A 288,164-nucleotide genomic window follows, 5' to 3' on the forward strand; every position below is an offset into this window, starting at 1 on the left:
CAGTTGCAGGGATGAGTCATCCTGTTCACAGGGAAGATGATGCTATCTGCTCCGCTGAGAGAGAAGCTCCCCCTCCTCCTCCTCCTCCCTTCCCCCAGGTGAACATGTCATGAGTGCTGCCTGCAGCAGGAGGGAGCAGAGAGAGAGGGTGGGGGTTGGAGGAACAGGACTGAGCACGTGGTTAAAGCAGGGAGCTCTAATTGCTGTTAATCTTGGCTAAGAAGGAAATGTAGTGCTCTCTGTGTTGCTAATTCAGAGGGCTGGGTTTGGAAAATTACTTGGGCTTCTGGGCCCTGGGCCCACGTGGGTAGAATGCGTGTCAAAGAGGTAATGAGCTAAGAACAGGGACGTGTGCCAATGTGCCAATATAACAACCCCACTCTACCTGCTTCTCCAAGAGATTTAGCAAGAAGCTATCCTTCTGCATCTCCAGAGATGCTGAGTTTCCTCCAAACCTGTGCCTCATGCACCAGCTGGACTAAAACGCTCCCCTTTTAAAATGCAGCTCGCAAAAACCTCTGCCCTCTACTGATCTTTTTTGCTGCAGGTCCCCCTGAGAATTGCGAGGCTAGAGGAGTTAGAATCTATTCCCAGACCAGGCTGCATTGCTCTGATGCAGGTTACATTTGAACTGTGCCCTTGACAGAAAACCTTCCTGGATCAAGGATGGTGGGTGCACATTGCTCAGTGCTTCTCATGGGGAGCTGTCAAGTTCAGAAGGGTGTCCCTCCACTTCTCTCCTCTGACTCCTGCTGAAATCCAGAGCTGTACCAAGGATTAAAGGAGAGATCAGCCCAAGTCTATACCTGCATGGTAGTATGTAGGGGGGCCCCAAAATCAAGAGACTATCAGAGAGGGGATCAGCGGCGTTGGGACCAGCTAATTGTAGAAGTGGGGCCACCTGTGAAATTTGGAGATGGAGTCAAGTTCAGATTCTGGACCAACCCCAAGTCTGGGTCTGTTTCAATCTTAGATTTTCCTTTAGCTTAAACTCAGCTGCATCACAGAAAGTTGCTGAGCAGGCCAAAAATCAGAGACCTCTGAGGTGGACCTAAGGCCATCAGCCCTGTTACTGCAGCTCAGGTCAGAGCACACATTACCAGGGAGATGTTGACATTTGCAGAGAGGGCCTGTAAACGCTACAAAATCATAGGATTAGGAGATGCAAATTCCTAATTAAACTGCAGGAAAGTGAGTCACAGTCAGAGCCGTGAGGTGCTCAGTGGCTTCCATCTCCAAAGGGCTTGGGCAAAACTTCCCCCCAGGTTTCCCTGTGCCTGGGGTTTGCGCTCTCTGAGTTTCACGTTGGAATGACCCAAAATTTCAAGGCAAAGCTCAGCTAAAACCATAGCATTGCACGGTTTCTGCTAGAGATGGGTGAGATACAACCTTCCAGAGCTGAGTACCTACAATTTGCATCTTTATTAATATTTATTATTTGTTTATGTAGTGACAGCCATGTACTAGGCTGTGCATAACCACATAGGAAGACATGGTCCCTGCCCCAGACAGCTTAGATCTGGATCCACAAAGGGACCTCCAGGATGGGTGTACGACTCTTTCTGGAAGGATCTCCCAGCTGTCTCTCTAAAGCAATGCACTGGGAAGGTGGGGAAGAAGTTCGAGCTCTATCCCAGCAGGGACCTCTTTTAAAGGTTTGAGCCTAACTAGGCACAGTTGTGTCTGACTATTTTCTAGCTGGGCGTGCCTCCTTGAGCTGCGGTTTAGGTCCTGCAGTCCTTTTGTGGCTCTCACCCTTAGTCTAAAAAGACAAAGGATAAAGCAAAAACGGGATACAACACACAAGTAAAGTGGTCAAGGGGCTGGGTGGCCACATCTTGATAATACAGTTGCTTTTACACTACATTGGATATATAACCTATCCCCCTAAGTCCCTCCTTATTGCCTTTATTAGCCATTTAGTTTTGTGTAGGCATCAGAGTAGGTATCTTCAATAGTGATTTAAATATGAAGAGGGTAGGAACCTGTATGCAAACTTCATGTCTCTCTATTGGTTCAGACACCACTCCACATCCAAACATTGCCAGAGGTTTGGGGAAGTTCAGATGCTGATCTGCACTTAGCCAGTATCTCCAAATCCCCAGATGCCAACCAAAACTCCAGATCAAAACACATCCAAGCTTTAGGGACCAGGCCCTGCTCTCGTGGATTTTGTCCATTGGTTTCCACTTGAAATCAACTGCTTTCATCATGAAAGTTGGCCGAGCTGGCTTGAAAGATTTGCACACCGCAGAGAACCCAAAGTAGCCTATTGACTACCTAGTTTACCGCTAGAGAGACTGATGACACCAATCTGAATAGCATGAGTGTTGGAAATACAGTCATTTCCCAAACAGTGTTTCCAGACAGAGTCCAGGACATCGAGTCCAATCTTAAATCCCTTTGAGAGCAAAAACCCCTATTCACTGCAGTGGGAGTTTGGCTTGTGCCAAGCCTGCCAGAGACAGTGCTGTTGAGTGTGACAAAATCTAATTTCTGTTGGGTATCTAACAGTCATATCCAGGGAGGGAATGTGGTCTAGTGGTTAGAGCTGGGAGCTTTGAGCTCACTATGCAACCTTGGGCAATTATCATAATGGGAATAATAATCCGTAACCACCTTTCACAGGGATGTTGCAAGACTCAATTTATCAGTGTTTGTAAAGGGCTTGAAGGTCTTCAGATGAAAGGTGCGACATTCACAGTAGTTTATGTATTAATACTCATGGAGGGCAGCTCAAGAGGCAGACAGAGGATTCGATAACCAGTCACTTTTTGTATTATTCACCCTGGGGACCTGGTAGTCAAACTTGGGGCACCAAGACTATGGCTTCCATCCTTCACTTGGGGGCTCAGATCACACCTATGCACCCAAAAACCTTTCAGGGCACCTAACCAAACACAAATCTGAAAACTGCCCTGGGCATGAAAGAGAAAGAGGGAGCCCTGTGTGGGGAGCTATAAACCTCTGGGAAAGAGGGTGTGGAGCTGACTCAGCCCCGGGCTCTGCAGCAGCGGTTCCCACTCCCTGTGTGAGCCAGCAACCAGGGGCTGATTGAATGTTGTTTCTGTTGTTGGTGTCCAACGTGGGCTCGTGCGTCTACTACAAAAACAAACTGGTGATTAGCTCCCGTCTGTCAGGCAGACTGCGCAGCCTTCAGAACTCCCGGGGATGAGACTCTGCGGGCGGAAGGAAAGACAGCTGATATTGGCCCAGCACTATTGTCAATAAACTCACGGGAGAGGAAACAAATAGTCACGGCCGTGTGTACAGGACGCTTGAGGACTACGCTGATTATGTTGCAGCTCTTCTCTAGTCTGAAGACCCCTGGCTGCTCTGGGGATGGGCTTGACTGGTGCTCTAGCAACATTTTCTTTAAAGAAACAACGTTTAAAAAAAAAACACCCCAGCAGAGGAGGCAGTCTTACCCCATGATCTACGCAAACCTGAGCCCTGATCCAGCCTGTCTGTGCAGTACCCTGGCACAAAGTAGCCCTAAATCTGCTGGATTTGGCCCTTGGAGGATCTCCCCTGTGTAGAGGGAGCTGCGGGTGGGCAGCGGCTCCTTTGCCAATGTGGTCTCGGCACAGGGTAGAAGAGGATGTGACTTCATGTTCCTGTGTCCCAGGGATGCTCAGGCCTTTAGCTACAGACACAGATTAGAGCTGCCTTTAGCTTACAGTCTGTAGCTGTCTGCAAGGAGCAGAGATGGGCCTGCGAGGATACATTCAGACCCGACTGTGGATCTAATTTCCCAGCCATTCTAGAGGAGGGTTCAGTCAGGGGTCTTGGCTTGGCTCATTGCAGATGTAAACAGCTGCGGTGTTCAGATCTAGCACGAGATTCGGATCCAAAATTTCCCCAAGTTCAGATCTCGGGTGTTGGTTCCTGCCTTTAGCTGATGAGTAAAACGTCACATTTATATTCCGAGTAATTGCACTGCAATTCCAATGCTAGGCCTGAATCACTAGTCCTACCTATGGAGCAGACAGCGTGGTTGATGCCCACATTTGCAAGAGTGCACATATTTCTGATGCAGTCTGATGGACAAAGGGACGCTTTTTCAGGTTCTGCTTGAGTCTGGGCAGAAAGGATTTCAGAAGTCAAAGCACAGTGACTTACCTGACCAATGCTGTGACTCCTTTGTGCTGCCCTAATGGCAGGGAGAGAGCCTGTACAGTAACCTCAGCTAGGCAGCTGGAGCGTCTCCTAGCATGGGGAAAATCCCTGGCTAGTGTAAAGCTGGCTACACTGGCTTTATGCCACCACCTTATAGCCCCTTATAGGGCATGTGAGAGGTATGCCTGGGGGGGTGCAGCATAGCCTGTGCGCTGCTGAACTCCTGTGATTCCTCCTGGTCTGATAACCCCTTGGGGTCAATTACTAGCTGGTACAACTTAGAACAGTATCGATAGGGACTCATCTCAGAGAATGGTTTCTCAGCGGGTGTCTTCTGACCATCTATGGTTGCATGATTCTGTTGTTTGCCAGAATATTTCACAGATGAAATACCAGCCAGAAGTTTTCAGAAGCTGTAAGGGGGCCAATTCTTTGCCTTCTCCTAAATGAGGACTATTGTACACTTACTGTCCAGTTGTATTTGATTAAAGACAAGTAATTGACAGTCTTTCTCCAGTAAAGCCATCTCATTACGCTCGCTAAGCCCTATGAAGTGCAATGCACTGTTGCCAACACTTATGGTAGCTGTACCAATGCAGAAAAGTACTTATGAAATTTCCCTGGGTAGAGGCACCCCAAGAGTAGGGTTGCCAGGTGCCGGTTTTCGACCAGAACGCCAGGACAAAAAGGGACCCTGGCGGCTCTGGTCAGCTCTGCTGACTGGGCCATTAAAAGTCCAGTCAGTGGCACAACAGGGCGAAGGCAGGCTCCCTGCCTGCCATGGCTCCAAGCAGCTCCCAGAAACAGCGGCATATTCTCCCTCCGACTCCTAGGTGTAGAGGCAGCCAGGGGGCTCCACACATTGCCCTTGCCCAAGTGCTGGCTCTGCAGCTCCCATTGGCCAGGAACTGTAGCCAATGCAGGGACAGCGCCTGCAGGCGGGTCAGAGTGCACAGCCACCTGGCTGTGCCTCAATGTAGGAGGGACATGCCGCTGCTTCCAGGAGCTGCTTGAGGTAAGTGCCTCCTGGAGCCTGCACCCCTGACCCCCTCCTGCACCCCAACTGCCTGCCCCAGCCTTGATCCCCCTCCTGCCCTCTGAACCCCCTCAATCACAGCCCAGAGCAGCCTTTTGTACCCCAAAACCCTCATCCCCAGCCCCACCCCAGAGCTCACACCCCCAGCCAGAGCCCTCACATCCCCTCGCACCCCAACCCCCTGCCCCAGACCTGATCCCCCTCCCAACCCTCCAAACACCTTGGTCCCAGCCCAGACCACCCTCCTACATGCCAAGCCCCTCATCTCCAGCCCTACCCCAGAGTCTGCACCCCCAGCCAGAGCCCTCACACACACCCCACACCCCAACCCCCTGCCTCAGCCCAGAGCCCCCTCCTGTACTCAGAAACCCTTGGTTCCACACACACCCCCAGCCTGGAGCCCCTTCCTGCACCCCAAACCCCTCATCCCGTGCCCCACCCCAGAGCCCACACCTCCACCCCTTGAGCCAGCCTGGTGAAAGTGAGCATGTGTGTGAGGGTGGGGAAAGTGAGCGACAGAGGGGGGGTGGGATGGAGTGAGTGGGGGTTGGGGCCTTGGAGAAGGGGCTGATCGGGGCAGGGCAGGAGGCGGGGCAAGGGTGTTCCTTTGGTTCTGTGGAGTAGAAAGTTGGCAACCCTAAAGTTCTGCACCTTTGGCACTTTGCTGAGACAATGCGTAATTCTGCCATGCAGCCCAGCTGCAGAGATGCATTCAGCAAGAGTGGGAAGTAACTTGGCAAGGAAAGAGATATCATCCTCACTGCATTTCAAGGAATTATTCCCCCCCCCCCCGTGACAGAACTGAGGGAAAGGAAGATGGTGGGAATGGGGGAGGGGAACACCAGGGCATTTTTTCCATACGCTGATTAACTAAAGATTTTAACTCACAGGCACTTTAGTTGTTATTATCCATAGACCAGGGCTACCCACAGCAATTGCACTAGTTTAACTAAAATCAGCTTAAAGCACGGTAAATAAAGCTAGTTCAAACCCTCGTGTGGACATGTTTATATCATTTGACAACCAGCTAATATTGGTTTTGCTTGCATCCGTTTACTGGCTGTGACTTGTGTGTAAGAAGCAGCCCTTTCACTGTGGTAGCACCCAGTTGCCAACCAGGCTGGGAGGGAGGGAGGGGGACACTGCTGTAGGGCAATGGAGGTAAATAGCAGATGATAAGAACTGTATTGGGACTGGGAATGGGGCAGATCAATCGGTTCCATGTGAGAATGTAACATCAGTGGGGGCAGACCGATTCTGTGGGAAGGATACTTCAGCATCTGCCACTCGTCCTTCTGTCCTTGTTAGAACGAGTGCAGTTAGCTTAAACCTCTTGGAGACTGGGAGTGGCTGGTTTGGGTCTCACACCATGACAAGGTGAATGAGACCACACCTTTCCCTTTTCTCTGAGGTGATGACACTCCCTAAAATGAGATGTAATTGCTGGGGTTAGCATTCTGGGCAAAGGCAGGAATTCTGCTGCAGATTTTCAAGTGTTGCTGTTAGCACAGTCTGTAAGCTACCGTAGCACCATGTTACCAAGTGACAGGTTTTAACAATAGCCACTGGAGTCACTGGATGCTGACCCTTGCCAAGGGAAGAATCTTTTGTAACCCTGACACATGCCATGTGACTGGGGCCAGGAAACAAAAAGGTGTCTCTTACCAGCACTCCTGTGTGTCACACCCTTATCACACAGGTCCTGCACTGCTTAGGAACATCCCGTACACAAGAACATAAGAATGGCCATACTGGGTCAGAGCAAAGGTCCATCTAGCCCATTATCCTCAAATCTTGGAAATAACTAAAGTGTGTTGTGTTCAGAAGGATCATAAAGCACCCACTTGGATTTCCTTAACAAAATATTGACCCTTATTTATTAAATGCAGGAAAGGTTTCCAAGGAGAGACCCTGGTCAACACAGTAGTTTCAATCCAGATAAAACATCTTTCATTTTAGAGAATGATAGACTCTGACCAATTGGAGACATGTGCAATCTAGAAAATTAGGTACAACAACGTATAATATGTGAATGTTCTCTAACATCTCTAGCCATTGGGAACACAGCAGACAGCTCATGTGTATACACTAGAAGGATAACAATTAAGGATTTAAACTCCCATGCTTCAGGGCATAACCAACCAATAACTGATGAGGGTTAGGAAGAAACATCCCCTTTCAGGAAGTTATTTCATAATTGTCTGCTATTGAGTTTCTTGTGCCTGTCTTTGAAATAACTGGCAATAGCTACTTTCAGAGAAGGGATAATAGACCAAATATGATCCAAACTGCAATTTCTATTTATAGTTGCACTCAGCTCAGAACCAAACTCTGAAAACATGAATAGGACACTGGGCACTTGTGTGTGGAACTGAACCTGATAGCAGTCCACTGTGCAAGGGTATCAATTTGTTTCTCTGGCAAAAAAATGTTTTGCATTTATACTTGAGCTCTTACAGTCTGTAACAAAACTACCAAGCACCTGGAGCTAGCAGAGAGAGAAATCCAAGACTGAGCATCTGGATGTGGATGTGCTTGATGAGACTTTGTTTTTCTGCAATAAAATAGGAACAAGAAAGTATGACCATATGGTCACTGAAGGCTTGTTTTTACATCCCACTAACAGTGCCTTGAAAGGATCCAAAGGACTCTTGCAAAACTGCCCTTGGGCCCCTTTTGGGTTCTTTATAAGGTGGGTTACCAGATAGCACCTGTGAAAAAACGGGACAAGAGGTAGGGGGTAATAGGCACCTATATAAGAAAAAGTCCCCAAAAATGGGACTGTCCCTTTAAAAATGGGACATCTGGTCACCCTATTTATAAGTACAAAGAAGGATTTTCTGTTTGTTTAAACAAGGGTTTTTTTCTGCTTATTTTTCACCTTAGAGAATCAGGGACCATGATTCTGATCTTCCCTAGTTTTGCTGAAGAATCAATCAGATGTTATTGTGTGCTCCAACACCTTCATCCAACAGGAGGGGCTCTTTAATCATCAGCAAACACATGCTGTCTCCAGAATGTTCATTAATCATAGAAGTCAAATGGGTTTTTACCAAAAACAAAATCTTTTAAACAGCCTGACTAAAAGTCCCTGCCCTGCTCTAAAAGTCCTTTCTCAGCTCTCATTCTCCTAGCTTCTGTAGTGTAATAGTTTTACCCATTCTCCAGCCACCATGGAATTTTGTAGGCTAGATATGTCCTAAATTCCTAATGTAAAAACAAGTGGGAAAGTATATTTTTTAAAGAAAAGCTTAGGCCTTCCGAATTCATCATAAAGAAATCCAAAATGGCATTAACCCATTATTCACCTCCATTGCAAGTCACCTTTAAATTCTGTACATCCCAGTGCAAAGACATCAGTAAAGCCCAGTCACTTCTTCCTCTACATCTTTAAGTTCTAACTCATACTATTTTTCTAACTAAACAATGGAAATCCTAGCTGGACAGTTTAAAACAGTCTGAGGAAAATCAGCCTTTGAGTAACCTTACACAAAATGCCTGTTAATTTGAGGGGAAGCCCATTCACCAGTGCCGTCACTTGAATTTGATAATGGCTACCTGCCTTCCTAGTGCTAGAAGACTTGGGGCAAGTTAGGCGGAAGAGGAGACTGTCCCAGGTTTGCTGAATGGCAGCGTTTTGTTGCTGCCCAGGAATAGTGTCTGTGCATTAGCTTTCTTGGCAGTGGTGAGGAGGGTCTGGAGCTGTCAGAGAGAAAGAGTATTAGAGAAGTAGCAGTATTTATACAGCCATTTGCCGCTGACTCATGGACAGAAACTGACAGACAGCAGTTGTGAGAAACTTGTTTTCAAGTCCAATTTTCTCTCAGCAGGTTACTTATAACATTTTAGCTTTTAAGGTAGCAGCCTCAAAAGATTGAAGGGCCCAGAGCAAAAGCAAGAGGGAAATTAGTAAAAATATGTTCCAAAGAAACCTACTTACATTAAACTTAGATAAATCTAGATGCACTGTCCCCCCACAATCTACAGTTCTATGTTGTGTACTAGTAGAGATTCATCAATGCCACTAGGCTCCTCTCAGGGTAATTCAATTTCCTAGGAAACTCTCAAGAAAAATGTAAGTGAAATATATGAGGGCCCATTTTAAAACGACAGTCATGGCTGTTAATTATAATTTAGGACAAGATGGCAAATTGGAAAGGAAGCGCTGTGCACAATCATGATATTAAATTGTTTGTGTTTTCAGTGTGGTTATTAGTTTAACATATATTAGGACACTTAGTTATAAATGTTAATAATATTACTGAGCTATGAAACAGTTCATTCTCACTTACGTGCACAGTGACAACTTTATGTCTGTGGATGTTTTAACAATGACTAGGAATTTTTCCCTAGTTCCCTCCTTCTTTCCTTCCGTCTTAGTAAAATAAGGCCCTGAATCCCTGCTCACTTACCCCAATTTTACACCCATTTAAATCCATTGATTTCAATGAAGTTATTCCTGCTTTAAACCTGTTTAAGTGATCTCAAAATCAGGTAACAAGTACTACGTTCCCCATGCATGGGTTCTCTGATTTCTAACGATCCTCTTTGTATTGCCATAGACAGAACATTGGCATGGATAGTTTGTATACACAGACAACTTATAGAAAGCGTATAGCCCGAGACTGTATAGTGCATAGACAGCATACCCCACATAGGTACAGATGACGAACAGAGTTTCCCAGCATTGATACAAAAGGCTCTGGACCAGATTCTGATCTCAGCTCTGCTGGTGAAAATCTGGAATATCTCTACTGAAGTCACTGCAATTATTCCGGTCTAGCACACTGTAAATTAAATTGGGATCTGTGTCCCAGCTGCTCTCCCTGCAGCAGAAGAGGGCGGAAGGTATCTCCAGTGTACGTCTACATTGCAAGTGCTCCCACAGTACAGCTGCAGCTACACTGCTGTAGCGCTATAGTGTTGATACTTGCTACAGAAGTGGAAGAGGTTTTCCATCTCTGTACTAAATCCAGCCCCTTGAGGAGCGGTAGCTAGGTTGACGGAATAATTTTTCTATCGACCTTACTGGGGCTTATATCAGCTTACTCACGTCTCTCAGAAGTGTGAATTTTTCACACCTCGGAACAGCATAGCTAGGCTGACCAAAGTTTTAGGTATAGGCCCAAACCATTAAACCACAGTGAAGATTGGAAGAAACAATGTCTCAGGCCTCCTCTCTCCAGGGGCTGGCCTCAGGCCTGCTCTGCTCTCAGGTTCCGCTGGCCTAGGAGTGCAGTATTGAGCATAGGGCCTGAGCACACCAAATTGTCAACAGATTGCCACATGGCCCAGCACAAATCTTGTCTTTCTAAAATGGAAGTGACACCTGAAGCTGGAGAAGCCTGGATCTTATGCTGAGACGGTTTTTCAGATCCTGTACATGTAAATGCTGCCACTGTCCTCCTGAAGGCCTTCCCCCTGCACTTTCATTGGCTGAAGTAACGTTTCTCCTAGAAGATTGTCATGGCCCATTTGGCTGTTCTTCTGACTCCTTCTGCTTTAGCACCGAGCACACATCTGCTCATCTCTGTTTAGTATGTTAACATTGTCTCGGTCGCCTTTCACTATATTCATAACCCGGGGACGTCCCTTCTAGATGCTTCCAATGGCCAGTGGTTTAGCAAGTCTGGTATCACTCACGGCCAACAGAGATTTGCCTTTAGCTCTAAGTGGTTGTTGCACTGACACGTCTCGGGGGAGTGGTCCCCATGTCAAGTCCCAGCAGTGAGCCAGTCAGATATTTCAGTACCTAGATACGTCTACATGAAACCAAGTTTGAACTGCAGTCATTCTGCAGTCATTGCAGTTTTAGTGCAAAGAGCAGTAAAACAAGCAATGGATGGCAGAATAGGGCCTACTAGGTTAGTTGTCCGGGACATTACATCTTAGAAGACATGCCTGTGGCAATCCAATGGGTACGTGAAAATGAAAAGGCAATGAAGAGACAACACCACGGGCTGTTCTGTAACTAGCCAAGTTATAGTGTACGAAAGGAGTGTCAAATGGCACAACGGCATTGCACAAGGCAAAGCAGCACCAAGAAGGAAAGAAAGACCCATCCACGAGAGCCCACCGCCTCTGTTATTGAAAGGATAAAGTGGCAGAAAGAAAGGCAAGGTTCGGAGACCGGGAAGACATGACAGGCACCGCGTCCCAGTGCTTTTGTCACAGCTCACATGCTGTGCCCGGGTACAGCGTACAGGCAGGGAGGAATCAATAGCTTGGCTTGTTTCACACGCAGAAAGCTGTGGGAGTTGTTTTTAATTTTTCATGTGAATTTAGTGCTGGTGAAAGGAGCTGACTCACAGCCCTCGAGGCTGGAGCCCCTCTGTTTATCTATAGAACAGGGGTCATCAGCAGAGCCAGTGGCAATGTCTGCTGCCCACAATGCCCCGAGCCCGGACTGACAAGAGTACCCATAGGGCAAAGCAGCCCTGCCCGCCTGCACTGTAGTTTGGGTGTTGGCAAACAGCTATGCATTGATCAGTCTCTGCCTCTTACTTTACCTCTCCCTCTGCTTCATGGTCTCTTCAAGTCCCCACTGAATGTGACGATCCTGCTTTAATCAGCTCTTGTTGTGAGGGAGAACAAGACTGCACCTGCCAGGAGCGAAAAGCTACTTTGCCTAAATCAGCTACAGTCTTTTCCCCATTCCCAGATTCCATGGTTGGATACAAGACTTGGGATCAGATCCTTGGCTGGTGTAAATTGCTATGCGAGCTGACGATCAGGCCCTCCATCTTTGTTGATAAAAATCACACATGGTTTGGGAGAAAACAAACTGGATTTATACAGAGATTGAACTGTAGATTGTTGGCCTGGCTTCCCTCGGGCAACAAAGTCTTCACTGTCTTTCCATCACACACTGCTTATACTGCCTCGGAAAGGAAAGGAGGAAAATGAGTTCATTCCTGAGCTCTGGTCAGCCAGAGCAGGGCGAAACTAAACAACGCAAAAGCCTGACTCAGTTTCCCTTTGTATTGGACATCTTCATTCTACATTCAGAAATAAAACAACAGCTTTACTTACAAATGCCCCAGAAGCAGAGATCTGTTAGCTCATTCACTCCATCTTCCTGTACATGCAGAACTGTGCCATTTTTAGTTTTTTGTCCAGACCTCTTTTTAAATATGCCAAATAATCGATCATTTACCACTCCCCTTGAGAGAGAGTTCCACAGGTGGCTGTCCTGGCATTGGGACGTTTTCCCATTACTGTATGTTCTGTACCAACTGTAAAGAATTCCTCTTCATCACAGTGTTTACGCCTTTCAACTCTCTGCATGCTCATATCATGCTTCCCTCAGTCATCTCTTCGCCAAACTGTATATTTAGCTCTTTTCATATTTTGTCCTGAGTCTGCCCTGATCTTTCAAGCTGTTTTTCTCTGAAACTCTCTCCAATTTGCCAATAACTTTCTTGTAATACCCAGAACCAAATGCAGCCTTCCAGGTGCAGGTGTACTAGAGACATGCAGAGAGGAACCTTGCTCCTAATTTTTTGCCTTTGTGTATACAGCCCAATATTTAATTGGCCTTTTTTTAGCTATATTGCAAATTCACAGCTTATTTGCTGCCCACTGTCACCTCTAAGTCTCATTCAGCATTTCACCTTCCCAGTAACATACATGTATTTCAATCCCTAAGCATATTATATGGTGTTTTCCAAGTTGAATTTCATTGTGTTATTTTCTGCCTATGGTTCTAACCCCTATAGGTCTGTTTGTGTTATTTCTCTATCCTACAGAGGACAAGCTAAGTGAACCCCAGAGCAATAGAAAAACAGAGACAACCTTTCCTCCCCTTGGAGACGTTAGATATGCTCTTCAGATGGGAGTCAACCCCTTATCTTTCTTCTCTGCTTACTCAGTGCATATTTGCCTTGGGTGAATCCCATACTCATGTTGACATCTTTCATCCTTCTGTTATTACAGATGCTTCAAAGGCAGTAATCCTGCCATGTCACATCTGTAGAGTTGTATCACAAAGATAAGCTAGTGTGATTAAATAAGAAATTATTCAACAGATAAATATTAGGTAAGAGACGATAAAATGTGCAAGCACAAATGTGTCTTCTGCTTAAAACACAGAAGAGAAAATGTGCATTTCACATCTCTGTTACCTTTGCACAACTTTAAACTACGTGAACGGCATAAAACAATTTAAGCTTATTTTAAACAAAAAAATGTGTCGCGTTTAAGCTTATCAAATTATAAAAGCACATTTGAGCCAGAGCCCCATGTGAAAGGTTTAAAGGCCAACTAGAAAGTACAAAAAGGAAACTGCCCCATGGAAATTTTGAAACTGAAACCTCTTTCCTCCCCAATTTGTTTTCATCAGAGATGGATAGTGGTTTGTTATTATAGAGTTACTTATAGCCTGGCCCATGCAATGTAGTTAATTGTCGGCTTGCTTGTGACATTTAGGCTGTGTACATTGGTTGTTATTGTAGAGCTGACCATTAGGTTTATTTGTGCACAAAGGTTAATAGTTGTTGGGCTTTGCATAGTGTTATGAGTGTGTGTGTGTGTGGGGGGGGGGTTTCAAAAGCCCTCAGAGCTGCCCTAACTCTGCTCCCATTGAAGCCAATGGTGAAACTCCCATGGGAGCAGAATGGCTAGCACAGCACCTCACTGTTGAGCTGTGGTCACTGATTTGTTATTGCAGGGTTGATCATAAGAGTGGGTGTGTGCCCATTCGGTTAGAAGTTGCAGGGCTGCTCATCAATATTTAGCTGTGCACATTGGGTTGATCATCAATTAATGAGCTATGCTCACTCGTTTGCTATTGTAGGGTTGCTCATAGTATAATGATTTTATCTCACTCCCTTATCACTTAGAGATATATATTTTTGCAGAGCTTTATATGATTGTAATGATACCAAGTCCTACAGTCCTCTCTCAGGGAAATCCCTTTTTCCGGGGCTCAGTTAGAAGTGCAACTGAAATACAGCTGTAGGCACTGAATACAGTTGAAGCTGCAAGGAAAATGTGTATTAGGGAGAAAATAAATAACTGCATAGGAATTTAGTTAGAACATTGAGGCTAACAACTCTGCTCTTAAGAAAAGTGCCATTTAATGCATCTTTAATGACCACAATTGGGCAGGATCTCAGTTTTGTGTAGGAGATTTCTACATTGATGCTTCATCATATAAACCAGTACACATCATCTTTGGAAACCTCGAACAAAATAGCAGACATTGTTCCTTGAGGTTCATTTGTGTTCCAAGAAAAAAGGACCTATTTGTAATTTTGTTCTGGTTTTCATTTATTGCCAAAGAACTGGCATAGCTACAATTAATCTTCCAAGGGGAAGAGAAGATTTGTGTGAGGAAGAGGCCAGTGGAGTTCAGCAAGAATGAGGACTGTCATGCTGAATTCCAAGTATCACAAATAATGCTTGGAGGAAATTAGCCAAACTGAAACAAATGCTGGTTTAGTCCCCAAGGAGGAAGAGGAATAACATGATCATTACTCATCCAGGTGAAAACAGCATGTCACCAGAAGTATTTTCTGCTTCAAAACTTTTAGCATAGACACCAGGTGCTGTCCTCAGGTTACCTTCAATCTGAGATGCCTTAAATCACAATTATATTAGAATTTTAAAATTAGTGGCAAGATGGGGCCAAGCTGTGATGTTTGGATCTAGAATTGTACGTGGGTTGTTTAGACCGGGGGCTTCATTCATCCCATTATAGGAATGAACTATGAAGGCTGGATCTGCACTTTCCTAAGGAGTGGCAATGTTCTGATCAGAAGTTTCAGTTTGGCCCATTACAGAGATGGTTGGGAAATTCCATTTTGGATTTGGACACAAACTTCCCCAAAGTTTGGGAGTATTCAGATCAGAGGTTTCGGTTTTGGCCCAACTGTATAAATGACCAATAAAACTCCATAAATCTATAATAAACTAAAATAATCCTGGATGCCATTCTGCCCTGTAATGATGGGATCTTACAATTCTTGTCCAGATTTGGTGAGCAAGTATTATTAATGACACATTAAACAGTGACGCAGTATTAAAGATACAGATCAGAACCATTCTACACTGCGGTGAACTAAATCCAGGAAGGGAAAACAGTGACTAACACATGCATGTTGCCATGTGAGTAAATATGATCTCAATATGACAAAAACAGACAGACAAAAGGATACACCACATCACAGGGGAGTCCAGCTTCATTCTGCATTCTCAGAGGAACCACAGATAAAAGATACAAGAGAGAGCCCCACCACTAGCCTAGTAATTGTTTGGAGTCTGGCATTAGTCAGTCTATAGAAAATATTAATCAAGCGTTAACTAGGCTCCTGGAAAACAGGATATTCTTTAATCATGAGTGGCCAAACTTTTTTGGCATGTGGGTTGCACATTCATTCCAGACTAAGGCTCTGGAGGGCTGCTCTCTATCGCAAACACATCATGCTGCCTGGAGTCATGGGCTAACTCTTTGCATGCCTTCCCCTGCAGTTCAGATCCAACACTCCTTACAAAAAAGCTATTTGTTATGATCTACTTCATCCCACCCTGCCTCTGTTCCTCCTGACTCATGGCAACAGGGAAAGGAATGGAAACAAGTGACTGCTGGATCAGCTGCTGCAGAGTTGAATAGCTGCCACGCACAGAGCCATACAAGGATGCCTCTGTGGGATTGGGATGCTGTGCTGGGGCAGATTAGGAGGGCAGGAGCCAGAGCACTATTTTGTCACCTCTTGTTTCAAATGATTAATTGTATTTCATTCTCAGGTGGATTACAAGAGGGGCTTGAATGTGCAAATTTAAAACCCAGCCACTCTGTGTTTGGTATAACGGATATGTGTGTATGTGAGAGACAGAGAAATTTGTACATGCATTGAATGACTTAGTCTGTATATTCTGCTTTATATGTACTGTAAATAAAGTGAAGCTTAACCAGTATTTTTGAAACTGAGGCTGGTGCTTGAGACTATTATATAACTAGACTTGCAGGGCCAATTTCTCAGACAGCCTTAAACCACTCCCTACTTTGTAGGTACAACTGACTGCTTGAGTAGGTGCTGGTGCTGGAAAAGAGTTTAACTTCAAATGGAAGTTCATTTTCAATGCATTGCCGAAGATTTTCAGAGGTGACTAGTGAATCTGGCTGCCCCCATTTTTAGGTTCCCAACTTACTACACCATAAAGATGCTTGCAAATTTTCCACACTTCCTGAAAATCAGGCCCATTCAAGCTGGGCTTCCACAATCACTCGTCATTTTTGAAAATCTTGGCTTCTGTCTGTTATTCACCATCTTTAAGATTTCTGTTGAGGGTGGGAGAACTGATTTTGCCAAATTTTAAAACCAAAATTGCACATTCTAGCTTTAGAAAATAACTCTGTAAAATTGGCATCATAATATTTCCCCACTTCATAGGGAGCAGGGGATGTTAATTAATGTTTGTAAAGCATTTTCAGATGTTTGGGTGAAAAACCTTTATATATTCATGTAAGGTCTGATATTATTATGGTTTACTGGATGCTGATGCTGACAAGGCATTTACTGTTTATTTGGGTGTATACATGCCCCTGCTTTCTGTCATTCTCTGCTTCATTTATAATAGTTCCCGCCACTGCCAGAGCTACTCATGGAGTTCCTTTCTCTTATTTGTTATGGGCTTGTGGTTTCTGAGCTCATCTATTCCCTCTTGATGGTGTATTTATATAAGCAGGGTTCACAGTTGTAGTCAAACAAACAGACACCCAGAGGGTTGGTAAAAGCCATATTAGATCAAACTCAAGAGAAGTAACAGAACTCTTTAAAGCTCAGCAAATTTCAGCCACTTCCTTGCTGCGCTGATAAACATAGACACAAGGATACAAGAAAATTCCACTGACCCTCATTTGACCTCCTTACCTCACCATCCCAGTGTCTTAAAGAAACACTGTCAGCTCACGGTTCATTACTGTTTGGTGTTGGTGAAATGTAAGTGTGTAGCGGGTATGAGCCGCTCCTTCAGATCCATGCCCGTAAAGAACCAGATGCCAAACTGAAGGCGTTAAAACCAAAGTGACAGTACAGTAGAAACTGAACTTCTCTTTCATCCACACCTCTGCTCAAGCGCTCTTGAGAGAGTAGGTTAGTGTACATGGCCCATTCAGCCACCTACATTCCTGCTCAGACTCTCTGCCAGGGCACTAGTTAGCACTGCACTAGTTAGCACTAGTTCTGACGGTGTTTTCTGCCAAGTGAAGCCCTAGCACGTGGACGGAGATCACCAAGTCCTTTCACATAGGCCACAAGACACCTTCTGGGGGAGTAACAACCAGGGACCACTCTAGCTGTAGGCGAAGTGGGTAGATGCCTAGGGCGGCAGAAATTTGAGTGGCATTGTCACTCCTTGCACCAGGTTGCAACGCCACTGGGACCTTTTTTGGGGTCATCCAGAACTATGTGTGATCTTATTAATCCTCTGCCTTAGCAAAAGAGACTTGTTGGAACTAAACTGGATGACAGCTCCCTGTCTGTTAGCCAACCAATCTCCTCTAAAGCTCTGCCAGGCTTTTACTTTGCCTTGCAGGTAACATTTGATGTACCGTTTCAGAGTAACAGCCGTGTTAGTCTGTATTCGCAAAAAGAAAAGGAGTACTTGTGGCACCTTAGAGACTAGCCAATTTATTTGCGCATAAGCTTTCGTGATGAGCTGTAGCTCACGAAAGCGTATGCTCAAATAAATTGGCTAGTCTCTAAGGTGCCACAAGTACTCCTTTTCTTTATTTGATGTACCCTACTCCTTGAGCCCCCAGAAGAGCATTCCTGTGCAGTATCCAGCCCCCATCACTAGACACACTCAAAAATTACCAAGGCCGCTGTCTCCAAATAGATAGTATGCATTCCAGCCTGCTACCTCGGTGAGGACTCGCACTTTAATATTACAACACTGGGAAGAAATTATAGCAAAACCAAGAATACGTTTATTAATAAAGAACAGAGATTTAAGTGATACTAAGCAAAGACAATAGCAACAGAAAATGATTACAAACAACACAAAAAGATACATTTCTACAAGGCTAGAACTTAACTCTGGAAAGTTAATATTAGCTAAAACAGTCTCTTACCTAAAGTTTCCTATAGAGCTTGCTGGTATTCAGTCATACCGGGTCCAGATTTTCATGATTCCCCTATGCCAGCGGGTCTCAAACTTTTTTACTGGTGACCCCTTTCACATCGCAAGCCTCAGAGTGCGACCCCCCCTAATAAATTAAATACACTTTTTAATATATTTAACACCAATATAAATGCTGGAGGCAAGCGGGGGTTGGGGTGGAGGTTGATAGCTCAAGATCCCTTCTATAATAACCTCGTGACCCCCTGTGGGGTCCCGACCCCCAGTTTGAGAACCTCTGCCCTAAGCCCTGCAAGGGGTTTCCTCAATGAATGGATACTAAAATGTCTTTTCTTCACCTTATATTTCCCTAAAAGTCACTGTTTTGATCCCAGAGACAAGATAACCCTGGTGGCCTTGGTCTGTCATGCTGATTTCACATCCCCCAGTCAATCTGGCTTTTCCTGTTGACTTACATCCAAATGGGGCTTCCTTTGTGTTGATTTCACACACTTAATTTACATTAGAAGCATGAAGCTAACTACCTTCCCTTCTGTCTGGAAGAAAATCTGTTTCTCCATTTGTTTGGTGACAGATTTTAAAGCATAATATCAGTAAATATCCATAATTCCTCAGATAGTGCCAATATCTACATTTCACAACGATATTAATGACCAGTGTGTTACCAGCTTTAATTTGATATCTTGCATGACTTTCTCTATAGATAAACATTATGACAACAATATGTTAAGAGTCTGCCAGTCCTGACAAGAGTTGCTGACACAGAATAGTGAACCCCCAATAGGTTCTGTGTCACAGCCTCTCACTCAAATTTGGCCTGGCTGCCCCTCCATTCTGACAGAGGGGCAGCTGGGCCAAATCTGCTGACTCAGGCCTATGAGGAGAGGGGCAGCACACTGAAGTTTTGCCTAGGGCAGCAGATTATCGTGGATGGCCTCTGGTAACAACCACTAATCTCCACTGAACTGGACTGGATATGAATCACTGAGTGCGATGTGTACTGGAGGGCTCATTTGTTCAGTCAGAGCTTCCAGACCATTACCTGGATTGAAATGATCTGCCGGCAACTTTTAGTGGAAAGGATTCGTTTCTCTGCTGTTCCGTTTTATCCTTTGAACTTTGCTGTATTCCCTCAGGTATAGAGGCTAGGAGCTGCAAAAATTACAGATTTATCTCCTTTGGAATTGCGTTGTTAGTCCTGCTGCGTTCATAAGGTTAGGTATTTATACCCTTCTCTGCCATTCCCTTTGTGCAGTAGCCTGCATTGTGGTATCTGAGAAAGCAAATGCCTTTTTAAGGGCTTTTTTGGACATTTTAATGCACTGTTTGCAACTTTGTAAGCTTCTTGCTTTGCAGGTACCCCTGAGCCATTGCTGACACTTTCCACATAAGTGCACAGAGACTGGTTCAGCCTTCAAGAATGTGAACACTTATGTGGATCCAGAGTTTGATCAGATTCTGTTGCTTTCCAGGTGTGGAGTTTTGGTTTGACCCCATCTCTAATGCCAAAGCTTCAAATCCAACCATCTTCTTGGCCTTCACATGCTCCCCAGCCTCTACTGAGCAGAAAGGAGCATGCAGTATATCGCAATGAAGAGGAGAGGAGGGAAGCTATGGAGTTAGGGTTGAGAACACGAGGAAATGGAGGAGAATAAAGGAGAGGAAAAATAAAGAAATACAGAGACTGAAAAGTGCATTGGATACATGAAAAAGGTTTACACATAACATGGAAAAGCCTTAAACTCTTCCTGTGGCAGCATCAGCTCCTCCTAGGAGTTTCAGAGGCTGCTCTTTCAGTTTAACTAATTTCCAGACTGGTAGTAGAAAATACCTGTGTAATTAGCCAGAGGGCGAGTCTCTTTTGTCAAGCTATTGCCCATTTATCTGCATCCTCTGCCTGCCTTGTGTCAGATCTCAGCAGTGGGAGATGTGGAGCAGCTGCAGAACCCACATGCGAGGACTCCACTGTCCTCAAGGTGTTGTTGTTACTCAGTGCAGTCCTAGTTGTTCCAAAGATTAATAGAAAACTGTAATTAGTTAAGCACATTTCACGTCTAAATTACCCTGTCTCAAAGCCCTTGTAGGTAAATGTTTTCTAATGACAAATTGAGGTGCAGGGATGGGTACGGTGCCAAATTTCTTGAAGGAAACGTACAATAAGCCTCACCATTTTTAGCACACCACATTCAGTGAAGCATCCCAGAATTCTGTGTAGATGGGTGAGAACGTTTTGCTCCATGCACAGTGGAATGCTGTCAGTTACCATGTGGCATGTCAGGATACTTGATGGTATCTGATTTGAAAGCCTACTTTTACACCACAGTTTTTGAGACACCACAAGAATTTGGTAGAAATATAAAAGCTATACTACGGAGGGCAAGCGAATCGGATCTGACCCTGGTTCCTGGCTCTACATCCTGTTCTAATATAGTTCAGCACTGCATGTTGAACACTAGCAACTGCGAGCCCTGCAAGGAAGGTGGATAATCCTTAATGGGTAGTAACGAATTGCTTGGGTACTCTCGGATCAACCTCTCACTTGTTTCCAGTTGGATTTCCTCAAGGAGGCTTTGAGAGCAATTATCTTGTATATCATCTTTCGGCAAAAGTCACAACTATATGACTAAGTGCTATTTTGCAACTTAACTATTTGCAAGGAAAATTCTATTTTATGGATCAGACAATTTCAGTCCAGCGGCAAGGCTGCTAATGGCTGATTCACAACAGCAATATTTTAACCTCTGCCCTTGTTATTGTGTCTGTTTCCTCTGTAGTTGATAATAGTATTATAATGTATTGCTGAAAAGACAAGCACACCTGGTTAACGATTATGTCTTCATTAAATCTAAATATTTAACACTCATTGCCCTTTTAAAAAAAAGTCTGCATTTTGTATTAAGCAGAGATGGTCCTGAGTTGAAATACCTACCATAGGCCCAACCTTACAGCCCTGATTCACATACTTAGACCTTATTTATGCAAATAGTTCCCATATACTTAGACAGGATGATTCACATGAGCAAGAACTGCAGCCTCAGGTTCTATATCCTGACTTTTAGTGGGTAATTAGATGACTGATGCTTCCATATACAAACCTGTTCTTTCAGTCTAAACTAATGTAAATTTCTTGTTGTGGGTTTCCTTTTTTTAAATTTTAGACCAAGGAAATTAACAAGAAAGAACAAAGTAAAGTCTCCATGAGAGAGCATAGTGTGTGTGTCTTCTATGTAAAAAGCGAGCAGCAACCTTGAGAATTAAATGGCTCCTGAACTCTGCACTCAGAGAATTCTTCAAAATATAAAGGAAGATAATATGAAAAAATATAAGTATCAGTTTCGTAGCTATATACTGCACCCCAGTGACCTAGCCCCAAAATATGCAGGTTAACTATCTGGTACCTGAAAGAATATTTCTCCTCCATTGAAAGAGCAGTTGGGTGCAGTCGGCTTTTGTGTGTTTGGTCTAGGGGAACCAATTGTCTGGTCCAGCTGCCCATTTGCACAACAGACATCACTGCAGAGAGCATGCCACTGCTGTGATATCTGCCAGGGAGTAGGCTAAGAATCCAGAAGTCCTTTGATCGATGTGTTCCTTCCTACCCCAAAGGGGAAGGGAAAGTCAGAGAGAGTTGTTCCTTGTTATTTGCTCAGGACTGTGCATGAGGAAATGTGGTATAGCATTCTTGCTTTTTAATTTGAGCAACCATGTCATAGTAGCATTTCTTTCCCAAGTACTCATCCAAGATACTGTTACCCCAGCGTCATTTTATGTTGTGACGTCAATGGAGTACTCCTGAATTGCATCAATGTAACCGAGACCACAATCTGCCTCTATGTGGCTCTTTCTAAGGATGCTGCCTGTTTCTCTACATTATTTTGGCCATAGATGACTGTTAATTCATCCAACAAGGCAAAGGTGGTGTGAAGCTGCTAAATGTACTGAGCCCATTCTATGACCTCCTTTTCCTCCTGATTGGCTGGCAATCACAGAACCCAGCTGCCAAGGTAGAGAAGTTATTTTTCCAATGAGGCATCTGGAGCCTTGGCACTTTCAGCTGTCAGTTGTGTTGGCTTCTTTGCAATTGCCTCTATCTCTGTCAAGTAATTAAACTGTTGATGGGATGTCTTGCACTCCTGGATGCCATTTTCTTTTAATCCATCTTTAATTGTTTGCCATTTACATGTTTCCTCTCGCCACTTTATGAATAAAGTCCAAGACTAATTCCTCCTAGAGATCGCTGCAGGCCTTCTTGCAGGTGATCAGCATAACTGACAAGAGTAAATTTGCTGCACCGCTTTGCACAAATAGCAAGCAAAGGGTGCTGTTTTCCATCTGAAGATGATTACATTTCCAAACATAGACACTGGCAGGTTTCCCTGACACATGGGTCTGCAGGTCTGTGGATAACCCGTGTTATAAGGAGGTGTTGTTATGGAGTGAAAGGCATTGCCCGCAAAGAATGTGAGCTGCTTCCAAAATTCATTCCTGTGTCCTCATTATTTTTTCCTGGTAAACTCCTGATGTGTGTAATTTAAATAGTCCCCATCCCACATTTAGTTCTATATTTAACCTCTGCATTCCAGTGATAGAGAACAAGTTTGGTGAGAGCAGATTAAAAGCCTTGGCAAGAGGTTACATTCAGAGGTACCATTAAACCCTAATATGTATTCATAACAATATTTCTTCCAGTAGCTCCTGGCAGAATTGGCTGGATTAGCACAAGAATGCTTATGAAACACATCTGCTTCAGTCAGGGTCTTCTCTTTGGCTGGAAAGGGATTTTTCCCTTGTTTAGGGGTTTACTTGTTTGTTTGTTTTACGTTTATTTGTTGCAATCACAGCAGACACATACATAATTTCACAACCCTACATGGAAATCCAGGAGGAAGAAACTATTTTTAGTAGCCAGAATAGCTCCCCTAAATGTATTATCCTTGGACGACTAAATATTAAATACACACTCATCAAATTAGAGGCATTTATGCAGAAGTACTGTACCAACAGTTTTTAATGGTTAGAGAGAATTAAGTTATGCCATTAGTATTTAATCAAACACAACAGAAAGACATCTTACTGCACTTCTTCAAGATAAGTCGTGGCTAAATTAATTCGTCTTCATATCCTTCACTGATGATTTACTGACACACGGCCGTATTTGCTTCATTAGTATTTATGCTGGCACTTACAATTCTTATGCGAAACATATAGGGACAGTCTAACATTTATTTTGCAATTGCATTGAAGGACTGAACTAAAATGACTCTTTCCTGTTCACTCCTGATTAGCGCAATCAGCACAGTATTTGACAAAATCTACTGAGCTACCGTCCGCAGACAACTTCTCAGGTATCGAACAGTGTGGCAATGCGACCTGCATGGTGTTTGGGTTTTTTTTGCAGAAGAATAGCTTCTCCATAACATTACTTGACAAGGAAAACATTTTTAATTATAATGGTATGCATTAGGAAACCCTCATCCAAACTCTAGAGATGATGACATGAATGACGTGGGGCGACAAGGGTGGAGAATGATCTTCTAGAATGGCCAGCTTGCCGTTGTCTGTAATATGAGTCATCATGATGAGTTTGTCCTTCAAACCACTCTGAAAGCCTTCAGTCTTTTTCATGTGTTTGTCCCCTGACTATCACTTCCTTTGTCACAAAATATGTCAGCAGACTGGCCTTCCTGGTGGGGATTAGGAGAAAAATGGCCGCTCTCACTGAGCTGCGTCAGCATGATTTGCAGTTATGAAATGCGTAAAAACAGGACAGGCTTTGAAGATTTTTGAGGTTTGTCTTTGATTCTTCCTCAGTAAACATATTAAACAGCAATTGGAGTGGCCATTTGGTTTACTGAAGGTGCATTAAGGCTTGCTGTGTTTCTACAGACATAACAGCTGTCTAAATCACTGGGGTTTCCTTGAGCTATTTTTAATGGGGCACTGACCTTATATGAGCTGAGGATAATGGCAAGTGGGAATTTTTCCTCGATGACCACAGGCCTCACACTCCACTAATCTTCCTGAGATCTGATTGAACAATGTATAGTAAATGGAGGGGCTGGCTGATTAGCTTTTGCATGTGTGAGGTTGGCTTCTTGCTGCTAGTGGCACCATATAACTGCTGCTAGATGGCCATTTATCACTTAACAAAAAACAACATTGAAGTAGCATGGCAGTTGTCCTATGACCATTATTCATGTTTACAGCAGGAATGCCCAGTATTTCACCCCAGTCTGGCAAAATGCAATTTTATTGTTATTTCCTTTGGCCCCCGACCAATGCAAATTATGACGATAGGCTCTTCAGCTGTTTGCATTTGCATTAAAAACAGCAGAACGTTTATTTTAGAAGGCATCTTTTCTTTTTTTACCGGTCTGTGGCTTTAGTAAAGGGAACCAGAAATAAAGAGCGGAACCATTTCTGCTTGGTTATGCTTTCTCTCACCTCAGGTATAGGCTCTCTCTCAAATGTTCTCACTGAATTGCGGTGTAGTCTGGTTATCCACCCGTAATTCCCTTCCTTCCTCATTTACTGCTGAATAGCCACCGCTATGGTGCCCATCCCACATATCTCTTCCTAAACAAACGTTCATGACATTCCATCTCTCATTCAAGATTTTAATAGACGATCAGGTTGAAAAGTAACTAGGATAAATCTTAAATCCTCCCATACATTTTGGATGGGGTTTCTTTCAAATGGGCTTTCCCAAGACTTTAATGAGTTGGGATCAAGAGCCCTGGCAACTTGAAAAAGCCTTGGCAAGAGGTTACATGCTTCGATATCAGATCTTGTTTCACCTGACTCTGAGGTCAGGATATAATGTGCATGTTCAACTTTGTCCTCCGATAAATGGACTCATACCTGCTCAAATGTTTTGATGCTATTACCCTCTGATCTAGTGGCTAAGAAGATATATAAGTCCTATCATTTACCCCAAAGGACAACTTTCTCTAACCAAAACACTAGTGCCCTGGATTTTTAGAGGTGAAAGTCAGGAGTTCCCTTCTTCACTACTTATGGAGGCTAATGTAAAGACTGTGAGCAGAGAGCATGAGTAACATTTTTTGTCTCACACATATTTAATGCATTTGTATGCAACAGATTATTGGTTCTATTGGCTGTTGCTTGTGAAAGTGAGCAGTGGAAGAGATTTTTGAGTTGGAATCGTACATTCATGATTTTTCTGATTTATATATAATTCTTTTCCTTTGCATTGATCTCTCATGTGAATGTTTAACCTAACTGTGCTTTGCCATCCCATTTTAGTTTGTTTCCCTTTCGGGTGTGATTGGGATGGTATTTCATGAAACAAACTGGTTTCCTTATATTCTTAGTTAGTGGCTCCCACAGAGAGAGGCTGGAATTTTACATATTTTCCACGATAAGGAAGACAATTCCTGGGGCTAAAACCAAAGACATTCCTTCTCAATGTCTCTACAAATGGAAAATTTTTTGGCTGAGCCTTGTCTACAAGCAGTTGACCTTATCTGAAAGATGACACGTCTAGCATTGTGTATGTTGATACATCCCAACATCATTATTCATTCTTCTGTGTCTTGTCAAAAGTTAACCATTGAATGGAAGAAGATCTGGCTATATAGGATTGTAGTACCAAATCCAATCAGCACAGCACCTATGCAGGAAAGTAAAGGTCATATCCATGTATAAGTTTTCTGGATATTTCTCTCAATGTTCAGTTTTCTAAATATAATAATAGGAATTGGCAATTAATATTTTCAAAGTGCTGTTAAAAACATTACTCAGTATAATTAACTGAGTCCACTGTGAAGTAGGTGAGAAATGCTATCTCTATTTTAGCTATGAGACATTTAGTGTGGTGTGTCCCAGCACTGAAAAACTGGTAACATTTAAAGTTATTTGAAGGAAAGGAAAACATGAGTGATTTTAGAGAGGCATTTGACACAATCCCACATGCCACTCTCATAAACACACTAAGGAAATGCAGCTGAGTTGAAATTACATGAGGCTGAGTACAAAACTGGTTGAAAGACCGCACATAAAGAGTAGTTATCAATAGTTTGCTGTCAAACTGGGGGGACATATATAGTGGGTTCCTGCAGGGTTCTGTCCTGGGTCCAGGACTCTTCAATAGTTTCGTCAATGACTTAGACAATGGAGTGGAGTGTATGCTTATGCTAGCACTCTGGAGGAGAAGCTTAGAATTCAAAATGACCTTGACAAATTGGTGATTTAGTCTGAATTCAACAAGATGACATTCAATAAAGACAAGTGAAAAGTACTTCACTTAGGAAGGGAAAAAAATGGTTACCTAACTTTTTGTAACTGTTGTTCTTCGAGCTGTGTTGCTCACCTCCATTCCATTCTAGGGGTGTGTGTGTGCCCCGCGTGCACAGTTGTCCGAGATTTTTGCCTTAGTGGTATCCGTAGGGTCGGCTGTAGCGCCCCCTTGAGGGCTGTGCTTGTGCATTGGTATATTAGGTGCTGCCAAGCCTACGCCCTCTCAGTTCCTTCTTGCAAGCAACTCCAACAGAGGGGTCAGAGGGTGGGTAATGAAATGGACGTGAGCAACACATCTCGAAGAACAACAGTTACAAACGAACTGCAGGGTGTAACCTGAGGCTGTTACTTCAAGCACCCAATGGTCCGAGGTCAGCTGAGACCAGGGCAACCGGAAGGGGCGGAAGTGGTCCAGGAAAGAGTGGGAGGGTGGATCCTGGGAGGTGACTGGGGTGTCGTCCTCTAGCGCAACTTCAAAATGACTGCTTCTGGCCTCCTTGGAAGGGCCAGGCTGAGCAGATGAATGGGAAGGTGAGGGTGTTGCTTAGACCCCCCTTGTCTCTATCTTTTTTCCTGTAGGTGCCCAGCCAGGGAGTCCTCCAGAACCTAGACTTTGGAGGTGGAGGGTGGAATGGCTTCCTGGCCTGCTGAGGAGGAGGGAGGCCCAAGGAATGGAGGGTAGCCTGGGAGTCTTTAAGGCCATGGAGTCTTGAGTCGGTGAGCTCAAAGAAGAGTCCCGCCCCCTCAAATGGGAGGTCCTGTATAGTGGCTTGCATCTCCTGGGAGAACCTGGATAAGACTGCAGCCAGGAGCTGTGCCTCCTGGCCACTGAGTCAGTAGTGTCCCAGACCATTTGAAGGGCCTCCCTATGCCTTCGTCCACTAAAGCAGTGAACTTCTGGGCTCGGTCCTGAGGGAGGGCCTCCTTAAATTTGTTAAGGGAGTCCCACAGATTAAAATTGTACCTGCCAAACAGGCCCTGGGGGTTAGATACCCAAAATTGCAGGCTTGCTGTTGACTACATCTTTCTGCCAAATAAGTCCAGTCTCTTGGCCTCTTTGCTTTTCGGCATGCCACTGACTTGGCCCTGCCTGTCCCTTTCATTAACAGCGGACATGACCAGTGACGCTGCTGGTGGGTGTGTGTATAGACATTCGAACTCTTTCACCGGGACGGGATACTTCTTTTCCACCTTCTTAGAAGTAGGCAGAATGGAAGAGGGGCTCTGCCACAGCAATTTGACAATCTTAAGGACCCCTGGGTGGATGGGCAGCACAGCCATGGGCTGGGGTGCAGGAGGGTATAATGTTAGGTTGTTGGACTCCTCTGTGACCGCCTCAATTTTTAAATTCAAGTTGGTAGGCACTCTCTTAAGGAGGGCCTGGTGCTCCTTGAAGTTGTCGGGGGGGCTGCCCGTTTGGGAGGGACCTGTTATCACTTTGTCTGGAGACAACGACAAGTGCACCGTCAGGGGAGGAGCGGGTTCCCCTTCCTTCTGCGGGGATGGCTCCTTAGGTGCTGGAGTCCGATGTGCTGCCCCCAAGTCAGATTCGGTACTGTGTTCCCACTCCAGTGCCGGCCGTGCCGGGGGCAGCCAGGGAGGACTGGTAGGAATATGGGACCAGCATCACGGGCGTGCCCCATGGGTTCCAGTATTGAGCGGGCCACTGTCCCTGCTGCCATGCCGTCACTGCAGGTGCCACACTGGCTTTGCACATTGACAGCCAATCACCTCTCCTCGGTGAAGGCCTGAACTCCCGGCCCGACTCTGACCATTGCCCCTCTTGCGTCCAGAGCGGAGCCGTCGAGGCCTGAGTCTGCCGACTGACCCTGGCGTGTGCGCAGCCTAGAATGGAATCCACCTGAGCAAGCACTCGAAGAAGAATCAAACGCACAGCTACACAATAGGGAACAACCGGCTAGGTGGTGGTACTTCTGAAAAGGTGCTGGGGGTTATAGTGGATCTCAAATTGAATATGAGTCAACAGTGTGATGCTGTTGCAAAAAAAGGTTAATATTCTGGGCTGTATTAACAGGAGTGTCATATGTAAGGCATCAGAGGTAATTGTCCCACTCTACTTAGCACGGGAGTACTGTGCCCAATTCTGGGCACCACATTTTAGGAAAGATGTGGACAAATTGGAAAGAATCCAGAGAAGAGCAACCAAAATGCTAGAAGGCTCAGAAAAGCTAAGTAAACAGTGAAAGGCAGTGATAGGCGGGATGAGATGGGTAGTGAGCTGACTGTGCACTTTGCACTTAATAGACTCGTCCCTTGGTGCTTTTGCGTTCATAAATGTTCTTACAATTGCATCAGTTGAGACTGCAGGATTTCAATGTTTCACTGGGCTTTCAGCCCCAAGCTGATGCAATAATAGCTAAGCTTTATGGCTACAGTGAATAAAGTCCAAAGCTTCAACTGTCTTGATCCATCTTTGACGGCGTGCTAAATTCAATGACTCTAGTAGAGGGGTTGCGGTGTTTGGGTCAATCGCCTGTAATTGTCTTTCTGTTTCGGGTTTCCAGCGTGGTGGGGTGTATCCTTTTTTGTAGCCACAGGAGATGGTTTTTCTTGTGGCCATTCAGATGAGGCAGGTGAAACTATCAAAATGTTCAGTAGAATCACATCAGTGGTGGCCTCAGTTGTCGCAGTGACTCCTGGCAAAGCTATTTCCAGTTCCCGGGAATTGGGTTAGAACCAACAGATGATTTGCGTACATTCATTGGCAGCTAGTAGTGGTTTTTGCAGTTGGAGAACAGTGTAGATAAGGAAACCTGCACTGTACATATAGGACCAAGATATAGTTTATCTGGCCAAATTGAATTCTTGCTGGACAGTGGGAAGATTATCTCCACTGAATTTTTCCAGAATGTGATTTGAACAAACAATTGATTTGCTCATACTGGTGCCAGGTGAGAGGAGTGTCCATACAAATGGCAATATTTCCTTACATGCTTTCAGGCAGCTCAATTACAATGATCAGCAAACGCTGCTGCTGCGCAAACTAGAACATCAGTTCCAGGGAATTATTGTGTCATTATTCAGAGTCTTGCTAACAGAAAGCAAGCAAGCAAGCAGTTAAAACTGGTTACCCAGCATTTGGAGCTTTATGGGCTATCCTTGAACCTTTTGTTATGAAATCTAATTCTTTAATATTCCCCTGTATAGGACAGGTGACAAACTTATTAAAGAAAAATAATTGTAAAAGGACTCTAGACAAAGGGGTTGGTGCTAGATGCTAACAGATTGTATCACAATGGCACACCAAGTGGCTTGTTGTAAAGTCAATAGAGTTTGAAAGTTCATAACAGAGCTGCTTCAGGCAATGGTGAGCAATAAAATAGCAAAGTAATAAAATCCTTAGTTTGCAATAACCTGATCTTTTGCTTTTAACAAAAAAACAATAATGTGGTATTTTAGATTTGGACTCCTGTCTCCCCTCTTTACCCTCCCCCACATTTTCATAACAAACAAAAAAGGCCCAAATTTGTGTCTACAGTTTCATGCATTAGAGCCTTCTTCCGTCTTCGTGCTCCAATGCATTAGCTAAAGACAGAACAGGAAAAAAACATACTGCCATTTATTTAATTAATCACTTTGACAATAAATTGAGCAAAACAAATCTATTAACTAGGTTTTAAGGTCTCTCTGGTAACACAGAGACAGTTCATTTTTCATTTCATGCAGAAATGTACATGAAATTAACACGGGGTGAAAAAAAAAAGTGATGATAATTGACAGATAATATTCAATGGGCAGAAGATAAGAGAGTCTAGACTTCTCCCAGGGAGGGTCCTGGCACCTAGCCGCAGCAACTTACAATATTTAGATCATTTAGTCAGATGACAATAAAGCCATGATCCCAGTTTGAAACCCACCATTTATTCCCAGCGACATATTTTCAGTTAAGTGGTAAAGTTACTTTTAAAAATGTTTAAGTAAATACTGCCTCCTCCCACAAGACATATCTGTTCAATACAATGTAGAATACAAAGGTAGTGGTTTATACATGGTGTGCATTCAACATGTAAAAAGGTTAGCAGTTACACATGCACTAATAGATTGCGTTCTCATTGGGTTGGAGCAAATGCCCAAAGGTTCATACAAATCAGGGATGGAGAAGACCTACTAAATGAAGTGTCCTCCTATGCTCAGTGCATGACTGGGAAGACTATTTGGCAGTTGAATAGCTCTTACCGTTTGGACATTTTGCTGACAATCACTCTATAGTTTGCTTTGCTGCATTTGTGTCTTTTGTTCTTTACACTACATAGGTTAATATGAAAGAACCACACAAGTGCAGAAGGGTGCAAATAACTGCAGTGTTTACTAAACATCTATAACATGCAAGGCCTAGCTCCATGTATACACTGCTGCTTTGGCAGGATTCAGGTGGCTTATGAAACAGAAGTCGTGAGGGGCCACAAGAGGGCTCACAAACTGTTTAGTAGGATGCTAGTCAAATTCCTATACACCACACAGCTTGGTCCTATTACTTCTTATGGCCCCTCCCAAATCCACCCCCCCACCCCCTTTTCCATATGATACAATTCTTTGCAGCTCTTTGGTGTTTACATCTTTCAAATCAGGGTCTCAGAACTGAACTCTTACATCCCAGTGGTATGCAGAAGCACATGCAGGCATTTCTCAAGTCCATGCTGGGATGCAAATTTTTATGCTGACTAATGGCCACCTTGTAACACTGTTATATCATAACTGCATTTATATCACTCCCAGTTAAGTAATATGAATCCATGCTGGTGTTATTTCGGACCACTGTACAAAGCTATAAGTTAGTCTGTTAGGCTGTTTTTTTTAAATTGCTTTTGCCTGTGAGAGCTGACATGTTCCTCATCACTGGCTGGTGCAGTGTGTCAAAGAACTATCTTGAAACAAACGAAACTGGTTCTGTGGCATTAGTCTGACCAGGCTGAGTTCAGACTTGTCTAAAGGATATTGGTTTACAGCCAGTGGGTCCCTCCATTGCTGGCTGGCAGAACACTACAATCATTTTTTGTCCTCAGTATGGTGGTTCCTAAATATCATCTCCCTATACAACAGCCCTACAAGCCATCACTGTGATCTGAGTCTGACCGGCATTGGTGTCTGCCTCTCTGCTGATGGGGATTTGCCCATCCGGGGGGGTCAATATTTTGCACTATGGAGATACTCACAGGTCCCAGGTGTTGGCAAGGCGTGTCTTTATCCACCTGTATTTGGTGGGAAGGTTATATTTCTTCTTAGAGAAGGCCATCAGGTCAGTTATCCATGTCTTTGTGGGCTGTAGCCTGGATGATTGCAATTCCATGTGGAAGCTATAGCTGGCCAGAACATGGCTGTGCACACACATAGCATTGATAGACACATGGAGAATATTGCACCTGTTTTTCATAGCTTACCCAGGTGTCCAGTTACAGGTCTTGATTTTGCTCAAAGCCATACCTGGTTTGGAGGATCTAGATTTCTGAGACCACTTTTCCTAGGTACTACACTGATAATTGAGATCAGCTGGGCTGTGGTAAGATTTGAACTCACTAGGGGTATGGTGAGGCTTTTAGCTCTAGACTACTGGTCTCCCAGAACTCAAACCTGTTGCCGTCATGGCAGCACATCCATTTAGAATGACCAACATTTTAAGTGTTCACTCCTTTTGGATGCCTCAGTTTTGGAAAGCCCAGCAGAAGACAGGTGGGGCCTAATTTTTAGAGGTGCTCAGCTACCACAGCCGAGCAGACGTCAATGGGCATTGTGTTATCGCCTTTATTCACTGTGCTGAGGAGCATGGCTCATATAATAGCATGAGCTGAGTGGCGGCTGTGATTAACGGAGATCCATTTTTGACATTAGTCAATTTGTTTGCAATGATTGTTTTCTGTGTTGTGTATGTGCCTCATGATAGATGCAGGTTTTATTAGAAATGAAAAATATATTTTAAAAATATATGTAAAATAATTCTTGCACCAGTCACTTTCTCACCCTCACTAAAGCAATTTCTTTAGAAGCTCAGTAGAGGCTCATTTGTTTGAGGACAAATACGTCCCACAAATCCAAATCCTATTTATGTAATTTTAGCATTTTTTTCTTGTTGGAAGTTGTCATATTACTATTATTTGAAACCCAAATGGAAGGCAAGAGAAAATCATTTTATAAATTCTCTTCGTTTTATGCCTTGGTTTTTATAGCTATATCCTTGCACCTTCTTGTCAACTGTTTGAAATGGGCCATCCTGATTATCACTACAAAAGTTTTTTTTCTCCTGCTGATAATAGCTCATCTTAATTGATTGGTCTCATTACAGTTGGTATGGCAACACCCATTTTTTCATGTTCTCTGTGTATATATATATCTTCCTACTGTATTTTCCACTGCATGCATCCGATGAAGTAGGTTTTAGCCCACAAAAGCTTATGCCCAAATAAATTTGTTAGTTTCTACGGTGCCACAAGTAGTCCTCATTTATTTTGCTGATACAGACTGACACGGCGACCACTCTGAAACACTGTTCCCTGAGTGTGACATTATCCTTGGTTGAAGAACCTTCTTCTCCTGTCAGTCGGAACTGTTTCCTCATTTTCCCCCCATCTCACTATTCTCTGTCTCTTCTCAAATCTCAGCTGACATCTCTTTTCCACTGCCTCTTAGATACTGTCTCCTGCTTTTGTTACTATAATATCCCAAAATGCTTTGCAGATGTTTGTATGCAAGACACTATAGTAAATATTTTATTGTTGCCAATGGAAAAAAAAATCACAAAAGGGGATAGATTGTCAGCACTCAGAATGTAAACCCCCAGAGGAAAAGCAGCGACCTTGAATACCCTGTTCATTCACAAGGAATACAAAGAGATCCCACACTACCTTAAACCATTGATAGAAGCTTTTTTCAACTCCTCCCCCAGAGCAATCAATTACAGAGCTGACAAATAAGCCATTCCTGTTGAGCTCTGTAATGGTTAACTTATGTTGGGTGATGGAAATCTATTGCTCATTGAAAGTGATGGGCAGTTACATATTATACTATTAGGGAACTAATAGTTTACTAACCTTAACAGAAACAAATGAATGTCATAGATGTAGTACAAATCAAATCCTTCTCTTTACTAAGGTAGGGGGACACTTGAAAGACATGAGTCCTTTGATACCAAGGTGAATTTGCTACACTGGAACCAGTTGACTACATAATACTCAAAACAAAAACGTACACATAAAACACTGCTTTATTGACTGCATTTGCCACACATTGAGGAATGCAAAGTTTTTTTTCATAAGCAATGGGCCATGGTCCCAATGTGTATTAAAGCATACACTAAATCTAAACATGATGAAAAGAATGGCAGACAGAGCTATTGCAAGGCAACACAAACGGCATGCATAATACAGTCTCACACGGAACGAGTTTGATACGTTATATTGCTTTAAGGATTAACTAACATGGAAAATGTACAAAAAGGAGAAATAGGTTTTTGCATTAATGAAAAATACATTTTTTCTCTACAAAGGAATTTCTAATACAAGAAAATAAATATTGCAACATAAGCCAAAAATAATTTAAAATTGCTCTTTTCAATATATTTCAATATTTCTCTTTTATATTAACAAATGGCACATCACGTTCTTTGAAACAAAGAAAACAGAAGGATTTCTCCTCCTGCGACATTCATATCGTTTCCTGTAACTGATGTGAAGTGGGTCTGTTTTGTGTGTGGAATGGAGCAAAGTACATGGGAATTTCCTTAAAGAACAACCAAAATTAACACACAGCCCTGGCAATAGACAGAGAAGTTCCTTAGGCCGATGTGGATAACACAAGGATGGGTTCATGAAAATACTAACAATACAAAAAGTGAGAGAAAGCTTCTGTTCTCTCTCCCTTGTGTTGAAATGGCTAATTCTCTATTGTGCTTTGAGGGAAAGTGTCATCCAAATATTAGACATTTAAAAATAAAAATAAATAAAGGTGCAAAATATCCCAAAGACAGCTAGTCCATAAGGGCAAAAATATATGGGGTGAAAAATGAATGTGTGAACTCAGAATTGTCTTCAGGAAACTCCACTGGGCACCAATGCTTTAACACTAATTTGGGTTGTTCTCTATGAATTAGAAATGAGCGGGGATCAGAGTCTACGTGCATCATCACATTAACCCACAAGCGTGGTGGTGCTTTTCAAAGGAAACAGGTCCCTTTTACAGTGCAAATGTCAACTCCTGCAGTTATATAGCATCTTAAAGACAACATTTGTTTAATAAAATAAACCATTATACTTTTCTCTAATCATTTCAAAATACATTTACAATACATCAAAAATATTTTCCTTGTACATTTTTCTTTCCTTAATTATTAACATTTCTGTTATGAAATAACTAGTTGGCAGGGGCATAGGAACAAAGGGCATGTGGAGTGTTTCTTAGGAACCTGGTGCCTAATGGCTGAATATAGTAGCTAAGTTTCCAGGGCTTTGGTGGGGCCACTGGAATGGCTGTGAAATGGCCTTGGTCCTGATTGGAGGTGGGGTTAGATCTGGCCTCCTGCCCACAGTGAATGCCTCTGTCCTACCTGTCCCCTGCTGGAAGCCACCACCTCTTCCCTGATACCCTCTTTCTTTGTTAGCCAGCCAGCCTGCTGTGAATTCTCATGCCCTTGGAAGCAGTAGCAGGCGGCCAATGGAGGTCTGGAGATTTCCTAGACTTCTTGAGCAAAACAGCCTCTGTAAGTCTATTTTAGTGTGGGCCCCATGACATTTATGGAGTAGAATACTGTACGGGTACCTGTACATGGACGTCAATGGTGCAGTATGGGTGCAGCTGGGAACATGCCTTAGTGCTCGAATTATCTCTAGGGCTCTTCTGTTAACCAGGACACTTGAGGGATTATTATTACTGGTTCTAATAAATCAAAGAATTCACTCAAATGAATCCCACAGCAATTATAAAAATATCAATAGTTAACTCAAGCCAAAAGACCATGGATTCAGCATCTACGTACAGTACTGAGCGCTCTCATAGTGTGTGTTTAACAGATACATGTTCTGCCACTGCCTGGTAATACTCTTCTGAATTCTTCTCTCCCAGTAATTCTGATAAGCTCTTTTCTGTTAGTTTCCTCTCATTCTGTTGCTCTTATTTTACATGCAAACAGGCCAAATTTGGCCCCTCTGTGTGCAATTTTATTCCCTGATCACAAATCACAATGCCTAAAGTTTTGTGGCTGTTTTGAACTGTTTTTTTGTTTTTGGTTTTTGGTTTTGAACTACTTCCTGATCACAGTAACAATGGAGTGCATCACAGTGCTGCATAGGAATCAACAGAAACATGGTGCCACTTGCGTTTGGTTGTTCTTTAAAGTCTATCCCCTTTTGCTCTCCTGTACTGAGCAAGCAAGGAATGCAGAAAATAATGAGTGAAGCTGTGTACGGTGAGATTTGTGTCTGTTTTTTTTTACCATAGTTGAAGTGAAGCACACGGAAGCAAGATTCATTAAAAGGCAGCATATTGATTATTGTTATGACTCTTATACTAGGATACGGTAGCTAAAGCTAGCAAGCCTGATAAGATAAACTAAGTCCTACTTACTGTATTTAACATTATCTGAACATACTGAGCCTTAATTAATGAGCAGACTTTAGTTTCCAACCTCAGTGGATTATGCTAATTTATAACAACATTTTTAGGTGGTTCCTTTTTTTTCCCTTTTTCGGTAATAATTTGTATAAAATTTATCAAATGAGGAAAACACCCAGGTATGTTTGGTTTTAGAGTCGATTTTTTGGGATTAGCCAATCTTTTATTAATTTCACTGCAATCTGATAATAATTTGATAAGAATTGATAAGAAGGACTTTTGAAGGCCAGTAAAGATGATTTACTTTAAAACGGCAAGATAGTCAATTTTCGGAGTCTCCGAATTTAAAAGAAAGCTCAGAGTCAAATGAGTAAAAAGCATCAGAAATCAAAACAGCAGGATGCAGCCTCAGTGACAGAAGCACCCCTGTCAGCAAGCTTGGAAGCTAACATCTCAGTTTTGTGTCATGAATGTGTCTCTAGTCCTTTGTTGCTAAATAACTTCCAATTTTTCCAAATGACAAGTTTCCGGTTTCTGGCTGTGCTGCTTTATTGTCAAAATATTCTTTGGCATACACAAAATTATTTGACTGATTCATCTGGTGTTTTGTTTAAAGTGATGGGTTTTACCAGGTTCAGAAGTGTCCCAGGTTTTTTTTTTATTTTTAAAAAACAACAACAGATAAAAGTTTCAGTGAATTCCTTTTTTTTTTTTTTTTGGTTCCCTGAGCTCACACTGGGGTCACTCCAATAAAACATGCAGTACGATTTAACTGTGACCTTTGAAGCCAAAACTGAAATAATGGTGCAATTAAGTGCAAACATGGAAATTTGCCTGACTCATAGGTAACATGGGCTTTTAAACAACATTTAAGGCTTACATTTTATGCATTAAATTATTATAATATTTATAACGTCAGCTTTTGTGAATCACCCTCCTACGTCAAGTCAACAGCTTGTAACTAGAATTCAAAGAATAAAAAAAAGGACGGGGAGGGATAAATGTATTGTTTTAGTTACAGTATTTAGTAGAACAACAAAATGATAAAGGCAAATCATTTAATTTCCTCTACAGGACACTGCATTTAGACTGAGGGCCAATTGTCCACTGTTGTGCATGGTGAGTTTACATGTACAACAGAGCCCTGCGCAGGACGAGTTTAGAACCCTGCAGTGGGACCGGGATCCCACTGCATAATAGCGGAAACGAGTGGGAGTGGGTGTTGTGGGGCAGGACGGAACCAGGATTAAAAACAGTCCCACACAGGGCTTGAATGTACAGCTCCCTGCACAGCTGAATGTAATTTCAACCATTAAAGATGAAGTACTGGCATAAGCTCTTTTGCCAAACTGATTTGATATTTTATAACCCTCCTGTTTTTGAAGAAATTTTTCCCCTCTCCATCCCGCTCCATTTTGGCCCAAATGTTTTGGTAAAGGCTAATCAATTAACCTGAGTAAATCACTTAAAATTTTCAAATAATCTTACAGGGTTCAAAGGATCTCCGAGATTTACATTACATCAAGAAATACCCATAGCTACTCAGGAGGAATATTTGTAGATAGCGCTGCAGCTCTAACACAGATATGTGTCTCTTCTATCTACTGAAAGCCTTTGATGACTGTTTACAGTGCTGCCGACTATCTCTGACAGATGTAGTGGCAGGGCTAAATCTTGGTTCTTGGCCCCTGGACGGATTCTGATCAAACTGGAAGGTGAGAAAAAACATAAAGGATTTAATAAAATATAAACAGAATGTTGTTTTCCTCCGCCCATAAGTGCTTTCTTCAAATAAGCTTGTTGTGCTTTTAAAAAAAAAATATTTTAGTATCGCTTATTTTACTTCCTTGTGCACACGCACGTACAGATAGTGACTTTTTCAGTAAATTGTGTGTGTGTGTAGGTGGCTCTCATAGTACCCCAATACCCTGACATACAGGGGCAATAATCCCAGGCAGAGCATGAAATCTGTCTGTCTTTAAATAATGCCCATAAAACTATCATCCCTGCAGAAACAATGGATACTGGCAAAATTAAACCTCTTTATTAAGGATCTAGGATGTCTTGCTCATTGCCTGCAAGCACAAGTCCCTTAATGCGCATGCTTGCATTTCTTTTAACTGGGATATGCAAGTGAACTAAGAAGGGACAACTACTGGTACAGTAATCTATATTGGTGATGGTTAAGCTGTATCTCAGGCATATAGAGAAGAGAAAGACAACAGTGCTGAATTTTAAACTATATATACATATTAAAAAACCCCTTTGTTATGATACCAGGCAAAAATTGAACATGGCAGTTGTAACTGGGTTTAGGCTTCATAGAACTGTCACAGTTGGTAAATCTGGTGGAGTTACGATGCCAAAATACTCATTCTGACAACATCCTCATTTCCTGAATCTAACTGGTTATGTTGCACTCTGCCACTACCGGATTCCATGTCGGAGTCGCTCATTTCTGCATCAGAAAAGTAGCCATCAGTCTCATTGTCAAAATGATGCAAGATGACCTTTGACCTTTCACTGACTGGAGGCCCGTTAACGATGTCAGGCTTCTGGATCTGTGACCTCCTAGTCTCTCTGCTCTCCTTTGGTAATTTGAACCTCACTACCGTTTTCGGACTACCTACTGAGTCAGGCACTTTAGTCAGAGAACTGGACTCACAATGAGTACAATTCACTGTCTCCTCCTCATTGTTTAAGGAGCTTCTCAGACACAATGAGGCATGAGAATCATTTGCTTTTGGAACAGGATGTGAAGATCCCTTCTTAGCTGTCTTTTTTATTTCACTGGCCCCTTTGCGGTCCATGTGAAATTTCGCCGTTCCTTTTTCTGATTTGCTAGGTCTTGCATCATGGGCGAAGGGCTTTGTGGTATCATCTGATAAATTATTCATGTTGTTAGTCCACTGATTGGAATCCTCCTCTTGGTGACTCTTGAAGATTGTGTTCAAGTCATTTCTTGACAGTTTTTTCTTAGTGTTCATTCTCATTTTGCTTTTAACTTTCTTTGTTGCATCGCTATGCTTGAATGGCGATTTCAAGGAATGATCCATCATAAAACTTAACAAGGTCTCTTCATCTTGTAAAAGCTCCTCTGAAAGGCCTGGAGTGTTGTCTTCATGGTGGCCATTGTTCAAGGACCACTCACTCATTGTCATGTTCTCAGTGGTAATCTGAACTGACTGGGCCAACCAGCTATTGAAGAAGGTCCCATCTATGGGAAAGGAAGTTGACAAACCTGTTAAAACAAAAAGGACAAGTCTTAGAAGTCAAAATCATTCAGTTTGTGCTTTGATTGTAAGAGGCACCAATGTAGTGTCAAAACTATAAACTGCAAGAAGGAACCTGAAACAATTCTTTGGTATTCGGCAAACATGGAGGGGCTCCTGTGTCTATTGTAATGCATCATACAGCATGTAATGTGTGAGTAAATGGCAAGCATACTTTACTTCAGGTAATAATAGTTAATTTGGGGGTATTCTTATACCTTACATGATAGTGACCTACACCATCCACCACTTATAACATTGCCCCCAGATCGGACATCTATGAGGACTGAACCTGGGATGTCTGGATCGAAAAGAATGAGCTTTGACTGCATAAACTAAAGAACTAGGTCCAACAGCCAAATCATATTCCTCTATGTGTGGTCTAGCCACTAGAAGGGAGACAAAGACCTACACTGTGTTAGGGCAGATTACATGGTGTTCAAGACAAACTACACATAACTTTAACCAGCAAGGCTGATAAGATTGTGAAGGCTGGGTGATTGGGGAGAACAGGACTGAAGCACCCTGGTATCTGGCCACACAGGATTATTACAGCTATAGGGCTAACACAGGATTATTACAGCTATAGGGCTAACACATGCAGGAAATTCTGAAGAATGGGCAGGAGACGAAGGACTGGATGAATCCATCTATGAGAACTCTAGTTCTCCAGGCCTCTGCTTTGGGTTGATGAGAGCCCTAGGACAGCACACTTACATGGGGGCTGGGATAGAAACACCCTCCTGGCATAATCTTTATATGGGTAGTTAGGTAAGGAAGGTCTTTGGCTGGATTCTTGCCTTCCCCTTTGCTGGGAAAACACAAACAACATCACTGGTTCTACATACTATGTTTTAGCTGCTTAAACAGTTATTCTAATTTTCTTCCATTATGTGGGCACTGATAGCTGGTTAGGATCACACCAGTGTGAATGTAACATTATCAGAACCGGAATAAGTGAAAAATGATGATCATGCTTATGATTAATTATAATTCTAGAGGGTACCAAAGTATGTTTCACAGCACAGACATAAAGACATGGGCCTCGCCTCAAAGAGCATACCACCTATCCGAGATATATAATAGGATGAGTAGAATTTGCCACACAGCTCAGATCATCTGGCCTCTGTCACTAGCTAGCATCCAATGCTTCAGAAGTCAAATTCCATCCCCCCTGAGAAGTCTCATCATTTGTGGAAACGATGGACACAGTGGGAAAAAACTCCTGCCTGACCCCTTCAGATGCTCCATGTGTACCCTGAAGCATGTGTAAGATATTCCTCACCATAGCTTGCAAAACTATAAAAAGTTTCAGAGTAGCAGCCGTGTTAGTCTGTATTCACAAAAAGAAAAGGAGTACTTGTGGCACTTTAGAGATTAACAAATTTATTTGAGCATAAGCTTTCATGAGCTACAGCTTATGCTCAAATAAATTTGCTAGTCTCTAAGGTGCCACAAGTACTCCTTTTCTTATAACTATAAAAGTTATTAATGGTCATAAAAATGAGACCTCTTTTCATATATTAGCTGACTCTCCCATCTGTGGCAGCGAATTTTGAAGGTTGATTATATATTGCACGAAGAAAGATTTCCTTTAAACGTTGTAGATGTTTTCAGTATTAATTTACTGGAGTGGCCTCTTTGTTCTCTTGATATGGTGCAGAGTTTAAAGAAGGGACCAACTGGTCATGCTGGCAAGCAACCCATTAAGCCATAAGGTAAGACTCAAGGTTTAATGTGCAGTATATGTCAACTGCTCTATATTAGATACAGTGTTAGCCTCCTCAAATAAAATCTGCCTTGGATCATTCATTTTGACTGCTTGTGACTCAGATACTTTCGCAGAGGTACCTTCTGAGCTTGGACGAAGCAAATATTAGTACAGAAACTTTCCTCGAATTTAAAAAGGCTGACTGACTTTAACATGCAGTTGTACAGCCATTGCACACACATCAAAACAGGAACAGTGCTGATAGCATTTCATATTGGCTTTGAGGTTTCAAATGTTGGGCTGAACCCTAAAGTCCTCCCTTAGGTTAAACTCTCATTGAAGTCAGTGGAAATTTGGGCTAAGGACTGCGTAAGAACCTCAGGATTTGGTCTGCTGTTGTTATGAGTATTTACTCATGATATAGCCACATTTCTAAAGACAGGCAGTGATAAAAGTGTCTATATCATATGTGATGTCATTAAACAGAGAGCGGTTTTAATCCATTCCCAGCAGCTCTGAATTAACATGTAGACACTCCTATTCTTAAACTGTTACTTTTCATGTTCATTTTACTGTAACAGACTGGACCAATTTTATCTGATCCTAAGAATTTGGTAAATCCTTACAGAGAACGGGATTTGCACCTGGAGACAATTATTGGATTATGCTATTTAACTTCTTAGTGATAACAGTCTGTGCTGTAAAAGATCAGGTCTATGCAATATGTACCCACAGATCTTCAAAAGCACGCCTAGTAAAGTTCCATGCTACAGAGTTCTTTTGCCTTGAGTCATATCCTGCCATTGGTGCTGTAGATGGAGTTTCCCACTGGACACCTGGTAGACTGCATTGATTAGGTACAAAAGAGACTGGCAAAACTGGAGCAAGAACGATCTGTGGCTTGGAGGGACTGACTGATCAGGAATGTTTAAAGCAGCTAAATGTGTATGATTAAGTGATGACAGACGGGCGCAGGAATTAGAGCCCTCTACACATAGGAGTGTACATTGAAAGGAGTGAATACCGGAGAGGAATTATTTGGAGTAGCACAAAGAGGACTAACTAGAAGGAAAAGAGGGAAGAATTTGGTTGAAAAACTTCCTAGTACTGAGGTTTGCCTGAGTGTGGAATAGTCTCTCAAGAGAAGTGGCAGAGGTCACCACTACCTTTAAAGTGCTTTTAAAATGTATGGGAGGGGACACTTCTGCACTGGCAGAGGGAAAAAAAAAAAAGATAGCCTAATACCACAGGTGTGTCCCTGTTCTAATTGCTCTGACTGAAACCCACCAGGCTTCTACATTAAAAACTGATCTCATTCATGTGAGCAATTATAATGCTCACTGTATACTATGGTAACACCCTGTTAAACAGAGAGATCCGATGACTATATATTCCTGCAAAATGTCTCTAAAGAAAAGCTCCCTGTTGTAATGATTGTCTGGTTTCTGATATTTACATGGCAAAGATTTGCAAACTTGTTAATACTCTCTCAATAAAAAGTAAAAAAAAAAAAATAAAAACACTGGTCTTATTTATAAAATGGATGAGAAAAAGGACAGGTTTTTGATATGGAATATTTTTTTCTTTTTTTTAAAAGGAAACTACAGATGGGTTAGGGAGAGGTCACTGGGACTGTGTTGTGGAGGAAGCAATTCATGTCTGTAGTTGTTATTCTTGTGACGAGGTATGTATCATTCATTGTTTTAAAGATTTCAACACTTTCTTATTTTGAATGCTGGAAGGACACGTGGCTCAGTATCTCCATTTCACAAGGAATAAGAAAACATTTCAGCCAAGTATCAGCACAGAATTAACTATTTGATTTAAATCACTTGCTGTTGTAGGTGTAGGATATGCCGGGGGGGGGTGGGGGGGAAATGAGCGTTGCAGACACTAACTAAAATTTACAGGGGGCTTTTCACATGTCAAGACATCATGGGAGCTGTCTCAAGGGAAGGACTGTTGGGTCATTCTAAGCTAGCAGAACAGGACAGCTGATCTAAATAGCAACAGAAAATGTCCTTCATTAAGTAAGATTCTTCCTCTAAGACTTCAGTTTCAGAGTTAACAAGTTGTAAGAAAAAACAAACAGGATTTTATATTAACAGAAAAAGGAAGAGAAAGCCATGTATAAGCCCCTGCCCCAATCTCCTCCTCTAGAAGTTCTTTCTCTTTTCAGGGCCAGGGAGTTATTTTTATAGTGTTCCCTGGCTTTCCTCTGAATTGCTGATTGGGCTGTCAGTTCCACTGCTAGGCCATTACACCTGTGGGAGAGCTGAACATAGAATTAACCCCTTGTTTGCTGGTGCTCAAGTCAAGCTTCTGCACCCGCCACAGTAATCTGACACAAGGGAGGTGGAATTAAAAATGTCACTTAATCAACATCAGAAAGTAGAAAAGAGATCAAATTCTACAAAAAATAATTTGTGGTTGCTAAGGGAATTGTTGTTTTCCTTAGGTCTTTTCCCCTGCTATGTAGCAGAGGGTTATATTTGATGGGGGGCTTGGTGGTGTGTTACATATCAACATAATGCACAGAATCACAGTAATGGGGGCAGAATTGGGCCCTTTATGCTTCCGCCATGGAAAAAGACAGGAAATAGTGCTGAGAAAGCAGTGTCACTTTGCATCTATCTCCTGGCTGGTCTGGGACTGCCAGCAGCAGCCACTTGGACAAACTAATTCCTGTGATGGAGGGTGCGTAGAGGAACAGAGCAGCATGCACTGAACTAAAACACATGGCCCATGCAGTTTACTCACAAGCAGCAGCAGGACGCATGTTGCAGACTATGCAGGGAATGAACACTACACTAGAGTGGAGAAGTCAGATTACATTGCCAGAAAGTAAAATCACTATTTCTCATTGCAATACTCTAATGCATTCTTCCAGCTGGCGTTCAGCCTGATAGCTGAATACTTCATAAGCTTTTGTGCCACTAGCTGACAGCCTACAGACAAAGGACCCCATCTACAGGGTCAGGTTGGGGGTTAGTATACTGTGGTCCCTCCAGCACAGGGCAGAAGCAGTGTAAGGCAGCTCACACAGCCAATGCCCGTGATGTAACTCCACTATGGATAAGCAAGAGAGCCTAGTCTCTAGCACTATCTGTGGCATTAAGCTCTACATTTACTCCGCCCCTCTTCCCCCCAATAAGTGAAGCCTTTGGAATTCCTTTACCTCTATGACTTTGGCCTCTGCACTCAGTATATTTCAGTGCTGTGTTCTCACAGTCAGACTTACCCAACTGTCCCAAGACCGAGTCGTTCCCTGGTTTCCTTTTTTCTTTCTTCTCAGGACTACTTTTTCTACCATCTCTTCCTTTTCTTTTGGGGTCACTTTTCTTTCCCTTTGTTCTCTTCCCAGTTTGTTCTGTTTTTTTCCAAATAAAAAGAAATGTGAGATCACGTAACCAGGGAACTTGATGATGAACACTTTGGAGCCTTCAGGAGCATTGAGATAAGGACGAAATTAAGAACTGGAAGAATCCTTGCTAATCACCCTCTGTGAAACAATAGCAGGCTCTAGTGCAAATCTGGGTCAAGAGTTGCACAGGAGATTCGTGTACTGTCATTTTGGGCAAGTGAACACTACAGAACTCTAGATTAAGGAAAGGTTTTCAGTCCCAGAGACTGTATAAAGAAGAAACTTGGGCTTTGATCCAGCAAAGCACTTAAGCACAAACTAAACTTTAAACACAAGTGGTCCCACTGAAATCACTGGACTGCTCATTTACTTAAAATTAAGCACTTGCTTAAGTGCTTTGCAGGATCAAGGCCTTTGGGTACCAAGATTTCAGTCCTGAGAATGCAGTGCTTATAAACCAAACCTCTACATATGAACACCCCAAAAGACTCAGGCAGTTCCAAACTTTACAGCATGTTGTATAATGCAAATTTGCAATGTAAACTACAGGCAAATGCAAAGTGCTTATCAACCTACTCTTCCACTGCTGGTATAAGGTCGCAGAACAAGTTTGACAAAGATCTTATTGGCAGCATTTTTAAGCAGACCTGTCTTGATTTGATCTTTTGGATATAATAACTACCCTTGCTTACACTGTATAACAATGAAAAAACAAAACACCTAAACACTGCATAAAATACACCTAAATGACTTGGCTATTGAAAACTGCCTATTGAAAACCAGGAATATAAATCACAGCTATTTGGACTTTCAACTAAAAATCAATATATACTAAATGGTTTTGCATATATACTGGATGTATTCCTCTTGGGGGAACAGAATTAAGTTGTACCCTCTGAAAAGAACAATTTGTATTACTAGGTGAAATACTCAAAGCTTTTTACACATTAAGGGCCCAAATCTTCACCAGCAGAAGCTCATGCTAAATCTCCTACTACCTTCAGTGGGGAAAGAACAGGGCCCTAAAAGCAAAAGTAGGAGCCTGGATGGCTAAAGGAATTGAAAATGTGATTTCTAGCTTTTCGTAATCTGATCATTAGCTTGAAGCTGACCCAAGTTGGCACTGACCAAAAGTTATTATCATGTGATGGCTGTAAAATGACAACTGAGCAATAATTCTAAGAGGTCTATGCAGTAACCGGTGGAAGGTATCAGCTTCATATAAACCACCATCAGTTTTGTTAGCAGCCTTAGCAGAGAGGCCATGGGCTGAGTGGGCCACGGAGGCTGAAGTCTCCTCTCTCCCTAGAGGTAGTCCCTCTAGGTTGAAATGTAGTGGTGGAATTTGCATTACAGCTGCCTGAGAATATTCTGTGGGTCTGGATTAAGAGAGGATTTACATTTCCAGGATTGCCAATCCAGGATCTTTCATGAGCAATGGACTCACTGAAAGAAAGAAAGAAAATAAAAATTGATATATGCTACATTCCTGCCAAGTAACTCCAGAAGACTGGGGAAGTTCCAAACAGACACATTTTTCACTTGACTTACAAATAAAAATATGACTTTGTTTAGACATCACAATGGTTCTAAACAGAGATATGAATGTTACCTTTTCAAAAGGAGCCTGTCAAAATAACAGCCACATTTCACAGGCCAAGAGCCGACTTTACATTTCGTGCAGGACATATATGTGAAACAGAAAAGGGGTAGTTTTGCATGGGCAATTCCCAACAGCTTTAATAAGAACCTCCTGCCTAAATGATCATTCATCAAATGGGAAAATAAACCTCCAAGTTATGTGTTTTAGGAGGAGACCCTTCCAAAAATACGATGTGCCAAATGCGCCTATGGGGTAACTCCACCAGGTTGTGTTGATTAACTGCCATGCACCATAATAATTAGCAACTGCACCCAATCAGCAAGAGTGATACAGATTTCTTGCTTTCCCCCCAAAAGTTATTGATATGTCGGCCAATGAAATCAAGTGTCAGAGGGGAGGAAATACTGGCGAGGAAATATTCGGAGACAAATTTTCTCTTCTACTTGCAAATCATTTAGTGCTGTAAAATTGAAGAAATTTTCCAGTGGAGGATGCTCAGGGGCTGAGCATCCTCCATTGCCATTGAGGTCAGCAGCAGCTCAGCAATTTATGGAGGCCAACAGCATTTTATAGGATTGGACCCTAAAACGGTGCCTCTCTTGTACCATAATGAAATGGAGAGTAGTTACTGCCACATGAAGCAACTCTACTGATTTGACTCATAACACCACAAAAGGCTGTCCTATTGTCAGAAACAAAGCTGAGACCGGGAGGTCTTAGGGAAGCATACAGATGTCCCAGCTACCGTGTGCTAACTTGTGTTGTAGGAGCCAATGCCATAGAAGAATATTTAAATAATCGAACGGTCTCAGAAACTGACAACTTTGCACGCCAGTCCTCTCTGTACTACAAGCCACCCTATCTACATGGGGAAGCACTTGACCTCTCTTGAGGGAAGCTATTATCACTGATTTATTCAACTCACTTATTAGAGCTTCATTTTGGTACTATCCTTCACTCCTTAGCTGAACAACGCTGTGGAGATCTGCATCTCATGATGGCTTACTGTTCAGATTGGCTTAACTTCCCCCATGGAAATAAAATCATGATGAAGTGTCCATTTGAAAGTCATTCCCATTTATTTTAAGCAAACAACAAATACTGCTCAGATACAAGCTTGAACACTTACAATTTTACAGCAGTAAAATTCCTCATTCCTTCAAGTCATTCAGAGCAGTTCTTATTTCTGGACTTCAAATGCTGTACCATGGAAATCTTGTTACTTTCAAAGTAGGTAAAGGTTCAAAGCAACCCCTCTGGTCAGAATACCCTGAGCTTTGTAGATGCGGACATAATTTTAGAGGGATGCTTACGACCCACAACTCAAAATAAAGTCAAGAAGCTGGATTAAATCTCAGGAAAAACTTCCTAACTGTAAGAACAGTAGGACAATGGAACAGACTACCTAGGGAGGTCAGGGAAGCTCCTTTGCTGGAGGTTTTCAAAAGGAGGCTGGAGAGCCATCTCTCTTGGATGTTTAGACATGACAAATCCTGCATCTTGGCAGGGGATTAGACTAGATCAGTGGTTCTCCGACTACTGTACCCCTTTCAGGAGTCTGATTTGTCTTGAGTACCCCCAAGTTTCACCTCACTTAAAAACTACTTGCTTACAAAATCAGACGTAAAAATACAAAAGTGTCACAGCATACTATTACTGAAAAATTGTTTATGTTTTCATTTTTATTATATAATTATAAAATAAATTGGAATATAAATAGTGTACTTATATTTCAGTGTATTGGACTGTATATAGAGCAGTAGAAACAAGTCACTGTCTCTATGAAATTTTAATTTATACTGACTTTGCTAGTGGTTTTATGTAGCCTGTTGTGAAATCAGGCAAATATCTAGATGAGTTGATGTACCCCCTGGAAGACCTCTGGGTACCTTGAGGGATACATGTACCCCTGGTTGAGAACCATGGGACTAGATGAGCCTTGTGGTCCCTTCTAACCCTATGATTCCCCTCCTCCTATTCACAATGTCAACAGCTTCACTGATTGCCATGTGATCACTTGTGGAGTATGGTATCTTTCAATAAAGGTCATCAGAGTCTGTCCCAGTGGGATCAGCAAGTGCTCAACACTCAGAACCTCTACTAATCAGGCCCTCTATATAAAATAGGCCCCAATCAAAGACTCAGGGCACAACTTCTCCACAACTTTGGGATAGTTTTGATCTGGATCCGGAAGGTAGGTCCTATTCTGAGAAGTGCTGAACACCTGAAATTTCCACTAAGATAATCAGTGTCATGGCTGGTCAGCCTCACCCAGTATCAGACTTTTTGTGGCTTGGGGCCATCTCTAACTAGGCCATACTGTACATGATTACTGTACCTTCCTCTCTGCACTACAGAGCAGCCCGGCTCAGGCTACCAAGAAAAATTTACATGGAATCAAAGTCACAAACTTTTCAACACAACTTTTCTCAGACTCAAAACTTGACGCAAAACTTGAGTGAAAGGAAACTTTGGTAAGGGAAAGTGCAGTCCAGGCAGTTCCTAAGAAACCCCAAACTCGTGATGGGTTCAGAAGCAACTCCAAAGCCACAAACACAACAACTGGCGGAGGAGTCTGCCAAAGAGCCAGATGCTGTTTCTGGAAAAACTGTCATGCAGCCTTGGTTTTTGAGTCTTGTACTGCCGTTGAAAAAAGGAAGAGGAATTTATGAGATGTGGGCTCAACCACTGCATGTTTAAAAAAAAAATCAAAGAAAAAAAGAAAAATTAATTCTATATTTGCTATTTAATAAAATGCTGCCAAGTGCTTCCTGCACTGTATGCATGATGTTCTCTGCTAATAGATACACACAGCCGAGCGAATTACAGACAATCAGTGCTAAAATGAGATGGCATCTAAGAGCAAAAGACATTCCATCAGCAGCTTAACCTTTGATTCTTAACAGAGCCAGAGGCAACTGTAAAGAAGCCAATGCAACTGCTACTAAAACACGCCAACGAGCCAGATGCCACAACTAAAAACACCAACCTCTCTAGCCTTGCACCCAGGATTTGTAATCACCATCCAAACAGAACAATGTGCTCCAGCCACAGCATCTCACTGCAGGCCAGACTATTGTCTTAATTTAACTATCCAGCAAAATGATTAGCGTTTACTACCCAGAGGGGTGATACCGATCTACTTTGTATAGGGTCAGTGAAAACCACCGTCTCAGGCTTTCAGCAGAGTCAGGGTAGGAAATGTACTCTTCCCTTATCTTAATAAAACAGTCATAATCAGATCAAGCTAGCGTGCTAAAAACAGGAGCGTAGCGGTGGCAGTGAGAGCACGAGGAGGGGCTAGCTGCCCTGAGCACATACCTATGGTCTCGGATGGATCAGACTCGGGGTGGCTAGACCCCTCACACTGCCACGGCTCCACTCTGTTCTTAGCACATAGCTCCATCAGAGCTAGCCTGGGTCTGTCTTCTTGAGCTGGAATGTACCCCACCAACTCTAGTGCAGACATACCTGGAGACTATGAGAAAATAAGGTCCCAATTCTACCCTCACTTAAAGGGTGAAACTCCTACTGACTTTTGTGAGAAGTTTTATAAATGACTTGTCCACAGTGGCACAGTGAGTCTGTGGTGGAACAGAGGCTTGAACCCAGGTCCTGACCCCCAGTCCTATGCCCTATCACAAGCCTACACTGGACAGGGCATAAGCTCCCAAGTGTCTATAATTTGCTATATTTTCCACAAGATAGCTCAACCACATGTTTGTCAACATAAAAAAATGAAAGAAAGACCTAATGTGGTGATGCTTTTGCTTCCACCTGTGCAGGTTTGGATATGAGTGTTTCGTATTATATGATGGAACTGGAAGCGTCTGTAATAACAAGTACTCCCAAGCCACCAGCAGAAGTATCTACCTGGATAAAGATCCTTCTTGATCAGTTGCATCTGGAGATGGAAGATCTGCTCCTGAAGTTTGCAAATGGAGTGTTTCATTTTCTCCCGCCTCGTCACCATGTAGCAGAGATTTCTAACCTGCAGAAACACAAGAAAGAGTTTCCACTTTCTGAGTAGACTCTGAGAAAAGCCCCAGCTGCTTGGCAGTGCTACTGAAGAGTCAGCTAACCGAAGGTGGCTCTCTAGATGCTGTCCCTTCTCTGTTGCTCAGAGAAATCCCAAGTATTATTATTATTATGTTTTACTGTAGTGCCTAGGAATCCTTAACTATGCCCCACGACCCCAACCATGTTAAGTGCTGTACAAAGACACTCTTCTTTTTATCCTCATTTGTCTGTTCACCTTATGCGCGGATGGGCAATGCTGTGATTCGGGTATGTCCAAGTGGTTTTGAGTAGGCCAGGCCTGCAGGATAGGAGCCATCAACAGGCTCCTATCCTGGGGTCAACAAACATGTGGACAAGGGGGATCCAGTGGACATAGTGTACTTAGATTTCCAGAAAGCCTTTGACAAGGTCCCTCACCAAAGGCTCTTACGTAAATTAAGTTGTCATGGGATAAGAGGGAAGATCCTTTCATGGATTGAGAACGGGTTAAAAGACAGGGAAAAAAGGATAGGAATAAATGGTAAATTTTCAGAATGGAGAGGGCTAACTAGTGGTGTTCCCAAGAGTCAGTCCTAGGACCAATCCTGTTCAACTTATTCATAAATGATCTGGAGAAAGGGGTAAACAGTGAGGTGGCAAAGTTTTCAGATGATACTAAACTGCTCAAGATAGTTAAGACCAAAGCGGACTGTGAAGAACTTCAAAAAGATCTCACAAAACTAAGTGATTGGGCAACAAAATGGCAAATGAAATGTAATGTGCACATTGGAAAAAATAACCCCAATTATACATACAATATGATGGGGGCTAATTTAGCTACAACTAATCAGGAGAAAGATCTTGGTGTCATCGAGGATAGTTCTCTAAAGACGTCCACGCAGTGTGCGGCGGCAGTCAAAAAAGCAAACAGAATGTTAGAAATCATTAAAAAAGGGATAGAGAATAAGACGGAGAATATCTTATTGCCCTTGTATAAATCCATGGTACGCCCACATCTTGAATACTGCATACAGATGTGGTCCCCTCATCTCAAAAAAGATATACTGACATTAGAAAAGGTTCAGAAAAGGGCAACTAAAATGATTCGGGGTTTGGAATGTGTCCCATATGAGGAGAGATTAAAGAGGCTAGAACTTTTCAGCTTGGAAAAGAGGAGATTAAAGGGGGATTGACAGAGGTATACAAAATCATGAGTGGTGTGGAGAAAGTGAGTAAGGAAAAGTTATTTACTTGTGCCCATAATATAAGAACTAGGGGCCACCACATGAAATTAATGGGTAGCAGGTCTAAAACAAATAAAAGGAAGTTCTTCTTCACTCAGCGCACAGTCAACCTGTGGAACTCCTTGCCTGAGGAGGTTGTGAAGGCTAAGACTATAACAGGGTTTAAAAGAGAACTGGATAAATTCATGTAGGTTAAGTCCATTAATGGCTATTAGCCAGGATGGGTAAGGAATGGTGTCCCTAGCCTCTGTTTGTCAGAGGGTGGAGATGAATGGAAGGAGAGAGATCACTGATCATTACCTGTTAGGTTCACTCCCTCTGGGGCACCTGGCATTGGCCACTGTTGGCACACAGGATACTGGGCTGGATGAACCTTTGGTCTGACGCAGTATGGCCGTTCTTATGTTCTCCTGGTCTAGCAAAAAAGACATTCAGAGAACAGGGACAGAGGCAAATGGCTTCAGTTCTGGCTCTGGGAGCCCGAGCCTTGCAGGAGGGAGAGGGCCAAGCGCACTGTACAAGTGGCAATAGTGGGAGTCATTATATGTGCAGAGGCCAAAAGGCACAATGCATCCAGGGACAAAGGGCAGCCTGCTCACGAGTGCCAGATCCTACACCCACAGGACACACGTAGCACGTGCTCTCCCAGTACAGCCCTCCAGACGCTAGCCAGTGTGTAAGAGGGAAAGAGGCCATGGCTATCTCCACAACCAATCCCTATTTGTCCCCTCTGAGGTCTGGAACACTTCTGGCAGCATAATCTGCTCTCCTTGTGAACAGGCAGCCATATCACAGCTGCCCCCTGCATGGAGAACGTTAGGGGGAAGGGACTTTCCTGGGCTTTCTTCCTCCCACCCATGCTCTGGGGCACTGGATTGTCAGCTCCTATTAGGCTGTGCCTCCAGCATCCATGGAGAGGTTGCTCTGCAGGCCATCTCTGATGGGAACCCTGGAAGTTCAGACGGCATGGCCCACATATGGACCCAGTAATGGCTCCTATGCACAGATCCCCACACCGATAGTTGCTGACGGCCAGAATACAGACGCACATCACTGCTCCTTTTGTACCGAAGCTGTGGGGTAGTTATGCCACTATCCCCCATTGGATTCCTCCCTCCACTCCTGGGTAAGTTAAGACCCCAAACAGAAGGGTGCGCACAGTGAACAGACATGCTGGTCACTGAATTCTTGCCAGACCTTTTGCTTTAATCTACAACACATTTACAGATGCTATTTTATCCACATTCTGTGCACAATTTTTCAGGCTTTCATTTATTTGGGGTTTTATTTGCCACCTTCTGCTGAACATAAAATATCAGGAAGTTTGATCTTTACCTTTACCATGAAGTCAAAGTTCAGTAACCTGAATTCAGGAGAAAGGTCTGGACTTCAGCTTTACAGCTTCCCAGTGCTTTAGTCCAGAGTGTCCAAGAGATGTAGGAACCAGGGAGTTACACTTGACCATCTGTACCCAAATCCTGTACCCAAATCCAGCGACGCTGCTGATCTGAATGAAAGGATTCAGTAACTAACATCCATGGGGGTGGGAGCAGGGCGAGGCGGAGCGGGGTAAATTGCTTTTCCAATTTACTCAGTTTTAGTTTCAGGAATTAGCTTTAAAACCACTGTGGTCGACAGATTTGCTTAATTTAACACGATGGCAATTCTAACAGATATAATGAAAGAGCTGATGTCTGTAAAGTGCTCTGTGATCCGTGGATGAAAAAATGCAACAGAAGTGCAAAAGATTTTATTATATGCAGATATATAAGGGCCACAGTAAAGGCTTGGCAGGCAAAAAGTGAAGAGCGTATCCAACTATCAGGCCAGGTTCCCAGCTAGTGCAAACCAGTGTAGCTCCATTGACTGCTATCCCTATTTACACCAGCTGAGGATCGGGACCATACGTTCTATAAAAATGGTACAAATCCAAAGTACCAAATAACTGGTTTATTTTCCCCTGGGTTCAATCCTGCAGTTCTGATTCATATGTTCTATTTAGTGTGACCATACATCCTGTTTTGCCTGGGACAGTCCCTTTTTTAAGCCCTGTCCTGGGCATCCCAACTTTTTGACAAAAGTGGGCATTTGTACCGTTTGTCCTTGCCAACTTGATCAAAAAGTGGGGTATAGAGGACCGGAGGGGGGGGGGGTAAGGCCAGCCCTGGGCAGAGCGGGAAACAGGGCTCAGGCTGGGGGCAGGCAGGGCTCGACCGAGCAGTGCTGCCAGCCCCATGCAGGCTGAGGGGTTGCCTTGGGTGAGCACCTCGGGCCAGCCCTGTATAGGGGAGGAGCAAGTGACCAAAGAGATTGAAGTGTTCTCCAGTCACTCGATTACAGACCTAGAAGTTGCAAATCTTCAAAAAAAAAAAAAAATTCAAAAACAGACTCTAACGAGAGACTGCTGAATTGGAATTAATTTGCAAACTGGATACAATTAACTTAGGCTTGAATAAAGACTGGGAGTGGATGGGTCATTACACAAAGTAAAACTATTTCCCCATGTTTATTCCCGCCCTCACCCCCCACTGTTCCTCAGGCGTTCTTGTTAACTGCTGGAAATGGCCCACCTTGATTATCACTACAAAAGATCCACCCCCCATCCCGCTCTCCTGCTGGTAATAGCTCACCTTAAGTGATCACTCTCGTTACAGTGTGTATGGTAACACCCATTGTTTCATGTTCTCTATGTATATCAATCTCCCCACTGTATTTTCCACTGAATGCATCTGATGAAGTGAGCTGTAGTTCACGAAAGCTCATGCTCAAATAAATTGGTTAGTCTCTAAGGTGCCACAAGTACTCGTTTTCTTTTTTCCTGAGAACACTGTAGGCAGCCTTCAGCTCATGGCTGCTGTGACCCTAAAGGGACATGTGACCAAGTCACCTAGTACTGGACTCCATCTTGGAATACCAGTGTTTTTCCACTGACCGGGTGTGGGAACCAAGCTTGGAGAAAAAGGGTTCTCACCATACGCAAAAGCTATTTAATGCAGGGGATTGACATCATCGTGGTTCTTCACTGACTCCTCGCCCAAAGAAGACTCTTGGAAACAACTGAGGAACAAGAACTGAACTGGGAGGAATTGCTGGACCCAGTTTGAAGGGAAATTTTAGCCTATGAAAGGAACACCTGGGGTTTTTAAGCTGCAAGCAAATGTAGCTTTCCCCTTAAGACCCTGCAGCCTGCTTCAATCAACATTTAAGGTGAGAATTTGCTACTCATATCCAATCTCTTTAGTATATTAAGCTTAGATTGCATTTTTGTTTATTTGCTAGGTAATCTGCTTTGATCTGTTTGCTATCCCTTATGATCACTTAAAATCTATCTTTTATAGTTAATAATTTTTTTTTGCTTTATCACAAACCAGTGTGTGGGAGTCATAACTTGGGGCAAAAAGCTGTTGTATAGTCTCTCTTCACACTGAGGGAGGGGGCGAATTTCATGAGCTTATGCTGTACAGATCTCTGTGCAGCACAAAATGGTATAATTTTGGGTTTACCCTCTGGGATGGGGGTGCACTTGAGTAGATGGGCAGTTCCTTAGCTGAAGCCTTCCCATGCGGAGCTGATCTCAGCATTTGTATGTAGCTGCAGCTGGGTTTGTCCCTACCTGTATGTGTGCTGGAGGGCGCTTGAGGTCCTGTCACAGCAGTACAGTGTAAAGGGAGCCCAGGTTGGTGGGTCAGGGGGCTCAATGGCACCCCAGTTCCAGGTGACATCCCAGGGGGAACCTGTCACAAGAGTTATGCCAAAATACTCTAGAATCTTGCCCATTGCACCATCCTATACGTTGTTTATTCATAGAAGTCAAATATTTGCCTTTAGTTGCTGGTGTATTTTGTCCAACATGGAGAACTTTGTTCAAAACAAGAGAAACTTCCTGTGTGCAAATGACAAAGCTTCAGATATAAGCCTAGTTATCAAGAGGTCGAAATTGTCCCAATTCTTCTAGGACTGTCACTCTCCTGAAGTCCCAATACTTGTAACCTCCCCACCCCTCTCCAGAGAAAAGCTAAGTACTGTACACTTCAAGAATTTCAAGGGGAAAGTAAAAACCTGCACAGATGTGCTCTCCCGTCAGAACTGCATGATAGCTTATGCACAAGCCAAGCCAGCCACAGACTGAGGGGAGAGGGAGGAAAAAGTAGCCCAAGTGCCAAGTTACTTCCTTACAGTCATAGCACTGGTGCATGTCCAGGACTCTAGCAGCTCAGTACTGACACCTGAGTTCAGAATCAGTCCTCAAGCTGAAGAACTGCAGCCCTCCTCTGTTTGCCCTTCCAGTCCAGTGCAGTGTAAAAAATAACTGCTCTCCTCCAACAAGACTTTGTTTATGGTTCAAGCCTTTTGCCATGCACTGTCAGTGACACTGAATAAGGTAAACAGAGATGCATCTCTGCTTCCGTCCTGAGCCCACATGATTTCTTGGTTCTTCCAGTCACTGATGAGCCAAGCTCTATTCTCATTAATATTCTGTCTCAGTCCACTCAAGACCTATCCATTTACATCGGATGAGCTCAATGGATGTGCATGTGGGGAACTCAAAGTTGAATTTGCTCTGACATCTTTACCAGTGCCAGGTTCAATCCTGCTCTCTGCTGTTGGGTATAATGAGAGACACAAAAAGCTGGCCACACCTAAAACACAGCCCCACAGCTCAGGTCCCCACAAGGGATGGGTCTGTGAGTCAGGTGGCATGTCCACCCCCATACAAGCTGCCATCAGCCGCAAACCACTAGCTAGCAAACAATGGGTGCACGTATTGCTCCTGCTCAGCAAAGGACACCTCTCAGCCAGCCCTGACTGGCAGCATCCCTGGAGCAAAAAATACAATAGGCATCCTCTCTGTTTTCCATTGCTCCACTGATGAGGGCAGGATTTGGTCCCTAATGTGTAAGCTGTTCATCTGCACTTCTGTGCCGCTGGTTAAATGTCAGATGCACATGCAGAGGTTACTGATCAAAATCCCCTCAGCAGCCTGGAAAGATGGTGCAGTTGCCAAGTGATACCAGCTAACATTTGCCTTGTGCTGAATGTAATCACTGCAGTTTTTGTCAGCCTGAAGTATCTGTGGTTGGAGTGACAGTCTGACGCTGTTTCCATGGCTGTGTCTTGGGGGGAGGGTCAATATTTTTTAGAGGAAATGTATTGTCTCTGCTGTAAAACAGAAAATGCTAATGGCATCTAATCCGACTTGACACTGAGTGTTTACTGAGCCTCCTGACTTTCCAAAAGCCACAGCTAGATGGGGGCTCAAGAGGAAGGCAATAAACTAGGAGGCAAATATTAGTTCCCAGGAACTGACAGCGAAGTGAATTGGCCATAAGGAAATTTTCAATAACTTGTATTGACACATCAATAAATACTTTCTTTCTCCCAATCTGCTCTATCCAAATCACTTACCAGACCTTTTGTATGATTCACAGACTACTTAGACTGCAAGTGTTCAGGAGCCTTTGTGTCTCTAACAGTGACACATCAAACCTGATCTTTTTCCCCCAACCTTCCCTAATGTGGCTACCAAAATTATAAACAGCAGTCTTGTGTGTCGCAGGCTTTTTCTGAAAGCTTCACAATGGGGAGACATCATGTATTTCATTTACATTTGCCCCATGCTCTGCATTTGCTTGCGCTTCACCAATGAATTAATGTCCATGAATTTTCACACTGACAGTGAGCTTCCAGGATCTGAATTGTAAATAACAGCCTAGACAAACAAAACAACTGCTTGTAAGTGAGGTAATTAAAGACTAGAGCTCCTGTGCTCAAACAATTATTATGCTTTTCAAAGGCTCTGAATGCAGGAGGACAATCATGGCCATTTGCTAATGGCATGATTTTTTTTCAATATTAAAAATAAATTGTTAAATATGAATAGAGGGAGATAACAGAACCACAGAAATGGAGAAGATCTATTAAATTATCTAGTCCATCCACTTGCAAGTCCATGATTGCTACCCGCAGTTCATTTTCTAACAGTTTGTCCCAGTCAGTGAGGCATCCATTATTTCTCTTGGGAAAACTATTCCGCAGTGTAATTGATCTCACTGCCAGGAAATTTTCCCAATATTCAGCCTATTTCCTTTCTAAATTTGATTCTGTTATTTCTAGTGATATCCCCTTGCAGCCCCCAAAATAATTATTCCCTCCCTTGGCAGTTTGTGTCCTTCCCAGATTGTAGGTGGTCTTCCAGTCCTCTTTTTTTCACTGCTTAGCCATGCTATTCATATTTAGCTCTTTAATCAGCCGTTTCATCAATTCTGTGGCTCTTATTTGAACTCCCTCCAATATGACTGCATCTTTCTGGTATTGAGATGAGATGGGCTTTACTGCCAGGCCCTTGCTTTGTAAGCTACAAACTCATACAGGATTATCTAAACATCTAGGGGCCTTGGTGTTACCTCAGGACAACTGGGAAACACTTACTCTGTAGGAGGGAAAGCTGCTCTTTTTTTTTTTATAATATAAAGAAGTGATTTATACATTGTATATTTTAATATGTGCCCTTCTTTTTGTTCTGGATTGAAGCAAACATCAAACTGAAATTTCTTTATGAGGGAAACAACTGCCTTCAGCAACCTGTGTATCAAAATGTTTGGCAGTATCTTTCCTCTATGATTTTGTAGTTTTGAAAGAAAACATTATTTGCCTCTGCTTAGAGATTGCTATTTACACTACTAAACAACACCCCTCCTGCCTCCCTGGCCAAACTCTGATGCCGACCTGACCCCCTTGGAAGTGTAGAGCTTTTTGTTGAAGCTGATTTAAACAGACCAATACTTGGAGTAGATTAAAAAAAAATCCTGTTAGAATTCCGGGAACAGAGAAGTGGGCATTCCAGCAGAGGAAATTTCCTGAAAAGGAAACTTAAAAGTGCTAGAATCACAGCTGTTAAGTGATGACAAATATTTATTAGGTCATGTAGTCTACATCCCAAGGTTCTCTAGCCCACTCTCCCTAGTCTTGTCCATCTCTCTATTCTTCTGTATGGATTTCCAGTACAAAAAGGCCATGGTCTAACAACCTCACCGGTAAGAACATCTCTACCTGATGTCATCTGAGATCAAGCATGCCTGTGCACACCTTTGCTCACCACGGCACCAGTCTCATGGCACATACACAGTCTGTAGCACATTGCCCAACGCTTGAGCCACTTGGCATAGCTATCTTGGATGCCTAATAGCTTTTTAAATCTTACTTCTCTGAAGCAGCAGTGGGTGTTGGGCACCAGCTAAGACTGAACCCAACCAGGTGATACCAGTTTGGGGCAGATCAGTGCAATAATTTGAGCCCCAGGTGTGTGCAAAAAACATTACAAGAAGTAGAAAATGTTATTCTCAGGTCCTTTCTTTAGGACCTCAGTATCTCAGAAACCCCAGGGCCAAATTACTCCAAATTTGCACCACTAAACCTACCCCAGATCCTGAAGAGGCACAACAGTTTTCAAGACCGTCTGCACATGTATGTGGAGTTTAGAGCATGCAGACAAACTAGCTGTTAAACAGAAATCTCCTCTCAAACTCAACTACATTAGTGCTACTGCCCTGCTATGGTATTCAGGACTCTGACTGGCACCTAAAGATGCCCTGCTTCATGTCAGTCTGAGCCTCAGCAGCAGGGTTTTGTACCAGCCACATCCCGCTGATGGTGTGTACAGGGAGCCCAGCACAAAGTGTGTATCACTGATCTAAACATCGTGGCAGTTCAGGCATGAACAATGAGGGAGGAACAGAGAGTGTAGGTGAAGATGTATTTTGGCAATATTCGTAAGGAGACAGAAGAATTGATATTTCCGTAGAAAAGACACATGATTCAAACGACAGCTCAGCATCCTCTAGAGCTTCCAACTGGAGAACGATCTGTAAGTGAGTCACATAAAGGCAGAGAGAAAGACCAGAGTGATCAAAGCTGGCGTCTAAATTCCACATGCAAGTAGCTCAGTTTAGGCTGCATTAAACTGTAATACGTTTCTGGATGATTGGGCTTTCACATCAGTTAGGCAAAGATTTATCTGTGGGCCCAATGTTCCTGGAAAGCAATAGCATCTGGAGAGTATTTCTGAGATGTTTTGAATGTTCCTGATTTAAAATCCCATTCTTAGTAATGGAGCTACACCTGATGCACCAAGCCATAATGGACGCGACGGGAGCAGGGTTAGCTCAAGGCTAACGCATTCCCTGTCCTAAAAATAATAATAATTAATAATCTTCTCTTCTATTGGGTCTTTCTTCTGAGGAGCTCAAAGTACTAAACAAACACTAACTAAGACTCACAACAGCCTTCTGAGGTAGATAAAGGGATGTACAAGGAAGACATCACTCCCAACCATGGCCCACTCCAAGAAGCATCACCTACCAAATAACCAGCACCACCTTCTGCTGCACCCTGGAATTTCCTTGGAGGTCTTCCATCCAAGGACTGACCAGCTCCATCCCTATTTAGCCTGAGAGAGATGGCAATATCAAAGCACAAGCTAAAATATGCTTTTTCCTGCTTCCCTCCTATCCCACCTGCCCCCTTAAGTGCTCAGGACAAACCGTGCCACTCTGCCAACCTGCTCCTTTCCCTCTCTCACTCCTGAAAGACCAGGCCAAACTGCGGCTGAGGGCTGGCCCGCAAATGTTCTGTGCTCTCTATTTAATCCCCAGATGAACTCAGCTGTTTCTTCTGCTGAGTGATTCAGGCAGAGTGGATAGCACTGATGGTTGCACCGACTGAAGGAAAAGAGGGGCTGGCACGTTGTAGGTGGGCAGTCCTTCCACACACCAGCAAGGAGAAGTGTGGAATATAGGGCGGAGGGAAGGTTCGTAGCAGAAGAAACAAAGTCCTAGTTTCCCTCTAGCTCTGTCCAGCTTCCCTTCAGTACCATATGAGTCTCCCATAACCCATACCTTAAATTTGGCACAGCTGTGTAAGCTGCATAGCATCTAAGACGTCCTCCATGAAGGCCTATATTCTGTACTTTCAAGGCATGGACCCCATGTTCTAATAGGCCTTTCCCATAACTCTATGACCCTACTCCTGTGCACTATTCCTTCCTGTTACAGTGGTTTGCAATAGCCATTCAGTGCTTTGACATCCTTCTCTCTCCCCCCTGCCAATTTTGTGTCATTTCACTACACATGTTGTACTGCTTCTTCCTCTTCCTGTTTTTGCTTGCTCTGTCCCAGCACCTTGCCCCCCTGCTCATACTGTCTCTGCTGACACTACTATTTCTGTCAGCTGTGTGCCTGTATGCAGCCATTAAAGTGAATTTACAAGAAGCTAAGTGTGCTAGCAGCCTGGTGTTTCTTCAGAAAGCAGGTCTCTTATAAATATCCCTTTGCTGCCTGCATACACAAGCCGAGCAAGCAGCGGACACACCGGGGAGAGCAGGCGATGTTAACTGCGAGAGACCAGTCACAACTGTTTGTTATTGTAACTTAGCTGACATTGATTCTTCCTTAAAAAGCCACCAGGCAAAAGTCCTCAGGGTTTTCCCTCTCCTCCACAAACTCACGTCAGACACAGAACATGCAGGTCAAACAATGGGCCCACCAGCCTGTGAAGGGGACCTGGGATGGTCTGACGGGCAGTGAACCTGCCTCAGTGGAGTTTAATGTGATACACCCCAGGTGGCATGTGACATAAAGCTCTGTCCATTCAGAGATCTCCCAGAGGAGGTGGCCCATTTCCCCGTACGGAGACAGCTGGACCAAGCCATGAAAGACTTAGTTCCACCAGCCTTGTAGTTCACGTCTACCATTTTATCTGCCCTTATTGTTTTGTTTTTAGACACTACGTAAATTATCTTTCTGTTTTTAATGTGAATGTCATGCTGGTGGAAGGTGCTGAATTGCCAACACTGGAAACCTCTATTTTGGGTCCAATCCTGTGCCCCTGGAGATCAAAGAGAGCAGGATTGGGACTTTCATCCCCAAAACGGGTAGCTGCAGTGTTGGTTTTTGGCTGCACTGCCAGCGTGCCTCTCCTCTGTTCTGGGGGACCCCATCTGGAGAAGCGAGGAGAGTCCGGACTCCATGCACATTCAGTCTTTGACCTCTCTGCTGAGACTGCCAAGAACTGTCCCAATTGTGCTGGTGGTTTTGTGATGAATGTATATGTCCACTAGGAAATGGACTGTCCCGGGAAGTCCACAAACTTTTGTTCATATTTTAAAAGGAACACCTACACTTAAACATAGGGAACATAAGAAGTGGGATGACTGGAGGGTTCTGCTCTGGTAATATAGCTATATTATGCAGAATTCTAGCCAGTGATAACAAACAGGCGGCTCAGAGCAGAAGTGTAACTGACTGAGGTCTTTTTTGTGGACACAAACTGTGGAAGGGAAGTGACTGTCAAGGAAATCTAACTAGGTTAAAAGACATGAAGACAGTTTCTTCCAACAGACGCTGCCCCATATTAAAGAAGCCCTGGTAGAACAACAGAGTAGGCCCTTAAACCAGAAGTTTACTCACCCTCTCTAGGTCTTGCCTGAGATGTGTGAAGAGCTTTAAGCGTCGGTACAACACATCCTGCTCTTGCTGAGCCAAGTTGTCCACTTCATCTGTTTTTGGTGTCAGCAGTGGCTTGTTGCAATTCGCTTTCCTCTTCAGCTTCCAGTACTGATAAACGAAATCCACCAGAGATTCAGTTAGGTCGAGGTTTTCTGCTACCTCGGAGGGCTTTACAAGTTCATAGAAGTCCTCTTCCAACTGCTGGAGCTTCTGTTTCCGCAGTGTGACCTTTTCCAAGTCCAACTGGGCTTGGTCTGCCTCTGCTCGTGCCTCATCTGGAGGTTTGGTAGCCCCACTGCTGTGCTCAAGGCAGAAGGATTTGAACTTCACTTCATCGTTCTCCGCTAAAATAGTCCGCATGTCCAGATTGTGGTCAAAAGCACAAGTGACGTGGAATGCAGTGATGCAGGCGGGCATGGAACACTGGAGAAAAGACAAAGCAGGGAACCCAGGTTATTTCACTCACCGCCCATCATGGTACACTGAGGAAACGTGCTCACTCCTGTTAAATCACTGTACACAAGACATCACTGACTACAGCGGCACTTGGCCATTACAACAGGACGACGAGATGTGTGAGCCTGGCCTGCCTATAAAAGGGATCACCCTACCGTATGTAATGCAATAAGTGACTTTGCACGTTACTCCAGGGCACCCAGCTGCTTGACAGAGAAAAGCAATAAGAACTTGACATTGTACAAAGAGTAGACACCCATACTGAGAAATGAGTATATTTCCCAAATCTCATGTGTGTATGGCTAGTCATCATAATTTCAAGTACAAGAATCTTCATTAAACTGCTATCTCCACTGGGTTCCTTTCAGTCTCATCCCTGCGACCCTTCTGATGCCCCCCACATAAACCAGGCCTCTCTTTTGGTTATTATAAAAATAAGGTTCTGATTGTTCGTCCAATAATATAGGCAATACTGTTCTTGTCAATACTATGGTCCAATATTATGGACAAATGACTGTAGCTGGGTAAATGAGTCTCTCCCAATAGAGAATTAATTTATTTCTTATTGTAATTTCTCTCTCTAAATTACCTGAGTTTCCTTTTCTTTAACTCTAAAAATGGCCTTGCTAATTTTATCTGAAGTCTACAGAGGGGGTTACAGTCCATGAGTAAAACAGGAATCTAGGGAGCTTCTAACTCTCGTGGAGCACAGTGCCTTCATTAATAAGTAAGCAGCTCCTACTGAAATTCCATTCCCTCTAATTAGCTTGGGAAAAAAAGAAGAAAAGAAAATGGAACCCCAGCTTATTTAGAACAGACAACGTGAAAATGAACATTAAAATCGGTATAGGGATTAACTTGCTGTCCAAAGTTATTTTAAATTAGAATTTTAAACAATTTTGCTAAATTCCCTCATAGTTAAATTACTCTGTCTGGATTCCACATGCAGCAAAACCTAAACTACGAGTTTACACTGAAGCAAACCCATCTCCCAGCTAACATGTGGGCTGTACACATTTCAGCATTTTCTCCTCCCCAACCCTCCTCTATTCATTAACTATTTTTAATGGCTCAGAGTGGAGTGTCAGGTAATTATTTAAGCCATAATCCATATGAAATCAGTCTATTTCAGCTGCTAATGACCAGTTAAATGGCAATAACGAGACATTCTGAGGGGCTTATTACTGTAGACACCACATTTAGCAGTTTATATAACATTATTCTGGGGCGGGGGGGGAGTGGAGTGAGCAGTTCCAGCACGAACGACCACATTAAAACCTATGATATTTCCTGAAGGCTGATGACAAAAATACAGGATGTTCCACATTTTTGGTGAGGTTTCGGGTAAGTTTTAATTTTCAAAAATAAAAATTCCAGTTGTATTTAAACTGCAAAAACGTTATTGTTTTTCCTCTTTGTCCCATCGGTCTTGGATTCCTGCCCTGTTATTAAGTTACAGAGCACATGAGCTTTCAACATTGCTGGTTTTAGATATTTCCCCTTGACTTTGTTTATAAATTTGCCGGTGCTTATGAAAGCAAGAGACTACCTAGACCCAGGAATAGAGCAGGCAAGTGGTGTCCAAGTTAACCTCTCACACATCTCTCCCAAGCCCATTAAAATCAATGGAAAGATCTGCAAAGACTTCAGTCAGCTTTGGATCACCTCCATCCTGACCTTTAGCACTCCTTCTATTAATTCTATGCATACATCTCCGATGAAGAGGGGCTACCAGTTGTGCCACAGTACCTGTGGTCATATTCAGGATGGAAAGAGACCACAGAACTTACCTAGCTCTGAGTTGAGACATCACGGGATGTGGACAAATGCCCTCTAGGCATTAGATTGAGATTACTGGGCCCATTTGAACCATGATCCAAACCATGTTTGAATCCATGTCTCCTCCTCTTAACTGATTTAAATATGTGGATACCTCATTGCTAATTGTGTTAATGTGTATCAAAATAAGCAAATTCCACTAAAAAGTGACCACAGTTACCACATAGCACTGCTAACTAAGACACTATGGTATTTCCCTATACTGACACTGAGAAACAACACCAGTACATCAGATACCACTGTGTGGTAGCCATTGGTAAATGGTGATGTTTTGATGGCTACCACTGTTGCTATTGCAGAGTGAGCAGGAGTCTTGTTTGCCTAATACACTGACAGAAGTGCCAGCAAAGTTCTGAATACAGAATCTTTATTTCTCCTGATCCTAGGAGGGACAGAGATAACAGCTTGATCATCAGACCCCAGATTTTTTTGGTAGAGCCAACATATCTTCCTTTGGTTATTAAGCTGCATACACTTGCTGTGAAAGTCACTGGGACAGAATAAATACAACAAAGTGACACAATGTCATTCGATGGAGTCACTTTCCTGACTCTAATGGAACTTTAAGGTTGGACAGCTTTGCCAGCTGTAAGTTACCTTGATTGAGTTTTCTTGTCCGGTTGCCAAAACGGTTATTTTACTGCACTGAGCTATCTAGCTACTGATGTAGTCAATTGTATCTATATTGGAGTAACATCTGGGAGCACTTTAAACCAAACCATTGGGAAGATCCTTTGAGCTGTTATGTGCATCAATAGCTACTGTACCATAACGAAAGTGCACACCCAGAACCATTCAAACTAAAAAAATAAAAAATGGATGCATCAGTGTTGCCTTCCTTCCTGACTATTTACGTCACCAACAGTATTAATATCATTATTCAAGTGTCTGCGGCTTTTGCCAAAACAACAGCCTACAGAGCGCCCTTTACACAGGAAAGATTATCTGCACTACCTTAGAAATAAAACAAATCGAATGACACTTGTCCTGGATTTCTCCTTTGACAGATGGCAAGCAGCAGTTGTCAGAGACTGTGCCCCAAATGCAAATAGAAAATAATTAGCAAGCTCAGCTGACAGGGCAACAATTAAAGGTACCTGATCCACAGCACCTACCAACGGACCTCGCACAAATTGACAATAAAAACATATTGATCCATCAAATCATTCATGAGCACAGAATGCCAATGGAACGAGTCTGTGCTTGGGGAAGCATCAGTCTGGCAAGCAGAATGAGCTGAGGCAGTGGAGTTAGGGTAGCACACTGGATCTCACAATACTTATGACAGTAACAGTACATAGTGATGATAATGCTACTGCATAGCACGGGGTGGTCAAACTGCAGCTTGCAAGTCACATTCATCTCTTCCACAGTTAAAGTGCAGTTCGCGGAGCCCCCCCACCCCACTCTCCACCTACCAAACTGAGGGGATGGGGGACTTGGGGCTTCTGCCTTGCAGTGCGATGGTGGAGCTAGGGGATTCTGCCCAGCAGGGAGCGGGGTCTAGGGGCTTCAGCCCCGCTCTTGCTGAAGGCCAACTGAAACCTCTAGCTGCATCACCTTGCCACAGGGCAGAAGCCCCAAGCCCTGGCAGGTGCGTCTGGCTCTCAAACCTCTGAAGATTATTTTATGTGGCTCAGAGGGTGTCATAAATATAAAGGGAAGGGTAAACACCTTTAAATCCCTCCTGGCCAGAGGAAAAACCCTTTCACCTCGTAAAGGGTTAAGAAGCTAGGATAACCTCGCTGGCACCTGACCAAAATGACCAAAGAGGAGACAAGATACTTTCAAAGCTGGAGGGGGGGGAGAAACAAAGGTTCTCTCTGTCTGTTTGATGCTTTTGCCGGGAACAGAAAAGGAATGGAGTCTTAGAACTTAGTAAGTAATCTAGCTAGATATGCGTTAGATTCTGTTTTGTTTAAATGGCTGATAAAATAAGATGTGCTGAATGGAATGGATATTCCTGGTTTTGTGTCTTTTTGTAACTTAAGGTTTTGCCTAGAGGGATTCTCTATGTTTTGAATCTGATTACCCTGTAAGGTATTTACCATCCTGATTTTACAGAGTTGATTCTTTTACTTTTTCTTCAATTAAAATTCTTCTTTGAAGAACCTGATTGCTTTTTCATTGTTCTTAAGATCCAAGGGTTTGGGTCTGTGTTCATCTATGCAAACTGGTGAGGATTTTTATCAAGCCTTCCCCAGGAAAGGGTGTAGAGTTTGGGGAGCATTTTGGGGGGAAAGACGTTTCCAAGTGGGCTCTTTCCCTGTTATATATTTGTTAGACGCTTGGTGGTGGAAGCAATAAAGTCCAAGGGCAAAAGGTAAAATAGTTTGTACCTTGGGGAAGTTTTAACCTAAGCTGGTAAAAATAAGCTTAGGGGGGTTTCATGCAGGTCCCCACATCTGTACCCTAGAGTTCAGAGTGGGGAAGGAACCTCAACAAAGGGTCAGTAAGTTCGGCCACCCTGGTATAGCACCTTTCATCCAAGTATCTCCAAGTACTTTGGAGGCAATGGGCCAAGTCCATTCCTAGATGTAAGTCCAGGGAAGCCAGTGGAGTTGCATCAGAGATGAATCTGACCTGTTAATATGTCTTCAGACCACTCTTGTGGAGTAGAGAGACAGGGAATATTTCATTCACCAATGAACTCCAGCCACCTCTAGCCATGGAATGCAACAGCTCACAGCAGTGCTACACAACAGATTTAGGGCAGAACGTGATGGAAATGTAGTATCCAGCAGAACTTGAGGGGGGCATTTAGGGAAAGAGAATGTAATTACCAAAGTTGAAATACAGTCAGGGCAACAGTGTTGACAAGGCTGTATTCTTACAAATAGCTCCATGGGATCTTTAGTGACCACAAGTGGTCTGGACCTCAGCTTTAGGTCTCATCTCGAAGAGGGCATCTTCAGTATCACAACTGCCCTAGCACGATGCTAGGGCATTGGTTCAGTATTGACGCAGAGGGAAGAACATCACAGCTAGGCTCTTGGACAGTGCACATCAGACTCATTTCCATTTCCCCCAAAAAATGTTTTTGTAAGTTTTCAACACTGCATGGTTCTCTATTTGACCAGAACAGGACTAACTGACTTATCTACTGCAGACTTTAGGAAATACATTTCCACAAATAGCTGTGGTTCTCCAATAAATGGATGTTAATATTTAGTGATCAAATGGTCTTCATTTTTCCCTAGCATTCTGGGTTTGGCTTGGTGCAGAATCTGCAAAGACACTGGCCTCTTACCCATGCAGCAGGTCTGTCTCTTGGCACCTGATCTTTGTCCACTGTCAGGCGACTACTACTTACTAATGAAACCAGTGACGTTTTATTCTATACTCAAACCAAAACCAAACTGAAAAGGGTTAAGGAGCTACCTACATGGCAGATGACACCACAGCTTCTTTCCTGTAATCTTCAAAATCACTTTCCCAAAGAAGGAAGGTTAAAGGACAGTACTATCAAGAGATGCTGTCTTCAGAAGGCTGAACTGCTGCCAATCTATGGAGAACTGGCACCAAGCCCTCTCACAAAGGGGCACTGATAATCTCTGCCAATAAGGGTCCAATGCTTCACCAGTCCCTGTTTTGACCTGCCATGGGAGCTTGAGTCCGTCTTGGAAGCTGGCGTGCACAGCATTCTCAGGAATTGCAGTACCTTCGGGATATGTAATCAGTATGCTTCCTTATACTTTGTTTTTTGGTTCAGCAATGTAAACAAGAAAATGCCAAGAGGATACAGCACTCTTTTTGGCACATTCTCACGTCTAGCCACAAGAACCACTATGAAGTCATGATTTCCCCTGAACAGAAAGTTGGAAAACTGCTCAGACAGGGCTGTATCCTCAGCTAGTATGAACTGGCATTGCTTTATGGAGCTATGCTGATTTGATCTGGCCCACAATTTTTTAAAAGTAAAAACAAGGAGAAGATAGTGATGTGCATGAAGCAATATCAGCCAGGGGGAAACAAGTTCCTCCCAAACCATCCCCTTTGTTACATAACATTATGCTGATGATTCAACTGCCAGCTTGTGTGTGGCAAATTCTCTAGACGTACGGAGCCTGGGGGCACATGCAAATTCCATAGGCGGGTGCACAAGCCGAGTTAGGTGACTAGCTTACAATTTGCATGAACATTTGCTTCATTTGCACATGCAACTGCAGTAACTGTGTACACATTTGTGGACAAGAAGTCTCCATTTATTATAATGTGATCCTGCTTCCACGCATCAGGAGAGAAGAGCGATGAAACTGAGGCCTCCTCTCCTTCCTTGTTCGAGATGAAGGAGTTTTTCTCCAGGCACAGTTCATTTAGTTGAAGACTGATCCTGCTTTGAGCAGGGGGTTGGACTAGATGACCTCCTGAGGTCCCTTCCAACCCTGATATTCTATGATTCTATGATTCATCTTCCAGAGTCTTACTCTGTCAGGTCAGTGAAACCCGGTCAAACTGGCCACTAAGAAAAGCTAACACTGGAAGCCTGTGAAATTAGCTTCTTTTAATGTTTCATCTGTAACTGACCTGCACATACCTTAACTATCTCATTCCTACCCTCAGAAGTTAGCGCTAAAGTCCAGATCTTCATTTCAATCAATGGGAGCTAGGCACCTGAATACCTTAGAAGACCTGGACCTAAGTACTATAACAAACAGATTTTTTTCTCTTTAAAGCTCTCACAAAATGGTAGTGGTGTCAAAGATGGTTAGATTCCACCTGTATAAACAGGCACTGATCAAAAATTCATTACATAAACCTAAGGGCTTTGCAAACACAGGCCTTTGTTCCTCTGATGAGAGCAGAGGATACAACGCTTATTTACCGCTACGGGTGAACCTGCTGCTTATTCATCCCTTAAGTCCTTCAATAAAGGCACCGTCTGCACATTCCTTTTTCTTTCAGCAGAGCTGTTCTGCAAGAGCTATGGTGGCACTGACAAACACTCCAGTGGCAATCTTATGAAGACTTGTAACCTGTGAGTTGTCAGCACACGAGACAATAAAACTCTGTGTTCCATTTCAGGTGACCTTTAATTCAAATCCGTTCAATCCAAAGGTTCTCACAGCTAACGTGTGATGCCTGCACTAAGAGGATGAAGTCTCAGAGAATCTGAATTCTTTTTGATGCTGCCAAGTCTATTTGACTCCTTTCGCTGCCCTTCCGTTCTTTGAAAGCAGTTGCCATTATTACACAATATCTCCATCTGGCAGGGTGAATAAGCAGATCCACCCAAAGCCATCAAAAAAGAAGTGAGTCAATGCTGGAGATTTAAAGAAATATGGTGAAATCTCATTTCAAGCTAAAAGGATTGCTTTTAAATAGCTCCCTTTAAAGTATTAAAACCATTGCGGTTGCATAAACATCACAGAGGCTTGCAGCTCTTTCTATTATTAAGACATACCACTGTTCCTCAACTGGCTAGTTACTCTCTGACACTTATGTATCATTGCTATGTCTGATGTTTAAGAGCCAAATCCCACCTCAGCACTGCGTAGTTAGACTTGATGTACGGACGTACCGAGGAAGGAGTTTTTCCCAAGTTCATGGAACCCGAGAGCTGTTCCATGGCTGCTACTGCAGCTCTGAGGTTGCACCGTGGCTTGGTGGGGGAAGCAATAGCTAGTGAGGTTGTGCAGCAGCAAATCCACCAGCCCTTCTGCTCTTCCCCTGGTTTACCCTCCCACCACCGAACCATGGGGGACTGGACTCTGAGGACTGCAGTGGTGCAGTCCTTTTGGCAAGGTTCCACAAACCCTGGTCCCCCACATCTGTTCTGCTGCAGTCAGAACCCCCTGCACCTGGATTTGCCACTACAGTCAGAGCAGGATCTCCTGGGGTCAGTGCCCTCACCTAGCAGAACCTTTTGTAACAGGGGTGTTTTTCCACAGGACAAAATGAAAGCATGCAGTCCCTTCCATACAGCATTGCTGTGGGAAGGGTAGGGAATAGGATATTTGCTGTGATCCACTAAGGTGTTATACAATAGGTACAAAACAGGGATGTATACATTCTAAGTATTCTATTTCGTGAGCTGGTAGGGCTCAAATCAAGTGCAGTTCCTTGTAACCCTGGAAAGAAAGCTAAATTTTCTGGCTTTCCAATGGTAGAAAGGTTTCATTCCTAGCCCCACTGGCATGTGAAATATTAATACAGCTGGCTTCTGACTTTAGAGCAGCGTCACTGTCAGTCCTTGTAACTACAGAGTCACTATGGCACTGGCATCATGGTGAACAAACAAGGCTTATTTTGATTTGCAACATTTCATGTATTAAAACATTACAAACAACAATAATTGGTGGCAACTGATTGGCTCTTGTGCTCCCAGCTGTTACTTTTATTACCTGTCAGTGACTAAGAAAACTTGTTCCCAAACTAACCGACAAATCCTTCCCTCCAGTGCATGAACAGGGCTCTCAAGAGCAAAACCTGGCCTGGGCTTCATTAAGCAGCGTTACATACCTGAATACACGTTCCAGTGCACTCCTTGCAGAGACTGCAGGACAAAGCCCATCTGCTTGCTGGGATATGCGAGATCTTTGTAATGGGTTCCATTTTTTCTGGGCATCCGATGCTAACCTAGTCAGGACACAGAGTACATGTGTTTGTATCACTTACTACATGCATCTTCCCTGGGATAATGCAAAGCTTGATTCCCTGTGGTGGCTACAATGAGAGGAGGATTTTCTAAAAGCCGTCTCTACCATCACCCATCATTTGCAAAAACTCAGCTATGAAGATGAACGAGATGGCAGGAACACGGAGGGTAAGGCCAAATGCAACCTCTGAGCTAAATCCTCTCTGGTGTGTTGTTATAGATGGTGAACTGGCATGTGTGCTTAGTGTGACCGAACCCAGCTAGAGGCTGGGTGTGTCTGCTCTCCCTGGCAGAGCGCAACAGGGCTGGACTGTCCCCTAACAATCCGGCCTGCGTGAGGGGCAGCATGTACCTGAGCTGCCTCAGGAGCGGGGCAGGCACACGACTGTGATCCTGAGCGTCCCAATCTGTTGCTGCTCCCTTTCTCCAGGGGGAAGTAACTGAGGCACAGCCTTTGTGCTGGTGCAGCTAACTTCCCCCTGCACTGGCTCCTGGGCCTCAGCTGGCGTGCTTGGGGCATGTGGATCTGAAGTGCCATCTATTCCCCACCCCCGACCACCCACTCCCCACACACTATGCAGTAGGTGGCATGGGAGCTGGGCAGTGGCTGCTCTCCTTCCCACGTAAGCTCTGACATGGGGGTAAGCCACACAGATGAATAAGGGAGCTCTTTATGCACGCTCGTGCCCCCGGACTGCCAGGCAACCGGGCTTACAGTTGAGCCCAAAGCAATTTAGCCTAAACTCTACTTTAAAGAATTCCACATACCCATTGCTGTATTGTTCCTTATATATCCACCTACATTGTACTCTTACTTCATGTTACTCTTTATTTTTCTACCAAATGTGGATGCCAGTACATGTATGACTCCATGCTGTTCTATTGGCATGCCACGCTGAAGGACTAGGAAATACCACTAAATCATTGCTCCAAATCACCTCCCTTGCAGGAACACATGTGCTGCAATCAGGCAGAGTGCCATGTATGCACGCATTGTACGTGCACTAAGTCATCTATCAGTTCACTGTAATAAAAAAACCCTATTATATAGTCCTCCTGGTAAAGGATTGCTCAGTAATGTGGTGAGATTAACACTGCAGCTGCAATATAAACAATCCCCCAGGGGATACAAGCAGAAAGGGTAGGTACAGACAGCAGGATGGTAGGTACCTGCTGTTGGTTCACTATCCCATGCCTTGGTACCTTTGCTCTTATACTGCCCAGACTTTATGAGAACAGCTTGGAACTGTTGCACAGAACATGAGTGAAAGTTCTGAGATCAGTGCTGGAAATCACCAGGGCTCTGGTTTCCAAAGGTTTATGTATAAGTAGGTTCAGGTAGTTTCAAAGGAATATGAGTGCCTAATTCCATTAGGCTTCTTTGAAAATGCCAGTCCAAGTTACCTGCCCCTTACTACGGAAAGCTTGAAACAAGTGATAATAGTACAGGGTCGTTGATTGTACTGGGCACGCTAAGACCAATCACAATCCACATCCAACCTCATCCCACCCACATCTGGAGAACATGTTGAATAAAGTCTTACTTCTGGGATCCATAAGGCACAGCTAACGTGGACCCATTTTGTCCCACTCCGGGTGGGTTTCAAAGCTCCCCCTCTCTTCGGGCAAAGTAGACATTTTGGCTGAACTCCAAGGGCACAGGTTCGACAAAGCCAGTTCCCAAGGGGAACTTTTAGGATTCCATAGCAAGCCTGTGCAAACACAAGAAACATTGCATTAGCTATACCACATATTCCTCTGGAAGGGCACCCCACCAATACACTTCCGTATATATTCATTTACTTGCACATTTTTATATGGGTGGCTTAATGCCATGACATCTGGATATTGTCATAACAATTAAAAGCAGACATGAATCAATCAGCGACAACTGGTTTAAATCTATATCTATCTATCTATCTATCTATCTATCTATCTATCGGATTTGTACTGATGCTCTGCCCCTAGAGATATGCCCTGTAGTTTAATTAAAGGCCTGAATACCCAAGCGTGTTTGTATCATGCCAGGCAGCAGCAGTGAAGGTTTCCCAGTGCTGCTCTGCTAACAGGCCTTCCACATGTTCTTGAGAGACTTGTTCTCTCACAGGCTTTGATTTCTCTGATGAGATCATCAATGAAGGAGGCAAGTGAAGACAACAGACTCTGAAAAGTGGACATCTGTCCAGCAGGCACTGGACTGAGACCATAGGCTCACGTCACACAGGTTACCGAAGAGCTACCAGAATAGCAATAGCTTTCAGTCCTTCCAAGTCTGGGTCCTATTCAGATCAGTGACCTAGAGGTGGAAGGTTCTCTCTTATTAGCAGTCCCCTGAATAAGACATTTTAAAGTTTAAAGGTAATATAAAACCAGCTATGCTAGGACTGGCAGCATTCATTTCACTGATCTCCCACATGTCAGTCGGTGATGTTGTGCTAAGACAACCTGCCCTCCCTCAGATAAGCTAGAACATGGCTTTTGCAGGTCCTCCACCGGACCCTCTGCCACTCAATGAGTTGCATATACTTAACAGAAAGATATAGCCAAGCTCTAATCCGAGCAGCATCAGAATTCACAAGGTGTCCTAGATACTGTGCTTTCCCTTCTGGTGGGTTGAGAGGTGTAGTTGGCTTGTAGGTTAGTATGTCAATCATTCCAATTACTTCAGTGCCTTTTAAGAAAATCCAATATCCTCTTTCTCACTTCCATACTCATTCATCCTGGAAGCAAAGCATTTGAAGAGCATGGATTTCATTGGCCAGAGATACAATAAGAACAAACTCTTAAAGAGAGAGGAATTCCCACTCAACTACCTTTAATGTCCATCCTTCTGACATTCCTGTTTCTGCAAAAGACACAGCAGCAACGTCACCGAATACCCATTTATGAGATGCATGCTGTCTCTTGCTTGGAGGTCTGAAAAGGAGCTAACTGCAAAATCTTCAAATGAAAATATATTTTCCTTGCAAAGTGTATGTCAGCACTTCTTCGAGATCTCCACCTGAGATCAGCCTGACTAGGAAATGTACAAAAGTGCTCCAAGGTGCACAGACCAAGATCAGCTCATTCCATCTTCCCATCTTATCTAAGTCTCTGTCTCTCATTTTTAGAGGGTTCATAAAATCTGACGGCGCACAAAAAATGATCGTGACCTGCTTTGCGGGTGGGATCAGCACTTGGTAGGTAAGATACACAGGGGCAAGACAGGCCATCTGCTCAGCCTGCCTGCCTGCTGTGATGGGCCATGCAGCAGGAACCAGATGCTGCTCTTTCCAGAGGAAACACAGCCCACCATAACAACTCCTTTGTTACTGGGGAGTGTAACCATGTTCTCTCATTGGAGTGGGGAAATCACAGCCCGTTAGCACTGTGTGAGAATTCAAAAAGAGGTTAGAAATGTGTGCTGAGAGAGGCAGAGGGACAGGGGATTAGGTCAGGAACAGACTCACAGGGCCCGCTACCGTGATGTACACACTGTGTAACCTTGTTGCCTGCAGTGTGAGTCAGGCCAGAAATTAGCTTAGAGTTAGTGTAGAGCTCTGGCAGGAGACTTAGCTGATAATTTAAGACCTGATTCAAAGCCCACTGAAGTCAATGGAAAGGCTCAAATTGACTTCAGTGGCACGGGATCAGGCCATTAGTGTCTAATTCTGCAGCCTCTCCCTGTGGAAGAAGCTCCCGCCCACCTGAGTAAACCAACTGGACCCTAGGAAGCCCCTATGGCTACTTACATGAGTAAATGCTACTTAGCTGCCACTTTCTGCTTTCAGGTGGCAGTGGCCATATACACTGAAGAGCAAAATCCTCCCTGATGTTGGCCTCCACACCTGTGTTGCACGGGGAAGTCGTGCAGCCTCCACGCCTGTGTTATACGGGCAAGGTGCGCTGTCTCCACGCCTGTGTTGCACGGGGAAGGTGCGCTGCCTCCACGCCTGTGTTGCACGGGGAAGGTGCGCTGCCTCCATGCCTGTGTTATATGGGGAAGGCATGCTGTCTCCATGCCTGTGTTGCACGGGAAAGGCGTGCTGTCTCCACGCCTGTGTTGCACGGGGAAGGTGCGCTGCCTCCACGCCTGTGTTGCACGGGGAAGGTGTGCTGCCTCCATGCCTGTGTTATATGGGGAAGGCGTGCTGTCTCCATGCCTGTGTTGCACGGGAAAGGCGTGCTGTCTCCATGCCTGTGTTGCACGGGGAAGGTGTGCTATCTCCATGCCTGTATTGCACGGGAAAGGCGTGCTGTCTCCATGCCTGTGTTGCATGGGAAAGGCATGCTGTTTCCACGTCTGTGTTGCACGGGGAAGGCACGCTGTCTCCATGTCTGTGTTGCACGGGGAAGGCACGCTGTCTCCATGTCTGTGTTGCACGGGGAAGGCGTGCTGTCTCCATGCCTGTGTTGCACGGGGAAGGCACGCTGTCTCATGCCTGTGTTGCACGGGGAAGGCACGCTGTCTCCATGCCTGTGTTGCACAGGGAAGGCACGCTGTCTCATGCCTGTGTTGCACGGGGAAGGCACGCTGTCTCCATGCCTGTGTTGCACAGGGAAGGCACGCTGTCTCCATGCCTGTGTTGCACGGGGAAGGCACGCTGTCTCATGTCTGTGTTGCATGGGGAAGGCACGCTGTCTCCATGTCTGTGTTGCACGTGGAAGGCGTGCTGTCTCCATGCCTGTGTTGCATGGGGAAAGGGTGTTGTTTCCTTGCCTGTGTTGCACAGGGAAGGTGCGCTACCTCCATGCCTGGATTTTCCACCATAGGTTTGTAATGAAAATTCTGAATCATCTTGATATTCTGCAGAACCTGTTTCACTGATGAAAACCATCCAAAACAGCCGCCTACATCGACAACAAATATCTTGAAAGCTCCCCCACTTCCCAGAAGCTATGATGCAAATACTGCCAGCAAAGATCAGCACCAGACCCATTTAAAGAGAGACACCTTCAAATACTGTATATAATCGAATCTTAAAGAGGTATCCTTTGTTTACACCAGATGCCTCAAACTCAGCTAATCAATATCTATCTGATGGCTGACCTGATATTTGTGGACCTAACTAATTTTCTTTCCCTTGAAGTGACAGTGGGTAAAATTTTCAAAAGCACAGATGTGATTTAAGAGCCCAAATTCCATAGAAACTCAGTGGGATTTAAGTTGTTAAGTCACTTAGGTGCTTCTGAAAATTTTACTCAATTTGGCTTTTATTAATAGGAAAATTGGCCTCTCTAGAGTATGTGAGCACACACACACCCACTCACACACACACACCCTCCTGCACAAAATGGCATGCACACAGACATACAAATGAGTGCACAAGACACTATCATATTTTTTCCTTCCTTGCAGGAAGTACTTGGAGCGTTAACACTCAATTCTACAAAACAAATATTCAGGCAAAAAAAAAGAAAAAATCCAATCCAATCCAATCCTGCATTCTGACAACAGGCTGGGCTATAAACCCTGCCATGTCAGAGAATGTTACTGAAGCTGGGTGGTTGCTTATACACACAATCCAGTGCTATAAGATCAGCGCCATAGAAGAGAAATGTGAGGAGAAACCTATCGGTCCATCCTTCTGGCAAATGCAGGAGTGTCCAGTCTTGCAATAAGCATACCTCAAGTGATGCATAACAAAGATCCTCTGTAGCCACATCTATATTCTGGGTACTCGTGATCATTAAAGCTCCCATGGGAGCACTTTAATGGGGAGAGAGAAAGAGAGCTGGCACAGTAAATGGAAAGGGTGGGGTGAAAAAATAGCAAAGAATGGGAGGTAGCGGACAAAACAAGAAGACAAGAGACCGCAGAATAAAGTTAGGGAAAGGCACAGCCTACGATAAATAGCAATGAATACAGACAAACACAGGGCAGGGAAAGTAAGAAGATAGACAAATATTAGATGAGCAGAGAGTCTGCGAACCCCTCTTTTGCTCTCTGGATGTGCCAGGCATGATGTCATGAGGCAAAGCGTGTCCCACTATCAACTTAGGGATGTGCACTGAGCACCATGCACTTGTGAGGTTTGCTACATCACAATCAAATCATGGCACCTTTACTCGTGTTTTCCTCAGTCTTTACTCAGACAAAGCCCTGCAGGATTCCAAGGGAGACTTACTAAGTCAAAGCTGAGAGCCAGCTGCTGTTTGGCCCACAGGCAACGTGTGGGGCAGTGGTGCAAGGAACCTTTCCTCTTAATGCATGACGCAGGGAAGGACTAGGCGGAACTACAGTCCCTCTGCTCCCTCCCTACTCTCTGGAGAAAAGCAGAGAGAGTGCCAGAGCACTTGTAAATGGGCAGGGAGGTGAGGAGGAGAACGTGCAATGATTTGACCCTTCCATAGCAGCCTGGTTTTCATTCCATAAGGCAGTGCTTCTCAGTCTCTCCAGACTACTTACCCCTTTCAGGAGTCTGATTTCAGCCCTGGGCACCGGGGCTTGGGCTTCAGCATGTATCGTAGCTCCGTGGGGTCCGTGCCTGCTACTCTTAATGCCAGCCCTGCACTTGCGACCTCCCTAAACCCATCCCACAGCCCTCCTGGGGGTCACCACGCCCAGGTCGAAAAACTCTAATATAATATATAGAGCTGTATAAACAAGTCACTGTCTGTATGAAATTTTAGTTTGCACTGACTTTGCTAATGCTTTTTATGTAGCCTGTTGTAAAATTAGGCAAATATCTAGATGAGCTGACATCCTCCTGGAAGACCTCTGCGTACCCCCAGGGGTACATGTACCCCTGCTTGAGACCCACTGACATTAGGGGAGCCATACCGGCTGCGTCCACTCCTTTGTGTTGCTTTGTGCTCTGCATTCCCGTTAAGGCACAATGCCTCTCGGGTGTGTGTTCTGGGCTGCTGTAGCTCCGTACTGCCCCGATGCAGCGCTGTACACCCTAACCCCACGTAAGGACCAAAGAATTCCACCCCCAGCACAGCCATTTAAGAGAAGGTAGCAAATCTCCAGGGCACCCCGAAAGTTTATCTGAGGTGCAGAGGTGGGGTGAAGCACTCTGGTCACAGCAGGAATGGCAGAGGGTACCCAAGCCAGTAGCATGCGTTGCTATTTCAGACTTCCAATGTCAAGCCAGTGTTTGTTCTAGCTAATCAAAGGCCAGATACAGGCAACAGGCTGAAAGGCGCTGACAGCGCCGGCCCACGTACGACCAGACGTCATTCACCTGGTGCACACAGACGTTGCACTTGTCACAGAAAACCATCTCGTTGCCATCCTCTCCCTCTGGGGACCGGCACACGTCGCACACCACGTCCTCGTCGTACTCAATGCCCAGGCCCTCCTCTGTCTCAATGGCAATGTTCATGTTCTCGTAGCACATCGTCTCCAGCTCCTCCAGAACTCTCTCCAAGGTGATCTCATCCAGCTGTGGCTTTTCTGAAAGGCAAGAGGCAGAGTAATGACACTGACGCTTCACAATTAAACCAGCCTCGCTTCTTAAAAACAAAGGCCGCCAGCCCTGCTGTCCCTAGAACATTTTGCCTGCTGGGGTGGAGCACACAGAGCCCTCCGTTTGGAGAGTCCTTGCACAAAGCTGTATTTCACAAAGGAGACACTTTAGGCTTTAACTTAAGAGGTGAATTCACGACAATGATAAGATCTGTGATTCAGAAAACTGACGCTTCTAACTATGGATACAGTTTATGTTTCAAAATATTGCTGTTGGCAGAGGGGAAAAAACGCCATTCAGCTGAACCAATGCGGATAATTAGGTCTGACAGTTTAAATGTTCAAGGAGACGAGTCTTCCGAAGATGCTTGCTGCAGGAAGGGCTCAGACAAGCTTTGGCAATGCAAAGTCAATGCTTTATTTGTTAAAACTGTGAAAATTGACCCTTTAAAGACGAATTAAATAGAACTGTAAATCTGGAGCCAAAGGCTGAAATTGAGGGTAATGTTCTTTGTTTCTGGTCAGTACAAGTCCAGTCAGAAGGTCAGTTACGGGGGGAGGTTTGGGCTTGTATCTGTTGTCTCACTTTTTATTCTCATTGTCCTAGCACCTCTAGCGACAACTAGTGGTGAGGATGCTACCACCAGAGGCTTATCCTCAGTGACGACCCCTAATATGGCGATGATACCACTTTTCCATAGTGGCCGTGACATATCCATAATCACTGCTACCCTTGGGATGCTACCCCAGTAGCTTGTTGACAGTGAAATGCTGCCATTGCTGAACAGTGTTCCAATGAACTCAGTCTCTCACTGTCTTCCACTTCAGCTGCTTCTTTCTAGGCCAGTTCCTGCCACTGCGCTGAAGTCAATAAGATTTCAGCTCGCTGATCAATGGCAGGACACGGCCCTCAATCTTCATGGAAAGTCTAACTACAGCGTAACTGTGGTGCACCTTCACCACTGCAAGGGAGTCTCACTGGAAGGTTCTGAAAAACACTGTATTTGCAAACAATCCTGCTGCTCCCCCATAGAATGCTAAGGATATTGCCATGAAATGCAGATTTTTTTTGCTTAGGAATTCATCTTCTCCTGTTGTTTCTCCCCTCACCTGTTTGTAAGATCATAGTTGTCTGCACAACAACTAGGATTCAGAGTAGCAGCTGTGTTAGTCTGTATTTGCAAAAAGAAAAGGAGTACTTAGTCTCTACGGTACCACAAGTACTCCTTTTCTTTTAACAACTAGGATGTTACAAACAGCATTTGGTCACTTCAGGTAATGAAGGAAAGAAGAAAAAGCAAAATTAAAAAAACATCCACAGTCTTTGTGATGTTTTCCATAAGGCGGGAGAACACAGAATTATAACAAAACCAAAACATGCAGGTAAGGAATATTTGTCAGTGGTAAGGAGAAGATGATTTCCAACTAAACACTGAAGATCTACAGAAGTAATTTAAGCTCTGAACTTTAGTGGGCTAGATTATTTAAAATATAATAATGATCAGATGAGGGGACCTGTCATATGTACAAAGGCAACAGAGGAACTTGACTTGTGATGCTTCAGTATACCAGGATTCCTTTATTTAAAAAACAAAACACTGCAATTTGCAACAATTATAGTAACAAGCCACTGCAGTTTACAGCGAAGTAGCTACAGTGGTTTGGACCATTACTGTAGATTACTGCAGAGTACTTGTTATAGAGGTTTTCTACTTTCTCTGCTGCTGGACAGCAGGGGAACAATTCTTGATTTATGAACAGTGAAGGGAAAAAGACAAAGATAAATTCGTGTTCAAAAGTTAAGTGGCTGTATGGTGCACAGATTTTGTATACTGAACTAACATGGAGCCAAATCCTGAAGTTCTCACGCAGGGCTAAATTCTGAGCCCACTGAAGCCAGTGGCAAAGCTTCCAGGAATATCATCAGGACCAGGATGCAGCCCCATATCCTCAGGCAGAACTCCTAATGGCTTCCAGGGGAGTTTTGCTGATAAGGCCTTCAGGATGTGTTCTTTTTGCACAAAGTCCTAAAGACCCAATAACATGCTGGAAAAAAAAAAAACCCTTAGGCGAGGAGGGCACATGTAGGGAGAAGTGGGCAAACAAACAGGCTTGAATTAATATGCAAACTAGATACCATTAATTTGGGTTTGAATAGAGACTGGGAGTGGGTGGGTCATTCCACATATTGAATCTATTTCCTCATGTTAAGTATCCTCACACCTTCTTGTCAACTGTATGAATGGGCTACCTTGATTATCACTACAAAAGTTTTTTTCTCCTGCTGATAATAGCTCATCTTAATTAATGAGCCTCTTACAGTTGGTATGGATATTTCCACCTTTTCATGTTCTCTGTATGCATATATATATCTTCTTACTATATGTTCCATTCTATGCGTCCGATGAAGTGAGCTGTAGCCCACGAAAGCTTATGCTCAAATAAATGTGTTCGTCTCTGAGGTGCCAAAAGTACTCCTGTTCTTTTTGCGGATACAGACCAACACGGCTGCTACTCTGAAACAGGCCATTGTCTGGCTTTTTAAGTTCTTCTCCCATGCTCTTCCATTGGCAGGGTTCACTTTGGTTTGACAAGTCTATGCAAACTTCTGGATTGGCATTTCACATGTCTGTGTCAATCTGAGCTGCAATCTAAGCCAGTCAACCCATTCCCTACCAGGGCCCTTTCAAGCGCTTGAGTTGTTATGCCACAACATGCAACGAAGCCTGACGCTACCTGTTTTATTGCGAGCAAGCCCAATGGATGCGCGTGATCATTTCAGAGCCCAAATCTGGCACATGGTGCCTCACAGGCATTTGGAGAGCTGCAGTCATGTAACTATTTCAAGCACCCTTGGTTGGCAATCTGGTTCAAGACGCCTCATGCTTCAGAGCTTAGAGGTTGCCACTACCTTGGGTTGGGAGTTGCACCACCACAAGGGAGAGCCAAATGGAATGTGCCATCCTTAAGGATGGTGCAGCCTACTTCTCCAGTGCAGGGAGAGTGGGCTGTGTGAAAACCTGGCCCATTCATTTCACTTTGGCACGGTCCCTTTAGGAACAGACCATTTGAACAACTTTGTTATTGGAGCAAATATTTCAGCCTCTGTTTTTCACTCTTTTGGAAATGAAAGTCACTATTAAAATCTCTTTCTGTTCCTTGGGGACAGAAGCAGAAGAGTTTTCTGCATACCGCACATGACAGAGCCAGCTTGCTGAGTCTAGAGCAGCCTCTGAGCAGATAAGAAATGACTATGAAGAGTGTTGTTCAGTGTTTGCGATTCCTGAAGTAGGAGAAAGAGGGAAGGTGGTTTCCATAGGAAACCTAAAACTGACCCAAACTCCGCAGTCAGGATCACACTGGCACCTGGAGAGTACCCATTACACTCCAAGTGGAAACAAACTTCTCATAATTGCAATTCTATATTCCTCCGCCATCTGTTACAGCCCATTTTCCTATGCAAGGTTGTACATTTCTAATTGATAGTGATACCCTGTCACTGCCAGCCTAACCCACAGGAAAGGTAATGTCGATGTCAAACTGCTCCCACCTCACGGCTTAAAAACCAAATGTCCTACTTAGTTTTGAAAGTGAGTCTGACTTCAGTGGAGTTTGGACATGCACTCAGGAGCAGAATTCAGCCTGTGAACGGCATGTAGAATTTACAAGCAACCTGTACTGAATGAGCACTTGCTCATCACTTTTTTAAATATTTCGTTTTTCAGATGGCATATCTATGAATCATGCATAAACAAACATACATTTTGGAACTCCTGAGGGTATTCTGTGCCAAAAAATAAAAAATTCTATGCCAAAAAGTTAAAAATTCTGCACACAATATTTTAAAATTCTGCACGTTTTATTTGTCAATAAATAAATGCAGAGGTTCCAGCAGGGCAGTGGGGAGCACAGGCCACTGGCTGCATGAAGGTGGGAGATCACCCTGCAGCCCTCCCAGCCCCGCCCCTGGGACACGGACTCAGTGATGAGGCTGCACCTGACCCTGACACAGCACAAGGCCTGGACCTGCCCCAGAAACACCCTGGAGCCTTGCCCCCCTGTGCCAGGTGCACCAGGTGTGGGGCAGGCAGGCTCAAGAAGGCAGGATCCAAGTATGAAGGGACTCAGTGTGGGGGAATCCAGTTGTGGGGTGAGAGGGTTCTGTGCGGGACAATCTGGGTATAAGCAGCTCAGTGGGGGGTCTAGGTCTGAGGGATCTGGATGCACAGAGGTTCGTTGTGGGGTTCCAGGTGCAATGGGACTTTGCAGAGGCTTCCAGGTGAAGGTTGTTGGGGCTTAGCGGGGGAGTCTGGGTGCTGGGGGAGTGGGGCTTGGTGGGGTGGGAGTCTTGGTGCAGCCAACTGGGGGTCAGTGGCATGGGGTCTGGATGTGGGGGCTCAGGGTGAGCTCATTAGTGTGGGGGTTTGAGTGCAGGGAGATCGGGGGGGGTGGTCTGGGTGAAAGGGTGGGGGCCTGGAAGCAGAGGGTCTGGGTGCAGGGGAGTTCCAGATGCAGGGATTGAGGTTCAGTGGTGTGGGGTTTGGGTATGGAGGGCTATGGGGGTTCTGGATGTAAGGGGTGAGGCTTGGCAGTGGTGTCTGGGTATGGGAGGTCCGGATGCACCGGGGTTGGGTGAATGGAGGAACAGCTCCCCATACAGTGATCCCTCCCCGCGCAGCTGAGGAGCAATGGGGGGAGGAAGCAGGGGAGGATGATGAACTTCCTGCAGCTAGGGGAGGTTCCTGGGAGTGGGTCTGATACAACCCCAGCCTCTCCTTGCAGGGGAAGAGGAAGTCCCGCCCACTCCTGCCTCCAGCCCAATTGGGACTAGCAGCTGATCCTGGCTCAGGGTAGGAGCCACTGGCTGGGATGTCTCCAGCTCTGCAGTGATTCACCGCTCTGCCGGATGCTCTGGGTGCCTGAAAGGACGTATCTGCTAGGGAGTGGTGCGTGACTACTCTTGCAGCTTCCTTTTGCTTCCCTGTCAGAAAGTCATTTTTCTGCGGCGAAGCAAAGAAATCTGTGGGGGACATGAATTCTGCACGTATGCATTGGCACAGAATTCCCACAGGATTAATTCTATATAGATGTAATTACATGAGGAATTAGTTTGCCAAGCTCTATTCAGAATACCGTGGAGTCTACTGAAGTGACAATTGTACTTGATGAGTACAAAGCAATTAATGGCTTATGAATCACTAAACAATGGTGCCTAAGAGTGAAGTTCTTTTTCCATTTATGCCCCATTTATCTTCTTCTGCATCATATAAAGTTGTCACTATTAAACTCCATTCATAAAATTATCTTTTTGGCAGAGAAAGTTGCTATCTGTACTGAGTGTCTAGCAAAAAACCAAAAAAATACCCAACCAAAATATCCCATGCTGTATGCAGTATTGATGCTGTTATTTTCAATATGGCATGATGAAAAAGGAGAAAGTTTCTGATCTTGGTGACACTGAATAAGTGCAATGAAGTCCGTGGAGTTATTCCATATTTACGCACATAATTACTGAGATCAGAATCAGGTTTTTGGATTCCAAACATAGCTCAAGAGAAATAGTTTTTTATTCAGTTAAGACCTATTGGCAGAACCCACACCGTTCTGACAATGGGCCTTGATCCTGACCTAGAGGGACCATGTCTGGAGGTGAGAGTTTAATATTCATGTCCCTGTAAACACTGCCAGATTGGGGTCCTATTCAAAACACTAGCCAAGAAATAAAAGGCTCCATGTCTATCACCCTTTCCATGAGGCCATCCAGATCCCCTTCCCAGATATTTTAACGCTGAGTATACTGGGGGTGGTCATTTCTGACGAGTGTCCTCATGAAATTTCTAACTAGGCCCATTTATACACCAAGTAAGTTCAGCACTTTTCATATGAGCAAACTAGAACTTCTGGGTGTTGATATGAACTGAAATGAACCTGCAAAGCTTGTCAGGGTCACCCATTCCTAGCCATTAGCTGACTGTCTGAGTGTAAGAGATATAGGGGCAAGTCATCCTATTAAAATACACTTGTGGACGGGAGGGAGCCTGCATAAATGGCGAGAATCGACTGCATGTGTGGAAGTGACAGGAGATGAGGATAAGCACCACCTTTCCCTTTACAGGAACTTCCTGGATTTGGGGCTCTGACGATTCAGTGGGAGGACAGCAAAGCACCATCTTCCCCCTCCAAATCCGCAGGAATGGCCCCATCAGCATTATCTTACATGAGGCCTCCAGTGCTGCCCTAATCTGATGCTCCCAGCAAACACAGACCCTTACTATGCCTACACGGTCCCATCGCCAGCAGGACACTTCAAATGCCAGCTTACTGTAGGCACTGGCAAGACATCCTGCCCTCCCCTGGTATATGTGTGGATTAACTTGTGGAAAGATCCCCAGAATCCTGGGGAGTGTTTGGTGCGTCTACTAGATGGACAATGTCCCTTAGAGGCCATACTCCATCCCTCTCTGCGGTGACAGGAACCTCATCCTCCTGATGGGATGATGCTGTAGAACCTATGCAAGTTGAAAAGTACAGTTTCCACATCATCCTATGACAGTCCACGATCAAAGGTAAAGCTGATAGCCTCTTCCTTCCCAGATTGGGACACCACTGCACAGGCCAGGAGGAAAAAGAGGGTATGATGTACCCAGCCAAATTAAGCATTCCATAGAGGGGAAAGAAGGAAACGGACGAGGTGGAGGAGTTGTCCGACTATAACTCACTCCAGGAGGTCTCCAGATATGACTTAGGAAAGGACAACACATACCTATTATTTGGACCTGGCTCCTAACAGGAGGCTATTCCTAGTATATGTGCCTTCTGGGCGTGTGAAAGGGAACTATTCTACAAAGCCTCATTTTCTCCCTACCCACATAACTGTGGAGTCATCTGCACCACTGACAGATTCCTAAGGATCCCATCATGTTCCTCTATTAGAATTAACCTTTTGCTTCATCCCCATCAAATCCTGGAGGCCCCAATGCTGTGGGTTACCACGCTTCTGACTCAGATGACACAGCTAGTTTCTGTGGAGAGACTAGAGGCCCAGTTCTTATACAATTCCCTACAGGCCAAACCACAAGTAGCACTGAATCTAACTCTTCACTGTGAAGCCAGCCACAGCCTCCTTGTCGGATTCTGAAGGAAGTGGGAGAAAGGTACTAATGGCTCATGGCTCATGGGATGAGAGCCCCTTGGAGTGATGACTAACAAACAGCCACCACAAACTTCAGCTGAAAGGTGCTACATCCCTGAAAGTGCAAAGTATTGTTACTTTGCACTTTCAGGGATGTAGCACCTTTCAGCTTAAGTTCTCAAAGTGTTTTACACTCACTAATTAAGGGTGTGTAAATAGGTAGGTAAATATTATTTGCTCAATTATACAGGTAGGGGATCTGAGTCTAAGAGGTAAAGTAACTCATCCAAGTCACACAGGAAGTCGGTAGCATAGGCTGGAACGGAACTCAGAACTTCAGGCTTGACACCAAAGTAACTACTAGACGCATTCCCTTATACACTGCATGTGAAGCAGTAACATTATTTTGCTAAAATACATTCTCTACCTTTCCGGATTCTGCTTTCAATTTACTTGGCATGCTGGGGCAAAAATATTTAGCAGGAGGAGCCACCTTTTGCAAAACTGAGACTTATTTCCAACAAAACTGCACTCTACTAAAATCAATTTACTGAAACAATAAACCCTTTCACCCTATGGAGTATATTTGGAGAGAAAACTGCTATGAACAAACAAGCAGTCAAAAAGCTAACAGAATGTTAGGAACTATTAGGAAAGGGATAGATAATAAGACAGAAAATATCATAATGTCACTATATAAACCCACGGTACGTCCACACCTTGAATACTGCGTGCAGTTCTGGTCGTCCCATCTCAGAAAAGATATATTAGAATTGGAAAAAGTATAGAGAAGGGCACCAAAAATTATTAGGGCTATGGAACAGCTTTTAAGCTTCCATATGAGGAGAGACTGAAAAGACTGGGACCGTTCAGTTTGCAAAAGAGACAGTTAAGGGGGGATATGATAAGAGGTCTATAAAATCACGAATGGTGTGGAGAAAGTGAATAAGGAAGCATTATTTATCCCTTCACATAACACATGAATCAGGCAGCTTTGAAAACCTCAGACCACTGTCCATATGATCATCACTCATTGGAGTCAAGAGGCATGGGTTCTGTTCCTGGCTCTGCCACCAAATTAACGTGTGACTGTAAGAAGGTTCCATAATCTCTATGTGCCTCAGCTCCCTGTTTGTAAAAAGGGGAGTAACAATACTTCCTTCCCTCCCAGGGATGCTGAGAAGTGCTCAGATACTGCTGTGATGCACGGTACAGACACATCAACAAATAAAGTGCTCACATTTTATATTAAGGTATCATTTTATAAAGGGTTAATTATTAATAAATGTTTTAATAACTGATTAATCAATTGGTATAGACTGTTATAGACTCCACCAGGTGAACAGATTGGTTATAACTATGGCTTACAACAGTCAATAAGATCTTCCACGTACGTGTTTATAACTATCTACAGCCCAAACTACCCATGTTCTACAACATGCTTACGATATCTCATCATCATACGTTAACCATTTATAAATGGAAATTTAATATATAATGTGACCAATAAAATAAATAATAAGCATACAATCTGCATATGAGCTAAACACGTGCAGCAAAACTTCTAGGTATTTTGTTATAATCATATCCTGCTAATGCACTTAAAAGATTTACAGGAACCAATTATCACCCTTTATGCCACCCACTGACATCAATTATTGCTCAAATTTCAGATGATGACAAAGTGTTTTAGAAACCACTTAATAATCTGCTGTCTTTCTGTAATAATGCTTTTCACTCGCAGAGTTGTCCTGGAGCACTTCTGATTAAAGCTACTTCATCCCTTGCAGCAGCAAGACTGAATATTGTCTGAAACTGAAGCAATTATTTTGAAGAGAGTTTCTGTAAATAATAAACAACTACAAAGAAAAACAGATCATGCTGAAAACGAATAAAACCAAGAGAGCTAAAACCTACATTTCCACTGTTGACCACAGATCCTACCAACCTCTTGTAAGCTAACAGTAGATGGGTGCTCCCGCAATCTCTGTCTCCGTGAGGAGTTAAATCATCTAAGGCTTTAATTTTCAGGGGGTCACTGTGTTTCACCTCTGCAAATGGCTTATGGAACAGCTACCTGCAAATACTTCTAGATTCCCTAGCAGGCTTTGGTGAGATAAGCTTAAAGGCCAAGGCTATTTTCACACAAAATTAGTTTGGATTATCATTTTAAGTATCTTTCTTTTCTTTTTTTTCTTCTTCCCTTGAGTCACAATGCCAAACTTTTGCCATTTCTGGGACAGATTCTGATACCCTCACTCACATGCAATTGTACATTACTCCCTGAGTAATCTGGCTGTAGCTAATGAGACTACTCATGGAGTAAAATGCTGCTGAACCGGAATAAGAGTATCGGAATCTGACTCTCTGATTCCTCCTTCTAACTTTTTTCATGGACAGCCTGGAAATAAAACAATCAGCCCAGTAAAGGTCTATGGGCCATTTCTGCTTTCAGATAAGCCCATGCAGGTCTTCACTGATTGGATCTGGGCGGAAAGGTGTAAGTGGAAACTGTATGGACTAGTGGACAGGTCACTGGAGTGCACCCACCTGGACTCTAATCCTGGTTCTGCCATTCTCCAGCAAGTTATTTATTTACCACACCTCTCCGTACGTTTGTTTCCCCTTCCACATTTTGCCTGCCTTCTTTATTTAGACTGCAACCTCTTTGGGGCAGGGACTGTCTCTTACTATGTGTTTGTACAGTGCCTAGCACAATGGGGCCACAAACGCAGTCAGTGGCCTTTAGGTGCCTAGTATCATCATCATCATTAATATTCCATCCCAATGATTGAAATAAAAAAAGAAGTCAAATCCATTTGCAAAATGGCATTTGCTCTGCTGGCCGTGAATAGTAAATAACGAAAAGCCACATTTTGTTCTCATTTACACCAATGGAGTTAATCCAGACTGACACTGATGTAACTAAGACCAGCATCTGGCCCTAAATCTGTTCTCAAGATACTTCCACACTGTAGATACGCATCCACTCTGTGTCTTAAATGTCCTTCACTTGTAAATTGTTAATACAATGAGAAGTTTTGGAGGATTTGCTGGTTTTTCTATTAGCATCAAACAAGTCCACCCTTAAACTGATTGTGCAATGAGCTTATGTTCTCAGTCGCGCACACAGTACTCAGGAATGTTTTTTGTGGGCTGCCGTACAGATATGTTATAAAACAGCCCCAAACTGGCAAGATTTCTCTAAAACAAAAATCCAAACAAACAGAGCCTGGATTATTAATGGAGATAAGCTTTCTCAACTGATTAACAATAACTACCGCAAGCCTGGATTCAGCTGCGGAGTTGAACATCTTTGTGAAACCACACAACGTATGGATATGGATTACACAGGGGTAAATAGTACATTATGGCCATTAACAGTAGACGACTAGCAGAAGATTCCAGTCAAAGCCTTTGTACATTAACAATCCCTTATGGCAGCAGGATGGTTGGAAGGCAATTAAAAGGGGAAAGTCAGTCTGTCATTTAAAGGAAATGGAACCTGCTACAAAAAGGACAGGGCTCCTTTTTGTACTAACGGTAACAGCTGATTAGAGCTGATTAGGGCTCCACACAACCCACTGGGAGCGGCGTATGTGAAACTTACTGCATTGTGGGGACAGAAAGCCCCTTGGTATCTTCATCCTACAGATGCGGAAGAATCCCACTCCCAAATGGTATGAGCAAAATAAAAATGAGGTCTTGATATTGCTGTAGTGTAAATCAGGATTAAGACCAGAGAAGTCAATGGAGTTACGCCAGTGTAGAACCCGGGTAAGTGAGGTCTGAAAAAGACCCAGGAGACAGCCAATGACAGAAGCACTGGGATGTGGTTAGTGAAGGGAACTGTACGTCAGGAGACCAGAGTTTTATTTCTGATTCCACCACTATCCCAGAGTGTAACCCCTTCCCCCTATAAAGGGGGATAATAAACCATGGCTATTTCACAGGGCTGTCCCGAGACCCGTTGGGGTTGATTCTCCACTCCCTCACACCAGTGTAAATCAGGAGTAGCTCCACTGAAGCCAATGGATTTACTCTAGTGTAAAACTTGCGTGAGTGGAGACTCAGACTTAAGGTTTCTGAAAGGCTGTGAGATCCTCAGATGAAAGGCCTGATGTGAATGAGAATTAACCACTGGCCTGCTGGCTGCTGTTGCACCGTCTCTGAGACAATGGTGTTCCCTGGGACAATGGCATGTTAATGAGATAGAGCACACAGCTAACACCTCACAAGCTGCGACTCTTACACAGAGCAGTGACTTAGCGGTCTCAGCATCAACAATATAACCCTTAAACTCCCTAGAGCCACAAGTTCAAACCCTGTAAAACATTAAGTCAGTTTTCTTCCTTCTGAGGTAGCTAACTTGACTTCCATACTGTTAGGGTTCAGAAAGAGAGCAATATAGCTATATCTTAGTTAGGAGTGTAAGACTGGCTACAGTATATTCCTTTCTGGATCTACAAGAATCAGATTTAGATCCAAAAAGAGACAATAGTATCACTTAAAAATACTGATGATTAAAATCATATCTAGTGAAGCATAAAAATGAGGTAGCAGGCTCACTACCCAGTGAAGCAGTGAAAGCTCAGTGAATAGACTCTGACCGATCAACTGTTTTGTTTCATGCCCCCACTTTGAATGCATATCTGGGAACCTTTCTCCAAAGCCTTATGCTCCGTTCCATCTGCCATGCAATGGTTCTATTTCCAAGGGAAAAGGTGTTTGCCTAATGTGAGGAAGTTATTGGTAGTGCCTCTAATCAGCTGTTACTGTTAGTACAAGTGCAGTGATCAGGGGACTCAGACCACTTGTAGGAAGAGCTGTGGCTCAGTAAACGCCCGCTCAATTTAATCTCTGCAGCCCCTCCCAAAGGGATAACTAATGCACCAACTCCACCGACCTCAGTTTATTCCAGCAATGTTCACTTAAGATGGACTTCACCTCCACTGACTTGAGATGTTCTAATCATCACAGAGACATATCTTACACATACTACGATGAACTTCTACCCCATCCCCGCTACACCAGGAGTAAATCTGACCCAGGTGCTTCTTGCTATCCCTATAAAACAACAAGAACACCTCAAGTGCCCACCGTAGAGCCCTGCATGTATAAAGCCCACAGTGAATTTATATAAGCAGCATCTACTGTATGGATTAAATCGAGGAATACTTAAAAATGTTCATTCTGCCTTCAGCAAGACTGATTCAGGCATCAACATTTTTAGCAATTTCTCTGGGATTTTGTGTGTGTGAAGTGCCTATCACGGCAAAGGGACTTTTCAGTCTGAGGCTTTGAAGTCTCTCTAGCCACAATCCTACAATAGCTTTGAATTTAATGGAGATCACAATGTGCGGCGTGAAATCTTAATAAAAAACTAAAGACTTACGGCATGGCTTCTTCCTAAAAGGAAAGGTCTTGTGCTGTCTATAATGTCCTATACTTATAAATCTGGTCAGTGTCTGATCCAAATTACTTTAGATCCACTTTCTTTATTATCTCACATTGCAGCAGCAACAAATAATCGTGCGGGCACGCTTAAATGTTCAGCTCATCTTTATAAGCAGGAGCTCTTTAAACAGTATATTTTTACAGGATACACTAGCTGGTTACTGGCATGTGCTCATGACAAAGGAAGGTTTTTTTAACTGACTTAAAGCTTTTTATGTGATCAATTACTAAACTTTACATTTACTCTGATAATCTTTTGTTTCTCAGGAAAGCTGCTTACTTGTCTCAGAAAGTGCCCAGGTAACTACTGTGACGGGGCAAGGCCAGATGGCTGTGGAAAAGTAGTGGGAGACAGATATATTAGCTCCAGGCTAAACAAATCCCTAGTACCAGGATAAGTGAAATGGCAGCTGCTCCAGGTCAATTAAGACACCTGGGACAAATTAAGAACTTTCCAGAAGGCAGGGAGAAGGCTAGGTTGATTGGGACACCTGAAGCCAATCAAGGGCTGGCTGAAACTAGTTAAAAGCCTACCAGTCAGTCAGGTGGGTGTGCATGTCAGGAGCTGTGGGAGGAAGTTGTGCTGTTGGAGAGGCTGAGTAGTGCACACCGTATCAGGCACAAGGAAGGAGGCCCTTAGGTAAGGGTGAAGTGGAGCTTGAGGAAGTGAGGGCTGCTGTGGGGAAGTAGCCCAGGGAATTGTACATGTCATATTTCTAAAAGGTCAGCTACCATAGCTGATACTATTAGGGTCCCTGGGCTGGAGCCCGGAGTAGAGGGTGGGCCCGGGCTCCCACCCACCTATACCCCCTGATTAATCACTGAGACTGGGAGAGAACAGAGACTGTGCAAGGAAGGATAACTTCTCCTCACCTCTCTCGCTGGCTTCTGATGAAAATGGCTCAGTAGACTGTGACCCTTGTCTCTAGAGAGAGAAGGGTTATGTGGAGGATCACAATGAGCCTCTGAGGCTAGTGAAATCCGCCAGGAAACGCGGGACCCACGGAGGCAAGGACAGAGTTTTGTCACAACTGGTGTCAGGAGTGGGACTTTGTTCACAGCGTGGAGGAAGAAAGAGGTTTAAAAAAAAAAAGTGTGCACTGGGGTTTTGGATTTTTTTTTTTTTTGGTTTGTTTGTTTGCTTTGTACCACAGTGGAGGAGGTGGTCAGAGCTCTGGTACAAGCCATGGCAGCCCAGCAGGAGGCCACCCGGGTTCAGGCAATGGCACAACAGGAGTCTATGCAGCTACAGCAGGAAACCAATCAATTATTGATGAGCCAGATGACCCAAGATTGTGCCCTCTTGAGAGAGGTGGTGGACCAGCTGAAGATCCTCACCACCCAGGCCCGGGGGTCCGACGGGACGCGAACCCTGAGGGCCACTGGTTTGTCTGCCAAAGATGACGTCAGGAGATGACGTAGAGGCATATCTCCTCTCATTTGAAAGGACAGCTCAGCTTGAGGCGTGGCCCCAGGAGCAGTGGGCCAGCATTCTCGCCCGTTTTTTGTGTGGAGAGGCCCAGAAAGCCTACTTTGACTTGCCTGCCACGGATGCCACTGACTATACCCGTCTGAAGGCAGAGATCCTAGTACGATCAGGGGTAATGGCAGCGGTAAGGGCCCAGAGGTTCCATGAGTGGAAATACCAGGAGAACAAACCCCCGAGGTCCCAACTATTCGACCTCATACAACTTGCGCGCAAGTGGTTACACCGAGGTGTGCAGGCCAGAGGAGATTTTGGAGACCCTGGTCATAGACCATTACATGCGGGGACTGCTGCCAGATCTCCGCAAATGGGTAGGCCAGAACGATCTGTCCACGTACGATGAGATGATCAAACTGGTAGAAAGACGGATGACAGCCAGGGAACTGACCCGACTACCCAAGGAAGGCCCCTTTCAAAGCAAGCACCCAACCCCAACCCTGGAAGGTTGGGCAACCAAACCCCCGGGGAGTCCTAGGTGGAGGGGCGGGGGGCGAAAACCAGCGGGGACCCCAGAAGGAAGGGATTGGCCTGAGTGGGGGGAACCCTGGGACTAAACCCCTAACCCCCGGGATACAGGAACGATTAAAAGCAATTATAGATGTTATGCATGTGGGGACACATAGCAGCACAGTGTCCCAGCACCGAGGACCCTATGCAATGTAACTTGGCGGATTGGGAGGTCCCATGCTCCCTTATCCACCTCGCGGGGGTCGCATTAGCCCCGCATAATTACACCAGGCCAGTGAGGATAAATGGCACAGAGACTACAGCGCTTGTGGACTCTGGGAGTGCCATCACCCTCATATAGTTTAGTTGGTAAAAAGTAGTCAGCTGCTACAAGCCAAACGCGTAGCAGTGACGTGCATGCATGGGGCCGTGAGTCATTACCCCACCATCCCAGTGGAGACAGAGATTCAGGGAAACGCCACTGAGGTGACTGTGGGCGTAGTTCCTAAACTCCCATATCCTGTAGTCATTGGGAGGGACTATCCAGGGTTTGATAATTTACTCCCCCTGGAGAGGCTGGAGGGAGGTGGCGACCCTGAGGACAGCGACTCGTCACCGGGGGAATGTCAACCCCCAATGTTCGCTGAGATTTCTCAGGATCTGTTCTCAGTTCCCCGAAAGACCCAGAAGACAAAAAAAGAGAGGAAGGCCGCAAAGGCCTTGGGAACCCGGATCCTGACCCAGGGCCAGAAGACCTCCCTAGTAGGCAGATGGACGCGAGCAGCCAACAGAGAAACTTCCACCACAGAAGGTGAGCCAGAAGCTGCCCCCAGCCCTGACAGCGGCGAGGCGTTGGAAGAAGCAGAAGCTGGCCCCTGGGAGCTTGGGCAGGTTAGTCCTGGGAGAGAGACTTTTGGGCGGGACCAGGTGGAGGACCCCAGATATGATAACTCCAGGAAAGAGGTGGCCGAGATCAATGGGATACCCGTGGATGGGACGGTCTGGGGTCCCGGACCTTACTTTATAGTGAAGAAAGATCTCCTGTACCACGTGGTGCAAATGCAGGAGCAAGAGATACAACAACTTCTGGTGCCACGAAAACATCAAAAAGCCATACTGAGTCTCGCTCACAGTCACCTGTTTGGAGGACACCTAGGGGTAGAGAAAACCCAGGCACGGATCCTGCGGAGGTTCTTCCGGCCAGGAGTACATGAAGATGTCCGGCAATACTGCACCTCTTATCCGGAGTGTCAGTTACATAGCCCTCGCCCGCACTTGCGGGCTCCTTTGATACCTCTTCCAATAATAGAGGTTCCTTTCGAACGGATAGCCATGGATCTGGTAGGGCCCCTAGAGAAGACAGCTCGGGGCCACCAACATGTGCTTGTTGTACTGGACTATGCAACCCGGTACCCAGAAGCTGTTCCCCTGCGCAACACAGCTTCCAAGACAACAGCTGAGGAGCTAGTACAGATCTTTGCCCGGGTTGGGCTACCCAAGGAGATATTGACTGATCAAGGGATACCTTTCATGTCCAAGTTGATGAAAGATCTCTGTTCATTGCTCCATGTACAAGCCCTACGGAATTCTGTATACCACCCGCAAACAGATAGCCTTGTGGAAAGGTTCAATAGGACCCTCAAGGCCATGATAAGGAAAGTGGTGAGCCGGGATGGGGAAGATTGGGATACCCTATTGCCTTACCTCATGTTCGCCTTCCGGGAGGTTCCGCAAGCCTCCACGGGTTTCTCTCCATTCAAACTACTATATGGGCGCCACCCTCGGGGCATATTGGATATAGCCGAGAAGCCTGGGAAGAGGAGCCAAATCCCGGAAGGAACGTAGTTGAGCATGTACTGCAGATGAGAGATCGGATAGCCCGAGTTACGCCCATTGTACAGGAACACTTGGAAAGAGCACAGGTGACCCAACGAACCCATTATAACCACCAAGCGAAGCTTCGATGGTTCCAACCAGGGGATCGTGTGATGGTACTGGTGCCCACAGCAGAAAGTAAACTGTTGGCCCAGTGGCAGGGACCCTACGAAATAATCAAAGCCGTGGGAGAGGTGAACTATAAGATGCGGCAGCCAGGGCTGCCGGAAATCGGAGCAAATTTATCACATCAATCTTCTAAAACCTTGGCACGATCGAGAGGCATGCTTAGTCATGCAGGAGACCCTTCCCCAGGAGGCTAACTTACACGAGCAAGTGAGGATATCATCCGACTTGACGCTGATCCAAAAGATCGAGGCAGCCGACATGATTAATCGCAACCGAGATGTGTTCTCTACAAAACCAGGGCGGACGACTGAGACCTATCACCATATCCGCACGATCCCCGGAGCCAAGGTAACATTGAGACCCTACCGAATCCCAGCAGCCAAAAGAGAAGAAATCAAGGCCAAAGTAAAGAAAATGTTAGAATTAGGGGTTATTGAAGAATCTTACAGTCAGTGGTCCAGTCCAATTGTTTTAGTGCCTAAACCTGACAGTACCATGAAATTCTGTAATGACTTTCGCCGACTGAATGAAATATCCCAGTTTGATGGATACCCCATACCATGCATCAACGAACTGGCTGACCGACTGGGTAGTGCCCGATTCTTGATTACACTGAATCTGACAAAAGGGTACTGGCAGATTCCTCTGACCAAAGAAGCTACAGAAAAGACAGCATTCTCCACCCCGGATGGGCTATTCCAGTACACCGTCCTCCCTTTTGGGCTACATGGGGCCCCAGCCACATTCCAGCACCTCATGGATAAGTCCCCTTTCCTCCCCAAGCTGTGAAACCAGTGTTCTCATCTCAGTCTTGCAAGTTAACAATTAATGTGGCAGCTGAAAATCCTTTAAGACAATGGATTTGTAACCTCATGCTTTACAGAAATAATAAAAAGAAAAGGAGTACTTGTGGCACCTTAGAGACTAACACATTTATTTGAGCATAAAGCATAACATAAATTTGTTAGTCTCTAAGTGCCACAAGTACTCCTTTTCTTTTTGCGGATACAGACTAAAAACGTCTGCTACTCTGAAACCAGTCATTATGCAAGAAATAATAAAGTGAGTCAGATTTAATTCAACCAAACTGATCCTTGGAGCAGCCAAATCTCTGGCTGTTGACCTTCTATGAGCCCTTGAAACACTTACAAGGAAGAATTGGAAGTGGAATACAACTGAGAGAGAAAGGCCATGTTCAGATCTAGCGCAACAATTGTGAAGCCCAATGGTGAAAGCCAGATGAATTCGAGTCTGGTATTTCCCAGGCTCTCCTGGAGTTGGAGATGAACTCTGATTTAAAAGCTCAGCTGAGAGACTTGAACATCATGGCAGCTAAGGAAATTGAAGCAGGGGGTGGTAAAAATGCAATCATAATCTTTGTACCAGTTCCTCAGCTGAAATTTTTCCAGAAGATCCAGGTCCGATTAGTTCGTGAGCTGGAGAAAAAATTCAGAGGCAAGCATGTGGTGTTCATTGCTCAGAGAAGGATTTTGCCCAAACCAACAAGGAAAAGCCATACAAAAAACAAGCAAAAGCGTCCCAGGAACCGTACAGTTACTGCAGTGCATGATGCCATTCTCAAAGATCTGGTTTTCCCTAGTGAAAACCACGTGAGATTCCGCGTGAAACTAGATGGCAACAGACTCATCAAGGTCCATTTGGACAAAGCACAACAGAATAATGTTGAACACAAGGTGGAAACATTTTCTGGTGTCTACAAGAAGCTCACTGGCAAAGATGTCATTTTTGAGTTCCCAGAATTCCAGCTGTAAAGTGCAAGAATGATTGAATAAACAGTTTAATTGTTAAAAAAAAGCAAAACCAAAAAAAAACCCCCTATTTCATTGGCAGCAAGCAGTACTTTGCACAGCAACCAAGCTCAAAAGAGGGTGTAAAGACCAATGACACTAACAATCCATCAGAGTCAGAAAGGATGCAGAGTGTGATTTCTCAGAAACAGAAGCTTCATCTGTGGAGCGATAGGAAGTTTGGTTCCTTTGAAGACAGACAGCAACGTTTCAGGCTAGTGCTGATATGATTCCTATGGCTGTGTTGTTTACTTAGTGCAAAGACCTGGCCAAAATCACTGATGTTTCAAAACCTGTGGCAAAAACAGGGTTTGATACCTATAGGGCTGAAGCTGCTAAGATGGGCTAGGCTGTCTGTGATTCACTACTGAGGCTGCGGGAGAGGCAATGAATGTTTAACATAGTTAACCAGGCTCCAAAAACACCTCTAGAATTCTCTTATATGCATGGTGATAATGATACCAAATCTGGCTAATAAAACATTAGTCAGTGAAAGGAGAAGAGATTCACTGAAAACAAGAATGCAGAAGATCAGCAAATATATGGGGCCAAATTCTGCGTTAATTTACACTCTGTGTGATTCCACTGCAATAAAGAGATTCTCACAGGGTACTGATCAATGCAGAATTTAGCTCATGAACTGTACGTTTGAACATGTCTTTCCTAAAAAGCAATGTATGATTCTGTTTATTAAGGTGTTTTATATCACATCTAGTCCCTCCCTTGCAGACCACTGTCTCTGGGAGTAGCGCTTTATGTCAGTAAATTCCAGCCACGGTTGTGAAAAGCTGAATGTTTATACTTAAATTACCAGTAGTCTGCTATTCTTAGCTTAGTGGTTGTAATCACAACACAGTAACCCTTACTCAGCCAGGGTTGGAAAGTTCCTCCATAGTAACTACAACCCAGTCTCAGTACTAACAAGTTTGCCCACCTCAACAGCATAAACTCTAATGGGCTAACTCCCAATCCCACTTACTTCTGTTTAACTGAAATGGATTAAAATGTGCAGTGATAAAAAGCTACAGTTATGCTAGCAATACCATGCTGTGCCATGTACAGACAACTGGAAAATGAAAGGCGCCCCATAACCGATATTCCTCAGCTCTCTATATTTTGACAGAAATAATGCCACTGCTTTCCTCTGACTCCATCTGTCAGTTTGGCAAGAAGACAGTTGAGTGGGGCCTTTGTGATGTTAGAGAGAGTCACGGGAAGAGGAGTAGATGTCAGTGTGGTACCTTTCCTTTTCCTCTCCTGGCCACGGGGCACTTCCTGCAGTACAGGGGAGCAGTATGGAGTGCAGCTTTGGGGAGCAGTATGGAGATGAAGTTAGAGATGGGCATGGAGTTAAAGCGCAGCAGTGGGAGTCTGGATTCTGTTATCTGTTCTGTAAATCAGCCTCCTTGCTCTACTGCAGTGGTTCTCAAACTTTTTATATTGGCAATGTCGGGGGCTGACAGCTCATGACCCCTACGTAACTATCTCTTGACCTTCTGAGGCTAATAAACCACGACCCCCAGTTTGAGAACCCCTGCTCTACTGGGTGAAAGCAGCACTGAAGGCCTCAATCTTTTTTGTTTTCATAATTAATAAGGCATAATACCAACTCAGTGTGCTCCCCGGCAAGCAGAGAAATAACAGCAGCACCTACCCATCTCCCTGAACTCCATGTTCACAAGCTCCAGCCAGCAAGCATCAATCTCATCCAGGTCGTAGCGGCTCATTCCTTGTGAGCATGTCCTGTTGACCTCCGAAATCTCAGAGAGAGACAGACTGCTTGGGGAAACCTGTGGAGGAGACTGCTCTAGCAGGGGCGTAATCCTAGGAGAAGAAAAGGAGAGCATAAGAAAGAGCTGCAGTAGGTAAAGAATTTATCATTAGAAACCTGACCACAAACTATTTATCACTAATGCCCTGATCCTGCCATCACTTATGCACTTATGCTTAAAGGTAAGGTTGGTCATAAGTGTTGGCAAGATCGAGGCTCTTACGCACACGCCTAAATTTTCAAAACTGACTCGTGATTTTGGGTGCTTCAGATTTGGAGGCCTGACTTGAGCCATGCAGAAGGCATGATGCTTAGACAGCGCTGAGCAACCACCCTATGAAAATCTGATATCTCAAGTTGGGCCCTCAAAATTGAGGCCCCCCAAAACACAAGTCGCTTACGAACTCTCCATGATTTTTCGGACACTAACAAAATACATTTGAAAAGATGAAGATCCAGCCTACACACAAATGTTGCACTGCTTTAACTATCTCCATCAAGACAGGGTGAACCCCACCTAGCATGGCCACAGTATACCGGTATAGAAGTCCATATACTGGTACAGCCTATTCCTGCATGAGAAGGGGAGTAAGCTCCACTGGCCAAGCACTTTTATATTGTTATAACTGCAACCACACTAGGGTGTTCCACCAGTGGAACTATTTCAATAAAAAGCACCTAACTGACACAGTTATATTGTGACACAATCTGTGCAGACCAGGCCTAACTTACAGGAAGAAAAATGCTCATATGCTGACACTAGATGTAGGTCTTTGAAAACACCAGGGTCCCTATTCATGTAGCAACAGCTTCACAAATGAGAAGGACAGTGAATGTTCAGCACAGAGGCAAAACCCCATGTGTTTCACCCCTGACCTCGCAGCAAATCTCAACGTTCAAGTGACCCACATTGCAGACACTCTCGGGACAGAATGCGCCTTCGTGGCGAAAGCTTGTACTGTGTGGGCACCATGGGAAGTGCAATCTCTTTTTCTACCCTTTAATGGACTAGTATACAGTGGTATAGGCAGTGATTTAACACTGCATCAGGAGCCACAGTTGCACTCCACTAAAAGGAACATGTGGCATCGTGGGAGACCTCCTGAGAGATGCTGGCTATTTCGACAGGATGCTAAACCTTCTTGGTTATCTGTCAACCCATAGGGATCGTTGCCATTGTAGGTGTTGTTTTTAATTGATGTAATTGCATAAGCAGTGACTAATGTAGAAGGATGTGTGCCCTGCATCTTTTTAGGTGTGCCCCAGGAGCTGTAACAGCATGAAAAGGGCATAGATTGACTCCCCCTCCATATACCTTGGCATTTCCTCTAACTGAGAAGCAGATGGTAGACAAGACAGCCCAAACAGAGGTAAAGAAACAACCAGTGAGCAATTACACATCACTAATTTTCATTTCCTTAAAATAAAAATGATTAAAGAACCTCCAGGATAACAACTCGGCTGCTTAAAGCGGTGGGTCAAGGAAGGAGTCATGCTGCTGCTGCTGTAAAAAAATACTTTGCACTGCTTGAAATTCGGGTGGGGTGACTGCCGTCAGATGAGAAAGAGAAGGATGTGCAAGAGTAAACAGGACGCTGCACCAAAACAACCCATTTGCGCTTATTGGGGGGGGAGGGAGAAGGGGGGGATGGTTTTAATGTTTTCAAAAGAAAAATAATGTGAAAACAGAAAAATATCCACATTCAACTTTACTAAGTGTTTAGTTTTCAGGTACTGGAGAGGCTATGCTTTTCAAAATGTACAGTAAAGCACTATCCACAAGCGTGGTGCTTTGCCTAGTGGTTAGAACAAGGCACTAGGCTTCAGGAGGTCTGGGCTGTGTTTCTGGTTCTGCTGCTAACTTGCTGCATGAGCTTGGGCATGTCTCTTAACCACTCGGTCTTTTGTTTCCCAATCAGTAAATAGGGATAACAATGCTTACTTGCCTCAAGAGGGTGAGGGCATCTGAAATTGATCTATGATTGGAAGGATGGTCTGCTGGTTAAGGCACTGAGTTGGAACTCTTGAAGCAGGGTGCAGATCCCAGCTCTGCCACAGACTCCTTGGGCAAGTCACTTAGGGCTTGTCTAGACAAACATTTAGTTTGAGGAGAGGTGGGGTGTGAATCTACCCTGCACCAGCCTGTCATGAGATACCAGTGCATGCAGACCCCGCTGACGCTCATTAGCAATTTGTTAATGCACTCTGATCTCATCCTCTTTGAAACTGTTAGTGTGCGTCAGCACGGTCCACAGAGACCGTTAGTGTGCGGCAGGCTAGTGCGGTGTAGAGTTACTCCCCAGCTTGCCATAAACTCATTGTTTGTGTAGACAAACCCTTATTCTCTCTGTTTCCCATCTGTAAAATAGGAATAATAATCCTTTCCTTCTCTCACCCTTTGCTTTGTCTATTTATACCTTACAATGTTTGGGGTAGGAGCTCTCTCTTACAATGTGTATATGGAGCACATAGTACAATGGGGACCCCGTCTTGGTTGTGTCCCCTAGGCACCAACTTAATGCAAGATCAGGCCTACTGATCTTCTCCAGCAGGTGATGATCCATAGCAGAAGTGGAAAGCATTACTGCATAAGGTATCTGAACATGAATCCCATGGATTAGCGATAGAGCCCAATGCACACTTCTGGCTGAGACAGCATGAATATTTGTAAATGAGTTTTAAAAATTGTATAAAGATTGAAGTACCTCGAAGCTGAGCCCTACAGTCAGGGGTTTATTTGTTCAGGTCCAGGACTGCACACTGAAAGAATGAAGATAAACTGAGCTTATAGTCAAAGCACAGATGAAACCATGTGTCTGCCGTTTGGGAAATTTTCCATTTAACTTTGGAAAACATATAATGGGTCAAAAGTATCGCAGATGTATCCCCATCAAAGTCAATTAACTTCAATGAAGTTACACAAGGAATGAACTTGGCCCACACTATATACTGGCACCAGAAGTTGCTCTGAATTTGTTTGTGTTTGCTGGGCTACTCAACCCTAGGGAGTGAATTTGAGTTTGGGGGATACACACGAGGAGTTTGGAATTTAGCGAAGAGTTTTCCAAACTCCCTCTAGATTGCGGTAACCACTGAAAGTGCCCAAAGATCCCACATTTTAGCCAGAAACTAGGCAGAGAGGTTAAGGCCCAGATCAGTAACGTCATTAAGTAAATCCCCTCTGAGTATTTGGCTTTGTGGCCATCAGGCTTTCTGAAACTGAGGCAGGATTCCAGCCACAGCATGCAAGCCAGCTGTGCGGTGGACTCACCTGGATGCTTAGAATGCTGCTCCTTAAGCATTCACAGCAACCACTGAAAATGCTGCCGTCATCTGGGAACTTTACTTTTCTCAACAGCACTTTCCTTTCCAAGAAAGCCTGCCAACGGAGGACTGGGGTCCTGCCTTCTTGTGCCCGCTATGCTTTCAGGAGTCCATTTCAGTGAATGCCTTATTGTGCTATTATGATCCCTAAATCCTGGCCTTAGAATGTAGAAAACTGTTAAATAGGCATCTTACCAAACAACAACAGTTCGCAGCTCTGTAGAGCCTTTCATCTAGGGAACCCCAAGTGTTTTACAACCATGGATGAACAGAGCCTCACAATATCCCCAGTTTACAGATCATGGAACAGACTGATCGGTCCAAACTTGTCCATACAAAGAGACAGTGGAAGACCTGTGAATAGAACCCAGGAGTCCTGATTCCCAATGCCTGCTTCAACCTCTAAACCACACTACTCTAAATTTATTCTACCTTCCCTCTCTCTTTTTAATGATGCCCCCCCATCACCTAGTTCTGCACAGGAAAGCTGCCCACCCTGTGATGCCATTACTGGCCCGACATATCCTTGCACACAGCTATGTCCAGGAAGGACTTAACAGCCATTCCAGACATTCCTTTTCTCCCAGAAATCACTCTCCCTCACGTTAGTCTGAACAGAAAGTATTGTGCAGAGCCCCAAACTTGCAATGTTTTTATTTGCAAGTTTGATCATGAAATAATTTGAATTAGCACAAATGTGCAGGGGACGAGACTCAGGTTAGAGGTCTCCTTATTCCTCCAGCCCAGCTCGGGCAAGTCTGCATTACACTGGAAGCTACGAGGAACGCTACCAAGTCTGATGCTGCCTCTGGCACAAGAAAAACCACACAGTGCACTGAGCTGTGTTAGGCTATCTGCAACAAGGCTTCTCCTTAACTCTAAAAGGGGGGTGACCCCCTCAGTCTTTCATTTATTTTTACTGCTCCTTTAACGGAATCCCTTAGCCCTAAAAAAAAACAACGAGGAGTCAGCCCTAGGCAATATGACAATGATACAAGAGAGAGCAGCTATCAGTTCTTCGGGACACTGTCCATCACTGAATGCGTTTTCCTCACACAGCATGAGAGAGTTTGCTGGCTTACCTCCCTCTGCCACCCTGTCCTACAGCCTTAAGAGCCGCCTACACAACAGGTTCTATACCTCCTGCACCTCAGAAGCTTCCACACTCAATAGATGTAAGCACGGAGCTGCTGAATTTGTTTTACAAAGCCGCTCAGTGGTCTGAACACAAGCCCAGGAGCCAGGAACTCCTGAGTTCCAAGCCTGGCTCTCCTACTTGTGGTCTCTGTGGCCTCAGCCACTTTCTGCCTAAGTTTCCCCTTCTGCTAAATTGGCTTCATAATATTACCAACTTCAGGAGTAATAAACATGCCATCATATTCAATGTTTAATGGCATATTTTATTCCTTTTTAAAAATAGATGACTGTTATCAATAAGAATTCATCTGTTCTTCACACACTCCATTCTTGCCTTTTTTACCCTGCATTCAGCAGAATCCCAGATTTCAAGAGAGCCATAACCAACACGAAAGCTTTGGGCCGAGGTCTCTGTGGGAACAACCTATCTTTCGAGGAATTAAATACTTTCCTCTCTCACCATGAAGAATTAAGCCATTTTTTCTCTTCATCTGGCACTTTTATTTCTTCCTGTCTTGCGAGCATTACTACACATCTGTTGGCAGCAACCTCCCACATGTTTTGATTCCGAAGTCAAACAAATAACCCTACCTCCGGCTAAATCTGTCTGCATCCATCTCCTCACATTGGTCCCTGTGATATCAGAGGGCTTTTTCCCCCTCAGAGCTCACTGAAGGGGATCACTGAGAATAATCACGTGGACAAAGTGCCACTTCAGGAAAGAAATAGCCAGCCTGGATTTTTATATCACTGCTCTGTACAGAGCTGGGAAATCTAATGTGAAAAAGCACAAGTGAAAAGTAGGGTACTCCATCCTCTGCTGAGATGCGGTAAGCCAAGCTATGACAGCTATTACAGTTATTTACTTTAAGGGCTATCAGATGGGGACGAGAAGCCAATGAAACTCTTGTTATTCTTAGACTGTGAAGCTAGAAGCAGAAGAATGTGGTTGTTAAGGATAGTACTGCTTTTTCAAGGAGCTCAGGAATCCTGTCTCTCTCTCAGTGAGGTACTGTTTCCATAATAATGAGTCAATGCTGATCGACCCCAGCCAGAACGGAGAGACGCTGTGCCTAGGTAGGTTAGCAGCTTACACAGATGGACAGGCAGACACAGGGCTTTAAGCCTGATAGGGCTCTCTGCACATTCCCAATCACACACACACTATCCCACTGGCCACAGTACCAAAAGGCCAGGGAAGTGGGCAGGCAGGCGGACGGGGGGTAGGGGGTAATCAAAGGAGGTGACGGGGCCATGCCTATCTTATTATGTAAAGGGGGGTCCTCTGCAAAAACAAGACCATTCCTTAGTTTTGTGCCATGATAATTTGTGATCACATGCTCCCCCCGCCGGTGCTCAGTAAGGAGTGTGTGCAGTTCAACAACTGCCCTGGCAAGTCGCATAAGTGCACCCCAGGGATCCAATACTCTCTAGCAGAAGGCACTGAACTGACAAGCCTTTTCTGGAGGTTTGCCATGCAGCAATATTTGATCAACTGTAATTGTGGGTGAGCAATCTGAGTTCAAACTGGATGATATTAAAATCCCCAATTAGGAAATACTGACAGCCAGATACCAATCTCTTTTACACTGAGTGACCCCTTTCACCCTGCAATACAGCAGATCAGGATCTGCCTGCAAGTCCTCGTTCTACATTTTGAAGCTGTTCATCCCTTGGGGAGAATTAAAGGATGGAGCTCTTTTTTCACCCTCTGAATGAATGTGAGGTTAATGCTTTGTCTTAGGTGAGATGAGTTTGGAAACATCAGCTCAGCCACCAGACACTGAGCTCCCACTTCCCAAACACAGTGTCCCAGAATTGCCCATCACAAGAGGAAGCCTCTTCTCAAATCTATTATCTCCCAGGCCTCAGAGACGTCAAGGTGGGCCCATTCTCTGCCAGTGGAGGAAGGCTATGGGTTCAGTGCTTCCACTCTCTAGACGCTCTGAGTAGTACCCTACTCCACAAGCAGTCCCACTGAACCGACACAAGCCCTACGTAGGAATGTACAACACTACAGCTACATGCTCCTGAGATACCTCAGGATGAACTGTTTCATAATATGATGGGCTACCATGCAGAAACTCACTGGAATTCCTCCTTGCCCACCCTCCCACACAAATGGAGATTGCATTGCGATTCAGAGCCCAGTCTAATTCACAGCAAAGTTAATGGAAAGGCTCCTACAGACTTTGATGGGCCTTGGACTGGATTCGTGAGCATCTGACTGGAACCATAACGGTCAGAAGATGGGCTACATCTTGCATTGATTTAAATCAGCACAGGCCAATTTCCACCAGCAATGCATCCTGCCCTGCATCTCAGTACACCTCAGCTACTGCAGTGGAGTTATTCTGGTGTTCCTAGAGTCACTAAGATCAAAATCTGAGCCTGAGACTCTTTGAAACTATAGAATCAAGTTCTAAAAGGGTCATTTCACTTCTTCATCCTTCCCAGCTAGATAAACTATGCCCAGCTCTCCCCTAAATACAGCAGAATTCTTTTGACTTCAGTGAAGTTACCTCTTGAGTTACATCAGTGTAAATGAGAAGAAAATCAGGCCGGTTGAGTATTATAGTGTTTACTGGGGGCCAGATTCTGACTGTGGATGTAACGCCACTAGCATCAGAGAGAGTTACTTCAAATTTACCGCAGTGCAAAAAATATCAGATTTTGCTCCTGGAGAGGACATTAAACTGAGGTCCTGTCTGCTCTGTGTAGATGTTCAAGCTCCCAGAACACCACTTGTAAGAACAGGGATGTCCTGACCAAATGCGATTACATTGTTGAATAATGTGCTGTAAGCAAGCTGCCTGCTACCCTGATGGCACAGGAATCCTTGTAGAGAATACTGCTGAAGGTAGCTGCCCTCCTGTATGTATATAGTGAGTGGAGCACTTTGCGGTGCTTTGCAATGAAAGGAGTCACATATCACACTTATGGATTGATTCTGGACATTGTGTAATAAGAACCAGGATGAAGAGAAGCGAAGCAAAGCTGCCTCATCTGCCATTAACTTCCTGGATGGGAAATAAGCAGGCACTCCCTGTCAATTCTCCTGCATTCTTCAGCAACTTTACAGCACCACGTGTCACACTTGCCATGTGCATGACCACCCAGTCACACATAACGACATGCAATCACAGGAAGAGCTAGAACTGAAAAGCAAAACGCGGTGCCCGCTCTGACAGCTCTCTGCAAACTCAGGAGCTGAAGCTTGCAGCAATATTTGCACAGATCACATTTCCTCCCTGAAATATCACATCATGACACAAATGTCAATATACAAACATGCTGCAAGGAAACAAACAAGCACACAGCGACAAACTTTACTGTATTACAGCCTTCAAAAAACATCTGTGGCTGGGATAGTTCTGATCATGCCAAACCTGTGGGCCTGATTCTCCTCTCACTTACACCTCTGTGAACTGGGAATAGCTTCACAGAAGTCAGGGAGTTACATTTGGGTAAATGAGAGGACAATCAAACCTGCTATCTGTGCTTACAACTGATTTTAAAATAAGGCTGCCAAAGAATTCATCACAGGAGATGCCCACTTCTTAGACATGTTCCCTGCATCGCTGATAAAGGGGAGCACAGCTGAAGGGGTGGGGCTGATGGAACAAGGGACCAACGTGGCCATCTCCGCTCTGTGTGCCAGTTCACTGACACTGAGGAGTTAACATGGGCAGAAAGGGGTTCTCCTCTGAGAGGCTGTGAGTGGAGGAAGGGGGCAGTGAAACAGGAAATGACTAACTGCTTTATATTAAAGATGGGCTGGAGCTGAGAAGTCTTAGAGCCAAATCCTGTCCTGACTACACTCAGTACAACACTACTGAAGCCCATAACTGGCTTCCATCTAACTTAGGTAATATGTCCTCTGTTACCATAGTATGTGAGCGCCTCACAGCCTTTACCATATTTACCCTCACTGCACCCCTGTGCAGCAGTGCTATTATCCCCATTATACAGATGGGGAACTGAGTCACGGAGAGACAACGTGACTTGCCCAAGTCACAAAGAAAGTCTGTGACAGAGCAAGGAACTGAACCTAGGTCTCTCAAGTCCCAGGCTAGAGTCCAGTGCCTGTTCAGTAGCCACACTGGTCACTGCCATCAGAACACCACACTTCAGCTGCAGGAGTAAGAGATGAGACTATGTGGCTCAGCGAACAGAGCAACAGCATGGGAATCAGGACACCTGGGTTCTTTGTCTTGTCCACTGACTCACTGCATCACCTTGTGCAAGCCACCTAATCGCTCTGTGTCTTGGTTTCCCCACCTGTGAACTGAGAATACAGACCTGTAAGCCCCTTTGTAAAGCGCTTTGAGAGCTATGAATGATGAGTGCTATACAATTGTGAAGTATTATTATGTGCTACAGGAGCAAAATGCAAGCCAAGTTCCAAGAAAGAGCCAAAGGGTGACTTCAAGGAGCAATGCACTAGGAAATACAACCACCGTCAGTCAGCCAGTGAAAGATGCCACTGTAATAACCTGGGGACAGCCCCTCCAGATTCCTGGCTAGGATTCTGGAAACTAAACAAAGACTAGCCCTCAGAGATTCCCTCCCAGGTTTTACACTGAGCCCAGTGCAATCTAGGATAGGGCTTCAGGTCTTTAGTAAATTCTATATGAGTATTCATACAATGCAGGCATAAGCAATAAAGCTTAGACTTATGAAAATCACTAGCAAGTCTCAGTGCTTTGAGTTAAAGAGTACCCAGTCACCTGGAACACAGGAGCCACCAATGCATCTTGCTCACAACCAGCCAGAACTGATATTGACTTTATCCATTAACCGAGCTTTCCGGTTAGCAATACAAAGCACCAGATCTATGGTAAATCAACAGGAAAGCTCAGCACAGTGGCTCTTAAAGGAAAGCCTAATGCTTTTTTGGAAAAAATATCCAATGGCAATGAATATTTCTGTTTCACTGGTGCAAAGGTGAACAGATACAAGGAACTATACTGCACAATCAGTCTGTAAGCCTTTATTAATCCTAGTTATATAACTTGCTTACTGAACAGACAGCTGCAACAGGTGATACTTTGAAACATGTCCAGTAAGTGATGCGCAAAATGTTGGTCTTTGAACCTCAGCAGAAAGAAGAGTTTATTTTTAGCCCGGCATAAAAGTGCAAAGATTAATGTTCTGCGTGCATATCAAAGGGACAGCATGCCTAGGCAATTTACTGTATTGACCATCATTAGAACGTACTAAGTCTGATAGAGATGCAAGTGCAGACTGATGGTGGCTAAGGGATCCTTTATGCATTATCAGTAAATATGATACTGCCCTGTTAATGGAGCACTGATATGCATAGGTCCTGTATATCATTATCCCCCTGCAGAAAGGAATTTAAAATACAACATTGCTAAACCAATTGTTGAGATACTGGAAAGAAGTAAGGGCTGGACTACATTACCCGCTGGATCGACGGGGAGTGATCGACCCAGTGGGGGGTCGATTTATCGCGTCTAGTTTAGACGCGATAAATCAACCGCCGAGCACTCTACAGTCAACCAGGGCGAGAGGCGCAGGCGGAGTTGACGGAGAGAACGTCAGCCGTTGACTTACCGCAACGAAGACACCACGGTAAGTAGATCTAAGTACATCGACTTCACCTATGTTATTCATGTAGCTGAAGTTGCGTAACTTAAATCAATTCCCCCCCCCTTCCCCCAAGTGTAGACCAGGCCTAAGCCTTCACTCAGTCTTCCAAACATCTGGCTAACGCTGGTAATTGCTGTGTAAGCTATATACCGAGAACCTGAAAATGCAAGACTGTATTTAACTCATGGCTCTGAGATCCCCAGAATACCAAAGGTGCGGATTGGAGTCTATAGTTGTTAATGTCACTATCAATGGTAGAGCCCTAAATTAAGGTTTCTCCAACATTTCAACATAAACATTACAGTTAATTTTCTTAATTTCAGAATGAACTGGAGTTTATGGAACAGCCACTGTTTGCTCCTTACATGCTAACTGATTATTAAAAACGTATTTATTAATATGGAAAGATGTAACCGATACAGTTACTGACCCTCAATAAATATGTTTAAAACAAGCCACTGGTATTATGGAAAGTGTCTTAATATGTCTAACTCAAATTCATATTGGGGAAAATAATTAAAGCATTACTCTATTTGTTTATTACAATATGATATTGTTTCCACGGGTCCTGTTCAACTGCAGTTTACTCACCATTACTAACTAAGAGTACTGTAAGGAATATATATTAATACGAAGTGTCTCTTGTAAACAGAACCACTAAACTTTATGTGATTTTGGAATTTCCCCTTATTAGGCAGGACTCCAGCATCCTAATAAAAGTGATTCTTTGTACCTACTATAGATAGCACTTATATTCTTAGGATCCCAAAAGGTTTTACAAATGTTAATTAAGCTTCACAACACCCCCTTTCAAATAGGTAAGCAATATCCTACTCATTTTATAGATGGGCAAACTGAGGCAAACTGAGAAGTCAAATAACTGAACCAAGGTCACACAAGTGGCGAAGTCAGGAATAAGAATTACTAATGGCCAAAACCTTGCTCTATCAGTGCAAAGTACTCCACTTAGGAAGGAACAATCAATTGCACACATACAAAATGGGAAATGATTGCCTAGGAAGAAGTACTGTGGAAAGGGATCTGGGAGTTATAGTGAATCACAAGCTCAATACCAGTTAACGGTGTAGCACTGTTGCAAAAAAAAGCAAATATAATTCTGAGATGTAGTAGCAGGAGTATTGCAGGTAAGACACAAGAAGAGCAAAAAAATCATTAAAGGTCTAGAAAACATGACCTATGTGGGAAGATTGAAAAATTGGGTTGTTTAGGAGAAGAGAAGACTGAGAGGGGACATAACAGTTTTCAAGTATACAAAAGGTACACAAGAAGAAGGGTGAAAAATGGTTCTCGTTAACCTCTAAGGATAGGACAAGAAGCAATGGGCTTAAATTACAGCAAGGGCAGTTTAGGTTGGACATAAGGAAAAACTTCCTAATTATCAGGGTGAATAAGCACTGGTTAAGCATTGCTTAGGGAGGTTGTAGAATCTCCATTATTGGAGATTTTTAAGAACAAACATCTGTTGGGGATGGTCTAGATAATACTTAGTCCTGCCTTTAGTGCAGGGGACTGAACTAGATGATCAGTTCAGGTCCTTTCCAGTCCTACCCTTCTATGATTCTAAAACTGACATTCACAGTAAGGCCAGGATTTTCAAAAGTGTCCAGGACCCATCAGCTCCTACTGAGGACAATAAGAGCTGTCAGATGATGAGCTTTTTTAAAACCTGGTTGTCAATGTTGTAAATCGATTCTGAGGCTGGCATAGCTATGCAAAAGCAAAGCCTATTTCATTCCCAATGAAGTCTCCTGAAGAGTGCAGAATTTGGCAGTGCCCAGGTAATTGGTGTGAAGCTGTTCCTATTAGTCTCATGAAGACAAACTCTACTACCAAGGTTTTACAGTGAGATAAAACGGATCCAGTAACTGCTAGCTGAGCTCACCCTGGACTGAAGAGCTACTTTAGCAGTGTAGTTAGTTCCTGCTCTATGATATGTACAGAGGCAGCCTAAAAACTGGGGGCCTGAATCTAATTTCACTTATGCTGGTTTTATGCCAGTGTGACTCTTCTGACTTCCATGGCATTACAACTGATTTGCACTGGTATGAGATCAGAATCCACCCCTGAGCCTAGATCTTCTGAAGCACAGCATTGCACCTGTGCTTCTCAGCCGTGGGAAGCAAAAAGCCCTTACTCTGGATTATCTGCATGGGAACGCACTAAGTGCCGCCACTGGAATTATGATCTGCATTGCGTGATATGCGACGATGCACAAAAGGATACTGCACATTGTCCAATCAGTTGTAATAACAGCATTTCTGGGAGACTTTAGCAGAAATCTACCCCTCCAGTCCGGTACCAAACAAGCTACAGTTATAGGTGGCTGAATGCTCGGTTCACATTTACTGAAGGTAAAGTTTAGATTCTCTGAGACAGCAATGCACTAGAGGCCAGATTCTCCACTGTCCAGGACCTGCTGCAGTAGTTTACACCTGTGCAGAATGGTTAAAAAATGCTGCTAAATCCGTGTTTTGCACTAATGTACATGAGGGCACAAGGTGGTGAACCAAACACTTTCCCCTGTCATGTGGCACTTTGGGAAGGAAATGCTGCACTGGTTCCCCGTGCAACCATCCTTACCATTTGACTATGTCCTGCACCAACAGCTCATCCCACAGTGACACTGATGCAGCTGACAGAACTGGATGCTGAAATGCTCTGAGTCTTGAGGCCAAGTAACAACCCAGGCGCCCACTGTGTCACAGCAATCACTACGCCCTGATCACACTTGCTAGCAGCAACAGGCAGGTATGTCTGCATGTGGACTTACTCCTAGGCTTCTAAATGGAGGCTGTCAAATATGTTGAACTAAGTCATGGATTTTCGAGATAATGTTTCTTGGGTGAAATGAGCTAAGGGCTCAAAACTCTTTTCACTCAGGCCTTGTCTGCACTGGGAGAACTGGCTTTAAAAAAACCCAGTTTAAACAGAGTGCCCATTCACACAGTTTATATGCAGCTTGCCTGGCTCATCTGTATTCAGAATGACCCTTTGAAAACCACGTGCAGAAGTTTGATCTAAATCACTAATCTAGAACACTTGTTCAAACATGGCTCAGTAATGGCCAGGGAAACTGTATTTGCACCTTCAAAACTGTGGCTGCTAATATAATTGTATCTTCTGTTTACATAGGGGCTTAGTGCACACAGGCAAGGTGGCTGGGACAGATTGTCAAACTTGGGACTGTAGAGGAACAAAGAGAGGGTGTTGTAAGAATGTTCCAGGGGAGGCTGAACAGCAGGGTCCCAAGCCATGTCATAGGCTGGATTCACTTGCACTGGTGTAAAATAGCATTCCTAAAAATCAACACATCCCCCTCTGCCATATATAAACACACACTCAGATGCATGGGATCAGGTACTTCAGAGACATTGTTTGGGGCTAGGCGGTGCAACGAAAGCAAGAAGTCTATAATTCAATAATGTGACCCTTTAGAAAAACCTGCACCCTTGATTTATAACAATATGAAAAAAATGGCCATTCAGGCCCTGCTTCCACTATAAACTAAAGGGAAATTGGTGACCTGAAGGCCATAAATCTAAAGAAAAAGGCAAATGTGTTCATAAAATTAGAAAATGAAGAGTTAATTTAAGTTGCCAAAGTTTGCCAAGCAAGGTGATGGAACATCCTCCTTATCAGGATCACAGAGCAAATTCTCCAGCCACACGCAGGAGGGACAATGCCTTAGTGTATAACAATAAACATTTAATTTAAAAAAAACCCCTCATTCTGAGTGCTTAAATTCCTGAAAGCAGCCAGCAGAGCTTTCCTTTTAAGTCCTGCCTGGTCTTTCACAAACAACATTTCTTTGTACTCTGCAAACTATCTTCTGTTTGAAAAATCCCTCTTCATGCGCTGTCCCTGCTGCGGTTCTGATGCTTGTTTCGTGAATGAGAGAAGGAACAGAATGCAAGAGAAAAACAGCTTCATAAAAATATGTGCGGACTTTTACCAAGCAGCCATTTTGTCTTATACTTCTCTGATTCAGATGCCCAAGCTGCCTGCACATAAATGCCAGACACGTTGCCATGGTTATCTCTGTTGTGTTAATGTGTCCATTTGGGGACCGATCCCAAAGCTAATCAACTTCCCTTGCCGATGGCCCTAATAGTACTTTGCAGTGCAATTAATCAGGCAAACGCAAATGATTACACTGCTGCCACTTGGCTTCATTCACATTTTCACTAACTTACTTATAAACCTGGAAGATCTACATAGGCAGGCAGAGGTTTTGCTGGCATCGGGCCATAACCTTGTTTCACTTGGGAAGTGATTTTATGCTGCTCAAACACACTGCAGTGGAAATGCATCTCTGTTTTCTAGAAAGAGGAAAAAACACAGAGGCCATTCTTATTAGCCTGGAGTATTTTGTACTGCTCCAAAGTCAGCTCCTACCAATTCTGGTTTTACAAATCCATTAGCAAATTAAGCAACCCTGAGTTACAGCGGGCATGTGAATGTGGGGAGGAGAGAAGTAGTATGAAAGACCCCCTCAATGTACTGAATAATAGCCCCTTGTTATATCTCCACAGTTATCAGTGGGAAGAGACATTCTGCTTCATGCACCTTAGATGAAGGCTTTACTTTCAGATACCAGAAAGGGTTAAATACACAGTGCAATCCTGAACGGTACTTCAGGTTAAAAACATGTGAATGAGGATGTCTGCTGCACGTGTGACCAATGTCATGATTTTACTGTGAGCTCCACAACATTTGGTGTTTTTCTTCAAGCCCCAGTTCCTGGAATCCAGTGATTAAGTAAGAATCTCAGCTTTAGTTTTAAAAGCCAAAAATAACGTTTCTAGGTCTCGTGGCTGCAGAGAAGATATTGAAAATGCAAACCCTAATGGCTGAGAAATCAGAAGGAAATGCAAAAGAACCTCAAAAGTAATTCTTGGGGTCTGACTCATGACTCTTGAATGCCTGGGGTTGGCACTACCATAATTATGTCAATAGTGCCCCAAAAGAGGGATACATATGGTATGTTAATACACTACCATTTGGGAGGAGGTGTTTTTGAGGAGGGAGGACTGATTTAGGGGTAGATGATACCTAGGGAGCTGGCTTTCCAGAGGTTGGCAAAATATCCATTCATCTTCCCAAGGAGCATGGGCCAGCGGACAGAGGCAAGAGGGCTGCTACTCGGTGCCCGTACACCGATCCTGGCTTGAGAAGAGCCCCACATTAGCTGTCTGCGTAGGAGACACACAGCGCTCGCTCTGGCCCTGCATTGATTTTGTTTTGAGATAGAAAGTGAAGGCCAAGCTCTTAATTACTTAAATTGCCTGTGTTGCTGTTTCCTTTTATCTGTATTGAAGGGTTTTTATTGGGTTGTTTAGAGGGTTTCACCTTTTCTGTTTAAACAGAAGGAGTCAGGTAAACAGCAAACTCAAGGCTACGAGTTCATTACTGTGCCATTTATGGAGCAGACAGCTAATAGACTCAGATGGCTGGCACTGTCTTACAACTCAGATAGGTTTCTTTAATCCGAACAGCAGAAGAGTTGGATGCTAAAAAAGCAACTTTCCAAAACTCTTGTTCTGCTGCACAGCACGAATTTCATGCATCGTCTGGCGTTTTCCTGCCCCACAGAGTTTTTAGTGGGTTTCCTATTTTGGTCCCTAGTCCCCCTCTGGGTTTTAACATAGCAGGTTCAGAGACGCTATGAAGGGATGAGCCATTATTTAGTTCCAGGTTACATTAACCCTGGTTACGCTGGACTGAGTGGGCCACTGTGACAAACCACTGTGCCTGGTGGCTTTAGTAAGGACCTATTATCTCTGTAACAGAAAACAAAGCACTACTGCTTCCCAACAAAGTCTATGATGGAAGTCCAGTCTGCTCCTATGAAAACCCGCACTGGTGTCAATGGAGCTCCATGCATGTCACTGAATTTATCCCACATACTACAGTGAGAAAAGAGCCTCCCTCCCGCATTGTGTCCTCTGTGCAGGGACTAGGCAGTCCGAGCCCAGGGAGCTCCAGGACTCACCTGGCCAAGCGCGGCTGTTGGCACCAGACTCTTCAAATGGGTTGGAGCCGTGGCCCTATCCCCAGTTTACACTGGCTGCAGATACTGTCCTTTCCTCTTCAAGAATGGCACAAAGGTTGCGTTCCCCCACGGCTCCTGGAGGCTGTGACTGCACCAACACAGAGGCACAGTACCCAGGAATTCTCACTGCACTGGTGCACCTTTGCACTGTCACTAAAACAGGGCTTAATGACTAAGCAAATAAGGAGGACATCAGCAGGATACAGCAATAATATGCTCCGAAAGGCCCAGAAATGAGCTTCCTGAAGTTTAACATAGGGAACAATGGGAGATGAAAGCAGCGTTACGTAGCGATGGACCTGCTATGCGGAGATGAGATGCATGAACAACATAACATTTTGGAGCATTAAAGGCTCTTTGTGATGGGCATGGGACAATAAGAAAACAAAAAGGATCAACCATAACCCTTGGGAAGGGGCGGAAAATGTCACAAGGACCAGGTGACCCATACCTCCGGAGGAGAATCATTTAAAAATGGGCCAAAAAAGGAGGGTGGGCAGAGGATAAATAATGCAAAAAAAGGAAAATGAAAACAATAAAGAAATAAATGCGAAGGCCTAAAAGTGACTAAGTAAAATACAGATGCATTAAAGAAAATCATTACTCCATTAAAACAACATGATTGTTTTATTCATCTCAGATATGAATCCTTTAGAAAGAGAGAAGGAGTTGAAACCTAGATCTTGCAGTCCTTACTCCAGTAAAAACCCTCTCACTTCCATGGAAGGTTTTTCCTGAGTGAGAACTGAGTAAAGAGGGAAGGATCTCCTGAAAAAGCAGTACTACCATCTAAGCTAAGAAATTCAGAAATGTGAATGCAAAAATATGTGTGCATATTTTGCATGCTCAATTGCAGTGACTGTTTGAACAGGAACTGTCAACTAGGTGAATGTCTGGCAAAAGGTCAGGGTTCAGATGTCTAACTGGTCATTTGCATGCACAATTTCTCCAACTCCATGTTTAACTGTGATACTGGCTGGTGAAAATTATGCACACAAACAATCCAGAAAATACAAACTCGAGCGTCAAGATTTGTGCCAAAGCACTTTGCACCTCTGCAAAGGGAAAGCTTCCAGTATGGCATGGTAGGAACTGGATGCCTCTGATTAGACCTTGTGGGTTACAGAGCTTTTTAGTTCTCGGTCACTAGTTCAAATCCAGCCCAGGTCAGTTGCAACCAACAGACAAACTCTGATGGCCACTTATATGAAATAAGATGGTGGTAGGGGTCTCATGTCCACATCACAAAACCTCCCCCACAGTTGGCACTGTTATTAGTGGTCTGAGGAGCGAGGCTAAGGGCTGAACATCCCATAGATGCTGAAGTACTCTCTCACCCCTCAAGATGGACCCCCAGGACTAGGGTTCAGGCATGCGTGGAGTGGACTTTGATCCCCAAGGCTGTCCATTTGGCACCTTCACAAAGTGCAAGAACATTCAAAATCAGCATTCTTTCCTAAGAGAACTTCACCTCTTCCAATCCAGAGAAGGGCTCAGGAGTTAAGGGGCAGGCTACCAGAAGGGGTCATCTGATGGAGCTGCAAAGTAGAGCGTCCACCCTGAAGGCGTCAGTTCATGGTGAGATTCAGAAACGCATACCTAACATTTGGCTCACTGGGCTTGGAACTGAGCCAGCCCCTTCACCTGAACAAAGCTCCCGCAGCCAGCTCCCACCTGCTTCCTTTCAAGAAGCCATGCTCCCACACACATCCTTAGCATTCTGGGGGGCCGTAGGAAAGATGGTTGTTGGGGGGAGAACAGGGGAGAGAAGTTCCCCAGCTTCCCATGTAGTTGAACAACCTCAGCCCTGAACCACTGATGCACTGGACCTAGAGCAGCTCTTATGCTATGAGCTCCCAGTTCTAGTGTCTGGAAAGGAAGACATAGTTAACCGCTGGCTCTACAAGTCCACATAAATATGGTGTCTGCTTAGGGTAATCACATGGCCAGCAGATCATGCACTACATTACTGTTGCTGCCTGGTATGTTCGGAGTGGGCTGATACATTTTTTCCATTTAAAGCAGTGAGTTTGTGCCTGCAGTTGTAGTGACATGACGGATGACAGACAGAGATGACTCATCTCAGGGAGATGTTAATAAGTGATGTTAGAACAGGAAACCTCTGAGAGTTCTGCTCAGGGTGTGGTGCAACTGGCCTATTATAGCTTCCCTTTTAATCTGGGCAAACTCCCTGAAATGACTAGAGCTACCGGTACCTAAATTCCCATCTCTTATACACATCTATTGGTGAATCTCTGGATTACATCTTTAAAATGGTATTTTTTACCATGTGAATAACCCTGTGTAGAAAGAGGGGAGAAACCTGCCTCTTTTAACAGGGGGACTAAGAGGAAGACAAAGGAAACAGGCGAGAAAGTGATGGCTTGATGGTTCAGTGGATGATACCCAAGTTGCTCAAGTTCACTCACAGATCAAAGTTGAACTCTTTCTCTCATCTGTGGTTATATTCATCAGCTCTTTATCTCAAACCACACAGAAAAGTCCAACCTGTTAGATGCATCACTGGAGCCAACAGAGACGGCAGGTGATAGTAATAATTATAATTCGCCCTTATATAATTCTTTGTTGCCCATAGCTCTGAAAGCGCATTACAAATGTGGGGGAGAATAATTGTTGCTGTTTTATATGTGGAACAAGAGAAGCACAGAGAGGTGAAGAGAACCAATGGCAGAGCTCAGAACAGAACCCACATCTCTTGGCCTGGTACTCCAACATTTAGGTCACAGATGCTCCTACTTGATGACTGACCAATACGCCTTATATCCAGAGACCAATCTGATTTGTTACGTGTCCTGACACGCTACTGTGATCATTCCTGATCACATACAAAGACCAGAAAACTCTTCTGGTGGAAGGAGGGAGAAGTCAACAGGATGCAGCAATGACCCTGAAGTCAGGTTAAATAACTGGGACCTGAAATATCCCTTTTAGCTAAGGACCAGGGACAAGTGGAGCAGGTACGGCATACAATCGTTCCTTTATCACCTTGTGGCTGTCCATCACCCTGACTGATGTGGGCTGCTCTCTTCAGTGAGGAGAGGTTAATATACCTGTGCCAGATCAGTCACTGCATCCTACTGAGTCCTGGATGTGCAGGGAAGCACAATATAGAGATGATTCACTGATCACTATTCAACTCTCGACCTTGAGTTGGGTTCCAGCCAGTTTATTGGGTGTGCCTGGGAAGCCTGACCACCAGCATCATCATGAGGCTTAAAGCAGCAGCTCCCACAGTAGCCCAGAAGCAGTAAGCGGGAAGATGACTGGCTGCCTGGCACCGTCCCCCCCCCGTCCCCCCCCCTCCGCATGCAAGGAGCTTATAAGGAGGTGCCAGGGAATGAAAAGCTCCCTAGGACCTCACAGGATGGCCTGTCACAGGCCTGTGCCCAAATAGCAAGCACCGGCTGAGCCACAAATGGGAAAAGCATGGGAGCCATGACAACCAACTACAAGCCCAGGAAATCGTGTTCATGCCTGGGGCTGCACTCTTGTGCACAGAGACCTGATAAGCACATTTTAAGAGAAGGAACGTGATTAATTTCCCAGCAGCGGGAGCAGTCACTTTGTGTCTGTACTGAGCAGAAGGGAAGAAGCCCAGCTGATGTGAGGCACTAGAGGCTCACACAAGGGTTCACCCCAAGCTAGCTGCCCTCAAGGAGGCAGCAGGGAAAGGCTACGCCTTACCACAGGGTTTTGGCTAGGGAAAGGAGCCATAAGCTTCCAAATCCCCTTGGCAGTCATAAGCCACAAGCCAGATACACCAGGAAAAGAGAAGTGGCAACCTGCCAGCCCTGAAACTCCACAGCCTGGAGGGTTCCACCCGAGGGAGAAGACAGGCTCACTCAATAAGCCTCCCTTGCTCCAGAGCCTGGGGAATGGTTCCAGCAACACCCGGAGAGATGACAGCACAACCTTGAGAGCTACACTTTCGTCAGTGGGGCACAGGACTCAACTAAACTCCATGAAGACTCACCAAGAGTGGGAGATGGGTATCTGCACCAGCACACTCCGAGCACTAGCCAGACCTGCTACCACCCTGCAGCTGAGTCCTAACTATAAAGCTCCTCTTCTTCAAATTAATCCGTAGAGCTTCTGGCTCACGGGGCAGTGTCCACTCAGAACCTGGTAGGAACACTTGGAGGATGAACCCACTTCGCTTCTGGGGGCTCTGATTATGTTTCTTTACTTTAGTAAAAAGGGATGGGATTCCTTGGTGGAGAAAGTATTTGATTGTTGCTGGGGGGGTTGCTCATCCATTTCCCCTTGAGGTCTAGGCCTTTTTCTTTTACCTTTTGATTCCATCTACACCCCCCCTTAGACAATTTGCCACCAGATCCTGTTTTACAGTGACGTATTATGAGCTTTCTGGAACTGTTAACTCCTAACTGTTTCTCCTAGAGCTATGTTTATTCCTTTATTTACCCAGCTATTAGATGCAAGCACCAAATCTCAGAAGTCCAGTATCAACCAAGGAGCCCAGTTAAACGAAGAGCTGAGAATTGTGATCAATCCAAGCAGCACAGGGTCCATTAGCCATAAGGCAGGCCTCAGAGGCACTTCTGAGGAAGCGCTAAGTAGGCTCCACCACTCTTGAGGACCATGGGTGCACCAGGAGGGTACTACATGTTAATAAAAAATACTCAGTGAGTTCCCCTGGCTAATCATCTTCAAAACCCGAATGCTTCACTCAGCTGAAGAGCCAATGCATTTTATTTTATTTTTTATATCTAGAATGTTTCCCTTTAATGTGCTAGATAGAAACGATAAATTATCCTGCATAGTGCTTCTCTTATGCAAATACTTAATTTTATTACAGTCATCGTCTCTTTACCTACATTCCAGACTAAATTAGTCTTGTCCAGTGCCCATAAATAAATCAGCTTAGGAAAGTCAGTGGAAAGATAATTCTGCCAGCAGCCTTCAGCGGATGCTGATATTGTTATTACTGCCAGCTTCATTCACGGGGGAATTCTTTTGCAGCACACTAGAACTTAAAAAAAGCATTCTGCAATTTGAAGAGATGATTTTCATTTTCTTAGGGCTGTATCTGTTTACTAAAATAGAATCTGGTAGGCCATTCAGAGCAGATGCCCAGTCTTCTCATGAATTTAGGATAACAGATTTATTACACTTTATCGCTTCTGTGTCCTATGGCAGATTTTAAGATGTTAGAATAGAGGCCAGGCGACATAAGGGAAAGTGATGGAATCACAGGCAATGATGAAATGGTATCAATGCCAACAACTGCGGTGGCATTCAGAGACTGCATGACCCTTAGTCTGTTCATGCCTAGATTCTACAGTGATTGGAGTCACACTTTCAAGACTTGGATATGCCATTATCTGGAGCTGCTATTCAGGGTTATAAAACCATCAGTCACATAACTACACTCTCAAGACTACAGGTTCATTCACAGCTCAAATAAGGAAATATATACCAAGAAGATATTTTAAAATGGCTGATAGTGGTTTTATTTTAAAATGGCACTTAAGTCACCTGGGCTAGCTGCATCAGTAGCGTGTTAGCATCGTCAGCCGCCAGGTCTCAGATTAATAATGGACTGTATACATTAATATTTTTGTCTATAGTCCACCAAAGATGCTTTGCACGGGGCTAGTGCAACAGTCTATGATGTATGTATGGCACCCTACAGGCTCTGGTTTAACTTCTAGCACAAGCAATTGGTAAGAGAACTGTAACTGGAGTGACTAACAGCAAAACCTGGGCTATTCTGTTTTTAAAAGGTGCAAGTAGCATTCCCTGAGGGAAGGGAAAGATTGGAAGAGCACTCAGTGTTGTTAGCCACAGTACATTTTTGATGCACCAGCAAAGCTTTTGGTGATGCTAGTCCCAAGGAGGAAAATAATGGTGCAGTATGCCCTGGCACACTCTTGGCAAGAAAACTGTTTATTTACAAAGAAAATCAGACAAAACATCATATTCTGCTGGCATCCCTAGTACTGTTTCGTTCAGAAAAATAAGAATTTGTAGTATTTCCTGATTGGCTGTTAGAGCCAAAAAATACTCGAGATCTGGCAAGTGTCTCAGTACATCCACAGAACTTCATACGCACTCAGTCCCCAGCTAATGGTAACAGCTCAGCTAGAGGATCAAAGGTGAAGTATTATGAAAGCTAACCTGCAGATTCACCAGTTTCAGTCTGATAACTGGTCCGAACTGCTGGTTCTTGTGGTGTATATTCATTTCAGAGACTGCACCAAACATGTTTCTAGAAGGCAAGGGTAGATAGATTTCTGGCACAATGGAAGGCCCCAGACCTGCCACACCTCATTCACATGAGTAATCCTTACTCACACAAGCAGTTCTAAAGAAGCCAATTGCACTATTAATTATTATTATTACTCATGTGAGCGAGGGTTTTCATGCGCTGTCCCTAAGTTGCCCCCGACCAGTAAGACAGCTTTCTTCTGGCACTTTAACCAATAGCTCTATACAAGAAGAGGTTAGAAACACTTTCACTGAGCTTTGCAGCAACTACCTTTGAATCAAATTCCATGATCCTTAATTGAGCACAACTCCCACTGACTTAATTAAGGACCACAAACTGCGTCCCTCTGCTTGCAGCCCATGTTTTGACCCTTCAGTGGTTTCTTCATTTCATTCTGGATTTGTGACACTACCAAGGATCTTGAAATTTGGGTTTGCAAATCCCTGCAAGAAAATCCCTGTATTTCTTTACCTGGCATTAAAGACTGGACTTGGGGACTTTATCAGATACTGGCATAGGCTGCTGATTGACGTGAATTCTAAAACTGTTCCTTTTATGGAAATGGAGCTGAATCTCCAAATCCTAGTTAACAGGTACAATAAGAAAATGCTCCCTGTTCCCCTTCTGCCTCTACAATATCTTCTAGTAACAATCTGTAACCAGCATGGGTCCTTTCCGGCCTTTGGAACAATCTAATCCTCTAAGCGGAAACTGATTCACTCTTCTCTGATGTATTAAAAAAAGAAAAACAAGTGAACAGGAGGCACTAAACAGCCACCTTGTTAAACCCAGACAGCTTTTCCAATTTAGTTTCTGAGCTGTTTATCACCATATAAAAAAGCCTGATACTCAGCAGACTAGATAAAGTCCAGAATTTTGATGTTCATGTCTTTCTCACATTTGTATTTCAGGCTAAATTTGAGTAAGACTAGTTGGACAAATGAATTATTTAAGTCTCAACTCTTATTCAGTGCCTGGAAAATAACTTCCATGTAGATCAGAAAAGAGACCTGGAAAACAAGCACTCAGGTCTGATACCAACCAGTCCAAGAAAAACAGTTACTTTGTGAACAAATAAAGCTTATCAAGGACTGGCTTGAACAATAGATAGGCTTACCAAATTCACGGCTATGAAAAACGTGTCACGGACCATGAAATCTGGTCTTTTGTGTGCTTTTACCCCATACTATACATATTTCACAGAGGAGACCAGAGTTTCTCAAATTGGGGGTTCTGACCCAAAAGGGAGTTGTAGGGGGGTGCAAGGTTATTTTAGGGGGATTGTGGTATTGCCACCCTTACTTCTGCGCTGCCTTCAGAGCTGGGCGGCCAGAGAGTTGCAGCTGCTGTCTGAGGGCTCAGCTCTGCAGGCAGCAGCGCAGAAGGAAGGGTGGCAATACCATCCCATGCCATCCTTCTGCACTGCTGCTGGCAGTGGCTCTGTCCTCAGAGCTGGGCTCCCGGCCAGCAGCCGCCGCTCTCCAGCTGCCCAGCTCTGAAGGCAGGCCCACCACCAGCAGCACAGAAGTAAGGGTAGCAGTACCGCAACGCCCCCTATAATAACCTTGCGACCCCTCCACAACTCCTTTTTGGGTCAAGACCCCTACAATTACAATACCATGAAATTTTATATTTAAATAGCTGAAATCATGACATTTATTATTTTTAAAAACCCATGAACGTGAAATTGACCAATATGGACCATGAATTTGGTAGAGCCCTAACAATAGAACATGGATTTTCCTGGACAAAGGCTAAAATTTCCTGTTGAGGGCTAAATATCTAATATGCAATAGCCTCAGGCTGTGTGAAAGGACTTCTCGCAGCCAGTTTGCAACATTCCCCCACAACAAACTCACACTAACTTAATGGAAGGGGCTCTGAACGTAAGAACGGCCATACTGGGTCAGACCAAAGGCCATCTAGCCCAGTATACTATCTTCCAACAGTAGCCAATGCCAGGTGCTTCAGAGGGAATGAACAGAACAGGTAATCATCAAGTGACCCATCCTGTCGCCCATTCCCAGTTTCTGATACCATGTAGATGGGTGCAGGATGCTCGGATAGGTGGATCCTTCATATGTATGGGCTTAAAACCTCTTCTCATTTTTAGTCTCATCCAATGCAGACCTCGATCTCCCTAGCTGCAATAAATATAGAGGAGCTGCAGCTTTGCAGTTGCACAAAAGAAGTGGAAAGGATGGAGATGGCTTTTCTGATTTGCAGAAAAACTAGACCCCTTTAGGTAAACATTAAAATCCATCCAGAGGGTGCTATAATGTTCATGCCTGGAGAACAGGAAAGCCAATGAACTGGCTTCATTGTGGTAAAATCAAACCATGCAACAGACTAGATCTTTGGTGAACGCGCAATTCCATGTATCCTTGTGAACAATTAGATAAGAAGGGCTGTACAGCAGAGTCCTCATTTCTCTTTTTCCTTGTCCTGTAAGATAACAGGAGCCAAAAGCTACCTTAATTTGTTGAGCCCATTCTACCCTATATGAGAACCTTTTGTCTGGAGGAACTGAATTAAGGCCACAGTGCCTTGGCACACAGCCCTCCATCCAAAAAAAAAAAAAAAAAACAGAAGATAACAAGGGCTTTTGGTGCTGATCTAGGCCAGACTTAAACCAGTAATCTAGAGCTGAAAGGCTCTAAATATCATTATGAAGCCTTTGAGCCAGTCTGTTCCCCAAGTTCTTTAAAAATACCAGTATCCCAACAAGAACTTCCGCAGTGAGTTAATAAGAGAAAGACCCATAAAGTGACATGGCAAAGTTTGTTATTTTACTGTAACTGCAGATTATATGGAGGATAAATACAAAAATTAAACAAAATATAGTTACGATAGTCTCCTTGGAGCAGTTCTCTCTTCTGCTGCCTAATCATATCCACTACATTTTAGCAGATTTCATAAAACATGGGACCTAGGAAATATATGAGCTAGAGTCCCTGTGATCCTGGGAAGATGAGCTTTTTAACCCACTCATTGTTAGTTATTCTTCAAACTGTCTTCCCTTTCCTATGTGTGTCGGTCACATATTTAAGTCATTTGTTTTAGCAGGTGCCGGTAGTGCGTGTACAAACTCTCCCTTGCAAACCTCATTGTAAACAAGTGTCTCACCACCCTAAAGTGCTTTCTAGGTCTCCCTGTTTTGGTTTGGGTGGGGGTTAGAACTTACATATGGTAACTCTGTGAACAAAACCCTATGTTGTTTGGTTAGTCTAAGTGGGAATTTACTCAAAGAGCTTCTATTTCTCAGTCCTCCAAAAAAGTGATACCCTTCTAACAGCTGCATTCAGTACATTCTGCCCTGGGAGCTAGCCAAGCCCTGCCCTACTTAGATTGAACATATCATCTCCATATCCTACCAGCATTCAGCACTAGCCAACAGGCCATCAGTAAAAAAATATTCTGTTTTCTTTTAAAAAGCAGAGAGGTAAATCCTCGAAGCCCCAGCTGAGATAGGAGCCCTACACCCCATACAAACATACAACATGATACAGTCCCTGCCCTAGAGTTTACCATCTACATAGACAAGACAGACAAAGGGAGGAAGGTCAGACAAACGCACAGAGAAGTGAACTCACACAGCAGGTCAGTGGCAGAGAACGCAGGTCTCCTGCCTCTTCTGATGAGTGCCCTATCTGCTATACCATATTACCTCTACATTGGGCTTCCCTGAAAGGCTGCCAGGTACATGTCTGGAGAGTGAAACTGTATGACAATCCTCTTAAAACAGAGGAGGCAGGTTGCTAACATTTTGCTGATTTCAATTTAATGAAGCAATTTATATTTTGGAATTGTTACTAGTAAAACCAAAGAAGTTAGAGCGTATGTTTTCTCTATATAAAAGGTTGCCTCGCTATATAGTTCGAGACAAGCTACTAACATTAAAGCATCTGGAATTAATTATCTAAGCCAGATAATGTTTCCAGAATTATTTCAATAACACAAACAGATACACACTCATTTTCATCCGTCTATTAAAGGACAATAGAGAAAAGTTTTGCAAGCAGTAGGCCCACATCTGCCGACACTATGGGTTTCAGAGCATGTGACTGTGACCTTGCAGCTGCTCAGAAATTAGCCAAATATCATCTATAAAACTGTAAATGAAGCTGCAAAGGCAGAGCTGCAAAAACATCAACATTAATATGAATTTTATATTACCATCATTATGATCAAATATGATCCAGATCGTATAGCACTCCACTGTAGTATGGATGGATACAAAATATTGGAACCAAATAAAACCAACCTTTTTGTGGGGATATGTGAGGTCACAAACAACCATGCCTATTTTAAGAACACCCTTTCTTAATTTAATTCATGATCCATTGCATTCATCCTGAACCCTGAAATCAGGGAGGATGGTTTTGACTCTATAACAAGACACTGCATGGGAGTTCTCAGCACAGTCACCTCAGGATAGGCCACAGTCAATCCAGAGAAAACACCAGTAGACAACCTGCCTTTCACTAATTTCAATATGCTTCTCTGAAGCAGCATATGCTTCTGTGGGTTTCTCAGATGTTCTTCAGTGCGATGTGCAAAAGCAAAGCTCTACCAGCCTTAACACAATTCAACAAGTTCTATGCAAGATCTTATGTACCCCCCACTTCCAGAGTACTAAGTACCTCACCTATACTAATTAATTTATCCTCACAGCAATCCTGTGTGGAAGGGAAATATTACAGAATCACAGAATCACAGGACTGAAAAGAACCTCGAGAGGTCATCTAGTCCAGTCCCCCGCACTCAAGGCAGGACTAAGTATTATCTAGACCATCCCCAACAGGTGTTTGTCTAACTTGTACTTAAAAATCTCAAGTAACAGAGATTCTACAACCTCTGTAGGCAATTTATTCCAGTGCTGAACCACCCTGATAATTAGGAAGTTTTTCCTAATCTCCAACCTACACTGCTCTTGCTGCAATTTAAGCCCATTGCTTCTTGTCCTATCCTCAGAGGTTAACAAGAACAATTTTTCACCCTCCTCCTTGTAACAACCTTTTATGTACAGGTGAGTCGCATCATATGCTCATTTAACTTACGCGAATTCAACTATATGCGGTTGGCAAAAAAAAAAGGAAAATAACAAGATACCTGAAAACAGTGCTGACGATTCCGCCCATCATTCCACTCAATGAGCGTATGCCCCGGAGTGAGTGTGAGATGGGAGACGTGAATCTGCTGTTCCCTCAGTCGGTCTCAGTTCCCGCGTGCCTCTCATAGTGTGAGCATCTCGCCGCGCTGAGTTTGATTCTAGTGTTTAAAGATACTGTACGTATTTTTCGTACAACATGGGCAAGCCAACTACTTCATCTGGTGCTCAACCGAAGAAACAGTGATCTGTTCCAACGCTGGAGGAAAAACTGGCTGTGTTGGACTTATTGAGAGAAGGTATGTCGGTCTCCAACGTGGCGCGTAAATATGGCTGCAACAAATCTAGCATCGTGCCATCAAGATTCGAGAGAGAGAAATTCGTCAAGCCGTGGCATCAAGTGCTCCAATAACTGCTAAGGTGACGAGCCAGGTGCCACTGTAAGACTTTAGTGAAGACTGAAAAGGCATTCAACTTATGGCTGGAAGACATGAACCATAAATGTGTGCCTATCGATGGCAACACGTTGCGAGAAAAGGCTCTTAGCCTCCATGCGCTGTTCAAACCTCCTGCCGAAGAGGGACAGCCTTCTGATGGAAAGGAATTCAAAGCCAGCCAAGGTTGGCTTAACAGTTTTAGGAACCGCTTCAACCTCAAAAACGTGCAGACTACTGGTGAAGCTGCATCTGCCAATGAAGAGGCAGCAAAAGCCTACCCCAAACAATTAAAGAAAATCATAGAAGAAAAGGGCTATCTTCCGGAACAAGTTTTTAATGCTGACGAGACTGGGCTCTTCTGGAAAAAAATCCCCAACCGCACTTACACTTCGAAATCAGAAAGACAAGCCCCTGGCTTCAAAGCAGCTAAAGACCATGTAACTGTGTTGTTTTGTGCCAATGCGGCTGAGCATTTAATAAAGCCGGGCTTGCTCTACAGGGCTGCAAATCACCGTGCCCTAAAAGGCAAGAACAAAAATCTCCTGCCTGTGTTCTGGCAATCAAATAAAAGGGCTTGGGTGACGGCAGCATTATTTCTGAATTGGTTCCACAAGTGTTTCATTCCGGAGGTCGAAGAGAAAGGACTTAACTTTAAAGTGTTGCTGATCGTACACAATGCTCCTGGCCACCCTGCGGCACTCCGGTTTGCGCATAACGACGTTGAAGTCGTCTTTCTCCCCCCCAATACCACCTCCATCCTCCAACCTCTCGACCAAGGCGTGATTCACTGTTTCAAGGCCACGTACACGAGGCTTACGTTCTCACGGATACGTAGCTCTATGGATGCTGATCCCAATCTTAATGTGATGGAGTGTTGGAAGACTTTCAACATTGCCGATTGCATCACTTATATTAAACAGGCAATGGATGCAATCAAGTCTGAAACAGTCAATACATGTTGGCGAAACCTATGGAAAGAATGTGTGAATGATTTTAAGGGTTTCCCGACCATTGACAGACAAAGAAGTGAAATACATTGTTCAGGTGGCCACGCAAGTAAGTGGGTGGTGATGGCTTAGTTGACATCCTTGAGGAAGAAATGGAAGAATTAATTGAGAGCCATAGAGAAACACTGACTAACGAAGAGTTAGAGGAACTGATAAAATCGTCTACAGAAGACAAAGATGATGACAACGAACAGGAAGAGCCAGGAAGTTGGAATCTTCATAAATTTGCTGAAGTGTTCCAAGCAGCGAAATACTTGAATGATTTAATTTCTGAATACGATCCCTCTGTGGAACGAAGCCTCAAAATCACATGCAGTATTACGGACGATTTGAGACCGTATCAAGAAATGTTTGAGCAGCTCAAGAGACAACAGCGACAGTTGCTGATCACCATGTTTTTCAAGGAAAAACAACAGCAGCAGATGAGCCTACGCAATCAACTTCTTGAGCTGAACCAGAGCCAACCACTTCGTCTACAACTCGCTCTCCGTCACCCAAGCTCTCCGTCACCTCCGTCTCCTGGATCGACATCAAGCCCTGACGACCCCTTGTAATTACCCCCTGTAATTAAAAATACAGTACTGTAAAATTATATTTTTCATATGTACTCTTTATTATATACTGTACCTTACTGTATACATTATACATTTATACATATTACTGTACAGGGCTGTATACACAAAACCATGTTCAGTATACTGTACTTTATGGGCGATTTAAGGGATTTTCAAGGGTAATTTTGACTGTATGCGATTTTCGTCTTATGCACTGACTTTAGATCCTAACCCCCGAGTAAGATGCGACTCCACTGTACTTGAATATTGTTATCATGTCCCCTCTCAGTCTCCTCTTCTCCAAACTAAACAAACCCATTTTTTTCAGTCTTTCCTCATAGGTAACATTTTTTAGACCTTTAATCATTTTGTTGCTCTTATCTGAACTCTCTCCAGTTTGTCCACATCCTTCCTGAAATGTGGCGCCCAGAACTGGACACAATACTCCAGTTGAGGCTGTATCAGCGCAGAGTAGTGCGGAAGAATTACTTCTTGTGTCTTACTTACAACACTCCTGCTAATACATCCCAGAACGATGTTTGCTTTTTTTGCAAGTGTTACCCTATTGACTCATATTTAGCTTGTGATCCACTATGACCCCCAGATCCCTTTCCACAGTACACCTTCCTAGGCAGCCATTTCCCATTTTGTACGTGTGCAATGTAACTGACTGTTCCTTGCGAAGTAGAGTACTCTGCATTTGTCCTCATTGAATTTCACCCTATTTACTTCAGAACATTTCTCCAGTTTGTCCAGGTCATTTTGAATTTTAATCCTATCCTCCAAAGCATTTGAAACCCCTCCCAGCTTGGTATTGTCCGCAAACTTTATAAGTGTACTCTCTATATGCCATTATCTAAATCATTCGTGAAGATATTGAACAGAACCAGACCCAGAACTGATCTCTGCAGGACCCCATTTGATATGCCCTTTCAGTTTGACTGTGAACCACTGACTAGTCTCTAGGAACGGTTTTCCAACCTGTTATGCACCTACCTTATAGTAGCTTCATCTAGGTTGTATTTCCCTAGTTTGTTTATGGGAAGGTCATGCAAGACAGTATCAAAAGCCTTACTAAAGTCAAGATTTACTACATCTACCTCTTCCCCCCATGCACAAGGCTTGTTTCTCTGTCAAAGAAAGCTATTAGATGGGTTTGACATGATTTGTTCTTGACAAATCCATGGTGACTGTTACTTATCACCTTGTTCTCTTCTGGGTGCCTGTGAACTGACTGCTTAATTATTTGCTTCGTTATCTTTCCAGGTACTGAAGTTAAGCTAATTGGTCTGTAATTCCCTAGGTTGTCCTTATTCCTCTTTTTATAGATGGGCACTATATTTTCCCTTTTCCAGTCCTCTGGAATCTTTATCTACTCAATCAGCTCCTTGAGTATTCTAAGATGTATTTCATCAGGCCCTGGTGATTTGAAAACATCTAACTTGTCAAAAGAAAAGGAGTACTTGTGGCACCTTAGAGACTAACCAATTTATTTGAGCTTAAGCATCCGATGAAGTGAGCTGTAGCTCACGAACGCTTATGCTCAAATAAATTGGTTAGTCTCTAAGGTGCCACAAGTACTCCTTTTCTTTTTGTGAATACAGACTAACACGGCTGTTACTCTGTAACTTGTCTAAGTAATTTTTAACTTGTTCTTTCCCTATTTTAGCCTCTGATCCTACCTCATTTTCACTGGCATTCATTGAGTTAGATGTCCAATTGCTACTAAACTTTTTGGTGAAACTGAAACAAAAAAGTCATTTAGCACTTCTGCTATTTCCATATTTTATGTTATTGTGTTGTTATCCCCCCACCCCTAATTGAGAAACGGGTCTACCCTGTCCTTGGTCTTCCTCCTGCTTCTAATATATTTGTACAATGTTTTCTTGTTACCCTTTATGTCTGTGGCTAGTTTAATCTCGTTTTGTGCCTCGACCTTTCTAATTCTGTCCCTACATACTTGTGTTACTTGTTTATCTTCATCCTTTGTAATTTGATCTACGTGTCCACTTTTTGTAGGATTCTGTTTTGTGTTTCAGATCATTGAGGATCTCCCAATTAAGCCAGGGTGGTCTCTTGCCATGTTTCCTATCTTTCCTACTCAGTGAGATAGTTTGCTCTTGTGCCCTTAATAACGTCTCTTTGAAAAACTGCCAACTCACTTGAACTGACTTGCTTCCCAAGAGATCTTACCTACCAACTCCCTGAGTTTGCTAAAGTCTGCCTTCTTGAAATTCATTGTCTTTATTATGTTGTTTTCCCTCCTACCATTCCTTAGAATCATGAACTCTATCATTTCATGATCACTTTCACACAAACTGCCCTCCACTTTCTAATTCTCAACCAGTTCTCCCCTAGTGGCTTTCTCTACCTTCTGAAATTAAAAATATGGTCTCCAATACATTCCAAGAACTTGTTGGATAATCTGTGCCCTGCTGTGTTATTTTCCCAACAGATGTTTGGGTAGTTGAAGTCCCCCATCAGCACCAAGTCCTGTGCTTTGGATGATTTTGTTAGTTGTTTATAAAAAGCCTCATCCACTTCCTCTTCCTGGTTAGGTGGTCTGTAGACCCCTAACATGACATTACCCTTGTTTTTTACCCTGTTTATCCTTATCTAGAGACTTTCAACAAGTCTGTCTCCTATTTACATCTCAACCTCAGTCCAAGTGTATACATTTTTGATATATAAAGCAACTTCTCCCTTTTTTCCCTGCCTGTCCTTCCTGAGCAAGCTGTACCCCTCTATACCAATATTCCAGTCGTGTATTATCCCACCAAGTCTCTGTGATGCCCACTATGTCATAGTTGTGTTTAATGATTAGCATTTCTAGTTATTCCTGCTTATTACCCAAACTTCTCGCATTAGTATACAAATTATGCACATTTCAGAAATAGGGAAACTGCAGTTCGCAGAGATTGTCTTAGGTTACTCAGGAAAACTGAAACCAATTACACCAACTCAGGATCTGGCCCCAGAGGTATAATAAAGCATGATGTCACACCAGCAGTCAACGATGCCTGATATACCACTCCCCAATAGTCTGACACCCATCCACATTCTTAATACAACAGTTACACTAATCAAGTCATGCTCAGCCATTAGATTCACAAGACGAGACAGAAAACAGAGGGAATAGTGTGAGACAAGGCAGATCCAATGGAAGTTTTGTCTGAGTGCATGAAGTGCGTAAAGACTTCACGACTGACTGTTGATACCAACTGTTGGTATAGACTCACCTAACAGGGTGCTATGATTTTTAAATTTCTATTTTGGATGCTGTTACTCGGTTTTACTTAGTCCTCACTGAGGCAAAACAGCCACTGGGCCACAAGGGCTGCAGAGGACCCTTTGTCCTGCAAAGGGGAGCTGCATACCATCCAGACTGATTCTTCAGAAGGTCAGGCCATCACAGCCAGAACAGGAAGTGGCTGCAGCGGGACCCTGCGGAGGCCCAGCATGCTCATGCAAACAGGAAGCTTTATTTCTCTGCGAGGTCACTTTTTCAAGGTTTTCTGATCTCCTAAGCAAACACAGGCCACTTCAGTTTGGATTTTTTTTATCTTTTGATCAGCTAAAAGCCTCAGGATTTAGTCCTGATTTTCAGAGGACTCTATGTATCTTTGATAGTGTAACAGAATCAGGGCAAATTTAAGGCCAGTGCGTCCAGATACTGAGAAAATTGGCACAAGTATCCCTTTGTGAAAGTACTAGGACTATATCATGTCTGTCCCTTTACAGAATGCATCCCCGCAACTCTAATCCCAGACTTACCGAGAGGATGCACATCTTCATTAGATTCCAAAAGAGGAACAAAAATTGGATCGTATTAAAAAAAATCTAACACCACTACTACGAGGATACTTAAGCTGCTGCAGAATCCTCCACTGCCCCTTCTGCGGCTGAGCCTCAGGAGAAGCTGCTGCTAAGTCAAAAGTCAGCCAGCATCTCAAACTGAGAAAAGTAAGTCCAGCCTACACATCCAGTGACAGGCCCACCTGCCTGTCTAGATGTGGTATATCCTGATTTTTGAAAAGCTTTTGATACTGTCCCGCATGACCTTCTTATAAATAAACTAGGGAAATGCAACCTAGATTGAGCTATTTTACGGTAGGTGCAAAACTGGTTGGAAAACCATTCCCAAAGAGTAGTTATCAGTGGTTCACAGTCATGCTGGAAGGGCATAATGAGTGGGGTCCCGCAGGGATCAGTTTTGGGTCCGGTTCTGTTCAATATTTTCATCAATGATTTAGATAATGGCATATAGAAAGTACACTTATAAAGTCTGCGGACAATACTAAGCTGGGAGGGGTTGCAAGTGCTTTGGAGGAAAGGATTAAAATTCAAAATGATCTGGACAAATGGTCTGAAGTAAATAAGATGAAATTCAATGAGGACAAATGCAAAGTACTCCATTTAGGAAGGAACAATCAGTTGCACACATACAAAATGGGAAATGACTGCCTAGGAAGGAGTACTGCGGAAAGGGATCTGGGAGTCATAGTGGACCACAGGCTAAATATGAGTCAACAGTGTAACGCTGTTGCGAAGAAAACGAACGTCATTCTGGGTTGTATTAACAGGAGTGTTGTAAGCAAGACACGAGAAGTAATTCTTCCGCATCGCTCCACTCTGATTAGGCCTCAACTGGAGCATTATGTCCAATTCTGGGCACCACATTTCAGAAAGGATGTGGACAAATTGGAGAGAGTTCAGAGAAGAGCAACAAAAATGATTAAAGATCTAGAAAACATGACCTATGAGGGAAGACTGAAAAAATTGGATTTGTTTACTTTGGAAAAGAGAAGACTGAGAGGGGACATGAGAACAGTTTTCAAGTATGTAAAAGGTTGTTGCAAGGAGGAGAAAGAAATGTAACCTCTGAGGGGAGGACAAGAAGCAATGGGCTTAAATTGCAGCAAGAGCAGTTTAGGCTGGAGATTTGGAAAAATTTAGGATTCTATGTTGGCAGGTGTGGGTAGGTTGCGTCTCTTTCCTAATCCACAGGTACAAAACGCACTGGTCAGTTCTCTATCCTCATTGTTCAGACATGAGGGGGCTTCACAGGGTCGTAGGAGCACACGAGGGTCAGATGGTGTTTTCTAGTATTTAGAGCAGAGGACTGGGAGTCAGGACTTGTGGGCTCTGTTCCCAGTTCTGCCACTGACTCACTGTGTGATCGTGGGCAATTCCCATTAACTCTGAAGCTCTTCCATTTATTCTGTTATTTTACCTTGCTCAGTGCTTACATTCAAACCCTGTCGATATGGTCGAAGATTGTGTTCACTGATCAAGAAAAAACTCTATCTGCCTACCAACAGAATGACAGCCTGTGTTCAGGGGAGCCATGTCCTGAAAACTCACTGGATCAGCTACATAGAGGAGACAGCGCATCTCACACCACAGGGCACTGTGAGCTAGGGCTCCTGAAATGTATTCCTGGCTCTGCCACTGACACATTGTGCAACTCAGTTAGCCTCTGTGCCTCAGTTTACTCACAAGTGAAATAAACCCTTACATCACACAGGTGTGGCGAGGTTTAATTCTAGATCTATAAAGCGTTGTGAGACCCTCAGATTATAGGCTCCATAAAAAGGTAAAGTGTTGGCATTATTACCTGATTCTTGTAGGTGTACAGCTGTGGGTTAATGCTAGCGTGAGCTGAGTAAGCAGAGCATGTCAACCTGTCTTTCCAGTGCCTACCAGCAAGGAAACTTGCTTTTAACTGCTCATTTCCCCTGTTTTCATTCAGCTTCAAATGGCATTATATATCTGTGCTAGGCCCCTTTAAACTCTGGCCAATTCTCAGGCACACATCGGTACAAAATAAAACCCTATCAGGTACTGGTCAACTAGAAGTGGCTCGCTAGATGAAACAGCCCTGCTAAGTTCTGCCTGCCAGGTGATCTCACGGACAGTCAGACGAGGCGGATATATTGATGGACACTGAAGACATTCACAGGTTTCAGAGTAACAGCCGTGTTAGTCTGTATTCGCAAAAAGAAAAGGAGTACTTGTGGCACCTTAGAGACTAACCAATTTATTTGAGCATGAGCTTTCGTGAGCTACAGCTCACTTCATCAGATGCATACCGTGGAAACTGCAGCAGACTTTATATATACACAGAGAATATGAAACAATACCTCCTCCCACCCCACTGTCCTGCTGGTAATAGCTTATCTAAAGTAATCATCAGGTTAGGCCATTTCCAGCACAAATCCAGGTTTTCTCACCCTCCACCCCCCCACACAAATTCACTCTCCTGCTGGTGATAGCCCATCCAAAGTGACAACTCTTTACACAATGTGCATGACATTCAAACACTCAATGGAATTAAGCAGGTTTCAGCACTGTATAATGCAAGGGAAGGTTGTGAGGGCCAAGCCAACGTGACCCAGGGCCAAAAAATGAGTCTCTGCACCTCCCAGAAGCAGTGCTAAACTCAGTGCCTGGATCCCCTCCATCACCTGCTACTCAACAGTGCTCATCTTCAGCAACCCATTTGTTTTAAGGTGGCTCTTGGTTTCAGTCATTTCAGATGGTTGTTTTCTGGGGAAAATGCTCCTTAAAACAAATCCTTTCCTCTCCACCTCACCCACAGCTTTGACATTTCAGAGCTCCAGAAAATAAAATGTTTCCAAATCTAATTTTCAGCTTTGGATCTGCAAGACCTAGAGGCAACGCAAAAGTAGGAAGAGTTCATTTCTCAAATCCCAGCTGAAAGATTAAAAGAATGGCAGAAGCTGGGTATAAAATTCCTTTGGGAGCCAGAAACTGACTCGCTGGGTAGGAAGTGACCCTGCCCCCTTCCACAAAATATCTATCTGCTCATGGTCTAAATGCTCCCTAGCTCCCCAGAGATGGAATCTGTTTTCCTGTGGGTTGCAGTATGATTTGCTAAATATATTATGACGCACCATTCCACAGCTCCCAGACCTCTGTGTGGCTTCTCCTCCCCTCTAGGAATTTCACATACAAATCACTGTCAAAGTGACAGCATTAGCACAAGTGAGTTAACACAGAGCATTCATCAACCTAGGGCCCTAATTCTCCTTTATACAATGGCCACTTTACCCCTCTCTGACAGTGTAAAGGATTGAGCTGTACCTGTTTTAAGGTCCCTTTACACTGCTACAGTAGTTGCAATGACCTTATTATAAATGAAAATTCGGTACTCTATGTTGCTTACTTGAGCACAGGGTTTTCAAAAAGCCAGAAGGGTTTTTTTTCTTTAACAGGTTTGATTTCCTGATTCCCTGAGTTTCCTGAGATATTGTTATTTCTTTTTAAATCACTCATCAAATGGAAAAAAATATTCAAAAAACAAAGTGAAAATTTACTGTAGGGCCTAACATAAACAAAATGTGGATTCATACCCTGACAAATGCACACAGTGTTCCTATGCTCAGAAGTGAAATAAGATTGGCACTATAAAAATATTTTGGGGGGAGAGCTGATTGCAATTTCAATTTTAAATTAACGACCCCTGACGGGGATGGACAAGGAAAAAGTTAAGCCCTCACACTGGGGAAAATAAGTTTTAAGACAAGTAAAACTGAGGGTCCTGAAAATATTATTCTTGTCAATCCGCTAAAACGCAGTTAGCAATGCGAAGAGTTGGCAATGGCCCCCAGAGAAGACAAGTTTTAAGGCGGGTCATGTTCCTTCCTGTGCTACTCTAAACCAGGAGATGCCAGAGGTTCCAGTTCAGATCCATGCCTGGCAGCTGAAATCTACGTTTCATCACTGTGACTATCACATCAGCACCAAAAAATGGAAAACATCTGGACCAATGACTGTATTAAGCGGGGAGCTCTGGGGAGGAAGGGCACACACATACATCTGCTGTGCTTCCTGTTTTGTGTGATGAAAGATGCTTGTGGGATTTAAAAGCGAAAATCTGACAGTGCTAGCGTTTATTCTCTGTGGGCCTGATTCACCACAACCCCGTACGGGGCGCAGTCGCTTACTCGGGGTCAATGGAGTACAAAGTGGGTGTGTGGTGCTAAAGGAAGGCACTTTATTTCACTCCCTTTGCACTGGTGAAAATGACAGCAGGGAAACGGTGGATTGGGCCCTGTAGAAGTGAACTCTCTTGGGGAGTTTTCGATTTGAAGAATCTGAGGAGAGAGAGAGAGACTGTTTCTATTTGCTCCCTCAGGACCGAAGATGAAGGTTGTTGCAAGCTGCCCTGCTGAAGTACCATGCGCTGCACTGGACAGCATGGATGCACCTGCTTTAGAGATACAGGAAACTGTGGTTTCCACTTCCACTTAGTAACTCAAGGCAAAATCCTGGTCCCTGCACACAGTTGGAGCAAGTTATCTGTGCACTGGGGAACTAAATGGGGAGCTGGGGTATTAGGATCCTACCCATGACACAGGGACAGAGTGTGAGTGCTCCCACAGTCCCTGGAGGCAGGGTTAGGTTAGTGGATATGGGTGGTTGTGGGCACGATGGCCATGCTTAGTAACACACCTGCCCCAGCCCAATCCCCTGGCCCACGGTAGAGCCATGATGGAACTTTCCTCCCCAGTGCCCAGTAGTGCACCGGGCCTCTGTGCAGTCTCACCATCCGTGCATCACACCTGAACAGGTTCTACTGCAATCCAGGCTTTCCCTGTCCCCTGGCAGGGGTAGGAAGATTTTGCTCACAAAGCTACAAAACAAAACACGGCCCAACAAAATGCCTAGAAACAAAAGCTTTTTGCAAAAATGTGAATTCCCAGTACAACAGCTCAGGCTGGTTTTAGATGGGCACTTACTGCACAGGTAGTGCCAAGCTATCACTTTTCATCTTGAAATAAACCCAAAACCTTCAGTCCAAGGGCTGGACGTTTCCTAGTTCAGACTGTGGTTAGCTATTAAAGGTGACTAAAAAAGGATATTCCACACACAGGTGTTTTTCAAGGAGTAAGTCAACTCAACAGTCCCTTTTACAACTTCCCTTTTGATGTGTTCAGACTTCTCATTAAAGTTTCATTTCTTCCTATATTTTCTCTTGGGAAGGCAGGGGGTATGTGTGTACAAAAGTTTACTTCATAACTTTTGGCCGGCAGCTGCAATAGCAGCTGTCACCAAGGGACAAACTGTGCTTCAGACGAGGTTATTGACTTTATTGAAATTCCTCCATCATTTGAGGAGCAAAACAGAATTTCCTCCATATACAGTAACTCCTCACTTAACGTTGTAGTTCTGTTCCTGAAAAATGCGACTTCAAGAGAAACAATGTTAAGTGAATCCAATTTCCCCATAAGAATTAATGTAAATGGGGGGGGGGAGGTTTAGGTTCTAGGGAAATTTTTTTTTTGCCAGACAAAAGACTACACACACACACATACACACAGAGTTTAATACTGTACACAGCGATGATGATTGTGAAACTTGGTTGTGGTGGTGGAGTCAGAGGGTGGGATATTTCCCAGGGAATGCCTTACTGCTAAATGATGAACTAGCAATTGGCTGAGCCCTCAAGGGTTAACTCGTTGTTAATGTAGCCTCACACTCTACAAGGCAGCACAAATGGAGGGAGGGGAGACAGCATGGCAGACAGAGACACACACCCTGTGTGTGAGAGAGACAGAGATGCACATTTCCCCTTTAAGTACGCCCGACACCACTCTTAGGGCTTGCCTACACTTACATTTTATAGTGCTCTAACTTGCTGGCTCAGGGGTGTGAAAAATCACCCCCCTGAGCACAGCAAGTCAGAGCGCTTTAAAGCGCTAGGGTAAACAGGCTCCCAGTGCTCAGAGCTAATCCCCCCATGGAGGTGGATTTCCAGGAGCGCTGGGAGACCTCTCTCCCAGCGCTCGCATGCGACTACACTCGCACTTCAAAGCACTGCTGCAGGAACGCTCCCGTGACAGCACTTTGAAGTTTCCAGTGTAGCCATGCCCTTAAGTACACTACCTTGTTAAGTTAATCAGCAAGCTGAGACCGCAGAAGCTGCTGCCAGGAAACTCCCTCCATCCTGAGCCCTGTCGTGTCCCCCCCTCCTCTATGGAGATGGGGTAAGAGGGGTGCAGGAGCAGGGGGGAGGGGGACACCCTGACATTAGTCGCCGTCTCCTCTCCCCCTTACCCCCAGCAAGCAGGAGGCTCTGGAGAGCAGCCCCAAGGCAGAGGGCAGGAGCAGCACATGGCAGTGGGGGGAGGGACAGCTGAATTGCTGGCAATTGATAGCCTGCTGAGTGTATGGGGGGCTGCCGGTCCACCCTGGTTCCAAGCCCCCACCAGCTAGCTGCAACGGGCTGCTCTTCCTGCAAGCAGTGGCAAAGCAGACGTTATAAGGGAGCATTGCGCCACTTTAAAGAGTATGTTCCCTAATTGATCAGCAACGTAACAACAAAACAACGTTAAACAGGATGACTTTAAGTGAAGAGTTTCTGTAATCTGAAGTCATCTCCCCCTGCTGAGTTCCTGAAAGCATTTTTTAAATTGATTTTTAAAGATTAAAAACATACAGGGTCTCCAGGGTGACCTGTACCATTTTAAAGGCATGGAACCCAAAGATCTTTGATATTCTTATCCAAATGATTCATATACGTTAAAAAGGAAGAAAAAGAGAAAAGAAAAACAGCTTGGGGTGTGGACACACTGCTGGCAGCAGCCCACTGGAATAGAGCAGATAACTTGCCCTAAGTTCTGGTGGAGTTACCTGGACAGCTGGGTGTCATCATGCGGCAAAGGGAAGAACTGAAATCAATTTTAATAGAAAAAATAGAGCTCAGTCGTCAGTAATGGAGCTGGGGGATTGTGGGCACAGTGGCCATGCCCTGCAACGTACCTGATCCAGCCCCAAATCCTAAATACAATTTACTTCGCTTTGTCTGAACTGTAGGCATAGGCCATGAAAGACCACGCCAGATACTTTTTCTTGACGGTGTCTGTTAGCCCCCTATTACTAATATTTCTCTTACCCTTGCTACCCAGAGGGAAACACTGGATTGTTCCCCCAGCTTGCATCACACTGCAACAGTACCTTCGGCCATATTTACTACACTTAGCAGGATACAACATGTGCCAAGGGAGTCCCAAGGGAGTAGTTGTGTGACGCACTGAGAGACTTGTGACCCAAATTCTGGGACTTTTGGACACTCCCACCAGCTAGGAGTCACGATCCCCTTGTCCTGCAGTTCAACAAGTATTATGTAATCTCATCACAGGCGTTAAGTCTCTGGCTTTAGAAAAGTGTCCTTGAATTTCAGTGCAGGGAGCAGATGATGTTGCTGCCCTTTGTCCATGCCTAGTGCTCAGCTTCTGTATGGATGACAGTAGTAACTCTACATCCCTTTCCTACCTGAGCAGCTACTTATCTTTTATTTGCCTATTTTAAAGTATTTGTTGATAGCATAGTTATCTAGATTGATACACTTGTTATAGCTTGTCTTTGGTGGCTGTCTGTCTATTTAGCAGCCAGCATTCTGCTTTCCTCTCCTGTGTGCAATGTGTTGAAGTGGATGGCAATAAAAGATAGCTGGTTAAAGTTATCGGGCCAAGTCTTACAGCTCTTACCAAGTCCCAACTCCCACTGACTTCAGTGGGACTCCAGCACAGGCACTGAGTTTCCCAATGGACCCTGCACGCCCATAAATCACTGAAGAGGTTAACGTGAATGTGGATTTTTATGTTTATTTTACCCTCTCCAAACCCCTGGGTCATTGCAAAATGACACCAACCTGGGCAAATGCAGAGCTGGTGGCCCCTGAGAGTCCTTCTCTCACTCATACCCAGCAATCCAAGAACGAGAGAGGACTTTCCTCAAGGGAGAGCATTCACATCTCTGTCATAACATCTGGGGGAGGGGGTGGGAAGCCTGAGTTCATATCCCGCCCCAAAGCTCCATGTTAACACCTTGGTCCTCTGTCAGCACATTCCCAGGCCACACCGAAGGATTTGTTTTAAGCAATACACTGAATGTGAATGCTGCAATGCTGGGTCATGTGGCATAAAATCTATCACCCATCACTGATCCAAGCTAAGTCACTTGCGCGTATGGCTGCTGGTGCGCTGCTAAGCTTGTACAGCTTAGAGTGTGCCCTTCCAGGACCATGACGGTAGGTTTGGACAGCCTATAAAACCACATTTCTGTCTGCCCAGACAGATATGTTCTCGCATATATATTACTTGCTTACTAAGGGATTTTGCCCTTCACTTGTCCCCTCTTGCACATTTCCACTGTGTCTTGGCTGTCCTCACAGAAGCACAGGCCACTGCTGCAGTTGGAAGCATCACCTGGTTCTACTGCATTTAATCATTTGCCCACTCCCCTGGATCTGAATCCCGGGACTGACGCTTTTTTACCAGCTTAAGGCTCACTTCCACCTAGCTCAAGTTCCAGGCCTGCCTGCTTTATTTACTCTACATTGCAGTTTAGACAGCACTATAAACTCAAATTATTTTGGAAGCTCCTCAAATAAACAGATGGGCAGAACAATGCCAAGTAAATAAGTATCCTGTCCAAGGACAGGAATAGAGACTGCAATGCATCTAGCAGCATAATCACTATTGTGCTCACTTACCTAATCACTGGTTCAGGTATCGCCTCTGCTCCCGCTGGAACTTGGACTCCTTTCTCCCACTCCTGTCTCCATGGATCGGCAAGTATGTAGAACTCATCTGGACTCAACTGATGTGAGTCAGGGATTTTCATGGCTGTTATCAGATCGGTACGAAAAACCTACAGCAAAAAAGCAATGAGACAGTCTTAAATGACTCGGCAGAGATGAGACTTGCACTGGAATATCAGCATTCCCCTGGTATTCAGGTTTCTGCTGCCTTTAGGGATTTTCCAACGGGGCAATCATGCCAGGCCTGAGAAAAGAGAGGGACCCGCCTGGGGCAGTGGAAGTAAATATGGAGAACAGGTAAACTCCTGTTCACACACTAGGATATACCATCAGGCCTTCTGTTTTCCCTCAAACAAATTTACCTTCAAGGGACCCTACCCGCAATTTGACAAAAGTACCTGGAGGGAGGGTCCTTTCTTATTACAATGCAAGGGCTTTCAAGAAAACTTCCTGTCTTCAGCTCAGCTTCCCCTCCCCTTTCATGGGGGTTAGGGGAACAGGCTATTGGAGTGCCCGCTCACAGAACTGGAGGGAACCCCACAGCCCACGCAGAGTGTCTCTTTACTTCCTGATTCTCACACATTATTTTACTTTCCTGTTATTCATGCTCCCAGTGAGGGAAGAGCTGGCTGACTGCAACTGATTGCTGAGTCATCCCCGCTTAAAGACACTGAGACAAAACTGCTCCAGGGAATTCTGGTCTTTCCACTGGGAGGCCTCAATGTCCCAGAGCAGGTTGAGATCCTGGAACTTGGTGGCCTGGATGAACTTGGACCGCTATACTTATTATTCCAACAACCAGAAGAGAATGCAGGCTTCTCTTCCCACAACTTTAGGGGAGAGAGGGAACAAACCACAGATTGCGTTCAGTGTGTTCCCCAGGAGAGAGAGCAGATTGTTAGCATGGGAAATGCAGGTAACTAAGAAATGAGACTGAGTGCGATTAGAATATCAATCCCTTATGACCAGCACCTCTGGCCTTTCTGACTGGGGAAACTCACTGTGGGATTCACTCTCTTTTTTTCTCCTCCTGCCACTTAATAGGCATATTAGCCATTTGTCAAATTACAACTAGATGAAAAGACAAGCAGCAAGTACCTTGATACATAAACATAATGGGCCTGACTCTCATCTCACTTACAATGGTGTAAATCAAGAGTAACTCCACTTTACATCAGTGTAGGATGCATGCATGCGAGATTCGGGCTTTATATTTCAATCAGTGCTGGGAGAGAGATAGCCAACATTAAAGAAGGGTAAAATAAAGGGTGCACTATTTTCCTCCAGGTGATGAACGGATTTAACATATTCACACAAACATCTACTTTGAACTCAGCAGAAAATACGACTCCATGTTTTCCCTGCATTCAGCTTTTTTAGGGCATGCTGATGTTTTCTTTCTTCTTGAATGGCTGATACAGATAAGGCTGTAGTGAATATACACAGTCACCTGATTCCCATGCATGTTTTAGTTTTTATTATCTGCGACAAATCCAGGGAAATAAGCAAAACCATTCTATGATCAGCCTTCAGAAACTGCTCCTTTCAGGTCACAACACAATTCTCATACAAAATACTCTGGGTCTTTTTTTCTAAAACTCATCACTGTTAAAACATAGTCAGAGCTGCCCTGGCAAACGCAAAGGCACTTAAAAACAGCCAGATTCTTTGACACTGACCTTGCCCCCCTTTCAGAAGTAAACATAGCATTGCCAGTGAACTCCCTGTCTCTGCAACAGAGTGATTCAGGGACATGCTGGAAAACCATGGGCTGAGCTTCCTTCAGCATCCTTAAAGGAAAACTCCTGTGTTAATTACAAATCTTAATGGGCAAAACAAATATTTTCAAAGGGGCAGAATAGCTGGCTCTCAGTGTGGATACCTGTGGGTGGGGAGGAAAGGTATAAGGAACTATTCAGAGGCTATCTACAATTTCAGTCCCAGACGGCAACACCTGGGGTACAAGCTACCCCCAAAGGATCAGCTGGGGCAGGCAGAGGGTGGGGGAACTTTCTACCTTCAGCCACTCCAGCCCTACAGCTTTTTTCAAAAACATGGTATGCATGTTTTTAAAATGAGGGGAAATATTTTTTTCTGCATTGCCTTGGTACTAAAAAGCTTTGTGACCCTTTTTCCTCAAGCTTCCAAGAAATGTTACTTCTCTTTGGAGAGAGACTAAGCCTGGGAAGTTCTAACCCATAATGTGACTGTTTCAGAAAGCTGCAAATGTCTGAGAACAACCAGTTTGAATGACAAGACTTGTGTATCCATAACTATGGCAGTCACTGCCTCCCACCTCCCACCCCCCATTACATTTAGGGATGGATCAATGGACACTTGAATCCAAACACCTAAGAAATCTTCCCAGACCAGAATGAGTATTGAAACCTGCCCCTGGAGTTCTGGTTCCAGATTGGCTCCGTAAATTCTGGCTTGGCAGCTGAAAAGATTTTGTTCCATGGTGGAAACCTTGTGAGATTCTTGCTATTTGGGGGTGAGATTTCAAAAGAGCCACTCATAAGATTTGATAACAAGAAGTAGACAAGATACATTTGACGTTGCTGGTGTCCTCTTGTTTTTCAGGGGGAAGATGCTAGTCTTCCTGTCCCCATCCTCCCCCAGACCAAAGAAGCCAGGACTGCTGGGGGAAGACCGCCAATGGGCTGAACCCTTTTCTGAAAATGACATGATTGTGGACAGAAGCCGCCAGCAGGTCACTCTCTCCTCCACAGACGGCGGGATCCCTCCACCTAACAAACCTCTCTGTCCTTCTCAACCCTCAGTCTGCATAACACTAGAAAGTATGGCTACTTTCCTTTTAGTTTGGAGGGACTACTTTTTTATTTTATAGCAAATGAAAGGATACCAAGAGAGAAAGACATCTATAGATGAGACACAGGGCCAAATCTATTTTCACTTGCATCACAGTAAATCTAGAGTAACTCCACTGGCACCGACAGAGGTATTCTGGATTTACACTGGTCTAACTAAGACCAGGATCTGCCTCACAAAGTATCAGAAACTCTAGTCAGAGTATCACAAATGCTCTGGATGTTATTGTTCAGAGATCCCAAAGGAGTAGATAAAGATGGGCGAGATATTCAGCGGATGTAAATTAGTGTAGCTTGAACAGAGGTATGCCGATTTACACCAGCTAGGGCTCTGGCCATCTGTTTTCAGTATCTCTGATAATAAAAAGTGAAAGAAGAGAACGGAAAATTGTTTTCAGAATCATTTCTGAATGGAGGCCAGATTCTACTTCATTCCACTAGCATAAATCTGGGGTGACTCTTCTGCAGAGAATGAACGTATTCCTGATTTAGATCAGAATTTGGCCTAGAATGCGTCTTAAGGTTTTCTTTGAGGTGTCAGCAACACTTCCGAAATTCACAAGGTTGTAATTGTTGGTCTTAATTGCTAATGGTTATTGGATGACCCAGATGTGGAGAACAATACCTGGCACATTTTGGGGCTCACGAACAGCATGCCAGTTTGCTGGAAACGCAAAGGAATTACTAGGTTATAAAGCTGTTTCACACTTTAATATTCTGTCTGGCTTCCCAAAGGGATGGATATTGTTTACAGTCTTGGGGAAAAAATAGCTTGTTTAGTGAACAGGAAAAAAATCGAACTAAATGGTGGTATACATGCCTGGCTACATGGCCAGAGCCTGCAGCCAAATGCACTCTGATTCTCACTGACCCGTTAAACTGCTCAACTGGGCCCCTCCTCTCGGAGAATTCTCCAGCTCTGGGATAGTGATTTTGCTCATCTTCCCTTCCCATTTTGCTTCTGGACCTACTGAGGTTTCCCTGATGTACACTGTGAGGAAAACAATAATTCCATAAAACAGATCATGGTAAATAAAGTTTTTTGTCCAGGGGATTGCCTGACAGCAACGATTTGATTAGAGCTACCCTGTCTCTTGGAGAATAAAGAACCATTTGTAAATGAAAATGGATGATTTCTCCTTTTCTTCGCATCTGTTATTATCTGAAATAATAACCCACAATGCCAGCAATAATACCCAGACACCAGCTAGCCCTAATCAGTCTGTCTCAGGCTACTTCTGTATTACCCTATGTGAGGCTGGGATGGATCAGGTGTTTTCTTCAGATGCTGTTTAATCTGTTCTCAGTGCTTATTCTCAAACTAACTATTGCTTGGCATGAACTGTAATGAATGATTCCAGGATGGCTTCACACTTTCAATACAAAGATCAAATGCCCCAGAGGGTATTTTCAAAACCAAATCGGATACTATGTAGGAATATAGACATTAACCCCTAACTGAGACCTGGTATTTAGGTCAGGTCATTTAATCCTCAGAGCCTCAGCTGATAACCCAATTACAGCTGAGTACAAATACATAAACATCCTTTCCTACATTGCTGCCTCTTTGAACACTAGGAGCACCTTTTCCCTGCTGCATTTGTTTGGAGACATTTTTGACCACATCTATAAAGAGCTAAATTAAACTGCCCAGACACAGTCTTGCTGCATCTTCCAATAAAAACATAATTAACAGCCTACATGTTATAGTCAGAGCTATGCTGGGTTTGCGAAAGGTCAAGTTCCTTGAAGTCTCCATGTGCCAATATAATTTAATTGTTAAGAACACCACAGTAACATTTTATTATGCTACTAGTCTGAAAAATTAAAATAAGATTAAGATAAATGCTAAATAAACATAAGTAATGTGAAAAAGATGTCAGTCCTTACAGTGTTGCATCTCTGAATATCAAGCAATACGAAAACTATAAATAAATATAAATAAAAAATAAATAAACCCAATGCAGCTCTAATGCATTTCTAAAACATAATGTATGTATGTGCCCTTTTAGTGATAGATCTACAGTCCCCAATGTCACCATTCAGACCTAAAGGCTGTTTAAGTTACTCAGTATCACCAAGTGACTATCTCCAAAGGATATAAACAAACAAGATTCAGCGTCAACCTGAACCTTTTATCTTGCTCTGAGTTTCCACCAGCTGGCTAGCCCGTTAGGATAAGGGATAATTTTGTTTCAGTGGCTATGAAGATCTCTCCTCTCTGATTTCAGAGTAGCAGCCGTGTTAGTCTGTATCCGCAAAAAGAAAAGGAGGACTTGTGGCACCTTAGAGACTAACAAATTTATTTGAGCATAAGCTTTCGTGAGCTACAGCTCACTTCATCGGACACATTCAGTGGAAAATACAGTGGGGAGATTTATATACACAGAGAACATGAAACAATGGGTGTTACCATACCCACTGTAACGAGAGTGATCAGGTAAGGTGAGCTATTACCAGCAGAAAAACGGGGGGGGGGTACCTTTTGTAGTGATAATCAAGGTGGGCCATTTCCAGCAGTGACAAGAATGTCTGAGGAACAGTGGGGGGGATAAACATGGGGAAATAGTTTTACTTTGTGTAATGACCCATCCACTCCCAGTCTTTACTCAAGCCTAAATTGATTGTATCCAGTTTGCAAATTAATTCCAATTCAGAGTCTCTCGTTGGAGTCTGTTTTTGAAGTTTTTTTGTTGAAGAATTGCCACTTTTAGGAAACCTTTTGTAGTGATAATCAAGGTGGGCAATTTCCAGCAGTGACAAGAATGTCTGAGGAACAGTGAGTGGAGGGGTGGGGGGAGAATAAACATGGGGAAATAGTTTTACTTTGTGTAATGACCCATCCACTCCCAGTCTTTATTCAAGTGTAAGTTAATTGTATCCAGTTTGCAAATTAATTCCAATTCAGCAGTCTCTCGCTGGAGTCTGTTTTTGAAGTTTTTTGTTGAAGAATTGCCACTTTTAGGTCTGTAATCAAGTGACCAAAGAGACTGAAGGGTTCTCCGACTGGTTTTTGAATGTTATCATTCTTGACGTCTGATTTGTGTCCATTATTCTTTTACGTAGAGACTGTCCTGTTTGGCCAATGTACATGGCACAGGGGCATTGCTGACACATGATGGCATATATCACATTGGTAGATGTGCAGGTGAACGAGCCTCTGATAGTGTGGCTGAAGTGATTAGGCCCTATGATGGTGTCCCCTGAATAGATATGTGGACACAGTTGGTAACGGGCTTTGTTGCAAGGATAGGTTCCTGCGTTAGTGGTTCTGCTGTGTGGTGTGTGGTTGCTGGTGAGTATTTGCTTCAGGTTGGGGGGCTGTCTGTAAGCAAGGACTGGCCTGTCTCCCAAGATCTGTGAGAGTAGTGGGTCGTCCTTCAGGAGGATAGGTTATAGATCCTTGATGATGCGTTGGAGAGGTTTCAGTTGGGGGCTGAAGGTGATGGCCAGTGGCATTCTGTTATTTTCTTTGTTGGGCCTGTTTTAGTAGGTGACTTCTGGGTACTCTTCTGGCTCTGTCAGTCTGTTTCTTCATTTCAGCAGGTGGGTACTGTAGTTGTAAGAACGCTTGATAGAGATCTTGTAGGTGTTTGTCTCTGTCTGAAGGGTTGGAGCAAATGCGGTTGTATCGTAGAGCTTGGCTGTAGACAATGGATCATGTGGTGTGGTCTGGATGAAAGCTGGAGGCATGTAGGTAGGTATAGTGGTCAGTAGGTTTCCGGTATAGTGTGGTGTTTATGTGACCATCACTTATTAGCACAGTAGTGTCCAGGAAGTGGATCTCTTGTGTGGACTGGTCCAAGCTGAGGTTGATGGTGGGATGGAAATTGTTGAAATCATGGTGGAATTCCTCAAGGGCTTCTTTTCCATGGGTCCAGATGATGAAGATGTCATCAATGTAGCGCAAGTAGAGTAGGGGCATTATTTCCCCATGTTTATTCCCCGCCCCCGTTCCTCAGACGTTCTTGTCACTGCTGGAAATGGCCCACCTTGATTATCACTACAAAAGGTTTTTCCTCCCCCTGCTTTCCTGCTGGTAATAGCTCACCTTACCTGATCACTCTCATTACAGTGTGTATGGTAACACCCATTGTTTCATGTTCTCTATGTATATAAATCTCCCCACTGTATTTTCCACTGAATGCATCCGATGAAGTGAGTTGTAGCTCACGAAAGCTTATGCTCAAATAAATTGGTTAGTCTCTAAGGTGCCACAAGTTCTCCTCTATGAATTGTACACGTTTTAATGACAGGACATGAGATCCATTTAAAATCCTAGTATTTGTCTACTTGCAAATTCAATGGGGCTAAAATATTATAGCATTTCTAACGCGTCCAACTCAAGAGACCTTGCCAGCCAACATTTTCAGTAAGGGCTTACTCATTTTAGGGTCTCTCAATTTTTTATGCCCAACCTGAGACCCTTAGGGATTTATTTTCAAAGGTGCTCAGCACCCGTAACTCCAGCTGAAGTGAGGGAAAGTTGCAGGTTCTCAGTACCTCTGAGAAGTCCATGGGTGAGCAATGAAATATCGAGGTACCCAAAACAAGTAAACACTTCTGAAAATGTAAGGTGTGAGAAATCTGTGCCTTAGCTTCCCCATCTATAAAATGAGGATAATGACTTTGAGTCACAGGAGTAACAGGCATAACCTACTGACTGGTAAAACTTACCCCTCTGCATGAGGTCCAAACATCATGTCCCGCTTAGACTCCATTGAAAAGGCTTAAGTAGGACTCATTATCTTGTGCTGGCCCTCAGCAATTTCTCCCTTTGGAAGCCTCGGGTGAAGTGCAAAGTGCTATTTGACAACAAGCAGGAACACAGCAAGAGACATGCAAAGCCAAGTTTTTCTCTTTGAAACAGTTGCTAAGTTTGTCTGAAGTCTCAGTCTCAGAGACACTGCCTGCCTTTGAGATCGCTGTTGGCTTCCTGAAGTGTGCATTCAGCTACCTGACCTTGTTGTCAACTCAGTACTTTCAGCCTCTTCCTCCTGGCGCTTCACCACCCACCCACCTCAGCTACCTGGTGATGATCCTCACTTCAAAGACTTAGTTGTATAAGTAATCACAAATATGACATCACTCCTTCATGATATGCAAATAATGAGAATTCATCTAGGAATTTTCTGGCTCGGGAGTCTGAAGCTGGCACAGCAGACAAAACGCTGCTGAGAAAAACACAGCTCGTGTGGAAATTCAAGAATGTTTTCTTCCTCCCAATTACTTTTTTTATTGCAGTATAATTGTGCAATTACACTAACCTGTCAGGAAAGCACAACTACCAGGACCCCTGTTCCAACGTCTGCAGCATCATGCATGGCTTTTAGTCTTCTCTTGGGAGACCATCCCTACTTTTTTCTGTCTGTAACTGACAAGCGCAGCATCGGAACTTAGAGTTACGGGATTCATTGAGGATTGGTGGGGGAAGGGAAGCCGAGATTGCCAACAGGAATGCCAGCTGTGATAGTGACATTAGGATATGGACAGTTGTCTATCAATAACTAGACTAACTCCACCAACTCCCGGCACAGAGGCCAGGGAACAGCCACCTGATGGCAGTTTTGGCCACGCCTAATATGACCTTGATTTAAAGTGGTGACCTAAAAGCTAAAGGTTCCACATCTCATCGTCATCTCCCTTGAGAATTTAACCCTATAGAGAAACAGAAACTTTTCTAAATAATTACCTCCGCCATCACTAAAGAAGTTACCTATCATCAGATATTTAGTGTTGCAAGAGATCATGGGTTTAATTGTGCTGTGTTGATTATTCTCTTAATTATCAGCAATATTTAAAAAAACTAGGCTAAATTATAAGGAATATTTACTGTTTTAAACAGAAAAGATTCAATTAAAAAAATAAAAATAAAAATATGATCACAGAGAGTGAAGACTAAGAGGCTGATTGTCTCACACTGGTTTTCCCCCGAGCTGCTAACTCCATTGACATCAGAGAATTACTTTGGATTTACACTGTATAAAGGAAAGCAGCATGACTTGACTAGTGGTTCTCTGGGCTCCTAACTTTACTCTCCACCACCAAAAGGATCATTCTGCTGTCCCTTGCAAAGAGGACTTTGGCAGCTACAGAGCCCTGGTTTTAGAAGAGTAACCTAGCCAGGGATCTTAATTCTTATTTGCAAAGCCGCGATCACATGACTGCAGTATATTAAAGACAGTGGGTTGGATCCTCCGCTCTCGGCACAGGACCAAAGAGAAGTAAGCAAAGGTGATTTACACCAGCCTGGAATCTGGTCCATTATCTTCATTCTACAAATTGAAGAAACAGAGATACAGAGATGCAAAGTGACTTGCTCAAAGTCACACAAGTCTGTAGCAGAGATGGGAAGGGCATCCAGGTCATGTGCCTTATCTGATGGATGTGTGTAAGTGTGCAGTACAGAGAACTAAATTCTGGATTGTTCATTGTCTCTGTAGGTCATGTTAAGTCTTAGAAACTGCAGAAGCTTTGGAGCCCACATAAAAAATCAGTGATGGAGCCTCCAATTGTATGCATCACCTTAATCGCTGTAGTAAGGGTTCAAAAAATAAAGCTGGCTTGAGCTATCTAATCTGTTTGTTTCTCTATTTGTACGGCCATATCACCACCATGTCCAGCACCCGTCAAATACACTCCCCCAAAGGCGAGCTGTCATTCATGGACCAAATGCCATCAGAGTCGCGTTTGGCTATGTAATCTGACATCATTGCAATAAAGAACACCCCACCCATGGGATCTGGAGGCTTTCTGCAGACAGTGGACTGAAAAGAGGCTCTGAATGGAGAAAAGAAATACCTAAAACTGGTCATCAGTGTTGCCTGCCGCTAGGCAGTGCCGCTTTGCTCCAGTGCTCTCTGTCTGCAGGAAGACTTCTTTGGCACAGGAGCACAAGGGCAACTATAAAAAGCACTAAAAATCCATTGCTCCTCTTGCAGCAGAAAGTGGACTAATTTTATCTTGATGTGTGCTGTTTGGACTGGATCTTTGTTCTGTGGGCACTCAGCTCCTCACCATACAGACTAAGATCAACACATTTGGCTTTGTTTACAGCTGTTACTGCGGGTTATTTCTTTCTTTCTTTCTTAGGCTACATGGTTACATGAAGGGGTCACAGTTCTTTCACTGCCAAGGTGCCTTCAGCAGCCCTGGTAGCATCTCCATTGAAAGCCTATGCTGTCCAACCTACCTGACTTTGGTCACTAGTCTGAGTGAAGCAGGACCAGCTTTACAAATGGTTCACAAGATCCTCAGGGGTTGAAGTGAAGCATAGTGTTGTGAGTGCAAGACCTCCCTGAATGCTACAGAACACAGCCTGCAGTCCTTACAATTGAAAAGGGGGTAGCAAATCAGTGTTCTGCACAATTTCTCATCAGCATATTGCACAAATCACAGGCCTGTGTTTTCCTGCACTAAGTCTTTCCCCAAACTTGTCCCTTCAGGATTGTCAACTCACGTTGGGATAGAAGATTAGTTCTAATTTTAAACCAAATAAGTATGATTGTATCTATTTCTCCAAAGATGATAAGGCACATTGCAGGCTGGATTTGTAATATTACTGCTTCGCTTATTTAGTCCTTCTTCGAAGACAGATAAGCCTCCACTTTCAAAGGCAGCAGTGTGCCAACACTCTATCATGATGATGCCTCTGTTTTTCCATGAAGAAGTGGAAATGCATAAATTACTAACTATCAAAGCAGAACGCTTTAGAAATGATAGAATGCCACAGAAATTCTAAAGGAAAGCAGATCAGTTGTCTGGAAATCTACCAGCAGCTAATATGCTGGAATTGTAATCTAAATGTCTTTTTGTTTTGAATTGTCTGGGATTAGGGTTGGGAAAAGACTCAATTATTCTACTCAAACTCTTCTGAATTATTTATGAAACTAAATAAAGGATAAATTGGGCACTGATGAACTGAGGACCTGGTGGCGGAGGGAAAGTCGTGTACTAGAAAACAAGTAATTTTCTCTCAATAGGACTGTTTACTATTTCCTCCCTTCTGCAGAAATTGACAAACAGTCTTTAAAGGCCTGCTGCTTAGCAACACCAGTTCTGCTATCTCTTGGAAGATGTTAATTGCTTCTTCAAACAATGTGAACAACAGTTTAAAGAGCTACAACTCTAATTTAATAGCCAACGTGAGCCACGAGCCCAACTATGGCGAGCCACGAGCCCAACTATGGCGACTGTGACTGCAGGGTCATGACTTCAGTAATGTACCGGCCATGGTAGCTCTCTCCCTCTCATTGAACTGGGAGGTAGCACAATCCAGATCTCAATGTATGAAGAACTCTGTCCACCTGAAAGAGGACAAGACCCAGGGGCCACAATTTCAAAGGTATTCAGGTGTCTAAAGATGCAGATAGACGCCTAGTGGGATTTTCAAAAGCACCCCAGCAGGTTAGACGTCTGTCATTGATTTCAACGGGACTGGTCACACTTAACCTGCTTAAGTGCTTTTGAAAATCCCACCAGGTGCCTATCTGCACATTTAGGCACATAAATGTGTTTGAAAATTTGACCCCAGGGGCCTGTATTTAGGGGTAGCCACAAACACAAGCAAACCAAGATTCTACTTGAGGCCAAACACTTTTTGTTGGCCCCATGTCCCGGGCAAGCTCTGCAATTCCCAGGCTGATCCCCCACCCCTCCATCTCGATCAGTGCGTCTGGAGAAGCAGGAAACACCTCCTTGCCAGATCTTCTAACTCCCTCTAATAAAAGGAGCAGAGGAGGAGGTAATAGCTGACCTGATTTCCCCTAGTCCTGACTTTCTGTTCTTTGATACCTAAATTCAGAGTCTGGTGGGCACACCTGGACCACAGCAGGTGCTGAAAGGCATGTGCCCCTCCGCCTAGCTGCTCCCTTGTAACCAGCTCCGAATGCTCTATCTCTCCCAGAAAAGAGCCCCAGCTGCCTCTCTCCTCTAGCATAAAACTTAGATACCTGGACCACTGTTCTTGCTCCAAAAGAAGTTGTGCCAAGAGATGCACAGGCTCCACCGCCTCCGGGAACTCGGGCTGGGAATCTTCAGCAGTGCTACAGCGGGCAGGCATCTGTCTTTTTCCCATTGGCTTTTTCCCCCCCTGCATTATTGGTCCTGCCTAGACACTTGCTTTAACATGATAAATACCATCATTAAATATCAGCCCAATGAAAATGTATGGCATTGCCATGGCTCTGTGATCCTGAGAGGCACGGACAGAATCAAATCATCGTGTGCTTTCAATGTGCCATTTGCAACGCTCTGATTTGCCGCCTATTCAGGAAAGTGGTAGATAACGTTTTAAACAGAGCTGAAGAATAAACATAGCATCAAAAGGAAGTCAGGGGGAAGCACATTAGTGACAGGCATTACAACAACAACACATCAGCAAAACTGGCACATTTTGTTATGTCTCCTGATACCCAATAAATCAATCACACCTTCATGCTAAAATAAAATGACTAATCAGATGGAAAAGAAAACAAGAAGAAAATGGCAAAAAAATGGACCAAGCAAAGCAGGTGAAATTCACCTTTGTGCTGAGTGCTAGCACTGGGTCTATGCCTCAATTAATTCCCTACTTCAGACTTGGGACTTAGCTGGTGCACAGTCCTGGTGTTCACCTTCTGCACTGGGGTGAACTGCATCCTGCCTGTCAGTCTATTCCTACATTCAAGCTCCACTCCAGCTGCAACGAACATCTCACAGATCTTACAGGCTCAGGAGCCAGATAACATCATGCCTGTTTTCTTAAAACTACATGAACCAAACTCTTCTTGGCTCAGGACTGAATGGGCTTTAGGGACTGACTCTCCTCTCATCCCTGAGAGGTGGTCCCTGCAGTTAAGGATTGGGGCACGTTGTGGGGCAGCACAGGGAAACTGTCACTGCCTTTGCCCACACTCATAGACTCATATATAGACTTTAATGCCAGAAGGGACCATCATGATCATCTAATCAGCCCTCCAGCACATCACGGGCCACAGAACCTCGCCCAGCCACTCCTGTTATAGACCCTTAAACTCTGGCTGAGTTACTGATGTCCTCAAATCTTGATTTAAAAATTTCAAGTTACAGAGAACCCACCATTTAATTCAAACCAACAAGTGACCCATGCCCAAAGCTGCAGTTTACGGTGAAAACTCCCCAGAGTCTCTGACAATCTGACCCACCACAGTCCCTCTTCTGAGGATTTCAGTCTCCAGAGCTACCAGCCCAGCAACTATTGACCAGCACTAAATTCACTTTAAAAAAAGATGCAAAACAGGAAAACATTAGTCATCAGGTCACACTATTCTTCACTCCTCTCCTCTGTCTTCTTTTCCACCACTCATGGGCTGCGACTCAATCCCCAAAGCATCTTGATCTCTCTTCGGGCTCTGCACACTGATTTTAAAAACACAGTGGGGTAAAATTCGCCTCTTTACAAAGGGTCAGCACAAGTCCTGGAAGTCTTCAAAACAGAGCTTATGTGGTGCATATATAATGCAATGATTGGTATATTACAGGGTTCCCACTCTGCGTCCAGTCCTAAAGGCTATGAGTCTGTTACAGCTCCATCTTGGGAGCCTTGACAATTTAGCTCAAGTTGTAGCATCAGGTGCTTTTAGCCCTGGAGGTCCCTGCTTCACTCCCTGGTGCGCTGGCCTCACACATGTAGATAAGGTGCTGGCCCTTTGATATATATCTCTCAGTCACTTGGTGTTTTCCCACCATATATAGTTTTAGTCAATCTCCGTTGTCTTGCTATATTGAGAAACGTTCTATTTGCCTCTTCGCCACATTTCAAGTGTGGTGTAGGCCTTGAGATCCACAACATATGCTGTGGGTCCAGTAGTTCTTCTTTAGCTGATTAAAGGTTATTTCCCCACGTTTCAGAACAATAATGAGAAAAAGCTAATCATGTATTGGTCTTCTAGTGTTAAACATGCTGAACAGTCAAAAATGAAGCACTCACATTTTAACTCAACTTACTCAAGTATCTTAGAGGTGTCCCAGCAGAGCACGAAGAGCAAAAAGGAAAAGGAAACAGAAAGGTCTCTTGTACAAATGTGGTTCACATTTCAAAACAAGTTCTCAGGGGTGCCTGACTCTGTCCACAGCTCAAGTGTAGGAAGACAGAGCAGCATCAAGTGATCCATCCTCAGTCAGATAAATACCTAGTGGGACAGCCTTTGGTGTACTCCTGCACCATTATTAAAGAGGGAGAAAGAATTAGTAAATCCCCCAACGTCTCTCCAGTCACTTTGCCACCTCTTTACTTCTGAGCTGGAGGAAATAAAAGTTAGGAATCTATGTCTGTGAGACTTCCAAGCACCGGAGAACACGCTGCTCAGAAAAGAAAAGCACACACAAAAAAACACCCCCAACACCAATTTCGAACAGTTTGCTAACCCTGACGCCTTTGGGGGTTTGGAGAGTGAGAGATGAAGAGTGTCTCACAATAGGACGTGAGGGAAAGGAAAAATAAAAGGCCATTTAAAATGTTGCCATAGGAAATATAAAAAGGGAGGTAAATCTCTCAGCAGTCTGAAAAATATACTTCTTTTAACTCCTTCCTTGCTGACCTGGAACATGGTTCTAGTAGCATTCCTCTGAACGGTTGGTGCTGAGTATTGTCAACTCAATGGTGATGCATTGCCAAGCGTGGGGTAGTCCTGGAGAGGCATTTTGCCGGGTGCAGGAAAACGTTTGTGAACAGTAAGATGGTTTAATATCACTTGCTGGTTTCACACAGGTTCCTTTTCTCGTGTCATGTCTTCCTATGACTGAGAGATTTCTTATTGTGTTGATTTCAGAGCTGGATCCCACTTCCCAACCTTCATACCGCTTACTGGAGCACCTGACTCAGACCCCGAGCTCTGCTTGAAAGAGTAAAGCACTCTTATTTTCCTGCTTCTCAACTCCTTGTTTCATCAAGAGCGCTAATTTTGTTCAAGCCTGTTTGCCTGGATTGGAATTACAAAAGATAAGCGTCAGATGGGATTGTCTGGTAAAAGATATCTCCTCGTTTCCTCACAGCAGTTAATACTCTCTCCTTACTCCTTACACCTGTGAATTAAAGCTATGGATCCTAACAAGCTCAAGGCTTGGAGCCTTTAAGCTCTAAGTTCAAATCTAGCCCCAGGTCTGTAATGACCACTTTAAAGAGATGTCCCATTGGCTCCACCTTTGAGCAAGTTAAATGCTGAAAAAGACAACAATCCTCAAATTTGGCATGCATGGGAAGCTTCTTGGCTTGAATGAGCATCTAAAAAATTAACCACTCTACAATGCTGAGCAGAGAGAGCTCTGCCGACACATGCTCATGGACTCTCCCCACTCTTGTCCCTGTCCAGCCATTTAAAAAGGGCAAACAGCGAGCTCAGTCGCATTCCGGAGCTGTTACTGCATCTGCTCGATGGGCATTTCCTTGAAAACGTTCTCTCAACTGTTAGATGAGGGGCTGGGTGAATCCCCAGTGTAAATGCACTGATATCAGTGGAGTTACATCACAGATGGATTTGGCCCATCAGGTCTAATTACTGACTAGTCCTTACAACTTCTATCTAGGGAAGAACACCAACCCATCTAGTCGGGGATCCTGCCTCCTGCAGTTGCCCTGCCAGGAACTTACAGAAGGTGTTTGATCGTAACTGCAATACCCCTTAACTCCATTTACATGGGAAATTACTTCAGGCCAATTCATCATGGCATCACAAACGGAAATGACTTCTCACCAGACGCATAATCAGATTCACTTTCTCTTGTTCTCTTCTTCCAGATATTTCGACAACATTGAACACTATCAACCACAGACTTCCCTTATGAAGGGACGCTCTCACAGGTTCAGTTGTTACCATGGAGGGGCTCACGAGAAGCAGCACACATGCCCCATTCAGTTTGTGCTGTGTTTCCTGGTTCCACTGCAAACCCTCTGCTTGCCAGTGTCTGCAAGTTGTCCTTGCGATCCACTTTTTATTAGCATGGCCAGGGTTTTCAGCCGGATCTATCATACTCAGCTATGCCCTCAACCTGTCACAGCCCAGGCTAATTGCATTCATGATGGCCAGTCTTGGGGTCTATGAATGTGGAAAGCACCTAGACACCACGGGTGTCACCATAAACAAATAATAAATAACAAGTGTTATTATTTGAGGAACTAGCTTGTCAGAGGGTAGCTGGCCCTCTGAAGGCGTCAGGAGGGCTCAGCATACCTCTGACAGGCTTCACAAGGGGCAATGAGGCAACTCAAGTTCACTGGGACTAATTAACTTACTGAGTAACTGGGAGGCAATTAGGTAGGCAGGGAAGCATCCAGACATGATAAAAGGAAGCTATTCGCAGTGGGATGGGGATACAGAACAGAGGTGCCTGAGGAGAGGAGCAGCCCCCAGAACACAGAAAGCAAAGGCTCCTAAGGGGAGGGGGCTCACCAGGAAAGGAAATCAAGGAAGCATGCTCTTAGGCGGCAGAGGCTCCAAAAGGTAGGAGCTATGAGTGCCAAGTCTCAGCAGAACCTGTCCCCCATGGAAGGACTTCACCAGGTAGCATCAGAAGCCCCAGATCAGAGGAATTATATGCTGTTTCGAGGAACGGTGGTCGTGGTTTGACCTTTGTGGGGACCTTGACCCAAGAGGAGAGACCCTTCCCCATCTAATGATGAGAGGCCGACTCCACAAGAGAGTTGCAGGCCAAGAGGACCTAGCTGGTAAGTAACCTGAACATAAGTAGGGCCAATGGACTACGGTTAACTCAACCCCTCTCCAACCCCCTCCAGCTAGAGATGCTGGGTTGAGGCCTATTTGTAACACGTTCCACCTTTGGGTTAAATAAACTAGACCCCTGAAAGGGCACTGTTCAATATACATGATCCTCACTGTCTCTATCGAAGCCCACCAGGGGAAACTAAGGCAGAAACATAATTGTGATGCTGTACTGGACCACCAAGGGGCACTCCAGGATTGATGGCCCCCACCACCTGACTCCAGGTAAAACTTAGGTCTTACTGATTTAGCCCTCAAGCATGTACCTGTAACACTCCCTCTCCAGTAAAATCAACACCACCTCTTACAAGGAAATATTTTTTTCACTTCACTCCACCATAGCTTGGACAGGTCAAGGAGCAAGGAGATCTCAGGTTCCATTCCTGACTCTGCCACAGGTTTCCAGTGCATCTTAGGATGAGTCACCTAACTGCCCAGTGCCTCAGTTTCCTCTTCTGTCATAAGGAGATAACACTGCTTCCTTATTTCATAGCCTATGTTCGCTGTGCCAGATGCTAAGCTGGTATAGATCAGCAAAGCACTGTGGTCATTAATGGAACATGTGCTGAGAATCTGGACCAACACTGGAAAAGCACTCGGACAGCGTGTGATGGAAAGTACTATAGAAGTGCAAACAATTATTACTGTAAGCACAGATTCACTATAAGTGGAACTGCAGTGTGTGCACTGTGATGCATTGTAATGATCTGGGCCTTTTGTTCCATTTCCCTACAAATGGAGTTTCTTTACATCTGAGTTCACTGGAAGCAAGTTCCACTGAGCTCTTACAACACCCATTTCAAACACAGAGCACTTCGGTGTCACACTGGCCTCTGATTATCCTTTGACAAGCCACTGTCTCACTGCCTCTGGGACTTCCTTTTATCACCTTTGAAACATGGTGAAACAAGAAAGACCTGGGGATGATGGTCAATGGTTTTATCACATCTACACTTGACTGGTCTGATTCAATACTTGTAGGATTCCCAGAATGTGCTGCCTTTCATAGGGTTCAATTAGTGGAAAACACTTCTGCTCCATTTCTTACCACTTCATATTTTTCTCTGCCTAACAGCCCCATTTTCAAGTCTCTTCACTAGCTTTCTGCAAAATTTCTGTATTGATTTCAAGTACCTTTTCTCACATACAAAACTCTTTATTAGAGTGGCCTAACCACTCTGCTTTAAATTCTTAGTTAAGGGCCACGCTTTTACAACAACTGCATGGTAGGGCTGAAGCTGCCAATTATCTGGTTAGTCCCAAATATCAATTTAAAACATCGGATCCAGATCCTTTAGTAACTAGTCTCCACTTGTGTAAAATCAGTTTCTGGCTGAAATCCAAGGGGCTGAATCTGTTTTGGTCTTTAAATCTAAACTAAAGAAACATATGTCTGGCACAGTTTTTAATTAGCTTTTAAAACGGCAGTGATTCCAGGGACTAACGTATAACAACTCCGTGCTGTGTGAACTCACACTGCATTATGTTGTGCTGTGTGAGACCAGAGCGTCTAGTCAAACACATCCTAGAATGATGCACAATATCAGTAGGTCTTTTCCATCTCTAATGTCTACCATCCTACAATGTTTATTATTTAATAGCCCCAGAGGTATGTGATATCTGTTTTCCCCCACTGTTACTGGTAATCAGCAAGTGCAAATGGAGCACTTCTTTCCCCAGCTCTAGTCTCTTAGACAGAGACTTGTACCTGATTAGGATTGCAGCAGCCCAAAGTCCATGGGGAAGTAAAGCGCAGTTAGATGGAGATGCAGAGCTATGGGCCACATTCTGAGCCTTTCCCTGTAAAAACTATGCATTGAGTGACCTCATAGGAAGTTTGCAGGATCGGGCCCTCTAGTACAGAAAGAGATCCTGCAATTCCAGTCACCTGAACCACCAATACCAATATATGGATTCCTAGCATTCGGGAATCACTGTCAACAAACCCTGCAAACTCTTGGCTTTCAATGTGCCTTCCAAATAATAATCTGTGTTTAATGCCCATGAGAGTGATCCTGCACCTGCTCTAGTCAGTGGCAAGACTTCCATTGGGTTCAGGATTGGGCTCACATTGAAATACTTTTATCGTTTCCTTTCTTTACCACCTCCCATTCTAATGCAGAGATCCAGCCTTGTGACAAATGTCCTGTCCATAAATCAGCCAGGGTGAGAGCGGAACACACAGGAAACCTGCAATTCACTCAGTAAAAAGCAAAGTGACTCCCACTGGGCCAAATCCTGCAGTCCTGCTCAAAAGGAGTTTTGCTTGAGTGGGGATTGTATTCCAAATCCTCCCCCTTCGGTTACAGTCACGAGACCCCACTGCCTTCAGTTCCATACCCCAGGGCAGAATGATGATCCCTAAGAGAAATCTTTAGGACACGGTAAGCCACTGCTCCATAACTCACAGTAGAAAGCAATAGCACCCAACACTCATACCTGGTTTATAAAGAGAAACTTTTTTTGTCATAAAAAGTTTTAGCAAAAATAAATCAAAGCCCCTCCAAAGTCCTTTGTGCTGCAGAGCACGGCCAGGAAACACAAGGGAAATTATATCCATCATTCAAAATCAAGTGCATGCAGCAAACCATAATACAATAGCTAGTGAGACAGGGTACAGAGCAGGTGGAAATGTAAGGGCTTTTTCCTGCTTTTGAAATCTCACATTTGAATCTCTTCCCCTTTGTAGACCTAATAATTTGGAACTTTTCACTGATGTCTTTCTATCCACCTCAGTAACAAAGATTTACTATGCAGTTTCTCTACAGTTCACATATTCCATTTGGCTGTATGTACCTCACTATGAATGATGGCCATAATTTCTCCTGTGGTTGTGGAGCAATGGTTCACAGCATGAAGGACAGGGGGATGCTTTTTGGTTCTGAAAACTAATTTATCAGGTTTTCTTTTAGGTGTTAGGTACAACATTCTGTTCTATCTTCCATCTTGAATGATGTCACATAGGACACAGCAACAGCCAATGCACTGAGAGCAATGGCTTCCCAAATGCAAAGTTTACTGACAATCTTCTTCTAATTTAGGGACAAATACGTCTTCCTCTGGAAGTCTGATTCGTCTCACTTCAGGGCAGGCATGTATGCATGTGTGTATAAGTGCTTTCCAATCCACCCATGGGCAGACACAAGAGGTCATTTAACAGTGTGTTGTAGGTTGGAATTGCGGCATAGTGGCAGAGCTGTGGGGGGCCCAGCCCTGGCAAAGCAGCATGTTGCAGGTGAGGGATGAAGTCCATCAGCAGAAATAAATGGGGAGCTCAGGATGAAAAAACAACATGGTTGCAGCATGTCAGGTTAGCGTGTGAGGACCAAGGAATAGACTAGCGATGGCTTCACAGGAAGGGACTGACGGAGTTGCATTGGGGAGGTTTTCATTCACAGTAAAACCAAACATGACCAGTTAAGTAATCCAGTCTGACCTATTGTGTTTTGCAGGATTTTATACTAGGCACTAGCCAGTGCTATTGGCTCCTCACTTTCACAAACACATGATTCACAAATGCTTGTGGAAAAAGAGAAAACAATGTCGTAATTTCAGCAACGAAACTCTAAGGATGCTTTTCCATTGTACACTTTCTCCTTGCATCAGCATCCAGCCGGCACCCAGATAATTAATGACCTTACTTGTCCATTTCAGCTTCCCTTCTGCCTTCAGTGCTCTTGCCTGCACCCTTCTTATCCAATTGCTTTATGTCACATTTTTCTGGTTCACTCCGAATTGAGATGAGGCGGCAATATTCAGCAGCAGCGCTAAGAACTGTAGCAATGCCTGTTGTGTATCTGTAAGCACTAATATTATCTGTCTGTTGGTAAAAAAAGAGACTTAATCTGTTCGTCTGGAAGCCAATCTGGTATCCCTTAATCTACCCTCATTTCTTTTCAAATTGTTGGATGCCAGTGGTTCAGTGAACAACAGAAATTAAACTGGGAACAGGAGGCATCTTTGTTTCGCCCTTCTCAGCAAATCAAAAGACAATGGCATTAATTTGTAGTAACCACACTGCTTTGGGAAGATTGACAAAGACGTTGGATTCAATTTACAAACTTCTCGGTGAGGCCTCTGCGTTTCCTAACGAGACTCAGCAAATATGACCATTCTTGCTTGGCTGGGTAGATTTCGTAGAAGCCTTTCTTACAGTATGGAATTCCCAATAACTAAACCCACCTCACAACGGCCCACAGACCCATCAGCTGAAGGCAACACGGGCTAAGGCTTTATGCACAGATAGCAAATACACCTGCTTGGAGACCAGTGGTCCAGGCCCATTTCAGCTCCCACTCCAGAGAGAGAACTTTCTACTACATTCAGTAGGCATCCCCTGCACACCCAGTTCCTGCAGCAGCAAGAGCAGAGAGGGATAAATCTCCACATTCTCTACTGGGCCCCAGCTTTGGGGGGCCCTTTGCTGGCTTGGGGACCCACAAATCATGCTCAGGACTGGGCAGAACAACTTGGCTTTAACTCAAGCTGGTGTTAGGTTCAAGGAAGCCAGAGCTCTAATCAAGGTAATAAAAATCTTAATAGAGCAAGGCAAGAGGATGCTAATGACATTGTGGATGCAAGGTTCTGCAGACAGCTGAACTGATGTGCCTCAACTGTCTAAGTGCAAGGGCTGGATATGGGAGGGGTGCTCACCCACAGCATGAAATCCAGTTTACACAGCAGCTCTCACATAGCAGCAAGCAGTGGGATGGACATGACAAGGCCAAGGGAGGGGCTGCCCCATGGATAGCTCAATCTCACCCTTAGTAGAGTGCAGGGCTACTTCAGTTCACTAGATGTGGCTGCTGAGCTGCTCAGTTCACTGGGAGTGGCTGCTGAGCTCTGCAGAGGAGGGTGGCTCTTACCTTTGCCCTTGTGTAAATGGCTATACAAGGTGCAGGGGGAGGGAGAATCAGGCCCAGGGTCTGTATCACATCAAAGAAGAGCTCTGTCAGGACTCTGCACCATGCACTGATAAATATGAGTGTGCTCCCTGGCAATAGCCTGCACCACGGATGTTTACAAACAGCTCAGTACTTTTCCACGCTAAGAAGCTTGTTTTTCCAGTTGCCTTGCGTTGGGTTTATAATGTGTATGGCTAATCCCTGGTCACAGAGTCTTTCATAATAAACATCACCCTGACCTAGCTAATAACTATGCAACACTGATGCCTTTGTTGTCATAGGGAATGCAGATGGCACCTCAGCCCCCAACCTAGTCACAGCGAAGCAGGAACACAGCTTCCAGAGGGATGTTGAAAGAGGTTTGAGATTAGCCAGGTACATGAAATCACTGGTTTCCAGGATCTCTTCACAGTAGTTTGCCTGGCAGCAGGGATTCCCCCCAAAGCCATAAAGGTTAACAGCAAGAAATGGGCTCAAACTATCCACGTCCAAATTGCAAACACCATAGTTCAGGGCTGTCAGTGACAGGTTTTGGTTCAGCTCATTATAAAGGTAAGGGCCATTTGCTAAATCTGGATCTGAGATTGGATTAGGAAATGGCTACACCTTCCTTCCCACAATGGACTGGACTGCTCAGATGTGGGGTTCTGCAGGTTAAGTAACAGACTCATCACATTTTTTCTGTCTCCCTTTCGTGCTTTCCTTTCCCTGAAAACCTCTCCCACCTTTAACACAGTCTTAGAGACTATAGCACCTCAGTGCACTGTGTGAGATGGTTTTGGGGTGGTTTTTTACATTTGCAAACCCCTCACATACACAGGGCACATACTGCACTAGATTATATGACAGCTGGTCCCAGCCTGTGCCTAAAATCTTGGAACCAAGCACTCAGCACATAGACCTCCACAAACACTACCCTGCACTGTGATCATGATGGATCTGCCAAGTTATTCAGATTAATGCTGGGTCAGAATCCATATAGAATCAGTGCCCCAGGTGGGTGTGAACTGGGCCACTGGAGATGCTGGATGAGAAATGTATAGCTGAGATCTTGACCACTAATGGCTATTGTTAGCTCAAGTGTCAAGTGGCCAAATTCCAAGTTGGGTGATTACCGTCTGCCTCCCAAAATCCCCCCTGCAGTTTCAGTTTAGATATGACATCCTCCTTCACTTTCTGTCTTAATAGTTGGGTAGTGCTGCAGTGCACTCTTAAACATTTGCTCCAGTCCAGAGCTGATTACATTTCCCTGGTTTGAGAATGGACCCCTGTGTATGGCAGTTCATAAAGCAGCATGGGATGAAAGCTGTCACAATAAATCTGTATTAACGGATGAGCCTGAGCTGCAGAGTTGGATATGGCTCCAGATCTGAATTTTCCAAAGTGCAGTGGTGCTCAGAGCTGGGTTTGGTTCCAGCTACTATGAACTTCCTCAGAGCCCAGGGGTGCTTAGACCTGGGGTTTTGGTTCAGGCCCACGTTCAGTTAATTCATCTGTAACTGGATAACACTGGTTTATTTTCCTTACTGCTCAGCATGAATAACCATATTCTTTCTCGCTGGCCACTAAATGTAACCTTTTCAACTTATATTAAAGAGCAGCAACAATAAATGTGTCTTTCCTACTAGTGCAAAAGGAGAATTCCTGACACGTGCCACTTCAGAAGGGAACTGTATTTGGCAGGGCAGTGGAATATGGCACTTGAGGCATGAAAACGATACAGCTTTCAAGCCTTGCAGTGTCATGCTAAAAGGCCAAGTGTTTCCTCTTTGGTTTGTGATGAGTGATTTCAGTGCTTGCTATGGTAGCAGGTTCCAATGTTGACTGTGGATCTTACACCTTCTAGAGGTTGGAAATTCACAATTATCTAATCTGATGCCTTTTAAAATGTGTCATACATAGACAGAAGCAGCTACTCCACAGGATGCGGCCTCTGTGCAGGCAATGCTGCAAGTTTCCTCTTTTTTTGCTTCTTTTTTGTTTTTGGTTTGTTTGTTTTCTTTTTTGTCCCCAGGCACATATCCTTCAAGGGCCACATACAGAATAGAAAACCTATTGTACTAGCCTGCTCTGCCAGCCAAGAAAGCCCAAGAGAGATGAGATAGGTCTTGCAATGGGTTTAAAAGATCAGCAAACTCAGGCGCTGTCAGGAGCATGAATCACAGAGAAAAAAAGCACTCCTCTCAGACTGCCCTGACAGTAGTCCTCAGATTTTTAAATCTAGGGTTATCTGAAGGGTCCCTGCACTGACCTCAACGGCCATAGCAACTCTTGGGGAGATAGCCTGTCTATCAGATAGCCAGGGCCTAAAGCACTCAGGCTATTGAGACTTATGTCAACTGATTTGTTTAGATCTGTCCCGGTGAGGAGGGGGCAGTGCATCTGGTCTGGGGAGTGAATGCAGGACCTTGAGAATGACCCCCAAATACCTACCAGTCTGATGCAAACTGAGGATGTTACAGAGGGTCAAGCACTCACTGGGACAAATTTAGAGATGATGTGTAAGGCTGGGGGCCGGAAGACACATGGTGGTTAAGCAGGTCTAAAGGAATCTAGAGAGAGTCTAAGTTGGAGTACCGTATACATGGGGGAAATTGCAAGACAGTGTCAGTCACATAAACGTAGACTCCCTCTAGACTCACACTCAGCTCTGGATCTGGACCTGTGTCCAAAGGAAAGAGAGACTGGTACCGCTTTTAAGTTCTGTTCACACTACAGATGAAATCAAGATAGCAATGACTAGCTTTAAACGCTGCCGTTGCTACAACACAGCTGTTGCTAGTATAGTTTCCATGCCCATGGGAATTATGTCTGAGGCCCATGCGAGGCAAAACATGATACAGCTTCACTCCATGCTACAGGATGGTATTATAACACAGTCACAGCATGATTCTCAGCAAAAAAACTAGCTCCTCTCCAACCAGCTCAGAGAAACTGTGCTGAAAGCCTGCCAGCAGCATTACAGCTAGCACCATTTCAGCCACAACGTGGACAGTGCCTTTTATCCCCTGCTAGTAGAACAAGAGAGTGGCACTGCAAAAGGCCATGTGCCAACTGCCTCTGGCTAATGCATGTGTGCCCCACAGCGGAACTAAAAGGAAAATAATGAAATTTTATTTCCCCCTCTGGATTAAATACTGTACTGGCTCCTGTTTAACAGTCCCCAGTATACCCTAATTATCCAGAAGAGAGGAGTCTCCATGTTAAACTGAGGATATCTCCCTCTGACCTCAGAGACTTCTAATATATATGACCCATGTGACCAATTAACTCAAACTTTACTCCATCAAATCCTACGGTCTACAGGGGCAGCTAATTATATGACAGGAATATAAATACTTGATGGATATGCCTCCCTCTGCAAGATATGCCTCTTTTTGCAAGGGATCAGGCTAATTGGCCAGGTAGCTGATCACCGGGAATCCAGGCAAATTCAAATACTGTAATAAAACCCAATCCCACTCACAGTGAAGTCAGAGGGAGACTTTCCCAGCAGAGCAGGCTCATGATGCACTGGAGACTCTTGCAGGCCATTATCAGGATAGCTTTCTGGCTGATATACTCAAGGCCAGCTTTACTGTTATGGGTCCCTGAGGGAAGTAATATACAGGGTCTTATCCAGCTCCTTCTCCACCCTGCTACCTCCCGACTACCCATGACCCACCCCATAACTCAATGCCATTATGCAAGATTCTCACTAGACCTGCGCGGGGAGAGATCCATGGAGAGTGACAGCTGCAGAGGGCCAATGGAGAGGTGGAAGAGCACAGTGTGCCTCTGTTGCTGAGTGCATGCTGACAGAGGTATGGGGCTTCTTAGACGGACAGGTGGCTCTAGGACCTCTGCCTACTGCCAGCTTTGGATATGCCGGTTTCCATTATGCCTGGACAAGCACTGAAATTACCGAATCATGGGCTGGCTAGAAACAAGAAACGCTACCAACCTCAGAGGGCTTCTTCTCCTTCTGTCTTGACCAGTTGGATTTTGTATTTGGAATTTTGGAGCATCTTGACACTGACGTCGTATGACCTTAAATGAGACACAAGATAAGAGTTATCCGCAGAAGAAACTGACCACAGCTTTTCTGGCATCTGTGTCACAAGACCCACCATCACAGCAGCCCCTCCCCCTTGCTGGACCCTCAGCTGGGAGGGCAAGGAGTGAATGGGCCATGGTGAATGAAATCCCTTCTCATCCCCTCCAGTGATCCCCTGGTAGCGGGAGGAGGCATGGGAGTGGGGGAAGCTAGCACTACTGCTGTCCGTGCTGCCCCTGCTCTTGTAACCCCTGCTCCTTGACAGGGGCAGCACAGACAGCAGTAGTGGTAGCTTCCCCCACTCCCATGCCTCCTTCCTCTACCAGGATACCCAAAGATCTCCAGGCTCCAGGGCTGTCGGTCTACTGCCGATGAGAACTCAAAGACCACTTTAAACCACAAAAGCCCAAAAATAATAACCGAAAAAAACTAGTAGAACAAGATTAAGAAGCTAGAAATGACCTGCGGTTAACTTCCCATCAATCCAGTCTCAGTCCCATTATGTGGCATTTCTGGAGCCAATAACTGACACTGAGAAGAGCATCAGGTTTGTGTGGAGGAGGAGTGAATTTGGACTGACACTGAGACAAAATATAATACCTATCTAGCACTTTTCATCTGTAGATCCCAAAGTGCTTTACTAAGGTGGGTAAGCATTATTATCCCTGCTTTGAGACAGGGAAACAGAGGCACACAGCAGTTCAGACCAGTATTTTGAAATTCAGGAGCCTAAAGTTAGACACTCAAACACCTATTTATGCACCTAAATAAAAGGGACTTGATTTTCAGCAGGGCTGAACACTGCAGCTCCCATGGCTCAGCACCTCTGAAACTGGACAACTTTTCAGGGGACAAAATAAGAATTTACAGCTAAAATTTTCAAACATGGGTACCTAAAGTTACACCCAAATCTGTACTTAGACTTCAGCTGCCAAGGCTGAAAGTATTGGCAAAACTGATGTCCAGATAATCCTGTCATGACACAGCCAGGATTAGAGCCCATCTCTTTTAATGCTCAAGCCTAGAGGGACTCCACCAGCCTACAGCTGCACCTAGTGAAAAGTTATACTACGCATTGTGTTGAGGAAATAAACACAACATTCCCATCACAGTCCAGTGGTAAAACTGTCTTTACATTATTATTAAAGGACTCGCTTTATTTTGAGTCTTGTGCAGCACGAAGCATAAGAAAAATAGTAATAAATCTTGTCCATACTGGGTATTAAATAATAACACCAATATTTAAACATGATAATAAATAATAATAATAATAATAATATAAATGACACCTCACTCTTATCTACAGCAGCACCCTCTCCACAGACAACTAAAAATACATCTTTTATATCTGGGTCCAGGGTAACCGTCAGTTACGTTTGCTAAGAATTAAAAAACGTTGATAGGTTAAGCCAATGGCTGAATGGGCACATGTAGGGACAACTCTACGTTATATATCAACAAAACCAAACCATGCAAGAAGCTGTGAGAAACATAGCCTAACACAAAGCTTTCAAAAAAGCTTAAAGATCTAAGGCTGGTGTCAATCAACCAATTCAATCCCTCAGTATAAGTCAGTGAAGTCAATGGAGGGACGCTGATTTACACCAGCAGATGATCTAGCCTTTAGTTCAAAGGTCACAGTCATTTGTATCCTGTAGGGTCTAGAGTTCCATCAAAGTGTGCAAGAACAAAGGAAGAGCAAGACCCTGCTGTGCTAAACAATTCAAGGAATATCTGTCCTAAATCTCCACAGAAGAATATGTCACTTGTTAAGAATGTAATAAAATACTAGCTGTATAAATAGCACATTTTTGTCCTTGGCACTTGCAAATTCTCACTAGCCTGTCTCAGAGAAGCCTTCTCTTAGCCCTGGTCTACACTAGAAGTTGAGGTCGAATTTAGCAGCGTTAAATCAATTTAACCCTGCACCCGTCCACACGACGAAGACCTTTTTTTCGAGCTAACGGGCTCTTAAAATCCATTTCCTTACTCCACCCCCGACAAGGGGATTAGCACTGAAATCGGCCTTGCTGGGTCGAATTTGGGATACTGTGGACACAGTTTGATGGTATTGGCCTCCGTGAGCTACCCCAGAGTGCTCCATTGTGACCGCTCTGGACAGCACTCTCAACTCAGATGCACTGACCAGGTAGACAGGAAAAGGCCCGCGAATTTTTGAATTTCAATTTCCTCTTTGGCCAGCGTGGCAAGCTACAGGTGACCAGGCAGAGCTCATCAACAGAGCTGACCATGCAGAGCTCATCAGCAGAGGTGACCATGATGGAGTCCCAGAATCGCAAAAGAGCTCCAGCATGGACCGAACGGGAGGTACGGGATTTGATCCCTGTATGGGGAGAGGAATCCGTGCTATCAGAACTACATTCCAGTTTTCGAAATGCCAAAACATTTGTCAAAATCTCCCAGGGCATGAAGGACAGAGGCCAGAACAGGGACCGAAGCAGTGCCGCGTGAAACTTAAGGAGCTGAGGCAAGCCTGCCAGAAAACCAGAGAGGCGAACGGCTGCTCCAGGTCAGAGCCCCAAACATGCCACTTCTATGATGAGCTGCATGCCATTTTAGGGGGTTCAGCCACCACTACCCCAGCCGCGTTGTTTGACTCCTTCAATGGAGATGGAGGCAACACGGAAGCAGGTTTTGGGAATGAGGAAGATGATGACGATGAGGTTGTAGATAGCTCACAGCAAGCAAGTGGAGAAACCGGTTTTCCTGACAGCCAGGAATTGTTTCTCACCCTGGACCTGGAGCCAATACCCCCCGAACCTACCCAAGGCTGCCTCCCGGACCCGCCAGGCGGAGAAGGGACCTCTGGTGAATGTACCTTTTAAAATACTATACATGGTTTAAAAGCAAGCATGTGTAATGATTAATTTGCCCTGGCATTCGCGGCACTCCTGGATGTACTCCCAAAGCCTTTGCAAAAGGTTTCTGGAGACAGCAGCCTTATTCCATCCACCATGGTAGGACACTTTACCACTCCAGGCCAGTGGCACGTACTTGGGAATCACTGTAGAACAAAGCATTGCAGTGTATGTTTGCTGGCATTCAAACAACATCCGTTCTTTATCTCTCTGTGTTATCCTCAGGAGAGTGATATCATTCATAGTCACCTGGTTGAAACAGGGTGCTTTTCTTAAGGGGACATTCAGAAATGTCTGTTCCTGCTGGGCTGTTTGCCTGTGGCTGAACAAAAATGTTCCCCGCAGTTAGCCACGGGGAGGGGGGAGGGGGGAGGTGCTAGCCACGCGCTGAGGGGAGGCAAAATGCGACCTTGGAACGAAAGCACATGTGCTATGTATATAATGTTAACAGCAAGGTTTACCCTGAAAGAGTGTACCCATTGTTCTATAAAATGTGTCTTTTTAAATACCACTGTCCCTTTTCTTTTCTCCACCAGCTGCTTGTGTTTCAAGGATCACAGGATCTTCTCCTTCCCAGAGGCTAGCGAAGATCAGAAGGCGAAAAAAACTCACTCGTGACTAAACGTTCTCTGAGCTCATGCTGTCCTCCCACACGGACAGAGCACAGATGAATGCGTGGAGGCAGACAATGTCAGAGTGCAGGAAATCACAAAATGACCGGGAGGAGAGGTGGCGGGCTGAAGAGACTAAGTGGCGGGCCGAAGAGAGTGCTGAAGCTGAAAGGTGGCGGCAGCGTGATGAGAGGCAGCAGGACTCAACGCTGAGGCTGCTGGAGGATCAAACTAATATGCTCCAGCGTATGGCTGAGCCGCAGGAAAGGCAGCAGGAGCACAGACTGCTGCTACGGCCCCTGTGTAACCAACCACCTTCCTCCCCAAGTTCCATAGCCTCCTCATCCAGACGCCCAAGAATGCAGTGGGGGGGCCTCCGGCCACCCAGCCACTCCACCCCAGAGGATTGCCCAAGCAACAGAAGGCTGGCATTCAATAAGTTTTAAAGTTTTAAACTTTTAAAGTGCTGTGTGGCCTTGTCCTTCCCTCCTCCACCACCAGTCCTGGTGCTTCTCTCCTCCACCACCCCTCCTGGGCTACCTTGGTAGTTATCCCCCTATTTGTGTGATGAATGAATAAAGAATGCATGAATGTGAAGCTACAATGACTTTATTGCCTCTGCAAGCGGTGATTGAAGGGAGGAGTGGAGGGTGGTTAGCTTGCAGTGAACTAGAGTGAACCAAGGGGCGGGGGGTTTCATCAAGGAGAAACGAAGAGAACTTTCACACCATAGCTTGGCCAGTCATGAAATTGGTTTTCAAAGCTTCTCTGATACGTACCGCGCCCTCCTGTGCTCTTCTAACCACCCTGGTGTCTAGCTGTGCGTAACCAGCAGCCAGGTGATTTGCCTCAACCTCCCACCCCGCCATAAACGTCTCCCCCTTACTCTCACAGATATTGTGGAGAGCACAGCAAGCAATAATAACAGTGGGAATATTGGTTTCACTGAGGTCTAACTGAGTCAGTAAACTGCGCCAGCACGCTTTTAAACGTCAAAATGCACATTCTACCACCATTCTGCACTTGCTCAGCCTGTAACTGAACAGCTCCTGACTACTGTCCAGGCTGCCTGTGTATGGCTTCATGAGCCATGGCATTAAGGGGTAGGCTGGGTCCCCAAGGATACATATAGGCATTTCAACATCCCCAACAGTTATTTTCTGGTCTGGGAATAAAGTCCCTTCCTGCAGCTTTTGAAACAGACCAGAATTCCTGAAGATGCGAGCGTCATGTACCTTTCCCGGCCATCCCACGTTGATGTTGGTGAAACGTCCCTTGTGATCCACCAGTGCTTGCAGCACTATTGAAAAGTACCCCTTGCGGTTTATGAACTTGGGGGCTTGGTGCTCCAGTGCCATGATAGGGATATGGGTTCCGTCTATGGCCCCACCACAGTTAGGGAATTCCATTGCAGCAAAGCCATCCACTATGACCTGCACATTTCCCAGGGTAACTACCCTTGATATCAGCAGATCTTTGATTGCATTGGCTACTTGCATCACAGCAGCCCCCACAGTAGATCTGCCCACTCCAAATTGATTCCCGACTGACCGGTAGCTGTCTGGCGTTGCAAGCTTCCACAGGGCTATTGCCACTCGCTTCTCAACTGTGAGGGCTGCTCTCATCTTGGTATTCTTGCGCCTCAGGGCAGGGGAAAGCAAGTCACAAAGTTCCATGAAAGTGCCCTTATGCATGCGAAAGTTTTGCAACCACTGGGAATCGTCCCAGACCTGCAACACTGCAACCTGGTCCCACCAGTCTGTGCTTGTTTCCCGAGCCTAGAATCAGCGTTCCACCACACGAACCTGCCCCATTAGCACCATGATGCCCACATTGCCAGGGCCCGTGCTTTGAGAGAAGTCTGTGTCCATGTCCTCGTCACTCTTGTCACTGCGCTGACGTCGCCTACTCATCCAGTTTCACTTTGCCAGGTTCTGGTGCTGCATATACTGCTGGATAATGCATGTGGTGTTTAATGTGCTCCTAATTGCCAAAGTGATCTGAGCGGGCTCCATGCTTGCCGTGGTATGGTGTCTGCACAGAAAAAAGGTGCGGAACGACTGTCTGCCATTGCCCTGATGGAGGGAGGGGCAACTGACGACATGGCTTACAGGGTTGGCTTACAGGGAATTAAAATCAACAAAGGGGGTGGCTTTGCGAGAAACTGAATGGCCCCCTCAAGGATAGAATTCAAAACCTCAAGGATAGAACTCAAAACTGGGTTTAGCAGGCCATTGATTTCACGCAGGGAGGGAGGAGAAAATGAATACAAAACAAAACTGGTCTATTTCTTGTTTTGAGCCACTTTATCTATCTTTATACATCTTGCTGGCAGCAGACTTTGCAGTACGTCCGCTAGCCATCATCATCTCCTGGGTGCTTGGCGGAAGACGGTGCAGTATGACTACTGGCCATCGTCTTCTGCTGGCTGCTGATTAAAAGACAGTGCACTGCCGGTAGGACTCAATCGCCATGAGACGAAACTTAAAAGAGAAATGACCTAGCTGAGTCTCTCCCATGATTGCCCAGGCGCCCCTGACCTCATTGAGGGTGGTTAAAAGAGCACCCAGGACTACGTCGACGATGGCTACCAATCACACTGCACTGTCTGCTGCCAAAAGGCAATAAACTGCAGCTGTGTAGCAATGCAGTACCGCGTCTGCCAGCACCCAGGAGACATACGGTGACGGTTAGCTGAGTGGGCTCCATGCTTGCCGTGGTATGACGTCTGCACAGGTAACTTGAGAAAAAAGGCACAAAACGATTGTCTGCCCTTGTTTTCACAGAAAGAGGGAGGCAAGGGGGGGCCTGACGATATGTACCCAGAACCACCCGCGACAATGTTTTAGCCCCACCAGGCACTGGGATTTCTACCCAGAATTCAAATGGGCGGCGGAGACAGCGGGAACTGTGGGATAGCTACCCACAGTGCAACGCTCCGGAAGTCGACGGTTGCCTAGGTACTGTGGACACACTCCGCCGACTACATGCACTTAGAGCATTTGTGTGGGGACACACACAATCGACTGTATAAAAACGTTTTCTACAAAACCGACTTCTATAAATTCAACCTAATTTCGTAGTGTAGACATACCCTTACATACCTCCCTGTGGCAGTTGCTATCAGCGGGTGCACCTGCTGTCTCTTCTCAGGGCATTCTTGGTGGGGAACCCTGGCTTTGAAGTCAACTCCCTCACTTGACTGGCTAAATCTCAGATTTGTTGATTTTTAGGACACAAGAAAAGAGATGTTAGTTTGTCTTGTGCCTTTTTATTTATTGTACCTATTTTGCGGGAGGTGGAATCTGGACTAGGTTTGACTGTGCCAATTGTTGGCAACAGGTGCTAATTTCCATTGCTGTAATGTAAGGCCAGATGTCATGATGGCGGGTTCAGTATAAATGTAATCCACTTTGAGTTCCACAGGTGTATAAAGGGAACATGTGGGTACACTACACAGCATAAGGCCTGAACCTGCAGTCATTACTCACACCAGTAGACCTTACTCAATGAGTAGGGGTTACAAGATCAGGCCCATAGTTTGCACTAAGAGATCTAATCAATAATTCCCACTTTACCTGCCTCAAAGCAAACTACAATGTGGTATTAAAACAATGTGAACCAAGATAATACACCAGGCTACCATCTCTTTCTGGCAAAGGCATAAAAAAGGTCACAGTTTTGTTTACAATTACGCTGCGGGAGAGCATTTGTCAACAGTTGAGATATTACCTGCTGCATAAATACCAAAGTCCAATAGAGATAAGTCTGTGTTGTTTAATACCATGATTAAATATATGCCTTACCCCAAGAAGCCCACGGAAGCTAGTTAACGCTACTGGGTTTAGTAAGCCTCTGAATCTTTGGGAATTAGGGGAACAGAAGTTGGAGTTTAGCCTCTGAAGGAAGGGAAAATCCGGAGTCCCAGGATTTTTATTTATTTAATTTTCTGAGAAGTCCGCGCTGTTGACAGCAGCAGCCCTGGAGCCTGAAGTGCTCTATTTGAGCCCAATCCAAATTCCAAAGACTCCAGTAGGAGTTGGACAGACCTGATATCTAGAGAACAGGTACAGCATGGGCAGGAGCAGCAGAGCAAGCATCACTACAGTCCTGCCAAGGGCCTTCTTTATGAGGAAGAAGGAAGAAACTCCAGGGGCAGAGGTACAGTTTAGACTCTGTTCTTGGCTGAGACAGCAAAAAAGGAATCATGTCATGGCGTGGACACTTGTTTCCTAGGAAATGGACTCACACCACCAAACCAATTTCATGTAAGACACTGAAGAGCCATCACTTAGCTGGGCTGTACGGTACTTGAACAAGCAACCTATGAGTGAGAGGCCCAATATCCCACTGATAATCCATGAGCTATCCAGAACACCGGGCCTAAGCACAGTTTGATGGAACACTCCTGTCTGGGGCTTAAATTAAATCAGTGACACAGTTACAACACTGTGTAACACCTGAATCCTGAGATGTGGGGAAAAGTCACTCATGGTACTACTCAGCACCTCCTGGGAAGTCTTGAGTGCCCTCAACAAGCACTGAAATCTAAGGCTGCTGCCAGCACTCAGGACCTCGCAAGGGGCACTTGGCACATCATAGGACTGGGCCTAAATTTGACAAGAATTCTTCCCTGATTGGTGCTAGATTGTGGCACTATGGATCTCATGCTCCCGCCCCATCCTTAATGATCCTCAGCCCCTTCCACACTACTGTCTCCAGGAATCATCTCCAGGGATATGCCACACATCCTCCACTACTATTGTTCTTGCAACATAAATGCCACCATGTCACTGCAGACAGTGATGGCAGGGCCCTGTTCAGGAACCCCAGATTAGTGCTGCTCATTCACTCATTGTACAGCAACCCCAGTGTCAATACAAGGTACTGACTACAAAAAGAGGGACCCTACTGCCATCCTGGTGTATAGCCCTAATTATTCCTTTTAACATTACAATCTCCCCCACTGGTGTTGCCTCCTGGGATTCCCATCATGATCAGGGAGGGCACTTACTCTGGCTACAGCTGTGGGAACTGCAACCACCCTTTATCTCATCTAACCCACATTATAAGGACAAAATCCTGCTGGAAAAAGAACCATGAGGCCATGACTTTAATGTCAGTGGCTGGGAGTCTCCCAGTCTTCAACATTCTAATGGCCTGATCCTGCAAGGGACCAGCTCTCAATAAATCCCACGTCTACTTATTTGTTCCTGTGTCTGAAACCAATAGAAATCTGTACAGACCAGCTGAGAGGTTATAACAGAGTCTCTGGGACACTATAGTTCTCCAGCAGTGGGCAATGGCACTGAAGCAAGTAGGAGTGAAGGGCACTCCACAATTCACAAGTCTGTGCCCTTAGGCCCCAATTCAGCAAAGCACTTACACACATGCTTATACTTAAGCATGTGCTTTAATGCACGGCTGAATAGGGAAGTGAAACATATGCTTATAATTAAGTATAATCTTACATGCCTTGCTGAATTGAGGCCTTAACGTCTTTTCCCCAATCTAATTCGCCTCTCATGATGAGGAATCAAGGGGTTCCATTTTCAGAGAGACCACAGGGAATGCTCAATACACAGTTTCCCAATAAGAACTTTATTTTCCATCAACATGATTCCATCTGAAGCTAAATGCACACTGAGTGTAACAAAGGTGAGAAGACAGTCCACAGTGTCCTGTCTAATAAGGGCTTTGTTTTATTTGAATTCTGCAATCAACGCTGTTTTGTAACTCTCTCTCTCTCTCATCCAAACTGCTCACCAGAGGAGGACACTTTTATCAGATAAGAGACGCCCACAGCCAGACATTTAAATTGATATCAACTCGTTGTACATCAGTAATGTATCTTTGAAAATGGATCCCAGTGCACAATTTATTGTATAGAGACTACCCAGTAAATGCAGCTTTCCCAACTCCTTGGAAAGTAATTATTCAAATGCTTTCCCTGCTGGAGGTGAATCGCTTAGTTATCTTGTTCAAAGCCTTGAATTAAAGGTCTTACTGTCAGTGGTGTCTGAGTTATCACTGCTGATTGAGTACTTTCGTCGTTTCTCTTCCATCTGTAACAAAAGAAATTGAATGTTACACTTACTGTTCAGGAAACTCATCACTGTACCAAATCACTGTTATCTCTGAGTATCCACGCATCACATTAACCCAGTCACACTCGCAAATACTTACCCTAATGACAGAGAAGTATCGGGGGTAAAGCATGTAAAACAGCACTGAGTCCCTACTTCACAAAACTTTAAGGATGGCAAAATTTCTCTCCTGAGTTTCTCCACTGCTAGGAGGTAAGAATGTGATAGCATTTTTGTCACTCTGCTCTGCACAGCAATTTGCCTAATGCCCATTCAAGTCTGGCACCCAAATGCACTAGTGAAGAATGCTCACCACTACAGCACAGAGAACCCATGGTAAGATGCCTTAAAGACTGGAATACAGAGCTACTGAATCAAGCAGGAGTCACTTGTCGAATATGGCAATAGATGGCCAGTGAACTACAGGATTGAGCTATAATGTTAAGAAGGGAATAGATGTAAGAAATGGATCTATGTACTTTTAATAGGGTCTCGGTGAAATCCGGGCTCTACTGAAGTCAACAGGAGTTTTGCCATTGACTTCAGAGGAGCCAGGATGTCACCCTCTGACTCATCTTCCCACATGCCCACTCAGCCAATATCAGTTTAGACTTCACATGTGCCTGTCAAATCCTAGTTGCATTCCATACAAACCTTAAATATACTTTCCATAACACAGATCTCCTACTAACCTTTCCATAACACTGGTGTAACCTTCATCAAGGCCTCCATCTCAACCTCTGACCCATCCCGGCAAAGCCCATGAGAACAACTGAGTCTTGCATCATGTCCCAAAGGTCACAAAATCCAGTCTCTAGTAAATCAAGGTGGGAAGCCAGCTCGGAAGACCTGAACCCCTCACGAAGAACACCCTGCCACCAGTCCGCTCCCAGGTCTATTAATCATCTTACATCACCACTGCTAAGGAATCACATGATGTGACAGGTCTCCAGGAGACAGGAGCCAAGCCAATAAACTTCACCTGGAAATCAAATGAAAGCTGGGGTAGATCGCAGAGCACAGGTGTAATGCATCCGATGAAGTGAGCTGTAGCTCACGAAAGCTTATGCCCAAATAAATTTGTTAGTCTCTAAGGTGCCACAAGTCCTCCTTTTCTTTTTGCGGATACAGACTAACACAGCTGCTACTCTGAAACAGGTGTAATGTGATCTCTGCCTGAAAAACAATGCCTAAAAAGCCACAGTTCTATCTACTCCTCACCCTCCTGCCCCTCTCCACCTACCAGTTTGTAGGGGATGGGGGAGAACTGGGTACTCAGCATTGGCTGAGCTGCCACACTCTGCACTAACTGCAATTTCCCCAGAGGATTTGAAGGGGTGGCCTCCTGCACAGCCGAGTCCAGCAATCCAACCTCTGGACGCTATCAGCATGGTACAAGGGATACTCCCTCTTCTGCTGCTGACTCGCTTTGTGACCTTGAACAAGTCACAGAACTGACTGAAGTCAATGGGAATGGTGAGGGCTTAGTAGTCCTGACAATCAAATCCTAGGACCCTAATATTGGACACACAAAAACTGAAGCGCCCAGACTAAGAGCCACTTTAAAATAATTAGCCTCTCTGTCCCTCAGTTTCCCAATCTGTAAAACGTGTATAATGGTACTTCCCCACCTCTGCAGAGGTTTGAGAGCTACAGCGGAAAAGTGATAAGTCTTATTCACTAATCTAACCTATATTATGGGATGTGGGCAGATATTTCATATGTTATGTACATATATATATATATATATACACACACACACATATGCACACATTCTCATGGCATTCCTCCCAGTAATTTATTTTTCCTAAGAAGGCTGAGGGGAACTTAGATTGCACTTACCCCCCTTTTTCCTACAATCTTAGGAGGAAAACGAGAATAAAACATTTGTATGTATTTTGTGTGTGTGATTTAATCAGAGTAGCTATTAGCAACAAAGCACACTTGATAGCACCCTGTAGCATCCCATTTTCCCTTGGAGAATATGAGAATACCCACCAATGCCTCAACATATAAAATCCTAGCAATGTCTTTATTTCTCAGTACATGTGCAATGTTTTATCTCAGCATTATAAGGGATAATACTATAAAGTAACATAAACATTTAACTATCAGTGTTGTGGTAAAACATTGCACTGTCAAAACATGATTAAAACAGTTCCTTGAGAATATGGCAATATCAATACTTGGAGTGATTCAAGAGGAAACAGATGTTATTAAACCAGCCTTGTACTTACTAGCCATTAGATTTTGCTTGGGGAAAAATATACTGAAGATGGATTTAACAGCAGTTTACTTATCCTTAGTGAAAATTCAGTTGGACATTTCAGCTGGTTCCTATTGGTTCCAACTGCCACACAGGATTTTGGAGCACGATTGGGCTTCTGATTGACTGACTGAATCCTGGGGCTAATTCTTCATACAACTGAAACAAATATAGCCTAGTAGAATGAAACAGCTATGGAAACCAAAGGATTCTAGTAGTGCCCAATGGAATTTCCGGCAGAGCACCAAGGCATGTGTCATCCATCTAAGGTTCTCCTGGAAGACATGATAGTATTATTGACCCCTAAGGCCTTCACCCAAGGGAAGAAGGACTGTTATGTGATCAAGGCACAGGTCTGAGAGTCAGGTGACTAGGACTAATTTCTGCCCTGGCATACTCCACTGAAACTCCACTGATTTCACCCAGACTGAATTTGGCCCCTCAGTCCTGTTCCCAGCTGTTCTACAGACTTCCTGAGTGACCTTACACAAGTCACTTAACTTTCTCTGTAACTCGTTTTCCTCACCTGTAAATAAGGCCCTGCCCCCAGGAATGAGGAAGCTAACCTTTATTTATGTTTGTAAAGTGCTTTGAGATCCTTGGATGGAAGCGATTATAGAAGGGCAAACATTATTTTTATAAGGCAATAATGCAGATGTTCCACACACATCTCTCCCATCAAAATCCATGTGAATTCTAAATACAGAAAGACTACAGGATTAGTATATAATACTGTTTTACATTTACACAGCATCTTTCATTCCAAAGTGATTTACACAGCATGGGTAAAGGCAAGGAGTAATGGTCTCAAGTTGCAGTGGGGGAGGTTTAGGTTGGATATTAGGAAAAACTTTTTCACTAGGAGGGTGGTGAAACACTGGAATGTGTTGCCTAGGGAGGTGGTGGAATCTCCTTCCTTAGAAGTTTTTAAGGTCAGGCTTGACAAAGCCCTGGCTGGGATGATTTAATTGGGTATGGGTCCTGCTTTTCAGCAGGGGGTTGGACTAGATGACCTCCTCAGGTCCCTTCCAACCCTGATATTCTATGATTCTATGATTCTATGGTAAACTCCTGGTTCTATATAAGTCAATTGTTTTGCCACTGACTTGAGTGAAGCCAGGAATGCACCCTCTAAAACAAATTCTGCTCTACCTAATTCTGCTTTAAATCTGGATTAACTCCATTGATTTGAACAGAACCTGCCATATAGACATATAGCACTACTGAAATGCCTCCAGATCTTGGGTGGATGAAGACAGCCAGCTGATGCACTTTGCACTGCACAAGTGAAGGGAGAGAACATTTTGGCCCAGGGCACTGGACCAATCACAGCTCTTAGGAAAAATGTTGCAGGGTCTTTAATTTCTATGTAGAACAGAAAGGATACTGCTTTGTCATAAATATAAAGGGAAGGGTAAACCCCTTTGAAATCCCTCCTGGCCAGGGGAAAGCTCCTCTCACCTGTAAAGGGTTAAGAAGCTAAAGGTAACCTCGCTGGCACCTGACCAAAATGACCAATGAGGAGACAAGATACTTTCAAAAGCTGGGAGGAGGGAGAGAAACAAAGGGTCTATGTCTGTCTGTATGCTGGTCTTTGCCAGGGATAGACCAGGAATGGAGTCTTAGAACTTTTAGTAAGTAATCTAGCTAGGTATGTGTTAGATTATGATTTCTTTAAATGGCTGAGAAAAGAATTGTGCTGAATAGAATAACTATTTCTGTCTGTGTATCTTTTTTGTAACTTAAGGTTTTGCCTAGAGGGGTTCTCTATGTTTTTGAATCTAATTACCCTGTAAGATATCTACCATCCTGATTTTACAGGGGGGATTTCTTTATTTCTATTTACTTCTATTTTCTATTAAAAGTCTTCTTGTAAAAAACTGAATGCTTTTTCATTGTTCTCAGATCCAAGGGTTTGGGTCTGTGGTCACCTATGCAAATTGGTGAGGCTTTTTATCCAACATTTCCCAGGAAAGGGGGGGTGCAAGTGTTGGGAGGATTGTTCATTGTTCTTAAGATCCAAGGGTCTGGGTCTGTAGTCACCTAGGCAAATTGGTGAGGCTTTTTACCAAACCTTGTCCAGGAAGTGGGGTGCAGGGTTTTGGGAAGTATTTTGGGGGGAAAGACGCGTCCAAACAGCTCTTCCCCAGTAACCAGTATTAGTTTGGTGGTGGTAGCGGCCAGTCCAAGGACAACGGGGGGGAATATTTTGTACCTTGGGGAAGTTTTTGACCTAAGCTGGTAAAGATAAGCTTAGGAGGTTTTTCATGCAGGTCCCCACATCTGTACCCTAGAGTTCAGAGTGGGGGAGGAACCTTGACATGCTTTCTTAACATCTTGTCTGAAAGCCCCTACGCAGTGAAGTACATGGCACTCAATTCATTAATCTTGGAGGAATAAATAGCTGAGTCAACTCTACCAGAATTTGAACATGTGATTCCAGGGAATCTAAATTGCCCCAACCTGCTGATTAGATCACTAAGCCACCCCTCAGGCAGCCTACGTAACAATGCAGGGAGCTACATTCCTTACATTCCTTTAGTTATGTCATCATCTCTAGCAGAGAAAACACAGACCTATAAGAGCCTGGACTCAAGCCTTGCCTGGTCTGTGAAAGAAGTTTTCACAGCCAATTTGGTTTGAAAACACACTACTCTGTAATTTTTCAAGTCCACACACATATCTGACACTTTAAAAACAATCTTGATTCATGTTTTAATTTCATTTCTCCTTTAATTGATATTGACATTTTTCCACATAGAGGATCTTTGTCAAAGTCATAAACAAATGGGAAAAAAAAATAATGCTCTTAAAGGTCACTGCCAGGTCACATTTAGCCCAACATTTAGGTTTTACAGAAGCAAAGACCATTAGAAAGCCTTTTGCCAGGCTTTGAGGGGCATTCGCAAATGAAACACTTTTTGACTAACCCTTCACCCTTCATATGCTTTGGGAAATCCGTTGGCACATCTTAGCTCACTAGGCAGAGATTCTGCTCTGGCACAACAAATGCATCTATTCTCCAAAATGCACTATCTCATTCTGTGGCATCACAGGTACCCAGGGTTGCAACGAACCATTTTGGTAGAATAAAGCATTCTCGGATATTGTAGGTGAAGCGGAAGTGCTAGAAGACTTCACATATGCCTGTGATGAATGGTTCCACAGTCCATGGGGGCCACAGCACAAAAATCTCCCTGAACTCCCCTCTGGTTTCAGCTTTACAGTTCATACTCAAGCACAGAACCATGGCCTAACAATGCCCCATTACAAAATACAGTTACTTTCCGAAAAATGCATTCTAAGCAGGCAATTTCTGAGACCACCTCTACAGCGGGTCACTAAGGAGCATGAATAAAATAAGATGCTAATATAATTTTGACTGCAAAGGTCTCTCCTATAGAGGCACTCTTTAACATGAAAGACAGAATTATACAGCAAACTCTATTCGCAAATTCCTAAACCACTTTAACATGTGACTGCAGCCCCTAGAGTCAACTCTAATCTACATACGTTCTCTGGAGAGAAAATTACAGTAAAAAATTATTTGGTCACCATATATTTCTGGTTTGTTTTGGGTTTGTTTTTGAGGAGAGGTATGCCTATCCTAAGACCTTCCCTGGTACTCATAGCTTCCCCTCTCTAACGACTTCTTATTTTGTGTGATGGTTGTGAAAAATACATTGAATTCTGTGTTTTCTTCCTAAATTCCAATGGGAGCTGTGAGAAACAACTTCTCTGTTTAATACTAACATAAAGAAACAGAAATACAAATAGAGAGCAGTAGCCCCAGTGGCAACTTAGGAAACTTTTTTCCGAATCAGTAACTTTCTTATAACAACCCATGGAACTGCCATTCCATTTTTGTGAATTAGAAGAATGGGGCAGCTCATTGTGTTTTCCCTTTTGTGTTAACTGTTTATTTGCCTTGTCTTGAGGTCTGTATGATAGGCAATTAGACAGGTATAACATACAGAGAAGAGGATAGGGAGGCTTTAGATATTATACTGTCACAGGCTCTTTCATCCTCATTGGACTGAGACATAAATTTTACCTTTACACTTTTGCAGCCAAATCCTACAGGACTCAATCATTATTCAGACAAAACTCCCATGGACTCCAATGGGGATTTTGCATTTGGTATATTTAGATTGCTTTGTGATAACAAGAGAACAAACCTTTCAGTTAAGGGGCAGAATTTGCTGTGCAAAAACGCCACAGGTCAAATTCAACCCTGACATGACTAAGAGCAGCTCCTAAGGTTTCAATGGATGTTGCACTGCTTCCCACTTACACCAGGGCTGAATTAGCTTCACATGGTTAACAAATCTCTAGAGAGCATTATTAAAGCCTGGCAAGGAAATACACACACTGGGCCCAATAACCCCCCGATTCCCTGATTCTGCTGGTAAATCATAAAGCCATGTGTGATGCAGAGCGGCCTCACTCCAGGACAGAGGGGATTAACCCACCTTGGGTTAACTCATCTAACCAGCTAACCAAGCTCCGCCCCCTCACAGGACATAGGGGGGTGTGACAGAAAGTATAAGAGCAGGGCCCTGAACTTGCAATTCAGTTGTGGCCAGGCCAGGCAAGGAGCTAGATGTCCTTCCCAGGGCACCAAAGTGCCAGCAGAACCCTCAACCAGCTGTGGCAGCCGATGGTCCCCCGAGTCAGCCTGGGAGAAGGCCAGCCGCTGCCCTGCAAGATGGAGACCCAGAGAGGAAGCGGAGAGTGATCCGCTCAACATGGAGAGGAGGAATCAGTCCCCAGCAGCCGTGGAGCAGCCTCACCAGCCACCAGTAGCCCAGGGAGGTGAGACATTGACTCGGCTGTGCTGCTGGGAGACAAGGCAGCTAGCCCACGCTTCCCTGCCAACCTTCTGGCAGGACCACCCATCGCTTCTAGGGCTCTGGGCTGGGACCCGGTGAAGCAGGGCGGGCCCAGATCCCCCTATTCCCAGCCCTTCACTTGGTGCTGGATGAGTCCTTGGCTGTTTATCTGTTTAGCCCTTGGGCAGGAAGCCTGAGCCTTAGCCCCAGGCAGGAGGCCTGAGCCACCACTTGCCCAGTGACCCGGCTGCAAACAAGGATGCCTGATCGATCCACCCAATTCCCTGTTGCCTCCCAAGCGGGTGCCCTGGCCCTCAGACCAAGGAACCTTACTTGTCCAGAGAAATGACAATGGCTTGGTATCTAGGCTTCTCTTCGTCAATTTCCTGCTTTTTAGGTCCTGATGGTAAAATTTGGCTGGGGAAGCAAGTCCTCATTACCTAGGAGGTGCTTGAAAAGGGTCAGGGCAGAGAAGCAGAGACTTGAGACTTCTGGAGGTTATTCCTGGGAGACAGGAAAGGGAAGGCTGATGCGCGCAGCTTTGAGAAGGGGACAGAAAGGCAGAGGGGATCTTCCATTATCATTAGGGACAAGAAGAGGGCTGAGAGAGAAGGAGGCAGAGAAAGAGAGAGATCAGGGTCTTGGGCAGCTGGGTGCTGAGGAACAAGAGCGGGATAGCCAGGGTCTGCGGGATGTGAATGCAGGGACGGCTGGTCAGTGGAAGGGAGAGGAAAGTTAAGAGCCAGGGGAGCCATGAATCAACTCCATTGACTAACCCTGCTAACATCCCAGTAGTTCACTTCATCTATTTAAGACTGCTGTGATTCATTACATATTTTTTAAGCTACGATTTGTCCCCCATGTGCTGCCTTCTGGCCTGCTCTCGCTTCAATTAAGACACTTTGCTATGTTAATTAGGGAAAAAATACTGCCCTCTGGTCCCCTCCTCCACTGTCTTCCCCAGACCTTTCCACCTCTGCCCAGCACTGCAAACCACCCACAACCCTTGCTCTGATGGGAAGCCTGGAGCTGGCCAGCACAGTCGCAAAGTGTCTGTAGCTGGCCTGAGACAGGATGGGTCCCAGCTTGCTGGCTGTCCTGGGCAGGCTTCAAATAAGAAGCCTCAATTGGATTTTAATGCTGCCCTTTTCTGGGGATGAACGCATCATCTGCAGCAGCGTCCCCACAGGCCTGGGTGGTGTCATACAGCACCCCACTGCATCCGGAGTGGTGAATCTGACCCATTAATTTCTGTGTGGGTTGCAGTCAATTTCAGTGCGTTAGAGCAAAGGGCATCTAAAGTGTCTAAGTAAAAGACAAGCATCCTTGTTCTTCTCTGCACTAAGCACGTTTGCTGTCTTGGGTCCTGGAGCAAATTTTAATCTCATTTAAATTTAAAACAAAACAAGTCCCGCTCACTTCCTCTGCTTTGCATTTTTTCCATATCTAGAAGGGGATTTTTTTCTTTATAACTCATATTTATGACCTTCCTTTCCTTTTCTGACTTTTATTTTCATCCTCTCTTTAACCAGCTCTCTCCACATGTTTAAACCCGTCACGGACATCAGAGAGGTTACTTTGGGCACGAAGAGGGTGTCATGCACTGAAAATTCGTTATGCACAAATATAGAGAGAAAAGTAAATGAGGATGGGCACTGCATGCTGCGTACAGAATCATTGGCCCCATCCTGCATGTTGCTGAGCACCCTCAACTCCAACTGAAGTCCAGGGGAGTTAAGGGCACTCAGAACCTTGCAGAGCATGCACAAAATCCCACAAGATCAAATCCTTATTGAACTGGCAGTTTGAGGACCACGTCAGGCAACTTTCAGAGCTTCGTGCCAAATGCTCTATTAGCAGAATCACAATTGAATTAAATTAATTTCACCTCCCTGCCTATAACCCTTAACTCAGCCTCTGGACATAGCCTTGATTTTCAGAAACCCACCTGATCTTTCCCACCAAAAAACAAACCTAGCCTTTTTGCAAACTATTTTTACTTCTAGCTCGCAATTACTTTAACCTCAATGGCTAATAAATGCTTAAAGGTCCAACACTGTTCCTAAGACCAAGGCTCTTTACCCCGAGAGAGAGGCTGAGCTCCACCTTATGTGGAGCCAAATCCTCATTTTGAAAGATCTCATTGGTAAGGGGGATCCAGATTTAAAACAGTAATTGCATTATTTGTAATGATAGATGGTGTGGGGGAAGGGAAGAAAACAAATTGGTTTGGTATTTGGAAAGAGCATCTTGCCAGGTAGTTTGAGATTTGCACTTGCTGTTCAAAAGATTAATGGGATTTAGGGACACACAGGGGTCTTTCCACAATTGCACCTGAGCCTGAAAATCCAGTAGCTTTTGCACCCTGCAGAAGCAGTTCCGAACTTCCCACACTTTTCACTCTGAAAGCACCTTTCAAGGTTGACAGATGGATTCACTGTCACTCGAAAAGGCAATTAGCTCCAAATTAAATGTAAACCCAGTTCCTAAAATTAAAATCCCATTAGATGCTCCACCAAAGAGACACACCAATTTGTAAAAAATATGGTCAAGATTGTGCAAGTAGGAGGTAAGTGCTGATCATTAAATGATTCCCCAGAGACATTGATGGGCCCCCAGCAGTCTGTCCAGTCATTCAAGAGCGAAATAAACCTTCTCTAGAGTTCACTCCTATTTCTGTAAACTATGTGCACATGCGATACAAGGGAGCAGGGTACCTGCTTTGCAAAATAAACATTGAAGAAGATGCTATCTCGGATGCATTTTGCTTCCCCCTAGAGGAAGGGAAAGAGGAGAACAAGTCGGCAAAAACTAGCACGAAAGGGATGGGGGAGTAGACAAACCAGTGAAATAGAAAGAGGAAGATAGATCAGTAAAAGAATGAAACCAGGTAAACACCAGGGGGCCAGTGAGATGCTGGCAGGAACAGAAAGCGTGGGTATCACGAGGCCAGTGGGAGACTATGGGTCTCTCTCTAGCAGTGAAGGGTAGAGATGGAGTGCATGCCTGAGAAGGGCTATAAGAGACTGGGTGTGAGAATTAGGGCGAACCAGTGGGAGCATGTATGTGTACAAGGGATTGGAGCATGGAAGAGTAAAGATGAGAGTGAGATAATGAGACACAGAGAAGGGTGGGGGCAGGGGGACTGTATTAAAGCAGGAGGGGAGGGGCTGTATTAATGTGCCCGGGTCTGAACGAAACCCCAAAGTGAGAAGGACATTTTGGAGGATGTCTATGTCTCTCCCCCAGCAAATGGAGAGAGAAGAGGGGCTGTATGGGGAGAGCAGAGGGGATGAGAGGGAATATTTGTTGCTCAATGTCAGGACTTCTTGTTCCCATCTTTGCTTAAAGGGATTCCCTCAAATGCTGCTGAATGAATCTCCTGGAAGAAAGACGTGACCCTTGCAGAAAACAAACAGGAGGGGCTGTTGTGCATGAGAGATGAGCACCTGCCAGAAAGAGAGGGGCAGTGAGAGGCAGAGAAGGGGATGAAGGGGGCAGGAGGGAGAAGGGAATGGGAGGATGCAAGCCAGCAAGAGGCAGCCGCAGGCAAGAGGGATGAACATGGGGTACAGGAGAAAAGGAGAGAGAATGGATACAAACCCAGGAAGCCAGGGAAAGGGATGCAAGAGAGGCAGCCAGAGGAGCATGGGATGCATTGCACGGAGCAGAGGGACTGGACAGGAGACAGGAATGGAGGGGATGAGAAAGCCAGGGATGAAAGCGAGAGGAAGGGCAGACCGCAGGAGCGAGCAGCGCGGAGGGGTGTGAGGGAATGCACGGGAGCAGAAAGGAAAGAGGGATGAGCAAGAGAGCGGAGACTGGCTCGGGGCTGGGCGGGCAGAGATGGAGGAGAGGATGAGACGCCCCCAGAGGAGTCCGCCGGGAACCGTGAGAGTTTGAGAAGGTAAACAACAGCCATGCCCCCTACAGTCCTGTCCCCAACGTGCAGCCGGACTGCCGCGGCCGCTGCCTGTACATTTCCATTCCCAAACCTCGCCGTGCCCCCAGCAGCGTGCGTCTCTCGCTCGCTGGCCCTCCCCCACCCGCCACAGCAGGGCTGCAAACCCGGAGCGCCCAGGGAGCTCAGCCCCGAGCCAGGCTGCTCCGCAGCCGGGGCTCCGCCACCCCCGCCAGCGGGGCGAAGGCTGCCTGCCTCCCCGCTCTCCGGTGCATTGTTTGGGTCTGAGCACGATTTGGCAGGGACCTGGCAGCCCCAGCACGTGAGAGGAGCGGATCATGTGCACCAGCTCCAAGAATTGCAAGGCTCCAAAACGTGCTGCGTATCAACAAAATGAAACTCCTGTCTCTCCCTTGCTGAGCTGCCCTCGCTGCCTCCTGTGGCACATTTCACAGATTCTCCCCCCCCCTTTTTTTTTTCACGTCGCGCACACCCCCCTCCCGACCCCAACCATCCGGATCCCTTTGGACCCCGATGCCTGGCTGCTTTGCCCGTTGCAAAAAATTAACTGTGCTGTTCCCCCCTCCCCAACCCAGAGGCGGTTTGGGGTGAGCTCTGCCGCAGTCATTAATTTGGAAAATAAAAAACCCTTCTGCGCCGACCCTTTAAAAGTTCTTGTTTACATTCCTGCTGCTTCCCTTTTACTCTTTAAAACATGAGCGACCAACATGCGCAATCGATCTGGGTAAAATGCTGCACATTTCCCCCCTTCCTTCCTAGCAGCCAGCCCAGCGAAATGGGGGGGGGGGGTGGGGAGCCAGAGAGATGCAAAATAAAGATCAGCTGCAAATTAAAGCCATCCAAAATTCAATCCTCCTTCATCCTTTACCTTTGCCGGGAGAGTGTCCTCAAAGAGTTGAGACTGTCCCTCAGGTTACAAAAGAGGAGTGTGGAGAGGGGGCGGGGGGATGCTCCAGCGATTGAAACGATCAGGAAACCCCCTTTGCACGATCAATCTGGTATCATTATGAAGAGGGGGGGAAATAACCCCCCTGCTGGATCCGAAGATGACACCCTCCTCTTAGGAGTGGATACAAAGTAACTCCATGGATGCGAACCCAAAAGAATTGCTTCCAGCCGAGATGGCCGCTCTGTGCACGATCCAGCCCTATGTGCGTGTTTCTGTTTCTTTTTTAACCCAGACTTCCTTAGGATCTCTTTGCAACAACGACCAGTTCTTCTGCTGACCTTTTTATTTGAGGAGGGGGGCAGGTGGGAGGACCGGAGAAGTGACTTTTAAAATTATTAGTATGATCAAGAATGATTTCACTTCCCCCCAAATCTTTCTTCAATTTCTTTTTTTCTTGTTTGTTGTTTCTTCCTGGGCAGCAGCAGGTCCAGGTGCAGCAGACATGGGTCCCATCTCTGGTTGTGTTTGTGCATGTGTTGCCTTCTCCCCCCTCCCTTCTTCCCCCCCCCCTTGCTGCTCACCTCCCCCCGATGCGTTGGGTCCCCATCTCTCTTTTGCTCTGGGTCTCTAGCAGCGGGGTCGGGTTGCTCACACACACTGTACAAGTCTGATCAGGTCGCTTTCGCAATGATCCCCAGCCGCGTACACGCACACACATCCACACACCACAACACACTCAGCAGGAGCCGTGGAACGCACACACTTCTTTACCTCCTCTCCCCCCTCTGCTTCACTCCCCCTCTCTTCTCCGAGCTATGGGCACAGGCGTACGCTGGGCTGCTGCAACCTTAAAAAATAAGCTTATACTTAAAAAAAATCTTTTGGCGCCATATTAATGACGTACTTAAAATTTGCCATTTCTCCTGCGTCAAAAAGACGTTTCTTGCAAATAACAAGATTCTGGGCAAGGCGGAAAGAGGGACCCAAAAAAAATCCTGCAGGAGACCCTCGTGAGGGGCAAAAAGGGGCTTGCATTGCCCAGAAGTGCCTGAAAGTGCAAGCTGGGTGGGGAAGGGGGAGGGCGGTAAGATCAGGATAAAAATGCAATCGAAGGCTATTCCTCTAGACAAACAAACTTCGTTGGGTGGCTGGAAGGGTGACGATGAGGGTATCTGAAATACCACCGCTTTAGGAAACGGGATTTTCCCCCTTATTATTTTGATCACTTCTGGAGAAGGCTGCGGGGGAGGGGCCGTTAAATGCTGGGTTTGTTTTTTTAGCAGTCGCAACGGAGGGAAGGGGTGGGGGGTTTGAAAATAAAACACTCTATTCAGATGGTGCCCTAGGAGCTGTTCGGTTTGGTTTCTTAGGGCTGTTTCTCCCACACGCCCACATCCTCCGCCCCCCAACTGCAGAAATATAAAGGGTTAAAAACACAAAAAACTTTGCACAGTTTTCCAAGAAAGGAGGGCAGACAGCTCTCCAGTCTTGTTGTCAGTGTGACCTTGTCATGCACAAAAAATACACTTCAATCGGTTACTGATTTCTGGAAGGGTTTGTTGCCATTGCTTTTGCTCTGCCTTTCTATTTTCTGTGGTGGTGTAGCAGCAGGAGCTTGCTCCAGTATCTAGCTGGCCACACCCACCGCTGGCTGCTTGAACTAGACACCTACTCTGTGGGAAGAACAGTTATTTCTATGCAGTGAGGGATCTTGGGTGGAGGGGAGGAAGTGGGGGGAGGAGGTGCCCAACCTTCCTAAACTGTCTGGTTGTTTAAGGCAGTTTACGCTGATTCTCCCCCTCTAATGGAGACCTTTCTTCAAAATATACCCTGCAGTTTGGTTAGGTTTCTCATATACAGTGGCTGCTCCCTCATTATTTCAATTTGCCTCTGATTGCTCACAGATCCTGTCAAATAATTTAGAGATGTTTTACAATTCCAAAAGGGAAGGATGAGAATTCAAATTAAGGTATTTTTGAAAAACTGCTACTAAAATATGGAACTGATAGTTTTAAACTAAAAAGCTTCACTAACTGAATTAAATTGACTATATATGATCTTACCCTTCAATATGTTGTAGTATTCTACAGGAACAGTCAAAAACCACTACAGTAACTCTGTTGTAAGCTGCAGCATCATTGTAATTCTGCGTTTTTCTGCAGCACCATTGCTGCAGAATACTGTAGTATATTTAACAGCAGAGTCCACTTTCCCCTTTCAAACATAATCTGTTAGGAAGAGTTCTATTGCATTTATTAGACCTAAAACTGCCTATTAGTTAGTGATTGTTAACTTCATCAATAATTTGATGTATATAGTTACACACTGGGCTGGCAACACCTCCTCTAATAAAGGTTCCCATTATAAGACCCTGTTTTCAGTTTATAATTTTGTCAACCTGTAACCATTTGCAGTGCAGGAATGGGAGGATGTCGCTGAGTGTCTGCTTTATTTCTATTGTTTTGTTCAGCCAATACAGTTCAGCCACATCCAAGAACAAAGTCAGGGAAAAATACACTGTTATGCCCATATTAAAAACATCTTGAGACCTTTTCTTTGAATGCCCCCATCCTTTGGAGCAGGGACCTGAAATCTGCTGCGGGCAGGGATAGCCTTTGTGTCTAGGATGTGCCTTTTGCCATCCCTGTGAAAATCCACCCACATTTGCCCATATTATAAACCTTGTAAAATTGCAGTTTGCACACGCGCAGTAGAGACTTCTTTGATTTTAACAGCTAAAGTCTCCTAAGCTTCTATCCTCACTGAGCATGCTCAGTGCCCTCACAGCTCCTAGTGCTGCTGACGAGACTAATCCTGTGGCCAAGCTACAGAGAGACTGAGCATGGTCCAGCCTAACGCAATATACATTGGCTCAGGAGAGTTTTCCTTCTAATGACTGTTCCCAGCTACTCCAGGCTGGAGTTGAGTCAGGCACTGGAACAAAGAGCCAGGGAGCTGTCTCTTCTGTGTTTTCAACAATCCCCTCCTGCTTGCACCCAAGGCATTGTAGAGGAAGAAGTAATCTGATTCAAATGCAGAGGAGACAAAAGCCAGAACAGATAGAAGGAAACAGAGTAACTCAAACAAGGAGTCCAGTGAGACTGGAGCTGAAATTTGCTTGTGCAACCTCAATTTGCTCCCCTGGTGTGTATGCGTTTGATACAGTCTATAATTACATGATAACGTACTATTTTTTCCACAACCCCTGCCTCATTCAGTGCACAGGATGCACCTGCTCCGGGGATGGAGCAGGGCAGTGCAGTGAAGAAGGTTGTTTTCTGTAGGACCCCTGTTTCATTTGTAGCAGGAGTTGGAAAGTATGTACTGAATGAGGCTGGGGATTGTAGGAAGAGAAAGGAGGAATCTCATCATTAAGGAAACTGAACGCCACTCTGGAGAACTGAATTCAATCCCTGCTTCTGCCACAGAGTTCCTGGGTGATGTTAAGCAAGTCACTTAAACCAAACTTTTCAGAGGTAGTACCTAACTGTGTGTTTTTCCTTTTCTAGGTACCAAACTTGAGAACCTGGGAGATGATTTGCAGAAGTGGTGACCACTCAGAGTTGTAAATGAAGTCATTGGAAGGTTTCCTTTGAACATATAAAGTGCTATATAACGCTAAGTGTTCTGTGCTAAGTGCGTAGGCATCTTAAATTGGACACCCAAAATTAGTGGATGCATTGTACCTTAATTGCCTCTGCTTCCCATGTGTACAACAGGGATAATACTACCCCCTCACCGCATAGGGGTCTTACATTAATTAATGTTTGTGAAGCACTTGGATACTATAGTGATGAGTGCCATGGAAAAGCCCATGAGGAAATTAATAATTCTGTTTTCAGAGCAGGATTTGAATAGTGCCATATATAAGGCCTCAGGCTACACATTGAACAATGAGCTGACAGCCCTTGCTACGGAGGGGGAAAGGGAAAAGCGGAGCCGCAGCACGTTCTCTGCTCCGGGGACCTTGGGGAAGGGGGTGGAATCAGGTCATATCCCCTCCAGCCCCCTGCCGTGAGCCACTCAGGGCAGGGGGCTGGGAGCACCTCCCATGACCCCAGCGCACACCCCCAGCCCTCTGCCCTGACCTCTGCACCCCCTCACACATCCCAGCTCGCTGCCCTGACCCCTGAACCCTCCTCACACACACCCAGCCCTCTGCCCTCACCTCACAGCTGATCAGCCGCAGGGAGGAAGAGGAGGAGGGGCAGGAACCCAGCACGCTGGGGGAAGAGGCGGGGGGAAGGGGAAACTTGCCTGCCCTGCAAGGAGAGAGTGAGGTGTGGGGGGCGGAAAAGAGCAGGCCAGGCCAGGCAGAATTTTTAGTGGCACGCTGCTGTCTGCCCAGGTCCGGCAGATAGCAGGGTGCCATTAACAATTGGCTTACATGCTGTGTTTGGCATGCGTGCCATAGGTTGCTGACCCCTGGCCTAGATAATACTTAGTTCTGCCTCAGTGCAGGGGACTGGTCTAGATGATCTATCGAGGTCCCTTCCATTTCTATGATTCTGTGTGCACAAGGGGGCTGAATTAAGGTTGCACAAACAACTTGAATTCCAGCATTTCCTAACTGGTGAATTTTTTATTTTGCAATCTTAATGAAGTTCTTTTAACATAGTTTTTATAGTGTAATATATAATTAACACTGTAGAAGAAATAACAGTACAAATCCTCTAAAAAAACAGAGTTGTCTACACAGCACAGGCTAAGATGATTAATGCTTAAATAAGGACTTTTGTGACAAGTAAGAAATGTGATCTCTGGGGAAGAAACCAGCAACATTTTTCTTTCATCTTCATTCATCAAAACAGTGTGAGTACTTATTTTTGCATAACTAAACAAAAAACAAAAACCACCCCTACAGACTTTCCTTGTATTTTGGATAGAATATGGAACCAAGAAAAGAACCCAACCCAGTGGAAGAGAAGCATCATAGTAAAATTGCCAAAGAAGGGTGACCTTATCAACTTCAGTAACTGGCGAGGAATCATGTTACTCTCAGTGCCTGGTAAAACCATGTGCAACATCATCCTGGAACGTACCAAGAAAGATATAAAGTGTGACCTTCAACATCGGCCAATGGTTGGCAGTGACAACTTGAGTAAGGCAAGGGTGTCTTATATCCCCACTATTGTTTGCACTGGTCATTAGCTGTATCTTGAAGAAAGTAACCACCAAAGGCAACTGAGGAATTTTATAAATTGATAAAGCACAATTGGATGACCTCATTTTTGCTGATAACTTGTCCTGCTTAGTTCAATGCATTGTTTAATGGAAGAAAAAAAACCCAGCTTTTGGCAGCAAAAAAGTTGGTTTGTTTATCAACCAGAAGACAAAATATATGGCTATCAACATCCCAAAAGCAACCAAAAGCAAGAGTGGATGAAGAAACACTAGAAGAAAAAAAGTCATTTAATCTATCTAGGGAGTGAGATGTGCAATGATGGTGACATTATGCTAGATGTCAAGCAACAACTATCAAAAGCAGCAAACAACTTTCATAAACTTGAAAAGATTTGGAAAAGTAATATGATTGATGCTGACAAAAAATATGAATTTTTAGTACCGGCAGTATATCTGTCCTCCTTTATGGAGCAGAGTCATAGAAACCTACACCAAAAATTTACAAGAAAATCAACTCATCTCAAAGTAAATGCCTTCAGAATATCTTCAGAGTCCATTGGAACGTGTTTCTTGCAACACCAGAAATTATAAGTAGAGCAAACCAATCCAAATAATCAAAAATGGTAAGAAGATGACAATGGACAGATTTTGGACATGCTTTAGGGATCCACGAATACAATGCCCAATGCAAGTGATAATGTGGACATCATCTGGATAGAGAAAAAGACAGCAGAACAATAGAGAAAGAGGCTAAATCCATCAACATGACACTCAGAAGTCTGAACAAACCAGCACAACACGAAAATAAATGGCAGAAAATTCTGAACACCCTATACATTTGAAGATATAAGATGTTAAAGAAAGAAAAGGAAAAAAAAGATAACCTTTGGATGATGAGCACATACTTAGCATTAACAGGATGTTTTTACATTAAGAGCTTAGCTTTGAAGTTTTATATGATTTGCATTAAAAATTAAATTCAGTAACTAAAGATGGGTCCCCAAAAGCACCATGAGATTGTTATCTACCTTATTTGTGTGTGGTGCCCATTAATACACTTTGGAACACATTAACTGCATTCATATGCAGGTGCAACTCCATTGACTTCAGTGGTAGATTTGGCTATTTATATCTAGTAAAAATATATTTATAATTTCAGAAATTATAACAGCATCAAAGACAAAGTACATAAAATACTGCATCTAAATTATCTCACAACAATTACATATGCTAATCCTCGTCACCATGATTAAGACCACTATACATCTTGGGGCAGACAAGATCTCGCATAAGAGAAATGAGAAACAAACTCTGTCTGTGGATCAGATTTAAAATCTGCAGTGTCTATTAACATCAGACTCAACAGCTTGTATTCTCCACAAAATATGAAATTGCAATATAGCATCTGAAATCTCTTGCAGATCACTTTCAAGACCTTCAGAAACAACCTCTTTACTACTCTTTGAGAGTTCCAAAACTCCTGACAGTCACTGCAATGAACACATAAGTTTCAGATCCTGAGCTGCAGTGTGTCCGCTTTTCTCCACATTATCAGCACAAAGTGGCCTAAAGCCAGGGTTGCTGGCCATTGGAGGATCATCAAAATGTGGAGATCCTCAATGACACAGAGCTGGCATAGCAACTTCTCTGCCACTACACAACTTGCAGTTGTTGTAGGCAATATGATCCTGCTGATTCTTGCCTGCTATACCTGCCTCATGAGGCCTTTGGCAGCCAGCAGAAGTTAGAGCCATCTAAGAACTGCTCTAATTTACATCAGGAGACCAGATTGGCACATAGCAAGATGGATTGAGAAGCAGAAAGGTGGCTTAAAGCCACTTGTGCATCCCTCTCCCAATTTGTAATGTCCACTCTTTGGCTACAGCTGAGGATTTGGGCTATGTGTTTTTTATTTTTTTAAAACAGGTATAAATTTGCAGGATAATAAATAGATATAGAAAAACAGAAAGCAAGAGTCATAGAATTGTAGGACTGAAGGAGTCCTCAGTAGGTCATTGAGTCTAGTCCACTGTACAGAGGCAGGACTAAGTATTATCTAGACCATCCCTGACAGGTGTTTGTCTAACCTGTTCTTTAAAAACTCCAATGATGCAGATTTCACTGTCTCCCTAGGTAATTTGTTCCAGTGCTTAACTACCCCTGCAGTTAAGAAGTTTTTCCTAACATTTAACCTAAATCTCCCTTGCTGCAATTTAAGACCATTACTCCTTGTCCTATCCTCAGTGGATAAAGAGAACAATTTATCACCGTCCTCTTTATAACAAGATCTGTTATGTTATAATAAAATAATAATAAATAATAATAATAATATTTCCATCTCCCAGCATGAGTTGTCATAGAAAGATCTGGGGAGAGATGGATCGTATGGTCATTATATAAAAGAATCCCTTTTCCTTCCCATTCTTGTTGCATAATTCTTTCTCTATATGAAACTGAGGTACTAGAATTACCGTAAAGGAAAACTTAATCTGGCAGATTAGAGGATTGTGAGATTTTATTTGCAATCCCAAATACCTTTAGTTACCAGAAAGCTGGGTCAAAATAAGATATAAAATAAGAAAAAAGCAGATATTCAGTAAGAAATTTCCTCCCCACCACAGGTAGTTCAAGACTATCCTAGCATTGGTTGTTTAATATCATTTTCAGCAATGTCAGTCTGCCTGCATCTGAAGGAATAATCTTTCATTCATGCATCCATAAGGGATTGTGTGTAAAGTTGTTCACATTCCAATGAATTGAATTTCTTCTGCAATTTTTCAAAATTCTTTTCATTGACATCTCTGTTTTCTACCTGTGCAGTTCTATTAGAAAGCAAATCTAATTTGGAGTCAAATACAGCAAACCTTTCCTTCAATCACTGCATTGCAAGAGTTACAGTTTTCAAAGAAACCGCAGTGTAGAAGTAGTTTTAGGGAAATCAGAAGCATTGTCAGAGAGCTAAACAGCTTTAACAGCTGTGGCTGTGATTGGAGACCTGTTATATCTCCTTTTGCTTTGTATGGATACTTTAGGCATCACAGTAGATTCCACTGTAATGTACTTTCTCCTTGTAACTCTACTTTTATTCCTCAGTTCCCTTTCTGGAGACATTTTAAACTTTTACAATTAAAATACAATGATGGGGAAACATAGCCCTTAAAATACAACTGAGTGCAGCACTTAAGACGTTTGACGAATAAAGGAAAATTTTGTAGACTCCAAAATGAGCAGTGCTAGGAGCAGCTGAGCAGTTTACATAGTCATAATAACAGTTATAAGAGGTCTTGTTAATTATAATAAATTAACATTAAAAATAAGGATTTATTTTATAAAGCATGCCAACTCTTTGTAAAAAGATGGTTTGAAACATAAAAAAGAAACAAGACAAAAAATAAAGGTATTTGAGCCTAATAGCATGGACAAAAGGGAAAGTAAGCAGCCCCTTATCCCCAACATCATCTTCCAGCAAGGGAGTGTCATGCTGGTGTGGGCCCTCAACTTCCCTGGGCATATGCCTAAATTCACTCTGATAGAGCCATTTATTTGCAAAGGCAGCTCCTGCCTCTTGGGCCTCTGCAACTTTCAAGGAGGCCAGCAGAGTTTTATTCCCCTCCCCCCTCCATTGCTGTCACTTCCTACAGGGAGGGCAGGGGGAGCAATACATGAGGCTCCCTCTTTCAGACATCAAAAGCAGCATGTGAGGAAAAAGTGGAGCTTTATCCCTCCCTCTCTGTGACATCACTTCCTGTGGAAGTGAGGGATGAGATGCCAGTGGTAGATGTTCTTTCCCACTGTTGGATGAGTAAACACCAGCTTTGTCCAGTATTTTTATAGAATGCAGTGACTTTCCCACTTTTGTCAAAGACTAAGGATTTGAGCCACCATCAATGCACCATTTCCGTGTAAGACACATAAACAATACAGGCATTAAGACTGCCCAAATTCCATATTCTATATGGATTCCCTCTAGATGCTCAGTATATATTTCATTCTATTTCTCCGGAGGTATGAACATGTAAAAAAGACATTTCCACTTCAGTGAATAAGCTCCCCAGGGGAAAGTTTACAAAAGTGCAGTGCATAATTTACTGTATGACAGGATAAAGATGTTTTTAAAAAATAGTGTACCTTGAACAACAAAATTGCTAGAACACACATTTGTTTTCCATAAGTACCATATTTTAGGAGCATTTAATTTAGGTTAGAAGCACCATTAAAAATATATGCATTGTAAATTGCAGCTGTCTAATGTGGTATTTATCAGAAAATGTCACTTGAATCTTCTCCTGTTGCAATATAAATGCTGAGGCATTTATAGAATATAAATGGTGAAGTAGACACTTCTATTTTCATTATCCTGTCCGAAAGTGTCTTTATAGTAAATTTACTTCTATTACAACAAATGTTTGGACATAAATAAAATGAGATGGGCTGATCCAAGAGTTTAGTTATAACCAGTGGGAGTTGATACTGATCCTTCATTCCCCATATTTAGTCATGTAAATGCATGACCTGGCTTTCAAAGTACTGTGTACCCTATAGCTCCCATTGATTTAATTGGGGATTAAATCAGGCCACTAGTGTTCAGCCTTATTTATGCTTATGTGGCGCAAAGCGCCCTTTGAGGATTGGAGAATCAGCTAACAATTAACATTTTATATTAGAGATTGACAATAAACAAAATGCTGGGTCCAAAACCTCCATCCTTTACTCCTCTGAATCCTGAAGAAGTTCTGATCCAGATCTGGTTGCAAACTTCGTAGCTCCCATTGAAGTCAGTGGGAACAGAAATAAGCCCATACTGCCATTCTTTCAAAGGGACCACAAAATGCCTCGCAAAATGAGTTACAGACCATGTGGACATCACCATCTGATTTACACTGGATCTCTTTCCTGCACTGCAGTTTCATATTGCGCACATATAATTCCCAGTGATATCAATGAAAGTTTGCCAATTGGTTCAATGCAGAGCATGCGGGGAATGCTGCCTTATGTATAGGGATCATTAATTCACCACAGAAATGCAGTCACCCCAATGTGAAATTCAACAGCCGTTTAATAGTGCACAGCAACACTGCACAATACTTCAGGATAGGGCTAATGAAGAATATGAGCTAATCTCATTTACATAGTGTGAATTTGGAATAGCTCCACTGGCTTCATTTCTATTACTCTGGATTTACAGTGGTATAGCTGGGAACAAAATTTGGCTCTGTGAAGGAAAATTGTAAGTGTAACACTTTCAGGATGCATGTCTAAAGGAATTAAATTCTTACACATTCTGTCTCACTTGCACTAGTGCCAGTGAACAGAAAAGAACAGGTCCCATTTCTTTGTTTTGGGTTAATCTCCTGAACCTGTCCTCTTGAATACACCCACAATTTTGGATGATTTTCTTAAATCAACAGGTATTGCCTTTACAGTAAAAAAAAAAAATGTTCTGCATAGAATTTAAAAACAAAGTTCTGTTTATGAGATTAGTGTTCAGCAGAACGTGGTTACATGTGGAATGGGAAGAAAAGATGCTTCTAAGAGAGTCTCTCTTATAGTTGAACTTTGCTCCTACACAATAACATCCATTATTAAATGTACCACTTTGGGGCCTGATCCTGAGAGGTACTGAGCACCTGAAGGCAGAGGGGATCGTGTCAGGGAGTTAAGAAACCTGAGTTCTACTTCTAGCTCTGCTGCTAACTCAATGTATCATCTTGGGCAAAACTTCACCTCTCTGTTTCAGCTTCTTCATCTGTACAATAGGGATAACGACACCCATCTCTGGAAAATATTTTGAAACCTATTCCATTCCTTCCCACCTCCTGATCTCCCTAGCCCCGTCTTACCCTCCTCCTTAATGTCTCACTTTCTCCTTTCAGAGTAGCAGCTGTGTTAGTCTGTATTCGCAAAAAGAAAAGGAGTACTAGTGGCACCTTAGAGACTAACCAATTTATTTGAGCATAAGCTTTTGTGAGCTACAGCTCACTTCATCTGTAGCTCACGAAAGCTTATGCTCAAATAAATTGGAGCTCACGAAAGCTTATGGTCAAATAAATTGGTTAGTCTCTAAGATGCCACTAGTACTCCTTTTCTTTTCACTTTCTCCTGGTGCCTTCTCCTCACAGTATGAGCATGCTGACTCTCCCTCCTCAAAAACCCACCCAGGACCCCACCTACTGCACAACTGTCCCATTTCTCTTTCCCCTTCCCCTCTGAGCTTACTGAATACATTGTAAAAAGAAAAGGAGTACTTGTGGCACCTTAGAGACTAACAAATTTATTTGAGCATAAGCTTTCGTGAGCTACAGCTCACTTCATACATTGTATACAGCTTGAGCTGTCTGCAGCTCTCCTGTAACTCCATCTTGCATCCCTTCCAGTTGGGCTTCCTCTTCTCCACTCCACTGCAACTGCTCTCCTCAAGGACAACCTCTTCATGAACAAATTTCAGGGCCCCAGCTCCATCCTCATCCTCCTTGACATCTCTGCTGCTTCTGACAGTCAGTTAAGTTCTTCTTCTCAAAGTCTTACACTCCCTTGGTTTTGATGCTGCTGTCCTCTCCTGGCTCTTCTCCTAGCTCTTTGGTCACTCCTTTAGCATACACCTCCTTCTCCCCCTCCCCTACTCACTCTACCCCCTTTTTTGGGCAGTCTCATCCATGGACACAGCTTCAACTACCACCTTTAAACTAATGTCTCATAAATCTGTATATCCATCTTTCCATTCTCGACTCATCTCCCTCCAGCCAAACTCACATTTCAGTCTGCGCCTCCGACATCTCCTCCTGGAAGTCATGTCAGCAGCTTAATCTAAACATGACAAAAACTGAACTCCTTATCTTTTCTTCCAAACCTTCCCTCTTCTCCAGACCCTCTGTATCTATTGCAGTGAACGTATTACACTATCAAAACCTGCAAACAGTTGCTATTCTGCTGAATTTGTGTATAGTTAGCACGATGGTGGTTATTCTGCTGAATTGGCACCTAGATAGTATGATGATGGTTTACCTACACAGACACTCTGCCAGTGAGGTATAGAGTAACCTCAAGAGTTAATATATCTGTGCCAAATTCTAAAGATCCTGCTTAGCTATCACTAACTCCATATGGTGACAAAACTCTCAATGAAGGCAAAATGAAATCAATGGGTGCTTGCCTGAGTCAGGCCTGCATGAAAACTATGAGGACTTCTAGGTTGTGCCCCATATTTGTAAAATATCACAGCTGTAGGAAATGGCAAAGGCTTATTAGATCATCAAGTCCATTTCCCTGCCAGGGCAGGGCAGAGGCCTTGATAGGGGACACATCAGATATTGAACTGAGACTACTTCTAGGAAATCGACCACAGTAACAGCATTCATGCTGCACATCTCTCCCATCAAAGGAATACCTGAAGTAAGAGTACATACATTTTGGAAGTCTTGTCATACGAAAGACAGACAACCATCAACGAGGCAATTCTTACATGTCAGACTTCTAACACATTTGGTATGCAGTACATACATGTTTTATTGAGATTATAATTTTCAGATCAATTGTACCTGGTAGCTAAAGTTTAATGTTAATGACTTTCTTGTTATGGAGAGAAAAAACCTTTCAGACCTAATGACCAGAAAAAAGAGAGTTTAGCTGTTACCTTGGAAGGTGAGTCCAGGGTCACCATCACTTAGAGCAGAACTGTAGCTATGGTGCCTTTACTATAACAACTCATGGGATCTCAGCCTGGTGGCCTAACAGTAAGCGCTCTGTGTTGTCACATGAGAAATCAGGGTTCAGAAGGGACTTTGGGACTCTCCCCTCCTTGGATCACATAAGGCTGAGTTTGTTACAGTTTGTGGGGGGGAGTGGTGGGTTATCCGCCCTAATTTAGTGTCATTTGCACTAGCCCTTCCCGTCCCCATCCATGCCCCAAAAGCTAGATTCACTTTCCCAGCAATGGCCATACACCCCAGCCTCAGGGCACTGATTGTGGCAGCTGCTGAGATGTGGGAGGAAGATTTCACTTTCAATTATCTCTATAATCAGGAGAAAATAAGATCCCATGAGTTACACATTTAATTTCCAAGAGAAAAGGTAACCGAAAAGAAGGGATGGGAACCCTGACCAATGTATATATATCATCCTGCACTTCCTCCGCATCTGCTTTGGTGTAAGGTCCCCCAGGGAGGGTCGAGCGCCTGAAGCCAAACTGCTGAGGGGAAAAAACAAACAAATACACAAAGGAAACATGGCATGTGATAGTGACGGGTACTTATGCAAATAGACTGTTAACACCCAGACAGACAGAGCAGATAAGCCTCCTAGTCCATCTGGAGGCGTCTTCATCCTGGGGGGAGGAGGAGCCTTAGGATGACAATAGAGAACCTAAGGGTAAGAGCAAAACCAGGCCATCAAGGGCTGCACCAAACTGTCTTGCTCCATTACAAATTCACTGCAAGCTGAACAGGCTGGTATGCTGTACAGCCCTGGACAATTGCTGTACTGGTGAGAAGAGCTCTATGCTTTTTTCAGTCTGCTGTGCTTCCAGAACCATCCCCATCTGCTTGCGTGGGGTTAGTGCACATGAGGATGCCAGTTTCTGATGTGTCCTGTCGGATGGCAAACTTTTGCCATTGCAGATCTCCCCATATCCTTGTTGGTTACAACAGCTAGGTATTCACGCAGTCAGGGTAGAAAAGTTTTTCCATTTTCTGGGGCTGCAGCAGTGGAGAGCCTCCCGCCCAGTACTGCTTTGTTATTTCCATAATGCTTGCTCTCTCTCTCCTCCCCCTCCATGCATACTTGCATTAAGGTCAGGAAAGTTATCCCTCTGTGATGCTGCTGGGGATCCACAAGGATGTTTTGTATCTGGTCTGGCTGGGCAGCTGATAATCAGATATTATGGGGTTTACAATAATGAAGTCTGAGCAGCAGAAACCCAAACTGGAATAGGTAATAGAGTCAGAATACAATTGCACCAGCCAGGGCTGGCCTTATGATCTGCAGGGCCCTTAGCAAAAGTGGGAGCCTCAAGTACCCATGTGCAAGGGTAAAATCAGACTCTCTGGTCATGCCTGCAGAGTGGGGGAAGAAGGTCTGGCTGGGAGTTGTTTCCTCTCTTTCTAGTCCTGTTGGAGGAGAGGGAGACCAGGATGGCCCATGAGCTCCAAATTTCCTTGGGATGGGGGTCCACCTTGCTGCCCCAAAGATGAAGGCCAAAGAGAGGTCACTTGTTTTGCTGTGATTAGCGGCAGGACTGTCACTGGCTAATTAAAAACCTGTTTGAAAAACACCACCTATGAAATACTAAAAGAAATGCTAGGAAGGGGGGCGAGCTGGAGAAAATATGACAGATAAATAGTATAGCACCTTATGACTTCAAGTACCCCAGATTCTATTTAACTTGCTAGCTAGCTATGTGCCCATCATCACAGAATCTACATCTTACATTAAATGAGTTTGCTGCCTCTTGGCTGCATCCATTGAAGGGTCTGTTCTCAGCAATGACACACTCTGCTGCTGAGGAGAGCAAAGTCCGGCCTCTCTGTGCTATTCCCAACAAGGAAAACACTGCTTATGACAGCTAAGAATTGAAACAGTTGATGGATTCTTAGTGACGGTTTTGAAAGCAATCTACTTTCTCTTTGTTTGGAGCTGTATGCTACAGTGAGAGAGAGATGAGCTTGGTGATCCAAAATAAGAATTGTTAAAGCCTCTAATTCATCACTGAAGCCCAACTAGGCCCCTTTCTCTACGTATGAACTAGAGAATTCCTCCTTTTCACAGTGAGATATCAGACCTCTGTTACTGCTGCAGCTCTTTTCTGGGGGTTCTCCAGTACCGACAGCAAACAGTAGCACACTTAGGAGGATGCAAATCTCATGCTTCCTAGGCTCTTTCTGAAAGGGTTTAACTGCCAGTGAAGGCCCATTGCAGGCTGCAGCCATTAAGGGAGAAAGCACATAGCCTCCCTGGAAAGACTCCTGCAGGCATCTACCTGGCCTATGAAAATTTTCCTAGGTTCAAAGTCAGGTTTGTTTGTCTTCCACCTTGACACGTACAGAATGTTACACAACATTCAGGAAGTCCCTTTTAGCTGTCTCATTTCAGTTTATAAGATTAAGAGCATGGAAAAACAAATAATGCTACTGGATGGTAATAGCTGGCACTCACCAGGCCAATGCTTTGTTTGTACAAGGCCTGCTAATAGGGCATCTCTTATTTCTTCTGGCAGATAGGGGCAGGATGCAACTTGGGTTGTTTTTAACAAGGAACCAGTTAACCCTTCCTTTGGCAATGAGAGAGCAGACAGTATTGGAGCCAAGTCTCTCTCTCCCTCTCTTAGTTTATAAAGAAATTGACAAGAAAAAAAAAAAGTATGAGCCATGTCATCTCTCTGATCTTAACTGCAAGACATAAGAATTTACAGCTGGATCATCCCCACTTGCAGAGACCCACAACAATGGGCAAAGGGCCTAGGAAATTCCCTCCAGAAGGTGCACTGTGTAGCCATTTGTTCCCTCAGGTGGGAGGGATTTTGGAGTACATCCTCCGAACTCTGAGGATTCTCAGCTTCTTTCTCGTGGCCCCTGTGGGGAATGGAAACCCTATAACTATGGAGACAAAAGAGTGCAACTGGAGGGTTGGCCCCTCTGTGCTGCCCTACTGGTCCCCTGACGCTGACAGCATGCTCCTGAGTTCCTCACATGGTTGAGGAATAGCAGCTATGGATGGGACAGAATAGAATTCATGATACTTCAAGCATTATCTATGGGATAGCTGCAGGGTCAGCAGGGGATGATGTGCCATGCTGGTCCACTAATCAACTCCCTCCTGGCCTTTGCCTTAAACCTACCGAGTTCTGACCCTAAGGAGCTCCAGCAGACAAGCATCCAAGAAAAAGAGAACACTGTCACATGACACAGACCCCATTAGCCAAGCTCTGTCTGCCTTCTTGTGGAAGGAGACCATTTAGCTTTTGTCACTTCTTTCTCTAAGGCCACTGGTCAAAGCTTAAATCATCAGGGACAATTTGAACCAGGTCAGACAAATGCTTTCTGCCAATATTGGAAAAACAGGAATTCAGTTTCCAACTGTGCAAGCTCCTTTTAATTCAATACCACACATGTTGAGATTGAAATTATAGACAGAGCAAAATTAAAACATAGTGACAAGACGCTGTGAAGTTTGATAATAGCTAAGGAAAAATCTGAGCTTTGAAAGAAAATTGTTAGAAGACTTGCAAGTTCAGCTATGGGAAGGACCACAAAATTTGAGTGTGTGCTGTATATCTTCTTTTTATTGACTGCTTTGCAGAGAATGACATTTCTTGTTGAAGCTGAGAGCTACAGCTTTTTCCACATTTTAGTTCTGATTACAGAGTAGTAGTAATTAAATCCCTGGGGCATTTAGTTACCAGTTTACCCAAACGCCTGGATTTTAATATTAGGTGATGTGAAAATGAGTGTGATGTTCAGATTCTCACAGTAAATAAAGAAGCTATATTAACTCAGTGTTTTGTTGGTAACCCACTTCCTCAGACTACATCTGAAAGACCTACAATTTTACAGTTGTATATATATGTATATACATATATTTGCAAATGTATGTCATTTTGGTGGAAGCCCAGAACACATACAGCACAAGCAGGAGCTCTACGAGCTTCTACACATTGTCCAATCAATGTATCCTAACCCTGAGCTGGAGGTCCTACCTGCAGAGGGGTGTTCAATGTCCATACTAGTCCATCCTTGGTCTCACTGTTGAGATGACAATCATAGACCCAATTTAGTGCCACTTGTCATGTTTTTGTTATGTGCACACCTGTCCAGTAGAAATTAGGCCAACACCCCCAGCTCCATTCACACTGTCATTGAACAACCATCTGATGGCAGTTACTGTTGATCACTACCAACTTGGGTTGGATTCAAATCAGCAACTTGAAGGTGAAAGTCTCTTTAACGCATTACTAATCTCCAAAAAATTTCTCTGTAACTCACAGTTATAATTTGATGGGGATGAGATTGAGACCTGGAATAGTCATACAAAGAGGGTTTAAGACTACAGTTGGGTTGGTGCAGTTTTTTCTAAGCTGTGGTGTTAATTGCTTTTGAAAGATCACTCAGCCTGATAGCAGAACAGTTGCTTGTGCAGATGATTCGGCTTTGTCATTTTCAAAGAACAGATGTTGCCACAAAAGCTTTCATCGTTAGCTTTCTGAGGAAGGTGCATCTTCCCTGCCCAGGATCAGCAGCAGGTTGATTACAAAATACTTCTAGCACTTGATGTCTCTGCGGAAGCAGATATTGCTCACTCAGTTGGCTTCTTATACAAATACAGTATTTCTGGGTTAGGAGTGTGAAACGTTTTGAATCGAAGGCTATTTAAGATACCTCTCCTGGTATAAATATGTCATCTCATGAGTGCATACTGAAGCTCAGTGATCTGGCCACTCTCATTGTGCAGCAGACAACTCTCTTATAGAACTCTCAGTTCACTTGCAATATTATAACATTGGAGGCTGTATATTTCAATGGACAGGACACTGATATAAGGTTCCAGGCTCTGCCACTGAGTCACTGTGTGACCTCGGGCAAGTAATTTCACCTCTATACCTCAGTTGCATCATCTGTAAAATTGGGATAATAACCATGACTATCAGTGGCACTAAACTGGTAGGTCCTTACCATTGCAAAACACTTTGAAATCTAGGCATGAAAAGTATTATATAATTGCCAAGTATTCTTACTAAAACACATTGTCATGTCTAATGGACTTATTTGATTGCACAGGCCCTTTTTAGCCCAAATATTGGCCTCAGCTGAAATCACTCTAACAATGCTTTTAGATCTCCCAGTGGCAATAGACATTAGCCATTAATCTCACACTTACTGGTGCTAGCCAGAAACTCCATTAAATGATTTGGGAGGAAGAGAACCTCCTTCTCTGAGCTTATGGGTCTCCAGAAGTATTGACAATGGACAACCTCACTGACTAGAGGACACCAGATTCAAGAGACTGTTTGGCCACACAGCTGCCTTCCATAGAACTTGCAGCAGAAGACAATTCTCCAGGGGGCAGAGCCAGTCCCTTCCCACGGTTCTTTATGCATTATCTGTCTGCCAGACTGCCCCAGAGGATCCACATGTGAAAGGTACACTCCACAAGCAGATTTCCTGCTTTCCAGAAGAACTGGGGAGTATTGCCTTTGCAACCACTGTCTTCCCTTCTTTGTCCCCTTGTGGTTGCTCCTCCATTGGTTGGAGCTTTGAAGAGTTGAGGGGGCAGGCCTTCGGCGGCAGGGGGTGAAGGGTAACATTGGCAGTGCCTCCCTGCAGCACCATTCCCTGCAGAGCTCAGGAATTCCCACATGGAAGTGCATGCAGGAGGTCATATAGCTTGGAGCTGAGATTTTTATTCAGGACCATCTCCAGACAGAAAGCCACAGCTGGTATAAATGTGTCTGAGTGGTAAAATGAAATACATTTGTTGGCAGTTTTGGAGAAGATCACAAGGCAACATTGTGTTTTTGATGGGAGTCAGTCTTTGCTCTTGGAGGTATATGATGAGTGCAATAGTAATTTAAACATTCTGACTGAAATCCTGGCCCCATTGAAGTCAGTGCGAGTTTTGCCATTCATTTCAATAGAGTCAGGATTTCACTTTCTCTCCATGTTGTACCATATAAAGCTACAAGGTGCCCTGATGTAACCGGGGAAGAGTTTCACCCACTGAGTTTTGGTTTATAAATACAACGTGCATATATATCTACATCCCCCATTTCCTCACCATAGCTACACACATCTCTTCTCCACCATCTCCTTGGACTAGAAACACAAACAAAAAATCGAAACAGAAAGAAAACCCCAATAAATTAATCAAGGGAAACAAATGAACTTTGTGCCATTTCTAGATGTAAAGATTTGGAAGAGAGCAAACAGCTAATTATCTTTTACCGTTGACTGGACAGATATGAAGAACCGTACCTGAATTCTGAATCTACTCATCATTCTGTATCCTGGGAAGATATTATTAGATTGCGTATTTTGTAAGGAATGGACAAAGCAGTTTGAAAATAAGAACCAGACTTTCTGCAAAATTCAAGATTAATGGAACCTTTTTCTGTGGTTTGGTAACGTTTTACTGCACATCTATTTTTAATTATTATTCTTTTCTGCGCACCCCAGCAATTCATGGTTTGAGTGCTGACCAAAATCGGAAAGAATAAAACACCACAAGAAAAACTTTTCTCATAGTATTTCTTTCATAACTGTAGCATGAAGCACTTGAAATCTCAAGAGAAAGCTTGTTTGTGCGAGATTTCTGCACATGTTTACAGACTGTAAAGGACTGGATCGACTGGAAAGTTTGGGGTCTTTTTCAAACCCTGAATGTCACCCACTTTTGTTAATATTTCATTACACAAGACAACATATAAGAAAAACAATGATAAAAAATGAATATTCTTTCATCAAAAGGGAATCAGGAAAAAAAAACAGAAATGTCAAACACAATGGAAAGAAAAGGGAATTGAAAACACCCTAATGTACCTGCTAAAGAATTATAATCTGTGTATGCTGGATTCCTCCTAATCAAATCCACAGACACAGTTCCCCCTCCAGGTCACAAAAACCACCTTCCTTTCCAGATTGGGGTTCTGGGAGCAGCAGTGGCCAGAGGAGTCCCTAAAAGCACAGCTCCTGTAGGGGTTGGGAACATGAGCAGCAGAACAAAGATAAGGGATCTCTGTGTGGATGGTCTTTTCCTCTGAGGCATCCTTAAGATCTACATGGATCATGGGGGATCTATGGATTTAGGAGATAGAATATTGGTCTACACCAGAGGGGTCAAACCTCCCACCCCCAAAGAATAAATTCTAGAGGCACTCCAGGTGACTCCCATATACAGAAGAGGAAACTCAGAGATTCACCTTGTAGTTCTTCTGTCACGGTTTGGCATGGTTTGATCCCACAAAGTAGGGGCTGAGAGGCTTGACCCCCTTCATGCCTGCAGATTGTGTAGACACAAGAGGCATTATGCCAGGAACCCTTACCTTTGTATTTCCACTCCATGTGGCTCAACAGGTCTTTGCATGAACTGAACATGGCCAAAACTGAGCTCTTGATCTTTCCTTCAAATCCTCCTCTTCCCCCCTTTTCTCTGTCACGGTGGACAACACCACCATCCTCCCAGTCTCTCAGGCCTGTAATCTGGTGCCATCTTTGACTCAGTTCTCTCACTGGATCCACATGTTCAGGACATTTCTAAATCTTGCAACTCTTTCTTACACAACATCCCTAAAATCCAGCTTTTTGTCTCTGTATACACAGCCAGAACTCTCACCCAACTCTCATCTCAACTAGACTACTACAGTGTCCTCTTTTCAAGCCTTGACTTCTGCAAACCTACTACCCTCAAGGACCTCATCAGCCCACTCTGAGAGTCCCTCCACTGGTTCTCTCATCACCTCTGCATCAAACACAAGCTTCTTGTCTTTATCTTTAACCCCCTTCATAAGGTAGTCCCCTATCTAATTGATCCACTAATGTACCATGCCATCAACCACAGCCTTCCGCCAGCATTGCCAGCCTTTACTGACACAACTTCTTCCTTAAACATCTCCCTGTTTTCCCCCACACTCTCCCGTATGTGGGAAGAACTCCCAGATAAAATCCCAGCAGCCACTGCTTTATCCTCCTTTACATCCTTCCTTAACATTCCCCTCTGCTGAGATGCCTACAAAACCCAGCATGGAGCATGGCTGGGATGGTGAGATGTGATTGTCCCTGTTCACGTTCTTTCCTTTTCTTACACTCCACCTCTGCCCTCAATTAAAAAAAACCCAAATAACTAAAATCCATGTGACTAACATCTTCATTATCATCATCATCATCACTCCCATAACCGCATTGGTTGTTAGGGTACCATCATTGATGAGCAAGCAACCAATTGTCTCCACCCCTGACAATTGTGTGTCAGTGCTTGAGTCTCTGCGAAGTCCATTGCTGTCCACTCTTCTATGTTGTCAATCCATCTCTTATTCTGTCTACCTTTTCTTCTCTTCCCCTGTACTGTCCCTTGGAGGATGATCTTGGATAGGCCAGATGATCTACAACTACAATCCATGTAACTAACAAAGCTATGTCAATTCCTCACTGCTTGTATATTGTATCCCCATCTCCTACCCCTTGACAGTGTGCCTCTTTAGATTGCAAGCCCTTCCAAGCAGGGAGTGCGCTTCTGTACAGTGCCAAACACAGTGGGGTTCTCCAGTCCCAACTAGGGCCTTTCGGAGCTACCATTATATAAACATTTACTAATAATGATGATAAGTAAAGACTGAAAAGGGATGGTAGGATTGGGCCCAATGACACTTCACAAAATGTAGCATTTTTTTATTATGAGGATTTTGAAGCACTTTTCACACAGTAAGACAAATTTTTTTCTCAGTTCAGGTGTGAAACCCCACTGGGCTCAAGGATGTACTCAAAGTGAGTAACACATATGTCCCATTAACTAATTAAGCCTCACAACATGCCTGTGAGGTGGAAAAGGAGCAGACAGGGGCCCACAATTGGAATGCAGTCACCACTGGTGTAAAGCACATGGGCGGCTTAAAACCGCACCGAAACACTAACAAGAATTAAATATGAGATCACAGGCAATATAAATGGTTGATATTTTGGGGAGAAGTGAGTGACACGTAGATCCCATAGCTCAAAAATCTTTGTAATCTTGGCTCTAGCCCTGTATGATAGTTTTCAGATTGCTAGAAACTTCTCTGTTTTAATTACATTAATTTAAATCAAACTTTGTTTTCAGAAGAGACTGGCTTTTTAAGTCCTTTATTCTAAAACAACTCTATAACATGAAGGCTGAAATGTCAGAACTCATTAAGAAAAAGGAGCTGTGCATAAAACACCAAAGAAGTGCATCTGCCATGGAAGAGAAAGCAGCAATTTTGCTACAATCCTCTCCAGAAGCCAGAGTGTACAAGTATTCCCCCTAAACAGATCTCGAGCTGGCAATTTGATAAACCCTGAATTAGATGCTGGAGTATTAACTTCCCTTGTGGTTGTGAGAAATAAAGGTTTAAAAACCATGATTTTAAATGTGCCCAAGGGTATATTTACAGACTAGCTAGCCAGATTCCACACTGACTTATACACTATTGCAACTCCATTGGCTTCAGTAGGGTAGCATGGCATATAAGTGAGCAAAGAGTTTGGCCCAGTAACTAACCATCATTTTATTTATATATATATTTTCCCCTCTGCCATTCTGACTGAAACTAAATTGATTTATTAATCTGATACTGAATATTGGTGCCAGACTACTACTTAATTTATCAGCTGCCTAAAATGAACTTTAACATGTAATTTCCAAGGCAATTTGACTGATCAGCAATAACATAATTGGTTGCAAATGTCCTTCCTTCTATTTGTTTTAAGTGGCTTTTTCATTAAAGCAATGCAGCCAAGTAAATAAATATGATTTTGCTAAGACCTAAGGCAGGCAACAGCTGAGAAATGGATGGGATTTGGGAGGGGGCTGTGTAACACTGCTAAGCCAGCGTTCATTCTCCAGATATTCTCTGTTGCATTGTTGTCCAGTGCCAATGTTTGCTATGAGCGAGGCTTCCTCATAGTGAGAGGCTCACTAAATGCCAATTCTAACTAAAAACCTGGAATCAAATTCTGACCAAAGTCACTGGGGTTATTACTGGGTCAAATACCAAATTCCTTACTCAGGACTTGGTCCTGTGGGATGCCCCTATAATGAGTAAGGACTGAGAAAAGCCCTCAGGATTGGACTCATTATTATTGGGCAGCACCCAACATCTCATGTCAGGTAACCTAAAGAAACTGTCAGATTTTCATCTCCTTACAAACATAGATTAAGACATATTATTTTACAATATGTGCAAGACAAAAAAGCGATGTCAGAAAGGCAGTTTGTGATGCAAAGCTAAATGGAGGGTGAAAGGTCACTGCGACTTATAGCACAGGACTGCACAATAACCGAGGGCAAACTGTGAGGATCTGAACTGGAGGAAGAAGACAATAATCTATTTTAATAACAGCTATCACATGACATAGTATGTCACTGAATTTACACATACCCTTTCTGATGTACTACAATACATCCTAACACCGTATGCAGGATGTATATAAGCCCTTGGTATGTGCTTCGTTATGCTCTTTTGTTGCTCATTTCATTTGATTCAGATTCTGTTACACATAATTCTACGGCTTCTAGCTCACTGCTGGTCATATTCTAAAATATCTATAACAGCAATAGACTGGGCAATGAATAGTGATTATGGAGTGACTTCATAGAAATGAAACATTATTGCAGATCTTTCACTATGAGTCACCAATATGTATTGTAGGAGCAAAGATCATAAAAATAATGTCAAAATAAACAATGGAGTTGCGTCAGAAAAGAAAGAAAACCCCAACCTTTATTTTCTAATCCTTTTGCTAGTTTAGGACTTCGTACTCTTCAGACGTTTTACCCACTAGACTGTGTCAAACACAATCATTGATTTCCTTCCATGAGCCTCCTGAAAATATCTGAAAGTGTTGCAGTCTAAAATGAATTACTTAACCAACATAGCTTTTAGAGCTTCCAGGATACCAGCAGGGTAGATACAAAAAGTGGCATTTCCTTAATTGATTCTTAAACCCAACTGTAACCCAGATTATTGTTATACAAGTGGGATTGAAAATGTTTATACCACATTTCTCAATCTGTTGTGCATCAATAAGGAAAATGGATTGCAGGTTGCAGCTATGTAAGAATCAGGGATTGTATGTACAGCACAGTTTGCAATGGTAAAACAGTACAGTTAGCAGACAGAAAGATGGCGGACAACATGTAACTCTGTGACTATTATTAAGGAAAGGGACAGTGACTTTTTCTATGTTTGGACAGAGTCTAACACAGTCACTGCTCAGTAAATAATAATAATGAGCAGGTTTGTAATTGGCCTGTTCCAATAATATCAGACTGATAAACCTTGCTTTGCTTTGCTGCATATAAAATCCAGATGAAGCCACTTTGCTTATAAATGGCAAGACTACAACCTTTACTCAGAGTAGCATGTGAGTAATTCCATTGCAGCAAGCAATATTCCTCATATGCGGTAAGCAGAATTGAGTCCAAAATAACAATTCACATAGCTATAGTATTTTGTGGGAATCAAAAGAAAATGTTCCAGGAGCTGAATTCTAGTTTCAGACAAGTGGCAGATATTGGTGCATCTCTTGAATGATCCACTACCAGGCATGTAAGTGCAAAATGCAACAGGAGATTTTTCTTAGATACACTGTAATGTGCTACCCCCAACTCACATCAGATTTAGAATCTGCTCCACAGTGCGCTTGTTTCCATGCCTTTCATTACTTCCGTCAGTTAATGAGGTTGCTTCTCCTCAAACCTGAATCTCAACTTCACAGGAGTATGAGCCCCCTAAAACTGGGACATTTCTCATGAAAGGAGCATTGAATCAAAAGGTTGCTTTTTATGTGAAAGTAAATTTGACCCAACTAATTGAAGGGGATTTTTTCCCCCATCAATTGGGCCTCTGAAATCATTCACCTATATCTTTTGCAGGGGGCTTTAGATTTTATTTGCAGCAGTATCAGAAGTTATATTGTAATAGATATAATATTCCTCAGTAGGGAGCTTTCATCAGCTTTCAATGATCTGTCAAGGGCAATGGCTGTTTCTTGGCATTAGAAAGCTTCTGTTAAAAACACCAAAGGAACATCTCCTTTACTAACAATACAACGTTAATGCCAATGAGTGAGCAATATCTATGAATCAAGCTTCAGCAGCATTTGGAAGCCTAATAAAAATCTCCAGATGTAAAATATAATAATAATAATAATAATAATGATGATGATGAAGTGGTTTTAATGTTAGAAAGGTCATAGATAAAGTATAATGGGCTGATACTTGTAGCTTCATTTCAAAGGACTTTAACATTCTATTAATGTCTACACTTAGAGCATTAGAAACGAATCAATACGATAAAACTCCCACGGCTGGTAGTCTGATTTTTTTTCCTTGCTGCTTCCTCTGTCCTGCAGATCTTTTGCCTCCTGGGTGTTGGAAACACCTGAGATGGTGGTTCTCTGCCTTTTCAGACACCTGTACCAGTTTGCTAGACTAAGATCCCAGCTGTGCGAGCCAATCCCACCACCTTCTATTCAGTTATGTGCTATCTAGACTACCAGGGAGCCAGAGGTGCTCCAAGCCCTCATCACACAACAGCAAGACTAGGGGTTGAAGCAGCCCAAGTTCTATACCAGGTTAGAATGTCCATAGTTTAATGGAATGCAGGAAGTGGAATGCACTTGGGCCAGAACAGTTGTCCATCAACCAAGGCCCAATTCTCAAAGGTGCTGGACATTTCTGTGGGAGCTGCTGCGGGACAAACATTTGATAACGAGCTCTTCAAGCTAGCAGACAAATATATAACAAGATTCAATGGCTGGAAGTTGAAATGAGACAAGTTCGGACTGGAAATAAGGTGTAGATTTTTAACAATGAAGGTAATTAACCATTTACCAAGGGTTGTATAGATTCTTCATCACTGGCAATTTTTAAATAAAGATTGGATTTCTTTTAAAAGATATGCTGGGGAGATTTGCACTGTTGCTGCATGTGCTATGTCTGTTCTTTGGACGGATGGGGACTTGGTGTCCAGAGCTCTTTTCAGTCTGGCACCTGAGTGAACATTGTGACGCTTCCCAGGGGCACTCTGGGTTGGAAGGCACCTCACTACCACCTGCCCTTAGCGTGAGAGAGTCTTGTCTATGCCTGCTGTGGATCAGCTCCGTGAAACCACCTGCCTCTGGCACAAGCACTGCCTTCCAGACCTCCGCAAGCCTCATTCTCTCTGTACGGGATCATGCCAGGCATATGGTAGCCTCCAAATCTTCCAAATGATCCTCTGGGGTGCTCAGCCCCTGTTCCAGTGAACACTCTCAGAACTCTTAGATCCTCTGTTCCCAAAGGAATACTATACTACTCACCAGCTTGTCAGACTTAACTCAGGATCACCACTTTGCTTTGCTTAACACACAGCACATATATATATAGATATAGATATAGTGAAAACAAGAATAAGTTTACCATCAAAGAACAGAGATTCAAGTGACATTGAGTAAGGTTATTGGAAACAAATTGCTACATATAAAACAAAATTATCGCATGCTTTCTAGAGCCTAAACTAATGAGGCAACCCCCTCTCTCCCACTAGATAGCTTGCCCCAAGTTCTTTCCCCAGCATTTACAACCAGTTTGGCTGAGATCCCTTCTCATAAGATCAAGCCCATTGGCAGCTTGTCCTCACGGACTGAAGGAATACTTGGGAGTTCATCTGTACTTTCTAAAGTTCATTCTCTTACCCCTAATCAGGATGCCTCCTGCTGTTTTCTGTTTTTTCCTCCAGCCCCCCACAACCTATTGATTAGCCTTTTTCTCAGACTGTAAACAGATGTTCACTGTGAGTGACACAATACTCAGTTTGCATATGACCAGCCAGAGTGAGATAAGCATCTCTTCCAAAACCTGCCAGAAATATGTGGATACCTGTTGGTGACCTGTTTTAACTCAGACCTAGAGAACATACTTCTCAGTTTATATACATAACTTCTCACATATTTTCCATCCATACATCTCTCAATGATTATGATGACCAGTGTGCCTCAGGCTTTCATTAGAGACTTTACATGAGGATCTCTGTACCCCTATGCCCCCTGCCAGTTGGTATCAAGCTCTCCTTGGGTCACAAGCAGTAAAAATGTTATATTTTAAAATGTGAGTATCAGTGGGAGCCTGGGTCTGAGCCCCGCTTAGGTCAGTTTGGAAATATCAGAGGTAGATGATTAACAGAGTTTTTACTCTGTGGCTTCTTACCTTGTACCATGCTTTTCCTGGGCCCGATTCTCATTTACATTAAAGCCACTTTAAGGCCCCTTTACACTGCCAGAGAGTGACAAAGAGGCAGAGGTAAGTGAGAATCAGGCTCCCTGTTCCTGGAACAATCACTGACGTGGCTCTCATTCCTCCTGCATTGGGAGGATGCTTAGCTCTCCACATACCATCTTCCTGAGATTCCTCCTTCCTTCCTGAGATTTAGGGAGGTCTCTCTACAAGGTCCAGAATATGCATGTGTGGACAGGGCAGAGAGGGGTGATCCTGAGGGGGTGGGGAGGAAGACAGGTACACACATCATCCCCTAGTCTGGTGCTGCACAGGTGAACCTCCCTTCCCATCTGGGGGAAGAAGTCCAGGGGCAGCTGAAGTTGGAGACTCCCTGCCAACCTGGCTCCAATGCAAGGGAGACAAAGGGAAGGGGCTGGAGGCCAGGAGGCAGAGCAGAAGCACAGGAGCTTCCCATAGCTGGACCTGTGCCTCTGGAGGATTCCCAAGTTCCATGTTGATATCAGGGAATCAGCTGCATTTTGGGGGGCTGAACCCCTTTTTCTTCCAGGGCATCCCCTCATCCTGAGTAGAATAACTCAGAGAAAACTCAGTGAGGAGAAACTTGTGGCGTTCTCCCTGTGCCCCTCTTGTGAGAGGGGTAATCAGGGCTACTTTACTATTATTATTTATTATTAATTATTTATATTATCACCATCCCACTCCTATCAACTATGGGAAGAGGCGAGTCGAGGGCAGCAAAAGGGGGAAGGCTTAGGCCCCAAAGTACCCTGGAAAGTATGTTGCTAACCCTGACCTTGTCAAACAATATTTGTTTTTGTTGAGAAATTTCCTCTCTCTAATTCAGCTGTTTTCTGGGGAAATGGAATGAAAGCCCTCTTGCTAGGTACTCGTGCAGGTTAAATTTATTGAGTGAATGCACTGATTTTCAGAGCCCCCCTCGCTGTAGTAGCTTTATCAAAATCTGGATCCAAAGCATTTATTGAGCCCTAAGCGTGAGACAGTCAGAGGGACTAAATGAATTGTGCAGCTGTACAGTTAATTGTGGAAGTGGCTGCCTTATTGCCTGGCGTGGAGTTTTCATGCTCTATCAGTTAAGCTAGAGGGCAGAGTGTAGCTAGAGAGCAGAGCAGGGCTCCCTGTACTAGTGCAAGTGTGTTAGAGATGCTCTCACTTACACCAGGGTGAGTCCAGAAGAACACTGCTTATTCCAGATTTACACCAGTGTATGTGCAAAAAGGAGTACGAGTGGCACCTTAGAGACTAACCAATTTATTTGAGCATAAGCTTTCGTGAGCTACAGCTCACTTCATTGGATGCATTCCAGTGCATGTGACAGCAGAACCTGGTGCAGAATTTAATTTTAGCAAAAGGCAGCTCTGTGCTACCTGCTTTGCCCAATTCCCATAGAAGGCAGTGTTTAAAGAGTTGTACCACTCTGTGAACTGAGCTGTGATGTTACTTCAGGAGAAAGAAGGGCCAAAGCCTGGTGGATACTAAAAAGTTAGGTCGGCCCAGCTACATTGCTGAGGGGTGTGAAAAATCCATATCCTTGAGTGAACAGTTAAGCCAACCTACCCCGGTGTAGCTAGTGCTGGGTCAGTGGAAGAATTCTTCCGTCAACCTAGCTATTGCCTCTCAGGGAGGCGGACTACCTACACTGACGGGAGAACCCCTCCTGTTGGGGTAGGCAGTGTCTACACTGAAATGCTACAGTGAGGCAGCTGTGGCATTGCAGTTGTGCCACTCGTGTTTCAGTGTAGACAAGCACTCAGTCTCTCCTCTCAGATACATTGCCGCAGCCCTATGTAGGTACAAAGTGGATGTGAAATGATATCGGATCAGAAGGGTACCTGTCACACCCACTGTGCCCAGCAGGGAAGAATTAGAACATAAGAACAGCCATCTGGATCAGACCAAAGGTCCACCTAGCCCAGCATCCTATCTTCCAACAGTGGCCAATGCCAGGTGCCTCAGAGGGAATGAACAGAGCAGGGACCTGGTGAAATAGGGAGGGCCTTGGTCCTCCCACCCTCGCTGCCACCCACTCATTGGGTGGTGGCCCACTCTCCTCTGGCCCCTAGGCCCTATGGCCCCACCACAGAGGGCAGCCTTATTGACTCTGGCCATTAGGCCATATTGCCCTGAGGCTAAGGGCAGTTATTTGGGCTCTGCCACAGGGCTATAATGCCCCTCCCCAAAGGATGACTGAATATACTTGCCTTGTGACAGTTCCCTTAATGTTTTTCTTTCAAGACCGGGTTATAAAGGTGTTCCTCATTGGTCTTCTCTATGCCATTTGTTATTTATAGTCAGTAAAACTGAAATTATTTCCAGTGAAATATCATAGATTTTGCCCACTTTAAAAAAAATCTGTATAAACTAATTACACTGAACATTAGAACCACATTTTTAAAGGTATTTAGCTGTCTAAAGATGAAGATAGATACCTAGTGAGATTTTCAAAAGCACCATTGAAATCAATGGAAGTTAGACCTCTAGGAGCATCTGAAAAACCTACTAGGCACCTATCTGCATCTCAGAGTGCTTAAATACCTTTACAAACCTGGCCCTTAGTTACGTGTAATTGCCTGGGATGCTTCATGGAAAAATTATTAAGCATAAATTAAATTTACTTTCATTACTAATATTCTTGTGTTACAGTAACATACCATATAGACTCAGACTTTAAGGCTAGAAGGGACCATCATGATCATCTAGTCTGACCTGCACAGAACCACATCCACCCACTCCTGTACTAGACCCATAACCTCTGGCTGAGTCCTCAAATCTTGATTTAAAGGCATCATGTTACGGAGAATCCACCTTTTACTCTTGTTCAAACAAGCAAGTGACCTGTGCTGCATGCTGCAGAGGAAGGCGAACCCCCCGCCCCACCCTCAGGGTCTCTGCCAATCTGACCTGGGGGAAAATTCCATCCAAACCCCAATATGGCAATCACTTAGACGCTGAACATGTGGGTGAGACCCATCTCTGCTTTTACTCTGCATCTTTCTATATTATCCCTAATGTTTTACTTAGTAGTTTTTATTGTTTTTTTAAAATCAGAAGTTGCTTTGTAACCAAAATTGCTGTATAGGAATGATCGCTGGAGAACAACCTTAGTGGTCAGGCCATTGGCCTGGTGGGAGCTATACTGCTTGGTTCTATTTCCCAATTCTTCTGCTTACCTGCTTTATGATATTAAGTAAATCACATAATCTCTGTATCTGATTCTGATTTCATTTACACCAGTTTAATCCAGTGATTTGAATGGAGTTGTTTTTTATTGATACCGATGGAAGTAAGATCAGAATTAGATCCCTTGCATCTCAGTTCCCCTATCTGTAAAATGGGGATAATAATACTTTCTTGTCAACCCTCCAGGGATGTTGTAAAGATCAATCTGCACTTGAAGACTTTGAAAATGTAAAGCATTGTATGAGTGCTAAGCATTATAATTCACATTCAACAACTTAATGAAGGCCTCTCCTGTCAAATCATATCTACTCTCCAGTCCTCCCGCTGAAATATTTTGATTCTCCATCTGGTATTTTGTTTACAACTATGGCACTTTCCAGTCTTTGGCATCTATTCCAATTCTCTTGTTTCTTTATTTAGCTATCATCAGTCCTTCTAGGAACACGTCCTGCCTTTTCCCATTTATTTTGTTTGCTCTGATCAAATTGTGGTGACACAAAAGGGACACATACATAATCTAGCCCCATTTTGTACATATGTAACTTTTGGTGTGTAGTCACCCACATGGATGTAGAATCATGATTCCATGACATAATTCATCTCATTGCCCCTTTTTTACATATTGTACTTCATTGCGTATTTTCCAAGCTACGCTGCATTTCTTTGAGGTATCATGTATATGAACCATTGATAAGGTGCATTGTAAACCTCCATCTTTAATTTAGATTATGTCTACATCGCAAGCTAATGTGTTATGCATCTTGGGTAGACATACCTGTGCTAGCTTTAGGCATGCTAGCATGGCTAAAAATAGCCGATCTGGTAGCATGGGCTTCAGCATGGGCTGTACAAGCCTGCCCAGAACCTAGGTACCTACTCACATTATTGAAGTCCATGATGTCACATCTGCACTGCTATTTTCAGCCATGCTAGCATGGGAAAAGCTAGTGTGGGTATATCCACCCAAGCTGCAAATACACCTTGACTTGCAATGTAGATATACCCTTAGACATCCCAAGATAAGACATCCCTCGGGGCATCATTTCTGTTAACGTGGATAATATGTTCAAATGAAGAATGATAATGTAATTCGTGTACTGGAATTAAATGGCAAATTCAAAATTGATATGAGGAAATAGTTTTTTCACACATTGTTATTAGAATGTGGAACTCACTGCTACAGGATATCATTGAAACCCTGAACTCAGCAAGATTCAAAGAGAATTAGACATTTATACAGATAAATAGAATATCTAGAACTATACTTTTTGCTAAAAAACAACAACTCCTAGAAGAGAGATAAAATTTCAGGTTCAGGTTTAAGGCCAATCTCTAACTATTTGAGATTAGAATGAGACCTTCATGGGGGACCCATTATTATGCATCTGCCTACTGCGGATTTCTTGCATCTTCTTCTAAAGCATCTGAGACAGGCCATTGTCAGAGATAGGTTACTGGACTCGATAGACCATTAGCCGGATCCTATCTTGCAGTTCCTGTTTACTACAGAGAAGCAGATCTTTCAACCTCTTAGCTGTGTTTTGGGACCCACCCTTTCATATGTCCTGATTCCAAAGAGACATTTATTTACAGCAGTACTCATAGGGGACCAAAGCTCCAGATCAAAACATTTCTGAACTTTGAGGAAATCTGATCTTAATCCAGACTCCCAGGCTGGCCCCTGACTCCATAATGGACTGAATGAAAAGCCTGGACCTGAACAACCTCACACTTTGGAAAAGTTTTGATCCAAATCTGGAACCAAACTTTGCATTTTGGGGCTATTTATGATGGCTCGGTGCAGTTGGTAGCACTCTCACTTTTGGGCAAAATGCAAAGCTGTGGGAAACTCAGTGGTATCAGTAAAAATGGGGCTTGTGCAAATCTTTTTGGAGATTCTAGGCAGAGGGCTTAGCAGACCCAGAATTTCACTTTGAGCTTCAGGTTCAAATTAACCCCCCAAAATCAAAGCTAAACTCAGATGAATCCCTCAAATGTTCTTGCTTTCAAATTGTATTATTAAAGGTCACAGTGCTCTAATCCCAAGGTCATGTGTTCAAGTCTCACCCTGTACCTACTGCTGACACCACAGTGCAGCATTGGAAGGTGCAGTGCTGTTTGAAGTGCCATCCTTCTGATGAAACATTCACTTCTGACCATCTCTGGCATCTGCCCCAGGTAGATGTTAAAAAGTCAATGGCACTTACAGAAAAGACTGGCTAAAACCCTCGTGTTCTGGCTAGTATCCCACTCAAAGGGGGTTGTGTGAGAGCCACTCTCAAGCATGTAGGGGCTGCTGCATCAGCCTATGCCAGAAGGACACAATCCCCAATTGTCTAACCCATCTCTTTGTCAGACACCTTGAGATACCCTGAGCATGAAGGGATCTATGTAAAATGAAAATCTATTTACATACATTTTAAAACTCTCAGCTTTCACTTGTTTCCTTTTATTTAATCAAAGAGCTGAACTTCTTTTTGGTGACATAATTTGTCAGCAGGTTCAGTTTATACCAAAAATGTTGATCAAAGGGCAGGCGGTAACTGTTTGATATGCTGTGTGACAGCAAACTAAACAGGCATTATAGCTTTGCATCAGCAGCCGTGCATTTAAAGCTTTTATCAGCATTTCCATTGCAACCCATTATTCCACTCAGGATAGATGGTTCAATGGCAGAAAACAGATTTTTCCCATTACATTCAATAGCTCCCTGCCCAGGTTATGACACAGAGAATTGTTGCTCAGAGTTCAAGATAGGGCCAAAGACACAACATTGGATTTATAGCTGATCTTACCTAAAGTTTGGGGTGTGATGCACGTGGCTCTGTAACTGTGAAACAATGTTATAATTGTAGTTTATGTGTACTACCCCCTTTAAACCAGCTGTCTCTGTGCCAGGCTCCTGGGGAGGGCAGTGTGCTCTGAGGTAATTTTAGATAGAGGGTCTTCTAGTGTGAGAGACACACACTCTGCTTTGTATATAATGGAAATTTTACATTTGTTCTACTTTCCTTAAACTGAAAATCACATTTTTTCAATATGACATTGCAGGGTGCAGTCTAGACCAGTGAGGGGCTATATGTCACCCCTGCACTACAAACTTGAGTACTTCATGATGCCTTGCTGCTGTAGCACCCTTGTGGACCACTCACAAACAGCCTTCCAGCCTGCAGGTAACACCCTGAGTGTACAGCTTCAGCCTGCTAGCCACACACCAGTCACACTCTCTCTGGCTTCCACCAGCCTTGATTACCACTTGCAGGGTGACCCTAATGCACTCCCAGTCCCAGATTTTCCCCCCAAAACATGTGTTCTGGACAGTCCAGATATAATAGGTCTGTTGCCCCTTACAGGGATCAATATACAACAGTCTGCTACCCTAAATGGAGTTACCCACACATTTCACAACACTGGATTAATATTGATTAAAGAATAAAACAAGCTTGTTTAATTACAAGGAGAGAGATTTTAAGTGAGTACAAATATAAGGCATTAAAGTCAGAAATGGTTAAAAGAGAAATAAAGATAAAATGCTTTCTAGTAACTAAAACTTAACAAACTAGACTTGGTTCAAGGTGAAGTCTCTTACCACATGTTCCCAATAACCCTGCTGACCAAATTTTCAGGCCAGGATCTGCTCCCAAAGTCAAATAGGCTGATTTCTTTTGGCTTCTTAGGAGGTAAGTTCCAGCTACAACATTTGGATCCAAATTTCAACCTCCTTCCCACCCCCAAAGTAAGTAGGTGCTTGGAACTAGCTTTTGTTTCAGCCAGTCTCCAATAAAATCAGCATGAAATACCTGCAAAGATTATTTCCCAGAAAAACATCCCCCACAACAGCCTTTGCATATTTAAAGTACAATTAATGATTATTATTACTTTACAGCATTGAAAAGTGTGTTAAACATTTCTCAGAAGTCACAGAAAGACATTGTCCCTACCTCAAAACTAAATTTTGTATGGGATGAAATGAGTGTGACTAACAGTAGGAGGAGGAAGGAGTGAGGAAAGATGAGGGTTATAGCAAAATTACCTTGTGGTTAGTCAATTTAGGAACATGCACAGGAGGTGGTACAATTAAAAAATGTAAAAAGTATAAAAAAATAAAGATTTAAGGTAGTGAATATCACTGATTGTTATTTTTTTATTATTATTATTATCTATATTAACATAGTTCCTAGGCACTCTGATCTTGGACCAGGAGAGCTAGGTACTGTACAAACACAGAACCAAAATATAGTCGCTGCCCCAGAGAGCTACCAAATGCAAATTTCAAAGTGTACAACAAACCTGTAGGTGCTACCACAATAGACACATTAAAATAAATAAAATAGCAATAGCAACAACAGGATTTTACACTCACCTATACAATTTGTAATTCGCCTTGTATTGGCTAGTAACATAAGTGCATCCAGATGAGGAACAAAGCCAAAACAACAGCCAACTTTGGTCTACTTTTTAAAAACTTTTCCTCTTGAATCTCAGAAAATGCTCTGCATCACCACACTGAAGGCTGTCAAACAGTACAGCCACCCAACAGTAACTAAGCCAGTGCAACCAATGGCAACTCTACATATGATGTGAGCATGTGCAGGTCATCCTGCCCCTCCCTCGACTCTGTCAACCCAATCCTTTCTAAGTAGGCACAGGATTGAATTGTGCAAGTAATGCATTCTCCTCTCAAAGGGCAGGATCCTTATACTCTGGCCAGCTCACAAAAGGTTGCAGAGAGGCAGAGGGAAGGAGAGGGCAGTGAGCATAGGCATACACTCAGATCGATTGCAGTAGTGCCGATCTACCAGTAAATGTAGACATGCCCTAAAGATTCCTGTATTTAATGTGGAATTTCAGCCAAACAACAGTAACAACAAATGGAAAGTAACTAATGACTATTGTCTCTTTTAAAATAAGAAAGCTCAGACATACAGACTCTGATTTGGAACAAACATTAACTTTATGTTTCACATTAATTACGCAAATGTCTATAGATTTCAGGATAGACTTCGGGCTTGTCTAGATGAAAGTTAGTGCACGCAAGCTGGGTTGTAAATCTGCCTCACTAGCCTGCCACCCACTTCTGTGTGGAGTGTGCTGCTACACACTAAAAGTTTCCTAGTGCACTTTGATCCACCCACTTCGAAATAGATAAAATCGCAGTAGGGAACTTTTAGTACATGGCAGCAGGGTCCACCCAGACAGTAAGTGTGATGTAGATTTACATCCCAGCTTGCCATGCACTAACTGTTCATCTAAACCAGCCCTTAGGGTAAAGGGGGCTCAGGGTGGCATAATATTCTCAGATCATCTATATATTGCATGTGGAAGGCATTGTGGTTGAAACCATTCCTGGATGTCACTTTATCCTTTCTGTAAGAGGCTTCATAATTGGCTCAATGACATAATTGTCTTCCTCTGCCAAGCAAAGTGATAGCCCAACATCATGTATCATTTTGGGGGCTCATCTGAACATCCAACAGGTCACTTTAACTCCCTTTTACCCTCCAAGGCTGCACCTGGTTCTAGAGGCCTGGAGGTTTCTCCTTTCTAAGGAGTCTTCCAAAGTTGTTCCAAGCACTGGCCAGAAGAGATCACTAGAGAGTGCCCTCTCTTCCCCAAAAGTTCCCAGTCCCTGCGAAAGATCCATTTTTATTAAATCCTTGAATCCCTGTCATGACTCATCTCACAAAGCTCCCCTTTAAAGCAAACGGATTTAAGACTTAAAAGTTCTTCTATCTAATAAGACGAAAAGGCTTCCTTACTTTAAGCAGGAGCAAAATGTATGAATGAGAGTACACATACTGTACTGTAAATTATAATCAATTCTGCCTGATCAGGATTAGCAAGGTATGGCAAGGCTCTGCCCCCAGTCTCCTAGACAAACTATAAATAACATCCTACAGTCAAGGTATTTGTGAAAGAAATACAGTTTATTACTGTCATGAGACTAAGCCCCTTCTTTGCTTATAGATCAAAGACAGTGTCACTGTCTTCAAAGGCTGGCGGAAGATGCCTTTAGTAAGGAAATCCACACACACCCCCATGCCCAAACATATGTCAAAGGGAGAGTGTTTCAACTTGTTACCTAAATGACTTGAAACAAATCAGATGTGAAACCATATGGGCCTGCGGCTTTTTGAGACTGTAAACTTTTTTATTACAAATAAAGCTAATGGCCTATGCGATGACTCAGCCTTCTGCTCAGGAGTTGCATAAGGTTAACCAAGGAAATCTGAAGTTGATATGGAAGAGTGCAACAGGGAATGTTAGCACTGGACTATATGAGCTGATTATATTGTCCCAAGAACCTACTGTATTTAATGCATTTGACGGATACCACATCAGCAGCAGGAATACTGTACACTGGGGGTGCCCAAACTTTGCCCTATTGAGGGCCATACTGTCAACTGGCCAGGAGCCTAAGGCAATACCTAATCTGCAAAAAATCTAATACACTGCGACCGCTCATCTCTAATGCAGATTACAGGTCTCAGAATGCATGTTACATCTTGAGCCAAGCACTCCATCCATTCAATTTAATATGGATCATTGCACATTCCCAAGGCTGTTCCTACATATTAAAAAGTAAAATCACTAGCCACTTGGCAGAACACCAGGGGATGTAGTTTAGCTGAAGTACTGCGTACTGGACACGGTGCTAATATAGTGCCCATCATTGCAGTATGTAAGTGCTGTTATCTCTAATGGCAGGCTCCCCTATATTTCTGCCTCAATTCTGTTCTGAAGGTACCACATTCAAGGTGAGAGGGTCACTCAGTTTCCACAATCCATTCAGTCTTTGCCATCACCTGTGGTGCCACTTAAGGCATTTTTGTGACGTGATGTGGGCACTCTGCAATTCATTTTTTTATTATTTAGTAGTAGTATTTTCAAGACAGGGCCAGATCCTTAGTGGATGTAAATTGATATAGATACATTGACCTCAAACGAGCTACAATGATTTATAGCTGCTAAGGTTCAGGCCCTTTATCTTTATCTTAGAATTTTTTGCTTTCAAATATTTTTCTAAAGTAACTACAACATTCTATGATAATATAGGGCTCTTCCTAATCTGCCTTTTATCTCTGATTAATCTGTAATTATAAATTTAGCTCTATCGTAACAAAATTTTTCTCTGGAAATTATACTTGCAACATTACCTAGGTAGGTGTGTTTACTATAATCACTCTCATTGTTCATCTTTTGTTTCCCAAAATACACTCTAGGGAGAAGCATTAGTTTTGGAGTGGAGTTGCAATATATATTCCTGAAGCTGCAATTCACTGCTGGATGCAGAACAGGGGAGGGCAGAAAGGGCAATGTTTGCTGGAGTTTCTTAGTGCTTTCCACTGCAAAAATGTTATTTCTAACAGTAAAGCTACATGCCTGATACTTGTTACTTTAATTTGTTCTTAGAAACAACCCTTTTTCTTTTTAAAGTTTACATTTTACTGACTTTTTCAAATGACATGGTTTTGGTCACTATAGCTTTTCATTCTTGTTGCTGTTCTGAAGGTCCAGAAAGAACAACTGCAGCAGAAATGTGCTGTAAGGAAACACGACTTCCCTCTACAGTAAAGTTCTTCAGTTTGGAACCATCACTCTTACTGAGGCTATTGTAAAATACAAAATATAAAGTTCCCTGTGCTGAAAATTCCACGTTTCCTGCATTTTTATAACCACTTCAGCCATGCCAAAACACCTAGGGAGTGAATCATTTTGAATTTGCTGAACCCAAAATATGAGACAATAATGCTGTTCATGAAACTTCCTCTGCTGGACCCTGATGTTCATGCTCAGATGATGTAGCTCCCAAGTGACTTTGTATGTGTGACACTGTATCACAGTTTTGAACAGCTCTATTTGGTGCCCTACAACTTTCATGGTAGCTGGAATGCAGACAGAAAAAGAATGAAAAATGTATTTCCACTAGGAAAGTATATTCAGATTTTTAATAGGAATTACCTGGCCCACTGTGTAAAATGATATTTAGGACAGTAGAAAAAAGTATTTGCAGTATCAAATGTCATAAAACAGAATGGAAGGCCCGAGGTGGAGCTAATATGGAGTTCAACATGGCTCAAGAGTTTGCCAATTCTGTTTTAAAAAATAAAATTATTTGTCCACTGTCATATGGTATTGCTGTGATGCATATTTGTTGAAACAGAAGTTGTTAGGCTCAGCATAATTTCATTGTGAGTGGTGAAGGTGTGTAATATGACAGCCCAACTCCCTAGTTCTCATGGCTAAATCCGCACCTACATTACTGCAAAGATAATACATCGAACAGGATGTCTTGGTTGAAATATCAGATCCCCTGGCTTTCCAAAGACTACTATAAGGTCATATTAAATCCATGTAAATTATATGTAAAATTTAAACAAATACCATGAAGAATTGTTTGAGGGGCAATAAAAGCAAATAAAAATGAACAGCAACCTCTTGCAACAGGGAGCAGAGTGGAAATCTTCTCTTTGTGCCAATGGCTCTGGAAGTCTCTCTGAGCTAGACTTACAGCTTAAGCTGTGTGTCACATTGGAACTACACTCCAATACATTCAACATGGAAGTTATACATAAGAAAATATGCACTGTAAATATCTGAGGAAGCACAAAAATGCATGTCTCAGTAGCAAACTACATAAGTCGCTTGGGGAAGTAGCACCCTGCAACCTATCTTGTTCTGGCAAAAGAACAATGTTTCATAAAATGCGATCAGTAAACTTATGGATTTGACTGTACCTCTAAATACAGATGGGTCTGAACACTACCAAAGTGGGGTGTCTGAAAATCCAGCTCCTAACTTTCCCAAAGGTCAGGATGTTTGGATTCAAACCATTAGAGAGAGGATCTCAACTGCATCTGGATGGAGGACTTTGATTTGGGCCTATTATCTCAATATAATTTGTTAGTATTATATTATAACTGAAGAAGCCTTGTGAACAAATTATCTTTTTCTTAATGTTATGACCTAAAGTGGGTGGGGAATGGCTTAATGGACAAATATATCTTGCTTCCATAGAGCCATCCACAGTCTTAAATCCCAGAATCACTGCCACAGACCATCATCCCACCCGAGCAGATAAACTGCGCTCCATGTTGCTTATTGTGTGTGGGATCTTTCTGAGGAGACCTTTAAAAACCAAGGTCCTGTCAGCTCTGTGCTGATGATAAGGATCCTGTGATGTAAGTAGAGCATTTCCCCTTTTGTTGTGCAGTGCACTGTGCATCTGTTGGCTGCTGGTGCTGCCCTCTACCAGAGTTGGCTGTATTTCAGGGGTGCTGTCTGTATATACTGTGTGGAGCTGCTCTATCTCATGCCCAGCTGCCAATCACCTCCACAAGGCATTACAGTAGCCAGAATTTGCAGCTCTCTGTCTATTCTTTACTTCTTCCTCAGGGCTGTGAGGAGACTGGCACAGAGTTGTGATGCTGGCCCTACGATACCCTGAAGATTTCACCACAGGAAGCCAGCTTTGTCTGCTTTACACTGCTAGAACAATGGAAACAGCCTTATTGGTGGCCAGAATCTCGTTTGCCCATGGTGACATTCTCTGCCAGTTCTATGAAGCAAGGAGGATATTCATGTGTTGAAAATCATCAGTTAGCTAGAACATAAAATCAATGTATTTAAATGTGTTTAATGTGTTTTTTAAAAGTAAGTTTCTTGGAAGACTGCTATTTATATACGCCAGTAGAGATCTAATGATGTATTTATACTTCTTGGAGTTTTTTTCTTAAATTTTTGCTGCCACTGTATCAAGGTTCTGAATGGTCACTTGCACTCTGATGTGTAATTTTCTAGAGTCTTATGTCATCAAGTTTCAGACAGGCTAAAGATCAGAGGTTTTGATTTCCATTCATCTCTACTTAACTGAAATGAAGCCACATCTGAAGAAAGTATCTGATTCTGCAAGCCATAAATATATATGTTTTTGATACTGGATAATTAATCAAAGATGTAATCAGTATGCATGTTTTAACCTGCTTAGATGTTAGATCGCAATCCACAGGCATTGATGAAATACCTCTCATGCATATTTTCCCAAATGGTCCTGGTGTATAGCACTCTTTGTTTAAAGCGCATACAGCACTGGGGATAGGTGCCATTTTGACAATCCCTGAGAGTGACGTCAGTTGTTTCTCTACAGAATTAGTACAGCATGCATGGTTAGCAATACAAGCTTCTCCACACTGTGCCAACAGCATGCCTTCACTTTCAGAATTTTGGTTCAGTTCAGCTCAGTCTGGAGACAGGGGTGTCACTGTGAAATTTACATCCAGACCCAACTTTGCATCCTGAGTTCTCCTTTCCCAAAGTGAGGGGATGTCTGGATTCTCAAGGCACTTGTTTGGGCACCTCTCTTCTTACAGGAGAAGGTTCTGGTTGGCTCGTTTGTCCACATAGTATTTTATCCCTTTCTTAATGTATGAATCATAGAATCATAGAATATCAGAGTTGGCAGGGACCTCAGGAGGTCATCTAGTCCAACCCCCGCTCAAAGCAGGACCGATCCCCAATTAAATCATCCCAGCCAGGGCTTTGTCAAGCCTGACCTTAAAAACTTCTAAGGAAGGAGATTCCACCACCTCCCTAGGTAACACATTTCAGTGTTTCACCACCCTCCTAGTGAAAAAGTTTTTCCTAATAGCCAACCTAAATCTTCCCCACTGCAACTTGAGACCATTACTCCTTGTTCTGTCATGTGCTACCACTGAGAACAGTCTAGAGCCATCCTCTTTGGAACCCCCTTTCAGGTAATTGAAAGCAGCTATCAAATCCCCCCTCATTCTTCTCTTACGCAGACTAAACATCCCCAGTTCCCTCAGCCCCTCCTCATAACTCATGTGTTCCAGTCCCCTAATCATTTTTGTTGCCCTCCGCTGGACTCTTTCCAATTTTTCCACACCCTTCTTGTAGTGTGGGGCCCAAAACCGGACACAGTACTCTAGATGAGGCCTCACCAGTGTCGAATAGAGGGGAACGATCACGTCCCTCGATCTGCTGGCAATCATCCCAAAATGCCATTGGCCTCCTTGGCAACAAGGGCACACTGTTGACTCATATCCAGCTTCTCGTCCACTGTAACCCCTAGGTCCTTTTCTGCAGAACTTCTGCCGAACCATTCGGTGCCTAGTCTGTAGCGGTGCATTGAATTCTTCCATCCTAAGAGCAGGACTCTGCACTTGTCCTTGTTGAACCTCATCAGATTTCTTTTGGCCCAATCCTCTGATTTGTCTAGGGCCCTCTGTATCCTATCCCTACCCTCCAGCGTATCTACCTCTCCTCCCAGTTTAGTGTCATCTGCAAACTTGCTGAGGGTGCAATCCATACCATCCTCCAGATCATTTATGAAGATATTGAACAAAACCGGCCCCAGGACCAACCCTTGGGGCACTGCCAACTAGATACCAGCTGCCAACTAGACATGGAGCCATTGATCACTACCGTTGAGCCCGACAATCTAGCCAGCTTTCTATCCACCTTATAGTCCATTCATCCAGTCCATACTTCTTTAACTTGCTGGCAAGAATACTGTGGGAGACCGTGTCAAAAGCTTTGCTAAAGTCAAGGAACAACACGTCCACTGCTTTCCCTTCATCCACAGAGCCAGTTATCTCGTCATAGAAGGCAATTAGATTAGTCAAGCACGACTTGCCCTTGGTGAATCCATGCTGACTGTTCCTGATCACTTTCCTCTCCTCTAAGTGCTTCAGAATTGATTCCTTGAGGACCTGCTCCATGACTTTTCCAGGGACTGAGGTGAGGCTGACTGGCCTGTAGTTCCCAGGATCCTCCTTCTTCCCTTTTTTAAAGATGGGCACTACATTAGCCTTTTTCCAGTGATCCCATCAGAACCTCCTGGCTGAAATGCAGCCTTATGAAATGGCCCAATACACCTTAAAGGGGCTTTTAAAAAAAGGATTCGGCAGCCAGGAGGAGTCCTGAGATATTTTATAGGTGCCTGTATTATCTGTTTCTCCTAAAGGCCAGGTAAGAGATCATCTCTCTTTTTTTAAGGTTCACTCAAAGACTAGCCATAAAGGGTACAAACTTTATCCAGTATCCAGGACAAAATGTCTGCTCTATTTTCAGTTTTATTTACAATGGATGGTTAAGATTTTGTGGTTTGTCACATTCGGCAGTCACCAGTGACCATATATAACTGAGTATCACATGCAGGTTAGAATAAATAGGAGGACATAATAATACACCATGAATCCAGAACTAAGAAATTCTGACAATAGGCAACAATCCCGTTTCACTTTAAAGTGTCTCCATGTTTCTAAGGCAATTTTGTTCAAGCAGTAGTTAAAGACCAATTTATAAGGCAACTGACTTTTTCTGGTGTCTTAGGAGGTCACTTAAAGGTTTAATTGCAATTCCAAGCCGAATGCCATCCCTGCTGTAAACTTTGAACACATACATCTTTGTCTGCCAACTCAACGTCACACCCAGCACTATCACGCATTCCTCTACCGAGGAAAAGGCTTTCCTTAGTATTATCCGCACTCATTAGAAGACCTGCCTCTTCCTGGGAAAACAGCAACTTCATTCTCTGCACACAATTAAAACAGAACATCATGAAATCTAGCTGGGATTCTGTTGACTCAGTACCTTTCCTCCATGCCCACACCCATCTCTGGGTAATGGGAAGGTGGTTACTGACTGTTTTCACCCTGGGGAAATTAATTTAATTGGTTTCCAAATGGCATACTTACATGAAGTCTGTGAACTCCACCTTCTGTCATGATCTGGGTTGAATTATTAATTTCCCACCATACTACGGGACCCTGGCTGGGTGTTGAATTTAGATACAGACGTTGACATGGGAGACAGAATTCTGAGCAATACAGGACACATCTTCAGCTTAAGCCTCCACATTTTGTGCCCCTACTTTTGCATGCCTAACTTATTAAGCCTGCAAAAGCTGTGTGAAATCCTGGAGGATAGTGAAAGTTCGGCCCTATGCTTATTAAAAACAAAAAACAAAATAAAACCAAGCTTCTGACCCCACATTTTTCACACTGAGAATACAAAGAAAAAACAAAAATGGACAGCAAACCACACAAAAAAAATCACTTTCACATGGTTGTATACAAGCAAATATAACAGAAACTGGGGCACCTCTGCAGAACTCAAACTTTAAAATAAAAAATACTTAATTTGCATTAGCCATTTGGTAATTAGTAATAAATGACCATTATAGGGTCACCTCAGCCAAGAGAGTCCTGAGTCTTCCTATACAGCTGAACAACCTCCTGAACATTTTCTATTTTCATATTACAAAATGGAAAGTGTAAATATGCTGAAATATCAGCTTCTAGGTATTGCAGTAAATAAATTCTCTTTGCACTATAGACTTTCCTAGACTGAAGGGTATATGGAAGCCAAGAACAGAGGAGCTGAAAGAAAATAGTCCCGTCTACATTATTGTGTTAAGGGATCCAGTTACACAACTCAGTAGTTTTCCAACATAATTAAAACACGGTTCAGTCTTACTGAGTAGACTTAGTCTGACTTACGCTATAGACCCCAAAGTACCAAGGAAAATCTATTCTTATACTGAATAATAATTTCAATTAGTCTAGTCTACCTAAGCATGTATAGAACATTCATCTCTTTGATATTTAACACGCTACAGAATTATATAGATTTACCACATAGTTTAATCACAGCTGCACTTTGGCCTCTTCCCCCAGATGGGAGGGAAAGGTTTACTTTTTCTTTCATTAATGTCATTTTGTGACATTAGACACAAGCAGAGACAAGACTCTTGTTCTGACCTGAAGATGCCAAAATTCATGGTCATTCTACTCCTCCCTTGTGGGAGCCCCAAAAGCTACTGAGAAAGCATAGTGTCCTGTTTTCCTGAGTCTCACACAAAGTTAGCTCATCAGGAACAAGAGTCTCAAAATAGCTAATGCAAATGACTTGGGATTGTGGCAGCTTGTCCCTCGTTAAGTCAAGGAAAAGTGTTGATGAGGCAAAGAAGAGTCTGAAAGATGTAGCGCTATTGCCACCTGTCCTATTCCCTGCAAAGCTCAGCATAATTTGGGTTCGGGAGAAGCAGATTTTTAAATCATTTGATGATTCTCACACCTTCATTGCTATCAAGTAGACAGTGGGAGGGACTTACATTCCTTCAGAAAACCTGACACTTGGAATGTCTGCTTTGCTTGGCAGATCTCACTGATGTGACTCTTCAGCTAGCCATGGATTACATTCTCATTTGGAACTCTCTTTACAAGCCGTAAATAGAGCATGGACAGAGTGTAACTTCATACACTGCTAACCTCACACTCCGCCTGGGTGGTTCTCTCAGAGCTGGACAGTTACGGATGCTTCTGGTGGTGTTGATTATTGTTGTTAATTATTAATCATCATCATCATTATCCTGAAGTCTTTAGACAACCTTTATTAAGGTAAAACTGCCACTTAGGTCAAGGCTTTAAGTGAAGACCTCAACAAATGTCTATTCAGATTCTTATACTGCCCCAGATACTTGATTCCAAGCACAGTTATTGAGTTTTAAGTACAATGTTAAAAAAGTTGGAGGAAGCCACAGGAAGAATCTCCCCTAGGGTAGCCCATCTTTGTTTTCATATGGTGGTTTTCTAATCTCTTCCCTGTGCGTTATGTGTTTTTAACATTATGTTTTAGTTTTGTATGCTCATCCATAGGAAGGGACATAAATATTGCCAAAATAGTTCATATGATATACCAATGTAAGTCATACTATTCATATCTTACTGTACTTCCAAAATCCATGCATTCTGCCCATAGAAGGAGAAAAGGCATGCACTCACCATATATTGTTCCTGGGTGCATTCTTCACAGTACATAAAGACAAATAAGCATTTTATGAAGGTTCATAGCCCACATAAACCTTCCAAGCAAGAGAGAAGGGCTAATGACCAACGCTGAAAAGAAGAAGCTAGAGAGGTCAGGACATGCTGTGGAGTAAAAGAAAGGCGCAGTCTCATTCTCCCCAGAGACTGCAAAGTGCTTTGGAATCTTCAGACAGAACCTACCACATAAATATAAAGTATCTTCACCATTAAGGCTGTGTAAGTCAATGTATGTTACTTTCCACTTACCAATTGAGTAACCAGCTGGTAAAGTTTCAACAGTGACGCAACCAACATAAAGCTAGGAATAAGGAGTCACTACAGCTTGAAAGGGTGCCTCATGAAGGAGCTGTCACCTGATTTTGCACCTGCAGTGAAGATGTTTACACTAAGCACAGGAATTCTGAGGCTGGCACTATCAAGGTGACACAGCAGGAAGGGAAGCCCTTCCCCTAGGGAAACTTGAGAGACAGAGAAAGAGAGAGAGAGAGCACAAAATAATTATACTGGAAAGTAAGTAACTGTAAAATTACTGTTACAAGGATTGTTTTAGCCATAAACGAGTAAAGAGATGAAAAACTGCCACCGAAACGAAAGTGCTGGTTACAGCTGAATTGCATGCAACACAAAGGTTAGCAACTGAGTGGAAGAGAGAAAGAAAAATGATTCAGAATTTTCAGTCTGAGCAACATTTTGGGAAAAACCCCCAAAACAGATTCTGTCTTTTAATAAAATCATTTGCAGTTATTTTTTTTCCTCCCAAGTTATAGCTGGCATGTTCTCATTTCAGCTGAATAGGGTAATCTTTTTGCTGATTCAGAACACGGCTTATCGGTTCATTTTCAGTACAATGCACAAAGAATGAGGTGCACAATTCCTGTTAACAAGAACGGAGATTGCACCCGTCTCCTTCCTTCCTGCACATCATGGAATAAATAACTGTAAGCATGCAGCACAGAATGTTAGACACTTAACTCTCACTTTGGTTAATAGGAGCTGGACAGTGTGCTTAAAATCAATCCTATAAACAGGTCCAATATTTCTCAATGTGGCAGTTCTTCCCATCTGCCACTTACAAGACTAGTGACTGGTCTCATTATGCAAAAGATGAATACAGTTCAGCTTTCTAGCTTCATGCTGTGCAAAAACACCTGAAAAAAGTCTGAATTTTACACTGCCAGGAAATAACTTCTTGTAAGCTGCATACACATCCATTAAGTCCAATGTAATATCACTGAGGGCCCAATCCAGCTCCCACGAGCTTCAATGGGAGCTGGATCAGGCCCTTATAAGGATGCAACTCACATTGACTTCAATGAGAGCAGAATAAGAGTGCAACCCTGAAATGTGCAGAGCACCTTTAATACCAATTGAACTTAGGGTTCTCATTATCTGCAGGGTTGGGCCCTAAGGGCCTGATCCTGCATCCCTACAGCTAATGGGCTTTTGGTCTTTGACCTGATAGAAGCAGGATTAGGGCCTCAGTAGAGGCAGAATTGGATCCACTGACTTCAGAGATACAAATTTGCTTCCTATTAGGATTTAGAGAAAGACAGGAAATATTTGGTGACAAAGGTTCTAAACTGGCCATAGAATAACAATGTCTGTTATTTTGTTGTGGTTTTTTTTAAGATTGGATTTTCCCCCCTATCATACTCACAAAAGGTAGTAAACTAACTGCTTGGGAAAACAGACAACCTCAATGCAAGCTTCCCCATGCAAGTAGGTAATATAGATCTACATTGCCCTAGAAGGTCCACCTCCAGAGGTTAATGAGCTGTATGTTTTCTATGACTAATCAATCCTTGACCTCCATGCTACTTCTGTGGCAATTATGGGTGGTGTGTTTGTGATATAGCCACCTTTCCACTAATAACAAGAATGAGACCACTGACTCGTTTTACATGGGCCACCAAACAACATGTAGAAGGCTTCTATCTAGCAACCAAGAAGTGAAACCTGACCTGAGCCCTGGAGTCCCCTGTAGTACTGGATTCAAGCCATAGTATGTGTTAATTTTATTAAACAACTGAAACAAACAATCTCTTTCTCTTTATTTGAGCTGATGGAAGGTAGTGCAATTAGATTCTGTAAAAATTGAAGTCTCATAAACTTTAGGGCCAGAAGAGACCATCATGATCACCTAGTCTGAACTCCTGCACATAGCAGGCCACAGAACCTCACCCACCCCCTCCTGAAATAGACCTCAAACCTCTAGTTGAGTTATGAAGTCCTCAAATCATGAGTTAAAGACTTTAAGTTAAGACAATCCACCATCTATTCTAGTTTAAACCTGCAAGTGACCCATGCTACAGAAAAAAGTGAAAAATAAAACCCAGGATCTCTGCCAATCTGACACGGGGGAAATTCCTTCATGACCCCAAATATGGTGATCAGTTAGACCCTGAGCATGTGGACCAGACCCACCAGCCAGACATCTAGGAAAAAATTCTCTGTAGTAACTCAGAGCCCTCCGTTTCTAGCATCCCATCACCAGCTGTTGGGGATATTAGCTGCTAGCAGCAGCAGATTGGCTACATGCCATTGTAGCCAGTCTCATCATACCATCCCCTCCATAAACTTATACTCCTGGAGGAATTCTGCACCCCTGTGCAATGCAGAATTTTTGCAGAAGTTAATGTTGTGCGTGCAGAATTTCCTTTTTCCCCACAGAAATAGGTTGCAGAGATGTTGGCTGCCAGTAGGGGCTGCTGGACCCAGCAGATCGCAGCTCACAAATAAAGACAAGGCCTGGGGGAGGAGGAGGGAACTGGAGGGTTCCCAGCAGTTGCAGTTCCCAGCATGCCCTAAAGCTGGGGGGGGGGCCCACCTGATCCTGAGAAGGAGCCAGAATTTAACAATGTACATTGCCAAAGAGCCACAGTAATATGTCGGCAGCCCCCCGTCAGCCTCCACACACCATCAGCCCGGCCGATCAGCTGTTTCGTGGTGTGCAGGAGGCTCTGGGGGGGAAAGGGGAGGAGCGAGGGCATAGCAGGCCCAGAGGAGGAGCCAGGAAGAGGTGGAGTGGGGGCAGGGCCTGTGGCAGAGCCAGGGGTTGAGCAGTGAGCACTTCCTGGCACATTGGAAAGTTGGCTCCTGTAGCTCCAGCCCCGGAATCAGTGCCTATACAAGGAGCCACATATTAACTTCTGAAGAGCTGCATATGGCTCCGGAGCCACAGGTTGGCCACTCCTGCCCTAAAGGAAGGAGGCAGCGGTGTGCAGGAAACTGTGCAAGCCCAGCATCCAGCATCAGGCTGTTTCTCCCTCTGGATTCCTGGGCTCTACGAGGTTAGGGTCTGTGAGTATCTGGGCAGGGTGGGGCCTTGCAGCTGGCCTCTGGGGGGGAAGAAGGTGAGAGTGTCTGGGCTGGGGAGGAGGCGCATAACTGGGCGCTGGGATGTGTCTGGGCTGGGAGGGACATGGCTGGGCTCTGAGGGAAGGGACTGTGAGTGCCTGACCCCCTGGCTGGGCTCTGGGGAAGGAAGGGCGCAGAGAAGCAGGAACAGGGTTGTCATAGGGGTTTCTTTAACTCTCTACTCCTGGGGGCATTTTTGTATATATCTGCATTGTTACAGACATACTTGCTGACAGGTATTTTGAAATAAATTACCAAAATAATTGAAACTGGTGTGATTATATAGTGTTATTTTGACAAAATTTGCAGAATTTTAAAATATTGTGTGCAGAATTTTTAATTTTTTGGCACAGAATTCCCCCAGGAGTAAACTTACCAAGCTCAGTCTTGAAGCCAGTTAGGTTAGAAACCTTCATCTAATTTCAAGCCTAAACTTGTTGATGGTCAGTTTATATCCATTTGTTCTTGTGTCGATATTGGTGCTTAACTTAAGTAATTCCTCTCCCTCCCTGGTATTTACCCCTCTGATATAGTTATAGAGAGCAATCGTATCTCCCCTCAGCCTTCTTTTGGTTAGGCTAAACAACCACACTCTTTGAGTTTCCTCTCATAAGGTAGGTTTTCCATTCCTCCTATCTTCCTAGTAGCCCTTCTCTGCACTGGTTCAAGTTTGAATTCATCTTTCTTAAACATGAAAGACCAGAACTGAACACAGTACTCCAGATGTCTTGTATAACAGTACTAACACTTCCGTGTCTCTACTAAAAATACCTTGTCTGATGTAACTGAGGACTGCATTAGCCTTTTTCACGGTTGCTTCACATTGGCAGCTCATAGTCCTCCTGTGATCAAACAATACACCCAGGTCTTTCTCCTCCTTTGTCATTTCCAACTGATAAATCCCCAGTTTATATCAAATATTCTTGCTGTTAATCCCTAAATGCATGTCCTTTCACTTTGCACTATCCAATTTCATCCCATTTTTATTACTCATTATCAAGGTTGTCCAGATCTTCTTGTATGATATTCTGGTCCTCCTCCATATTTGCAATACCTCCCAACTTTGTGTCATCCACAAATTTTATCATCACATTCCCACTTTTTGTGCCAAGGTCATTAATAAAAATGTTATATAAGATTGGTCCACAACCAATCCCTGAGGAACTCCACTAGTACCCTCCCTCCAGCCTGATAGTTCACCTTCCAGTATGACCCAGTGTAGTCTCCCCTTTAACCAGTTCCTTATCCACCTTTCAATTCTCATATTAATCCCCATCTTCTCCAATTTAACTAATAATTTCCCATGTGGAACTGTATCAAATGTCTTACTGAAATTGAGGTAGGTTAAATCTGCTGCGTTTTCTTTGTCTAAAAAAATCAGTTATCTCAAAGGAGATCGGTTGGTCTGGCACAATGTACCTTTTGTAAAACCATGTTATATTTTATCCCAATTACTGTTTACCTCTATATGCCCTTAACTACTTTCTCTTTCAAAATTTGTTCCAAGACCTCGCATACAATTGAGGTTAAACTAATAGGCCTGTAGTTTCCCTGATCACTCCCCCCTCTCCTTAAAAACAGGAACTATAGTAGCAATTGTCCAGTCATAGGGTATGAACCCCAAGTTTACGGATTCATTAAAAATCCTTGATATTGGGCTTGCAATTTCATGTGCCAGTTCCTTTAATATATTAGATGGAGATTATCCAGCCCCTCCCCTCCCCCCCAATTTAGTCCCATTATTGAGTTTGACTTCCACCTTGGATGTGGTAATTTCTACCTCCATATCCTCATTCCCTTTAGCCACTACCCCTAAACTCTTCATCAGCCTTATTAAAAACTCAGGCAAAGTATTTGCTTAGGTGTTGGGCTATGCCTAGATTATCTTTAATCTCCACCCCATCCTCAGTGTTTACCAGTCCCACTTCTTTCTTTGTTTTCTTTTTATTTACATGGCTATAGAACCTTTTACTATTGGTTTTAATTTCCTTTGCAAGGTCCAACTCTGCCTGGCTTTTGACAGTTCTCACTTTATCCCTACGCTTTCTGACCTCCAAGAAGTAGCTTTCCTTGCTGATCCATCCCATCTTCCATTCCTTATCAGGTTTCTGCTTTCTCTTAATCACTTGTTTGAGATGCTTGTTCATCTAGCTTGGTCTGCAATCCTTCCCTATGAGTTTTTTTCCCTTGCTTGGGATACAGGCTTCAGATAAGTTTAAGTCGAAGTTGCAAAAACTAATTCCAAACATCGTCCACATTCAGATTCTTGAGTTCTTCAGTCCAGTTCACTTCCCTAATTCCCTTAATTTTTTAAAGTTTGCCTTTTTGAAATCAAAGACCCTAGTTTCAGATCTAGTTTGAATGGAATTAGCTCATGATCACTTGAACCAAGGTTGTCCCCTACAACCAGTTCTTCTCCAAGGTCCTCACTGCTCACCAATACCAAATCTAAAATGGCATCACTTCTTGTTGGTTCGGCAACTATTTGGTGAAGAAATCAGTCAGCTATCGCATCCAGGAAAATCTGGACCCTACTATTATTAGTAGCACTTGTCCTCCAATCTATATATGGGAAATTAAAGTCTCCCATAATCACACAATTCCCAATAGTATTTATTTCTTTAAAAACATTAAAGACATCTCTGTCCATATCCAAATCAGATAGTGGGGGTCTGTAGCATACCCCAAGCACTATCCCAGGGGAATCTCTCGTAGCTTTCTTCCCCAAAGTGAATTTGGCCCAAACAGACTCTGTCTTACTCATTCCATTACTTCTAATTTTTTTGCAGTCTACTTTATCATTAATATACAATGCTACTCCACCACCTTTGCCTTTATTTCGGTCTTTCCTGAACAGCACATACCCTTCAATAGTTGTACTCCAGTCATGACTACTATTCCACCATGTTTCTGTTATCCCTATATCATCTGGTTTCACTTCCTGCACCAGTAATTCTAGTTCTTCTATCTTGTTACCCAAGTTCCTTAGATTGGTGTACAAACATCTTAATTGTTTCTGCTTAGCTTTGGCCACATTCCTCTCCCAATTGGGTACAGTCATTCTACTGCCAGTATTGCCTACCTGACTGTTAGTGCAGATACCAATGAAGCTATCTTTCCCCTTAATATCCATTCTCCTTAATATCCACTGCTGTTCCTTTGTCCATTGCTGTAACCTTTCTTACTTGATTTTTCTCCCACTCAATGCTAGAATCGGCATGGAGATTACATGAGCATCTCCCAACCGTCTCCCCTGAATTCCTAGTTTAAAGCTCTTTTAATGCGTTGTGCCAATCTCCATCCCAAAAGTCTCTTCCCTCCCTACTCTGGTGGAGTCCATCCCACGAGAACAGTCCTCTGTCCATGAATGCCATTCAGTGGTCAAACATCCCCAAGCCCTCCTTATATAATCACTGCCCGAGCCATCTGTTGATCATCATAACCTTGTCTTGCCTTCATTCTCCTCCTCCAGAGATAGGTAGAATCCCACTGAAGATGACCTGAGCCTCCATTTCTTTAAGCATCTTCCCCAGCCTGGCATAATCTCCCTTGATAGGTTACAGTGAGAATCTAGCTGTATCATTTGTTCCCACATGAAGGACAATCAGTGAATTCCTTCCTGCTCTCATGTGGATCCTCTTCAGCCTCGGGCCTACATCCCGTATCTTAGCTCCCAGCAGACAGCACATCCTTCTGTACTCCAAATCAGCTCTGGTGATAGGCCTGTCTGTTCTTCTTAGTAGGGGGTCACCAATCACATAGACCTGCCTTTTCCTGGTGATGATGTGATTCTCTGGCAGTCCTCCCATTTTTTTCTGGCTGCAAGTCCTCTTATCTTTTATTCCCCCTGGCAATCTTCTGCGAGTCATCCTGTATCCTCCTGGGGCTCTGAACTCTGGGTATCTCCATTGACTCTTCCCCTCTTCCTGTAAGACTAGCCGCTCTTCTCTTCTTCCTTGCCCTCCCACCTCAACTTACTGCCTGCTGTGCCTCTTCTTCATTTTCCAACTCAGCAAACCTGTTCCTGAATACTATTTCTCCTTCACTAGCTGGTCTTTTCCTCTGCTTGATTCTTGTAGTCACATGCTTCTACTGGTCACTTTCCTCACCCAGCAGTCTCCCCTCAGAGTTCACCAGTCCAGCTTGCATCTGCAAATCTTGACTCTTTCCTTCATCCTCCTCTTGCCTTCCCTCCATCATTTGCTCAAGTCCCCTTCAAAATTCAACCATAGTTTCCACCTGTATCTCCAAACCTTGGATCTTTTCTTCCATCAGTTCTATCAGGTGGCACTTCAAACAAATGAAGTGCTTTCCAGGATCATGTACATCCCGCAGCTTCCACATCTGGGCTATGTCTACACTAGCACTATTGTCGGTATAAACTTATGTTGCTCAGGGTATCAAAACCCCCCCCCACCCCCCGAGCGACAAAAGTTACACTGGCAGAAGTGTGAGTGTGGACAGCGCTATATTGGCAGCAGACATTCTCCCACCGACATAGCTACCACTGCTCGTTGGGGGGGTTTAATTATGTTGATGGGAGAGCTGTCTCCCATCGGCGTAGAGTGGCCACACGGGTGATATTACAGCGGCGCAGCTGCATGGGGACAGCTCTGCTGCTGTAAACTCTCTAGTGTAGACATGGCCTTAGTCATCTTCATTGTCTCTTCCATTCCTTGGATCACTACCACTGCTGCCTCTGTATCTGGCCTTCCCACAGAAAGTCCTGTCAAGGAAAAGCAAAAAAACCTAAAACAAACAAAAAAATAAAATGAAAATCACACAAACACACACTACATACATCCCTCCCCCGTACTCCACTTACAAACTCTCCTGTTTGCAGGCTCCTGTACTGCTGACTCATTGTTTGGCTGCATTTATAGGAGGACCCCTAATCAGGGCTCTGCTTCTCTCACAGCACACTGCTCCCTCCTAGCCTCTGCAAACTGAACAGAACTCCCCCCACCCCACAAAACAGAAAAAACACTCCACACACACAAAAACTCACTCACTGCTCCTAAGGAACATGAACAGGCCTCCTCCCTTCTCCTCGCACAGAACTCCCACTCAAAATCCCCTCTCGACAGCTCTGGTTGCTCTCGACTCCTGTGCTGCTGCTCCTGTCATTAACTCCATTAAGAAGAGAAAACAAAGCTTCTTATTGCATTTGGGTTCTTCCATAAGTCTTGTTCCAAATTTGGTCAGCAGAGGGGGATTTCCAGTAAATAAGTTGAGCGAAATTTTGCCCTGATTTAGGCCCCATGACAACGCAAGGGGGTTGCATGGTATGAAAGGGCCCGTTTTGCGGAGACATGGAAGGAGGCACAGCATCATTTTTTTGTTTAAACGAAATCGGGTTGCTATTGTGTTTCAGGCTCTTGTCAAAGTGGTGCTTGGGACGCACCTGTGTGCTTCAGAGACTCAGAACTGTCCCCCCCCCCATCCCCACAACAGAGCTTATATATGAATCATGAATTCTATTTTGTTTGCAAGTCTAGAAAGGAATAATTTCCATATAGCAGCAAATAGTGTCCCTGTCTGGAGTTCCTGTCACTGAGCCTCTCAGTGAGTCTATAAATAGAAAATCATCAACTCACCTATTCTGAGCTCATCACATACTCACTTTACTTAACTGTCCTCATGTTTGTTAATGCTGTCACCCTCAGATTTCTCCTATCAGATTCTCTGTGTGGGGACATTCCCAGTCTATTATATGGCATCATACAGCTATTAAGCTACTTAGGTTTTTATCACCTAAGCTGCTTAGGTTTATATCATGAAAAATAATATGCTTTTGAAGAACTTGACATTTGAAGCAGTGTAATTACAGTCTAAGGTCTCAGAGCTCCTAACCACTTAATTTAGCAGACAGAATCTGTATCATTTTAATAGATATACTAAGAATCAAAAGAATGTGAAAAAGACTGGAATAAAATGCACACACACAAACAATAAAGAACAGTAAGACTGCAATGAAAACTTCATCTAGGAGTATAAAATTGGTGAGTCCCAAGGATCTATTGTCTTCTTATGCAATTCTCTACAATCTAAGATTCTGAGTTTTAAAAAAATTACTTTTATTTCTCTCCTTTGCTCTATGGACCACAAGAATATTGTTAACAATATAAAGCAACATGCTCAGTTATCTTGGGACACAGACTAAAACAATAACACCAAAAAAAAATGCAGATTCCCCCTCACCACCCCCCACTCATATTAATGGGGTGTTAATTTCCAATATTTTTTATGATTCCCTAAATTACAGTAATAGGAGTCCTAATTTAATCTCGCTATCAAATTTATACCATGATATTTCTAATGTACCTATCTCACCACTAGCCTGTTTGTACTAGAAACCTCCAGCAAACATGCTTATTCAGTGAGGTTGGATATACCTGTCAGGTCCTGATATTTCATTCGTTTGAAGGAATGTTTCATAGGCTGCAAGTTCTGAATGTGCGCACAGTAAAATATTCTTTTGATCATTCATATAGTTGAAACAGTCTTATCTGTCTTTAAAAATGAAGGTAAAAATGGTCTGTACTGTGCAGTCAGCAGGGAAGACAGCTCAGTTCAGTAAGGTGATAGATATGTAGTGACTCACTTTGTGCTTTGCAATTCTTAGATGCATAGATGCCAAGGCCAGAAGGGACCATTGTGATCATCCAGTCTGACCTTCTGTATAACACAGTGCATAGAACTTTCTCAAAATAATTTCTAGAACAGATCTTTTAGAAAAGCATTCAGTCGTTTTAAAAATGGTCAGTGATGGAGACTCCACCATAACCCTGGATAAATTGTTCCAATGGTTAATTACCCTCATTTTTAAAAATGTACACCTTATTTCCAGTCTGAATTTGTCTAGCTTCAACTTCCAGCCCTTGGGTTGTTATATCTTTTTCTATTAGACTGAAAAGCCCATTATCAAATATTTGTTCCCCAGGTAGGTACGTTAGTCTGTAATCAAGTCATAACTAAACCTTCTCTTTGTTAAATTAAATAGATTGAGCTGCTTGAGTCTATCACTATAAGGCATGTTTTCTAATCCTTTAATCATTCTCCTGGCTCTTCTTTGAACCCTTTCCAATGAATCAACATCCTTCTTGAATTATGGACACCAGAATGGACACAGTATCCAGCAGTGGTCACACCAGAGTCAAATACAGAAGTAAAATAATCTCTTTGTTCTGACTCAAGATTCCCTTGTTTATGCATTCAAGGATTGCATTAGCTCTTTTGGCCACTGCATCACACTGGGAGCAGCTGAGTATCAACCATGACCCCCAAATCTTTTTCAGAGTCAGTGCTACTCAGGATAGTGTCTCCCATCTTGTAAGTATGCCCACATTCTTTGTCCCTAGATGTATACATTTACTTTTTTTTCCCCTAACATCATTCCCACGCCAATGTTGGCACACAGGGAGAAAACCAGTCTCGTCCATTCCTTTCATTTGCTGCTGCCTCCATTTGCTGTGTGGTGTTGAGATCGACTATTCCAGTATTTCCCAAACTTGGGACACCGCTTGTTCAGGGAAAGCCCCTGGTGGGTCGGGCCGGTTTGTCTACCTGCCACGTCCGCAGGTTCAGCCGATTGTGGCTCCCACTGGCTGCAGTTCGCCGCTCCAGGCCAATGGAGGCTGTTGAAAGTGGTGCGGGCCGAGGGATGTACCGGCCGCTGCTTCCCGCAGCCCCCATTAGCCTGGAGCTGTGAACCGCGGCCAATGGGAGCCACAATTGGCCAAACCTGCGGACGTGGCAGGTAAACAAACCGGCCCGACCCGCCAGGGGCTTTCCCTAAACAAGCGGCGTCCCAAGTTTGGGAAACACTGGACTATTCTAACCTCACTGCTAATAAGTCTTCTTAAGGTTTCTCTTGGGTGCCCTCATTTCCTCACACCAGTTGGTTTCCCTTGACAGCTTCATGTGGGGGGCTGTGTTGGCATCAGGCGTACATGCCCCAAACATGTCCAGTGCTTCCATCTGATGCTGGTAAAAATGAGTGTTGGTTGGTCATTTTTCAGATATCTTTGCTGATGATGAATAGTCATTCCAATCAATGCCCAGAATTTTCTGGAGGCACTTATTTTTGAATGTGCCTAGTTTTTCTAAAATTTTAGTAGATCTCCAGCTCTTGCAGCCTGTGATGGTCTGCACTCATGGGGAGCATTGCCTAGTGGTCAGGGCTTAGACCCTTTGACATACAAAGAGGTTTTTGGTAGGGGAGCCTGGGCCTTCCCACTCCACTGGGCTCCAGCCCAGGGCCCTATGAGAGTAACAAAAGGGTCTGATGCCCAGGAGTGCCTTAGGGCTGCCCTCCCTGGGCCACTTCCTACCACCCCACTATTGTCCACAGTTTGCGTTTGTACAAGAAAGTGTGAAGGAGGTCAGCTCGCTGTGTGATGCCTCTTTGTGCCCGGAAGTGACATGGTCACTCTCTCTCTTTCTCGAGGCAGTGGCTGCTTCCTCTCAGGCCTTGGCCCTCCAGCCAGGTCAGTTCCAAGCCTCTCTCCTTCAGGGGTCCATAAACAAAACACAGGGAATCAACACAAATAAACTGGGTTAACATATGAGAGGGGAAAATGTCTCCCTCTCAGGGTCTATCTAAAGCAGGTCTTCCCTTCCCTCAGGGAGGGAACTTCAGGCAGTTGTGGATAAGAGAGATCCTGCCTTCCCTGAGTCCTTTCTTCTGGAGCTGCAAGATGAAGGTCCCTTCTTTTCCCTGACCTGCCTACAAGTGAGCTGTTCTTCTCCTTTTTAACTCCTCCTCCAGTCTGTGCATCTCTTGCAGGTGTGGTGGGACTGAGCTGGCTGAGCCCAGGGCAGCTCCTTAACCCCTTGTTGCCTAGTATGGGGTTTGTTTACCCCATCACACAGACATATGTTAGTACCGAGATTGTTTGAATTTAAAATTCTCAGGTTTGTTCTGGTGCTGTATAACTTTGATGTCCATACGTTGCGGAGTTTACTGAATGCAGCAGGCACCTTTCCTGTTGTTGCTATCACTTCCTTCTTGAGGTACCTGTTGACTAATATGGTGCTGCCCAGGTAGATGAAAAAACAGTTATTCACCTTCTCGTAACAGTTGTTCTTCAAGATGTGTTGTTCATGTCCATTCCAATCAGGTGCGTTCGCGCGCCGCGTGCACGGCAGCCGGAAGATTTTTCTGCTAGTAGTATCCGAAGGTGCCCCCTGGAGTCGTGCCCTTATGGTGCTCAATAAAGTGCCCTGCTGACCCGACCCTCCTTCAGTTCCTTCTTGCCAGCTACTCTGACAGCAGGGCAGGAGAGTGGGTATTGGAATGGACATGAACAACACATCTTGAAGAACAACAGTTACGAGAAGATGAGTAACTGTTCTTTCTTCTTCGAATGCTTGTTCATGTCAATTCCAATCAGGGGACTCCCAAACCTAAGTTACGAAGGTGGGGTCAGAGTTGTCCACTGATTGGAACACTGCTCGTCCGAAGGCCTCTTCATCTCTGGCCTGCTGGGTAATCACATAATATGCGGTGAAAGTGTGCATGGAGGACCATGTCACCACTCTGCATATTTTCTGGGTGGGAACTTGCACCAGGAACGCCGCTGAAGAAGTCTGCGCCCTGGTGGAGTGTGCAGTGAGCAGAGGGGCAGGCACCTCTGCCAGTTTGTAACACTCTCGGATGCAGGACATGATCCATGACAAAGTTTGTTGAGGAGAGACTGGAAGAACTTTCATTCTGTCTGCCACAGCCACAAAAAGTTGCACGGACTTTCAGAATGGCCTTGTTCTCTCAATGTTAAAGGCTGACACTCTGTGGCCATCCAACAAATGAAGGCTCTGCTCCCTGCCACTTGAGTGTGGCTTAGGATAGAACACTGGGAGGAAAAAGTCCAGGTTCATGTGGAAATGGGACACAACCTTAGGGAGGAAAGCTTGGTGTGGCCTGAGCTGAACCTTGTCCTTATAGAACATTGTGTAAGGAGGCTCTAATGTTAGGGCCTTGAGCTCAGACACCCTCCTGGCTGAGGTTATCGCTAACAGAAATGACACCTTGTACGAGAGGCAGAGCAGGAAGCACGTCGCTAGAGGTTCAAAGGGTGGCCCTGTCAGTCTGGAAAGGACCAGGTTGAGGTCCCAGACAGGGACTGGCTGTCGAACTTGCAGATATAGCCTGTCAAGACCTTTGAGGAAACGGCTGACCACAGGGTTGACGAAGACTGACCAGCCCTCTGCGCCTGGATGGAAGGCAGAGGTGGTGACCAAGTGAACCCTTATTTATGACATGGACAGTCCCTGCTGCTTGAGTTGGAGAAGGTTGTCCAATGAGTGGAATAGAGGTGAACGTTGAGGACGAACGATGCTGTGCTGACCAGACTGATAATCTCTTCCACTTGGCAAGGTAGGTAGCTCTGGTGGAGGGTTTCCTACTGCCAAGGAGAACTTATTTAACCTGGTCTGAGCAGGAAAGCTCCACCGGTTTTAGCCATGGACCTTCCACGCCGTGAGGTGCAATAACTCGAGGTTCGGGTGCTGGAGACGGCCATGATCCCGAGTTATCGAGTCTGGGAAGAGCAGCAAAGTGACTGGGGCTTCCATGAACTTGTCTAGGAGCAATGTGTATTAGCGTTGGTGGGGCCAGGCTAGAGCTATCAATATTACCAGCGCTCATTCCCACCATATCTTGAGGAGCACCTTGTGAATGAGAGGGGTAGATGGGAATGCGTATAGGAGACGGCCTCCCCAGGGAAGGAGGAACGCATCGGCTATGGAGCCTGGGCTGTGATTCAGGAAGGAGCAGAACTGCTGACACTTCCTGTTGTGCCATGTGGCAAAGAGGTCTACCTGGGGAAAGACCCACTGATGAAAAATGGAGTTCACAACATCCGGGCGTAGGGACCACTTGTGGCCGTGAAACGACCTGCTGAGATAGTCCGCTAACTCGTTCTGTACCCCAGGGATGTATGATGCTTGTAGGTGTATTGACTGCTCTACAAAAAAGTCCCACAGCATGAGGGCTTCCTGGCACAGGGGAGAGGAGCATGCATCCCCCTGGTTTGATAGAGAACATCGCCATGGTGTTGTCTGCCATCACTGATACACATCTCCCCACTTAAGTGGGCTCAGAAAGTCTGGCATGCCAGGCGTACCACTCTAAGCTCTCTGATATTGATGTGGAGAGTGAGCTCTGCCTGAGACCAGAGACCCTGTGTCCTGAGGTCTCCCCAGATGTGCCCCGCAGCCCAACTCCGATGCATCCATAACCAATGAGAGAGTTGGCTGGCAGCTGACAAAGGGGACCCCAGCAAACACCACCTGTGGGTTGAGCCACCACAGAAAGGAGTTGAGGACCAGGCAAGGCAAAGTCACGATCCTGTCCAAACTGTCCCTGACCGGCCGATATACTGAGGCTAGCCATGATTGGAGCGGCCGAAGTCTGAGCCTGGTGTGTTGCACCACATAGGTACAAGTGGCCATGTGTCCCAGGAGTTTGAGGCAATTCCTTGCTGTGGTGCTGTGGAACTGCCTGAATGATGTCACCCAGAGCCCGGAACCTCAATTCCGGTAGGTACGCCCTGGCCTCGGTCAAGTCCAGCATTGCCCCTATGAACTCTATCCTCTGAACCGGGGACAGAGTTGACTTCCCCACGTTCAGGAGAAGGCCCAGTTCATCAAACGTTGCAATGATGAATCCGACTTGCACCCTGGAGCAGCCCTTGATCAGCCAGTCGTCGAGGTAGGGGAACCCCTGTACCCGGCGCCTGCGCAGAAACACAGCCATGACTGCCATGCATTTGGTAAATACTCGAGGCCCACTGACAGGCCAAATGGAAGGACTGAACTGGACATGGTTGTTGTGCACCACAAACCTGAGGTATTTTCCATGGGACGATGTGATTGCTATATGAAAGTACGTGTCCTTCAAGTCGAGGGCGGCATACCAGTCCCCTGGATCCAAGGAAGGGATGATGGAGGCCAAGGAGACCATGTGAAACTTCAGTTTCTTCATAAACTTGTTGAGCTCTTGCAGGTCTAGAATGGGCCTGAGCCCACCTTTGGCTTTCAGTATTAGGAAATATCAGGAATAGAAGCCCTTGCCCTTCTGCTCCTGAGGAACCTCTTCCACTGCCCTCAGCGAGAGACACAATTGCACCTCCTGTGTGAGGAGTTGCTCAGGAGAAGGGTTCCTGAAGAGGGATGGGGAATGTGGGGGGGGGGGGGGGAGAGGGCGCGGAAGGGGTCGAAGGGCAGAGAATTGGAGTGAATATCCCCTCTCTACTGTGCGGAGTACCCAGAGGTCCGACATAATACAGGCCCATGCCTGATAGAAACGGGACAGATGAGACAAAAAGGTATGGTGGTTTTGCACTGGTGCGTCATCCCTGGGCGCACCTTCAAAAGGCTGGCTTTGGGCCTGAGGAGGGTTTTGACTGGCCAGAGGAGGGGTGAGGTCTCTTCCCTGAGTTCCTATTTCTTCTGCACAACCCGTCCTGCCTACCCTGAGGTTGGTAATTCCTCTGAGGGGGCTGGGGTCTAAAGTGCCAGGGGTGTGGAGGCCTTGAGGCTGTGCAGACGAGAGTCAGTCTTCTCGGAAAACAAAGACTGACCCTCAAAGGGGAGGTCCTGGATTGCCTGCTGCACCTCGTATGGGAGGTCAGAGACCTGCAGCCAGGAACTCCTCCTCATGGCCACCCCGGTAGCCATGGTGGAGATGCTGCATCCGCTGCATCCAGGGCTGCCTGCAGGAATACACGGGAAATTAATTTGCCCTCCTCTACTACTGTGAAAAAGTCCGCGCGAGAGTCCATAGGGAGGAGTTCTGCAAATTTTTGCATAGCCCCACAATTATAATTGTACCTGCTAACCACCAGCTGATGGTTAGCAATACAGAGCTGCAACCCCCCCTCTGTGAAGTAGATTCTCCTCTCAAGAAAGATCCAGTTTTTTGGCCTCTCGATTCTTGGGAGAGGGCCCCTGGTAGCCCTGGCGCTCGCGCTGGTTGGCCATGTCCACTACCAGGGAGTCTGGCTCCAGGTGTGTGTAAAGGTGTTCATACCCCTTTGAGGGGACACAGTATCTCCTCTCGTACCTCCAGGTGGCAACGAGGACGGGGTCTGTCACAGGATCTTCATGGCATCGCTGATGGTTTTAATCAGCAGCAGCGCAATACAGGATGGCCATGGAGGGGAGAGAATGTTGACCGTCAGGTCGGCCTCTTCCACCACCTCCTCAGGTTTAATGTTCAGGTTCTGGGCCACCCATCTCAGCAGCTGCTGTAGGACCCTGCTGTCCTCTAAGGCCAGAGCGGTTGCTGAGCCAGCCACTGCCTCATCTGGAGATGAGAAGGATGAGATGGTGGCTGATACTAGAGCCCGCTCCCTGCCCTCAGCCCCTCTGGGGACACTAGGAGTGAGGAACACAGGAGCCATGGATGGTGCCGCTGGCGATGCTGCTGATGGAGCCGCAATCGCTGTCACTGGTGGTGCCGCAATCGGTGCTGAGGATAATGCATCAATCAGCGTCGACGTCACGGTTGGTGCTGAGATCTTCGACGTCAGTACAGCTGATGGATGGGTCCCTTTCAGCGGTGCAGAGGGCGTGTGTGGCAGCCCAAAGGACGTCGAGGCCACCAACGCCAGTCTGGAATCCTGACTCTGCCCCTGGCAATAGGCCCAGGGTGTTCAGAAGGGCCATTGAGGAGCCTGCCACTGTCCAGGCCATGGTGCTGGGTAGGGCTGTCAGTCATGGCGGGAGCAGGATCTTCTGCTCCTTCTGGAGCGCGATGACTCCGCTTCTGACTCCAAGATCTCCGACTGCGAAGACCACGGAGGAGCAGAGCCACTTGGTGCTGGCGAGCGATGCCAACTGGGGAACCAGAGTGGCTCCCCCACACGGGCCACCAGTTCCAGGGGTTGCCATGCAGGGCATGATACCGTCATTGCCACCATCATCGCCGGCTTGCCCACAGAGTGGATTGGACCAGGAACCGGTGCTGGAGACTTCTCCGGCCTAAGAGGGGAGGGTGGCGCTGTCAGCACCAGAAGGTCTGATGCCACCTCAAATGCTTCCAGGATGGAGGGAAGCTGTAGGTCATCATGGCGGTGGACTGACGAGCGGCGTGGGTCTGGACTTGACTGGACCCCTCCTGGGGCAGGAGTTGATGGAGGCCCCATCAATTAGGCACCCAATGGGGGCTTGCTAGCCACCTGGTCTTCAGACCTGGTCGGGGAACACCCTCTGTCGGCCTTCTTTCTTTTGCGGGGCACCGGGGAGTGAGATCCATGCCTGACCGATGCCTGGGATCTGCACGCGGAGCTGTGGCGATGCTAAGGGTCCTTAGAGGAGTCCTTCCTCAGCACTGGTTCGTGCGTTGATGGTGCTGGAGCACTGTGCACCAAGGAGGCCGCCGCTCCAGGGTCTGACTGAGGCCAAAGTGCTGCCTCCATAAGCAGGACTCGGAGGTTATGTTCTCTGTCCTTGAGGGTCCTGGGGCAAAACCCTCTAAGATTTTACAACAGTCCCTAAGGTGACCCTCCCTGAGACACTTAAAGCACAAAGTGTGAGGGTCACTTCTTGTCATAACCCTGCCGCAGTCTAAGCATGGCTTAAAGCCCGGGGACCCCGGAGCTGGGGAAAATGTTGGGGCAGGAGGGAACCCCCAAAGAAAACTTATGAGAGAAAATGAACTAAACTACTATTGAATCTAACTATATACACATGATACTGCGAAGCCGAAGCAAGAGCAACGGGGAGTTCCAGACAGCCGTCACAGGCGGTAAGAAGGAACTGACGGGGGGGTAGGGTCAGGTCGGCAGGGCTCTATATTGAGCGCCATGAGGGCGCAACTCCAGGAGGCACCCAGGCCAACCCTATGGATACTGCTAGGGGAAAAATCTTCTGGCTGTCGTGCACACGGCACACGCACACCGGATGGGTATTGACATGAACGAGCACTCGAAGAACTACTGTTCTAGTTTCTTGATATTTTTGCCTTCTAATATGATGTTACTGGTTGACATCTGGGTATCAAGGATGTTTGTTTTAGTGTAATAAATTTTGACCACCACTTGGCCTGCTATTTTTGGCAAATTGTCTGTCTTTTCCTTTTAGCTGTACTAAAATACATATTGTTTGCTTGCACCCAGCTTACCAACCAAACCAGATTGTTCTGTATCAGTGACCTGTCCTCTTAATTATTTACCATACTCATAGATTCATACACCAAACTCTCCATTAATGTTGACTGTCCTTGCTCATATTTAATATTGCTATTACAATGGTGCACATCATGCACTAATATATTTTTGCACACACCTATTGCTTGATGCCTGGGGCAAAATTGTGGATTTGTCTGCTGATTGACCTGTGTTCTGCTGATCAAAGTTATTATGAGCCCCATCCTACTCCCACTGCAGTCGGTGACAAAAAGACTTGAGATGAACACTGCGGATCTGATTCTTATTAAAAAGCAAATGCAGGAAATTAGCAAGATCTCTACTTGTTCACGCAGATCATAAATAGATGTTCTGACATTAGTACCTGCAATACGGTATGGCAGATGTAATTGTAGTAGTTAGAGGTACTGCCTCTTTGAAGTGCATATGCAAGTGTTGTTATTGCCAAAGGGAGTTGTTATTGATCACGCAGGTAACAATTCATCCCTTTTATTTACCTGCTGCGTAAGCAGAATATCTGGGGAAGGCTAAAAGCAAGCAACAGTTGGAGTCTCCTTCAATTCTCAACAGTGTTAAAAACCATTTTAGAGCTGAAAATGTTTTGAGGATCATTTTCAAGCTACCATGATAATGCTTGAGTGCAATTCAATAAAAATGCCTTATGCATAATATTTTAACGACAATTTATAACTGTTGTTTAGATATAGGCATATAAAGTATATATTTAGGTTGGCAGATTTGGTTTCAGGTGACAAATACAAAAATATGTATTTGAATAAAAGGAAATGAAACATTAATCTTTTGTCCTTCTAGAGGCAAACTGTACTGTGTGTCATGAGTTCTTGGAGCTCTGAGACATGTATTGGAGCCAATTTGGTCTTTTGCTCATGTGTGCCTAACTTCCTCATTTTTCAATTCAAAGTAAAAAATGGTCACAATTAATCTATTTATATTAAGGCTTTCTACTGTTGAACATCACTGTAATATTTGAGCACCTTTCATGTAAAAAATAGATTAGCAGTAACGAAGTCCCTAATGACAGGTTTCAGAGTAACAGCCGTGTTAGTCTGTATTCACAAAAAGAAAAGGAGTACTTGTGGCACAAGTATTTATGCTCAAATAAATTGGTTAGTCTCTAAGGTGCCACAAGTACTCCTTTTCTTTTTGCGAAGTCCCTAATGAGACCACTATCATGCTGACCAGTAGTCTCCTTGTATTCCCCCATCTCTCCATCTGAATGTCTCTAGTCTTACACGTAGACTGTAAGCTCTTTGGAGCAGGAACCATCTTTTTGCTCTGTGTTTCTCTAGCACATAACATGGCGGGGTCCTGGTCCATGACTAAACCTCATAGGCACTATGGTAACAAAATAAAATATTAAAATAGTAATAATAAACTAAAATGTGAACAGGATTTTGGCCTTGCTATGTAACAGGTGGTGAGGGAATCCAGTGTCAGACACTGAAAACTAGGTTCCAGCCTGCTGTAAAACTGAAATAATCAGAACTCTTTGATCCTATTTATATTACTAATGCACTTGTGTTGAGGGAGACAGCTACAACAAGAAGTCCCCTGTGGTAGTAAAGTCTAGCTCCATTTTAAATTAAAGTCATGTTCTCTCTCTCTCTATACTCATACATCTTTACAAAGAAAAAGGCAAGCAATCCAGAACATTCAAAGCCTAACCACATTCAGATTTGTTTATAAATAGCAAAATCTAAATGAAGAATTTCTCCTAGGAGTCATTTTAGAAGGTCCTCAAAGGGAAAATATTTTAAAAAGGATTATGAAATTACAATTTCTAATCATCCTCTACTTCAGGAAGTGAATATGTCAAAAAGAACTATAAAAGGAACAAGAGAAATCTCACTGTGGTTCAAAAAAAGGAAGCTCTTCATTATGGGTAAAATCCTGGCCCCACTCAATAGCAACGATCCTATTGACTTCAGTGGAGCTAGGATTTCACCTTAAAATCTCAACTGGAAGAACAATATTCAGTATTGTAACTGGATGGCTTCCCACTTAAGAGCTAGAGGCCTGGGGCCAGCCAACCCCGATTACTGAAGGCACTGCTCCAGCCCACCTGTGCCACTTTAACAGCCTTGATTGGGCCTGATGGATGACAACTGATTCCCCTATAAAAGGCAGCAGGAAATAGAAGAGAGAGGCTCCTACAAGGAAGAACTGGACAATAGGGGAATTAAGAAGTCAGAGCCAGGAGTCTTAACTCAAACCAGGTAAAGCCTGGGAGTGATTCTGAATTGTGACCCAGGTCTAGGAAGTAGGGCTGGGGACTCCCTACCAAAATGGAGAGACAGACACTGAACTGGAGTTGGGATCTGGAAGACCAGTGTGTAAGGACTAAACAAATTGGACACCAGAAGGGGAATGTTTTAATTACCTCTGGACTGAGTGAGGTAGTAAGTGACCTTGAAGAGGAGAACAGCAGCAGGGTATGGAAGAATGACCTCTAGCTGTGAGGGAGTGCTCAGGAGGCAGCTGACCCTGCTATAAGCATCATATGATACAATTTTTAGGCCTTGATCTTCCATGCCCAGAACTCCCATTAAAGTCAATGGGAGTTTTGCTTGTGCAAGAACTGTAGGATTGGACCATAAGTTTATTATACTAAACCATAAACACACAGGCAAGGCCCCCAAAGATCACATGTAACAGCAGCACTTTCACTTTTAGGTCATGGTGAAGGAAGAACTATGGTCACTACAGAACTAGAAGCTGTATACCATATTAACAGTAAAAAATTTTCAGAGAAGCTTCTAAATGTACAAAGAAATTACAATTATGGTAATATTTCAAAAGCACACTCCTTCCACCCAGTGTTTGTGGTGCTGCACAAGCAGGTTAAAATAAAGTAGTCAACACCTTCATGAAAGCGTCATGGGAACGAACGACAGGCACGAATAGCTGTAGCACACTATGCATCCAAACCAAAAGGTCACATTCTTCTTACTAAGTACAGACAGAAAAGCAGAATGGGTCTACCAAAAACCTTCCACTGCAAACCTGGTTCATAAATACCAGCTTCAATCACCACTAATTGAGGGAAGATACATTTGTAGCCAATTCTTTCTGTGACTTTCCCCAGCCTACTAACATCTCTCTTATCTGGATTACACCTCAGCTAGCTAGACCTGAGCCAAGCCCCAACCTCCTGTAGACACTGACTCATCTACAACAGAGTTATACAGCCGAGTGTCATCTGCACAACCGATATACTTTATCCCATTTTTCCTTACTAACCACCCTCACAGCTTTGTATATGCATTGAATCAGAAGCTGGGTCCAAACATAACCTGTGGTAGCCTGGGGGAGGGAGTCTGAAGACTGCAAATATTACCATAGCTGCTTTACCATGACCAGCTTGATTATCTATCCAAAAGCCAGGCAATTCAGTGTTACCCGATAGCTAGTTGGTGAAATCATTATCGTTATGGATCCATTTCTTGACTAGAGATCTTACCTGCTTGAGAACACCTGAAACCCAACTCTCAGAAAGAGGTAGTGACTGTATCACTGCTGACCTTTAGCACTCAGGAGTGATATGCAGTGGCCTCCTGAAATGTCACAGACACTTCAGGGAAAGACACTGGCCATAAATCAATCAGAGAAGACTCTGCATTTGTCCCCTCAAGTCACTGCCCTGCAATAAGTGTCATGCAGATTCATCTTAATTTGAATGCTTTCAATCTCTTCAGTTCTCTTTGTTTAACTACAGAACAAGCCAAGCAAAAACATACATACACATGAAAACAAAAAACCAGCAACAACAAATTCACCTAGATATGACTTATCTACTCCTGCCTTCCCCAATGAATAGACGTCCTGCTTTTACTCTCACTAAATTTCCCATTGGCAAACTCCTTTAGATTTCACTTAGGAACAGCATGAGGTCCATAACATTTAACCACAAATACCTGAATTCCACAAGTTCTGGCTGAAACTTAGTGTCACTTTAAAGATCTCTGTAGACCAGTGGTTCTCAAAGCTGGTCCACCGCTTGTTCTGGGAAAGCCCCGGCGGGCTGGACCGGTTTGTTTACCTGCTGCATCTGCAGGTTCAGCCGATCGCGGCTCCCACTGGCCGCGATTCGCAGCTCCAGGTCAATGGGGGCTGCGGGAAGCGGCGCGGGACAAGAGACGTGCTGGCCGCCCTTCCCGCAGCCCCCATTGGCCTGGAGCGGCGAACCATGGCCAGTGGAAGTCACGATCGGCCAAACCTGCGGACACAGCAGGTAAACAAACCGGTCCGGCCCGCCAGTGGCTTTCCCTGAACAAACGGCGGTCAGGCTTTGAGAACCACTGCTGTAGACAATACATTTCAGGCTCCAAGGATGTCAGTAAAGCAACTTTCACAAGCATCAAATGTTCAGTTTACAAAATAGTTAATGGGTTTCAGGGAAAACTAGCACAATAAAAACACTTGAATAGGCCGGTGTAGTGACCCATTCAACAACTAAAGTAAGCAGCCTGTTTAAGTGAAGTTGGACATAATCTGAAAGCTAGAGATGATTAAAGAAAATCTCTCACCAGTACATCACAAGGTCAGTAATGTATAAACAGATAATAGCAAGAGCTGTGTCACTCATAATTAATTCAAAAGATGGCATTTCTATTTTCTTTTTTGTTTAGTAAGAAAAGAAAAAGCAGCCCCTCCAGATATATGAAAGGACTGTATTTCGAAGTCTAAACTCCCCCAACTCTACTTCCACCATAATGTCAAATAATAATACTTAGCATTTGCCAGACATCTGCTTGAACAGTTGAACTCTAGCCACAGTCCCAACCCTATGGTCTTCTCTCCACACCCAATGAGATCTGAATGAAAACAAAATAAATATTAAGTCAATAAAACATTCATTACCTAATGTAATGCTTCTAAAACACTTAATGGAACTTTTGAATGGCTGTGTGGACATACTGACCAAGTTGGAAGACATCACATCAGATTTGAACCATTCAGATGCTTAGGATGAGCTTAGTTTAATCAGAGGAAGCAGTGTGTAATTCACTGGTGTGCATATTTACAAGTCCCCATCTGTGCCCAATCCACAAAGGATAGGAGCATTTTATAGCATCAGCTACAGCACTTTAGCTCAAGCTATAGTTCATGCTTTTAGCTCTATCGGTCCCCAGTGTGTCATCCAAGACGGTAGTTGTCACAGTTACTCAAGCTGGACAAGACACAGTTAACACCCCTTTAACATCATGAGTTTAAGATTCGTTACTCCATTTTACAGATGGGGAAAATGAGACATGAAGCAGTTAGGTGACTTGCCCAAGATCACAGAAGTTAGTGGCAGCATCAGGATTAGAACCTAGGTATCCTGAATTCCAATCAAGCGCCCCACCAGCCCAACAACTCCTGTATTCAACAGCTCTTCTTGACATTGCTGTGTTTATAGGCAGGAATAATTCATTATACATCATCAAATTCCAGATTGTAAAATTCCATGCTGCAATTGACAAAAGTATTTTATTTATTTTACTGGTCTTCTCACTGGCCAACAAAAAGCATGCTGCATACTTTGGAAGAGCGACCAGGTCAGAAGAGAAAAGGCACAATTTGCCACATTGGGGACACAAAAGAGCATAATTTATTTTTAAGCGTCTTATTCTTACTTTGAAACAGGATAGAGCTTTCACAGAATCTAACTTAGAAATGCCATACTATCACAAATATAAATAACAGATTGACGCAGACATGGGGAACTGGAATATTAATTATCATAGGCAGGATAGTTCAAACACAGAAATAGCCTGTTTTAAAATCTTTATTAGTACTGCAGAAACAGAAGAATGATGGAAAATCTCAGGAGAATATAGCAATTTCCATAACCTTTTGATGTTAATTACAGCTGTTATGACAGATAATCTAAAGTTGCGGGGGGCGGGGGGATTGTGTGTTCTCTGCTCATGATAACTGTGATTTGACAGAGACTCAAGGTGCAAGAGGAACATTGGGGGGCAAGGGAGGAATAGTCCAAAGTTTGAATGTCATCTTGAATACTTCAAAAAAAGAAAAGGAGTACTTGTGGCACCTTAGAGACTAACCAATTTATTTGAGCATGAGCTTTCGTGAGCTAGCTCACGAAAGCTCATGCTCAAATAAACTGGTTAGTCTCTAAGGTGCCACAAGTACTCCTTTTCTTTTTGCGAATACAGACTAACACGGCTGTTACTCTGAAACCTATCTTGAATACTTGTATCCAAACTTGCTAGAGCTTTTCAAAATTCCATAACATCCAGCTCTAAGAGCCTTCCCCAAACCTCCAGTACACATCATCACTAAGAGAAGTCAGACTGAACTTCATAGTGCAGCATATATTCTGTTTTAAAAAGAACTACTCTGTCCTTTACATATACAATAATTTGAGAAGTGGGAATGTTTAGGAATAAGGCCTTTTATTTAATTCTTGCCTATTTCTGAGTCTAGCTCCTTCCTTCTTTTCCTCCTACAACATTATTTTTGTTTAAAAAGTCAAAGTGTTGTGGAGTTTATGGTGGGATTCATAAAGATATTTAGGTGCCTAAACTTGAGACATAGGTGCCTAAGTCCCAGCTTTAGGCTCCACTGCAAACCACAAAATTCCTGTCAAACCCTGGAGGTGCCTACCTCACTTGGCACCTAAGTTTTCAGGGTAAAAGTTCCCTTGGCCCCTATGCCTAGAAAGAAGCACATGCACTGTTGCCTCCCAGTGGGCTTCCAAACTCATATATGCCACCTATTCCCCAGAGCAATTCACAAACCACAAGAAAGTAGGCATTCGTTGAGTGTGAGGCGCAATCCAGTAGGCTGCCTACCAGATTGGGTCCCATTCAAAACCCAGCTGATGGAGGATGAAAAGATGGTGGTCCGAATGCCCACCTTATAACATTTACCCCAGTGGTTAGAGCACTCATCTGGGATGTGGGAGATTCACATTCAGTTACCCCCTCTGCCTGAGAGGGGGAAAGGATTTGAACAGGGCCCTCCCACATCTCAGGAAAGTGCTCTAAGCACTGAGTTACAGAATATGCTGATGTGTATTCCTCAAACTCTCTTATTGAAGCTAGCCACGGTGGACAAATGAGTGATTGGAGCAGGGGAACTGCACCAGGGTCTCCCACCTCCAGGCAGGTGCCCTAACCAATTCAATAACAATTTAAGTATTGAATCCACAGTGGAACAGTCATGAGAGGGTTATGCTGCCTCTTACTGGAAACTTGTCAAGAACTACACTCTCTGGCCCTCAGTAGCTTTCATTACAGGCTCAATGCAAAAATATTTTAAAATCTATGTATCTAATCCTATCTAGTAGGCATTTGTATGATGCCCATCACCAGATTATCTAAGTATCATTCTGATGGATCAGTCAATTTTTTTAGGGAGCTTCTAATTGCCAAATATCTAAAGATTTGTTTGTTTGACACATTGAACTCACTATTATTTCAAAACCTCCCCACTCCCACAAGAAGCTATGGATATGCCATCTCAAACTGTGATTTCATTACATCCCACTGCCTAAGGCCTTGATCTTGCAAATACTTATGCACATGTTTAACTTTACTAGTAGTCCCAGTGGGGACTGTGAGAAATAATAGTGGGACTGCTCACAGTAGTAAAGTTAAGCACGTTTGTGTCTGCAGCATCAGGACTTAAGTTTTGGTCAGGTCGGCATTCGGATGAAAGATTTCTAGGGAACCAAGAGCAAGAGTGTTGGTGGTTCAATATCTGATACTTCTTCCTATGACTAAATTCTGAACTGAATCTGGGAGGAAAGATGATTTTACGGTCAAAGCCCAAGATTGAGAGGCAGGAGATATTTACAGATTTGGATTTGCATTCACAGATCCACTACAGACTTCCTCTCTGATCTTGAACAAGCCCTTCAAACTCAGCTTCCCCATCTGTAAAATAGGCCTACCAGCACTTACTTACATTACAGGAATACTGGGAGGATTAATTTAATAATGTTTTAAACTGATTTCAGACTTTTATATGGAAGTCTATGGAAAGGAAAGGTATTATGAACTTCTTTATTATTAATGAACCAATATCCCAGAGAAGATATAAAATCAAAGTCTATCTTGATTACTAACTTCTCTTAATACTAGCAAAATTCCATTGTGGTTTATTACATTCTGACTCGCTACATTCATTTTTTGTAAATGCAAAAAGAATCCAGCATCAGTATTACTTTAAAGAAGACTAGACAAGACAAGAGTCTTCTTTCTATAAACTATTTTAAGGCATCTCTATTTACTGTAATTTTTTTTATTGTTTACAATTGTTTGCCTTTTAATTTCAGTGGACGTCCCCTTGATCTTGTATTATAAGAGGGTAAATTAAAAACACACAGTTTACTTTCTCTATACCATTCATTGTTTTATATACCTCTATAGACTATCATGTCACCTCCCATTAATCTGCTCCCTTAACTGAATAGTCCTTTTCCATTGCTTCTCCTTTGAAAGACTTTTCAAAACTCTAATAATTTGTATTGCCCTTCTCTAGACCACTTCTATGTATTTTTTTAAAATGAAGAGTCTAGAACCGTACACAACACTCAAGATGAGAGCACACCATCAATTTACATTGTCGTTAGAATATTTTCCATAATTATCCATCCCTTTTTGATCGCTACTTAACATTTTAAGGAGCTAAGCATGGTGACATACAGGCTTTTTTCTTGAGTAATTAATGCAGAACCCAGCAATATGTATAAATAGTTCAAATTGAAACACCCAACATACATCACACCAGGCACTTGCCCCCAGTGAATTTCATATGCCACCATGTTATCTAATCTCCTAGCTTTATTAGGGCCTTGACATTCTTCACAGTATTTTTGAGTTTGAAGCAGTGGTTCTTAGCCTGCCGCTAGTAGCCCACGGCTGCAGTCCATGTGACATCCTCAGGGCCAATAGGTAGCGTGTGAATATATATGTATAGTGTGTGGATATGACCCACATAACACATAGAGAACTGCATACGTGGCCCACAATGGTAAAGTGGTTGAGAACCACTGATTTCATAGAATATCAGGGTTGGAAGGGACCTCAGGAGATCAATCAAGTCCAGCCCCCTGCTAAAAGCAGGACCAATCCCCAATTTTTGGCCCACATCCCTAAACAGCCCCCTCAGGGGTTGAACTCACAACCCTGCGTTTTTTAGCAGGCCAATGCTCAAACCACTAAGCTATCCCTCCCTCAAATAATTGTGTGTGACCTGCAAACTTGACCTGAGGGGTGACTCCTGAAGGGGTAATTAGCTTTTAATGCAAGCTCTAGCAGGATTCCTGAAGGCATCTGATTATTAATCTATTTCCGCCCTGAAAACTGACCATTTATTGTTAATCTTTGGGCCTGATTCTTTCACACTCGCGTAAACCAGGAGTCCTGCCCTGACTTTAGTGAAGTTATAGGTGTCAAACCAGAGGACGGGAGAGCAGGGTCGGGCTCTTTGGTTTCACTGCCGAGCCCCCAGCAGGGAAGCAGACTGCCCAGTGATTGCGTAGGCCCCAGCCCGGCGCCTGACTCCACGCGGGGGGCCCGGGCCGGGCCTTCCCGCTCCCCCGGCTCCTGGCACTGCCTGGGCAGCGGCCACCGACCTGCCAGTTTCGACTAGCGGACCTGGCTTCCCCGGCTCAGGGTCTGCTGAGACGCAGGGCTCCGGCCCGCGCTGGGGGAAGCCAGGCCCCGGGGTGGGGGCCCGGGTATAGCGTCTGGAGTAACCTAGCCCTGGCTTCTGGGTAACCCCACCCCCAGCTCAAGGGGGCCTCTCAGCAACGGGGCTCGTGAGCGCGGGGGGGGGAGGGGGGGCGCTGCTCAGAGGCGGTCGCAGCAAATCAGCCACCCGCGCCGAGGTCGTCCAGCGCAGTCGAGTGCGCAAGTCAGAGCGGAATTGCGCGGGGGCCGCTCTAGCCTGACGCTTCCGGAGGTCGGTGGTAGCCGCTTCCGGCGCACGCTGCATTGTGGGTCAGTGGTAGCCGGGATGGTGGGGGAGGTGGAAGAGGCCGAGGTTCCCGAGCGGTTCCGCTCCTACTCGGAGAACGAGAGGCACTGGCAGGCCCGCCGCGAGTTCATCCTGCGGAACCTGCCCCCGGACTGGGCGGGGGAAGCGCCTTGGCCCACCAACCGCATCGACCACCTGCTCTCGCTCTCCATGGTGTGGGCCAACCACCTCTTCCTGGGCTGCAGGTGCGGGCCGCTAACCCCGCCCCAAGTGGGGGGTTGGGAGGGGGGGAGGCAGTGACCCCGCCCCGGCCGCAGGTGCAGGGCTAGGGAGAGTGACCCATCCCGAACCTGTAGAGAGCTGGAGGCAGGTTCCGCTCCCCCCTTCCAAGGGCAACCAGCTCTCCCTGCTGGCAGAAACACCCCCCTGAACCCACTCCCGGGCTCAGGTGGAGAGTCCTTGGGAGAGGTTAGCTGCTCCATCCTGCCTCCTCCATTCTCTGTAGGGGAAGGACAAGGAGAGACCCGTGCACACTCCCTTCTCCAGCCATCAACGCGCCTCCTGGGTCTGAACGTCTCCGAGCACCCCTTCGCTGCCCAGAAGGGGTGGGCGGGTTTACCTGGGGGCGGGAGGGGTAACTAACGTGTGTGAGCAACCCCCAGGGAAACGCACACTGAAGACAGCACGAAGGCACTTCAGTTTTACCACATCAAGGCAAACTTGCTGAGATCAGCCCCAGGCGAGGGAGAGTTTATCTTGCTGTAGAACTAAAGCACCTTATGCCTTCAGTGTGTGTTTACCTCGGGATCGCTCATGCGCATTAGTTACCTCCAAGAAAAAAAAACCCTACAGGTTTTTTTAGTGGCCCTTGTAGTGTTAAATTGAGTTAATGCCTCTCGGGTTAGTCTAGCTCCAGTGAGAGCATCACATTGCAAAACAACACATTGCAGCACGGAGTGACTGGATTAGCACACAGCTGAGTCAGCACTGCATTATGAGCTCCCGTGTTAGTAGGATCCAAGCTTCAGTATGCATCCACAAGTTGAAAGCACTCCTTAACGTGAGCTGGAGACTTGAGTGTGTGGACAGGAGTTTGGTTAGAGGCAATGCTTGAGTTACATCTTGAGCTAAAACAGCAGGGAAAACTTTTGGTCTAAAAACCATGACCAGCATTGCTGTGTCTGTGTAAGTGTGCAAGAGGTTATGTTATTAAGTTGTATAACTTTGGTTTCAACACTGTGCTGCTGCAGAACTAGTATGCAACACCTGTGCACAAAAACTATATGTATTTAAATTTTGATCGATCCACACAGCTTGAGAAATGCACGTTTCAATCAGCTTTATAACTGATCTGAACAGACGTCCTTGCCATACTGAGACATTTGAGGGTTAGTTTTATAATACAGTGCACTGCAGTTTCTTAATGTGGGATTGGTAATTTTTCACAGGCATTTATCTTTATTATAGTTACAGCAAAGACCTTTTAGACAAGGTAACAGAAATGGCTGAGGGGATTGAAGTTGAAGGTGCACCACAGTTTACTACGCGAGATGAAATAATGAAAAAGGTAACTCTTCAGTTTAGAATTTCAGAACTTGCTTTGTGAGGATAATACTATGTCAAATTTCCAGGTTGGTGCAATGTACAGAACCAATAAGTCTCGAGAAAAGTATGCCAAGTACTTTTTCCTAAGAGTTCTGCTTTACTACTCTAAAATCTCTCCTCTCATTCTTATGCTTCTTACAGCGTTCTTAATAACAACATCCCAGAAGTATATTACACATAGATTAGTTATACGTTGGTGGTGGAGCTACTAGCATATTTGCAACAGTTGCTTTTCAGTTTTAGTTATTAAGGAAATGTTGGTTAAATGTATCTCTACAGTTTATTAAAAAGCATTTTTATTATCCATTCTGCTAATTAGAAACCACTAATTTCATTTTTATGTATTTCTCTGGAAGAATTGTATCACCAGCTTTACAAGTGCTATGTAATCCAAAAAGTACTGTGATGAGAAGCTAATTCCCAAAGGTTTAAGGCCCCAATCCTGAAACACTAGTGCATATGCTTAACTTTAAGCACGTAAATAGTCCCATTGACTTCAGGAACTATGATGTGCTTAAAGTTAAGCACATATGCCAGTGTTTGCAAGATCAAGGCATTAGTGTGATCTGGTTGGGGTGTGGGTGAGCTGGAATGCTAGTATATCTCCCTTACAACTAGATGAGAAGTAGATCTATAAATGAAAGTACTGTGACAACCAAGTACTAAAACCCCAAAACAAACTAATAAACCTCTGAGCCATAGAAACAGCTGCGTATTGTTTTCAGGCAGAGTTTGAATCACCAAATTTAAATTATGGCTCGGGTTTTTTTAAACTCAATTTAGCTTTTTTTTTTTTTTTTTTAAGGAAAAGACAAACAAATAAATAACGGTAACATAGCTTCCCACTAGGGGAAACAATTGAAATCGCTACTCTTTTAGACAACATTTAGAGGCCCTAAGTAGATATGCAGTTGTCCTTCATGTCGATTTTGGAAGCTTTATTTTCCACACTCAAAGCCTATTAATATTGTGACTCTAAATACTTTTGGTGTTGTTAAATGAGGTACTGTAAGAATACAAAAAGTGTTTTCTCAATAATAAAATGGTTCCAAATTGTTGTATTCTGAAAATGGTGGTCATTTTTGGTGGAGATCTCCTGTATTTTTATCATTTTCTAGGATAGCAAACTCCTAAGTGGGCAGTTACTGTGAGATAACTGGGATTTTAAAAGATAGATATAATTTTAATGGCTATGATTTCTTTGTTCTCTTAGTTGTTTGATACTTTTTGGATATATAAGCAGGTGAAGAGAGGATTCTAAATCTTATTAAATGACATTTTTATATGGTCATGCTGAAAATACTTGGGCTTTTATCTCCCAAAGTTGGTTCTGGGCTTTACAGGGAGTTAAATTATAATTTAAAATGCAAATCTAAACAATTTGGATTATTAAAATCTAGTTGCTTGCAAAATCACATACACAGAGTTTGGTCTTCAAGTGTACGCACGCATACACACAGACAGGTGCACATGGATGCACTTTTTTTCTTATTTAATGGGGATTAAATAAAACTGTTCCTTGAAAACTCTACAAGAAGTTACACAAAACCTACTTTATTACTTCCTAGCGTAAGTCTTGTACTTTATTATGCTAAGGAAATCCTCTAAAGCTAATATAGGTAAAATTCAGTGTGAGTTCTTCATGCTGTTTAAAACAGAATGTAAATTTTCATTCAGTGCCAAAAAATGTTAAGCAGGTTGTTTGTTTTACTTTCTTGGTGGCCGTACTTTTACAGTTAGAGAGTGTTACATTCAGAAATGAATAAAGTTCAGATCCCACAATTACTTTATTCAGCACTACAGCCAAATTTGAAAATTGCTCTATAGGTTTTGCTATTTTAAATTTAGAACACTCTAACCATTCAAGTAACTGTATTGCTAACTGTTTTGGAGTAAGATTTTATTTTAAGTATTTTGATTATTGCCAGCAGATGTAAACTAAATTTGCTCTGCCTTGTGGATAACAAGAAATAGATACTAGCTGTATTCTACAGAATTTTCTGTTGCAAGATATCAAGTACTCATATCTTCTTTCTACCTAATATTTCACTGGAGTAAAAATTCAAGTATCATTTGCTTTTACTACCATGAGTATTTCCATATTACAAATACATAATTTGTTTTCTCTTTATTTTTAGCATCAGCATTAGTACTTGAGAAGAGGACATCTCAAATTTTTGTCATGACACAGGATCAGTTTATGTGGAGGACCCAGTGTTAATTGACCATACTGTTTCTAAAACAACTCCATATGCTGGACCCTAGGGAAAGGATTTCTTAAAAAACTTTGAGCCATTATGATGATGGATATCCACTTCCAAAGCTTTTTAAAATGAGAGAATCAGGTTTTTAAACTATGTTACAACTCATTGATTCGTAGAGCAAAGAAAAAGATATGATGGACTTTATTTTCCTCTCTTATATGAAGACAGGGAAGAGTAATAACTCCCAGAAAAGAGGGGAGGGTGCTGGGGAGCTGCAGCATCCCCTCTTCTGTTTGAGGACAATTCTGTGTAATGACCAATGAGTCCAATTTAGGATGAGAGGCCACAGGGAATACTTGCCTCAAAGCACACACCCAGTTAGGAAAGCAGGAGCTCACACTCCACTCTCAGTTGAAAGTAAGGGGATGTTATAAGGCTGTTTTGAGCATTGACTAATATTGTTTTTACCCGGGTTTCATTCCGTGTAACGGGAAAAGGAGGGCATGGCACACAAAGAGGCCATTACCCTGCTCTTCCCCTTTTCTGACATGCAACTTAGATGGGTCTATGGTGATGGTAAATGTCCCAGTTAGCGGATTTTCCCCTTTGCATACCTGCATCACTCTTCCCCAGAGTTTCTCTCTACTGCAGGGGAACCCTAGGAGTCTAAAAGTAACACAGAATATTCTCTTTTTAAAAGTCTTTATTTTTAAGTGTTTTATGCCACATTTTTAAAGTCTTTAGAAGGCCTAATAACTGTATCTCCATTCAATCACTGGAATTAAAATTTCAATCATGAAATCTGGCTAACTGTCTTTTGATTTTTAGCAATAAAACCACGTTCCTTTCATGTAAAGTGAATTCCCTCTCTCGAAAATTTATTTAGATAAAACATATCTACTGCTGTTCTGTCAGGATCTGATCCAAAGCCCATTGGAATCAAGGGCCCAGAATACTTTAAATTAGTAAACTTCCAAATGAAAAACAGTTGTCATAGATTTGTTCACATGTATCTTGTAATCTCTGGGAAGTGTCAGGGGAAATGCTGAAGATCTCATCTGAACAGAGGCTTAAATAGTGTAAGTGCCAAACTGGTAATCAGATCAGTTACCAAAAGCATTGCCTCCATTGATAAATTGCCTTTCTGGAAAGCCCATTCCAATCACCATGGAGTTACAGTAGCCATTTCATAAATGAGGTCAAGATCCTTTGTGCTCTGGACCTTAATAGTGCAGCAAGTTCCATGGGTTTTGTGGTACCGCAGACTGGAGATTCTGCAGTAGCTATATTTACATTTACAACTGAATTAATGTTTTATTGCATTAAATATAAAAATGAATACAATCACTACAGTAACTCGTGTTGTTTTGATATTCAATTTATTTTGTTTGTCCCTGCATTTTCAGTATACTACAGACTGTACTGACCAATGTATAATTGTATCATAGAAGTAATGGGAAGCTGGAGGATTTTGCGTGTTGGGGCTTTTAAAATCTAGATACGCAAAAGGAGGCAGTTTTGGGGTTCTGGAATCAGCACATTCGCTGAATTGTTCTGCTCATTTGATCAGCAGTGAAGTAGTTAGCTGCTGACATTTAAATTATCAGTAGTTTTCAGAGCTAACACCCCACTGACATAAATGAGAATTCAAATTTCATGTTCAGGCTGCCTGCAGACTTGGGAAGACGACATCAGTTTACACAGAGTACATGGGTATTGGGGTTAGTAGCGCCACTTCTACACAGAATAACTGTTGCTATTGCCAATGTTTTTTCAAACTGATGTTTTAAATCAACACACACAATTACAAAATGCATATTTAAAAGAAAAGTTAATGTCCTGGCCTCACTGATTTCAGTGGAGCTAGGATGTCACCCCCCCTATATCTGAACTTCTGTGTCTAGAGACTGCATGCAAACCTATTGGACTTGAGTCAGTAAAGTGATTGTGAATAGTGAGGGGCAGCTGGTGAGGCTGGACTCTGTAGCCCATGTCCACAAAGTTTGTGCTGGGCTGAAGGAGAGGAAGGATGACATAGTGGCCGAAGCACAGACTTCCAAGTCAGGAAATCCAGGTTGCCATGTGGCACTAGGTAAAATCACTTCCTGTCTCTGTTACAGATTGGGAAACTGAGACACAAATGGGGATAGTACTTGTTTATTTGACAAAGGGATTGTAATGGTTAATTCATTAATGTTTGTAAAGTGCTTTGAGATTCTCTGATGGAAGGTGTGATAACAGTATAAAATATTCTGTATTAGAATTTGGTTGAGTAGGGTCAAGCTTCCTTGTGGGGAAGGGATAGATCACTGTCTGGGGGTTGTGCTATGCCTTGAGAGAGGGAGGACTGATGACCTAGAGCCTGTAGCTTCTAAAGGTTAAAATCTCTCAAATTTGCTGATACCTTGTACCCTAAGTCTGGGTTTGATGTATTTTTCAGCTGTGTTAAATACAGTTTTGGATAGCAAACTTTCAACTCAATTACGGTGTCATGATTTGCAAGTATTAACCAGACATTTTAGAAGAAGGCTATTTTGTGCTTTTTTGATTTTCGTCTGTTTCTCTGAATATGCTTTAGACATTAGCTAATTAAGCTACTCAGTCTGAGGGGATTAAGTGACTTGATCAAGGTCTCAGGATATGCCTACATTTAAACCGCTAGAGTGGCACAACTGCAGCGCTTCAGCGTAGACACTACCTATGCTGATAGGAGGATTTCTCCTTTTGGCATAGGTTATCCACCTCCCAGAGAGGTGGTAGCTAGGTCCATGGAAGAATTCTCTGCGGATGCGCTGCCTACACAGGGGGTTAGGCTGGCATAGATATGTCTCTTTTCCCACCCCTGAGAGAGACAGCTCTGTTGATATAAGTTCCTGGTGTAGACCAGGGTTCAGAGAGGGCCAGTGTCAAAGCTGGAAACAGAACCCAGATCTGCTGACTCCCAGTCTTGTGTTCTTAACACAATAGCTGACATACATATGATGCTCTTGCATTTATAACATTGCATCAAAATCATGGTATAAGTGGAGGTCCTATTGAAACAATGTAAGAAATGTTAAAATGCTGAGTAGAACAAGCTTTTGGTTTTACCTATTTTGTGAAGGCATAGGTCCCGTCCCCCCCACATCGGGGGCCAAACCAAGAACAGTAGGAACTGATAAACGTTTTTCTATTGTGTTTAAGAATCAGATCAGTGTCAAGATAATAGGGAAGCAGGGGCCAGTAGGAATAAAAGAGCCATGGTCTAAAATGAAAAAAAATTCTAGTCAAATTTCAAATCTCCAATGAATGGAAATGTCATTAGCCCCTCCATGGGGCTTTACCAAGCCCTCTTTATACTCATCACCCATGTTTAATATGGCAGTGCTCAGCTGGGTGTAATAAACAGTAGGTTTGGTTTATTAAGATTTACTAGAGTTCCAAGAACGTTTTGCATAATCTGAATGAGCTACCAGCTTCAACTTATGAGGGTATCCCAGGGACAATAAAAGGAAAATGGATAATATATAGCAGAGAACTGCTGCTCTGGCCAACTGCTAACCACACTTGGATGAAATACTGAGGTGTAAAACATGTTTAAAGTGGAAGGAGAACTGCACTCTGAAAAAGCATGCATACCTCTTAAATTAGTTTATTGCAGCTTACTTCGAGTTTCTATACTTATTAACTAGAGCTGATTTTCAGCCTCTTCGTGCTGTTGTGGCAGCAGAATTCTTCCCTTTGTATCATGTTCTCTCTCTCAAAGCTGGGCAGACAGCAAAAGCTTAAAGTTGCATTAGAAAGGAACAGCTTCAGTTTCTTTTACAATGCCTCTTTTCTGAGCAGAGGTTACACTGAACTGCTTTATGTGCCTAAACTCTGGTTAAGACACTGTAAATGTATTGCATTGTGCCCATATTTTCCAGAAGTTAATGTGGAGCACTGATGATATCCCCTCATACAGTAGTTAACAGTGTGTAGTATCACACCTGTTGTGCACTTGACAGAACGTTAAGGCTGCGGCATTATTTCCTTTGGTTGCCCCTTTAGGGAAGCTGGTTCTCCCATTTGATACTAAAGGTCCAGAGTTCTATTTCTAAAGCTGTACATAGGCAGTTTGTTAATGACTGTGGAGGCTGGGCTTGGCCATAGATCATTGCAAGTGCAACACACATTACGTGCAATGTTTTATTAAGTGGAAGCGATGCAAGAACGCTGACTGACCATCACTGAAAGCTTTTGTAATATGAATGTAAAAAGGTCTCCTGAAAATATTTAGTACTGTACAACTAGTGAATAGGTTTGGCTAATGAGCTACAAACTGTGGCTCTGATCTTGTAACCATTTAGGCACACAAGTAACATTACATGTGTTAATAGTACCAGTGAAGTCACACTATCTAGTGTGTATATACATACTTGGCATGGTGCTGCTTTTATCTACCTTTGAAAATTCAATCCAGCCAGCATTTAAACCTATGGATGCAAAGAATCTATTCTAAAGCATCTGACATTTAGACCACTCAATTATTCCTTTGAAGATATCCTTCTGTATGCATACCTCCTAGAAGTGGGAGCTGTATGTTCAGAACAATTGCAGGATTGGGCCCTAAGTGTTTTACAACAGTTTACTTTGTATGTATTTCCCAATGGCTTTGGGGACTCTATTAAGGAGTAGCAGCCATCTTACAAAAAGCTGAGTGTGGAAATAAACACACATTTTAATTTGTATCATTGTTTGCACTCACTTTCTTATGAAGTGGCTAGTGTTCTGCTTACCTTTCAGAGTAACAGCCGTGTTAGTCTGTATTTGCAAAAAGAAAAGGAGTACTTGTGGCACCTTAGAGTGAGTAAGGAGAGTGATCACTTTACATAAGCTATTACCAGCAGGAGAGGGGGGTGGTGGGAGAGAAAACCTTTTGTAGTGATAATCACCCATTTTTTCATGGTTTGTGTGTATAAAATATCGTCTGTATTTTCCACAGTATGCATCCAATGAAGTGAGCTGTAGCTCACGAAAGCTTATGCTCAAATAAATTGGTTAGTCTCTAAGGTGCCACAAGTACTCTTTTTCTTTCTGCTTACCTTGGAGTTGCAGAACTACATTGAGAGTGTGTGTCCTGGACTTTGGGAACTGAAGACTTTGCTTCCCAAAAATATTCTTCCCTAGATATCCCATACATTTCTGCTTAATTACTCACTCTTGCACCTGGCTTATCAGAACAGAAACCTGCAGCGAGTATATTTATGACTTTTCCACTAGAGGAGGTCAGCATTATTTAACAGTCATGTGACCACCTTTTTAGAAAGTCATGTTTTTTGTAATAATTTTCTATTTTCCCTTTTATCGTGCTTCAGTTGCAATGTAGAAAATTGCAGCTGAAAAGTGGTTACTAAAGTTGGTACAGTGAGTTTAGACTAGCAATAGGGAAGGACTTTTAAGTGGAAGGACAAAATTAAAGATCTTCATTCTACATCCTTTCAAATGACTATTCCTTTAAAACAAAATGCAGAAAGAAAACACCATCACTGTACTAATGCACAAATCAGAATTCAGAAATATCAATTTCAAGCAACTATGAGCAGAGCAATGATCTCTCTCAGCCAAGTGTTGAAAGAAATAGTAACTACTCTTAAGCAGATTACAGTAGACAGAGGAGGGGAAGCTCTCACTGCACCAGCCGGAGAGGGGAAGTTGTAATGATCTCTATTTACCCAAGCCACGAAAAGCTGCTGTCCCCACTCAGCACCCTTAAGAATAAGTAAACTGAGGTGCTAGATACTTGTCTTAGGCACATCACCCCATTTCAGCCTTCCCTCATAAAAAATGAGTTCCTTATCTTTCTATCCCTGTCACGACCACTAGAATAGTACTCATTCTCTCACCCCCAAACAGCACCTACCTGCTCTCAGCAACCATCCTGTTTTTCCTCCCAGAGCTGATCCAGATTCCGTGTAAGGAAACGTCCAGCCCCCACCTCACTCACTGCTGCAGACCAGTGCCACCTTTCCCCTGCTACATTGGTGGAAGGAAAGGCATCTCATAGAGAAGGTTGGCTGAGGAGAGGGAGTATCCCCAAGAAGGGGAGGGGAAGGAAGAGTGTGACTCCCTTCAGGCAGGAGGCCTCAGCTAGCCCCTCCTTCCAGCAGAAACAGACCTAGCCTCATCTGTACTATGGTGCCCTAAAGCCCTTCAAATTACCTATTGCTCACATTGCAACCCCATGGGAACTGGCCAGTTTCCTAAGGGTTAAGGATCTGCTTCTGCAACAGCAAACCTCTCCTTCAGGTGATTGTATGAGCAGGCCTAAATTATCTGGCACGTCTGCTAATATAAAAGTGGCTAGAGTGACACTTGTACTTCTATATCTCAGTCCACAAGTACTGCTCATAGCTATGCAATGTTACCAGAACCACAACAAAGACCATGTTTGGAGAGTAGTCAGAAAGTAAAACTACTGTTATATTTGCAATGGGCTAGCGCAAAATCCAACTTCTGTACATTCATCTTTCTTTAATATTCTTGCTTAAATCAGTCCCCTGAGTTACAAAGACTATAAACAATCTGTTTAAGTAGCAGATTGTATCAAGAGCTTCTGGGGATGGAAAATTCAAAACATTCCCATTCCTCAAAGCTGCTCAGTCATTTTAAATAAAAGCATATATTTATCAAGAAGTTGAAATACACAGTGCTAGTCTAAACTTGTGGCTATAGAGGAAAGTAACATTAATAAATTAGTCATCTAAATAGCTCTTATAGTAACATAATGGAACATGTTCTTCAAAAGATTTAAAATTAATATATGCAATCTTAGGAGCTTAGTTTCTAATATCCCTGCTGTACACCACATTCTCCAGAAACAACTGTGCAGAGAACTACCATCATAGCTGTGTGTTTGAAACAGTAATTTGACAATGTTTTTTCAATGTGGAGATATATCTCAAATTTATCTATGATCAGATATAAGTCTTCTCTTAACATCCCACAGTTCTGTTATTATTTGTATTACAGTAGCACCGATTGGCTCCAGCCATAGATCTGAGACCTACTGTTCCAGGCCCCATATAAACACAGACACAGTCCCAGCCCTGAAGAGCTTACAGCTTAAGCATAAGATGAGAGACCACAGGCAGATGCACTAGAGAGGAAAGTTCAAGGTAAAAATGAGACAACACAGGTCAGTATAATAAGCAGCAGTCACAGACAACCAGCTGCCTAACCACTGTCAATTTTTTTATATGCATCACAGAAGAGAATCTGAAGGACAATGAGGTGAACTTCATTAACCATTCTGGATGAATATATTCCATCTATGGTTGGAGGGAGGAAGAGGCACATAATGTTAAGGATGACCAACACAAAGTTATTTTCATTATGTACTGTAATTAGCTGAGCAAGGTGATTCAACTGGATGGCATTTCTCTGTTGGGCATATACTGTTTCAGTTCCAGTTTTGAAATCGAATATCAATACATGCAAAAGTCAGTAAATAGTTCATGAAAAATTATAATACAACTGTTTACTGCAGTAGTGTACCAATAAAGGCAGAGCTTGCTTTTACCGGTCAGCATTTCATAGAGTCTTTTAGTTTCTAACTGGGGCCAAATTAAACTTCTGGTTTTTTCCAAGTGGAGTATTGAGCAATACACTGGCATATATTTACATTGCTCCCTTTATTACACATTCGTACAATGTCTTACAAATTAATCCTTAAAATGCAGTTTGGCAAAGTGATTAATATCAACACCTTTGCTGCGTCGATATCCCGTGTATTTTCAATGTATGCCAAGGGCTTGTCTACATGGGAAAAAGTCCACAGCAGCTGGTGCACACTAGCTATTCTGAACTAACTGCCCCAGTAGACACTCTTACTGGACACTAAAAATGTTTTTGTGCACAGTAGCTTCCTACACTCTGGAAGTTCATTAGGCTAAATTACCCACAGGCATTCAATGCACAATAAGTGTCCACATGGGTAGCTGGTAGGCAATAGCTAGTGTGCTTTAAATTCAAACCCTAGCTTACTTTGCACTTACTTCCCTGTGTAGACAAGTCCTTAGTTTAACGATAAAAATAAGTTTGTGCTGGCTTGTGCATCCTCAGCAAAATTGTTAACTAAGATAGAAATGCAGTTTCTTGTCATGCCTTATACTTGTACAACCCCCTTAGAGGCTGCATGGTTGTATGCAGGTAATGGAGGATGGAATCTGAAGTCTAAAGATTGCATGTGTATCACTGGGGACAAAACAGAGCCTGTAAAATCTTTATTACAGATGATGTGATATTACAGGGACCCAACCTAACTTTCCGATTGCAGGGAGAAGTTATTAAAGTGGCAATTAGAAAAACCCCACCTCACTTTAATTGTAAACTAAACAAATTTGATCTTGAGTCTCTGAGAAACAGACACGGAACTAGACAATGTCACTTTTACAGTCATATTTAAAACGTAGTTCGCTGAAATCATCCTGCAGTTTGTTTTCTAGCTGGAATGGGTAGGAGACCCAACTGTTTGGCTACAATTAGAAAACAAACATCAAAAATACATCTCAGTAACAGTATGTGATACATGATTGACAAGCATTACCTAAATCTATTAGATAAAATTCAGAAAATTCCATATTCACAATTTAAGAGTAAATATAATAAATAATAATAATATCCTATTATGTATCAACTTCTATAATAATACACAAGACCTCTTATTTAGGTATTACTCAATTTTGGATGATCAGAGATCAAGTTATAGTGAACCTATTTCATACGTGTTAATATGAGATGTGAAAGACCTGTGAAGTCATTAATACTTTCCCTGCATGTGACAAGCTATTAAGCATCTTATAGATCTGGGGTAGGCATCCTATGACACATGTGCCAAAGGCGGCACGCAAGCTGATTTGCAGTGGCACACTCACTGCTTGAGTCCTGGCCACCGGTCCTGGGGGCTCTGCATTTTAATTTCATTTTAAATGAAGCTTCTTAAACATTTTAAAAACCTTACTTACTTTACATACAACAATAGTTTAGTTATATATTATAGACTTATAGAAAGAGACCTTCTAAAAACGTTAAAATGTATTACTGGCACGCGAAACCTTAAATTAGAGTAAATAAATGAAGACTGGGCACACCACTTCTGAAAGGTTGCTGACCCCTATTATAGATGTAACAGTGATACTAATAAAGTTTATATTAGTGAGAAAAAGGATGGCCTAGGGGCCAAAACACAGGACAGAGTCAGATGATATGGGTTCTGTTTGCAGCTGTGCCACTGACGTGCAGTGTGACTCTGGAGAAGTCACTTATCTGTGCCTCAGTTTCCCAGTCAGTAAAATGGGGCAGATACTTCCTTACCTCATATGCGCGAGAAGACTTACAGGACCAAATTAAGCTCCAGTGTAGGTAAGCATGTCTCCACTGAACACTATTAATGAGTTACACATCACAGCACAGTTTTCCTCATATTTGTAAAGTGCATAATATTAGCATTTATCAAGAGAAAGATTCAACACTTAAAAACTAAGCCCTTTGAAAGAGATACAAAAGAAAGTAACAAAAGAATGTCTTGCACTGAGGTTATGTATTTAACAGTTTTACATGTAATATTTATATATAAAAACTTTAAGTGCTTTTCTCCAATTTAAAAATCTAAAGAATTCAAAAATAAGGCATTCAATATTTGAAAAAGTACAGATTTACAAAATGTGTATATTCTTTCATGAAAACTCCACATCAACATTATACACTTGGGAAAAAAATACAAACAGGATATATTACAAATTTATGTAGCAATAACTTAGTTCATACCATGCAATAAAAAGTACATTAATCAAGATACACAAGCTTTTAAAGTTTCTAAAATGAAGGGCTTAATTTTTTTTGCAAACATGTTGGTATGCAAATCCTTAGAACTTCTGGCACTTAAAATTTCTGGTAGCCTTTCTACTGAGTGTTAAATTGTACCCAATGATCATGAGGAGGAAGATTAACAAAGTAGTCATCTATTATGAATCGTTCCAGCTTTGCTCAACAATAGCTGAAACTCTTTTCTCATATTCACGTTTGTTTTCCTGATAAAGTTGTGCTGCCTGACTGTTTGCAGGACTGTTTGGATTAGGTTCATCAAGCAGAGACTGTGAGAGGACGGGGGAAAGAAAAAAAAAAATGAGATACTTGGACCATTATGTTCTAGATAGTAATTTCATTATTAAAAGGACCACCATGGGGAACAACAGGATGTTGATTCTACAACTAGCTCAAGCCCTATATTCCTGGGGGAATTCTGTGCCCCACTGCAAAATCAGAATTTTATGTTTCCCACCCCCCACAGAATGGGGCTGCAGAGCTGCTGGATGTCAATAGGGGCTGCTGGACTCTGCAGAGCCCAGCTCTTGAGTGGAGCACCCAGCCTCTTCATTCTCCCTGGGATGGTAGAGGGCCTGGGAGACCCAGGTCTGGCAAAGGGTGAGGAAGACCAGGGCTGCACCTCACCACATACCAGGTGGAACAGTAAAGAAGCTTGGAAGAATAAAGGCTCTGGGGGTGAGGATGTCTAGGTCAGGGGGTGCCTCACCACTGGGGGGAGGAGGGTATCCCACAGCCCCCTCCAGCACCCCCCAACTGGAACTAAGTTGTCATAGGGGTTTCTTTAACTCTCTACTCCTAAGGGAATCTCTTTTGTTATGTGTATTGTTGACACACTTGACAGGTATTTTGAAATCAAATACCAAAATAATTGAAAATGGAGTGATTACATTGTGTTATTTTGACAAACAAAATATGCAGATTTTTACAGAATTTTAAAATAGTGTGCACATAATTTTTAATTTTTTGGCACAGAATTCCCACAGAAGCCAGCCTAACATATGAAATAGTTCTATCCTAAATTAATGCAGTCGAAGTAGCTGGATTCCAATAATACTGTCTCTCTAACAATTTCGTAAGCATAACAAAACATAGGCTTCAAAATAAAATAGTTAAAATTTCTCACACACACCCTGGCCTTAAATACATGAACATTACTGACACCCATTGTCCCATCTGGAATAATAATGGTTAGAAAAATGAATCCAAATAAATGACCTCCTATAAGCATTCCCTGTCAGGATTATTTTTATTGCTTAGAAATACAGTGAATATATAGTTCATCAACTAATTAGTCTTTGAAATAAGCTTAAAAGCTCTTGATTACTTTTGAGTACAGTTCATTGGTGTTGATGCTGTCTGTCTATGTCACTGTGTCATTGGTTTTGTGAAGGAGGGTAATCATCATATACTTAGCTTGCTAAAAATTACCTGAATTGAAGTTAAAATAGATGAAACATCATATGTTGGACTCCAGCGATTCTGAAGGATGTCTAAACATATGCTACCATCCGCATAAACTGTAAACAGAACATAGAAATTATTTAAAACTCTGGCCATCTTTAATCTGTTGTGATTAAACACTGCATGAATGGATGCACTATTTATATTGGATATGACAATTCAGTTTCACTAAACATTTTAGGAAGCATGAAAAAGGGAAATAAAGTGGACTTCTGAAGAGAGCATTTCTGTAAGAATCTGTAAGAACCCCAGTTTTATACCTTGTATTTAGGGGAAAATACATAATTTGTTTGCTTTCAGTAACATAAGAGGAGAGGAAGGATGGTCCAGTACTTAGGGCTCTAGCCTGGCATGTGGGAGGTCTGGGTTCAATTCCCTCCTTCATTTGTTTGATCTTGGGCAAGTCACTTAGTCTCTCTGTGACTCAGTCTCCTATCTGTAAACCAGGGATAACAGTATTTCCCTACCTCACAGAGGTGTTGTGAAGATAATTATGTTAAACGATTGTGAGGAACTCATACTATGGTAATAAGGACCATATAAAATACCTAAAAAAGAGATACTGGAATTCTTTATGTTTCACAGTGGGGAGAAAGAAATGAGTAGGCAGATTTGAATTTGGGTAGGGGATGCCTACATTTCTCATGGCCCATGTGATGGAAGAATCATCCTGGTGCTACATCTGCCACAGTGCTGAATCAAACTGATGTGATGCCAGTGATCTTCACTCAGTTTTTGCCTAACAGGAGCACTAGTATTCTTGAGCAGCAGAAGTATAATTATACTCCTTTGCTGCTTCTTAGAGAAGGAGGAAAAATACACTTCATCTACCCCTCACACCAAAGGTATGTCTTCACTACCCGCCTGATCAGTGGATAGTGATCGATTCAGTGGGGATCGATTTATCGCGTCTAGACTAGGCGCGACAAATCGATCCCTGAGCACTCTCCCGTCGACTCCTGCACTCCAGCGCCACGAGAGGCACAAGCGGAGTCAACGGGAGCGGCAGCAGTCGACTCACCGCGGTGGAGACACCACGGTAAGTCGATCTAAGTACGCTGACTTCAGCTACGTTATTCACGTAGCAGAAGTTGCATAACTTAGATCGATCCCCCCCCCACCACCAGTGTGGACCAGGGCCAAGTGTCTTGTGAAGTGTCTCTGGAGCATGACTGGAGAAGCACTAAGGACCCAGTCCTGCTCCCAGTGAAGTTAATATTCCTGCTAACTTGAATTGGTGCAGGATTGTGACACACATGCACACATAAAGCAAGTGTAATCCTGATGAAAAAGGGGAACAGAGAAAAAACAAACAAAAACAAACTAAGAGCAAAGGAGAGATGCACACAACAGAGGAAGTCACAACTCAGGCTATGTTTACACAACAGATCGACGCTCCGGCGATCAGCGCGCCAGGGGTCGATTTAGCGGGTCTAGTGAAGACCTGTTAAATCGACAGCAGAATGCTCTCCAGTCGACCCCAGTACTCCACTGGGAATGAGAGGAGTAAGGTAAATCAACGGGAGAATGTATCCTGTCAACCCAGCACAGTAGACACCGCAGTAAGTTGACCTAAGCTACAGTGACTCCAGCTATGTTATTCATGTAGCTGGAATTGCGTAACTTGGGTCAACTTACCATGGTAGCGTAGACATAGCCTCAGGTAGCTAGTGACAGGTATTAGGGTCTGAATTCAGTCCCTTGCTGCTTAGGTCAGCAATACTTCAGAAGTAGTACATTCAGTTTTTAGGAGCATGAGTATATCGTTCTAGCAGGCTGAAAGACCAGCATTGGTAAGCTTTGTAAAAAATAAAAATAAAAAATACACCAAGGTCTCCTCTGCCAAACAGAAGACTGCCACTATTCAACACAGGTAGGTGCAGTGGAACAAGGAAGTAAAAAGGACTATCCAAAAGACCTTCCTCAAAATGAAGGAGCAGAAGGAAAAAAATTAAGTGTTTGACTTTAGTGTGAGCAGGAGACAAGTGACCCAGAAATAAAGCATCTTGCTTAAATGGAAAGTTCCCAGAAACCTACATTGGCTATAAGACAGTAGGATATCAATAGTGTTCCAAGATATTTCATTTCCACACTGACTAATATTTACATTAGCTAAGAAGACTACACAATGATTACAGAATGCAGGAGTAGCTTCTTCTAATTAACTTTCCTGGCATCGGGATTTTTACTGAACATCTGATATACTGTACATCTACTTTGAAAAAAAAAGTTAAACACTGCTGAGCTTCACAGGCTGTGATATCACACTATCCTATTCTATATTTGTTTTGGCTAAAAAAGTATGAATACTCACCATTTGGATGAAACATTTTTGATAAAAACCTAACAGTTGGAGGCTTATTTGGATATTCTTCTGAAAATTCTATTATTAGTTTAAAAGTACCTGTCCAAAAAAGCAAACATACAAACATCATGTAACTATAATTGTATCAAAATATCTTTGTGAACACTTGACAATGTACTATTTATATTTCAAATGCCAATAAAACTGACACATATTGCTATGAACAAAAATAGCATCAGCATCTTTGTAAAATTTAGATAAGCCTACTCAATACACAGAAAAGCAACTATTTAAATAGAGTACAACTTCAGTTATCTAAAAATCGTAACTGACGCTTAGTTCAGACCACTGGAGGATTTTCTATGTAATTACCAGATGCTGAGGAGGTGACACTGCATTTGGATAACAGGAAGTTTTTGGACAACTATGTGTGTCCAATAGTTAAAAAAAATAAAAAGAGCGAGCGAGCGAGCCAACGTTAATCTGCCATTTTATTCAGCCAAAGTTTCCAAATGGTTCCTGTTTTGACAGTTTTGGGGATTCAGTGGATCAGAAGATAGAGTTTTCCTGCCTGGATCAAACACTTCTAAAGAAGAATTTTTTTTAAAGGAGAACTACTGAATTTCTATGGACACCATTAATAAACAATTTAAAAATAACCACTATCACCACCCACTAGCTATTTTAGTCTCTTCAGTTGGCCTGACCTTCCAGTGCTTAGTCATTGAAATCTATGGGAGTTTGATGTAAAAATGGACTATGGCTGAGCCCAGTACATGAAAAGATGGATTTTTATAAGAAATGGCTTCAACCTTTAAAACTTGAGACTGATTTACTGAAAAATATTTATTAAGGACCAGTGAATATATATGCCACATATTACCAATTCCAACCAATTTCCATCCACTTCTACCCAACCTCTCCCTTCACCCCCCCCCAAAAGAAAATAACACCACTAAGCTATTTTCTCACTTGCAAGAAAACTAGAAAGCCCCCTTCTTAATGACCACTTCTTGCAGATCATTGCAATGAGTTTCTGACAAATAATTCTTTAACTGACACCCACCCCGCTTTCTGCATATACAGTAGACATTACACTTATACAGTTCTTTCGTGTTTGTTTACAATCTGATCTTTTTCATTAAGCGATCAATTCAAGGTTATTTCCTCTTGCTCTTAAATGAAAACAACACAAAGGTGAATCAGAATCATGTGCTAAAGACAAAGCCCTATATAACCAGAGAGCATGAAAACTCTTTGGGATTAGGCATAAAATGTATGAAACAGTCTGATGGTATTAGCCTTCAGCATCTCCTACTGAACATTCCATTCTCCCTGTATATAAACACTTCTAGATATGGCCACTGCTTCACAGGTTTACAGTTACTCATCAACCACTCTAAAGACAAGACAACACACTGGCACTAGTTTTGGTCAAAATACTGTAGTCTCCGTTAGATAGCAAGCCCTTACCAACTCACATTGTTTGTTGGCTTGCTTTTTCTATTTCAAAATTAAGCTCTGTGTGTATTATGGCTAAAAAAAAAAAAAACACGAACACACACACACCCAACATTTTATATATAGGAAATATAAAAATCCTTCCTAAAAGTAATGCTGGGGCCATTTACAAAAGAAGAAGAGAATAAAAAAAATTAGCTACCTACCATCCTCAAAAGGGGTACCTTCTGGCCTAGAAATAAAAAATATAAATATAAATATATTATCTACTTTTACAGAGGCATCCACACCTCCCCCATCCTTTCAAATCAGAAATAGAGGCAAAAATGAAAAAAGGAAAGGGGGGAGAAGGGGGTAAATAATTAAGATGTAATTCTTTGATATTTCCCAGGATACCCAAAGTATTCTCCTACTAAACTGGTAACTTTGTAAGAAATCAAATTTCTGGATTAAAAACTATTGATCCAGGACAATAACTGTATTTCATAAAATGGGGATGACCAGAATCAATGGGCAGATTCAGATTCCACTAAAACTGCAATAAGGTCACTAACAAAGTACTAGGATTTATGATAAAAGACCGAATTGGTTCCCAATCCATGAGATACCTAATGTAACTAGACAAGTTCTGCCCACAGAATTGTATTGTAAACCAATCTGGTCACTGCTAACACATCTAAATTTATCTGCAAAGGGCATGGAATTCTTATGTGCTTCTCAGGGGGAATCTTGCCTTTTCTTGTTTTCCTACCCAATCTTCAACATAACCATCTCCTTGCTTTCACTATGAATTGATACAAAATTTTAAAAAGACAAGAAAATGTACATTATAAGGCTACATCAGGACAAAAATGTAGCTGCTTTTCTTGTGTGCTCTACCCTGCCTCAGTATTCAAGGCTATAGACCATACAAACCTCTTTCCTCATAAACATATACTTACTAATTTTTGCCAGTTTGTCTCATACTCAGCATTTTGACTTAGTACACGCACATAGTCTCAAGCGTTTTCACAGAATCAGCCATTATCTAACTTATATTTAACGATTTAGTATTATCTTCTCTGCAGTGAGCAAAAGTCTTCTCTTACCCAAATATAACTGCATTCCATTGCATAATGTTATTCTCAGATGGTGCACCACTGACACCCACAGGAGGGTCTTCTTGCAATCTAACAATTAAAAAATTAGAATATGGAAAGATATACATGTTAAAATTATATATATAATTATATATATACACACACACACACAAGCAAAACAGGATAATACTCAGAAATGTGTCAGCATATCCAGAGTTTGTACTCATTTCTCCTTCCAGACTAGAGAATTCAGGCTGTGGTTTAGAACACAAACTACATACTTCAGTGTTATATGCACATTAAATATCCCAGAGACAGAAGCCCACCAAGGGATGCAGATCAGGATTTTCTCTTCAAATATTTTGTCAATATATAAAGACAGATCAGCACTAAATAAATAAGTGAAGCATATGTTTCATCATGCGTGGAACACAGCATCAAATACAAGAGCAGTTATGAAACATCTTGTACATCTGGTTTAAAACACCACATAGCAAATGATGAAATGAGCATTCAGAACAACACCCGCTGGCTACAGTCCTGAAGAGAAAAGGATTATAACCACAAATTGACACATCTAAACTGTAACTATTGTGGAAACCAACCAATTATATTTGTGTGATGCACACAGATGCACACACTGGAACCAAGTAGAAGGGAACACACATCAGGTTTTTCTTATGTTTTTGATACTATATGGACCACATTTTGCCAGGCCACACAGGCCTATTTTGGCTAGTAACCTGTTCTCTCAGCATGCGCAGTTCAGACAACTTAAATGTCAACAGCATGAGCTACCTACCACTTTGGCCAGGACGAAAAGGAATGTCACTTTTTCCTACCTGATACCCAGATTGCATGCCAAGCCCTAAGCATTAATCTCTATAAATGCACTTCAGAGATAGGTTTGGCATTTAAATCAGGACAAAGTTTCACACACTGCACTGTGGGGAGGTCTTTAACTACAGAGAATTTGTGATGTGGTGTGGCCTGAACTGGAAACTTAACTTGTTTGAACAGAGTCCAGAGATATTTAAGAGCTAGGAACAATATGGTATTTATAGCATTCCCATTCCTTTTCTACAAGCAAAACTAAAAGTTGTAATTAAATTAATATTTCTCTGTAATTTTATTCAAAGAGAAGACAAAAATCAGTATTCATGTATGTAATCTCTCAAATTCCTCTCTCATCACCACCTTGTTAGTCACTGTACCAAGTTTACATTCCAACAGTAATCAGACTTCATAGCCGCACAGGTAAGCTGAATGGTCCTGGCTGCTATGTCACCCTAAAAGAAGCAGGAAACAAAACAATATATTCCCCACCCACTTAAGTTAAGACTCGGACATTTTAAAGATATGTGATCTCAATTTCCCGGCATAAGATGAATAGATGACATGTCTGATAGATTCCATTCCATGTTTTAATGTATTTATTTAGATGCATTTTCCCCTCATATGTAAAATCTCCACTTCACCTCCAATTTTAACAATAAATAAATAGATGGAAGCAGTGATTTTTTATCTAACAGCTATTCCTTTTACTGGTATCATAATTACTTTAATTTTTACCATCTACATGACCCACTACAAGCAAAAAGATTTAATATCCTATTTTCATTTAACGGGAACTAAAAAATGTTATGCTCAAATAATGCAATATCCAGATGTAATGGGTGAGTTAAGTAGCATCTAAGGCTCAGCTCAGAGGTTCCTAGCTTTGTAGGTTCAAATCAAGCTTTTAATATTGTATTACAAGGTTGTGTGAAGCTACAAATGCATATGATACACATATGACCATGGTTTACGGATGTAATATTGTGGTACCAGCAAATACACCTATACCTAAAAAGGAACACTATTAAAGTAGACTCATTTCCAATAATTTATCAGCCACATTAATTCATATCATGTTGAAACAAAGCATACAATTTAAAGCCCATAACAATTAGCTTTTAAAAGGCTTTTCTACATGCATAACAGATGTTGTACATAACATATGTAATTAGATGACAAACTGGAACAGTTGTTCCAGAGTCTCTGTAGTTCAGCACTTACCATTTTTTAAACAGAATATAACTATTTTTTTCACTAATGTATAGAAAAAGGTCCTTGTTTACAAACATTTTAAAATAACGTGTGACTGAAACTATCAACCAGAATCGCATATACATGAGTCCAGAAGTGTTTAGTAGTTCTGTGTGCTCATCTTGAGACAAGTCAGAGGTGCCAACAACCTATTGATTTTATTCACTTCCGCTGGAGTTGTGGATCTTCAGCACTGGGAGGATGGGGGCAAGGAGGGAGGAAAACCACCAAGCAAAGTACCTCAAGACAGGTACCCAAAAACAGAGGCTCAAAAAAATGAGGGAACATCTCTGAAAATGTTAGCTTTATTCACTAAGCATTTCACTTCTACACCCATAAAAAAGTTACAAAAAACAACTAGAGAATGTTGATGTGTGATCTCCAGAGGTGTTTAAAAAAAAATCTTAACTCGTTGAATAATGAACATATATACAAGCATTTGACACCTGCATAAATATTTACAGGCTCAATATTCCCTCCTCTGTCAAGTTCCAGCCTGAAGCAAAGATTGACATCATACAGCTAATTCCCTTAAATTACAGTGGTTCTTAACCTTTACTGCAGCCTGCACCCCTTTGGTTCTCAAAATATGTTCTCGCACCCCTTATCAAAAATCATTGAAGTAGGTCAGTTCTTTAAACCTAGATATATTTTTGTTTGTATATTACAGTAATCGTTAAAAAAAATGTATAATGTTAATAAATACATAGGTTTGATGAAACAAAGTAGTTGTACTTACATGCCTGTGCTTAATTTGTGTTTTCGATGATTTACCTTTTAAAAAAATCTGGCATGTCTCGCACCCCCAGAAAGGGCATCTTGCACCCCCGCGGGTGTGTGCACCCCAGGTGAAGAACCACTGAATTAGAGGGTTATTGCATCATGGAATCTCTGCTATAATCAGAATATACTGCTGTAAACATTGTAACTGAGTGTTTGGTCTATACACAGTGGCTTTTGGGAATAATACAGGTTTCCTAACAGAACCAAGGCAATACAATCAAAGGTTCTTTGGACATTTCTCATGCAAGCAGTTGACAGAGAAAGGAGAGTGGCCATTGTTTTAAAGACATAAGCACAGACTTTTATCCTTAGATGCCTCCAGATGTCAGCATACAGTAAGAAGCAGAGAGCTTTGGAGGAAGTAACCCTAAACAAAAACAAAAGCAGCCTCCTTCCTACAGAGGCAGAGATTCAACTAATCCCTTTAGTGGGGCAGGATATCTTAACTTTCTTTCCAAGAGGTGCATGTAGGAACAGCATTTACCATATAGACCCAAACTTGCTCGGCATCTCTGTCCCAAGGAGTATGGGGGGAAAAGACTGCTGGTCCTGTAGTCCTCACCCCAGTAACAGAGCTTTGACAAACCAGCATTCTGCCCTCTTACCAGCATTAAGAGAGGTTTTTGCATTCCTTGAGAGCAGACAATCCAGAAAGCAAAAAGGTTGTTTCTGTGTTATTAAGTCTCCCTTTCAAAGAACAGTCCAGCATGGGGGAGGAGAAAGGGGACAAAGATAAATAAAGCGGATTAAATCCTGAACATGGAGAAGCCCTTTACTGGTGCACATACTTGATGCATTGGAGAATTAAGGGATTCAGTGTAGTCCAGTGAACAAGGCTCTAGACTGGGAGTCAGCAGACTGGATTCTATCTCTAGCTCTGTTACTGACTTTGGGCAAGTCATTTCACTTCTCTGGGCCTCAGTTTCCCCACGTACAACACAGACGGCAATACCTACCTGTCCTTTGAGCTCAGTGGCTGGAGAGGGCTGTACAAGAGCCAAGTGTCACTACTGGACTCCAGACCATGGCAGGCCGATTCTGAGGCAGACACCCGAGACACCTGACAGGGCTGCCTGCCCCCTGCTTTACACCTTGGCAACAACGCCCGCACAGCTCGCCAGGCCCCGAGGCCTTGTGGCTTTGACTGGGCAGCTCCTGTAAGCCAGCCTCGGGCGGGCGGCCGCTCCCTGGGCCTGACCCCCCAGCTCCCAGCGCCGACCCCAACCCAGCAGCGGGGTGGGAAAGGAAAGGGGAACCCGCTGCGCTTCCTCCCCCAAGCCAGGGAGCGCCCACAGCTGCTCCCACCCCGCAGCAGCAAGGGGCTAGCTGCCGGGTAGCCCGCCAAGCCCCACAGGTACGCGGCCCTGCGGTGGGGTTGCCGGGGGGCTCCTGCCCCGCTCCCCACCGCACGCAACGCAGCCCCAGGAGCTTGGAGCAGCGCACGGTGCGGGCTCCTGCCTGGGCCAGGGGGGGCCTGTTACACGCAGGGCATGGCGGGACGCCAAGGAGACCCACGGGGGGGGGGGGCATGAGGAGAGCCCCTGTGCTACCTCAGGAGGGCACGACCCCGGCACGCACCCCCCGCCCAGGGAGCCCCAGCCCAGGCGAGACGCTCACCTCTTGAAGTCCCTCATGAGCCTCCGCCTGGCCGGAGTGGACATGATCCTCTCTGGGAAAAGAGTCCCTGTCCCCAGGAGCCTCAGCACCGCTCACAGCGCGGCGGTCTCCCTCCCCAGCCCGCGGCGGCGGCGGCGGCACAAACAACCCTGCAATGGCGTCTCCCTCCGCCTGGGGGAGGGAAAGTCACAGGCCCCCCTCTGCAGCCGTACCACTACCTCTGGTGGGGAGAGCGTCTGCGCGTCCGCCCTCAGAACGTACCACTGCGCCTGCCGGGCGGGGGAAGAGAGATTCCTGCCTGAGAACGTACCGCTGCGCCTGCCGCCGTGGGGTGGGGTGGGGTGGGGGGGGGGCAAGCGGCCGACATTCTAGTCTCAGAACGTGCCGCGGCGCGGAGGAGGCACCTGGCCCGTCAGCGAATCTCTTCGCGAGCCCAGCCCGGCTGGCAGGGAGCTGCCCTGCAGGCAGGAGAACGCCCCGAAGGCACAACTCAGCGTCTAACAGGTTCCCAGAGCTTCAAAAAACGTATAACTACTACACACAAACAGAGGTGCTGGTGGAGCTAGCGGTGCTGCTGCACTGCCTGGCTTGAAGTGGTTCCCATCATATAGAGGGTTTACTGTTTGGTTCAATGGCTCTCAGTGCCCCCCATTGTACAAATTGTCCCAGCAGGGCTGCACACAGAGAAATACTGGGGTCCCTGCCTTAGGTACATCCTCAGCGGCCTTGGCAAATTCCCGCCTAGCCGCACCTGCCAGGTGTGCAGATGGGCATGCAAGCTTCACAGTGCCATAGGGTGAGCAGAGAGCAAAGTGGGCTGCAGTCCCCCCGGCCCCGCTTTTCTGCTTTGGAAGTGTATTGAGTTAAACCAGAGAAAGACATTTTTATTCCAAAATAAGAACATCCACACATGGAGCTATTTGGGAGTAGCTATTCTGCTTTAAATTCACACCTCATCTTATTCCAGAATGCCTTTCGTTTCATGTGTAAACCAGCCCCAATAGGGGCTATCAGGCACAGGGCATAGGTAACGCTGCTTCCAGCACAGTCCCCAAGAAGCACATGCTACAGAAGCCATGCCTGCGCTACAGGGACTATACTGGTATAGCTACATCGCCCCAGCATAACCCAGTAGTGAAGATGCAGCCAATGCTGACAGAAGAGGTTTTTCCATCTGTGTAAGGACACTGTCTCCCTGAGTAGGATTGCCAACCCTCCAGGGTTGGCCTGGAGCCTCCAGGAATTAAAGATTAATATTTAAGTAAAGCTTATAGCATGTGATTAAATTTCCAACCAAAATTGGCAAAGCTACCCTTGGACCACCCAGAAGCCCATTCACAATGCAGTGGGGACTCTATGGCAATTCAAGTGTGGAACAGAGAAGCAGCTAAACTGAATCATGGTCCACATTTAAAATTTAGGTTGATGTAGCCACATCGCTCAGGGGTGTGAAAAATCCACACTCCTGAATGATGTAGCTATGCCAACCTAACCCTTAGTGTGGATGTTGACCTGTCACTTGTTCCCTTACCTGCTTGCTTTAGCTTCCTGCTACCCATATACTTGAGGAGGAGTATCAGGCCCTTAATTATTTGTAACCCCTAATGCAGTATTTTAAAAACACCTGTGTTAGCTAATAATGGTATTTTCTTATTACTAGATGAAGTAGATTCTACACTAAAGCTGCTTTGTGTGCTTTATTCAGAGATCCCATTGTGCTAGCTGCCATGCAAACATATAGAAAGAGACGGTCCCTTCCCCAAAGAGTTTATAATCTAAGCCCCCCATCATGTAAACACTTATTTACATGCTTAATTTTAAGAATGTTTATATTTCCATTGTCCCAAGACAATGGAACTGCTCACCTGCAAGTTAGGCATGTTTGCAGGGTCAGGGCTGAATATAAAGAAACAAAAATCTTATAAAATCATTGTAATGGAAGACAGAAAGGATCTATTAAGTTAGCTAATGCTAGTTCATCCTTGTTAATGCAGAATTATTTCCTATATCAATGGGAAATAATTCCCTCTGCCCATGTGCTAAGTGTGCTCTCTTTCAAAATTGCTCCCCTGACTTCCTTCACTTTTATTCTGTTGCTGGTCATCTCTAATTCTCTCGCGTACCTGGCCTTCAAATTGTTTACATTGTGCAAATTAAATTATTAATTCTTCAGGGGAAGGACATTATCCAACTTTATGTTTGTAAAAGCCATGTGCACGTTTGGCCCTATATAGGTAATAGATAATAAAATAAATGATAATAATAACAATGTTAGTTTAACAAAATTAATTTACTTCACTGTTGTTAATATAGTGCATACCCTTGCTACCAAAAACTCTGTGGTGGCAGTGGGGATACAATTCAGATCTCCTGTGCCAAAAGCATAGTTCCCTACTCCTTGAAGGGGACCTTCACTACATTAGCGACTGGCAGAGTACAGCCTATGACACATAGCTCAGCAGTTATGATTCCATCCAGTAGAGGGCAGTGGTATCCATCCATGCTGGCTAGTTCATGACTATATTGCACAGTGCTTTGTCCAAAATCAGTCATAGTGTGACCATAACGTATAGATTAATTTTAACTAATTAAGGGATATTTTATTTTATCCTGAAATTAAAGATACATTTTAATTAATTTATTTTCTTAGAAAAATAAAAACAAAGGTTTGTGCATTTTCTCTTTCAGGTTATATATATGTCACACTAGGTGGATTATGTGGAGGGTTTTTTTAATCAAATTAAATTCATTCTGGGTTGTGTTTTAAGTTAAATCAGAACTGCAGTAGTCAAAGTATGCAGTTAATATGCATATGATTTTAGGGTTTCTCTTATCATTCCCTGGCTATGAAGATTTACTGAATCTTGGTAACCGAATCTTTCAGTAAATAGCGAATTTTGGGTATTTACCAAAAACCTCACTGCAGGAACAGT

At 43.8% G+C, this 288,164-nt stretch overlaps 3 protein-coding genes, 1 long non-coding RNA gene and 1 pseudogene across 10 annotated transcripts; 3 read left to right on the plus strand and 2 right to left on the minus strand.

Moving 5' to 3' along the window:
* Positions 1-33,695: 33,695 nt before the first annotated feature.
* JADE2 (jade family PHD finger 2) lies at positions 33,696-188,280 on the minus strand. 3 transcript variants are annotated; one of them, XM_077825062.1, is made up of 12 exons: positions 187,984-188,280; positions 175,225-175,282; positions 165,635-165,720; positions 140,173-140,330; positions 98,025-98,194; positions 77,813-78,024; positions 72,188-72,355; positions 70,508-70,624; positions 61,712-62,173; positions 49,879-49,996; positions 44,280-44,408; positions 33,696-39,296 (listed from the first exon to the last, which is right to left on the minus strand). In XM_077825062.1, the coding sequence occupies exons 2-12, from the start codon at positions 175,280-175,282 to the stop codon at positions 38,410-38,412; spliced, it is 2,565 nt and encodes an 854-aa protein (XP_077681188.1). In that variant the 5' UTR covers positions 187,984-188,280; the 3' UTR covers positions 33,696-38,409. The 3 variants fall into 3 exon arrangements, with proteins under 3 accessions (XP_077681188.1, XP_077681187.1, XP_077681189.1); XM_077825061.1 differs by lacking the exon at positions 187,984-188,280 and adding an exon at positions 187,192-187,330; XM_077825063.1 differs by lacking the exon at positions 187,984-188,280 and adding an exon at positions 175,996-176,278.
* Positions 95,754-96,394, plus strand: LOC144268893 (small ribosomal subunit protein eS7 pseudogene; annotated as a pseudogene).
* LOC144269414 (uncharacterized) lies at positions 187,339-225,574 on the plus strand. 3 transcript variants are annotated; one of them, XR_013346918.1, is made up of 4 exons: positions 187,339-187,474; positions 190,722-190,797; positions 220,519-220,640; positions 224,691-225,574. It is a non-coding gene; the product is annotated as an uncharacterized LOC144269414 (long non-coding RNA). The 3 variants fall into 3 exon arrangements; XR_013346920.1 differs by having other exon boundaries at positions 224,980-225,574; XR_013346917.1 differs by lacking the exons at positions 220,519-220,640; positions 224,691-225,574 and having other exon boundaries at positions 190,722-190,834.
* A 35,214-nt stretch (positions 225,575-260,788) lies between these two features.
* CDKN2AIPNL (CDKN2A interacting protein N-terminal like) lies at positions 260,789-272,130 on the plus strand. Of its 2 annotated transcripts, XR_013346911.1 has the most exons (4): positions 260,789-261,027; positions 262,250-262,349; positions 271,582-271,727; positions 271,820-272,130. XR_013346911.1 is itself a non-coding variant. In XM_077825028.1 (3 exons), the coding sequence occupies exons 1-3, from the start codon at positions 260,822-260,824 to the stop codon at positions 264,535-264,537; spliced, it is 318 nt and encodes a 105-aa protein (XP_077681154.1). In that variant the 5' UTR covers positions 260,789-260,821; the 3' UTR covers positions 264,538-265,392. The 2 variants fall into 2 exon arrangements, 1 of the variants encoding a protein (XP_077681154.1); XM_077825028.1 differs by lacking the exons at positions 271,582-271,727; positions 271,820-272,130 and adding an exon at positions 264,526-265,392.
* Positions 272,131-274,131: 2,001 nt separating this feature from the next.
* UBE2B (ubiquitin conjugating enzyme E2 B) lies at positions 274,132-285,443 on the minus strand. Of its 2 annotated transcripts, none has more exons than XM_077825026.1 (6): positions 285,232-285,443; positions 280,753-280,833; positions 279,871-279,896; positions 278,213-278,302; positions 275,866-275,954; positions 274,132-274,703 (listed from the first exon to the last, which is right to left on the minus strand). In XM_077825026.1, the coding sequence occupies exons 1-6, from the start codon at positions 285,273-285,275 to the stop codon at positions 274,575-274,577; spliced, it is 459 nt and encodes a 152-aa protein (XP_077681152.1). In that variant the 5' UTR covers positions 285,276-285,443; the 3' UTR covers positions 274,132-274,574. The 2 variants fall into 2 exon arrangements, with proteins under 2 accessions (XP_077681152.1, XP_077681153.1); XM_077825027.1 differs by lacking the exon at positions 285,232-285,443 and adding an exon at positions 284,571-284,822.
* Positions 285,444-288,164: the final 2,721 nt, after the last annotated feature.

This window comes from Eretmochelys imbricata, chromosome 8 (assembly GCF_965152235.1).
Source record: "Eretmochelys imbricata isolate rEreImb1 chromosome 8, rEreImb1.hap1, whole genome shotgun sequence".
NCBI classification, from domain to species: Eukaryota; Metazoa; Chordata; order Testudines; family Cheloniidae; genus Eretmochelys; species Eretmochelys imbricata.

Excerpts from the sequence above, each read along its gene's own strand:
- CDKN2AIPNL (XM_077825028.1), top strand. The coding sequence starts at position 260,822 with ATGGTGGGGGAGGTGGAAGAGGCCGAGGTTCCCGAGCGGTTCCGCTCC. Across the intron at positions 261,028-262,249 it reads CACCTCTTCCTGGGCTGCAG|TTACAGCAAAGACCTTTTAG; the intron begins GTGCGGGCCGCT and ends TCTTTATTATAG.
- JADE2 (XM_077825062.1), bottom strand. The coding sequence starts at position 175,282 with ATGGAAGAGAAACGACGAAAGTACTCAATCAGCAGTGATAACTCAGAC. Across the intron at positions 78,025-98,024 it reads CATGGAGTTCAGGGAGATGG|AAAAGCCACAGCTGGATGAG; the intron begins GTAGGTGCTGCT and ends CTTGCCTTTCAG. Across the intron at positions 44,409-49,878 it reads CAAGAAGGATCTTTATCCAG|AACAAACTGGGAAGAGAACA; the intron begins GTAGATACTTCT and ends GGAAAAAAACAG.
- UBE2B (XM_077825026.1), bottom strand. The coding sequence starts at position 285,275 with ATGTCCACTCCGGCCAGGCGGAGGCTCATGAGGGACTTCAAGAG. Across the intron at positions 280,834-285,231 it reads CTCATGAGGGACTTCAAGAG|ATTGCAAGAAGACCCTCCTG; the intron begins GTGAGCGTCTCG and ends TTTAATTGTTAG. Across the intron at positions 279,897-280,752 it reads TGGAATGCAGTTATATTTGG|GCCAGAAGGTACCCCTTTTG; the intron begins GTAAGAGAAGAC and ends TTTTATTTCTAG.